The sequence below is a fragment of the Galleria mellonella genome, unplaced genomic scaffold (assembly GCF_026898425.1).
Source record: "Galleria mellonella isolate WM207_F2 unplaced genomic scaffold, CSIRO_AGI_GalMel_v1 utg184, whole genome shotgun sequence".
Lineage (NCBI taxonomy): Eukaryota > Metazoa > Arthropoda > Insecta > Lepidoptera > Pyralidae > Galleria > Galleria mellonella.
The window spans coordinates 6,035,139-6,323,496 of record NW_026442025.1 but is presented as its reverse complement, the minus strand read 5'-3'; the positions used below and the strand labels follow the sequence as shown (position 1 = coordinate 6,323,496).

At 31.8% G+C, this 288,358-nt stretch overlaps 4 protein-coding genes, 1 long non-coding RNA gene and 1 other non-coding gene across 6 annotated transcripts; 3 read left to right on the top strand and 3 right to left on the bottom strand.

Annotated features, from left to right (window-relative positions):
• Positions 1 to 66,365: 66,365 nt before the first annotated feature.
• Positions 66,366 to 77,530, top strand: LOC113512169 (zinc finger and SCAN domain-containing protein 12-like). Its single transcript, XM_026895971.3, has 16 exons — positions 66,366 to 66,501; positions 66,656 to 66,746; positions 66,930 to 67,103; positions 67,899 to 68,022; positions 69,649 to 69,771; positions 70,200 to 70,363; positions 70,549 to 70,660; positions 71,144 to 71,253; positions 71,636 to 71,733; positions 72,775 to 73,081; positions 73,756 to 73,836; positions 74,194 to 74,350; positions 74,900 to 75,031; positions 75,699 to 75,803; positions 76,477 to 76,553; positions 77,472 to 77,530. The coding sequence occupies exons 1-16, from the start codon at positions 66,428 to 66,430 to the stop codon at positions 77,499 to 77,501; spliced, it is 1,959 nt and encodes a 652-aa protein (XP_026751772.2). The 5' UTR covers positions 66,366 to 66,427; the 3' UTR covers positions 77,502 to 77,530.
• Positions 77,531 to 145,180: 67,650 nt separating this feature from the next.
• Positions 145,181 to 283,759, bottom strand: LOC113512021 (uncharacterized). The gene is made up of 18 exons (XM_052893789.1): positions 283,399 to 283,759; positions 277,982 to 278,062; positions 276,031 to 276,187; positions 274,536 to 274,681; positions 269,648 to 269,773; positions 263,969 to 264,195; positions 263,691 to 263,795; positions 257,729 to 260,343; positions 243,731 to 243,862; positions 242,412 to 242,906; positions 235,149 to 235,308; positions 161,555 to 161,826; positions 157,763 to 157,999; positions 156,703 to 157,086; positions 150,986 to 151,270; positions 150,434 to 150,592; positions 148,521 to 148,658; positions 145,181 to 147,303 (listed from the first exon to the last, which is right to left on the bottom strand). The coding sequence occupies exons 1-18, from the start codon at positions 283,545 to 283,547 to the stop codon at positions 146,959 to 146,961; spliced, it is 6,213 nt and encodes a 2,070-aa protein (XP_052749749.1). The 5' UTR covers positions 283,548 to 283,759; the 3' UTR covers positions 145,181 to 146,958.
• Positions 181,313 to 192,455, bottom strand: LOC128200408 (uncharacterized). Its single transcript, XR_008252721.1, has 2 exons — positions 190,715 to 192,455; positions 181,313 to 181,910 (listed from the first exon to the last, which is right to left on the bottom strand). It is a non-coding gene; the product is annotated as an uncharacterized LOC128200408 (long non-coding RNA).
• Positions 182,585 to 184,503, top strand: LOC128200406 (uncharacterized). Its single transcript, XM_052893786.1, has one exon. It carries the CDS (start codon positions 182,626 to 182,628, stop codon positions 183,616 to 183,618), a length of 993 nt encoding a protein of 330 aa, XP_052749746.1. The 5' UTR covers positions 182,585 to 182,625; the 3' UTR covers positions 183,619 to 184,503.
• On the top strand, positions 188,584 to 190,660 carry LOC128200407 (uncharacterized). The gene has a single exon (XM_052893787.1). The coding sequence runs from the start codon at positions 189,422 to 189,424 to the stop codon at positions 190,340 to 190,342; it is 921 nt and encodes a 306-aa protein (XP_052749747.1). The 5' UTR covers positions 188,584 to 189,421; the 3' UTR covers positions 190,343 to 190,660.
• On the bottom strand, positions 278,094 to 278,175 carry Trnas-aga (transfer RNA serine (anticodon AGA)). The gene has a single exon. It is a non-coding gene; the product is annotated as a tRNA-Ser (tRNA).
• Positions 283,760 to 288,358: the final 4,599 nt, after the last annotated feature.

Below are 288,358 nucleotides of genomic sequence, written 5' to 3'. Positions count from 1 at the left end.
ACAATATTCTTAAAAACTAATGTTAGTAAATTTACATACACAATACACATACACACACATACACACATACAATATATTATATATATAATCACCGCTGCACAATTCCATTGGAAATTGCGCAGCAGTGATTAACGTACACACAGTCCAGCCTGCTTGCTATCATACTCAGGATGCTGTTGGTGCTGGCACGTACTCTGCGCACCAGAGACGCACACCTTTTTCGCATCGTGGCATAAAAACAATCTACACGATGCTCAGCGAACATCCCTGACGCGCTGCAGAATCGTGGCAGCCCCATCAACACCCTGAACGCGTTATTATATTGGATACGGAGGTCGCTGTAGGATTTTTGAGTATATACAGCCCACAGGTTGCATGCATAGAAAGATGTGCAATGTGATCTAAATAACGTAATTTTAACTTGTCTAGAGCACCGCGCAAACCTGCGTGCTATCATATTCGCCCTCACCGCCAGCGCCCTCCGCTCCCGTTCAATGTCATCATCATCTTTGAGATCCGAGGCCAATTGATGTCCTAAATATTTAAATTTATATACCCTCTTCAGCGCTATACCCTTAAGTTTAATATCTGGAAAGCCCATTGAGTTTTTGCCTCTGCTCTCAAAGACCATGACCACACTTTTCACAGCATTGTATATCAGTCCGTGGCATGCAGCATATGACTCGCAAATAGCCACGAGTTTTTTAAGCCCACATATCGACGCGCTGAGCAGCACCATGTCATCAGCATAACTTATATTATTAACATTAATGCCGTCTATGTGACAGCCGACACGGGTACCACTCAAAGCAACAATCAGATCATTAATATACAGATTAAATAGTACCGGCGAAGACAACCCTCCTTGCCTCACACCACACTCCAATCTGTATGACTGCGACATAGTCCCCGCCCATCGCACGCTGTTGAGCTGATTTCCATACCAATATTTGCAGATATTTATGAGCTCTGATGGTAATTGAAAATTTTCGAGCTTTTTCCACAAGATGTCATAAGAAACCAGATCAAAAGCTCTCGACAGGTCGAGGAAGCATGCATGGACTGGCGTTTTTCGATTTGTATAGTATCTAATAGCATGCTTAACACAAAGAACAGCGCTTTCAGTTGACAGTCCAGTTTGAAAGCCAAACTGGTTGTCATGAAGTTTTATATGCTGAGTCAGTCGAGAGTTAAGCATGCTATCAAACACCTTTGAGACAACAGTAGCTAAGGAGATTGGCCTATAATTATTTTTGTCTGTTATATCAGAAATTTTATTCTTAACTACAGGTATCACCACTGTTCTAATCATCTCCTCCGGCATGTACGAGTGACTTATACAAAAGTTAAAGAGCATTGCCAACAGTCTCGCCAAGTGTGGCCCAGCATGTTTTAGATGTTCAATACTGAGACTGTCGTGTCCTGGAGATTTACCTCCACTCATAGATTTTATAATTCGATCTACTTCACTAGCAGTACATCTAATTTCCACCACACGTCCAGTCTCAACATTCAACTCCGCACGCGATGGCCCCAAAGGGGATTTAACAGTAAAATGATCCTTAAAAAGATCAGCTATGTTCTCGGCATTACTTACGCCTTCAATAGACACAGGAAGGGCAGACTTTGTACTAAGCTTCCTCGTAGCCTTCCAAAAAGACCGAAAGTCATTATTAGAATGATGTGAAGCTAGAATATCCATCTTTATTTGTTCTTCGTGGTCTTGACACCACTTTAGACGTTTCTTAAAGTATCTTCTAGCCTCACACATATCATTATAGATGGAGCCAACTCTAGGTTTACCATAATCACACCAAACATGAAATTTCTGCCTGGCATTCCTGTGTGCCTCATTAACATGTTTATTCCAACCTATTACAATTTTCTTTTTCTTACGCTTACAATGTGTGTTATTTCTACTAGCTACAGCCGCTCTCTTTAGTACATTTATTATATCATTATACAACTTATCAATGACCTGTCTATGTTGTATAACATTACAAGTCTGATCGGCACAGTTATGGAACTCGGATGGAAACTTAAGAAGTTTGAAATGAGAATGACACTCATTATAATATGAGTCGATTTGTTCTATGCCTCTGTCACCCCACAAAACATTGTTACGTTCACATTTTACTTCTTCTATCTTAGGTGGAACTACGTCTAAATTACACTCAAGAATCAGCGGAAAATGGTCTGACCAGAGTATGTCATATTGTATGTGCACTCTACGTACAGAGGACACAGCCGCTTTCGATACTATACAATGATCTAGCCACCGCTGCGACCCATGAGCTTCACTCACAAACGTAAAACAGTTCGATGAACCCTTCAACATTTCTATATCTATACAAGTCCATTCCTGTTCCTCACAAAATATAGATAATTCCTTAAAGAATGATTCTGTGGGATGAGCATTGAAATCGCCCATAATATAAACACAATCCACATTATTACTGTCTATGATTGCACTTACCGAGCCGAGAATGTCCGTAAATTCCACTAAGTTTGTAGACATATCGGTAGGCATGTAGACACTCATCACTAGGATTGACCGCCCTTTTAACATTATTCTTATCGCACATATGCGGGGATTATCACATGGCACTACTACAACATTGGAAAATACACTGTGCCGCCAGAGGATCGCGACACCACCGTGCGGTCGCCCGCGCAGTATTCCCTCCGTTGTATCGATCGCCGACGTTCCCGTAGATGTAAACTCGCAATCTATGCTGCACAAATATGATAGGTCACTCGGCAATAACCACGTTTCTTGCAGGGCTATGATATCCGATCTTTTACATAATTCCCGTATCCCTTCTACAGAGCGCTTCACATTCTTACAATTGAAGGTAACAAAGTTAAAATTATGACTACACAATTTAAAAACAATTTTATATATATAAATTGTTGTAATTACTACATGCACTAGAATTCAGACCCTTATTAAATTTTATTTTAATGGATTTTGGAATAGGGAACGTAATATTTTCTTCTAAGGCAAAATAAATAGAAGTTTTATTAGTTTGTAAACTTCAGCATAGTGATAATATACCCCATGTAAACCCATCCATAGAGCTGCGCGTACGCAATATACTATTAAAAGGAGTCAATGCACCCGCGTATGTAGGTATGTAGTAATAACAACAGCTACTGTTTACCAGCGCAACCGGCTAACCGCGCGACAACTTACAGTAGCTCGGAAAATTATAAGAGATGATAATACCACGCCGAGATACCCCTAGAGCGGTTAATGCCCCCTAATTATATGGAGATTGAGAAAAACAACTATACGCTAGTTGTTTTTCATTAATAAAATTATATTCCTGTGATAACTTATCTATGTACAGGGCCGGATTTAGCGACTTCCCCGTTTCAGGCATGTATAATATTTGCTGTCCTTAATAATGACACTTTGCAGTTTTTTTTTTTATTTATTTGTATATTTAAACTATAATATACAGTGAAACTATGTACATATATGGCTAAATTAATACTGGACGGTAATCTCTACTAGTCAACCATTAGGCAAACCAAGAAAAAAATGGGTGGCACATTATTGAATTGAGAAAGTATTTAAAGTATAATATTGTGTTTTAAAGAACTTTATTAAACGAAATTTGTACTCAAATTTCAGTTTTAGTATCCCCTGATTTTTGCCGCTCCCAGCAATTGCTTGTATCGCTCCTCTCTAAATCGGACCCTGTCCATAAAACTACTAATGAAGGAAACCTAGTATGTAAAGGAAAAATTATGTTATAGACTTTTATCTAAGCAAGGCGTCATCTTCGTAATATATTTGGCCGGTTATCATACTTATTCCTATATGTATGTAGGTATGTATTATATTTACATAGTTTTATATATATTTTTAAATACACAATCGGGACTTAAAGCAATGAAAAGGCTTTTACAGGTAAATAATACCTACACACCTGTCAACGTAAGCGAGTATTTATTGTTAAAACGTCAGCAATAAAGAAGCAGGTATGTAGTAATTTTTACCTGTAAAAGCCTTTTCATCGCCTTAAGTTCCGATTGTGTATTTAAAAATATGTGCAAACAATACGATAGTTTAAAATTAACTAGTTTTATATAAATATTTATGTAGGTGTTTATATACATAAAATTAAGTAAGGTTGTGTATGTGTACATGTATTATATCTCCATATGTATTTAAAAATGACAGATGATGATCATGATGTCTCCGATCAAACTGTTTATAAGTACACTTTTCTATCCAAAGTTTTCCAGAAAGATATCGCTTTTAGCGATAAGGCCGTATATTATTTTTTCAGTGTGAATATTTCTTATAATAAGTTTTTTGCGAAGAATCAATAAAGAGTATCCACGACTCGAAATTTAATTGACACTTTATAATTTACTTCTTATACTTTTATTGGCTGTGTGGTCCCGGAATAGAATAGTCCACCTCTTTGCTTTCCCATGGGTATCATAATAGTCAAATAGGGGAAGGCGAGGGATGGACAGCAGCGTCCCTATTAAAACATCACCAAAATCTTACTGCTTTTTCCAATCCGCCCGCCAAGCGTGGCATCTATTGGCAAAACCCCCCCAAAGGGAAGTTATGTTCAACAGTGGACTGTTAAAAGCTGATATGATGATGGTGATTTTTATTTACTTAACACTTCTTTTTCATTGGAAGATGTCATGAAAGAATGCTTTATATAGGAACAAAATTTAGTCCATTACCTTAACGTTGTCTTGAAAAGATTGCTCTCAGCAATAAGACCGCCTTACTGTACTTATACAATTGTATCGTTGTTTTTGTAAATTGCTTTGCTTATTTTCTATATTGTATAATGCAAATAAAGTATACTCATTCATTCATTCAAAAATTGACTTTGGTAAATAGACCTTGTTTAAGAATACATGTCTATAGGCGACGGTTACCACTTTCCATCAGGTGGGTCGTCAGCTTGTTTGCCATTTTAAGTCGAATAAAAAAAAACAAATACAAATTTTTGGAAGGAATATGTAATAAATTATCACATTAAAATATATCTAATAGTAATTAATATAAGTTCGATTAGAGAAGATGTTAAAAGCGCGATGCCGATGCTTTATCACACAGGCCCACTCTAAAATCCAGTGAGTGAAAAATGGCCGTAGATAATACCGGTTTTAAACTTTTATTGAGACATTCTGTCTAATATGTTGTGAAATTGAAATAAAAATGAATAGAAAAGACAATGGGCTCGATACTGTGGCGCCATTTCTCTAAACTTATCGTAACCTAATATTTAAATTTGATAGTTTCCCGGAATTACTGTTTTATGGACCATTATGAACTAAATTTATAATAACTTTAGGTTAAATCTATTAGAAATGTAGTCCATGTTGGTCTTAAACATAATGCTGGTAGGGACCGATAGAAAAAATCCACTCTTACCCCCCAGGGCGGGAAGTTGATAGGAACAAATGGAACTGGCCAACATTGTTTGTGTTATCAAATTGAAATTTTAATTTCAAAGATCGATTTAAAGAAATAGTTCTCCAAAGTAGATCCAATTTTTACAAAAAACTTAACAGTCCATTTTCAATTAACTTAGAAAAGAAGAAAGAAACCGAAATTGTCAATTCGTTGTATTTTTTTATGTTTGTTACCTCATAACTCCGTCAGTTATAAATCAATTTGAAAAATTCTTGTTTTATCTGAAAAATATATTTACAGATTACATAAAAAATTTATCAAAAACGATTCAGTAGTTTAGTTTTGTAATCAAAATAACTGGTTTTGCTATAAAAAGAAGTCTATTTTTTTTTTTGTAGAACACAATCTCAAATTATATAAAGACAAGTCTGTGTTACTATTAGTGAGAGTTACTACTTTCATTTAATCCGTCTGCTTTTTTAAGCCACTTTCAAAAGTAGAAGGTTATCAATTTCTCATACATCACATCGCCAATTCTGTACCGATTTTCACAATTCCTTTTGCAGTTTTCTGGGGTCGTTGTTCTTTTTAAGAGAATGTCCTGGTTTGACTGCCTGTGCGAAGTCATTAGGTGAAAAGCTCTATTCCCTATTGATAATCAATCGTATTTATTTATATCTGAATACGCCTTTATCGTTTTATATTTCTAATAATGTATTTATGTAGTCTCTTTATCAAGTTTTTAATTGACGGTTATGTTTTAAATATCAGAGGAGACTTTGTATAAAAATCGTCTATATAATACGTCTATGATATGAACATTTCTTGAAATTGTTTGTTTTTTTTAATGCAACTTAGAATGGCAAACAAGCTGACGGTCCATCTGATGAAAAGAGGCAACCATCGCCTATAAATATGAGTTATACCATGGACATAACAGATTATACTGTTCCGTCCATGATACCCCCCATGCGTTGCCATTCCTGAAGACTCAGGTGTTATTCCTCTGTACCCACTAAATTCACACTATATCCCACCCTTCAAACCGAAACACAGCCATGCAAACACAACAGCTTCACGGTAGAAACACGAATGAGATAGAGGTACCCAAGCAAACGACTTTTGCACAAAGTCTCCCACTGGTTTGTATCTATTTATAATAAATTTACTACTGTAATCTTATGGAGGAAACAATAAAGAGTCAACGTACAATAAAGAACTATCTAAATATTTATGCCATTCGTGTTCTGTCGTTAAGCAACTGTGTTTCGAAAGATGACAATGAAAAATGACGAATTCACCAAGAATAAACACGATGGTTTCCAGGGGGAACCACGTAGAGGTCTACCTGACAGACTGGCAATATTGCTGGCACTGAGACATTTCTATTACTAACAACCCCTTCTCCTTCCAGGAACTAGAGGTTATAGTACATAGATATAGGTAAAGTGATCTTAAACCAAACGTTAGAAACAGTAGCAAAGTTAATTAGAGGTATGACAAAGCAACAGCCATGGCGCCGGTCCTTCCTGTTGTTAGATAAAATTATTACATGCGACATGCTCTCCGGACACTGAGGTAAATATATAGAGCAGACGATACCCACATTTCATATAAAATATAATAAAATCATAAGATCCTCTTAACGATGTCAGTATTTGAATTGATTCATTACAATTTCGCAAAACGTGGATTTTATAAGTAGAAAAATCAATAGAATAAACTACTTCTAGTTGGCGTATTAATATAAAAAATATACCAGACTTTAAATTATACCTTTAGGAAGATAACTCTGAAAATTGCATCCAATTTAGTGTAATAGTTTTTGCGTGTTGCTAGAGTAAACAGACATACAGACATTATATTGCTCTTATTAAAAGTCCTAATATCAATTATTCTTAAATATCTCCCATATACAGACATTTTTACTATATAGACAATTTTATTATATTTATAAGATTTTATTATTTAATCACAAACCAAATTCTACACTTCATTATGTATAATAAAAAAAGTATCCTTACGTTATTACAACACTAAAAATTAATCATCATCATCATCATATTAGCTGTTAATTCTTCACTACTGGACATAGTCCTCATCTATAAGGAGGAGATAAAATAATAATAAGTATTAAGTCCCTTAAATACTAGTAAGTCCCTCAAATCACTAATAACAGAAAAGTTAAATAAATAAATAAGTCAATTTTCTAAATAAAATATGCGATAGAGATCCAAACCCAATATCTTATCTTATTTATTCAAAAAATATCCACCACTGAATCTAAAAGGATATTGTAAAAGGATAGTGTATTATAGAAATGTGAATAAGATTTTGGTTTACAGTTAATATAAAGGATAAACCAGTAATTTCATTTATGGACGGTGGTTAAGTGCAAATCGATGGACAGATTAATGTCCAGTCTTGGACGGACATGTCATTATAAACGCTAAATCTGAAGTAACTGTGACATCCATAAGAACAAATGGAAATGCTTTACGAGTAGTATTTATTGCATCTGCATATATTGTTTATCATTTGTCTCAATCTAGATATTGTGTAAAAGGAAACTAAGTGATCAACATCAACATCCTGCTACTTGGTACAAGTTTCTGCATCTAAAAATAAGATACTACAGTGTTCTATAACAAATTTGGATTTTTTTTATAAGTTTTGGTTTTTTTTTTCGAACTTTTTATGCACTATGTCTGTTTCAATAGAGTTTAAAAAATGTAAACAAACGAAATCAACCCGACCATAAGAAAGATTGCAGATGTCCAAGAATTAAATGAAATGCTTATTTGCTTTGAATAGGTGATAACTGTAATTTAGATGATAACAAAGTCAAATTTTACGCAATTTATATATTATTGATATATTGAATCAAACAAGCACTTACTATAAATTGTATTCTTAGAATTAATAAATTAAGAAATTTCTTTAAGTAATGTTTCCACCGAATTTGCTTACTTACTTAGGTATTGATTATTTTCAAATGATTTTTGTTTTGGATCTTTTTTATTTAATAGTCATTTATTGGTATCTAGATTCTGTATAATTTAGTATAGGTAATTATCCATAAGACATCACAGTAATAGTAGGCTTTGTCCTCCTTTCACGGGAGAGACACCCATGCTCAGCAATGGCTACTGGTAACTTTATAATCCAATACATATTTTAGTGGTAATCGCAACTCTTTATGTATAATCGATCGCAATTAGATTGTCAATGGACAAGTGTCGTCGACTCGTTTCATTCCGATGCTGTGGTTAAGAAACTCAGTTACTGCAATAGTTGGCTGACTATACCCGCCTGTGAGTTCAATAATTATCGACTTGTTCTCTTATAAGTATACTTTCCCACCAACGATAGGGTCTTATCGTCCTTACGCGGGAAAATTAACTTATAACGTAAGTACGTTACGCAACTCGACGGAAATTCATCATCAGTTATGTTAGTTCTCACTCTATTACAAATAATAATCTTAGTTGTTTTGCACTGTCTCGTCTTTCAAGATACTTGTCCAGATTCTAGTTCTAGGCTGTCCAGTTACTTAATTTCAAATTTGGATTTAAAAATTAAAATCTTCTTTAATTTCTGGTTTTGCAGGCGTTCATAGGCTACGGTAATCGCTTACCATTAGGTGGGCCGCATACTTGTTTGCCACCTCAGTGGTATAAAAAAAATTAGATAAATAAAAACTGTGTCGTACAAAAATAATTAACTTCAATTATGGCAAGACCTATAATCGAATTAAGAATCTCCTTCTTTTTGAAGTTAGTTGAAAATAAAAATAATATTACAATGAAATAAACAACATGCAATATTACTATTTGTGTTTTTTTAATCAATTTTGAAAATACTCGTATTAAAAATTTTCTTCCGTGTATAAAATAAATTGTTTTACCTCCCATTTACTAGTAGTTATATAGTAGAATATATTACCGCCTAATTTCGGTATAGAATAGGCTACATTTCCTTTCAGGTCATAAGAGGCGATATAGGGAACCTAAAGGTTGAGGAATGGGCAGCAGTGTTCTTCTTAAAAATCGCCAAAAGCCTAACTGCGGTTGCCAGAAGTGGCAACTACTGGCAAAACAAAATCAACGATAGTGGACAGTTAACGGCTGATATGATAATGAAGATTATTATATATTTTAAATTATTGATGTGCTCTTCACCAGATAAATAAATATTCTAAAAAAAATTATCGCTTACACCAAAGTCTATGTTAAATTTTATTCAAATTTCTCCAGCATTATTCTCGGCGAATATAAATAAACAGAGATACAAAATACGACTGCTACGTGAAGTTTAATGTTAAGCCTATAGAATAGAACGACCCCACATCGTGTACAATTACAATAAGTTGGTAACTTCAATAATATCGAAGATTACAGGATGCATCGTGCACGTGACCGTTCGTATCCAAACATCCATTGTCATCGGCTGCCGCTGAGATGGATTGTATTTGTACGCACAAAGTCAGTTGTACGCGACTGAATTACGCAGGAATCGATCAGGCCACGAAAGAATATTGTGGCTCAACTATTGTTTTGTGACCCATCAAAGCCATTTGATTGCTTATACTCTTTGACACAAATATAAAGAAGAACAATCGAAATTTTGGAAATAAAGCATTTAAGATAATGAACTCTTATCTAAATAATGTAATGCAATTTATTGAAATAAATGGTATAAAGTCTGATAGAGCTCGAATCAATATGGATGTTCTCCAGGAATCTATATTTTTTTAGGTTACATAAATAACAAAATTGTCCTTTTTTTTCATTCTAAAAATTTTGTATAACCTTTATTGTACATTGATATTAAATATAAAGAAAATGATAAGATACACAGTCGGAAGGGAATCCTTGAAGGGATGAAGGGTTCCTTGAAGGGATTTCTGTATTTCTTTTTCAAACTTGAGAACCTTAATAAAGAAAGTCAGACTTTTTGTGTAAAGCGTAGTATATATAAACTATAATTAATAACTACTTAATTACTAACTAAGAAATATATACAAAAAATAAATACAATTATAAATAATTAAATACAAACACAGAATAACTGTTGTGCATATAAATAACTCAACTGTGAAGCGTATTTTAAAATCTTTTTATTTGAACTTTTGTATGAATGGTCTACGCTATTCTGCTATCATTTAAGAGATAGAAGTTATGTCCTCTCTAACATAACGTATCACCGTATATAATGATTAGCAATCATTGGTTCGCCGCCGGCTCCTGGGATACGGAACCCGGTCGAAAACCGATCGTTTGTGCAACAAATTGTTCCATTTCATTCACAAACCTATCATTTTACATATATGTGATCTTTTAATGGCGGCTTTAGTGCCTTTTCTGTTATTCTGCTGTATAATAATGGAGTAGTGGTATGTATACGTGATATTTAGATCACAATAAAAGACAATAAAGAGAAAGTCGCATGGTGCAATCGTTTGTTACGAAAGTATTGAAAATAATACTTATTTGTCTAAGCAAAAGAATGTAGTCGATTGTAAAAAATACAGTTTGGGATTAGGTAAAACATATGTACGGAAACCCCCATTTTTGGATATAAAGTAAATAATAGTTTTCCTTTTTTCAGTAAATAAAATTCAAAGTCCTTAAAAAGTCCAAAATTACTTTCATTGAAGCAAATTATTAAAAACTTACTACCTAAGTAAATCTTGTAAAAACATGCTTCAATGAAAATCATCATGCGCTTTTAAAAAAAAAACCGTATAGAAGTCGCATTATTTACTTTTTTTTTCAACTTAGAATGGCAAACAAGCTGACGGTCCACCTGATGGAAAGTAGTAACCGTCGCCTATAGACATGAGCAGCACCATGGACATAACAGAGTATACTGTTTCGTCCATGATACCCCCCATACGTTGCCATTTCTGAGTACTTTATGCTCAACCATAGATTATTTTGTACCATCTTGCAAACTTTTTTTCATGGTAAACATATTTAAAAAAATATTAAACAATGGCAATTATTTATCGAAAATGGCGAGGGAACAATTAGGAAGAAATGTATGAAGAATAAGCTGTAGTGGCAATGGACTGGTCACATAGAATGAAAAATCGACAACCGATGGGGAAGAAAGGTTCTTGAGTGGCGATTCCGTATGGGCAAACGCGGTATAGGACGAACCCCACTAGATAGAGTGACGACCTCAAACGCGCTGCAAAAAGTTAGTGAATGCATGTGGCTCAGGACCGTTCCTTATAACAATCTATGGCGAAGGCTTATGTTCAGCAATGGACAGATAATAGCATGGTATAATGATAATGATATGAAACATATACCACATTTTAATAAAATGTATGTAGAAAAACTTTTTAAATGGACGGAGTCCTTGCCTTATTACGACTTATGTAATACCCTCCTGCAAATATACTAAGTGATTACTAATTTCGAAAAAATGCCTTCTGATAGTCGTGGATTCATGACAACCATCAGAAAGCGAGAATGTGTGTTAAACCGCAACACTGCCAACATCATCAGTAGGTACGTCATTACTTTAACTATTTTTAAAGCAACTCATAAAAAACCCCAAACGAAGAGTCCAAATAACGTCATATAAATTGCGTTATTAATAGCCGTTCTGTTTGTATGGGACACAAGAAGCGTTTTGATCACGTTCCAATACATAAAAAGTCTCATTCCGTCCCTATAGATATGCAAATCGTGGATATTGCTCACTAAATCGATTCCATTCGGTCATCTATTCGGTCTTTAGGTCATCAATCACTCGGCAAGATTGAGCGGGTATCTTCTTAAGTTAGTAGTCGATTTCGAAGCATTTATTTAAAGATAGTGTTGTGCGATTTAGATGTTTTGCATTGACATTTTAGATTGAACCAAAAAGTATAAACTGTAGGTATAAAGTTCTTCCTTATTGATATTAATATTGGAAAATCAAAAGTAAGAATATTTGTTACTTGATTGCCGGAAAGGAAGGTAATACTTTAAAGAAAAATTATATTATAATAAGTAACTATTATATGTATGTATACATAAGTCTAGATTTTCTACGCAATACAGAATACTTTTTTTTTTATCAAAGAAGTATAGAGCGTAAAACTACTAAAAGTTTTTATATTCAGACGTCCGTGGAGTCCTGGTATAGAATAGGCCACCCCTTTCTTTACCTTTTACTGTGGATGTCATAAGAGGCGATGGCCACAGCGTCCCTTTTAAAATATCTCTAATAAAAAAACGCCTAACTGCAGTTGCCAATCCGCCTGCCAAGCGTGGCAACTACTGGCGAAACTAAGGGGAGTTTAATGGGGAAGGCTTATGTTCAACAGTGGACAGTTAACAGCTGAATTGATGAAGATATTTGAAAATCAAAATTTTCACTCCATGTTTTTGTAAAAAAATAAAGATGCGTCTGTTATGGGCTCAAAGCAATATCATTAGTACCATTTTGTATTTCGATCTATTACCATGTATATACACAATATTAAATTTAATGAACCCAGAAAATAGTGTAGGGAACGTAATGTCTCTCAAGAGTTGACCAATTTAACACTAAAATTTTAGAGAATATATACAGATTTTATGATAATTACTCGTTCTAAACTCTTTCTCGGTCCATTTGTAAGTAATAATGGTAGTATTTTCAACGCTTGTCCACTTTATATATGTTTATTTATAGGTTATTAAGATCGTCGTATGCTTAAAATAATATGATAATATACTTGGAGATGTACAATAAAGTGTTATTGATACGTATTTGATCAGATTTTAAATGCCGGTCGGTGGAAGAATTTTAAGATAAGATATTAATTGGTAGCCGAAGTGCTTGGGATAAAAAAAAATATGCTTACAACTGTAATCAGAGGCAATAGTCGACTGTTGCCGTTGTAATAAACATAACGTTGGAAATGTCCACTTTTTGTAATAAAAATTTAAATCCAACGTACAAATGGTGAGCCCACCGCCATCTTTCGGACTAATAAGATTTGTTAATGTTTTTCATTTTCATTGAAAACCGTTTAATTTTTGTGTGAAAGAGTAACAAATATCCATCTATCAATCTTTGTAAACTTTTGCGTTTATAATATTAAAAAGAATTTTTAATGGATAATAATGGAATGGTAACCTCGCCTGCGATAGCGTATACGCTGGCGAGGCACCAGTGAGGGATGATAGATGAGAATGAAAGGGCAGGTCAGTTAGTCCATCGTGATGAATATACCTGTAATTCAGCACGATAGTTTCCAGAAGGAACACAGGAAGGTCCACCTGGTTGTCCGCATTACTAACAATCCCTTCCCTCCATATTAATAAGATTATAAACAACATATAGTTTCTGATCTAATTTCATTTTATCTCTGAAAAGCACTTGTTAAACTACAGTTTGCGGTCATTTTATTATATATTACAACAGAATTTTCACATTTTGATTCGTTTTATTTTATTTCACATAATTTTTCCCTTTACTGCTTTCTATTATAAATTGAAAGTCATCTGTTAACAACCTTTTCACACATGAATACGCCAATTTTCTCTCACAATACAGATATTTGCAATTAAATATTAAGTATTATGATCCTTTTAAGCTATTCACACTATCTAATACACAGATTCCTTTGACACTTGTAAATACGACTATAAAACTTGACCAACTTGTTTGAACCCCTGACTTTTTCGAAAACAGTACTTACTGTAAAACAAATAGAGCTCATAATGTATTTTATTTGATTAGAAAATGCTATAGTCAGTTTACAGTGCCAGGAACATTTTCCATTGTCCACACTTTGATTGAATATCGCATGCACAATCATAAAGTTGATCGATTCTCGCGAATACGAAGAATCGATATTGAAATCGGCGGCCACTGACGATTTGTGAATGGGGCACACAAAATTACATTTATCGTTATTTAGTATACCGATTCTATATGAATGTTTATATTTCCTTATAGATGATTTAGGTCATCTCTGATTTCCTAAAAGCGGTATTTCCTTACAACCCCATCATCTCTGTAACAGCAATATAGGTAATACCCATATTTTTTTATCTATGGCTTTAATCTTTCTAATATCATAAAATTGTAACTAGATGTCTGTGCATAAAAGATATTGAAAAAATAATAATGAAAGAGGTTCTAATAAGAACCCTAGAAGCAAAACAATGTTTTTTAGAAATTTACTCTGTCTATCTGTATGTTTGTTCCGGCATCATACAAAAATTACTACATTAAATTGAATTCAATTTCCACTGTTGTATTTCTGAAGATCTAACTTAAAACTGGTTTATGTTTTATACGTCATTTAGAATTGGTTTATTTTACTGATTTTCATACTTCTGAAATCCATGTGCACAAAGTAGCTGGCAAAATGCTAGTATTCAATAATAATAATGTACTTTAATGTAATAACTTCCCAATTCAACTTACGTATAATTAGATCGAGAAAACTCGACTAGTTTCGTAGACAATTCGGGACCCTTCCTCATGAGTGACTGTTACGCGAGCGCCGCTCATATAGATATTACATTAAAATATAATATGTTCTTACGAAACTTTTAACAATAAAGTAACAGTCACCAGAGGGAAACTTTGTACAAAAGTCGTTTGCTTGGGTACTTCTGTCCCATTCTTGTTTAAACTGTAAAACAGTTGTGTTTTCTAGCTGTGTTTTGGTTTGAAGGGTGGGATATGGCGAGAATTTACAGGGTACAGAGGAATAACATCTGAGTCCTCAGGAATGGCAACGCATGGGGGGTATCATGGGCGAAACAGTATACTCTGTTATGTCCATGGTACTGCTCATGTCTATGGGCGACAGTTAACACTTTCCATCAGGTGGACCATCAGCTTGTTTGCCATTCTAAGTTGTATAAAAAAAAGTATATTCAGGGGCTAAATTTAGATAAATAAATGTCATAATTTAGAGTTCCTAGATAAAAATTGTGTCGAAAAAAAGAGCTTTGAAAATTAACAAACATGACATTTAGGCTTAATTTCATTTGGGTTTAATATCAATTGGTCACCTTTAAGTACTTATAGATGTGGAAGTACCTAAAAACTTTGTTTTTATAAAAAAAAAATTGCGTTGTCTATATCATACTGTACCTTGAGTTATACAAATAAAGTTGTCTACAAACAATACTTAGTAATCAATATAACAGTAAAAAAGATTTGTTAGTCATGAACTTTCACCGTACAATAAAAAAATTACTTAGATAAAATTCAAACGGTGAATGTGCAAAACACGAGATATCTTTATCGTATGAGTTAAACAAATTGAAATTCTAATCTACAGGAAGTAACAAAACTACAATTTGTTATAGGATATTGTATATTATAGTTTGGGTATTATGGTTCGTTTTTATTCTACATAGATGAAAAAACAATAAGGATGCGGTCACGCCACCCATAATAATAAATTTAAAAAAAAATTAACACCTATGATTTAGAAGTGGAACCGCGTGGAAGTCAATTTGGTAAAATATATAGCTTTTTGTACATTATATGAATATTTAATAATAATAATATTGTTTTATTTATTTATTTCTTATTGCATTCCATAATGTGATTGGTAGATAACATTTAAATTTTAATTATGGACCCTGTTGGGCACAGTAAGTAGAAGAGAAGAGGACAACCATTTTTTCACTTTGGAAATAGTTTAAGAGTTTGTTACAATATTATCCAGTCATTGAAATTGTTTCACAATAGGTATTAATAAATAAGAGCAATTATTTAATAATATTGTAATAAATTCATTAACTATTTCTAAAATAAAAAGGTTGTCCATCTCTTTCCTGCTTGCTGTGCCCAACAGGGTCCATTATTAGAGTTCTTTTAATATCTGCCAACCACATTCTGGAATGCAATAAGTAAATTTTTGTCGTTTTTCATTTCATACATCTTTTCAAACATTTATAATATTTACATAAATACCTTAGTGCAGTTACAAAATTTGATGATTATTTTTGTGGAAAATGATTAATTTTACTAATAGAATACACTTTTAAAGGCAAAAGGAGAAAAGAAAGACGTTAATGATATCGATACTACTTTTGTAAAACTCTATTGATTTTTATATGCATTAAAATAATATTAGAAACAGACAGTGGATGAGTTATAAGACGAATATTTTCATTATCCATTCACCTTATATAAAAGACAAATAGTGTTAACAGATAATTCCAAAACGTTTATTTCAAGTACAAGTTTGAATTATTCAGTTTTTTGTTTGCATCAGCACTGCCGGCATATCGCACCGTATTCGAAGGAATATTGTTACGAATTATGCAACACACATTCTTTCGCCTGAGATAATGTATTCGATTCCCGGGCGAGGCGATGGCATCGTTCACGAGAGCTACCGACGCTGCCGAATGTATTTTGTCTCCACTATCATCGTTTAATGCATTCTTGATATTTTCAAACATAGAAGAACATTATATATATATATATATATATATATATATATATATATATATATATATATATATATATATAACGCGAATTTTGTAAACAATCGTAACTGAATAGTAATCGATTAATTTGCCAATCCGAAATTCCGTAATATCGACGATCGTATCAGTGCCGGATGACAAAAATACTTCGCGTTTCGTACCAATCAAATGAACACCTTTTGACGATAAAGGACCGATAAAAGAATTTACTTTTGCAAATTATTGCCATACTACCTTAATTGGTGATTTCGAATTCGTGATTAATCGAGATTCAATGGGGTATTTAATATGTATATATATATATATATATATATATATATATATATATATATATATATATATATATATATATATATATATATATATATATATATATTAAACCAGTACCAAGTAGATTCTCAATTCGATTGATTGTATTTTTTTATGTTTGTTACCTCATAACTCTGTCAGTTCTCAACATATTTAGAAAATTATTTATATATTTAAAAGAATTCACTTAAAGAATAGTCTTAATTTTATCAAAAACAATTCAGTAATTTTATTCATAGATAAAAAAAAATTGTCATCATTGAAGTCGGTTTTTTGTAGGACACAATCTTTTTATTATTCTACAATTTTGACGATTCCTTCTCTTTAAAATCGTTTACTCATAAAATCTAAAACTACCCTACCTACTTGTTTTAACTATTAGAGCATTTTGTCACTATCTATTCACTTGACAATATAGCGCAAAAGAAAAAAATAAAAAGACTTCAATAGCCAAAATAGGTTTATGGGTCATTTGACGTTTTTATGAATAACCCCTTGTCATAAAAACGTACTAATAACATAAGTGTATCGTTACGAAACTGTTTGGGTGATTATTCAATAGCTTTATTTAGAGGAAACTATTCCTGAATTTAATCATTTCCAAAATATCTTCTGTAATCCTCTAAACTACATAAAATACATACTTAATGTAGAAACTAGCTTTTAGCCTGCTACTTATTAAGCGTGGATTTCTAAAATAAGGAAATCAATTAAATGAACTACTTCTAGATAACGTATCAAGATAAAACATACACCAAATTTTGAGTTAGACTTTTAGAGATACAGCGGCAAAAACTGGAAAATTCACATTATATATATATCTAATTTGAGGCAGTAATTTTTGCATGACACCGGAGAAATATTGACAGCAAACAGATATAATTTTTAAAAAAATTTATCTATCGGTTTTATCATGGCCCCTTATATTAATATCTTCCTTTATCGTAGGTGTCGTAAAAAATTACTAAGGGAACTTAATAGTTGAGGGATGGGCAGCAGTGTTCTTCTTTAAACATCACCAAAGCCTAACTGCGGTTGCCAACCCGCCTGTCAATCGTGACAACTACTGGCAAACCCCCCAATAGGGAGAGGCCTATGTTCAGCAGTGAACAGATAACAGCTGATATAATTTATTATCATCAGATATATATATTAATACCTTCGATGTACAGGCGTCGTCCAGTTACAATTTTAATTTATTAGTAAAATTTCTAAAAATTAATACGCAAAATTGTGATATCTATTCAAATTCATCACAGTTTTTCTATCAAAATCACATAATAATTATTTATTTACTTAGTATATAATATCACTGGAAAATGCTTTTGTTCAAATTTACTCGTAATATTCTTAATGTATTATTTCTTTTCAAATATAGTGAAAAGAAAACCCGAAGGGTTTCCATTTCAATAAAATACAAAATGACATTCAGGAAAATCACGTGTCCAGGTCAAATTAAACAATTAACCTCGTACGGCAGGTACAGTCGCCGCAAATAAAAGCCGACGTTGATCGTAGACCGACTAATGAGTTGTTAGAACCGCGCAGTGCACGCTGAAAAACCGCACGCGGCTACCGTAGTGATGTTCACGTCATTATAAGGTTATATCGATGTTATACTTGTACAAATATAACAAAATTAAATAACAATATACTTAGTACATATTTATATTTCACTGTAGAGAAATTAAACATGACTTACCTTAAGTGACTGGGCATATAATGGATAAGGGATAGTGGATTAAATTTAAAAACCTCTACTTTCATAAATAAGTGGAATTATAAAATTTACTAATATTGAAACGTTTTTTTTTTGCAATAATATATTTGGTTCTATTGTACAATAAAATGTATTTATTATTGTGCAATTAGGACACGCAATATTTCATTAACCATATTAACCATTAACCATATTAACCATTAACCATATTAAGGTATAACAGAAAATTTAATTGACGACATAACGTAATGGATAAACTAGCAATGATATATTTAAGTTTTTTTTTAAGTAATTTTTAATTTATAGGATATATGTGAAAGAAATAGAGGAAGATTACTAGGCAATACCAAAAGCTACGTCCAGCAGATGAAATTAAATAATTGCTTTATTTTCAATCAACTATTCAAAAAGAATAAGGTTCTCAGTTCAGTTGTCTGACTAACTACGTGAATTGGAAACAGATTTGGAAAATTCTTTTTTATCTGAAGAGATACACTTACAGTTTGGTTCTATAAGGAATTTTATTAAAACCGGTTTAATAGTTTAATTGTTTAAATTAAAGTAATTGATTTCACAAAACAATCGACTTCAATTATACCACATTGAAGTCGGTTGTTTTGTGGAACACAATCACAATTATAGTTTATCGATGCCTATACGATACGCACATCACTATCTAGGCAAAAGCAGCGAGCGCGGTCGGATGCGTACCGCCACACCACTAGTGCAGTAATTGGTTTGCTCTACCGCTACCATCTGATTTTTATCTCCAATTATTGAGTTTTCACGCCAATTAAATATTATCTGGCTTCCGGTGGAAGCGGCCCGTTGATTTATTGTTAGATAGTCAATAGAAATTGCTGTGGTACGCAGTGGAACAATGTTGTGAATTTAAATTGATAATACTAATTACTGATATGGGACATGACCGTGTAGATAAGAGAATTTGTTAAATTTCTTACATCTTTTTATTTAATATAGAAAGCTATTACTTAATATGTAGTTCGTTGTTTTTTTTTTTTTTTATCGTTGACTTTTCCGTTACGAGCACGGGAAATTATTATTACTATAATATGCTAAAAGGTCTATTAGTTGGGGTATAGTCAGATAATAACATACCTAGGCATCTTAGCAGAATCCGGCCTCATAACTGTGAAAGGTCAGCTTTCTATTTAATGGCTGGATTAACATTGTTGTAGCTTCTTAGATTTTAATACCGTACCGTACAATATGGTACCTTCGCCCCCCTCTTCAACCGGCCTTACCCCTTCTCTGTTACTCAAATATGATTATTCGAAAACATTCACCGCGCTCATTGTATTAGTTTGCCCAGATGGAAGATATTTTGTCTGAATCTAAAATTTCACTTTACCACATCTATTTAGCCTTCAAGTCCGATGATTATTGCCGTGCATTTGTGTTTATATTCGTAATAACCAGTATAAAGTAAAAAGTAAGTAGAGGGAGACTGTACAAAAGTTGTATGCTTGGGTGCCTCTGTCCCATTCGTGTTTCTGCCGTGTGTTTGCATGGTTGTGTTTCGGTTAGAAGGAAGGCAAAAAAATTACAGAACACGAAGGAATAACTCTATAGTCATCAGGAATGGCAACGCGTGAGGAGTATTATGAACGACACCATAGAGTTTGCTATGTCCTAAGTTGCATAAAAAAATATATACTTAAAATTCATTAATCTGTATGTCTACACGCGACAGTTACCACTTTCCATTAGTTGAACTGTCAACTTGGTTGTTTGTTGCCATTCTAAATAAAATAAAAAATTCAATACGCAACTTAAACTTTCATTAGCATCGAACAATGTTCTCACGTCGCTGAAACGGAGCAGGACTGTTCATAATAAATAAAGCATTATCTGCAATAATAACTCCGGTCGATTGAACGGAACAATACGTTGGGAAGCGCGTGGGAGGCGGATAGGATCGGCCGTACACGAGATTTATATAGAGCTGACATCTTCCCTTAAATTCAAATGAGACCACCTTCGCTCTATCGGATCTATCTGGTAAGATTTACAATTTAACGATTATTGCTGTTTATACCAGCATCAGTGAACGTAACTTTGTCTGTGGTGGAACCAGTTACATTTCCCAAGTTACAAAGTATCTTAATTGTTGACTCAAGATGAGCTACTACTATGTATGATTTCTTTGAAATTATGAACAGAAATAAGGACATATTAACACAGAAAAGAAACTAGCTGACTGGAAAAGCATTATTTTAACGCCATCTGTCGGTATTTTTGAAAGACTTCAAAAACGGAGAGGGTTCTCAATTCGGTTATTTTTTTGTTTATTACGCTAAATATCTACTATTTATAAACGGATTCAGAAAATTGTTTTTTTTTTAATCATAAGTATATGCTTTCAGATTGATTCTATAGAGATTTCAACAAAATCGGTTCAGTAGTTTAGATTTTTAAATCGAAATAACTGATTTTGCCACGACTGAAGATGAAACACGATTGAAAATATACATTTATACAATTTTATTAAAATAGATTGAGCGATAGATCAAAGATTACCGTAAAAGGACCACGTAACAAGGATTATCTGAACTAAATTACCAATAGATTTAAATCAAAATTATTAAACATTTAGTTTATGATCGTCATAATTTAATAGACGTCAGAAAATAATAATTTCCCTAAACTATTAAATTAAAGTCAGTTATTATTTTTAAATTTTCTATGATTAAATAAATTTTTTTTAGATAATTCTAAAATGAAGAAAAGTATGCCGTGTCCACCCGGCATAAAAAAATCGCCTCTTCTTTTCCCGTGGGTGTCGTAACAAGCGGCCAAGATAACTTAATAGTCGAGGGATGGACAGCAGCGTCACTCTTAAAAAATCTCCAAGTCCTAACTGCGGTTTCCAACTCGCCTGCCAAACGTAGTAACTACTATCAAAACCCCTCATTAGAGGGATGTTCGATAGAGGACAATTAACAGCTGATTTTTTTTATACCACTGGTAGCAAACAAGGTGGCAAACAAGCATACGGCCCACCTGATGGTAAGTAGTTACCGTAGCCTATGAACATCTGCAATACCAGAGGTATTACGTGTGCGTTGCCGACCCTGAAGAAACCTCTTTACCCCCCCTTTTGAAGAACCCCATGCTGTAGTCTCTTGGGAAAACCTCGGCAGGGAGCTCATTCCACAACCTGAGTGTTCGTGGGAGGAAACATCTCTGAAACCGTGCAGTACGCGACCATTTATATGGTATATGACATGCAATAATATCAGAAGTGGTAATATCAACTCTATAATGGTCTTCTCAAGGAGCCTTTGTAATAGCAACTCGTCTGATTTAATTGTGGCCAGCGTTAATTGGCCATTGTCCGGCAATATTGGTCTGCCCTGTGCTGCCCTCTACTTAACTATACACTATTGTTCCGTTCAATCCTTTATCAAACCAGATAGCTTTGCAGTCTGTTTACTTTTAATCTAATTTTTTAAATATATTATCTATAAAAACTTAAAGCTAGGATAGGGCTGCCTATAAACATTAAAGAGTTCTGTAATTACCAAGGTTACCACTTTCTATTAAATATTCTAATTAAATTGCATAAAAAAGGATAAAAAAATATTTTTACTCATATTTAAAACACAAGCTTTTGTATATTACATTTCAGGCTCAAATATCTAACTACTTTATTTTTTTAATCATAAAAATGACATGGTAACACTACCTGAATTATTAATATTGATAGAGTATCAGTGAGTAATGATAGATACATATGAATCAGATCATTTAGTCTATCGTGATGACTATCAAGTAAGTATGCAGATAAATTATTTGAAATTTAACTCTATGTGATTCAGAAACTTTGATAAAATTTTTAACTATCCTCGGCAGATGCAAGAGAGAAAGAAAACTTTCTTTTACTACACTGCCTTTATCCTCACCTGTCACACTTCACTGGTGCCCCACCAGCGCAAGCGCACCACCGATAGCGCAGGCGGAGTTACCATTCTATATTCTCGGTGTCTCTCAAAGTAGGTAATTGTATTTACCAACGATGTTTACCATCCCTGGGGAGTAAGCCAGAATTTAATGCAAGTCACGGTCAAAGAGATCTCTACACTTTTATTAGATGAATTATTGTGCATTTTCTCCGAGTTCACAAAAGCAATACAATGCCCCCATGCCCTTATATGTTCATAAAAATTCTGCTATGGACGTTTCACAGCAACAAAGAAACTTAAGAGAGCATATTCTGTGAAACATATTCATAATAATAATTATTAGATGTCTCAGTAAGAACCTCTTATCAGCCGGACGGACACTGACCACTGCATGTCAAAATGCGTCGTCTTTAATAAACATTTATTAGGAAATATTTCTATATTCTCCGTCCACTGCTCGTTCTACACGGAACATCTAATCAGTACATAAAAAACTTTCATATTAAAGCAGACATGCAACTAATGCTGAGTTTTGTGGTTGTAATGCAGATGATATGTTAGTACCGGGATGTGTCAGAGTAAGAACCAGTTAGGCAAATTATCTGCGAAGAATCAGTGACTCCACCTGCCGTTCCTGTCTTCATTTATTTGTACACTAGCATTACATATCGGGATTTCTTGTGTTTACATATTGTTTTAAAGTGTATCTTTACATTTAAATTACTTTTAAATCGTCATAAAAACCCATTAATGTGTCACTGATCGGCACGGTACTTTATAAAAGACGGAAATTTTATCCTACTATTATTATTATAAATAAAAATGTTTTTGAGGATGTATGTTTGTTACTCTTTCACGCAAATGTAAACAGATTTAAATAAACTTAGTATATAGATAGATTATATTCTAACTTAACATACAGGACACTTTATACGTACCTATATATTCACGGACGAAGCCGCGGGATTCATTTAGTCTACTATAATTTTAGTCATTGATATTTTTTATTGTTTTTTAAGCGAATGGTTAAATGGGGTGTAAAAATAAGAAAAGGCTTATATTAGTTTCGACAATAGCATTAAATATGTAAAATATCGAATGTCTGCCTACCCCACAAGGAACTTGGCGTGAAGATAGATAGATATTAGATCTATTACATCGACCTATATGCGGTCTCTCCTTGAAATCATCGTGCTTGATTATTGAACTATAACTATGGTTAATTCGTGTAAAATTCGCCACGATGCCAACTGACCTGCTTTCACTCTCACCTATTATTTCTCACTGGTGACCCGCCAGCATACACCGATAGCGAAGGCGGGGCCATTCCATACTCATCCCCAAAAAAAAGTTGATGGATATATCTACATCCTTCCATCTGGTATCTATCAGAGAAGACCGAGACTATTATAATCATAATTACGACCGTGGTTTTTTTTATAAAACTTAGAATAGCAAACAATCTGATGCCCTGCCTGATGGGAACCAACATAACTATCGCCTGTAAACATAAACTGTACAATGGACATAACAGAGTATATTGTGATATACCTCCAGCGTTGTCATTCCTGAAGACTAAGTTCCATCTGGATATGAATGTGGATACAATAAGAGATGTATTTGAGGTTTTACAACTTTATTACTCGTATTATTACAAGTCAATGCCTTTAGCAAGGAAATTGGCGTGAAGATAGATAGAAATATCTATAGAAATCCTTTAGTTTCTTTGAAACAAGAAAGTGAATCCTTAATATTATAAAAGTGAAAGTGAATTTCTCTGTTCGATCGTTAGTTACCTTTTAGCGCTTTAATTGCTTACCTAATCGTCACAAAATTTAGCATACAAATAAATCCTTGTATGAAAAAGAACATAGGCTATTTCTTACAGATCACGCAGATAAAGTCGCAGCTAAAGACTTACAAATAATAAAATACTCATATAAAACTTAATTTATACGAAACCGATATATTAATTGTCATAACATAAATTTATACAACAATAACAAATACCCCGTAACAATATTTAAATAAATATATATTTTTTTATTATTATAAGGCTAGTAACACACGGTTGTGAACGAGATTTTTCAATCAGCATCCCAGCATGCGTCCTAATTAAAAGTATAATGACCAGAATGCTGTTGTAATGTTATACGAATAAAAACAAAATAATATTTTGTTCTCAGAAAGTATCAAGTAATGAGTTCGTTTAATAACTCCACATTGCTAGTCCAATCATGTATGATAAATCAATTTGTGTTGCTCTTTAAAAATCTTGACTGACTGACTGACAGCGTGCACGATCTACTTAAAGTAATTGTATGTAGATAATTATTTTATTACGAGAGTTAAGTCGTTTAAGTATACTGTTAAATGACTGAAGTGACTTTATAATACAAATTCGGCCGCCATTTTGATTTTTCTATATTCTAAAATTGTATATACAGTAATAAAATCTTAGGCCTTAAAATGCCCTATATTTGAAATGAAAAGTTGTATGTTTTATAACAAAAAACGCAAAAAAATATATATTATTTTTTATGTACATATTGTCAATCTTTATAATCTGTACCATTTTTTGAAGAGAACAATAAACAGTTTTAATTCATTTTCATTCATTTAAAAGTATTTGATGTCTGATAAATTAATTTTCATATCATATATTACCTATAAAAAGAAGTTTTAATATTTTTTTATATGTGTTAGTATAATTTTTAATTTAATTTGTATTCTATATTTTACTTTTTAAATACAGTAAATGACTGAAACTATATATAAACTTACAGTGCATCTGGTAATTTATAAACCTCAGCGATCTTGATTCATTACCCTCGAGGAGCTTATAGTACCATACAATATTTATCATAAAAAAAAAACAATATTTATCCTAAAGAATACAACTGCGTTAAAACTTACCAACTTATAGAAGTAAAAAAAAAAAACGATTACCTTAGTATTACAGTTTTATATTTCTGTGACAATTCAGGTAAAAACAAATTAAACAATTGTTATAAAAAATATAAGTGTGACCACATTCAATTATATAAAAAAAAACCTCGTATTGTATTTTATAATATTATTGTAGTATGCGAGATTGCTCACAGATTATAATCTCTTTCAAATTCCACTTAAGAATCAACCTTATTAATATTTGTCACGCAGTGGGAGTCAAAAACCTACCTAAAGATATCCTAAAACAGAAGGCAAACACGCAAACTCACAAGTGGTCTTTTTTTACTCACTAAACCCACCACAGTGTATCATAAGCTTAATTACAAAACATCAAAGTACAGTCAACATAAAAAAAAAACAATTACATTCAGTCACGATTTTTCTATAGTGATTATTTATAAATTATAATTCCTAATTAAAATCTATTTTCACTTACCCCAATAGCTACTTCCTCCACTCAAATCTACTCGTAAATCAAAATCAATTAAATCGAGCCTAGCCGCTGGTGAACTGATTAACTGGCGAGATTAATGTCCATATATTATTCAGTACTGTATTATAATTAAGACATTCATTTGATATGGATGTGTGCGCACTAATATTTATAGGTCTATTATAGAGGATGTTTTGTAGCGTCAAGAAAAATATTTAAAATAGTCAATATACTTCACAGGCAGATTTTTATAAAGAAAATTTTTATTTATGTATTAATTTATTTACTCTCTTTTTTTTAACAGAGAATAAATAAATGAATACTTACTATATGCTTAAATATACTATATACTTAAATATAATATACTTAAATATTATTTATTTATTTAAGCACTCCGATATTTTAAAATTGTAGTATAGTGTAAGCATAGAATGGGCCATTCCCTCTTTTCCTGTGGGTAAGGAAATTTAATCGAGATATGGGCGGTAGCGCCCCTTTCAAACCATCCAAAAACATCACCCAAAACATTATGATAAGTATGAAAAAATCCTACACAGGGAGGAGGGATTGTTAATAATGGTGACTAAAGGCCCCATTGCTAGCAATATACCCAACTCGGTCGACATCTACGTGCACCCCTCCCCCTGGAAACCATCGTGCACTTGAAACTTTAGATTTTTTGCATTTTTTGTATTTTTGGTTTTATTATCTTTTTATTATGTAAGTCTTTTTTTTTTTTTTTTTTTATACTAGAATTCTGTTTAACTCGCCTATAGACATACACCATGGACATAATAGAGTATACTGTTTCGCCCATGATACCCCCCATTTTTCCTGAGGACTCAGGTGTTAAATCAAATCTCTATTCTGTTTAACTTAAATATTATATTTAAATCAAATAGATTAACTATTATAAAAGTTTTTTTATTAAGCGTTTATGAAAATTATCGGGGAATTGAACGTCACGAAGATAGATAAAAACTAATATCTTATACCAACTACTCCACTTTTTTGCTATCGGTACTTAGATATCGGTAGCCATCGCCTGTAGCTGCGGATTGCTTCCGATTAACTCGTCACGCCTGCTATTTTGCAGACTGTACCACTACAGAATAAGAACAGATCCTGATAATATATTTTTAAATTGTGTTTTATTATATATCATACAATAAATAAATAAATAAAACTATATTAAAAAAAAACCAAAACATTACTTTTAACCGACTTCAAAAAGAAGGAGGTTCTCAATTTGGCTGTATTTCTTTTATGTTTGTTGCGTCATAATTTCGCCAATAATTAACCGTTTTGAAAAATTATTTTTATCTGAAAGTATATATAGATTTATCCCATAGGAATTTTATCAAAATTGGATAAATAGTATATTAATAACAAAAAAAAACTGACTGTTTCATACTTTGATTTACAACTTTAAACAGTCAGTTTTTTTTTTCATTATACCTGCACAATTTTAAATTATATAAATGGGCGAAACAGTATACTCTGTTATGTTCATGGTACTGCTCATGTCCATAGACGACGGTTACCACTTTCCATCAGACGGGCCGTCAGCTTGTTTGCCATTCTAAGTTGTATAAAAAAAAACCTTATTTCCATTATCTGTGGTCAAAAATACCGCACTGTTATATTATATATACACAAAATAGGTATCTTTACAATTTACAGATACATATCAAGTTAATTAATAGACACAGAAAATAGCATTGCCAAGATAAGAAAACGAGAAGCATTAAAGGGTACAGTGGACCAAACAAATAGACAACAACAGGTAATGTCCCACAAGAAATGGTAATGATGGTCACAATGAAATCGCACACTTAACCGTATCTTGTGACGCATACGATAGTGCAGAGACAAAATAACCGGATTAAAGCGGTACACTCATGATATGAAAGAAATTAAAATAAATAAATAAATAAATCCCAATAGGTTTTTTTTATCTATACATATTAATGCTAATATTATAAAAAGGAAAATTTGATTACTTGTTTGTATGTTTGTTATGAAGAAACCAAAAAAACTACTCAACCGATTTTAAAAATTCTTAAGTTACATTATCAGCGATTAACATAGGCTATATAATATTTTTTATCTATTCGTGCGAAACGGGAGTTTGCTAGTTAAATAGCTAGTGGATAATAAATAAAAATTAAAACAAGCTAATTGATATCGTGATGATTTCAATTAATCAGGAATTAATCACAATGGAAATGCATGGATATCAACTCGATAGAGTTTATTGCTAGCAACGAGTCTACTAGTCCTCATTACTACATTGACAAACCTTCTCTTATGGGGAAGACCTAAGTTCAACAATAGACAGTTAACGGTTGATATAACAAAAAAAAAATAATAATGCTGAGCAAGTTGAAATGACAAATTGGTGGTCCACCTGAAAGAAAATCACCACGGACGTCATAGTATACACTGTGACACCCATGTTATCTTCCGTGCATTACTATTCTTTTAAGACATATAAAAGTCGAAATAAAATCCAATAGGTACTCGATAATACAGGATCGCCACAATAGTGTGTCCTATGGACGCACAAGTGTGCATGCCAGCATCGTAATATTTGTGAATAATCCGCAAACAGGTAACACTATACGGACTGAGAACACTGAGAACTTACAGATAAAGAAAATATCAAGACTATTATAGCCTGTCGCATGCACGTCGCTCTGACGTGAGATACATGTGGATATGACCAATACAGATTACTAAATATTTAAAGATTGTGTCCCACAAAAAAATCTACTTCAGTTGTGACGAAACCAATAATTTTTATTTAAAAACTAAATACTACTACTGCTACTGAACTGATTTTGATAAAAATTTTTTTATGGAACTAATTTGTAAGTATATTCTTACAGACAAAAAAGGATTTTCCAAATTTGTTTACAACTGACGAACTTATGAGGTAACAACCTCTTTCTTTTTGAAATCGATTAAAACTTATAACACGCGAAACTAAAGATACAACTGTTACTCTATTTTATATTTGAATAACTTCAAAGTATGTATAAGTTCTTGTAGCGACTGCGATTTTTTTTAATTCTGTTAGCGAAAACTACAAGGAGATGAACACATCATCTGATTCTAGATTTTGATAAAATACTGAATAACAGAGTAATTACCAAGTAACAAACATGTTTCTTCTGTCCATATTCTTAATATAAAAATTTTCATAAGTGCACATTATATTTAAGTAAACTGAACACCGAATTCTATTTTTTTTTTTTACAATAACTAATAGCATAAAACTTATAATCGTAAGCAATTATCCAGAATAACTCAAAATACAGCCGAGAACAATTTCTTTTTTTTATACAACTTAGAATGGCAAACAATTTGACGTCCCATCTGATGGAAAGTGGTAACCGTTGCCTGTAGACATAAGGTGTACCATGGACATAACAGAGTATACTGTTTCGCCCATGATACTCCCTGCGTTGCCATTCCTGAGGACTCAGATGTTATTATTTAAAACAAAATCGTATTTTTTAATTTATTTTAAGCATAATATCTATATTATGCTATCGTCCCGGTCTGCTGTACCTTTTGTATTTTCGTATAGAGCGAGCTGTCATACAGCCAGCTCGGCGAATTAACACCGGAGTAAAGTTGCATTATGTTAGGCGGCGCCTTTGCCACGCTGCGTCTAGGGAGCAACACGCATTTTATTGTGTGTAATTTTCTTAAAGTGTATACTACATATACGTTTAATTTATCATGTTACGAGCTATTACAGGACATAGACTTTCCGCATTGCAGAAATAGACTGTAAATGTGTGTGTGTATTTTTTTTAATGTATCAAAACAAAGTATAGAACATAGAATGTAAAACATTTCGCAATTTGCCACCTCTTAATTATATTGCCCTATCAAATACAGTGTGTTAGTTAATTAATTTATTGAACATCGTGTACAGAAAAATGTACAATGTATTTTCGTTAATCGCACGATAATTACATACTTATACATGAATCACACTTTTTTATTAGTTTGAATATATCACAGGAAGTTTCTTTTTATACAACTTAGAATGGCAAACAAGCTGACGACCCACCTGATGGAAAGTGGTAACCGTCGCCTATAGACATGAGCAGTACCATGGACTTAACAGAGTATACTGTTTCGCCCATGATATCCCCCATGCATTGCCATTCCTGAGAACTCAGATGTTATTCCTCTGTACCCAGTAAATTCACGTAATATCCCAACCCTACAAACCGAAACACAGCCATGCAAACACGACTGCTTTACGGTAGAAACACGAATGGGACAAAGGTGCCCAAGCAATCGACTTTTGTTCAAAGTCAATAAAAAGTCAATATATAAATCAAATTTATGTACGTATGTATATAACCATAAATATATTTTAATATTTAAGAACGTAATAATCGTTACTTAAACAGTATTATCATACAAGTTAAAAATCATAAGATTTCAAAAGACAATATATATTTCTCCTGTACCGTTACAGGCTAATTATAGCCCGCGGTTATCATTAATAACATTGTGTTAAAAAAGTCTGAATAACTCGGAGAATTGATGAGGTCCACAATATTATCTCGAATATTCTTTGAAATATGACTGTAGCAATAATTTTATAACATTTTTACCGATATTGCAAACTAAAATTGGATTTCAATTTCATTCAAATATCATAGAAAAGGAGTTACATTTTTCATATTATGTCTAGGTCTTTGACACAATGTGTCTATGATATACCAATTTGGTTGGCTTGGGTACTTCTGTCCCACTCGTGTTTCAACCGTGAAGCAGTTGTGTTTGCATGGCTGTGTTACATTGGGTACAGAGGAATAACACCTTAATCCTCGGGAATGGCAACGCATGGGGGGTATCATGGGCGAAACAGTATACTCTGTTATGTCCATGGTACTGCTCTTGTCTATAGGTGACGGTTACCACTCTCCATCAGGTGGGCCGTCAGCTTATTTGCCATTCTAAGTTGTATAAAAAACAAACATATATACATATTTTCTCGCATGTATATGATTATTACATTACGTTGATACTAATAGTATCAACGTAATCATCGTCGTCATATTAGCTGTTAATTGTCCACTGCTGAATATAGCCTTTGGTGATGTTTAAGAGGTATGCTGCTGCCCACCCCTCGACTATTAAGTCCCCTTAATCGATCCTCTATGCCGAGACTATACGGCAATAAATAAATATGATTTAACAATTTCATGAATCGTTTAAATCCATCTATGTATTTATCTAATTAAGATAAATAATAGCAAGATACAATCAATTTCAATTAAAATACATAGGAGAATAGAAATTTATATATATCGACGGTCTAAGTTCAAAGCTTACATATTAACCTATTCTTCTTAATTCAATGGCTGCTTCAATTAAAATAAAGGAGTCGTTAAACAGCGTATCAGTTCTTCAATTCACTCATTAATTAGTCAGTTTGTCTCCTTATTTACCTATTTTCGTTTCCGTTGCAAATGAGGATCATAAATAACAAACAGAGATTCCAGAAACAGAAGAGTATAACTCTCGAGCGGCTTATTTAAGTGCTGGATAGTTGCGATTGAGAGATATAGGAACAAAGTTGTGAAGTTTTGCGGAATTAAACTATCACAAGTTTAAATAGGTTTATTTATAATTTCATATCTTGTAGTTAAGAGTTTCAAGTAAATTACGTTTGGCAACAAAAAGAACTTGAGTTATGGATACACATACCGATAAATGATAATTTAATTACATAGACATTACATTGTAAATATTTTAATTTAATACACAATTTCATCGTCGTCTATATGTTTAAAACATAGTCACAAATAAATTTAAAATGGTGGGTCGGAATCGATCTAAATAGTTTTAAGTATCTTATACATAGTCAAGAATTAACATCACGCCTTTCCAATAGTTACAAGTCGATAAAAAACATATTAAATATGCTAATTACATCGAATGCTGCCTACGATGGGCATATACTTTTTAGAAACATTACTCTTTGTCACGCGACGTTTAAAATATTTATCTACAGGTTTTCTATTAGTCGAATATAGATGTCACTGTTTGAATAGATATATGGCAGTATTAAGTGTATCTGATTAGTGTTTAGTTCACCAAATTTCATTCAAATTCATTCATATTTATATATATATAATCCCATGTGGCCCCGGCATAGAATAGGTCTCCCGTTTTTTTCTCGCAGGTGTGCCAAGAGGCGACTAAGGGAGGGCGAGGATGGGTAGCAGCGTCCCTCAACAACTAGCAAAACACTTCTAGGAAAAGGCTTATGTTCAACAATAGACAGTTAAAAGTTGATATGATGATGATGATACTTAATATTTTCATAAAAGAACAACAAACTTCACCCAAAAATTTCGTATTTATAATAGCAATAGGATTTGTATGTTTCATATAAGTATATATATATATATATATATATATATATATATATATATATATATATATATATATATATTCTATATAAGTATTATGTTTCTATATAAATTGTAACTCTATCTTCTTGTCCTGCTGTGTGATCCCGGCATACAATAGGTCACCACTTCCTTTCACGTAGGTATCGTAAAAGGTGACTAAAGTAGCATAATAATCGAGGGATGGGCAGCAGGAGCATTTTAAGAGGTGCCCCTCTTAAAATATCACCAAAAGCCTACGGTTAGCAATCCACCTCCCAAACATGGCAACTGTTGGCAAAACTCCCCAACGAGGGAAACCTATGTTCAGCAATGGACAATTAACGTCTAATATAATAATAATAATACTTGTATCTTTTCAACTCTTGAAATCCGAGTGGTAATAATCCACAGAATTTGTAGAGAAGTTAAGAGGACCTGTCAAGGCACATACGCATAGTAACTTGATTCTAAAGTGACGAAAATTAAATTTACTCAATATATAATTATCTCATAGATTTCAATCGCATCTCTGTCGAGTAGCCACTGGTACAAATAACAGTTAGCTAGTACTCGTTCCAGTGCCTACAATGGCATCTAGTATCGTATAAAAATATCAAGTCGCTTCACTGAGCCTTATATGCGGTACAATGGTATACGTACTTTGCAGGACAGTGGACGTAGAACGTAACATTTACCACTTACAAATAATTCAATTATACTTTAATGTAAAAATGTCTTTGTTTTTCTAAAACAGCAGTCAGTCTGATGGTTCACTAATGGAAAGTGGTAATAGTCAGCTATAAACATGAACATTACCATGTGTTCAAGACTAACATTAATTTTTTAGGAGGAAAGGGATTGTTAGTAATGGAGACTGATGATCCCATTGCTAGCAATATACCCAACCAGGTCGACCTCCTCGCGGTTCTCCCTAGAAACTATCATGGTTAATTCCTGATGAATTCATCACGATGGGCTAACTGACCTGTTTTCATTCTCTATCCACCAATCACTTGTGCTCCGCCAGCGTATCCCGTTAGCGCAGGCGGGGTTATCATACCATTTTCACCCATCAAAAAAATATTAGTTTATTTGCATCTGGCAACATTAAACACTCAATCCGTTACCGTATCTATGATTGTTTCATCAGCAGCAGTATTTCCGAATAGATATAATATTGAAATTATCAAGAAAAGAACATACTTCTTCTTAAAAGACCGGTAACCCACTTGCAATTTCCCTGCTGGTTCGTGTGCTTATGAGCGGCGGTAATCACTTACCATTAAATGAGCCGTAAGTTAATATGAAAGTTGTCAATGCCATGAAGAATAACTTTTATTTATTATTATTTTAGTCGTTAACAGTCCACTGCTGAACATAAGCCTTTCACGTAAGAGAAGTTTTACCAGTAGTTGCCACGCTTGGCAGGCGGGTTGGCAACCACAGTTAGGCTTTTAAAGATATTTCAAGAGGGACGCTGCTGCCCATCCCTTGCCCTCACTTAGTCGCCTCTTACAACACCTACGGGAAAAGAAAGGATGGCTCATTCTATGCCGGGGCACACACTGCGAGGTTATATAATATAATAGCCTATTATTTATATAGTTATATATAAGTTATATAATAGGTTATATCAGTTATATAATAGGTTATATATAAGTTAGCCTATAATTATTTTTATTTTATCTTGATTAGGCATATGAAGTCATAAATACAGCTACTACCAATCTTTAATATTCATGGAGTTATTTATATAATTACCAGAGGGAGACTACAAAAGTCGATTGCTTGGGTACCTCTGTCCCATTCGTGTTTTTACCGTGAAGCAGTTGTGTTTGCATGGCTGTGTTTCGGTTTGAAGGGTAGGATATGGCGTGAATTTACAGGGTACAGAAGAATAACATCTGAGTCCTCAGGAATGGCAACACATGGAGGGGTATAATGGGCGAAACAGTATACTTTGTTATGTCCATGGTACTGCTCATGTCTATAGGCGACGGTTACCACTCTCCATCAGGTGGGCCGTCAGCTTGTTTGCCATTCTAAGTTGTATAAAAAAAAAACTTTTTTTAAGATAATTATCAGACCTTTGTTTGTTTTTATATGTATATTTGCATTGTACTATGTACCTAGACTAGCTGATCTCCTAACATTCTTTTATCTCCTACCGCCACTTATCTAATTTGTTTTTCTTATCAGAACAAAAACTATCCTATTTCCAAATAAAAAATCAAACATTCACTCACTGACATATACAGTTACTAACAAATCGAAACATTAAATAAGTTGCTTAATCGATTTTAGATTTGACAAGACACTATCAGACTGTCTTATAGCCGTATGATTATCCTTCTGTTTATATTTTCATCAAATTCTATTGAACAGGCTATACGTAACCGGTTACGTCCTACAACAGTGCGTGTAGCGGAGACAAACGCGAAAATCACTATTTATTGTCTAAGTGACGAGCCATAAATCGAAGAGTCTACTTGACGGGCCGCCATTGTAATCCGTTGAGGTTTTATTGCTTCTACTAGCTTATTGAAACCCTGTCCTCTTGAATTATTAAGGGAAACACACTAGATTTACAGCTAGTGACAGTGAAATGTTTAAATAACCGTTATAATGCGAATTTATCACAGTTCCACGTGATATCGTTATCTAATAACGGTTTTTATACAACTTTCAAAAGGCCTTTTGTAAGTTGTTTAAAATCCGTTATTAATTCGTTTTAATTTTTTGAGGCTATACCTATATTATCGCCATTAATAATATTTTTGGCAATTAAAAGGATTTATTCCTATGGTGATTTTATATTTGCGAAAGTAGCTGCTTTTTTGCAAAACAAAATTTACTAAAAGTTTATAGCACCGAATTTAGCGTTCTAAATTCAAATATTTTAAATTTATTTATTCGCTACAAAATGTTTCAATATTAATAATTTTTTCTTATTCATGTTTATAGGCAACGGTTACCACTTTCCATCAGGTTGGTCGTTAGCTTATTTGCCATTCTCTGTTACAAAAAAAAAATTTAAAATAATAAAGCTTGTTTGTCACCTCCGTGGTATAAAAAAAATATTTTTAATACGATTCTTATAAACGGTGTGATATTTTGTGTAAAGAAACCCAGTACTATTTAAATAATTAATATTAAATTAAGTCATAATTGAAGTGTCTGTAAATTTTTCAATGGAGCAATATTTTATATTAAACAACATGAAAATATTATTTCATATGAAACCTAACCAAGTAAACACATTAAAACTAATCCTCGGTAAATAACAAATATATATGTATATATATATATATTAATTAAATATATATTTTCTCATTAGTATTACGATTCTAGGATACATTATTTAATTTACAAGAAATTCTATTAGAGTCGTTAACTTTATACGCATCGGGACATACGAATATACACGTAAAAAGCTCCGAGTGTCTGGTATCTACAAGAAAATTTTATAGATAATTAATAAGTACTGTAATACTATCTATATCTTTTAACAATACATTCCTAATAGTTCAGGAGTCTGCTGATATATCTATATACAAATATTAATAGCGACGGTTACCAATTTTTATCAAGTGAGCAATCAGCTCATTGCTACTTGCTCACTTGAAAAAAATTGCTACTTGTTATGCTACTTAAAGTTGCATAAAATAATATATATACATATGATAAATATGAGAAAATATTGATCTTAATTTTGTTAATTTTACGCATTTATTAAGCTTATAGCTTTTTTATAGCTTTATTACTTTTAAGCATAAATCGCTGTATTGTCATGTTTGACAAACGGATTGACAATCACTACATGGAGTTGGTCACACACTTTAATAAATATTGTATTCAGCTTTGTCAAGATTGCTTGGGTACAGTCAAGTTTGCATGGCTGTGTTTCGGTTTAAAGGAGTGGGATATGCGTGAATTTACAGCAACACCTGAGTCATGACAACGAGGGTGGGTATCATGGGCGAAACAGTATACTCTGTTATATCCATGGTAGTGCTCATGTCTATAGGCGACGGTTACCACTTTCCATCAGGTGGGCCGTCAGCTTGTTTGCCATTCTAGGTTGTATAAAAAAAATCATTCATTTTTTTAAGAAATAGCAACAAGCGCTGGAAATATTAAAAAAATAATTCTGTATCAAGTTATTAATTCAAATAATAAATAGACTCCTGGCTCTCAGTCTATGTAGCTACCATAAAACTAAAAATAGATCTCGCGGCTATACCTTGAAGTGCGTCTCGCCTTAATCGTCCTCTATGGAGACGGTATAACTGTCCAGGGGACAAATAAAATGAGTTTTTTATACCGCCCTCTGTCGGCGACATGCAATACTTTTAATTTTATTCTGGTTATAATTTTATCATGTTTTATACTTACTCCTATTCGCTTCGCATGGCTAATGTATATTTATTTGTTTTAGATAGATTTTCATTACCTACACGTCAAATATTTTTCGGGATAGATATAGAAAAACAAGTGTTTAAGACCTCCTTTATATGTATACATCTCTTGTTTCATCTACTTTCATAATTCATCTTATGTATGCAAGCTAGTTCCGAAAACTTTTGACTCCTGCTCTCATTTATGTTCACGTTACTGAAATTAAGTTTCAAACATTAGCATACCACGAGAAATAAAATTAAACATATTGACATTGCAATACATTTGAGATTGCCACTCCATCTAGTGGGGTATAAACAGAGTAGAATAATCCATTTTCGGTTGATCTTATTCGTAGACCATATTGTCTCAATGTTCTATCAGAATGGTAAGGTTGAATGCCATACTATTATAAAAAATAATAACAATAATTAGGGGAAATTATGTTGTCATCCAAGAACCTTTTTTAAGTTCACATTAATTTTTCCATGCTAACTCGTCGCATTTAGTTGTCAAAATAAACAACCATTATTCCTTCTTAAAAAAAAAAAGATTTATATCACAATATTAATGGTACAATACTTTTTTTAAAAGATAACATTAGCATATTTATTTCATCCTCACTGGCATTAAAAAAAAGTTAATCTGATATTACAGTATAGTTACTGGTACAATGTTTTTTTTAAAGATAACATTAACATATTTATTTCATCCTCACTGCTATTATAAATATGAAAATGAGTATGTTTGTTTGTTACCTGTTGAAGCCTTAAAGGCTCACCCAATGTCTATGAAATTTGTACATAGGTATTGTATAAGATAGAGAACGATGATATAATAAGTTACTTTTTATCCTAATCATAGAACATATCACACAAACAAAGTCGCGTTTAAAAGCTACTCATTAATCTATATAAACAAAACGAGTAATGTATTCTTTTTTTACAATATAAAAATTTAATCAAACATTTATTGAATATAATTATAATTATTGTAGTAATAATCTGAATAACAATTAGTGTCTATCAAACATAAGCCTGAGGCTCCTTTGGCCCTCTCGAGTCCACATAATGGCCAGCCCCCGGCGACTCTAGCCGCTACTGTGGTGGCGTGGAAACAATTTATCGTGGCTGTTGCACACTCCCGACGAGATAGCACGGAATTTAATGTTAATGTAATGTTTTAAATTAAAAAATAAATGAACATGAGGAGAACTAATCAGTTAAAATTAAATACAACTAATATAGAGTATATATAACTAATATACAACTAATATAGTTAATTATCAGCGAATTAGCGTTTTTTTTTTTTCAATTTTTTTTTTATTCAACTTAGAATGGCAAACAAGCTGAGGGTCCACCTGATGGAAAGTGATGACCGTCGCCTATAGACATAAGCAGTATCATGGACATAACAGAGTATACTATTTCGCCTATGATACCCCCCATGCGATGCCATTCCTGAGGACTCAGGTGTTATTCCTCTGTACCTTGTAAACTCACTGCCATATCCCACCCTTCAAACCGAAACACAACCATGCAAACACAACTGCTTTACGGTTGAAACACGAATAGGACAGAAGTACCCAAGCAAACTTTTGTACAAAAACTCCCTCTGGTAAATTAAATACTATTTTTCGAAAGTATTTGTCATCCTTACTAATATTATAAATGTGAAAGTGAGTTTATTTGTTTATTTGATTGTTTGTTTGTTACCTCTTAGTGTATTTACAGCTTAACCAATTACGAAATTTGACATACACGTATCTATTACATGGGATGGATAAGGTAATGGGTTACTTTTTTCAGAGTCACGTAGTTGAAATAGCAGATAAAAGCGAGTTTTTTTAGCTAGTTTGAAATAATCACTAAAAATTATCTAATCATTTATTTAACATATAATAATATGTACATAAATGACAATTAACGTCTATTAAGCTAAGTCAGAGATGCCCTTGGCCCTCTAGCGTTTACATAATAGCCAGCTCGCGGCAACTCTAGCCGCTACTGTTATGACGTAGAAATAATTTTACGTGCCTGTAGCACACTCTCGATGAGATAGCACTCGATTTAATGTTAATGTAATACGGAATTTATTGTTAATGTAATAATACAATCGTGTAGATATTGTTTAATCAAATTAAAATGGTATCAACGTAGTAAATTCAATAGACAGCAAAAATAATTGTGAATTCGGTTCAAAATTGGCAACTTACATGCATAATATGTCGTAAAAATTTAGATGTATATACTTTTAAAGTAAATTTTATACATCTAGCACAAAAATTGCTGGAAAATTCATTTGTGTTATGGGTTTCCAACCACATTCCGTGAGTGTGTCACTGTCTTTATAAATATCAAGTAGAAAAATTATTTATAATGCTATCTCATTACTAAATATTAACTACTATGTCATCATCATCATCATATCAGCCTTTAACTATCCAGTGTTGAACATAACCCTTCTCCTTGAGAGGGTTTTGCCAGTAGTTGCCACACTTGGCAGGCGGATTGGCAACCGCAGTTAAGCTTTAGAGATATTTTAAAAGGGACGCTGCTGCCCATTCCTCGCCTCCCTTAGTCGGCTCTTACGACACGGATAGGAAGGGGTGGCCTATTCTATGCCGGGACCACACGGCCATACAGCACAACGGGCACGGTTTTATTATTTAGAGAGTCTTAATTATTAAATAATATTTTGCTAATATTTTAATAACTACATAATAAAAAAAAAAAAAAAAAAAATATTGTTTAACAATAATAAATGAGTTTATGACAAAAGTATTTATGAATGTTAGAATAAAAAAGAAACGAACCACGTCGACTCTTTTGTTAAATATTAAATATATAGTAAAAATAATATATATATATAAATATTATATATATATATATATGTATATATATATATATATATATATATATATATATATATATATATATATATTTAATATTTTCAATATTTTTCAAAGTATTTCAGCTCATTGTATGTACATTTCAAAGTTTTATTTAGTATATGTTTATTTTACAAACTTAAAAATTTTGTACATTTTAAAAATATATCTATTTTATCATTAAATATATCAATATCTGGCTGGTGAGCAATCAGAGAATTGAGCAGAGAAATAGCCTGATAAGTGGGAGCAAACTGAGCAGTACAAGTGCGAACCGGCGCTGCCGATAGTAATCGATATATGTACACATATATTTATACTATACGTTAAAATGTAATTAAATAAAATAAACAACAATTACTATAACATAATTTACATATTGTAATAATATTTCCGTTCTAACATGGTCGCCAACAACGTCGCAACGTTCCTCTGTACTAAAGCCCAACAAATTACACTCGCAACATGCTACAATATACAATTTCCACATAGTGGAAGACCACTAATCTATTCATAGAGTTTGTTACACAACTAACGTGGTCCGTACACTCCCCCGAGCAAGTCGCGCCTTCATTACATCACACCCTATGATTTGTTGAGAATTTTAATAAAGAAACTTGCATTGAAATCGCCTGTTTCCTTGTTCATCGGACTGGGATAATGGATGCCGCAACTATTATAGATATTAAAAGGCCATCGATGCATAGTACAGTGGAGTTCGATATTTATTTTATTTACCAACTTCAAAATAAAGCATATTATTATATTGTATCCTTACTAATATTGTAAATGTGAAAGTATATTTGTTTGCTGCCTCATAACGACTTAATTACTATAAAATTACTGGTATACTGTATGGAATACAGTATACGTAGAAGGGTATAGGTTATTTTCCATAAATAAAATATATAAACAAAAAATAAAAAGAAAATAACATTATTGGATACAAACTAAAGATTTCTGAAAAAGAAAAAAGAACGTAATATAAAAAAAGCCTCATTTGAATCAGTCTTTTTTACTTTGTACTTAATCTATGTCGTCGTTATTCCGGCAGCAATTTTGATAATTATCAATTAAATCAATAATTATGATTATTAATTATTTTCCATTATCTACAGTATTAGTTTTATACTAATTTTGACACGAATTAACTAACGCTCCACAAAACAATAATTCGCTTCAGTGGATAATCCTTTTTAATGTCAACAGAACATTTTCTCGTACTCGTATTGGTTTCTTATTGATTTTATTATGAATGATGTTGATGGTTTGTGGAATAAAACTTTAAGTACTTTTACTTTATTACAAGAACCTATTGATCAGCTGATTAATAAGTAATTTTTACCTCCCAAGGTTACTCTCGGGGCAGACAAAAAAAGCGGCTCACATTTAAATCACCAGTCGAATTCTCACGAAGGAAAATTTTAATTAAACACGCCCGTACTCCACATTATCTTTTTAAGAACAATGCATGCAACAATTACATTGGTCGGGCTCCGCTTACGGGACTTGAAAGCCGAAAAAGAACAGAAAACGTGACCCAAATTGCTCTTTTTGCGAATCGATAATGGGCGAAATTTGCCGAAAGCGAACCGATATTTCGGGGTCAATTTGATTTATTTATATTTTGATACAGTTCCGGATCGCCTTTTTTCACTCGACAATGTGACTTGAATTGATGAGGTGTGCACTGAGGGAACATTATTATTAAGAATCTTATTAAAAGTCGGCCCTTTTTAATGTATGGTCAATGTTGAAAATGACGGCAAATGTTGCCGTGAATTGATCGAGACAATGACTCAAGAGCTGGATCATTCATTCATGATTTCAATCATTTATTCATTAAATTATATTTAAAATGTACGGCGAAATATGATTAATTCAAGTAATGACTTGAATTTAATCATATTTCGCCATACATTTTAAATTGTGTGAAATTGCGAATAGATTAATTAAGGAGTTTAATTAAAAATTAAATGATTTTTAGAATACTCCGTTTACTGTAATACTGTTTACCATCAGACTGGCTGTATGCTAGTCCGCTATCTTTATAATATAAAAAAAATCTATCAATATTCACTATATAATTATTTACTTCATTCCTAATTCATCTGTACAGTTTTTCTTGTCTTTTTTTCTTAATTTTTATTAAACGTCATATAATTCATTATTTGCTACTTTCTTTTACTATATTGTTTGTTTACTTTAATGAGAACCAAAACATTGTGTTTCTCAAATACAGTCGTATATTTATTACATTGTTTATAGAAAAACATAGCATAGAAATATTGTTCTTTTAATAGAATGTAATAACATGCCAATATCTTTTAATAGAATGTAATAACATGCCAATATGGTAATCTCACGTGTTTATACAATTGCATTTATTCTGATGGCACCATACATTCTTCAAGGCAAAATTATAATGACTACATAATAGAGAAGCGAGTACAAAGGCACATGGTTTTAATTAACTGTACATACTAGTAAGTATTTAATATATTTATGTTACAATGTTTCACATCTGTTCATTACATTGTTTATTATCAACTAATAATACTATATGGTAGTATTTATTTACTGTATTTTTTTTAATTAATTGAACTCCTACACCTTGTAAAGTGCTAGTTGAAACTACTAGCTACTATTTGTGATAGTATAAACAATACTGTACTAGCTACTACCTACTTTGAAAAATTTCAGTTTTTTTTTTTATAACAAAGGTGCAAACGGACATGCGACTTATCTGACTACCACTGCCCATAAGCGCGTGCAACATCGGAGAAATTGCAGAGATGCTGCCGGCCTATTAAAAAGGAATGTGTTCTTTTCTTGACAGTTACGATGTTGTATTTTTTTCTTAACTAATCTATGTAAATAGATAGATAGATAAACACTTTATTTGAGCCATTTATGATAAATAAATAAATAAACTTGAGCGTCTTCAAAATTTATGTATACGGTTCATATTTGGACTTCGCAAATATGACCATGTATCCCAATATCGTACACGGCTACACCTTTATTTAAAAGAACGTTTTATGTTTCTTGTTCTAATTCTTATTCTTTACGTAGTTGACAATCCAACTCATAATTCCTACCCATTCTTCCTCTTTCTACTCCAAATCCTTTTCCGTGCAAGCAGTTTGTGGAACTCACTCCCTTATACGGTGCGCTCAATCGTTGCCCATTTTTAAAAACTTAGTTAAAGCCCACTACCTATCCTTATAATCTATTTCCAGTTTTATGTGTGTTATATATATGTGTATTAATAGATATGTATGTATATATATTTATATGTGTATGTGTATGTATATATATGTATATGTTTGGTTGTAACACTTTATTTGAGCCATTTATGATATAATAAAGTGTTAAATAAATAAATAAATAAATATGATACACGTAAATTAATAAATAAGTTTATACAATCTGATTATTTACATTTTTTCAAATATAAAACAAAAGATGAAGTATGGAGATATATTTTCACCAAGTGTGTCGCAGTGACCCAAATATAATCTTGTAATGTATTAATATAATCTTTGATAAGACATATAACGTATTAAGGAAAATAACTTAATGAAGAAAAATACCTACTAATTTATTATTGAAACTTATTGCGTGCGATCAAAATTGTCTTTACCAAATAACAAAAAAAAAGTATTTTCAATCGACTTCAAAAAGCAACAGGTTCTCAATTCGGTCATATTTTTTTCTTATGTTTGTTACCCCATAACTCCATCAGTCTTACACCGATTTGGAATATTATTTTTTTTATTTAAAAGGATATATTTACAGATTTTTTATGGGTGATAATGGAATAGTAACCCGCGCTATCGATATACACCGGCGGGGCACCAGTGAAAGATGATAGGTGAGGATGAAGCAGGTTAGTGTGACAGCCCATCGTGACGAATTCAACGAGAATTATTCACGACGGTTTCCAGGGGGAACCACGTGGAGGCCAACATAATAGGGCATATTGCTAGCAATGGGGCTGTCAAAATCCATTGCTAACAATTCCTTTCCCCCTATACTTACAAATTAATTCCATAGAAATTTTATTAAAATCAGTTCAGTAGTTTAGTTTTTAAATGAAAATAACTGATTGGCACAAGTCAAGTCGATTTTTTTTTTTTATGAAACAATCTTAATTATTTAAAAAAAATAGATTCTAGATAGACTACAGATAGGTCAGTAATTTATAAGAATCTATAAGAGTTAAACTGTCTAGAAAAATCAATATTAAAAATTCAATTCAAAATGTAATGCAATAATTAATATCATGCGTGTAATGGATTTTATAAGTAGCAAGGACCATGTCTAAATAGAACATAGTTGTGGTTACAGTATTCTTATTTATTGCAATTTGTCAGTGAAGCGAGATTTTAAACTTGTTTGGATTACACGCTTTGTAGAACGTAGGGTTGTACAAAGGTCTGATAATTATCTTAAAAAAAGTTTTTTTTTTATACAACTTAGAATGGCAAATAAGCTGACGGTCCACCTGATGGAAAGTGGTAACCGTCGCCTATAGACATGAGCAGTACCTTGGACATAACAGAGTATACTGTTTCGCCCAAGATACCCCCCAAGCGTTGCCATTCCTGACGACTCAGGTGTTATTCCTCTGTACCAAGTAATTTCACGCCATATCCCACCCTTCAATCTGAAACACAGCCATGCAAACACAACTGCTTCACGGTTGAAACACGAATAGGACAGAGGTACCCAAGCAATCGACTTTTGTACAAAGTCTCCCTCTGGTCCAATTTTAAAACTATAAATAAACTATCTAACCGTCTAGGCTTCACATAGGTGTACTTATTAAGAAAATGAGATTGAATCTTTGATATTTTTAAGCAATTTTTTTTACTTTTCCGACATTTATTTTACACAAGTTTTGTACTGATAAATACAAAAACAAATTTGGGTGTAACCGTTCTGAAATGAATTCGGCAATTGATTTTTATTTATATAGAAGAATTATTGAATGAACCAAATCTTGGTATTGTAGTTAAGGACTACTTTAATTTCAATCTTATTAAGTATTATTACGTAGAAAAAAAAAAACATATAGTTAAATATAAAATTAAAATAAACAAATATGTTCAAAACTGTAAAATTTCACGAGGTAGATAAAGACATTTGTTGACTACTTTTTAATATATTCTAATATTAAACCATGATTTATAGATAATAAAATATAAAGTGCCAAGTCTAGACATTAGTGTACTGATTCAATATTTTGAAACCAGAGATTAAATCTTAACTAAAATAACTAGCCTTAATTAAGGTTTGTCACTATTAATAAAATTTTATTATTATATTCAATTCGCCAGATCATAATTGTACACTAAGTTCTAATTAAACCTCTATAAAATTTTAATCATTTAATATTATTAAAATACTTTTTAATTTTTATCTTAAAATATATATCTGAGACAACCCTATCAAGCTAGTTGTCGCCGTGAAGTCGCTCCAAGCGCCATTTTGTTTTTGTTTCTCGCTCGAAGTATTAATGGAAGCAACCGTGCAACCATCAATACTAGCCATTGATAAATAGTAACCGGCAACCAGTACCGACCAACAGGTACAGTGTGCAACAAAAATAGCTGAACATAAGTTTTTACACTTGAACTGTGTGCAAATTTTATGAATGTATGTACGTAACTAAATTAGAAGGGCCAAGGTTTGAATGAGCTGTGAATAAGAAAAAAAAAGAAGACATACATAAAAAAATGCAAATGTATTATCAACCACATAAAATAATATATCATCGTAATATGTTTTAGACACTGCTTTGCCTGATGCTGGTATTTCCCTTGTATCTGAGTAATTTCTTGTCCTATATTATTTATTATTATTATTATTTATATACATATATAATATGAGTGTGTAGGGGGAAAGGGATTGTTAGTAATGGAGACTGAGAATCCCATTGCTAGCAATATACCCAACCAGGTCGACCTCCTCGCGGTTCTCCCTGAAAACTACCATGGTTAATTCCTGATGAATTCGTCATGATAGGCTAACTGGCCTGTTTTCGTTCTCATCTATCACCCTTCACTGGTGCTCTGCCAGCATATCTCGTTAATGCAGGCGGGGTTACCATACCATTTTCACGCATCAAAAAAAATTAATATGTAGGTAATATGAGTATTATATTATTTGTATATTATTTATGAATTACTATTTTCATTTAATTTTGTTTATTACATTGCACCGTCTAATATTTTTTGTTATTCCTGTCTACGGTCGACTGGCAAATAACGCCATACGGTATTAAATCCGCCATTTACACTTTTAAGATGTATTAAAGTTTAATAAATAATATAGTATAACTATAATAGTACCTATTATGGGTAATTTAAACCATTTCATAAGTTATAACCAAAACCATGAAATTTTTCGAATCATTTTCATAATATACATTTATTATTATTTTTATAACAACAATTTGCCTCAAACATTGGCTGTCAATCAATTTAAATATCAATCAAAAAAATCAATTCATTTCCCATTTCTTGTCCCTGTTTTTGGCAATTTTACAACGGATATGAAGTAAATTGTCTGTCACATGTTTCATGGGAGAATTGGCTTTTGTATTGGAATTTTATTATTGCATACTGAAGGAGTGAATATATTTTTTTAATGTTGATAAATTAAAATAATATTTATAGCGAAATATTTATTTATTTATTTTTTTATAGTCACAAATTATATAAAACTTTCTTTAAATGTATATTCTTAATTAGATGTAGTTTATAAATAATTATGTTTGTTACTCAATCACGCATAAATGACCGATTGAATTTAAATAAAATACAATACACAATTAGATTACTATATTGAATTTATTTCTTATATAGGTGCACTTTTTATTATAAGAATGTAGAAGTATATTCTACAAATATTATAAATATAAAACTTTATGAAGATACTTTTATTGTCTGTATGTTTGTTATACAATTACTCTTAAACGGCTTAACGGATTTAAATTTAGTACACCAGGAGATTATATCGTAATTTAACACATAGGATAATTTATATACTAATATACACGAGCGGAGCTGCGAGAAACAACTAGTATACCTTTATATTATAACTTCACGTCACATCTTTTATAATGTAATCAGAATGAACCAAATGTCAATAACCTCTAAAGAAATCTCCATTCTTATAAATAATAAAGAAAATAAATGACAATATAAATACACTACTCAATTACCGTCACCCCCCACGTTATTAGGTAACAAGTGCACCGGAGAATGGCAATCCACCGCATTTCCTCTCACCCGCCACAATCAATCTTCTATCAAAGAATTTCCGTGGAGTGGTGCACTCGCGTTGATTCGTGATTGACAGGAACGATGGTAATTTACCAGGGGGGTTATACTGTTTTGTGTTTCGTTTGAAAATTATATTAATAATTAACTTTTTGCCTGCTATTTTGTACGCGTAGATTTCAGAAGTGGGAAAATCCATTGAAATGGTATACTTCTATGATGACGTATCAAAATAAAACATGCATCAATTTTTAAATTACATTCTCAAGAAACAAAATTTTTAAAAATGATTACATTGGCGTCTATTGCTCTTATTAAAACCTTTTATATTTTTTTTTTTATTTAATGTCTCCCATGTATTGACATCGTCTATTTATATTTTTATTATATTAGGAAAATTTTAGACAATTGTGAAAACATAATGTTTATCGATTGGTGTTTGTTAATACGTATAATATACGATTAGTTTTTAAATATAAAAAGTACTTGTAATCAGGTGGGCCGTATGCTTGTTTGCCACCTCAGTTGTATAAAAAAAAAACTTCATTAAAATTCTATGGTACTAATCTGAAAGTATATCGTTTCAGATAAAAAATAATTCTGCAAATGGGTTTATAAGTGACGGAGTTATTAGATAACAAACATAAAAAAAAACATAAATTAAGAACCTCTTCTTTTTTTTAAATCGGTTGAAATACAAACTTTCACATTTATAACACAGGTAAGGGTTGTGTATTTCATACCGAAAATTGGCAATACTTGCAATAAATATTTGATAATTTTAAAAACAAATTTATACACTCTGTTAGTAAGTCATTTAAAAATGATGGTGTCTTAAGGGTGAACATAATATATATTATGGGACGGTTGTAACATGTTTACTACCCACAATGTTTATGACTACAATAACACCATACTTGGTACCATGGTTGGGTATTACAATGTAAATGGTAATTACGAAGCTATGGAAATTAGGAGCGCGATCTTAATAGCGGAAATTCGAGCTCATTGTGGGAACTCACTTATAAGAAAACTAAATAGATGTAAATTAAGATAAAAAGTATCTTAAGGATGTGTTAATCCATTAATATGCCAAGTAACATTAAAATCTATTCAATAAACAAACATACAAAAGTTTTGTGTCATGATGTCTACTCACGCTAATGTCTTAAATTTGTAAATCTGTATTGTTTGCTTCAACTTAAGAGAAAATACAGTTTGTTTGTTTGTTCGTAACACTTTATTGTACAGTAAATTAATTTAAATCTTAAATTAAAGTATACAGAGTTCTTACAAAAAGAATGAATACAATGACGTACTTACCCAATTCCCTTAGTCGCCTCATATGACACCTATGAGAAAGGAAGAATTGAGGTATTGCAGTGCAATAATTAAAATCATAATTTCAAATTTATGTATTTTTTTATTATTAATATCTTAATACAACAATTACAATTAATTATGATACATTAATAAATTATTTAACAACATATATTTTCGTGTAAAAACATACTCCAATAATTTCTTAAAAAATTTTGAAGTACTTTTCAGTGTTATAAACTGGACGCGATGTGCATTTCACTCCTTCATTGACCTGTAAACAAATTAATATTTTTATATGATTCTTAGAAGCTTCTAGCAAAGAACTGATGAAAAATGGTCACGGCCGATAGATAGGAACTTTAACATGAAAATTAAAACAAACACAACAAAGTTCATCTTAATGCAATAATTTAAATAGTATATATACTAGCTGTGCCACTCCGATGGGCAGAGTACGATTGGTGACTATAATCCAATCAGAAATAGAGGGTACGACTAAAAGAGATTCTAATATTATAAGATTGAAAAATTTCATTGATCGTTAGTTTATTTATAATGGGTAAATTCGAAAACAACCTGACCAATTTTAAAAATCCTTTACATACGTAAGAATAGGGATTTTTTTTGCATCAAGATAAATAGATAAATAAAAAAATAACTTACTTCAGTAAGACGACTGCTGCACTGGATAAAACTGGCAAAAGATTACTATCGTGAACTCCAAAGATCAATGACCAAAGACATGGCGGTATTTATAACATGAGCTACTGCTCGTTCTATCCAATTAGATCCAGCCAGAGTTTCTATTACTCCTTGCACAATTTCTGATAACGATTTACTGTCTTTATTATCTTCTTGTACACTAGCTAGTAGAAGATTGTAAGACAACATCTCTTTGTATCTTTCCGTTTTCTCTTCCACTTTTATACATTTAGTATCTTCACTTTCAACTTCTAAAGTAGTGATTTTCGATGAATTATTGGTATTACTAAAATCCCAGTGATACGCAGGAGAAGAACTAATTTCTGGAAAAAAAATATTAATTATGTAGAAAATATAGTTAATTTATACTCTGTGTTTCAAAAAAAATTAAAAGAAAATAATGTATTTTATTGTTTTGTAAAATTCAAAGTATAAACAAATAATATTGATTGATTTTAATAAACGTTATATTTTAAAATAATGTTAGAATTATTATATATTTATAACATATTTAATCAATAAAAAATTATTTAAATAAAAAAAATATATTTTTCTTGCCTTAACAACTAATAGACTTTTTGAAATATAGATTATAATATATAGGTTAGGTGAACCGTCGCTTTTGAGGTCACTTACTGAATAAATAATTGAGTTACCAGAATAAGTTTTATATATGTATATGCAGACAACTAATTAGTTAAATACCAGTCATTAGAATATAGGTGATATAAAAATATTTAATATAAAGACACAATTTGAACAATTATTCATTCTAACTACTCGTTTCAATTCATACATTATTTACTTAACGATACATAATTGGACCTATTTATATTTTTACTTAAGTATCTAATTACTTTTTACCGATTAGTCATAAGAATGTTATTATTTTGAATACTTATACTATTATTATGCAAGTTAAGTATAATAAATAATACTGTGTGTCCCATAAAAAAGTCACAGTATATTAATGTATTTTTCTTTTAACATCTAAATTCTAATGTTTTACCAGAAAAGGCAAGACTAATCTCGACAAAAGAATTACAATTTATAAACCATTAATGTCGGTTCAAAATTATCAACTCAAAAAGTTTTATAATTTTTATGTGTAAAACAATGCACAATATGCAAAAGATTTTGAACCTTAAAGTGTTAAGCTAATTTCTTGGCCCGTCATACATAATTCATTCATTAACAATCCATGTGCAATAAGGTACAAGTTACAAAGCAATAAGGTACAATCCAAGTCGTCGCTGATGGAGCAGCCAGCGCCTCCCGGTGGTGTTTGTTTAAGACCTATAAATCGATATAACAAGGACGGTAACAAGTAAAAATTATGACAGCATTCGAACTCATGCCATTACTAAATCAATATTTTGTTGGGCTCACAAAGATACAGATAGGAACAAATATATTGGCGATCGGGGGAACAACAAACAGTTGCATACTTATGCATGCATGCCGAATCCGAAAATTGTTGTTTTGTGGGTATTAAGTATGTTGGTGCTTGTCCCGGTAGACTTCAAAGCGGGAACCCGCGGCACCGTCGCTATTATGAGATGGGAGGTATATCGTCAGGTTATTTAGCCGGTAGGAGTCCGGCAGTACCCACACGATCTCTAAGCTGCGTGGGTCTGCATGATACATTTTTCCTGACGAAAAAAAAAGTCTTTTGGTGCTGTCTCAACAGCTCGATTTAAAGGTTGAATATCTGACAGAAATATGTTTGTCGTTTCGGACAATTGTTTCGACTTTATCCGGAAGTCTTCAGGGAGCGTACGACGCCTTGCATCACAGTGTCTCGCCTCGCACTGCCAGCTTCATTTCGTGTTTCAACCGTGAAGCAGTTGTGTTTGCATGGCTGTGTTTCGGTTTGAAGGGTGGGATATGGCATGAATTTACTGGGTACAGAGGAATAACACTTGAGTCCTCAGGAATGGCAACGCATGGGGGTATCATGGGCGAAACAGTATACTCTATTATGTCCATGATACTGCTCATGTCTATAGGCGACGGTTACCACTTTCCATCAGGTGGGCCGTTAGCTTGTTCGCCATTCTAAGTAGTATAAAAAAAAGAGCTGCGGGCAAGTTTTGCAATAATTATCCATGAATATCTAAGTCTTCAAACGTCTACGCAGGCAAGTGTTGTATGTAAATTCAGCGATGAAAGTAAGTTACATCACTGCAGCAGATCGCAAATCGTTTGTACTGTCTGTTCATTGTTACTTATTGTGAGTTGGTTTGTTTTAAATATTAATAACCAGCACTCACGTACACAAGTTCCAATGAAGCTTATCATACATCAAAGTTAACAGCACGTAAGCTATATATATATATATTATTAATATAAGAAATTTCATATATAATATGAAATTTGTTCATCAATTTTTCATTTATCGAAATAAAAGCATGAATGTTATTATAAAAATATAATATAGATAATATACTTTTTCTAACTGGCCAGTGCATTTGTTAGGAATAATTTAAAAAATTTTAATTTCAAATTATAAACATCTCATAAATTGTGTCAAACAACCAACGTTAGTATACCATAATAGTCCGTCGTTAAATTTCATAATTCCAGATTAGTATATGTTGGAATTCGCCGTGTGGTCCTAACATAGAATAAGCCACCCTTTCCTTTCCTGTGAGTGTCGTAAGAGTCAACTAAAGGAGGGCGAGGGATGGGCAGCAGCGTCCCTCTTAAAATACCTCTAAAAGCCTAATTGCGGTACCGGCCTGTCAAGCATGGCAACTATTGGGAAAACTCCCTTTATGGGAAAGGCTTATGTTCAACAGTGGACAGTTAACGGCTGAAATAATAATAATATGTTAGTATAACAGAAAATCGTATTTCAGCAGGACTATTTAGTGAAATATTAAATTAAACTAAAATAACAGACAATGCACCGCCAGCGTTATTGTTTCAATAAAATAAAGTCACTATCGCTATTTTATCTATATAACAAAACTGAAAAGTTCGTTTGTTTGAACGTTCTACTCTCCGGAACTACCAAACGGATTTAAAAAATTCTTTTTACATTTTATAACTTATTTTTGTGAAAAGAGTTAAAGATTATTCAACGTTACGATACGACCACAAACGAAACCGTTGGATATACTAGATCTTATATAAATCTAAACGTTAAACTAACATTATTCTTGTGTAAATGTTTTCTATAAATTTATAATATTTTGTCGTAAATGTTCCAGAGTATAAACTTAAAATATATCTTATTATAATGTTAATAACTATTATAGGTTATTAATCTCGGAAACGCGTGGAATCACAACACCGTTAACAAATGAGTTAAATTAATGCAGCTACACATAACAGCCGTGCGTATTATATGAAGTGATTATTTATATGTCGATGGTGTAGGCTTTAAATTAACGCCACCTGCCGATAGGAATTTGACCACTGTGCGAAGAGTAGCTATGTATGGCTATGCAAAAGCATAGCTTGATTAAATTTTAACAATTATTGTCTTATTTTGAACAATTTCAATAGCTTATTTTTTAACAATTTCAAAGTAGCGAGGAGTCTCAATGTGCCAGTTTTTTTGTAGATATGATGATAATGATATCATCATCATCATATCATCCTTTAACTGTCCACTGCTGAACATAAGCTTCCCCCTTAGGGGAATGGCGGGTTGCTAGTAGTTGCCATGCCTTTTAAATGAATTGACAACCGTAGTTAGGCTTTAGAGATATTTTAAGAGGAACAATGTTGCCCATCTCTCGCCCTCCCTTATTTGCCTCTTACGACAACCATAGAAAACGAAAAGGTGGCCTATTCTATGCCAGGACTACACGGCTATATGATATATTCATTGATTTTAAACTGATTTTGATTTCTTTTTATTGAATACTTTTTAAATTAACGATCAGAAATTTACTACACGTATCTACATTTCTAATTTTTAGACAGACTTCTGGACTGGCAATCCAGAGCTAGGTAACCAATAATGAAAATTCACCATGTACACCATCTATACAACCACAAGCACCGAGAGGGATCGACTAAAAAGACCTCATTTTTATTGGCGACAGTTTGACATAGATTACACCGCGTCATGGTCGTGACAGGCCTGAATTGAGCATTATCTTCTATCAATTTTTATTACGGTTTGTTTTGTATTAGTCCCATATATGCTATTTTATCTTAATTGAAAACTTGATTTATTTTATAAAGTGAGACAAGTATTTTATATGTAATAATATAAATATAATACATTTTATGTGAGTGGAAAACGATTGTTAGTTTAAGAGCTCAATTTCTAACAATATTTATCATCAGATCGAACTCCCACTATTACTTCTTACTTACTTTACTGAAAAATTCATTTAGTTTAATACAATAGTTTCTACGTGATGCTGGAACAAGTTTATAGAAAAATAGACAAACAAAATTTCTAAAAATTCTTGTTTTCTATTTTCTTACTGTTTTTTTTTTTTATATCTCTCATGTACAGACATCACCTAATTACAATTTATAATATTATTGAGATGCGAAGAAATAATATCATATGTAGTAAAATAATAGCTTCGAATGCGCGCTGGTGTCGATACCTAACTGACCACCCGATTGTGTCGGTTCATAAATATATTCTGAAATGATTTATACGTCAGGCCGGCCTAATTATTTGGGCCAGCGTTTTGGAGATCGACTTTTTCTCGGCTCGTGTTGCGAAGCGGCCCTCGTACTGTATTGTTATAATTCCGCTAAATATGGCAACACCGGTCGAGGTGTGGCATTTTTTTGTGAGAATTTCTTTAAAAAAATATCGTGCTGTTAATATCGTTAATGGGCATGGTTTTTTCCTGTTATAATATCAAAGATTTCTCGTATGAAAAATGAGTCTTTACATGAAATTTACTTGTATATCGTTGTCATGATTAAGTTATTCTACGTGAACTTAATCTTTTAAAATTATCTAAAAAACAAACTTTTATAGTATAATTGTCGTAATATACTCTTTACTATATATATATATATATATATATAGGCTTATGTCATATTATATATTGTTAATTAATTAATTAATTTATTTATTTACAAGAAACATGGTAAGTGTATAGATGTTACAATAAGTATAAGTATATATATGGTGATGATAATAATGACAAAAATATAAAATTATTACTACATGCATGTAAGCACATCATTTTAGAACGGCTGCGCCTGATTGGCTAATTCTTTTTATTGTATGTATTTATAATTGTCAGGACAAAAATTATATTATTTTTATTCCGGTTGTGTCGATTACATATCCTGATTACATGAACAAAGCTGCGTTTAAACTATTTCTTAACTAGATCTCACGTGTCCAAAGTTTGGCCAACCCTGATGTATATGTACTGAGAATATGTTAGTAAAGAAGCTGTCACGATCATCTCAAAAGAGTGTGGTCATTGTTTTGACCTAACGCGGGGAATATTTCTATAACACATATCACATATCACTATGCACACAACCCGAAGCTATTATACAGCGGTTCACATCTCAATCTAAAGGTTAACCGTGTGTCTGTTACTGTCAGAGATCGCGCCCCGCTGAGTTGCGCCCGCGCATCCTAAACTAATGCAGCGTAAGTAAAAGACGGTAGCGGAGCCGTGATCTGCGTGCCTGTGAAATTACAGGGTATGGATTTATACTATCATAATTCTCAAGAATAATAACGCATGAAACGTACCATGGATGTTATAGAGTATTTTGTGACGTCCATGGTGCTGGTCATGTTTATAGACGACAATTACCGCTTTTTATCAGGCGGTTCGTTAGCTTGTTTACCATTCCGTTTCATAAAAAACCTATTGATTTCTCACAGTACTTTTTTTCAGTCACAGTTTCATTTAAAGAAAATCCTAAATGTAAATATAAATTTAAATAATCTTTGGTGTAGATGTAAATATTTACATTATTATACTTAAATTAGTCTCCGAATTCATTTGTCAGTCAAGTCAATTCTAAAACTAACTTTGATAAATTGACTCTAATCTGTACTTGAAGAAACAACAAATGATTAAAAAAGACATGTGTAAATATAAACGAAGAGATAACCTAATCAATAGGAGGGCGGACTACAATCGACTGGGATGTTTCTTATAATTATTATGATAATATATGTAACACATAATAACATGTTATGATAAATTGAAGGACGTAGACTGACATATTATTATAAATAAATAACATAATACTTATATTTTTTATATTTATCTTAATATAAAAAATAGAATTTCTATAGAAGTGCATCACAATGCAAAGCGTACCATGTTTAATAATGAAACCCAGTGCATAACTTAAATAATTATTAATATTTAATATTTTAGTTCAATTTCAATTAACACGCTACCTCTCATAGTTTAGGCCACGTCGTTATAATTTGTTCTACTAAATTGTCTGTAAAACCCGCGCTTAGAATGTAATGTTTAATAACTTGTGCCATGGGAGGCTGATTTGTAATTGTACGCGTGTTTCGTGAGATTGGATGGCTTAGAACAAATAAACTCGGTGGGCATTGGCCATCTACAGGGTGATATCAAAATCGTTAGCATTACCTAAAACTAAGAATCTACACATGTTATAAAAAACTAGCTTTTACTTGCAGCTTCACGTGACCAGGACAAAATGAAAGCTTATATCCTTCTCTATCCCATATACGTGCTATACGTATATACCAAATTTCATAATGATTGGTTAAGTCATTAAGACGCTATAAGGTAACAAACAAACAAACACATTCAAATTTATAACATTAGTAGTGTAGGTAGGTATTATAAAAGAATTTTTATGAATCAAATTTTTAAAAAGACAAAAATTCTGAGAGTCACATGCAAATATATCACGTATGGCACACGTTTTTCAATCCATATTTCTTTGGTGAATATATTCAATTTTACTTGTAGAATACGACATTAAGACATTCGATTCATTTTGAAGTTATTCAGCGAGTTATGAAGAGGCCTATGCCTGGAGTTTCTTTGCGTGACAGAATCCGAAATGAGGATGTCAGCCAAAGAACCAAAGTCATCGATATAACCCGAAGGATAAGCAAATAGAAATGCCAATAAGCTGATCATATAACTCTAAGAATCGATAATCGATAGGAAGGAAAGGTTTTTGAGTGGTGATCCGTTATGAATAAATAGAGAGGACAAGAAGGAGACTTTATACAAAAGTCGTTTGCTTGGGTACCTCTGCCCTATTCGTGTTTCTACCATGAAGCAGTTGTGTTTGCATGGCTGTGTTTCGGTTTGAAAGGTGGGACATGGCGTAAATTTACAGGGTACAGAAGAATAACACCTGAGTCCTCAGGAATGGCAACGCATGGGAGGTATCATGGGCGAAACAGTATACTCTGTTATGTCCATGATACTGCTCATATCTATAGGCGACGATTACCACTTTCCATCAGGTGAGCCGTCAGCTTGTTTGCCATTCTAAGTTGTATAAAAAAATATGTGGAGTTCCTTATGGCAGTCTACCTCATGGTAAGACAGATAATGGCTGATATGATGACGATTCATTTCGCTATCACTCTGTATATACGAGTATATATAAAACTATACAGATCCTACAAGTATGTACTTACCTACCTACTAATTTAGTATGAACGGTCATACAAAATGATTTCGCAAACTGATCGCCTCACGTCCGACGTGTGATTGTCGCCATATACCTAATAACGCGACATATCTTCACGGAGTATTGTGAGAGGGGCCGACAATAAGTGAAACGGAACGACACCGATAATCGTATCACAATCATTCCCGTAACTAGATCCGATTGGTATTGACGGACGGACGGGTTTATGCAACGGTGTGCCTAAATAAATCTCAATAAATCTTACTAACATTATAAAATTGTAAATAGACAATGTCTGTACATGGAAGATATTTAAGACAAATTTATTTATTTATTTAAATAATTTTATTGACCAAAATATAGAGCTGCATAAAAAGGCCACCCCTTCCTTTCCCGTGGGTGTCGTAAGAACCGATAAAGGGAGGGCGAGGGATAGGCAGCAGCGTCCCTCTTAAGCATTTCTTAAGCCTAATCTCTTAACCTTCTTCCTAAGGTTGCCAATCTGCCTGCCAAGTGTGGCAACTACCGGCAGAACCCCCCAAGGGGGAAGCTTATGTTCAGCAGTGGACGATTAAAGGCTGATATGACGATAATGATGAAGATTGGCCAAAATTTGGTACAAAAGGCGGACTTAATGGTAGTAGCATTTTCTACCAGTTAAATTTTGAGATAAACAGAAAATCACGAACGCGATATTTCATTATTATATAGGAATAGGTAAAGAAAAAAAATATGATAGATCTTAAGAGCAAGAGACCCCAAAATATTTTTTAAAAATTTTGTCTGTCTTGTCTGTAAATTTGTTTGTTTCGGTATCACGCAAAAAATTGCTACACATAATTGTACGCGGTTATTACTGTTGTATTCCTAAAGGTCTAACTTGAAACTGGTGTATGTCTGATCCTGATATGCCATCTAGAAATTCATTCATTCATTTTCTTATTTCTAAAATCTTTGCGAACGAAGCCGCAAGCAAAAAGCTTCATAATACATTATATATATATAACCATAATATTCATAAAAATTAAAATATCCTACAAACCAAAATAAGTTGTAAAACGAAGATATTGGTAAAGCGCTGCAGTAGTACAAATTATTGCAGTATTTTGTCGATGCCTTTCAAAATGAGAATATTAAGAAAAGACAAAAGACTTCAATAGCTGAAATAAGTTTATGTTTTTAAAGATACAGATAAGATATTTAAATTTAAATATATTAAGACGTGCGTGCAGAAAATGTCGGTTTGAAGGGTGGGATATGGTGTGAATTTACAGGGTACAGAGGAATAACATCTGAGTCCTCAGGAATAGCAACGCATTGGGGTTATCATGGGCGAAACAGTATACTTTTGTATGTCCATGGTACTGCTTATGTCTATAGGCGACGGTTACCACTTTCCATCAGGTGGGCCCGTCAGCTCGTTTGCCATTCTAAGTTGCATAAAAAAAATCTCGGTTCGTTTGTAATTTCGTTTGTCACATGTACATTACACGTTACTAGCAAAATTTTTCCGATATCGATCATTCATTTTGCAATTCATTTGGTTTTTATTTTATTGAACTAGGTGTTGTTTAACGGTGGTGCATATTAGTTGGTTAATGGATTATAATTACTTTGTTTAATTTTACTAGCACTATTATAATAATGGTAGGAATTGTAAAATTAATGTTGCAATTACTACTGTAACATACATAACATACCATTGGTCAAAGATTCATGACTAACTAACTAACTAATTTTGTTATAATTAAGGACGCCATTTTTTTCTTGCGGAGAATAATCTTAAATATATCATCATATCAGCCTTTAACTGTCCACTGTTGAACATAAGCCTCCACCTTGTGGAGTTTTTTCAGTAGTTGGCATTTTGGCTTGACAGACTGATTGACAAACACAATTACGCTTAGGAGATGTTTTAAGAGGGGCGTTGTCTCCTACGAAAGCCTCTACCCACGGAATTGAAAAGGGTGGCTTATTCTATGCCGCGACCACACAAAAATCTTAAATATATCTCTGGGTGTTTTTTTACAGATTAAAAAGATTCTAAATACAATAATAGGAAAAAACCAGGTATATTAAAAGGTTTTCGCAATAAAACATACAATATTGAAAAAGGATATACTAGAAGTGGGAGCAAAATAAAATTTAATATACAAATAAAGCATTTACAAACATATAAACATAAATAAATGCATAAATGTCTTAAACTTTCACTAGGATTACTCGAGATAAAAGCAACGGTGCCTATATTGTTTGAATAAACAGTTTCTGCTTGCTTCATCCTTGCATGAAGCATCCTCTTTGAAATAGAGACAAATTCAGAAAATTGTGCAGTATACGTACCTGCGGGATTATTGTCAGCCATGCATAATGGCATATGTGACGCTTTCTCATACAACAACATACACTTCCTTGCAAATAAACTATACACTGTTAGTTGTTCTATTTTATTAATATTTTTTATATATTAATATTTGATTTTGAAATTATAAAATACTCACCATATATATATATTATATTCAGTTATGTCATCGTCATATCAATGTTCGCACAGTTAACTGTCCACTGTTATTGTTAAAAATATGGTTTTATTTGCTCAACAGATGCTTATATTTTGCGCTGTGGGTAACTATAATTGGCTTGCATGTAGTAAATGTAATGTAGTAGTATGTATTCAAATTTGTAAAAAGCTGTTGTTATCCCAAATAAAATAAATAAATTAGTTGCTATGCTTGGTCAGCGGGTTGGCAACCGCTGTAAGGTTTTTGATGATGTGTTAAAAGGGACACTGCTGCTCACCCCTTGACCAATGAGTTTTCTTAGTTGCCTCTTACAACACAAACGGAAACAAGTAATAGTCCATTTTATGCCTATATACCAATAACTATCAACGCGAGAACTCAAATGGTACATATAGGAAAAGGATTGTTATTAATAAGATCTAACAGGGCCAATTCCTATTAAGATCAGAGGGAACCGCATGGATGTCGACCTCCATGCGGTTCCCCCTGGAAACCATCATCATCAACCATAGTTGAATTTTGATGAATTCATCACGATGGGCTAATTGATCTGCTTCGTCCTCACCTATCATTCCTCATTGGTGTCGCGCTAGTGGATACCAATAGCGCAAATGGGGTTGCAAATATTAAAATTAATGCAAATTTTTTTTTTTTATTATTTTTACTGTTCATAACAACTTAGAATGGCAAACAAGCTAAAACCTGATGGAAAATCGTATATTACCTACATAACGTAATCGTTTCACCCCTGATACCCCCCATGTGTTGCCATTCCTGAGGACTCAGGTATTTATCTGTAATATACAATTTTAGATATAAATACACAGTAACTAATATAAATTATATTATATTAGACGTAATATAATACATTTTATATAATAAAAAATTATCGATTATTTTATTTTTTATAGTTACATATAATTTGTTTTTTCTCTTCTGAAAAGTTTTGTATGTTTTCAATCCTGCGATATATTCTTATACACGCATATCAATTTTCATATACAACATTCTCTTGTATGCCATTTTTTTATTTTTAATACACTATCTAGTAGCGTAGATCTAGACAATAATAGTGATAATGTGAGGCTGGCTGGAGAAACTGCGCGAACTGCCAAAAGAAGACACCGTTCACTTCAGTACTGTCGAAACGGCGGCATTATGAATTAGAGGTCTACCATGAAATAAAATTCCGAATTTTCAGACTTAATTTAGTGATTTCGTTTATATTAAAATCGGTCCAGTAAATGGAGCTTAACATTCCGATCATCATAAATCCTACCATAAATATCTAAAGGAACGATATTTTAACATTTTTAAACGATATATTATGTATTTTAAACAAACTTTCGTTCTTCATGATAAGCCCTCTATGTATAGGTACTATTTATATATAATCGCGTCACGTTAAGTCCCGATATTGTATTTTTATTATATTTTATATTTTAATATATTTTCCTAAAGTGTATTCACTTTTTCTGCCATTCACTGTAATCAACGTCACGTGCGGCCATCGAAGGCATTATCGGTCCGTGACGTCATCAACGATCCTCCTTGATGATCCTAAACACTGGTGATTTGTCAGACGAGCTTGCATGCACGTAAATTGGATTGTTTCTATATTCTATAGTAATATTTTCCCACAACTGAAGTTATTAAAGTTAACCCCATGTAAAATGAGAAATTTCTATAAAATCATCAACAAAATATGGAGATCAAACTTGTTTCTTTAGATATTTGAGGAATTAAAAAAAACTAATAAATGCCACATAATCATACCAATTTCTGATATTCCTATTGAGGTATCGTGGGTTATAAAAAATTAGGCGATCAACATCTAGCCCGATACTCTGGTTACTATGAGGGGAAAGGATTGTTAGTAACGCAGACTACTAGTCTTATGGCTAGCATTATATACCCTGTCAAGTCAACCTCCACGTGAACACAATTGAAACCGTGGTGAGAAAAAAAGAAATAATTTAATCGAAGAAGCATGCGACCCTAACAGTCACAAAACAAGAAGAAAAGAAACAAAACAAACATATAGTAGAACAAAAATATAGTATACAAATAGAAAAAAATTAAATTAAAATTAATTGATGCTGAATTCCAGTTGTACTCATCACAATGGAATAACTGATCTGCCTTTTCATCCTCGCCTATCGTCTTCCACAGGTGCCCCGCCAGCGTATACCGTTAGCACAGACATGGTTATCATTCCATTATTTTTATTAAATCTCTGGTTATCCTGCTCTATGTCCATAAATTTTACTAGTTTTGTTGAATAATAACTATTGTGAGTCATACTTTCATCCCCAAATTTTAAAATATGAGTAAAACTGACATCAATTGTTACTGCTATTGATGATACATAATTAAGAGAATTTAATTTGCTAAATTGACATGATTGAGAATTGAACCTTTTCTTTAAAAACTTTTCAATAATCATAACAGCTTATTTATTATAATTAGCTTAAATATTATTATAATGTTTAACAAAACCCTATCACACTTAGCCTATAAAAAAATACTCACGTCTTAATTTATTTATGCATTTACAGTATTCATATTAAGTTTTATTACAAAGATGTTATTAAAACTTATAAACCCTTATAAATACAATGCATGAGAAAGCCAGTACGAATCTGCAATGTCATTATCTAGCAAGATCTCACACTGGCATATTATCTAGCTACGTGGCATCCTGTCAAATAGACTAAGATGGAGTGGCTTGAGACTTAACAAGAATGCAATATTGGATGTAGGGATGACTCATGTGTACCTAAGTTACTACCTACACAATAATATTAAAAAATACAAATAATAAGGTACAGAGTATGACTGTATCTTAGTAAAATATACACCGAGGAATGCCTCGCGTTTTTATTGACAAATGTTTTGTAATACCATTTATTTCTGGCATAAATAGAATGGACGCAATCAAAGAAATTAGCTAAGCACCTTTGTAAGTCATTACTCAATTTATATATATATATATATATATATATATATATATATATATTTTTTTTTTTTTTTTTTTTTTTGATGGATGAATATGAAATGGCAACCCCGCCTGCGCTACCGGTATACGCTGGTGGAGCACCAGTGAAGGGTGATCGAATGAAAATGAAAACAGGCTAGTTAGCCCATCATGATGAATTTAGCATGAATGAATAATGATAGTTTCCAGGGGAACCGCGAGGAGGTCGACCTGGTTGAGTATATTGCTAGCAATGGGATTCTCAGTCTCTATTACTAAGAATCCCATTCCCCCCTCAATTTATAATTGCTTACCCAAAGGTGCTTAACTTCACTGATTGATTATAATTAGTATAAGTATTATTTTAAAAGTGTAATTACAATAGTTGCCTTTCTTAGTACAAATGTAGAAAGAGTGGAAGTATTTAAAAATGCTAATTGCAAATGTGGAACTACTGATACCCGTATTAAGTAGCAAAGATACCTTATATGCCTCAGAATTCTGCATGTATAAAACTTTTTAATGAGATTTAGATTAATTTAAAGATGATTAAAGATAAAATGAAATACATTCGTGTTACCGGTAGCCATGCATTGCGCCCATTTTTTTATAGGCATCCCTGTGTTGTTGTATAGAAAAGAGAATAAACCTCAGTTTAGTGTATGTTTTATTAAAAAAAACTAATTCTCTATAACCTTTAGGTCCACCATCTAGAACAAAATTTTAATTGATGGCAACCCTTACTTGCAGCCATTTTTTATGGGTAACCATGATATCGTGCACAGAAAAGAATAAACTAAATAAACATCCGTTTGGAGTAAATCTTATCAAAAAGCACAATGAGTTAGCCAAATTTGCCTAAATTTTTACCTATTTTCAACTGGCAAACCTAGCTCTCAGTCAACCGCAAGCTGACTGTGAGCAGGCAACCCGAGTACATTGTATTATATTTTCGCTCATTTTTCATTTAAACCAAGGTTTATTCAAAATTTAATAATATCTACAGAATTTAGCGACGGGACTTTTTTACAACTATGCGCCAGAAAAAAAAGCTATTGTATGTTTGAACACTAATTTTTATTTAAAAAAATCAGATTTATTGCATTTATCAATTACATTATTTTTGAACACTTAAAAAAAAAATTTTACGCCCTCTAATCATTTTCATTGAAACTAGAACACTTGTAATTTAAAATACTTATAAGTGCCTTCTAGGGATTATCATTAATGATTTGTTTCCTGCTTTTATCGCAGATATTCAAATTTGTATTATTAATGTATTATAAGATTAACAGATGGCGCTTTACCGCCTAGCTCCATCTGTTCATATTATAATCTATATGTTAGTTTTAGAAAAATGTAAAAGAGGGCAGTATTAACTACTTTATAACAAAACATTATTATTTTAAATATCAAATAGGTGACGCTAGATATAGTTCTTATTTTTTCTATATTTTTAATGGAAAAGCTTAAACATAAATCTTATAAATTTATTGTTGCTTGTTCTGTAATACCATAGATAATATACAAGATACGTAATAAAAAAAATATTGATATTTTTTTAAGTCTAAAAAATAAATAGATGGCGCTGTAGTACTATAATAATAATAAATAGGTATGTAACGCAAAGTGCATCTAATCGGCAATCTAAATTATTTTACAATTATTTTATTTTTTAATAAATTTAATTTGAAAATCGTTATTTCAGCTAGTATCAATCCACTGGTATACATAAACCTTCCCCAGTGCTTTCCACCATAATGTTTGCACATGGTAGAAATTTCAAAAATGCATATTTAACCCTTCTTTGCATGATTGTTTTTATTGGTGAAGTCATATAATCAAAGTGATATAATTCATGTTTAAAATTAAAGAAAAAATGGTCAAAACAATAAATTTGACAGCTATGTTTTTTTTTCTGCAATGGACATTAAAAAATTATCCAGACACAATCAACTTAAAGTGAACCTGGTCTTTTATATAAGTTTTAGGCATTCAATGTTATGATGGAAATTTCCATCAGTATGTTTAAATTAGATTAAATTCGCCTATATTTTTTGTATGCGACATCTTCACTGATTCTAAACCGATTTTGATTATTCTTTTTACAATCGATAGGCATGGATCTCCGTGCTGGTTCCATACTAATTTTATCACAACCAAAGCCGGTGCTTTTTATAAAATTTACACAAATTCCAAACACATTTGTCCACCATAACTAACTAACGTAAATCGATAAATTCTTGCCAGTATTTAGTGGAAATTACTCACACAGCCCTGAGAGAGATGTGCTAGAGGTATTTCAATCAAATTACACGCGCCTATGTCAAAGACATACCTTGTACGCAAGTGCGTGTAATTAAACGCCACTTGGCAACGATTGACGAGTTGAAACGACATTTCTTTCGTTAAGGACTTGCTTCGACATTGAAATTAGGAAATAAAATTAAATACAAGTTAACGAACGCACCTACGTCATTACAGATTCCAATAAATAAGAGAAAATAAACATCTATGACAAAAAAAAACAAAATAATGTTTTTAATTAATTTTAATCTAAAATTTTAATTTTAGAAATATCCATAGAGTAGGTATGATTCAGAATCGACACTAATGTCGTGAAAATAAGTTAAAAATATTTAGATTTACTCTCAGAGTAGGCGCTATAGCTTCCGATTTTTTTTTCTAATTGAAAGAGAAAATATCTCAGTGAACGTTAGAAGTGGTTTGTTACAACGTCTAAGTGGTTCTGAAGTTTGCTCATTTCGTTACAGGCCCACTCGAATGGCTCAAGAATCCTTCAAGCCAGTATTGGTGGAGAGTAAAATAATGTAGGCTTCAGAGACTGTATGGTGTGCTAGCCACTTATAAAAAATATATACATATATAACGGAGGGAGATTTTGTACAAAAGTCTGCTGATTGGGTACCCCTGTCCCATTTCTGTCTCATGTGTCTGTACATGGTTGTGCTTCAGTTTGAAGGGTGCGATACATAGCAATGAAATAATAGGGTACAGAGGCATAACACCTCATTTTTCAGGAATGGCAACGCATGAAGTGTATCATAAATGACACAGTATACTCTATTATGTCCGTAGTACTGTTCATGTCTATAGACGGCTGTTACCACTTTCTATCAGGTGGGTCGTTAGCTTGTTAGCCATTTTAGGTTACATAAAAAAAAATTTCTTTACTAACCCCCCGCGAGCTTTTACTTAAAAGTGGGATATACAGGACAAGAGTATACTCTTTCGAATAGGGGAAAGGAATTATTAATAATGGAGTTTAATAGGCTTGCTAGCAGTATGCCCTATCAGGTGGACCATCACGCGGTTTTTCCTGGAAACCATCGTGGTTAATCATTATTAAATTCGTCACGATAGATAGGCCAACTAACCTGCTTCATCCTCACCTATCAACCCTCATTGGTGCGCCGCCAGTGTATATCGATAGGACAGACGGGATTACTACATATTTTATTTTCACCCATTGAAAACAAATTAAACCTTTCGATTGAAATAAGTATCATCAAAATCAGTTCAGATTAAGTAAGCATTGCATTACACACAAATGGCAAACCGAATAAAAAAAAGTTTACAAGACTGCTTAAATTATTTTTTACATTATTATTTTATATTATTTAAAATTATTATTATGCAAGAAACAATTACTTCGCTATTATGTTTTTTTTTAATTACACGGATAATAAAATTATTTTCACAGTTCAATAAATTTAAATATTTATTTTATAAAAATGGAATACTGTATATAATGAAGAATCTCCTACTTTTGTGCCTACTGACACTATTCGTAATTTTGGATTATTTTTAACTTTTAAAAAAATTGTTCATTGAAGCTAAGGTTCACTGACTTGCATAAAGTTCAAAAGAGGTCAGATAGCCTAGTGGCACACGCACACATGCGTATATGTAGGTACTTACCTATATAAACTGGCCATTTATAATAAAAAAAGAATTTTATTTCGAATTTAGAACTCGTATTGTCATAGAAACAAAAATAACAATAGAAATTCGCAGTGAAATAAACGAATTTGACGGAATCATCGAGGTTTTTTGTTATAAAAAAAATTGAATATTGCAAAAATAAATGATGTTTTCTGACGAAGAAATAAAAGAAATACCAGAGAGCACTTTTATGAGGCCGGGCGACGAGATAATAAGGTTCACGATCTTCCATTATTTTGTGAAAAAAGTTGAAATCGCCGCCATATTGATTTTTGATTTTCATAATTTTCGTTGTCTAAACGTTTGTGTTTTATTTTATATTTGTGTGAAGTTTGTCGATCATATTAAGTCATATTGTATAATATTTTAGCATCCACGAAGTGTGTCTTAGTGACAAGTTTGACAAAAAGGATTCGGGATATCGCAACGAGCCGCTCTTGTCTGCAACTGCTAGAAATGATGTAGGTACACTAAAATATTTTATTTAATTATGGTATTTATTAAATAATAAATATATTTCATTCATATTTAGAGCTATTCGTATAAATCAATGCATATGTCTTTGTGTTCCTAAAAAGTGATGTTTGCATTACTTAACTGCAATATATCTTAAATTGAAATTCATTAATTAATCTTAACATCAGTTGGATGGACCCCGTTCTCTCTTCCGCGACGGCTTCTTCCCGGAGAACACAGCGAAGTTTGCGTGGACCGAAGAAGAAGGGATTATTGCTTCGTTCGTGTCTGAGCCACCATTCAGTTTCGGACAAGGCAGCTTCTCAAAGGATATAGATTCGGCACTGAAGAGTGATATTAAAGTAAGTAGATAAATAATAAAATATTATTAAAATATGTATATACTTGCAATATTAGAGGCCCCTGCCTCTTGAATTGTTATTGTTGAAGGGAATTGTTAGGTTTGAAGTTTAACAGTTTAACCATTGCCAGCGATATGTCCTATCCGTTCGGCTTACATACGATTCGCCCTAGAAACCACCGTGGCTAACTCTTGTGGTATTTGTCACAATGTACTGACTGACCCGGTTCCATACTCACCTATCATCACTTATTGATATCTCGCCGTATATGCTGTTAGCACAAGGGAAGTTACCATTCCGATTTTTCATTAAAGAAAATACTGCAGGCATTGCTTGTGCGTCGCCGATCTCTTTTACATGAGGATCTTAAACTACTACACCCTGAAAAGGAGAGAAGGCTTCAATGCTTATAAATTTACTCTGACAACTCGACTTCCATGCCAGTTATGAAAACCATCGTAGTCGTGATGAATTCGTTATGATGAACCATGTCATAACTTCATCCTCACCTATCACCCTTAGTTGCTACTTGATATATATATATATATATTGCTTTCTCACTGTGATCATTTCTTGTAATTGTTTATATTTATAATAAGTTTACTATTGTAATCTTTTGGAGGAATCAATGAAGAGTATCTATCTAATAATTTGATGTTAGAAGTACATAATATCCGCTTTCTTTATAATTTAAGACTTTATTTCAAAGACGTCAGGAATTAAAATTGATTAAATAAAGTAATCCATAAAATAACATAATGAAGTAGATTAAAAATAGTTATATTCCTTTTTCAGATGGAAGCTGACACTTCTAGTTCTATATTTCAAACTAGCAACCGTAACGGTATGACCTTCACCAAGAAACCTTGTACGGATCCCCAAATTGTGTCTTCCACATCCAATATTAGTTCAGGAACTGGTAAGTTATTTAATATTATGTTCTTTTGATAATCGTCTAGCTAACACAGTTTTACCTTTTTCCAGGGAGGTTTAGTTTTAGTTTTGTTGTGAGTTTTAAATAAAGGCAATCTGTACAAAGAATGTCTGCTTGAATGGAGACCTCAGTACCACTTGGGGAGCTGTGTTTGAAGGGTGGTAGTTAAATAGTGCCTTAATTATCAGAAATTTCGTCGTATATTTTGTAGTATTGATGGTACTGTTCATGTTTTTTTTATACAACTTAGAATGGCAAACAAGCTGACGGCCCACCTGATGGAAAGTGGTAACCGTCGCCTATAGACATGAGCAGTAACATGGGCATAACAGAGTATACTGTTTCGCCCATGATACCCCTCATGCGTTGCCATTCCTGAGGACTCAGGTGTTATTCCTCTGTACCCTGTAAATTCACGCCATATCCCACCCTTCAAACCGAAACACAGCTATGCAAACACAACTGTTTTACTGTTGAAACACGAATGGGATAGAGGTACCCAAGCAATCGACTTTTGTAAAAAGTCTCCCTCTGGTTGGTTTGGTTGGTTATAAATAGTCGTTACCACTTGCCGTCACCAGTTACCAAACTGTAAATAATAAGATACTTATAAACATTAATGAATACTTGACCATCAAAAATATTTTGGATTGTCTAACTATCCTAACCCAACTCCCTCATGTGTTGTCGTCTTGAAGGTTATTTCTATGTAAATTTCTATGTAAGACATACCATTGACCTTTCAGATTAAAATATAACAATTTCTTTATTACCATTTCACGTTGTAGTCAAGAATCTATTAGTAATCAAAGTGCAAAAGCTTTTTTTATACTACTATGGTGGCAAACAAGCATACGACTCATCTTATGGTATATCTCACCAGAGGGAGACTTTGTACAAAAGTCGATTGCTTGGATACCTATGTCCCATTCGTGATTTAACCGTGTAGCAGTTGTGTTTGCATGGCTATGTTTCAGTTTGAAAGGTGGGATATGGCGTGAATTTACTGGGTACAGAGGAATAACACCTGAGTCCTCAGGAATGGCAACGCATGAGGGGTTGCATGGGCGAAACAGTATACTCTGTTATGCCCATGGTACTGCTCATGTCTATAGGCGACGGTTACCACTTTCCATCAGGTGGGCCGTCAGCTTGTTTGCCATTCTAATATATATATATATATATATATATATATATATATATATATATATATATATATATATATATATATATATATATATATATATATATATATATATATATATATATATATATATAAAAATAATAATAAAAAAAGCCTATGGACGCCTGTAACACAGGGGATGTCACACGCCCGTTGCCGACCCTTAAGAAACCTTAATACGCCCTTTTTGAAGAGTCTCATGCTGTAGTCTTTAGGGAAAGCCTCAGAAGGAAGATCATTCCACAACCATTAGTGTGTGATTAATGAGTGATTACAAGTTATTACAAGAGTGCAACATAATTGAAACTTGCTACGCACATTGTCTATGCCCCAGATTAGTATATAAGATAAATTTTATATTAATTATCATGGACAAAGCTGCGGAATGTAACTATTTATTAACATTATAACTTATTTTGTCATTTTAGACCGTGGTAAAAATGGCCAGGGTCCTTGTAAAGTGGACAAAGCGGATCCACGTTCTAGGTTCCATTTCGTCAAATACGTGAAGAGACATGGACGGACTGTCAAGTTGTGGGAATGTGGAATTTGTAAGTCAGACCAAAATTGCACATATTATTATCGTCATCACCGTCATTCCACTGTAGCCCACTGATGGGCATAGTTATTTTCAAGGTACAAAATTGAACGCCATCCTCAGCCCTTTGATCAGGTATGACCAGCCACGCTTAATTAGCACCAGTGGTACCAGTGACACCGGCCCTCTCTGGAAACTTTGTGGTTAATTCTTAATAAATCGTGATAGGCCAGTTGACCTGTTTTCATCTTTACTTATCATCCCTGACTCTTTGTTTTTTTTATTAATGTGTTTTACGGCTTTGGATATCCTCAAGTTCTTTTGAACTTGACATAATAAAGAGTAAATTTTGGATTCAAGTCACGATTACACCACTTTTCATTAATTAAACAGTCTGCTCGTTTAATATTTTAAAGCTGCATAAAAAAAATCTTCTGGCAGGTAGTCGTGAGTTCCAACACCAATATACCCTGATGCGTCACCTTCCAACGCATACCGACGAGAGGAACTTCCACTGCAACGCTTGCGGCAAGAGTTTCCGCCAACTGTCCACCCTCAGCCAACACCGTGCTATACATTCTGCTGCAAGACCTTATGCATGTGAGGTAAGTGTAGCAGAACAGTTTTTTAGACCTAAAACGAAGATTGTGTATTTTAAATTTATAAACCAATTGAAAAATATACATTCCGACAGCTCGATCTGATGGAAATTGAACTTATATCTTCCAAATGGTTAGAACACAATGTTTACAAACTTGATGTAGATTTTATACTTATTTTTAACATTCAGGTTTGCAATAAGACGTTCAATCGAGTCTCTACCCTCATCTCCCATCGCAAGACCCACTCTGATGAAAAACCATACAAGTGCCATATTTGTCCTAAGGGCTTTCACCAGAAAGGTTACTCTGTCATATTTGTACATATGTATTATAATAATATGTAAGTATATACAATACTGATAAGTAGTCATAGAATCTAAATATTATTGTAGTTCTTATTAGATGTAATGCAATATATAATTCTAGTAAAGGAAGCAGTTAGAGAAAAGACAGAGATTTTATTGGTAATCAAGTGTACTAAGATAGATTATTATATCAGTTAATTATATAAACTTGCTAATGCTGTAATTTTATTTAATTTAAAACTGACAGAATTATAAGGTAACAAACTAAAAAAAATCGAAGAATCCCTTTTTTGATTAACAAATTTTTGCCGATTTGATCGAATAATTTCAGCAACTTATCTCTGATTATTAGGACCTTTTTCATGGGCGGTTACATTTTTGTGAGTTGCTGTTGATTAAATAGTTAGTAGATATAATAAATTATAGACTTTAAAGCACCAGTAATAGTCAGAATGAAGTATGGCATTATTCTTTCCAGGAAACTTGCGTAACCACCTATTTACGCATACCAACGCGCGTCCGTACAGATGTAACATTTGCCTCAAAGGATTCAACCAGCAGTCGAACCTTGTTTGCCACAAAAATAAGGTAAATATAGAAGTTATATTATCAACTTATTTATGGCTACAGAAAACCAATACCACTTTCTATCACGTGGTACATAAACATGTTTGTTATTCTAAGTACAACTATATATATAAGTTACAAAGAAACTTACTTAGAAAAACAAATAATTAAAATTGTGGTCCACAAAAAAATACCACCTTCAATTATGGCATAACCAGTTATTTTTATTTAAAAACTTAACTACTGAACTGACTTTGACAAAGTTTCCATGGTCTCAATTTGTATAAAGCTTTAAAAAAAAAGAATTTTCAAACAAACAAACATTAAAAAGAAAAAAAAAACAACCGAATTTTTTGAAGCCAGTTGAAAAAATAATGTCTCATAATCTTAATGTTTTATTTAGGCTCATCCTGATGACGACTGTGCCACTGTTCCTTCACGAGGTAAAAGCGCTACACGGCCCCCGTCTTTGAGTGGTGAAAAACAACCGGATTCTACTGGGTAATTTTCATTCTTATACTAGCCCTACGGGGGGAAAGGGATTGTTGGCAATGAAGTTTGACAGCCTCATTGCCGGCAATGTGCCCTGTTAGGGCGACCTACACGTGGTTTCCCCTGGAAACTATCGTGAACAATTCTTGTTGAATTCGTCACGATGGGGTAACTGACCTGCTTCATCTTCACCTATCATCCTTCACTGGTGCCCCGCCGGTGTATACCGGTGGCGCAGGTGAGGTTGTCATTCCATTATCATCCATTAAAAAAAATACTAGCTCTGCAGGTCCCAATTAAAATGGGCTACCTCTTTTTTTCCTGTGAGTGTCATAAGAGACGACTAAGGAAGCTTATGGTGAAGGGATGCAGCAATGCCCGTCTTAAAATACCCTCAAAAGCTAAACTATGGTTACCCACACGCCTGCCAAGCGGGGCAACCACTGGCTAAACCCGCCTTATGGGGAGGAGATATTCAGCAGTGAACAGTCAATGGTAAAAACAACAATACATAATACCTTATCATATGTAATCACCTATATTAATGTTAATTAAATGATAGTGCTCCCTGCATTCCTAATTACAAGTAAAACTAGCTTTGTGTCCGCTACTTCGTACACGTGGTTTCAAAAGTAAGAAGCTTAATAAATTAAGTCACTATTAGATAATGTATCATCATAAAACATATTACTAGATATTACCTTCAGGACATGTGAAAACTGCATCTAATTAGGTGAGGTAGTTTTTGCACGATTCCGGAATAAATATATAGACAGATTGACAAAATTTCTAAAAATTAATATTTTGGCCTCTATTATTCTTATGAAAACTCTTATCATATTTTTTTTTTCAAAATATCTCCCATATACAAATATTGTTTACTTACAATTTTACTATATTAGTAAGAATAGTAAGATATATTAGTACCAATACTTTCACGACGATGATTTTTTCTTTTATTGCAGTAATACCGATAAATTCGATTGTCAAATAGAACGTAACGGACGTAAATCCTAACAATATTAATAACATAATTGCCCAAATTTCCAGACCACCAGCTGACCAATGTGAAGTCAGTTCTTCTGTTGGGCCATACTTGCCATCAATGGAAGGCCCTTCCACATCTACATGGAATAAAAATTGGGATTTTTCCAAGCTCTTGCCTGAAACTAATGACATTTGGAATGATTCTGCATGGGGATCCATGGGAAATGGAGTGATTGTTGACCCCATAAAGACTTACCACATGGGGGTTGCTCTAGCAACCAGACAAACTCCATTTGCATTGCTGAAACCTGATGATAGTACTCCAGTTTTGGTCAAAGTAATTGATACAAAGCTTCCTGGTGGAAAACAGGTAGGGTCTTTTCAATCTTATATTATTTTTTACGTTTATAACCTCATAACTCCATCAGTTGTAAACCGATTTGGACAATTCTTTTTCTATCTGAACGGTATACTTTCAGATTAGTTTCAGATTAGATTTTTTTCTAAATTAGTTCAATAGTTCTGATTTTAAAACAAAATATCTGGGGGTGTTTTAACCCACAATTGAAGTCGGTTTTTTTATAGAACACAATTTTATACTTGCCAATTAATTTTAAGTTAAATATCTAGTTTTTTTTTTATAATTTATATTATTTATTTATTATTTTGTAAATTTTGTGGAACATAATCTTAAATTATTTAATGTATAGTAATTAAATATACCGGTTTCTTGATGAATAATTGTGCATCGTGCACATTACATTAAACGTAAGCATTCAAATTGTAGAAGGCAAATTTATGAATGAATGAACGAATTAGTATACTTTATTTGCATTATACAATATAAGTAAAAATATAAAGAAAAGGAAATAAGCAAGGCAATTTACAAATACAGTGATGCAATTGTATAAGTACAGTAAGGTAATATTTATGCTATATATTGAAAATATTTTTCATTTTAAATCTAATTCGAAATATATCTCGTTATTGGTAAATTTAATTAACTTTATTATAAATTTTAATGTAGTTTAATTACCTTCCTAGATGCTGGTGCCTGCTACAGCTAAAGATTTGAAAGTGGGTGGAAAAATTGTGTTGAATAATGAAGAAAATTCTACAGTAAAAGTACTTTTATTTTATAGTAACTATATTTCGCGGCTTTGTCCGCGTGACCTAGTATATAAAGTATTCTTTGTAGTAAGTTAGAATACAACCTACCGGTGAGACAAATTTCATTAAAATCTGTTCAATAGTTTTAGCGTGAAAGAGTAATCTATTTTTTTACAAACTTTCACTTTTATAGTATTAATAGGGTTTTAATCAAGAATTCATTGGCATTAATTATTTTACAACTAGTAACTAATAAGTACACCTGCTTATAGCAGATTTAAGATTATATATTTAGCCATAGTTACTGTTTCATTTTCATGAATTAAAAAAGAAACCTCAATATTTTACATCCTGACAATTATTTGCAATCAGGAGGGAACTTCTGTCTCCGACCCAGAAGTGGCCGGCGCGGTCCAAATAAGAGTGCCGGTGGTGGCGACGGTGGTGCCCCGGTTCCAGCCTGGTGGTAGACTGCACCTCGCCGTCGAGGAGCCGCATCACGCATACCACACCGCTCTCTCTGCTGATAGTATAATACATTGATTTAATATTAGTGTTTACTTGCTACTTTGTGCATAGCAAATTTGACAACGTTTACTTGAGTCGTTACAGCGCCAAAAACTCGTTGTCATATTTATATTTTTTAGCTCTTAAATTTCGCGGCTTTGCTCACCTTTATTAAATTAAAACATAATCTACCCGGGTACAAAAATTTCAGTTAAATCCGTTCAGAACTTTTCGCGTGAAATAGTAAAAAAAATTCTCTAATCCTCACAAACTTTCGCGTTTGTAATACTAGCTGCATCTCGCCTCTTTGTCTGCGTGAATTAATAAATAAAGTACTCTATATCGTCATCATCGTCATCATCTCAGGCATTATATGTCCATTGCTACATATAGGATTCCCTTATAGACTGCCATAAGGAACTATCCTGAGCCACCTGCATCCATTGACTCCCTGTACATATACATAGTACATATACTAAGTTAAAATGTAACCTTTCTGTATATTTAACTTCATTCAAAACTCTTCATTAGTTTTTGTACTATCAAACACGCAAAATTTCTTTTTTCACAGTTGGTCCAGTGAAAATAGAACCGTGCTCCAGCGGGTCTGATGTATCACCGGTATTTTCAACTAAGATGACAAGCATGGATCCCCTCCATACAGAAGATCCTAGTGCCTTTGACGATCACACATTGAGACCAGGTAAACTTATATTTGTTTTCTATCTATAATAAAGTAGCACATTTACACCCTTATTTTATATAAACGTCAAACTTATAAACATATTTTTGCAATTGAAGTATTTTGTCTTTCTATTTTAAAATAATTTCTTAATTTGAAAAACCAATGGCAAAGTGCTCTAATATTTAAAATGGGTGTGTAGAACGTCTTAGATTTTATGAATAGTTGATACATTTTCGAATATTTTTTTTTTTTTGTAACTGGGAATGGAAGATAAACTGATGGCTTTCTTGATGCAAATTGATAACTATCAGTTATAAATAAACCATAGACAGAAGAATACAGTGTAACGCCCATAGTATCTCTCATGCGTGACTACTTACATGTCCTGTAATTTCATTGCCATATATTATCACATATCTAGTGGAAACTCAGCAATATACCTAGAAGCATAGCTGCTTGGGACAGAGTTTTAATAGGAATACAGAATAGAATTACTCAAGTAGACTTTTGTATAAAGTCATCTTCTTAAACTAACTAGTCCTTGGCACTATCCAGGAATTACCTCTAAATCTCGAGCGTAGAAACTTCATAGAATCAACGCAAGTAGTTCTTGATGCAAAATCTTTCAACTCCAAAAATCTTAGATAATGAGATAAATAAATAAAATGTATAATGTTTTTTAAAGGTACAAGGATATCGTCGACTTGCGCCCTGCCGCCGCCAGCTCCGTCGCCGCCTCTTGATTTCAGCTCCATGGATCTGTTTGAACCCATGGAATGCATCCCAATGGGTACCTATACTTAAATTTTTACATGTTGCCTAATAAGAGATGTTCGTTTGTACGTGTATTATGAAAAAGAAATAATAAAAAGAAGATAGAAAATCAAAACTCAGAGGCTGATTTTTAACCCCGAAGAATTTCTTACAGTCAATCTTGAGAACCAGGAAATAGCAATTTTCTAATCATTTGAGTTTAATTGGAATGATCCTATATATCCCAATATTATAAACTGTTTCCCGCGGCTAATATAATAATAAAACTTAATATAATAATAATATATAATAAAAAATAATAATAAAATAATAAAACTTTATATAAAAATGCAGCTGAAATGATGTAGCAAGAGATAAGTCATATATAGAGGCCTTTAATATTCGGTTCTCTCTGCCTACCCTGTAAGGAACTTAGCATGAACATACATCATCATCAAATCGGCTGTTAACTGTCCACTGCTGAACATATTATAAAGGAAACATTCAATTCACAGTCGGGCTAACAACCGCAGTTAAGCTTTGGTAATGTTTTAAAAGGAACGCTGCTACCCGTCCTCTACGATTAAATTCCCTTAGTCACCTCTTACGACATCCACGGGAAGGACTAAGGAATGAATATACATAGATATGTTTAAATATAATAAATGTATTATTAAGTCATTTAATTAATTATAAATTCTATTATCCAGGACCGCAAATAACTGCTGTCGATATAGAGCAACCACCCCCATCCGATGACTCCGACATCTTCATTGGAGAGTTTAAAGTGAGTCAATAATCTGAAAATAATATAAAATAGTAATTAAAATTTAGTTAAACGGCCCATTTGAAAAGTAATAACTGTCGCATTTGGGCATATTGTAATACGTTTTTGTAGACATTTCTCCCCGCACAAGCAAACTATGCAACCAACTACTAACAGCACTATTTCCGAACATATACGACATTCAAACCTTCAAAAAAAGAGCACGTTCATTCCTATAAAGCTGGCAATATATCTACAATTCCTCAGCTGTTGCGGGTGCTTATATGCGGAGGTAATCACTTACCATCCGGTAAACGAAATTTTAAAAGAAATGGGAACATATATCGGAACAGCACCACGGATATTATAAAATAATAAGTGTTACCATTTCGGGGGGAAAGGGATTGTTAGCAATGGAGTTTGACAGCCCCATTGTTAGCAATATGCCCTATTAGGTCGACCTCCACGTGGTTCCCCCTGGAAACCATTGTGAACAATTCTTATTGAATTTGTCACGATGGGCTAACTGACCTGCTTCATCCTCACCTATCATCTTTCACTGGTGCCCCGCCGGTGTATACCAATAGCGCGGGTGGGGTTACCATTCCATTATCGCCTATTAAAAAAAAAGTGTTACCATTTCGGAGGATTAAGATGTTATTCATATACATTTGATTTCACTGAGGTTACTGATTGACAGGTATACTTTTTTTTAATAGATTATAATGTAATGGTAACTCCTGCGCTAACAGTATATGCTGGCGAGGCACCAGTGAAGCATGATAGGTGAGAATGAAAAAGCAAGTCAGTTAGTCCACCGTGGTGGAACACATGAAATTCAGCACGATGGTTTCCAGGGACCACGTGGAAGTTGACTGACACGGTATATTGGCTGGCAATGGCTAGCAATTTTAATTAACTGAGTACATTTCTTTCCAGGAAAGCATCGCCCTGTCTGATTCAGACTGAATTGTTTATTTAATTTAAAATTTTTTTGTCTTTTTTTTTTGGTTTCCAAGCAAAAAGAATGTTCGGTCCGATTAATTTTAGTTATAAGTAAAAATGAGTTTTGTTTGATAATATTAATAAATGTTATACTATTGTATAAATGTTTGTTTTCTTACTACAAATATACAAATATTATTATATTGATATATGTTGATAATTAATTCATAAAAGAATATTTATATTGTTCAGTGTTATATATAATTCAAACCTGCGCTGTGTGTCAATAAATCAGTCCATAGACTTCTTACATGCATAGATATTATGGAAACTATAATAATGAGCTGCTCAGGCAATAGGTACTTCAATAATTTAATAAAATATAGCTAATATAGTCCATCTACGTGCTGTAAAGACCCATTATTCATTTATCAAATTTATTATTATAATATATTTCCAATAGGACATCATTACGAATTCAAGTACAAAAGTGCTCCCTATTCTAGGAGGAGGTAATTTCCTGTGTGCCGTGTCAATAATCCGATATTATGATGTCGCGATGACATCGCTATTATATCGGTATAATGTCGTCGTCGTATCGTATTGTTATCAACACGTGGACGGAAATAGGCCCTTTGGGGTGGCGGCACAATTGTAGGCTTAGTTGACGTTGTTAACGATAGATGTCGCTAGTGGTAATAGTCGTAAAGTATTAAAATTTTAAATGTTATTCAAATAAAATTTTCATATATAGAATTAATTTATGAAATGGAATAATAGCTTTAAATATTTTAATGCACTTATAGGATACCTATTTGTTTTAGAAGGTTAGGCATGCAGAATAATTATGATTTAAAATATTTTTCAATTTTATCGTATACAACAGAAACTATTTTTTAATTACCTATTTAGGTAAGTAAATATATATCCAGTTAGTAGAATCTTAATCCAAAAGCATAATGATATAACGAACAGGCAAAGTAAAAATCAAAAATATTCTGGGCTTATTATTTTCTAAGAGTATAGATTTCCCACTAACTAAATTGCTAAAGTACTTACATATATTAAAAACTAGCGATCTGACCTGGCTTTGCATGGGTAAATAGATTTTTTTATAATGTAGCTTTAAATAGGTGAAATAATTTTTAAAATCAGTTGAGTAGGTTGAGTTTATCCATTACAAACAAACAAACAAATTATTCCTCTTTATAATATTAGTGAAAATATAATTTATTTACTATATTAAATTCAATATAGACACAAAGCTATTTTCCCAAAATATTATTCTTAAAATGATTTAACAAAAATAAATACGCAGTGGAATCTTCTATTTTAATATGGAACAATAAAGTACATATGTATAAACATGAGCGGAATTATAACTCATTATAATTCCGCTACCCTATAACAGATGGCGCAACAAGTTTTATTAAGTAAATGTTCTAGTGCATTTATTGTGGTTTTTCACCTAATAATAAATATCTATCTAATAATTAAAGTATTTAAATATTCTAATAAGTCGGAAACGTTAATCATATTCAGCGTTTATATTCATATATATATATTTTTGTAATTAGATTTTTGTAAGTACTAGTCGTATTTGAGAAATGTTTTTGCGATATGTTTGATAACTCATTTCTTAAGGAAGGTTATATACTATTCAATATCACGATACGACCACAGGCAAGACCCCGGAAATACAGCTAGTAGTATAAATGTAAATGATATTACCTAATATTTCAAATATCGGAACTTTGTTACTTGATCATGTCTAAACAAATTGATTGTAATTTGGCACAAAGATAGACTACACCTTAAATAACTATTTCGTGATATTTGGTGTATAATTACTATATGTTTCGTTTTCTTTTTTCAACTTTTAAAATAAAAAAAAAGTATTTTCATCCAGACTTCTTATTGCAGAATTTGATTTTGTAAAGATCTTTACAGAATTTGTCGATTTATAACTAATGACCAACCATACGTATAACCACAGAAAATATAAAAAAAAAATCGCAATAACATTTAATGAGAAGAATGCAACAATAAAACGCGAATTACGCTCGTACAGTTTTTTACCAAAGAGCCACGCGTGGCCGGCACGCGACTGAAAATATTAAAACTGGTGTTAGATCTGACACGCGGCCTTTCCCACCAATAAATAGAGAAATCTTCTGACAACCCTATTCCAGAAACCTTTATATTCTATCCGAGTAATTTTCAACACTAACCCGATCGCTGTAAATCCTACTTTACCTTATCATATATGTAGTTGATCCACTTGAGTAACGTTTAAGGAATTTGATCTCTGTTGATTGGAGACTAAGGTTGAATTGAGAATAGGATTTCGAATAGTAAAATTAGGGTTGTCGTCAATGGACTTATACCGCCCCCGACGGTTATCGAATAATGCATTGGCACGTGTGGACTGCGTTTTTTATCGAATTTTTATTTCGTGCGAACGGAGAAGTGGCGCATGGCGTCTGGTAGAGACTGGCCGCACAATGGCCATGTGTGACTATGATGTGGGATAGAATTGGCGATATGCTGGTGCTTTGGCGATAATATATATTTATTTAAATATATTTTTGAATGTATGCCATATAACACAGTTGTTATAATTTAAAAATAGGTGAGTACGTTGTTAAGATTAGATTATCGTTAACTAAATTTGGCAACTATAAATGATTACAGGATTAATTCATATATTGACATCCTCTTAAAGGTTTAATTATCAGAGATTTTTTTTTTCAAATTTATAAACAAGAATTTGAAATACTAATATCCCATATTTATGAAAGGCTCTAATTTTTATCGTTTATCATTGATTCGTATAAAAAAGAGTTATTCACCATAAATATTACATACATATCCACAAAACATTAACAAGGAATAATTTACTTAAAATTCTTTTTATTTTACTTTACTTTATATAGAGTTTGATATAAGAAACTTTTATACAAAAAATATATTTTGAGTTGGTGAGGGATATCAGAAAAGAAAAAGGTTGCTTGTAATTGTTTGTATAAGATATAGAATATATCTTTGCCAATTCTAAATAACAGCAAATTTCATAGTGATTGGATAAGCTATTAAGATGCTATAAGGTAACAAACAAACAAACTCACTTTCACATTTATATATCCTAATACGGAATTCAAAATCACCGACATCAACTTACAATATTAGAAAATTAGTCATATTTACATTCTGAAGTTATTGCCAATTATTTCAATATTATAATCGGCATTCTAAATTTAAAACACAAATAATCCACATATCAAATTATCAATTGTATAAAATGATTAAAAACAAACAAACACAGGGCGTCAACAAATCCCACTCAAGGGTCCAATGCACCCCAAATATCATTTCATATTTTGATTATGATATCGATGTCACCCACTCGCATTGCAGGGTTTTTTTATGCCTTTTGTCCGTTAATACACATATTAACCCATTAAGTGCCGCGTGCCAACATAATATAATATTTCATACGTATAATAAAACTATTGTATTTGATATAAATGTTACTTTTTTAATGTGAGAATAGAATCATAGTCGGAAGGGGCGAATGGAAATTGTGAATAAATTTATTTATCCGTTTATTTTAATTTATCGTTAAAAATAATTGTCAATTAGTAGATAATTATAACGTTACAAAAGATTAAATTTAATTAATAAAGGATGAGAATAATTTAATAAAATTATTATGGAAATATCATTTATTTTTAAAACACAGGGGGCAAACGAGCATGCGGCTCACCTGGTGGTAAGTGACTACCGCCGCCCATGATCATCCACAACACCAGCGGCATTGCAGGTGTGCTGCCGGCCTTTTAAGGAATTATTAATATATAAATTAAAAGGAATATACTCTTTTCTTGAAGGTTATGTTGTCGTATCGGTTCGGAAATACTGCTGCTGGAAGTTGATTCCAAAGAATGGTTGTGCGTGGCAGAAAGTGCTTTGAAAAACGCACGGTGGAAGACCGCCACTCGTCCAGATGATTGGGATGAAACTTTAGTTTGTGGCAGGTTGTACAGTATTTGCTCATGCTGGTATTTCAATAGTAGATAGCTGTATCTACATATTCTATCACTTCAAAATTATGAATTCTGTTTCCAAATGTGATATCTTCACACTATACCGAGCGGTCCTGGCATCGAATTTTTTAGTATAAATCTATTGTCATAGTGTTTACTTTGCTTGATACATAGTGTTAACTTGGACATGGTTCCATTATTTGTATTTTTCTACAATTAATTAATACATTTAAACAATTTATTTGTAAAAATAAACAATAGGTCTTTATAGGTTTCGCTTTGCTTTGAAATAATAAAAAAATAACTTTGCTTTTTATCCTACTATTATGGCAAACTTACAAATTTATGTATATGTATGGTTGGACGTTTGTAACTCTTTCTTTATTAAACAGTTGGACGGATTTGAATCAAATTTTGTATACATTTAGCTTTTAGCTAATATCCTAACTTCACACATGGCTACTTTGTATGCTAATTTACAGGAGTAAAACCGTGAGAAATAGCTAGTTGTTGATAATCTTCTTCATATCTGCTCATTACGTTCAGATAATGTTTATGTTCCTCTCAGAATATTATCTGATGATCGTAATTATTAGTATTTAAAATTTAGACTGATCACTATTAACAAATACAGACTTGCGACTTTTTGTAATTAACGATGTTCACCCGTCAACTGCAGAAGAGCGACTGACGCGACACGCGGCAGCCACACGCAGCGGATTAACGCGATTGGTCGCGCGACATCTCAATCGCAACGGATTTGTTGCAAACTTGCGACAGTAATGAGGTATGACATTGCATTTATTTTTATTATCACAATTTTGTTGTTGGTAATTACTAATGTTTGTATTGGATGTTTTCTTTTAAACTAAAGAAAAAAAGAAAAAGGTTTTTTTATTTTTTATACGTTTGTTTATAATGGACACACTCAAAAACTACACAATTAATTTTAAAAATTGTTTCACCTGTAGAAAACTACATTATAAGTCCATAACACAGAATGAATGTTATTTAAAACAAAAGGAAATCTACGCGGAAATTACAATAATAACCCAAGATACCAAAATTTGCCTTTTAAAGGTAATTTTAAATTACTAAATTATCTTTTCATTTGCTTGTGCGAAGCCGGAGCAGATCGCTAGTAATAATATAAATTGATAGCCTTGAATTAAACTGCCAACTCTTTTATTTTTTAGTGAATTACCCTCCATGAAATGTTAAATAGTGTAAGGGAAGGTAAGGTTCAGTAAGGGATGATAGATGAGGATGAAACAGGTCAGATGGTTTAACATCGTGCCAAATTTATCAATAATTAAGCACCATGGTTTCCAGGGGAAACCACGTAGAAATATAAATTAAATAGAGTAATTCCATAATATCAACTAGTGATATACATACATACTTAATTTTTTTATTACATGTACATACGTCGAATCTGCATACATTAATACATAGAATATTCACAGATTACAGATTACAAACAGAATTAAACTCACACAGAAATAATTTACCTTACAAACTAAGTTCCAATGACAAAATAGCCAATGGATTAGTTTAAGAATTATGATACCACAGACGGATAGATAAATACTACAAAGCACTTTTTACAGTCATTCGTACAAAAACATTTTATATTCTTCTAGAGAGAGACGTACACAAATCGATACAATTCCAAGTAAAAAAAAAATAATAGTGCTGCAAAACCGAGCCCCGCAGATTACGCTGCCATATATCACGCATGGTCAGAGACGCAAATTGTTCCCTAACCTGATTACAACTGCTAGTTCCACATTGTCTTTACCCCCACCGCCCCCCACTGGAACCCCGGGGTGCATTCCACCCAACTGATATATGTATAAATGGAAGTGACATAGATAGATACTCTTTATTGTTTCCTCCAAAAGATTACAATAGTAAACTTACTATAGATATAAACAATTACAAGAAATGATCATAGTGAAAAAACGATGGGTGACCTTGGGTGGAGAGAAGTAATTATAAACAGTTTGATCGGAGGCACGTTGAAAACTCTGTTATTTTTAAATGCTAATGAAGAGGTAGTACATGCAATAATGTAAATATATCCTACTCATAGATACAGTTTTTTTTTTTTTAATAGACATATGGAATATTGATATAGGTACATACAGTGACGAGGGATGATAGATTAGGTTGAAGTCTTCGGATGAAAGTGAAATGGTAAACTAACGGTGTGAATTTACAGGGTACAGAGAGGAATAACACCTGAGTCCTCAGGAATGGCAACGCATGCGGGGTATCATGGGCGAAACAGTATGTATGTGTACTGTTATGTCAATAGTACTGCTCATGTCTATAGGCGACGGTTACCACTTCCCATCAGGTGGGCCGTCAGCACTCTTTCCACTTTATATAACTGAACTCTACATTCAGTTCAGAATTAACATTTAAAAACATATAATTTCAAAATAAGCAATGTGTGAAATTAACACTTTGGGATTGATGGAAAAAAACACTCTTAAAGTTAAGCTCGCCTTTGTACATTTGATGACCTCTGTCATATTCTTATAACTGGTGGGTACAATAAATAATTAATTAAAATTAAATAAATAACATTAATTAAGGTGTATTTTTTAATCTTTCTTCTTCGCTTCGAAATCTGTTAATGACACAATAATTATTGAAATATGATATTCATAGTCTAATATTCATCAAACATATGATTATTAATTATTATAAAATTTTAAATTTAACATCCAATTCTGGACCAAATATCGTTTCTAGAAGACTTACCTATATCTGTGTATATCAAGTAAACCACTAAAATTCTATATAAATTCATTATATTTCAATGGATCCCCAATGCGTTTGCTAAATCAATTTTGCTGCGGTTGTATCCGAATTGAAATCAATTTTTTACATCATCTTTATGTTGTTTATTATCTTTATGATTTCGATAAAGAATATAATAAAATTTTAACTTCTTAATTATTCAAAGAACTAGTTAACTTAATTATTGTTTAAATGACGTAATATTATATACTGAATGTGATACTGAATTTATATCAATATACAAGAATAGAAGAGTTTGTTTCTTTGAATGCTCTAGTCTCTGGAAAGACCAATTGGATTAAAAATTATTTATTATTTAAATTTATATTAAAATTATCTATTACTTAATATTATTACTCAATATACTCAAGTTTTTAAAATATAGGAAAACAATGATTACTTATTTTTTTTTTCACAAAATATAAATACATAACTTCAATTGGCAAGTGTCTAGGTAGGTAAATGGCAGTCGGAGATTGATGACTAATATGGAAGGTTCTGGAACTTCTGGTAGTGGTTGTCTATCTTCCGTTGCTGGTAGTTACACACATAGTAGCGGAATTAGACAAAATAATTCTAATCAAATAATCATTTATGCTTTATTTTTGTTTCGTGATATATATTTATATATCATAGTGTTAGAATTTTTATTACGCAATCTACGAGTAGGCGTATAGTTAAGAAATCTGGAGTACTTAAATCAGAAATAGGTATGGAATAATTATGTTTTATGTTTACACCACATGTTTATTGGAATTGTGCAAATTTGCCCAGCAAATATTTCAATACAAGCGATTATAATTACACCGTCCACCCTCACGACAATGTAATAAGGGGTGAGCTGGGGCCTTTTGTGCTAACCGCGTCTCCTTAATTCGATTTTTATTTTGATCTCGTTTGTCCGTCCGTCTGAATGTACAGCTCGAGGCATATCTAGTTAACTGTTAATTTTATTGCCATAAAAATGATATGTTTCGTAGATTTTTAGTTATTTTAGAAAAATAATAAAATTTCTCAGAAGTTAAATTTAAGTAAATAATATAGTTATTTCGGTTTAAAGGCATATGACAGTGATATTACAGGATGTGTGAAACCTAAAACCATGGTCCTCAAGAATGATTACGCTTCAGGATTACCATGAGCCATTTGTGAATTTTGTGATATCTATTCGTACGGTGCAATTTATGTGTCATCAGGCCATCAGATGGGCCGTCAGCTTGTTTGCCATTCTAAATCCCATTAAAAATATTGAAATACAATAATTTACAGGGGTACCACTGCATTTTGGTTGTTTTGTTAAGAGAGGGACTGGCTGAAAACCAGTGCTGTGCAGCTGTTCACATTGCGCTGGGACACTCACAGCATTAGCTGAGCCGGTTTCTTTTGCCGGGTGACGAATTGCACTAGAATTAACCAAAGTTTCCAGGGGGAACCGCGTGGAGGTCGACCTGAGAGGATATTTGCTAGCAATGGGTTAATTAGACCCTATTACTAACAATCCCTTTCCCCCATGTACTAGGTGTTAGGTGTGTGCATCCTTCGTTTTAATTTACAAAACAGTCTCTGTTATAATGATTTTATGCTTTAAACAAACTAGATATAATAAGTGTCAACAAAACGTAGGTACGAAGTAAATTAAAATCTGAAAAAGGAAGGTTCATACTGACGAATTTTCTTTGCTATTAAAACAACGTTCCGCATGACACAAACAGAGACAAAATAATAATACTTTTTTATGGTATAAACGTGGAGACTTGTTTTGTGTGTTTTAATTAAGATAAAAAAAATAACAGTCTTCATATCTGTTTATTTTTTTAAATGTTACAATTTGTAATAGTGTTTGAATATATATTATTAAGTCACGCTTAAACGGCTAAACAGATTTGAATATATCCTAATACATAGATAGATCATATCCTTGATTAACAAATAGGATATTTTTATACCATTTTACGTGGGCAAAGTCATAGGAATAAATTTGTTATCTATAAAAATACTCAACGAGTCTACATCAACTGTCTCTATGTGGAGTGATGAAGTACTTCGTCAAATATAAATCGAATTCGCGAATCAATGTATGTACGTACGTACAAACCAACAGAACAAATATTCAGGTAAAACGCTAAAGGCTTACAAAGAATAATACCGTGCAGATATTTAGAGCTCTTTCTTTTATAGTTTCATTATTTTATTTTTTTGTATGTGAATATTCGATTAACAGAAGCAATTATTGTCGTAATATATTCTGATAATAAAAAATCCGGATTCAATAAATGTATGAAAAATATATTTTTTATTTATATATTTATTAACTCAAGGATTTTTTAGATATGTTGCGATTATTGTAGTTACCTTTCTAGAATTAAGGCTAGATGGATATTAAAAACCGCATAACAAATATATCTTATTCATTGATTTGTTTTAAAATTATTCGCTGTTGGCGATCCAGATAATTTTGTATCCGTATAACTGAAATCTGGATAATCAAGTCTTCATTGTATAATTTTTCGTAACTACTGTATTCTTGTTCTTCATTCGCTTTACAACCTTTGTGAAGTATCATTTTAACAACCTTTCCTTCCGATGATTGCTAATTCAACATACACACAAATCCAAACAAAAAAAAGAATAATAATGAGTTATCTAGTGGCCATAGTATACAGTCTGGTTAATGTTTCACTAGATGGCGCTATATGTTACGTGATTAGGATTTGTTATTCTGTTTATCTCCGGCTTAGCAACAGTTCAGTTTAATATAAAACACTATAGGATAAATATCAAAATATTATAGTTTGTTGTGTCGTTTAGAAAAATTGGTGTGAAAACTAACAGATGCCAACAGGAACTTTGTTTTGTAGTAATTTTAGATATGTCTTATGTTTAAATCGTGTATCTATATACATTTAATGGAAATGTCTTGATACGACAAAACAGGTTAAATTAGAAAATATATTATAGTTAAATAAAAACTTGTAAAAATAATGCAAGTGTTTTTTTACTTATAAAGAAAAGAAGGAAGAAAGAAAGAAAAAAATATTAGCCATACCTATCTAGAATATCTAGAAATATCGATTAACCGGGATAAGTAGTAATCTATTTCCTTCTTCATCCTATATAGTAGATTGATTGAGTCATTAAAGGCCCAGGTAATAAACAAAAAAAAAACTCTTTCACATTTATAATATTAAGTACAAATACCTACATTTTGTTTCCGTATTTCTGCAATATTTCATCTATGACACAAAGAGACGTCTGGGACCAACATTGAATCAGTTCCAGCCTAGATTTAGTGAATTTACTAGATTTAAAGTTTCCGTCGGTTTCTTGGGGCGCGCTATGCAAATCCGACTTATTTCCGTACTAGGTTTCAGAACTGCCGCGTTTTTGAATATTTCATCGTTGATATTCTAACTTCTCATAATTTGGCCTTTTTAAAAATCTCTATTTTAGTTTTTTTTTTTTGTATTGTTTCATCGCCACGACTGGAATTCAATTTTTTCAAAGTTCAATTACCGGGATAGAAAGTATTCTACGTCCTTCTCTATCCCATATAGTAGCAGTATACAAAATTTTACCATAATTGTACGGACTGTTAAGCCTCCAAGAGATAATGGGCATATTTTCACATTTATAATATTAATAAAGATTACAAAAAATAGTAAAAATGCTACAGGAGGGAGATTTTGTACAAAAGTCGTTAACTTGGGCACCTCTGTCCCATTTGTGTTTCTACCGCGAAACAATTGTGTTTGCATGGCTGTCTTTCGGTTTGAAGGGTGGGATATGGCAGTAAATTTACAGGGTACAGAGGAATAACAACTGAGTTATTATGTTCCAGAATACTGATCATGTCTATAGGCGATAGTTACCACTTCATCATCAGGTGAACAGTCAGCTTGTTTATCATTCTAAGTTGCATAAAAAATTATTAGAGATATCTTATTATTAAAGGATATCTTAAAGTTAATCCTTAAGAAGCTAAAAGAAAGCTATTGAATGTTTGAGGATGAAATTGTACAGCTAAAGATAAAACTTTTACATAACTAGCTAACTAAAATATATTTTATATACATTAATAATATATATAATTGTATGTGTGCTACTGTATTTATATTAAGTATTGTTATTTATATATGAAGCAATTATATTTTTAAATAAAATGGGAGTTTCAGAATAATGTTTTATGATAAAGTCCTGCTTTAAAGGACTTTTGCAGTCTTCCTATTGTAATAATCCTTACTAATATATAAATGTGAATATGAGTTACCTTATAGTGCTTTAACAGCTTAATTTCGTAAATTGATTACGAAATTTGGTATACACGTACTACTCGTATATGTGATATAGAAGGATTTTTATTCCGGTCAATAACATATCCCTAACCTAACAACAATCAAAACTACAATAAAAAAAAAACGCCATAAAAACGCAGCGTTTTCGCCGCTTATGTCGTAAACTCAGCAGAGCACCGCCGTGAATTCCCAATGAGGATGTCACGGAAGGGTTCACACTGACGTTTGCTCCTGCCACCGCCACCGCGACGTTTGAACAAAAAGGTTTTTCAGATTACCAGACAAATTCCCCAAACCCGCTCCACGGATCTCGTCGAGTTTTTGATTGGACTTCTTGGTTTGATTTCTATAAGCGCTCGTTTAATAATCATCATGTTAATCGGACGCGTCCTCGAAATATGATTGGCGAAAGGGTGATATCGGTATTGCATATTTTTTTCCTTAGTTGATTCTGATTTATATTTGTTTAAATAAAAAAAAAGCGTTAAAATAAATCAATTAATAATAAGATCAACACAACTTCGAGGTCGATCAATTTTGTATGTTTACTGAAAGAAATTTAAATAAATAAATATTACATTATTATACATACTATATATAAACATTTCTTTATTCATACACTGAGTCATATAGTAGTTTTTAAGACCATTGAGCAACTCACAACAATGGTATTATAATAATGTAGTCATTAGGTATATACAAGTAATATTATTTGCAATTAGTCTAAATTCACAACTATTGGGGTATTCGAAATGTATAATTTTGAACACTTACGTCAAATAATTATTCAAATTTCGAATTACACACAGCCATTGTCAAAAACCGCCCCAAGTTCTATTTTCGAAATTAAAAATGGAATTGGCCCGCCAGATCCGCGGATTCCGCACGACTGGCCATCCAAAATGGAAACTTAACAACCGCGGTAAATAACCACAAATCAACGGTTCCTAACACCCTCGGGCGAGATTTAAATTCACGCGTGGATGTGGCCTCTGAATTTTGTCGTGTTCCCACTGTTGTATACAAAACGACATCGCTCTATTACATAGAGTAAATTTTCACAATTTAGTGAATGGCAAGGGTAAAATTGCTAATGCTGAAATTACAATAACGTTATAGTAACGCAGTATTAAAACCTAATGACCAATCAGCCATATTGTAAATGTTATCATTTGAAAAAACGCCATAAGACTGGCAGCTAAATTATAAATAAAAATGGACCGTTCTAAAACCTAATACACATTAAATATAATTGTTAATACAAAATTCTTCATTAAATATATTTATTTTTATAACTAGAGATATTTTGACATATAAAACTGTTTTCGTGACGTCCCTGATATTGAACACAATGGTAACCACAAAGCGCCCATCAAAATCAACATACGACCGAAACATGCATTACGCTACACTGAATCAAAAAGACAGGGCATTCCCAATGACGTATTATTATTTTTAAATTCATACACAGCATAAATTCCATTTAACTCCACTATATATCTGTGCAATTATGTTGTGCCAAAGGATTATGTCCTGTGCTGCTATATTTTTAGGATATACGAGATGGAATTAAACTTGTTATACTATAAAAGTGACTAATGACGTCATTGTTGCACTTGCATCGTGGGGCCAAGTGCGATCGGTGCGTGTCAAATTCGCGGTTTTTACAATTCGAATTTAGAACTGTAATGTTGTAATGACGTCGAGTTGTGTTCATTGTTGTTTTTAATGCTGGCTATTATTCGATGATGAATGATTTTTTGAGTTCAAATAATACGAGTTTGTTTAAGGTGACACTACTAAACAAATATAATAGTATTTACTTATATTATCCAATCTCCGCGTTAAGATAAATATTTCTATAATTTCTTATTAACATAACCGCCACAGAGATATGATGCTAAATGTTTGCGAATATCTTGGACTCTGCGTAGAGCTAACTTCTCCATGTTGGGAAAACTCAAAATCAGAAAGAGATTGTCGAATTAATTTTCAAATAATTTGGCCTATTATTCAAAATTAAAACGGAATGGAGCGTCTACGTAAAAGAAATTACGTATGTTTTTCGCTTCTCGCAGCAGACTGTTATGAGATGTTCGCTCATCGAGAAAGACAAAGATACATGGAGACATTTCGACGGCCTCCATCGTCAGAGAACTTCATTGATAATCTGCCACTATATTCATTAAATGCACAGCCATTCTATTAAATAAAAAAAGTAAAAGGGACCAAAAACGAATATGGATTGGTCAAGGAATGGGCAGCCATGTCACTCTTAAAACATCACCAAATCCTAACTGCGGTTGCTAAACCGTCTGCTAAGCATGGCAACTATGCCAAAACTTCTCTTATGGAAGAGGCTTATGTTCAGCAGTGGACAGTTAACGATTGATATTATAATGATAATGTTCAAATCAGGAGGTATACCTACCGCTATATCACAGATTAATGCATCTTATTTTTGATGTTCTTCATCGTCGGAGAGTTAGTCAAAATCAGCCTGGTAATAATAGATAAATATCCTATTCTCATTGAATAGACAGGTGTCCATTATATCAGCACTTTAATGGGCATTAATGGCAGGAGTGTAATATCAATATTATTGACCCCAAAGCATGGCCTGTCTTAATGGTTTGCAGAACTCACTATAAATACGATGTCTCCCGCTGTGACGTCACAACTTATGTGCCACACATCCGCGTCCGGGCAGTCTAATGTCGCGGATATATCCGAATGCAATTTAGCGAATCCGGATAACCGCGGCTGATGACTGCGGTTATTGGACTATTTATATTGTTATACTGTAATGTTAAATAGTTATACTAGTGAACTTTTTGTTGGAAATACTCAGTACATCCCTTCTCTAGTTTTTTATTGTACTAGCAACACTTCGCTCCGCTGCTAATTTTCTTTTTAATGTCATGTCACGTACGTGTGTTCAGTTCAACTCCGGTTTTAAACAAGTTATAATTGCGTTTCAGTGTATCTGTATGTATATAAAATTAAACACAGTTTACAATCAAATAGTTTATTTATTGCGCTCTGCTATAATAAGATCGAACACTTTTATTATCAGAATATGAGTAGATAAATATGTAAATATACACTGATATATAATAATTTAAGATTATGTCCCACAAAAAAATCTACTTTATTTGTGACTAAACCGGTTATTTTTTTTATGCAACTTGGAATGGCAAACAAACCGACGGCTCACCTGATGGAAAATGGTAACCCTCGCCTATAGACATGAGCAGTACCGTGGACATAATAAAGTATACTGTTTCGCCCATGATGCCCCCCATGCGTTGCCATTCCTGAGGACTCAGGTGTTATTCCTCTGTACCCTGTAAATTCACAACAATTCCCACCCTTCATCCCATATAGTACGTATATACTAAATTTCATGTTTTGATTTGTGACTGGTTAAACCCTTAAGTCGCAAAGAAACTCACTTTCACATTTATAATATTAGTAAAGATTACAGCTTTGAAATATTTTTACTGTAGTTTTTGCTTATCATAATAATATGTCAATTAATACATTCATATCGATCATCTCTTGCAATTCATAATATTGTTTCCCATGTAAATAAATCCCACATCAACGCAGAGATTGTTCTAGCGATAAGACCGCCTTTTGTGCCTTTATATATATATATTTAATCTGTACTTCATGCTACTTTATTTCAGTTGAATTGTTTATATGTCATTGTTTATTTTTTGGTCCAACAAAGAGTTAAATAAATAAATTCAGAAAATGGCCACAAAATTTTCATTGAATTTAATAATTTGATTCAAATGAAATACTAACAAATTAAAGGATTAAAAATCTATACAATTTTTTTTTATTTTAATACAAAACGAATTACATGAAGGATAAATTTATTTATTCGACATTGCACAATATTGGGACAAATACAAGAGAATTCATGTAACAAGATAAACAGATAGATATACCAACAAGCTTAACGTCCGCCCCACGGCAGTTCATTAAGCAACAGTTTAAGATGTTAAATAAACATACGAAATATTATTCAATAACTGGACGGGTTCATGCAACAGGTGATCATTTAGTATAATTAATAAAAATCTAATATTTATATTTTTTATTATATCTTTATTGATATTATAAAAGTGAATGTGACATTGTTTGTTTGTTACCTCTTTAACGACTTAACCAATTACTATGAAATTTGCTAAACTATATATACTTTAGATGGAGAAGGATATATAGAACTTTTTTACTCGATCGTGCAGACGAGGTCGCGGATAAAAGCTAGTAATATAACAATTTATAATATGGAGTTTAAAAATAATATTATTACAAAAAATAATTTAGCCTATATTGAAAATGTCGGAATTATTAATATAAAACTTTATTATATAATTTTAAATCACAACTTTTTATAAATTCTAACAAATAGTGTAATTATGAATCTTTGTAACAGTGTTTGGATGTTTGGGCTGAACAGACTTAAATGAAATCCAACTAGACAAAGACCGTGTTAAATATAGCAGCATTTATAATAGACACTTCAGAATACAACCGTCCATACATCCCTCATAGATTAAGAACGCTAATCAGCGAGGGTGCAAACTGCCCCCGTGCACCCCACACACGCTGGGGTGAAGTGTTAAAAACACAATAAGACATAATACACGTACATCATACAATTTTATCATGAACAAATAAATGTCAATGTAATTTCAACCATTCGCCCTTACACATAGGAGGGACATTAGGTTTTTTTCATGGCAATATAATACTTGCTAGAACTTACTATTAATTCGCAACGCCTTCAAACTGTCATATCATTCATAGTGATATAAAATACATATTTTGTATTGCGCTATTATACTTGACATGTTCAGAGGGGATATTTTGTTTATTTGATTTTTTGATAGCGTTTTTAAAGAATGATAAATATTTTAAATTGTAATGTGCATTTAGTTTTTAAGTTTACAGTGCCCTATACAAGGGATAACATATGTACATGTATATATATGTATATGCATGTATATTATAGCAATAATAATATGGTCTGTGGCGAGTTTTGTTATTATTTTATTTTATTTCTAAGCGACTACAAAAAGCAGGCAGTTTTTAATTTGACGGTTTTGTGTATATGCTACGCGATATCTTTGCCTATTCTGAAATCACATTTGGGTAATTGTTACTCCTATTCTTCATATCAATTTTATGATGATTATTGTATATTTTGTTAAACAGTGGTCGATTAATGGCTGAGATGATGATGATGATGATGATTGTCTATTTTCAAGGAGCAAAAAATTTGTAATTTATTATTCTTCAATAATTTTGCAATCATTAGAGTCTTTATTGTTTTACAAAAGCAAATAACATAGAATCAGGTACTCTGGTTCTTTTTATATTTGCATTTTTTGTTTGATTTAGAACCAGAACCTAATATTCAAAACAGCAACAACACGCCTAACCATACGGGCTTCGCAAAATATACAAGGCGATTATTATTTAAATTTCCGTGGCAATGTGCCGGGACAGGCATTTGAATGACAATACGAGGCCCGGGGGAGGAACCCTCGGTTCACGTTTTATGCTTTTACTTTAAAATTTTATTGAAATACATAGGGCAAGAGGCAAGATGGGTTTGCGGGTAAGAGCGTAGCTCGTAGGCGTATTTATATATATTTGTCTAATGTAAGTTGAATGAATACATATAGGTAGGTGTTTGTATACTGAAGAAGAATTTATGATAAATTAAAAGTTTTATTTATTTATTTATTTACACTTTATTGCACCAAGTAAAAAGAGAAATAACAAATACAGTAAATATTAATGAGAAGTGATACAAAAGGCGGCCTTATCGCTAAGCAATCTCTTATTAGTTCTATTAATAACTTAAGATATTGTTTAAAAAAAATAAACCGACTTCAATCTTTGCAAAACCAGTTATTTTGATTTAAAAGGTAATTGATTTTGATCAAGTTTCTTCCATAGAACCAGCCTAAAATATATCATTTCAGCTAAAATAGAATTTTCCAAATCAGCTAATGACCATACGACGACAATAATTAAATAAATGACGAAGTTTTGAGATAACAAACAAAAAAATAAAACCGAATCAGGAACCTCTTCCTTTTTTCGAAATCGGTTGAAAAATGAAAATTCAATCGTAACAGAATTATTATGAGATAAAAATGTTTTAAAAAGAAGTCAATTGACGAAGATACAGTATTTTGTATGTATTTTCAAATAACAAATTTATTCGACATTCAACGAACAAATTTTGTATACAGTGTGTATAATGTATATGTATATATCATAATGATATACATACAAAATTTATTCGAAATTAGGACTTCCTCTTTTTTGAAACCACTAAAACAATATTAATTAAATGTTATTGAATAAAAAATGTATGTAAACGTAGAAGACTTCGTAAGTTAATTGTCTCTGTCTAGTCTATACGGAAAGAGTAAAGATAAAAACAGTAAATTATCTATCTGTTCAAGCTATTTCTGATCTAGTAAGTAGAATATATATAGTTGTACACAATGTAAGTACATAGCAGTTTAATTCTTATACACAGAAAATTATATATATAATTTTATTTAGGGTATTATTTCCAAACCCTAATAAAATGTATCATCTTTATTAAGTAAACTATTTAAATATATTTAATAACACCTTTATCAGTACATTACAGTTTATTTGTTGTACCAAAAAAAATACTACAAAAATAACTATATAAAATATTTTTACTAACTGTATTCTTTTTTTTATACAACTTAGAATGGCAAACAAGCTGACGGCACACCTGATGGAAAGTGGTAACCGTCGCCTATAGACATGAGCAGTACCATGGACATAACAGAGTATACTGTTTCGCCCATGATACCCCCCATGCGCTGCCATTTTGAGGACTCAGTTGTTATTCCTCTGTACCCTGTAAATTCACGCCATATCCCCCCTTTAAACCGAAACACAGCCATGCAAACACAACTGCTTCCTGGTAGAAACACGAATGGGACAGATGTACCCAAGCAATCGACTTTTGTACAAAGTCTCCCTCTGGTACGACCACCTTCAACCCCATTAAAGTTTATAATCGTTACTTAGCAGACCCTTAGAGTTTCGTTATCGCCGTGTAATAGATGGCGTCCGTCCGCTCGCGTTAGTGCGGGTTCGGTTCCGGTGCGACACGTGTCGACATTAAATATTGCCCCGAGTAGTCTGCGTCATTATTAAGCGGAATTCGAAAATTATTTAAAATGGAAAATATAAAGAGAAAATAATAAAAATTTTAAAATATATATGTGTGTTTTATAGTATTAACTATACTCTGTTTCAACAGAACTTAGTTAAAATGTAAACAAACAAATAATTGTAGGGTTCAAAGGAAAAGAAGGGTAACAGTTGATATGAATGAATGAATGAAACAAATAATTATAAGACAATGTGCTGATGTCCAATAGTACTATACTAATCAAAATAATTTAATCTTTTGATTTCTTACTAATTTCATTAAAATAGTGTTACTGTGATAATATCAACAAAACTTGTTTACCTTTCTGTTAATCTTTATTAAAACAAAGTATTGCTGTGATTTACTCGAGACCAAGTGTAGCCGACTTGACCAAGTTCAAGATCTACTGTTTACTGACGAAACCCTGTGCGTCTACCAATTACATACTTCTTGAAATCTCAAATGAAACAACATAGTTCTCTACACAATTATGTATTAGTATTATAGTATTTTTTACTTTATTAAGAAGGAAAACATAAAATTGAAAATTATTCTTAATATAAGATATATCCTATTTATATAAGAGCATTGCGTCTGAGCACCTTTCGCTAGATTAGCAAAATATTATATTTTTGCCTTGCCACGATCGATTAGACTAATAGTCGTGATCGACCGGTTGGGTACCTTTGCTCTGCGACAATATAGATACGATAGTAGTGATAGTGTTAAGATCTACTTAACTCAATATTACTCAGTTTAATTTACAAACGAACTCAAATACATATATTAAACAAACAAAACGCTTGATAACTAGTCATAACATTTGCAATAAATGACATAATTATGTTTATAAATAATTGATAATTCTTTATTTAATAACAATTCACACCTAGTTACATCTACTAGCCACCGAACTAGGCTGAGCCTGTATCTCAGTGGTTAGTTAAAAACTGGGAGGAAACGGATTGTTAGTAATGGGGACTAATAGCCCCATTGCTAGCAAGCCCTGTCAAGTCGACCTCAATGTGGTCCCTACTAGAAACCATTGTGATTAATACTTATTGCATTCGTCACAATGGGCTAACTAACTTACTTTCGAAATCGTTTGTCTTGACTAACTATCAACTCATAGCCAAAACTACTGAGTCTAGAAAGCTGAAATTTGGAATATAGGTATACTTTATTACATAAGAACGGATTTTTGAAAATTTTAACTTGTAGAGGAAACACGGCACCTCGCATACAATAATATCACTATAATATGTACAAAATTTTATTTTCCAAAATATTTATTTACTTCCTATAATGTTTTCTATCATTAAGCATCACGTAATTCAAAAATGTTTGGTTGTAATTAAAAAAAAAGTAAAAAAGAATAACAGACTGGAAAATTAATAATTCCAGAACGAACATCTGAAATACCAATCTGTCCAAGATATAATATAACAGATCTTTTCATTCCCTACAATCCGCGACGGGCACCGGGCACTGGATGGGAGTAAAAACGCGCAATGCGATGCGATTGAAACCCACCGGAGCGGACGGCGCCGGGCGATGAGCGTTGTATAGCTAGGACTGTATCTACCTATTGTTATTAAAATGGTGGGATGGATTTAGAGAAAAGTGAGAATTGATACCAGTGTTGTATTGTGTCTTTGTCCATTGTCTAAATTACGGTATTTGTTGTAATATTTTTGCCCTCTTTTTCATAAAAACTAAGATATCCTACAAATCTGTTTTAGCTAATGAAGTGTTTTATTACTTTCTTTCAAATTAAGGATTTATTGCAAAAGAAAAAGACAAAACATTCTAATAGGTAAAACAGGTTTATGAGAGGTTTGATGTTTTTATGAATAAGGGGTAAAACTATAAAAAAGTTGTCCTGCTTAGGTTTCTTTGCAGCAAATTCTGCAATTTGTTTCTCTAAGTCTATATCTAAAATTATTATTTTAGTTTAACATCGTAACGAAAATTTTATTCTAAGGATCAATAGGAACTAAATTTTTAATAGATTTAAGTCAAAATTGTTATAAATTTAGTTTATGATTGTTAATAAAACAATAAATTCATGAAACGAATTAAAATATTAGATAAAGAAAGAAGGTTCAGAGAAATGTCGCCTCAAAATCGACCCTACTCTCTCACTTGTATTTATACCTTCAAACAGTTATGCTAGTGTAGCAAAGTTTTAGTTTGAAAAGTGGGCTATCACAGTGGCACCTTTAAACTTCCTAGTATACTAGAAAAATTAAGAGAAAACCGCCTGCACTGGTACGGGACGGCTGAGACGGGATGATGACCATGTGACTAAAAGGATGATAGCAATTAATGAGGAAAGGAGGTGCCGTGTTCGACAATCAATGACCTGGTTACAAACAGTAAAGAACGACATGAAATGTGCAAACTCGAGTGAACAGACAACTCATAAGCGTAGGGTGTGGCACAGGACTAATAGGAAAGCAGGTACCAAATAAACTGGGACAATAGTTAGACGAAAGAAGAAGGAGGAGTAACATATCACAATAAAAATATAGAGTAAGATACATAACGCCTTAGTCCGGTGGGAAAGGATTATTAGTAATGCGGACTACCAGTCCCATTGTTAATAATACACCCTATCAGGTCGACCTCCCCGTGGTCCCCCTGTAAACCATCGTGCTGAATTCCAGATGTATTCATCACGATGTGCTAATTGATCTGCCCTTTCAATCTCGCTTATTATCCCTCGCTGATGCTCCGCCAGCGTATAGCGTTAGCGCAGGCGGGGTTGCCATTTCACTATCATTCATTAAAAAAAAATCTTAGTCCTCAATAATAAAGTGTATTATGGGTGTCACTCTATATTCAGTTATGTATGGTATCAAAAAACATGTAGCCTTTCAAGGCCAGAATGAATGGGCATTATTTGAGTTTACATATATTAATTTAGACTTTATGTGAGAAAGAACGTATATATATATATATATATATATATATATATATATATATATATATATATTTATCACAATCAATTAACATATACTGGCCAAGCGTAAAAACTATAACTAGTACACCACATAACAAATATAGTTGAATTTAGAACCGTTTTAGTTAAAAATTCATAGTAAATACTTATTATGGTGATTCACTTGGTGATTCAAAATATATAAATTGCTCGACAAATACCTATTCCACCATATGCAGTCAGTTCATAAGCGGAACAGCTGCGGTGCATCGCGGCGCACTGATGCGATTTGCGTACACACTTCGTTACCCACGCCAGTAAGCCCCTTACAGCTATAGCGTGATGAAATATGTAGTCCGATGACCTTATTATAATGAACAATTTTGATAGGATATAGTAAATATTTTGATAACCCACTATAAATATGGGTTCCAATTGAAGTCATTGAGATTTATTGAGGGAATGATTCGCCATTGAAATTGAACATTTTGCCCAAATCAACACAGGACGAAAAGTAATAAAAAAATGTAAAGCTTGCTGCTGTAGAGTGGAAAGAAACAAAAACTAAATATTATAACATAACTCTGGGCTTGCTGTAAGAGAACTTTTTTCCACACTAAGTCACTTAAGTCTGTTTTACTCGTCTTTGGACATTTAATTACCTTTGTCATATTTTTATGTATAATTAATGTGTTTTTTTTTTTATACAACTTAGAATGGCAAACAAGCTGACGGCCCACCTGATGGAAAGTGCTAACAATCGCCTATAGATATGAGCAGTACCATGGACATAACAGAGTATACTGTTTCGCCCATGATACCCCCCATGCGTTGCCATTCCTGAGGATGCAGGTGTTATTCCTCTGTACCCAGTAAATTCACGCCATATCCCACTCTTCAAACCGAAACACAGCCATGCAAACACAACTGCTTCACGGTAGAAACACGAATGGGACAGAGGTACCCAAGCAATCGACTTTTGTACAAAGTCTCTCTCTGGTATCTGTACAATAAAGTATTAAATAAATAAATAAAATGAAATTAATTATACACAGAGCAGCTTTTGAAGTGATTGTCTCCTTGATGATTAATTATTGTATAGATATAAATTTAAATTATATAACATGTGTGCCAATGTATTGCCTAAACTAGGTACGCTCAAATAATCTAGCTTGGACTTGAGCTATTATTCGATTAATAATTCACAATTGAAATTTATATAGAAAATAAAGTCGTATGTCTTAGAAGGTACGGATTCCAACCCCTCCCCTTTCGATTTTTTTCAACCACTCAATTATTTTTGAAATATTTTATATGTTGATATATTTCTATAGCAATTTTTTTATACTAATATCATAAAAGGGAAAAATTAGATTTTCTGTATATCTGTAATGGACAAACTTAAAAACTACTCAGCTAACTGATGCTACTCAGCTAAAAATGCTTATGTTAAGCTATACTATAAGCAAATAATATAGACTATACCTTATTTAAAAATAAATACTAATCCCTACGAAAATCATAATAACGTAACGTAACTAATTTATGTGGATTTAATATATGTAGATTACTAGTAATTAATATATTGCAAAATATCTAATAATAAATATATATTTAAAAAGTTTAGATAATCTTCAAAGACAACTTTCCAGTTGGTATTTCATGGCTGACATTTAATAAAATAAAATAAAATATCAATAAATTTGAATTGGAAATATCGTTGTAAAGTTTTATATGTGTTCACGTGCAAATATTAAAAATGTATTTTAGATACTTATATGGTCAATTTTTATATACTGTGTGATCCCGGCATAGTATCGGTAACCCCTTTCTTTCTCGTAGGTGTCGTAAAAAACGACTAAGGGGATTTTATGGTGGAAGATAGCAGCGTCCCTCTTAAAACATTATCAAAGCCTAACTGCGATTGGCAAACCGCTTGTCAATCGTGGCAACTATTGGCAACACCCTCCTTATGTGGGAAAGCCTATGTCCAGCAATGGGCAGTCAATGGCTGATATAATAATAAATGGCCAAACGAATGTTATTACATTCAACAAAGCAGTGAGATATTTATTTTTTACAGAATGCCTTATATTTCTTTACATCCCGGTACATAATTATAAATGTTTTATTTGTTATAATAAGTGAAATTATTATATGTATTTAAAGTTTATCACATTTATAAGTCTAAAAGTATATTAATTCTATGTATTTTCATTTTTTTTATATTTATTTTTTTCTATTTTTATGCATGTCTCTTTGTGCCTATTGTTATCTGTGTGCTGTAAGTGATCCAAATACATTATATCTATATATCCATCTAAAAACGTTCTTCCTATTTAATATCTTATTTATCTTCAATATTTCTTATTTCTTGCAATTGTAATAATTGTTTTTTTTTTATTTACTACGCTAATTGAAAATCTTATATCATAAGGTATATAACATATATAAAACTATAAAATTTCTTCCCAAATTCACAATCTTTACCCAATATACTAATGAATATAATATAAAGCAGATATTTTTTTAATAATCTTCATTAATAACATAATATTTAATAAATTCGGCGCATACAATAGCTATACCTAATGAATAAGCAATTTAAGATTAAATTACTTCAATCATGATAAAATGAATACAGAAGTAACAAGGGGGCTTTTATCAAGACTTGTCGAGCTATAAAATAATCATCAAAATCGGTCATAAGTAGGTATATGACATATAAACACCGTCAAGCTGTAAACAGCTGAAAAGTAAGTATTTGTAACTGGTGCTAATATTCGGGAAGCCATCTTGATTATGATAGGGAGATAGGCGTAACAGATATGTATGTATGTATCTTGATTATTTCCTAATGAATTCGTCATGATGCGTGATGGATTAACTGACGTGACTTCATATTCAACTATCGTCACTCATTGGAGCTCAGCTAGCATATAATGATAGCATAAACGGAGTTGCCATTCCATTTTTATCCCATTAAAAAAAATTCTATTTATTATACAGATTACGAGTAGAACAAACTTCGTTTTTTTTTTATACAACTTAGGATGGCAAACAAGCTGACGGCCCACCTGATGGAAAGTGGTAACCGTCGCCTATAGACATGAGCAATACCATGGACATAACAGAGTATACTGTTTCGCCCATGATACCGCCCATGCGTTGCCATTCCTGAGGACTCAGCTGTTATTCCTCTGTACCCAGTAAATTCACGCCATTTACCCTAATGTTCTTTACACTCGTATATTTTATTTTATTTACTTTTACTATATATTTATAATAAAAATAAAGAATATATTTATATAATCTTATCTTATAGACCACCTTTGAATAGTGGAGAAAAGAAAGCTGTAATATGTTCCGTATCTAAATTATTACGCGTTCAAGTCAAATACAAGTGTGTTAAAAATAAATACACAAGAAGTTCCCATACAACTCATCTCTTAAAAGACCTCGAAGACTCAGATGTCACTCTAAAACATGACATTTTAAAAAGCCAACTATGCTCTGAATCCGTAAGAAAACTTTGCATCTTCTTGGAAAGACATCTGCATAGCAATCTTGAAAATGCATTTTCTGAATGGGCGTGGCCCAAATCGGCCAATGTGCATTCAGGCGATATATAGACCATCCAATTAAGCCTGAACTACCTCCCCTCGCCCTCTCTCCGTCATATAGAACTGAGAAGAGTAAATGTATAAATTTTTCATGGCTCTATATAAACTGGTCCTTATTCAGACTCCGCCCAACGGCGCGCTTGGATGCTTTTCCTCTGAGTTAGACAAGACCAGAGATACAAATTAGAAGAGGACAGACGCGGCTTTTCTTAAAGATAGTTGCACATTATATAAGATGACAATGTAAAGGTATGTAGTCTGACAAAGCGTTCGTATGTAAATGAAATGGTTATTTATTACACGGAGTCACAAATTGATGTCACATTGTACAATATATGGGGAAAGTTCAGCTTGTTACCGTCGCTCAACCGCTCGAGCAATAAAAGTACAATTTTTACGATAATATAATACGCATCAGTTGTATTAAAAAGTAGATTTTGCATCGTAAAAAGACAGGTTTTAATTGATTTATATACATATTTTTTAATAATAAATATACCTATGCTTACTTATTTCTCTGCCTCATAGTTCACTGATAGATAACATCATTAGATGTTAAGTCTGCCACACGTATACACACCAGAGGAAGATTTTGTACAATAGTCGATTGCTTGGGTACCTCTGTCCCAATCGTGTTTCTACCGTGAAGTAGTTGTGTGGGCATGGCTGTGTTTCGGTTTGAAGAATGGGATATGGCGTGAATTGACAGGGTACAGAGGAATAACACCTGAGTCCTCAGGAATGGCAACGCATGGGGGGTATCATGAGCGAAACAGTATACTCTGTTATGTCCATGGTACTGCTCATGTCTATAGGCGACGGTTACCACTTTCCATCAGGTGGGTCGTCAGCTTGTTTGCAATTCTAAGTTGTATAAAAAAACGTATACTAATACAAGTAATATTATTTTGCATTAATATTTCAATAAATAAATTATTCCTGTATTCTTATTTTAAATCGATTAGAATACAACAATAGACGACAGATTTTATATAGATTATTTGTATTTAGAACACAAAATCATGTAGTAGGTACATACTTACATATATACCTACTATTTGATAGACTACACTAACAGTGTGTGTACTGAAATTCATTTAGAATTTGTATAAAACTAGCTTATTGATCGCTACTTCGTACGCCTAAATTTTAGAAGTACGAAAATCGTGTACCTATGCCACTTCTAGATGGTGTATTAAGATAAAACATATACCAAATTTTAAATCAGAAGTATAACTGTGAAAACTTCCAATTTAGTGTAGTAGAACAAACATATAGACAGATAAACAGATAAAATTTCTAAAACGATTATTATAAGGATCCCTCATATATTTTTTTTCTTTATTATCTTCCATGTACAGACAGTGTTTAGTTACAATTTTATTATACTTGTAAGAATAAACTAAGATTTAAAAAATAACTGGACAATGAAAAAACTAATAAAGAAATTCGTCTCGAGCCTCTGATAGTCATAAAATGGGAAACGACTTACAGAGGCGAGGGATGCAAAGTGATTTGCATGTATGTGGGGGCCGAAGTATTGGGGATTAGTTGAAAATTCCAAACTATTTCGGGGCTGGCGAAATGGACTTATACGAAGTAAGTGAAGCTGTCGATTTATTGAAAGTTATAAAATAAGCATGTTCACGATTATAAAACCTTAAGGGGGTATTCAGAGGCAATTGTCGTTTACCGTTGTAATGAACACTCAACTTACTTATATACCGCTGAACATATTAGAATAGAACGTGACAAAGGACGAGCCTACCAGCGTTAATCGAATGGGTTTAATTTATTATCCATATTTTTTGGAAATTGAAAAGTTAATCGAAAATTTAAGTCGAGTTTTATTTTATTTATTTATTTATATATACCTATATATGGTTTTGTACATTCACTTAAATATTAGGTTACAACAAAAATATACACAGGCGAACTTATCCCTTAAAGGTATTTCTTCTAGTGTATCTTAAGAACCTGAAAGAGGAAGGTATCTATAGGGTTTGTATATAAGGCATAACATATACATTGGTTATTTTTTTTATACAACTTAGAATGGCAAACATGCTGACGGCCCACCTGATGGAAAGTGGTAACCGTCGCTTATAGACATAAGCAGTACCATGGACATAACAGAGTATACTGTTTCGCCCATGATACCCCCCATGCGTTGCCATTCCTGAGGACTCAGATGTTATTCTTTTGTACCCTGTAAATTCACGCCATATCCCACCCTTCAAACCGAAATACAGCCATGCAAACACAACTGCTTTACGGTAGAAATACGAATGGGATAGAGGTACCCAAGCAATCGACTTTTGTACAAAGCCTCCCTCTGGTCTTGTGTGGTCCTGTCCTTCCTATCTCATAAATATCGTAGGAAGCGACTAAAGGAACTTAATCGTCGAAAGATAGGCAATAGTGTCCTTCTTAAAACATCTGCAAAACCTAACTGCAATTGCTGACTCACCTGCCAATCATGATAACTATTGAGAAAACCTTCCAAGGGGAGGCCTATGTTCAGCAGTGGACAGTTAACGACTGATATCATCATTACCATCATCATATATGATACAAAAAATATATAATAATGAATTATTAGTAACTATATAATTTGTAACGAAATATAAATAAACACAGAATATAGGTTTTGTTTGTGTAGTTCAGATTCAAAGTCATGGCTTTTTCGTCAGTATACTAGAGGAAGACTTTGTACGAAATTCATCTACTTGGGTACCGTGTTTCTGCCGTGAAGCAGCTATACTTGCATGGCTGTGTTTTGATTTGGAAGGTGAGATATGGCAGTGATTTTACAGGATACGGAAGCATAACAGCATAGTCCTCGGGAATGGCAACGCATGAGGGATACCATGGACATAAGAGTGTATTCTGTAATATCCATGATACTGCTCAAGACTATAGGCGACGGTAAGCACTTTCCATCAGGTGGACAGTCAACTTGTATGCCATTCTAAGTTGCATAAAAAAATACATTCATTTGTGTGTCTGTTTATATTTATATATTTTTATTGCGTTTATTTATAAAGACTATACATATTTTAATTTACATAGTAATAGGACTTTTTAATTCTTAATTCTGAACAACTATCCGAAATAATTCATTAATTTTATTTTTATCCTTTACATCCCTTTTTAATCTATAAATAAATTTATGAAAATCTAACCTCAAAACTACCGTTGCCTATAACTTTTTGCGGCGCTGCATCTCCTTTTTTATGACGTGGGTGAGTTACGATTATGGCAAGATGGTACCCCACTCGCCCCTCCGTTATCGCGAGGGTTCAACCCGTATAGGGAATCAAGCCCTCTTAAAATTGTAATGTTTTTGTTGCGAGTGAAGATTTTGTAAGCAAATTTCTTAGTATTGTACCAACATAGAAAGAAACTCTTGTCGAATGCTTACAATAAATAATGTCATAATGCATATATTACCTAATGGTTAACTGATAAATAAAGTTTTATTTTACAATAAAGAATAAATTATCATTTATCCTATTAATCATAATGAGTACCCAAACTCAGTTTTATATCTTAAATTATTTAATTTGGTCTATAATAAAGCGACGTACTGAGTTATTACTGAACTGAATTGAAACCATTTTTTTTTTTGTATTGTTAAATAAAAAAATCCTTTAAAAATACATACTTTTACGTGCTTTAAAATAATACATTTTTTATTCAAATTGGTACATTAGAGATACAATATTCTTTTGTAATAATGTGTTACACAAAATAATATTACCTCCAATATTCCAATGTTAATAAAATTTACAGTAAGTGCAGCGCGGCTTCAGATATGTTTCCTCCCACGAATGCTCAGATTATAGAATGAGCAAGAAATGAATATCGAGGTTTTCCAAGAGACTCCAGCATGGGTTTCTTCAGAAAAGAGCTAAAGAGGTTTCTTTAGGGTCGGCAATGCGCTCATAATACCCTAGATATTACAAACGCTCATACACTACGGTAACCGCTTACCATCAGGTGGGTTTCATCATTTGTTTGTTTGTCACTTCACACATTGAAATTCACACCAAGAATAAAAAAAAATACATTACCCACCACTTTCCATCAGATGGTAACAAATTGTTTATATAAACAATATTTTGCAAAATACACTATATACTATAAGCTTCTGGTTAGTTATATCAAACATAGACAAGATTAAATATATTGCAAACGACGGACTCGTCAACTCATTATTCTTTAATATAATAAAATATCAGGATGTAGATATAATTGAAATAACGTATTTCAATAACAAAAAACAAAATTTATTTTTATAAGAGCAGAACAACATTATACACAGTACACATTAGAAAAAGACAGAAAAAGGAAGGAACAGTATAGACAACATTCATACATAGTGTTGCCAACATATTAATTATCTATACCACAGACAATGTTAATTATTGTATTACATAGCATAGATAATTAATAATATTTAATACTAAATATACATAATTTTAAATCAACAGAGATGTAATAACTTCACGAATCCATATCGAAAGCTATCTCAGTAGGCTGTGTACACATCTACAATATGCTCGTATGTATGAAAGGTTCTGTATGTAAAGCCGCGTGCACATAGGATAACCACACTAAATCTGCCGGCGCGAGAGGATCAACCATTACTGCTAATGACTTCGCCACGGTACCTGCCTCGTAATATGATAGGGTTGCCAATGCGTTTTCCTATTATATGTATATATTTGGAATAATGTTATCAAGTTGATAAGTATAAGACATGATAATATTAGTCAGAACTGCCTTATTAATGCAAATAATAAAATGGACTTGAATAATTTACACAGAGAAGCTTATATTTGAAAATATTTTATATAATAATTCTTGAACGTTTTTTACGTTTATAGGTTTAAAAAAATTGTTTCCTTTCCAATTACTTTAATTTCTTTTACTATTTATAATTTATAAATACGAGTACGCCCTACTTTTATCATTAATATTCAGAATTAAAAAAGAAAGAAAGAACATGACAAATAGTTTAATTTTTATTTAAGTTTTGCGTAATTTTTAAACGTCTGTATTATATATACCTCAATTGGAGGAGGATTACATTGGATTTCTTTTACAAAATTTACACAAATAATATATGTATATTACGTAATATTATTTTTAAACGCCTTATGGAATATGTTAGCGTCATCTTTTTTACCAAAGACGACTTTTCACGAAATTTCTTTCTAGAACTAGCAATGCAAATAATAATGTTTTATCTATTTAATGTTGTAAGAAATTTTAAATTGAAACAACACCCAATTGCCAACCCTAGCGGTATCGTTGCATCAATGCATCCGGCACATGCGAGCAACAACGCACATACCGACGGTGCTCTGCTGATATAAACATCGCTACGGATCTTCGGCCGCTGATTGGATTTATGCACGTTGACGGCTTGATACCGCCGTCTGCAGTGAATATTCAATAGTTCACGATTCTGCATGCTACATGTGTTTGAGGGTGCCGAGGTAAACAATGGCATGGGCCTTGATGAAGTACATCTCCATACTGTGATCTCGTTAATCCGTATAATATTAGTTATAATACTTGTATGGTACAATCTCTATGGTTGACTATTATTTTTTATTTATTAACCAAATTACAAAAATGTTAAGTATAAAAGGCAAACTTAATGTTGTATAACATTCTTACTCAAACAATTTTTTAATGAACAGAAATGTAATTATGTGACAAAAAATATTGAAAATTGCTGTAAGCTTATATTTATTATTTTTATGGAAGTATAGACATGTAGGACCGTTCTTATAGGCAGTCTATGGGAAAGCATTATGTCCAGTAGTGGACGGATAATGGCTGAAATGGTAATAATGATAGATATGCATTTACATGATATGTAAATACCCTGTTTATTTATAATGTTTATTGTTTTTTTCTATTTATTTGCTCATTATATTGTACTTTAATTTATATTTTATATTATAAAGGACTTTTAAACCAAAATAACTACTTAATGGTTTTAAATATTGGTTTTTAAAAAAGAGTAGTTAAGTCAACTTTAATACAGTATTGCCACAATTGAAGTCAGATCAAAATGAATTATATTTGTAATAGTTTAAATCATAATTATTATAACTATGTTTGCCGTGTGGTCCCGATATAGAATAGGCCACCCTTCCCTTTTCTCTAGGTGTCGTAAGAGGCGATTAAAGAAACTTAATTGTAGAGATATCGGAAGCAGTGTTTCTCTTAAAACATCTCTAAAAGTCTAAATGCGGTTGTCAACCTGCCTGCCAAGCGTGGCAACTCCTTGCAAAAGTCCCCTTATGGGCAAGGCTTATGTTTAACAGTGGACAATAAACGGTTAAAATAATAATAATGATGATTAGAACTTTAGTTTGTGATAATTTATAAACCAGTAATTTCACTAAATTGTTAAATTTAAATATTAGTTTAAGAGATAGGTTTATTGACATGGCGGCTCAGAATCGATCCCATTGTCTTTACCACATGCTATTCTCCATATACGACCGTTATAGCGGTGCAGCGGGAAATATTAAAAACATAAAAGGCGTCTGTGGACATTAACTCATTTCCTGTCAATAATTTCCTAACCGGTGATCACGTTACACGGCTACTAAGCACTTACAGGTCCAGGCAGGGCGCGCCAATTTTACACTTTACGCCTGTTAGGCCTATCAGCCTTTGTACGTTACCTTTTTCAACCCACCTGTAGGCTTCTAAGGGATACGATAACAGGAAAATATTGAACGAAACCTCTGGCCTATATTATTAAATATATTTTTGAGTAAAATAAGCAATAAATAAATATATATATTTAGTTTTTTTATTTTTATTTCTAACTAGCTGTTCCTGCGGATTTCTTTGGATGTACAATGAGCTTCCAACACAATTGATTGTCTAGAACATTTTTCATAATTTTTTCTCATATATTACTTGAGAACATATGAGGTTTCTCCTTCTCAAGTAGAGTAAATAATCTGCTTGACTATAATAATAATACGCCTTGACTTTCAATATTATTAAAAATTGTGTCCCACAAAAAAAAACCAACTGCGACTGTAAAAAAACTAAACTATTGAACAAATGTTGAAAAAATTTAATTTTAAAATTTGTTTTAATTTTTAAAGTATTAAAGTTATGATTCTATTATTATGTAAATAAGGATGCTTAGAATTAACTTTTTTACGACAATTATATTTATACGTAGTTGTTTATTTTAGTTCATCATTCTTTTATTATATTTTCAATATTACACTTCATCATAAGGTATATGTTAAATTAATTCTTTATATAATAGAGAAAATACGTACGTGGAAAAAAATATACATATTACAGTTGATCAGTTCGCGTAATAACTCATTATTTTCAAGTAACAGACCTTATCAAATTGGAAGCAAATATAATCATATTCAGAATGTTGAATTTTATTTGTTATGTACATTTAATAAAATGTGTCTCTAAGAAAAAATTATTCCTATAAAAATATTATCGACTATTAATTTTTTTAAATTTATTTATTTATTCTTTATTGACCATATTACAAAAAAAATTTTTAATACAAAAGGCGGACTTAATGCTATGTAGCATTCTCTCCAAGTCAACCTTTGGAAGAATAGAAATGTAATTATGTGATGAAAATTTTCGAAAATTATTGTAAGATATTTTATATTTTATATATTGTTTTTCTTTCTATTCATTTACCAATCACGTTGCACCGGCAATATTTTCTGTTATACGGTTGACTGGTAGATAACATCATAAATGACATTAAATCTGTCATTTGCAATATCTAAGTATGTTAAAATTTAATAAATAAATAAAATATTTATATTTTAAATTTTATGGTCGAGGGATAGACAGCAGCGTCTCTCTTAAAACATCTTTAAAGCCTAACTATAGGTGCCTACCCGCCTACTAAGCATGGCAACTGGCAAAACTTCTCAGTAGCCTATGTTTAGCATGACAACAATGATTTTAAATTTTACCACTTTTACTTGTTTAGTGAAATTTATTATGAATACTATAATTTCACCTACAAATGACAGATGATATATAATATAAGTGCCATGGCAACAAAGTGTTCATATGAAGAATCAATTAAAAACGTCATACAACTAATTAACATTACATTCCCGTTAATGGCCATCACATTTGCGAGTTCATAGAAGCATTAACGCTGTTATTAATAATGCGAGCTGCGGTTGGGTCCAATCTTTGTCACAGCCTCGCCTGGCCACCAGCGCGTATGCGACTTGCCAACTCGGTGCATGTATGAAATACTAATTCTAAAACAAAACACGTAACCCCCACTTGTCAAACAAATTCGAGTTTTATCCCTTAAAATTGTAATTCTAATTTTAATTGTCATGTAATCGGACATCAGTCGTTTTGACATAATAATTTAGGTTCCTGTGCTTGACAATAATGCATGGCTGGGTTAATATTTGCTTTGTATCAAGCTACACTAGTTATGACGACCGTGGTCCGCTCGGGGCGTGAATGTATAATTTGTCGGACTAGAATAGCCAATTAAAGAGGCTCATGCATTTTGTATTGGCTGGTGCGGTTAATTTATTAATAATTTATAGTGACAGTATGATAAATATATCTGGACACCTATAACAATTCGATTATTACCTAATAGTTTAAATTCGATATGGATTACACTACAACAATAAATTAAGTGAATTTTAATTTTAATTTATACAAAAGTCGAATGCTTGGGTACCTCTGTTCTTGTCTTGGGTACATAAAACAACATTCAATTAAGTTAGAATCGGAGCCTCAAATTTTTTTGTCGTTTTCAATCCTATCTTCTTTATTAATAGTATTCGATATCACTAATAAAAAAATATCTTAAAAGAAAACCAATGATTTGGTTTTCACCATGTTTAACAATTCATCCAATAATATTTTTTACAAATGGAAAAACAAATCAATAATATGTAGGTATACAATACGTATAATATACATACTCGTAAGTACACTTACCGAGTCGTCAGAAGATTAGCTACAGATCTTCAAATATCATAGAACAGGCACAATATTTTAATACAATATCTCTAATATATATACTAACATTATACAGAAGAAAGATTTGATTTATATATATATATATGTTTGTTTATAATAGATAATCTCAAAAATCACTTAACCAATTTTAAAAATATACTTAAAAACAGCTATATTATCAGCATAAAACATAGTGTATGTGTTTTTTTCAAAAAATTTGAAAGCTTTCATCCTATCTACCGGTTCAAAGCCCGTACTCATTCCTAGTGTTAAAAAATAACTGTATAGAAGATATTCACTATCTATATAATACTATATACATAGAACATAAACATTTAGATTTTTAAATATTACAAAAATTTTAGGAAGAAGATATTTAGAAACATTATACGTATTTTTTTTTAATTTATACCGAAGCTTTTGACAGGAAAATTCGACACAGTGTTCTTATATCTTAACAAAATTATCTTAATACTATAGTAATTTTGTATTCTTTTCTTTTTGATATCTGTTCGTGTCATAAAAAAAATCAAAAATTAAGATTATTTTCCATAAAAAAAGTAACTTAAATTGTGGCAAAACCAGTTATTTTGATTTAAAAACTAGACTACTGAACCGATTTTAATAAAAATTCTGTAGGACTAATCTGTCCTAATCTGTAAGTATGTCCTTTTAAATAAAAAAGTAAAATTCTCCAAATGGGTTTGCAATTGTTGGAGTTATGGTGAATGAAAAAAGAAATACAACCGATTTTAGAAATCCCCGTCTTTTTGAGTCGATTGAAAAGAGGACACTTTTTTAATATGAACTACATTTTTCTGAAAAAGTTTATTTTGTTTTCAATATGTACTATAATAATAATCATTCTAGAATTTTCTATGTAATCTATGGATAGCGTTCACTTGACCACGTAGCCAGACTACAGAAGCGCGTACGAGCACCTACCTATAGATACGAAATTGAATTGGATTCTAATGCATATTGCATGGAAATTGAAAAGTTAATCTAAATTTTCAAAACTCGAAAGTGCATCGTATTGTAGTATATATTAAATCAAGAGTAAAATACATAATACTGCTTGATAATGTTATAATAACTTGAAAATATTTTACTGAACTAGGTGTTATATGGCGGTTGTCGATATCACTGGTTAGTTAATAAGAATTATTTTGTTAACCCTTAAATACCTGAAGTTTCAAATTTAATACCGGGGTTATAAATCGCATTGGACACCTACAATCGATTTTATTTTAATATTTGGCTGTTTACATGTAACCAATTTTTTTTTTTCAAATTAAATATATAAAAATATCGTTTTGATTTTTTTTTTTTACTATTTTTCCCTATTAGTAAACACAGTAAAGGGTACACTTATATATTTTTTAATTTGATTTAAAAATCGGGCTTTTAAGGGTTCAACATTATGTTTTAGTGATCTATTAATTTGCTGAAGATGCCTCGTTTAGAGGTGAAATACGTGTCGCAAAACGTACGTGGACGGAATAGCAGTCGGAGATTGATGATTAATAATAGAAGGTTGTAGAACTTCTGGTAATAATAATAGCAGTCAATCTTCGAGTGTTAGCAGTCACACGCATACTAATGGTAGTGAAATTAAACAAAATAATTTTAATCAACTAACATTACATTACATAATGTAAATGTTAAATCTGCATAAAGTTATTGTTACTTTTATAAATCGCCAATCGATTTATTGATTAGATTAGAAAATCGTAAATATCAAACGACATTCATTTTACATATTTCATGTTCATATATATAAAATAACATCATAATGTTATAAAATGATTTTACAATTTATTTATTATTTTATTTATCCTTGACAACGTTCTAAAAACTTCTACGGTACAAAAGGCAGGCTTAATGAATATATTATATATAGCATTATCTTTCAGTTAACCTTTAGAAAAACAAAAATGTAATTATGCGGTAAAAAATATTGAAAATTGATGTGAATAAATAGTCACAGACATAACAATATTCACTCACAAATTATAAAATATTAAATATATTGAAGAACATTAAGATCATACAAATGTCCTTACGAGAATACATAATACAAATATTACTTACACATATAAATAATATAAAATAATAACATAATGGCAACGCATGGCGGGTTCATGGGCGAAACAGTATGTATGTGTACTGTTATGTCCATGGTACTGCTCATGTCTATAGGCGACGGTTACCACTTTCCATCAGGTGGGCCGTCAGCTTGTTTGCCATTTTAAGTCATATAAAAAAAAAAAGAATTTATACATATATAAACATATATACATACCGATAATACATTGTAATACCAATAAAGTAAGAGTAGTGATCACAAATGATTATGATGATGATGAACTACTGTCACGTCTTCTTCATAACTAATTAATAGAATTTTTTAAAAGTAAATTTGTTTGAAACTTATGTTATCGTTTATTCTAATGATTTATGTACTTTTTAAAGTAAATTTATTGCATACTTATATGCACATTTAGTCTTATAATTTCTATACCTAAACGTAATTGAGTGAGAAACATACAAACACGTTTCCTAACTCACATTTAATATTAGTAAGGTTGGTCGATTGGGTTGTTGCACTAACATATAAAATGCTATAACTAACTAGCTAGCCGGCAAGCACGTATCCCACATGGGTCCGTGAGTCCGATTTTCACGCTGGATGCCTCAAAGCTAGCTTGAATTTTATTCCCTCGGTTTTTTGTACGAATACATTTTTATCCAACACTTGAAAATGTTTATAAAAACATGTACGTAATGTAACATTGAAATTGAATATGTAAGAGCGTCCTATATTCTTGTATATCATTTTAAAATCATGAGTTGTAATGTATTTACAGAAACTACTCTATGTAATATCTCCAAGGAAAACTTTATTTGTAAATTTATTACTTATTATTCTAACATTTTGTTGTTGATAAAATTTAGTATATGTGTAAACAAAGTGGTTACCAAATTGGACCGTATTGTAACATAATATTTTTTATTGTGTTCATAATGTGCCGAGGGAGACTTTGTACAAAAGTCGATTGCTTGGGTAGCTCTGTCCCATTCGTGTTTCTACCGTGAAGCAGTTGTGTTTGCATGGCTTTATTTCAGGTTGAAGGGTCGGATATGGCGTGAATTTACAGGGTACAGAGGAATAACCATTGAGTCCTCAGGAATGGCAACGCATGGGGGGTATCATGGGCAAAACAGTGTACTCTGTTGTGTCCATGGTACTGCTGTATTGTATAAAAAAAGAATTATGTATTTCTTCCATGCGCTAACATGCAGTAGAAGAGGAAAGGGATTGTTAGTAGCAGGCTCTAACCACTCCATTGCTAGCAGCATACCCTATCAAATCGACCTTTACGTGGTTTTACCCTGGAAAACATTGTGATTATTTTTTGTTGAATTAGTCACGATAGGCTAACCCACCTGGCGTTCTACCATGAAATGAAATTCTAAGTTTGTAGACTCAATTGTGTTTTTGTTAGTACCAAAATCGGTCCAGTAAATAAAGCTTAACATTTCGTTGCTCATAAATCCTACAATTAAAGTCCAAACGAATTATTTTTAACATTTTTAATATTTTTAAACGGTATCTATTTTGTAATTTTAACATGAAATCTGTGTTTCGTTCGGCCCTGAAATTTCGGAACACACTTCATGGTAGGCTGAATAGAATAATAGACTTCTGCTTTCATCCTCACCTATCATCTCTCACGTGCCCCGTCAACGTATACCGATAGCGCATGTGGGGTTACCATTCCATTGTTACCTCATTAAAAAAACATACAGTAGTGGGTACCAGAAATAAGTAAAATGGAATCCTCTGCTAGTTAAATCAGACGACGACATAACAAAATCTGTTCACGATCGTAATACTACAAAGTGTCCTGAACCGTGAGAAATGAAATAGTTTGGACTTGTGCCAGACTCATTCTGATAATTTTCGTATATTTATAATAATGATATAATTTAATAATGTATTGAAAACCGAAAAAAAATTACTATTAGGTATGATTGTATTCCACAAAATAACTTTAATTTTAAATTAATTTAATCTAGTTATTTTGATTGAAAACTAAACTATTAAATCGATTTTGTACCTGGCCGAGTTATAAAGAAATAAACATATAATGAAAAATACAATGAAAAAGAGAACCTCTTTCTTTTTGAGGTCGGTTGGAAAGTGAAGAAAATCTTATCTATCTTATTGACATTTGGGTAAAAATTAAAAACCTCCTGCGGCAACCCTGATAATCACTGGTGTAAAAAGTTTGTAGTCTTCGTTATAACTACGAACAAGGAATTACAAAATCTTTGCGTAATACACGAAGACCTCTGATACGTTTATGTGTTTTAAATTCAAATATGTTTAAGGTAAAATCTCTTTAAAACATTTCGTTAATATTTTTTTTTATTTGTTGCAGTACCTATTGTAGAATCAGGACTAAGGCCAAACTCCATGTAACGATATTTTCCATCAATATTCTCTGTCGTGGCGTGTCATGCTGTCTTAGATTCGACCTAGCTACGAACTTGTTACACACTATATTCTGTAATTTCCAATGTATAATAATATGTAATTTCAACGTTCACCTTTGATCACACCTACTTATCTGTTAAATTGGCGGTTTGCGGTGTAACTGTCGACATACTCAAAACGCTTATTGTTACGGTGACATAGTTTGATATTAGGCATAATATATATGTATCCATAGACATAATAATTATAACTGACTTTGGAAAAGGAAGACTTTAATTGTTATACACTACAGGAATACTGAACCTAAAACTAAGAAATTTTGAACCTATTTTAATAACTTTATTCGAAGTCACATTTGCATCAATATTATAAAAATTATATTACTTTTCTTAATTATTAATAATTTTAATTAATTTAAATTACAAGTTTGAAATAACTTTAAAAAGAAGAAAATTTTCAATTCGGTTGTATTTTTTTGTTTAGTATGTTATCTCACAACTCTGTCATTTATAAACTGATTTGGAAATGTATTTTTTTTTAATCTAAATTTAATATACATTCGGATTGATTCAACTGAAATTTTACCAAAATCATGTAACATAGAAGTCTATGTTTGTTCCATTTTAGTTTTTTGACAATTGAAGCTGCTCTTATTTTTAGTGGAACTAAAAACTGCTTGTTAAAAATTAAAATCTATATGTAAATACGCGATTCCATATTTTAAACTCAAATATAGATACTCTATATTATATATACGAAATATCTCGTCATTTACCGATATGTGTGTGTTGAATATATTATGTATTAAATACTTTATCTTTCTTCACGTATTTAGAGACACGGATTTGGCCGGTTATAAATCTATTCTATTTTTAAATATTTTAACACTGCACTAAATCAACTGTAACGGGGCTCAATTGAGAATGACAGGCAAAATGTTACATTTCATTCGCAACTAAACGGTCCCCTAATTAGTATGACACGGGTCGTCGACGGCGCGTCGCCGCGTCGCGCTCGTATCGTGCGCCTGACGTCGACGCAACACTCGGAACATGTGATGCGCGTCACTGAACACGATTTGAACTTTGCAATTTGATTTATTTTAGTAATATACTATATACCATACTTTGTTGCTGTTGTATTTATTTCTTAGTACCTATATGATAACAGAGGGCGCCACATTCGAACGAAAAATAGTGGCAATTTGTACTTATTGGATATTTCAAAAAGAAAATTATTCACTATCGCTGATATTTCACAAGATAATTTAAATTCTGAATTTTTTATAAAATAAAACCACGTATTATCCAATACATTCCAAATGGAAATAGCCTGTTTTTTTTTTTTTTTTTTTTTTAATATATTTTTTTATAATATTATTATATAAACAAATTAATTACATTTGTGTTCGATTTAAACACCTATAGTAATGGGCCTATAGCAATTTTGTGAATAGGAAAATAAAAACAAAAACAAAAACTAGCATTGACTCCTCATACTAACATAACAGTTGAACGCGCCGTTTTTTTATGGTGAAAATGAAATGACAACCCCGCCTGCGCTAAAGGTTTATGCTGGCAGGACACCAGTGAAACGTGATAGATGAAAATGAAGACGGGTCAGTTAGCCCATCGTGACAAATTGATTAGGAATTATCCACAATTGTTTCCAGGAGAACCGCGTGGTGGTCGACCTCGTTGGGTATATTGCTAGCAATGGGGTCTCTATTACTAACAATCCCTTCCCTGTATGTATAAGAGGCTCAAAATATTTTTTATCGTTTTTCGACCCATATTTCTTTGGTGAATATGTTTATTTTCACTAGTAGAATACTCCTTTAAAATAACAGTAGTGTTATCAAAATATTTTTTTGAAATAAAAATGAATAAATGAAGGTAATAAAAAAAAACTATCTTTATGTAGTCTTTTAATCGGTCCGAAAAATGTTCAGTATAATTTTGGGTACATGCCCCCCACCGTATCTGTCGGTTCCAATCAATAGTCGATTAATCAGCGGCAACGCGAGCGGCGCCCGCGCAGCCGCGCGGAAAATCTTGCAAAAAATCGCGGGTGCGGAGCGGGACGCGGGATCACGCACTACTGGACATTGGATTTGGGCGTAGAATGGAGACATGAATAGAGTCGATTACCTAGCCATTTTTAATAAGCAATAAGTTATCTTACTAATAAAATTGTAACTTGGCAATATCTGTAGATGAAAAATATGTAAGAAAAATTTATATGTTTATAACTGCAATAAAAGTCAAAACAATATATTTTAGAAATTTTATCCGTCTACCTGCATGTTTATTTCGGTATTACGCAAAAACTACGGCACGAAATTGGATTCGATTTTCACAATTTTATTCCTGTAGGTCTCAGTTTAAAACTAATGTATGTTTTATCTTGACACGCCATCTAGAAGTTTATTAGTTTCCTACTTCTAAATCCCACGCCAGCGTATACTTATTTATAGTGTCAAGTCTATTCTAAAGTACCAATAAAATAATAAGAAAATAAATTTATTAAATAAACAATTATATATATTCTTTCTTTTGAAGCATTTGAATTTAAAAAAAAAACTTCAAACATGATGATGTTAATCTATAACGTGTGACTAAATCTGTCATATTCTTTGTTAATAATAAAAAAAAAAGTTGCTGTAATGAGGATTCTATGTAGATAATTAACGATAGTTGAAATAATATTCAATTTTTCGCAACCTAAGTCCACTCCACGAGTTTTGTTCCAATGTCGACAGGAGAAGGGTAGGCTGCGGCGTGTCGATAACATAGCTCCATAAATCATTGCCTAGCAAATGTCTTGTCGTTCGCTGCAGACGATTTGCCTGCCCCGCCCGCTATAAACTGCGTGCCGTAACCATCGGAGACTAACCTTTATTGACGGCTTATTTTGGATTATTAACATTATTAACTGTTTCATTAGTGAAACCGTTAGCATCCTTCTATCAATAAAAGGGACGGAAAGAGCGAATGGGATTGTTAGTTGGGGACTAGCAGCCCCATTGGTAGCAATATACCCTGTTAGACTCATACGCGGTATTCATGGAAACCATCCTTTCACTGTTATACTTCACCGGTGCCCCATCAGCGTAAACTGATAGCGCAGCCAGAGTTACCACTCCATTATCATCCCATAAAAAAAGGAGTGAGAGGGAATTATTAATAATGTAGACTAGTGACCCATTGCTAGCAATAATATATAAATTGTCCGGTCGACTTCCACATGGCCTACTTAGAAATGACTGTAGTTAATTCCATCGATCGTGGCAAATTCGTCCCGATAAGCCAACAGGCTTATCGGGACGAATACCGTCAATGTATACCGATAGCGCAATCAAGGTACCTATTACGTCATTACTCATTAAAAAAGTTATTGACAGGTTATTGACTACTCTCCTTCCAAAGGACGCTTAAGAGATCATTTTTAGCAATAAGGCTGTCCACTGTTTTCTTATTGTGATCTTTTCTTGTAATTGTTTGTATATATAATGAGTTTACTACCGTAATCTTTTGGACGAAACAATAACGAGTATGTATCTATCTAAATATTATGGATTATTAATAATATTACTATTACAATACTATAGTATATAATTTAAAAATATCAAAATTAATTGTGGTAAACACCATCCATTTCCACCAAAATACAATTACCGGAAAATACTTGTTTGTGATATGTATTTACAAAATAATTATTATAATTGATATAAAAAACAAATGTTCGTTTAACATCCATATCAACAGTGTCAACAAAATATACTTAATACGCCATCTTGTGGCGGTAGTCAATATGGAAATATTATAATAATTATTACAAAAATATCGGAAAATCAGTTAAGAAGAACCTGTTCCAATTCAGCTTGTAAAATTTAACCTAAATACACCAAGTCACTAATATACATACAAGTCAAATAAAAGCTAGTAATAATAAAAAAATCACAGCGCATCAAATACGAAAGAATTTCATTCCACGATATACCGTGGACGTTTATGGTAAAATAGAAAGCCTTCATTGTTCACCATAAGTAGACATTATTTGATTAGACCCTTCATATCAGTAACTATAATTTAAATATTATTATTAAATATTATGAATTGTTTTCTCGATATATGACGATATATCGTGGACATTCACGGTACAATATAAAAGCGTTCATTGTTTACCATAAATAAACATCATTTGATTAGACTTTTCATATTAATAACTCCAATTTATATATTAAAAGACGTATCGTTTTCTCGATACAAAATACGAAAGAATTCCATTCCACGATATACCGTGGACCTTCACAGTGAAAATATAAAAGCGTTTACCATAAGTAGATATCATTTGATTAGACCCTTCATGTCTTTGTACCTCCAATTTATATTAAAAGACGAATCGATTTCTCATAAGAATTCCAAGATTCTAGATTCGGTTTTAATCTATCCTGGTATTCGGTTTGCGTCGCTAAATAATTTAATATGTTACTAGATGTGACGTCACGCGTGTAGGCATGTCTGAATGTACGCCCGTAAATCATCACGCCCTGTTGGCCCGTTTAATTAATTCTCAAATATAACTACAAACGTATTTCGTTATGTTGCTATGTAAAATGTACAAATATATACACATGTAATAAATATATACAATGTATTATTATATACGTAATACACCTATGACAGTACCTACTCGTTAAATTGTCGAGCACGATATTTTATACAATTATATTATATTGAAATGACAAAGTGTAAGCACTTTTTGTATTTCATTGGAAGATTTTGTAAGTACCTATAAATAACTCAAGAGTCTAATATTTAATAATATATTATTGTTATAATTAATTTTCTCGGTAATATAGTCATTATAACTGACTTCATTCCCCTGGTACTTTTCCGTAGTCTTCCATTTGTATGAGTTATGTAATAATTAAAATCGTGTTTCACAAAAAACCGACTCCAGTTGTGACGAAACAAGTTTCAAACTAAACCGAAATTCATGAAATTTATACATCTATTATAAATTTGTATATCCTTTTAAACAAAAAGAGAATTTTTCAAATCAGTTTACAACTGACGGAGTTATGAGGGAACAAAGTAAAAAAAAAAAATACAACCGAATTGAGAAACGTCTTCGTTTTAAAGTCAGTTAAAAAGATAAAATCTCACCACTTCCATAGTTACATTGAACGAATTCGAATAACATGTACACGGAATATTGTATAATACTTAATTCAATATATAGGATACTTTGTACATTGAAATACACGGAAAAAGTATGGAAATATCATTATTATATCATCTTTTAACTGTCCACTGCTGGACATAAGTTTCTCCCTTGGTATATTTTGCCAGCGGAGTTGTCACGCTTGACAGGAGATTGGCAATTGGAATTAGGGTTTAGAGATGGTTTAAAAAGGACATTGCTACCCATACGACACCCACGGGAAGGGGTGGCCTATTCTATGCCGGGACCACACGGCCACATGGAAATAACTTGTTAAAAATACAGACGAAACTTTAAAATTTTTATGTTTAATTTTTATCTTTGAAGATTCATCATTAGAAGTGACATATTCTAAACTTATTTAAAAAAATAAGGCATAAATAAAAAAAAAAACAATTTATTTATAAGTAAATAATAAATTAATTGTATCATTACAATGCTATCGGATTAGAAGACAAGAGGACAAGAGGTTTGTTGCCTCCGAGGGATCCTTTATTCTCCAATTTACGAGCCCTACCTTAGATTGGAGCACCAATTTAAGTGAAGCCCGGACAAATTGAGTATTCCGTGGTACTATTCAATTATAATTATTGGAATCCTGTTATTTTATCTTTCAAATTATTCGTACTTATAACAGGATATTTTTGTCTTTACTTTGAAATCAGATATTTCAGGTTATGAAATAAGTAAGTAATCTTAATTCAGAAAAATATTGTAACGGTAAGTTGTAATTTCGAGAAAATTAATTTGAAATATTATCATAGAATGTAAAGTTAACCATGTGGTCCCGGTATAGATTAGGCTACCCTTTTCTTTCCCGGGGGTGTCGTAAGAGACAACTAAAAGTGTGCAAGAAATGGGTAGCAGCGTCCCTCTTAAAATATCTCCAAAGCCTAACTGCAGTTGCCAATCCGCCGGCCAACAAAACCCCCTAGGGGAAGGCTTATGGTCAGCAGTGAACAGTTAAAAGCTGATATAATGATGGAGTAAATTAATAAGAAAAAATATCAATTTTAGTATGATATTTAAATTCGATGTCTATATGTAACGGAAATTTAATAAACTTACTGTATTTTTCACTATACTTACTGCAGTGCGAGGCGAGACGCTGTGACACAAAGCGCCATATGCTCCCTGAAAAAGACTTCCGGATGAAGTCGAAACAATTGTCGGAAATGATAAAAACGTTCATTAATTTATATATACTTAGTTATTATTAAAATCATCATTAATAAAATATAATATAAATAACCTTTATTAAAGAAAACACCAGAGTAAGCTCAACAGTTATGTTATTCTTTTAAAATATAGAATTTAGAAAATTGATTTCATACAGTTATAATATTTGTTGTATCAGCCGTTATTTGTCCAATATTGAACATAGACTTTCCCATAAGGGAAGTTTTTCCAGTAGTTGCAGGCGGTTTAGCAACCGCGGTTTAACTTTTGGTGATGTTTTAAGAGGGACACTGCTGCCCATCTCTCCCCCACAAGCTCCCTTAGTCGCCGCTTACGACACCCAAGGAAAAGGAAGGTGCGGCACATTCTATGCCGGGACCTACACGGTGAAATAATCACTAACACCATATCAATAAACTATCCTAATTACACTCCGATTATTAAGAACCAAAATTAGTTATCAATACCTAAATACAATCACCGCAGTACCGAAGTCTTAAATTTACACAAAACCAGGGGCAATAAGAAGTACAAAATAAAAAAAAAGGGATCTATTGCGCCATTTTTAGAGCAACTCTGAGAATATTACGGTTACATTCCAAACGGGGGAATATCCCCGTTTAGGTTTTTTACACTCATTACTAGAGCGGTTTCCTGCTTTTTTTTTGCCTTTTCCGGCAAAAGAGATAAAAAATGAAGATGAACAGGCGAGGTACAGAGTAAATACGGGGTCAGATAGTGATGTGCAAATAGTTTCTATCGATGTCGACACTTACTAATAGTTTGCACATTGTTGCCTAAAAATACTTATAATTCACACACACACACACACATACAAATATATAGTTATATATAGTCGTCATATCTCTATATAGAAATAATAGTGTAAAAATTAAATTAAAAATATTTTCTTTCCACGGCAACATATTCTTCTAATAAAATACTTTATTCTTAAGTACACTATTTTGATTTATTAAGTAATCGAAATAGTAGATTTTGTATTATAGTTTTATAATTATGTTGCCTTGGAATTTCCAAAACATTAATTATTATAGAAATAAAGATGTCATACATGGATACAGTCATTATAAGTATGGACAGGTTATTGATTAAATAACAATTTTTAACAATGTTGTTAAATAGGTACTTCAATAGACGTTAACTAAAATAACTTTCTTGGTTTTACGTGAGATTTCATAACTTTTTGTAGTGAAATAATTATGTTATGAGCTTAGCATTTTTATACATTTTGTGTTTTTGATATTCCTTTACGGCAACCCACAAGTAACATATATGTATTTGGTGTTGCAGGCGTCTATAAGCTATAGTGATGGGGGGAAGGGATTGTTAGTAATGGAGACTAATGGCCCTATTGCTAACAATATGCCCAATCAGATCGACTTCCCCGTGATCCCCCTGGAAACCATCGTGCTGAATTCCAAGTGTATTTATCACGATGGGCTAAGCTGCCTTTTTCATACTCATTTATAATCTCTCACTGGTACCCCGCCAGCGAATACCGTTAGCGCAGGCGGCGTTACCATTCCATTATCATTCATTAACAAAAAGCTATAGTGATTGTTTACCATCAGATGGGCTATATGCTTGTTTGCCACCTTAATGGTGTATAAAAAGTCATAAATTTGATTATAAAACAGGCCTTAAATATAACAATGCCAATTGGTCCCTCCCATTCACAGCTGGGTAGAAATCATCGCCCACCGCAATTCACTTACATAAAATTTTATATTTGAAAAAGAGATTGAAATATTTCATAGGTACCTAATATTTATTCACGTAACTGAAAGCTCGCTTGGTTTGGACAGCTGAAGAATACGAATTCGAATCCTGTCTGATCAAATTATCGTACTGTTAATCATAACTGAACTGTCAATGTAATATTTATGACTATCTATGTTCTAATATTTTATGTGAAAAATGTTTAAAAGAATAAGCTACTGTGTTCGTGTAACAACCATTCAGATATTTTTGCAAACTTGCGTATTTATAATATTAGTAAGAAGTAGGATTTGAAAATGAGATTTCTGTACCGGATTGTAGGTATCGCACGAATCCTAATTCTTATTTCCTCAGTAAACGCAAAAATTATACGTGGAAAATAAAATAATTCTTTCCAATATTTACTAATGTTTACAAATATTATAAATGTTAAAGGGAGTTTGTTTGTTTGTTTGTTAATCATCTCTTAGCGCGTTAAATGTCTTAATAAATCACTATGCAATTTGGTATACACATATTATACGGAGTAGAGAAGCTATATATAGGCTATTTTTTTATCTCTGTCAATCAACATAACATTCCAGTCACGTGAACAAAGTCGCGGATAAAAGCTAGTACACAATATTTACACTACGTATATATACAATACATCTTATGAAGAAAACAATAAAGTGTATCTATCTATCTGCGTGACTTATGCAAAATAATTCACGTAGAGAAGAATGTCTTTCAAAATTCGAATTAAGCACAATAAATTTAAAAAAATAAAAATTATTTATAAATTCAATTTACACAATACCGTTTTGTAAATACAGAAAAAATTGATATAGCATGTCATACAATAACTAAAATATGGAAATCGACAATACCACCGCCGAGTGTGGGTCCGCACGGGCCGCAGTCTGCATGGGCCGGTAAGCACGAAAAGTCGCTCCCAGCAAATATATTAGAATATACATTACCCTACGTGACTTGTACGGAATGAATAGCCACCCACCTCTGTCGTACGCAATCCGCATGTAATATCTGCTTTTATATTTATTCACGTTTTTGCAATTCGACGAAATTAAACATAATTAAATTAAATATACCTACAAATATATTTTTATCTAACGTACGCAATCCGAGTGTATCTACTTATTATTTATATTTATTCGTTTTTACAAGTCTACGAAAAAAAAAACCTTATATAATTGAAAATAAAATATATATATTTTTTTAATTCAGTTTACACAATGTGTGTGTAATTTAAATTTTCTTTACAATATTTTAAAATTGCTGTTGATTTTTTTCAATTATATATATAGCAATTGATTATAATATATATCTAAGTATTAAGTATAACATTATTAGTGTTCTAATTGCCTGCATAATATATACAATAATTCATATCTTTAATATTATTTTATAATACATTTAACCATGCATTAGTTAATACAGCAGTGATCCAAAATGTTATTGCCACGTCACAAAGAACTAAATGAGAATAAAGTTGTGTCGATGGAACGCTATTCACAAATGTCATTATTTGGAAGAATATTCTTGGTTTAACTTGGAGTCCAATATACTGAATGAAATACATATGAGCTAGTTTATCTAAATATTTCTTGTAAAACTTAAAACATCAAATAAATTGACAGCTCACCTGATGTACGTATAACGGTCACCTATAGATATGAATAGCAATTTGGTATCGTTGATAGAAATACGGTGTCATTTACCATCACATCATTTGATGATAAAATGGCTCTCACCACCCTTTACATATACAAGCGAATATATTAAATAAAAGTCATTATTAAAACAGTGTAAATTTTGACACATATTTTTTTTATCTTAATATAATTGCGTCATCTGCTTTTAAGAAGTCTCTTTACGTATAGATGCATTCGCGATGCCCTTAATTTGACTTTTTAGAACTTTATTTATTTCTAAAGAACGCACACATGAACATTAACAACAACTACACATAGAACATTGCCGACAATATTTTTTTGAAAAAGGAACGAAACTTTTTTTTGTAAATCCGTGCCATCTTTACATTTTTCAAACATGGAACATCATAAGGTTCCAATCCCGGACTGTTTTCAATTCACTCCAACGTCCCTTTATATGTACCCGTAGGTTAGAGCGTTCTTGTTTTCACTGAAGCCGAAACTTGCACTGGAGCTGAAAACCGTTCTGTGCGCCAGAGTCGAGAGTTATGCGGTTGTATGCGCTTCAGTACCTTCAAATGATGACTTTTCACTGTTTCAAATCATTATATCATATACGATAGGGAGACTTTGTACAAAAGTCGATTGCTTGGGTACCTCTGTCCCATTCGTGTTTCAACCGTGAAGCAGTTGTGTTTGCATGGCTGTGTTTCGGTTTGAAGAGGCGTGAATTTACTGGGTACAGAGGAATAACACCCGAGTCCTCAGGAATGGCAACGCATGGGGGGTATCATGGACGAAACAGTATACTCTGTTATATCCATGGAACTGCTCATGTATATAGGCGACGGTTACCACTTTCCATCAGGTGGGCCATCAGCTTGTTTGCCATTCTAAGTTGTATAAAAAAAAAAACGATAAATCACAATATAAATATAATTTTACTAATATAATAAAATTGTAGACGATGTCTGTACGTGAGAAATATTAAGAAAAACAGATATGAGGGGTCCTAATATGAGCAATCAAGCAAGAGCAGCAAAGTGAAAATCATATTTTTAGCTGTTTTATCTGTTTGTTTGTTCCGATATCACGCAAAAACTACTACACGAAATTGGATGCCGTTATTCCTGAAGGTCTGATTTAAAAACACATATATCATTTGTCTTAACGCCATCTAGAAGGAGCCTATTTTTTTCATTGTTTTTTTCTACGTCTGAAATCCACGCATACGAAGTGATGGTTAAAATGTTTATATAGCAGCATAAGGTAAGTAAAATAGACGACATAAGATTGCTACTGAAACAAGAGAGTGTTTGGCCATCAATTGAACAAAACCGATCATCTATTCCTAGATTGGCAATTGATCCGTGACTCGAAAAGCACGAATAGCCATCATCTACATTATATACAGGAAGTTACTTCAGAGACCGTGAATAACTAAAGCAACCTAGTAACACTTGACACCAGAGGGCGATATCCTCTCACTAGTAATATAATAGATAGATATATGCTTTATTGTTTAAAAGATTACTATGAGAAAACAATGAGCGGCCTTATCGTTAAGAGCGATCTCTTCCAGGCTACCATTGGACAGAAAAGAGTAATTATAAACAGTTTGACCGAAGGCATGAAAATTTGTTAGTTTTTTTTCTATCATAGTGTATTATGAAAATGGATCATGCAAAAAATATTATATGGCCTTTGGCATTCGGATCTTTACCGATGCTTGACTGAGTATTGATAAAAATTAAAAGTAGCAAAGTTATGTCTTTCATCCATATCAAACGCTATGTGTTTCATGTCAATTGTTGGAATCGTTAATCCACCAAGATGGCTACAATTAATTATTTAACTTATATACTTTTTTATGCAACTTAAAAGGGCAAACAAGCTATTGTAATACTTATAAAATCTTATCAAAATATATTTTAAATAAATTTAGCATAGTTTCAACAATTACAAAAAAAATAGAATAATACACTTAGATGTAAATTCACAAAATTATTCTAGAGTTATTTTTTTACTATAAGAAAGTTTTATATATAGTATACTAACTGTTGATGACTTTGCAAGTGTAGCATGATGTTTCCTGTTTACATTGATTTTTTTATAAAATAGACATATGCTTCAAATTGCAATTTTCCAAACTTAAAAGTTTTGGCTGTGTGTTAACCAACAGTCAGGATTTAGAATTGAGATATTAGGTATATTTCAAATTTTATGAGTGAATTTATATATATATTATATCGTGTACTATATATATATTGTTCAGGAATGGCTCCCGGCTTATATCGTAAGTCTAGTAGACAACAAGAAGTCATCAAACAGCAGTTTGCAAATACTTGAGCAGTTAGGCGTATTATAAAGTGCCGCTCGGGTTGGTTGGGCGCCGAAGTTGGCAGTTGTATTCTCGTATCGCACGATAATATTTTAAGGGATTAATATATATTGTAACAAATAATTAATTAAATAAAAAATATAATCTATTTACATTATACAAGGTAATAAGAAGTAGATAAAAGAACACAATTTTTTTTACAACAAAATTATTTTACACTTCTTAAATATAAATTTTATATAATAGCTACATTAAGGCGATTCTATAGCTAAAACCATCTTAAGACAACATATTAGATAACGGATTTCACTGTCCGTTATATAAGTAGTTCTGCAAATAAAGTAATATAAAACAATAAATAATATTTTTTACAATAAATTAAGGAAAATAATTATGAGTATATATTAATTATTTATACTAATATTATAAAGAAGAAATATTTGAATTCTTGTATGTTTGTTTATAATAGATAAACTCAAAAAATATTTAATTGATTTTAAAAATTCTTTCATGTGTAGTAAAATTCTACCTACTCATGCTATGGCAAAAATAGATCGCTAGTAAAAATATATTTTTATTAAACATCAATATTGTATGGTATACGACTTTTACGCATTGCGACTAGTCTGAGAATTGGTCTTAAACTTCCGTCTAGCCTCTTGGAAGTTCGCAAGAGACTACATAACAAAGATATATGTTGGATAGTACCCAAACAAGATTGCAACGAGCTAACTTTGTACCATATTTTTTTTCTGTTAATATCCTTGCTTTTTAATCGATTTTCAGTAAAATATTTTTAATTTTTACTCCATACTCTACATAATGTGTTTTTCTTATCAAACGGTTATTTCCATAATAGTTGACCAACACGGGTCAAACTTAACACCAGTTAATCAGCTTATCAAATACAACTTTACAATAAATTAATCTAATTAATAAATAATTATTATGTAGCTAGGAAAAAACCTTTAAATTAACAATAATTATTAATCAGTAATTTAATATTTTTAAAACGATTTAAAATAAATAAATAAATGTGATTAAATAAAGTGTAAATCAGTCATCAATATTCAATAAATAATTAACAATCACGGAGAGACAATAGAATTGAATCGACAAGTATCATCTAACATCGGGAGGAGACCTATATCCTATTTTTCTGCGTCGATGTCTGTCCGTGATCGACGTTGATTAATGTCTGTTTCGGATTAAAAAAAAAAACTTTGTGTTTCGGTGACGCGACCTGGCACAGAAAAATAGATGGAGTTGAATATTTTACAGTCGATCGCTGTGACGTGCTTGTGAGCGATACACTTGCGCGATGCAGCTATGTTTCGGTTCGAAGAGTAGGATGTGATAGTAAAATTTCATGGTATGAAAGCCAACATTTTAGTCCCCAGGTAAAGTATCATAACATATACTTACGTTTCTTTAACATTACATATTATTTTATGTGTATTGCTAATATAAAGATGAACATTTCCAAGTAAATCAATAAACCCAATTAGTAGATAGAAGTAACCATTAGATTACCTTATTCCCTCAACTAGATTGTCGCTTTGTTTGTTGCATGAAAATAAAATTAGATTCAACACTTTATTGTTAAAATATAGTATAAATATTTTTTTTTAAATTAATTCTCGCATAAATATGCGAATATGAATAAATTTTAAGGAAAGAGTTTAAAAATTCAAACTCTTTCTTTAAAATTTATTCACTCTTACATCGCGTTCTTAAAAAAATATATTAAAAGCGACCCTACTTTTTTCTTATTCCAACGACATTTGATTTTGGTGACATCTGGCGGAAATAATGGATTTTTTTCAGTTAGCTGAAGGTGAAAATTTAATCTATGACGATAAGTGACGACTGGTGAGCTTTCACGGGTATTCTTTATGAATTTTGTGAGGTTTTATGAAAAATATCAAGAGAATATTATACGCAAACCTTATGTTGGTAAATATTATAATGTACCTGTAGAAAATATCGAATTGAAGCTATTTCTTACTGGTCTCTTAATCCAATATTTTAATCAAAAGATGAAATTGTTATTTTTGATATATATTAATTAAATGTATAAATATGTATAAGCATGTATAAGTAAATAATTTACTATCAATATTTTTACACACAAGTATTTTCTTCATCATCAATATTTCAGCCATTATCCGTCTGGACATAGGCATCCCCCCATAGACTGCCATAAGAAACGGTCTTGACCCACCTGCATCCACTGACTCCCTGCATTGCATTTGAGGTTGTCACTCCATCTAGTGGGGGGTCGTCCTACACTGAATTTGCACGATATTTTACTTTATACAAAATTATATATTGGTCATTCATACATTGAAACACAATATCGTACAAATATCGAATAAATTCGATATTTGTCATATAACATCTCATCCCGTATTGGTTGTTTTTTTAATTAAAAAAGCAACAAAATGTAATTAAAAAAATTATAAAAGTAATTAAATGTAGCGCTGTACAAGATCGTCGATATGGTATCATAAAGTACTACAATAAGTTATAGGAAAGGAAATATAATAAAGATGAAGTCGAATAAAGCAATCCAATTGTAATATTATTCTGCGTTATATTAAAACTCTTAAAATAAAAATGTTAGACACACAAATCTATTTTTAAGATCGCATAAGAAATATTCAAGAGAGTTTATTTCATTATTAAAAATAATTGCTACCATATGTAATATAGTTATAATATACGTTACAATATAACCGTTCTAGTTCATAAACTAATTAATGTGGGATTAATATTCTAATTAACATGTGATTAATACTCTAATTAATTAAATTTTAATTACAAGTTGACACACGACGTTAATATAATATCCCCAATACCTCACGTAAACAAAACTTCATCTAAAACCACAAAATTCACCCGAATACACGAACTGCGATCCTATAAAATCGCCTTTCACAATTCAATTAAAGAAGCCACGGCTCTTCAATCATAATTGTCAACCCTATTATATTTAACATAATTAACATGGCGTTCAGAAATTCAACATTAAAGTGGAATATGAAAATTTATAATCTGAAATTCTAATTTCCACAGCACCATGCCAGAGATTCACGAGTTAAATCAACAAAATAGGAGACAACAAACTTTGCATATTTCATTATTAATAATTAGCGAATCCATAGCGGAGAAAATGCGATTTATTCCGATTTTCATACTCGGAAAGTTTCGGCGTCGGTGCTGTGGATACTAGTGGCGGGATGAAGTTGAGATTCGATTATCGATTAATACATTATTTGCGACGGTTTGTTGTAAATAAAAAAAAAATTAATTGTACAATACAAAAAAGAATAAACATACAATATACCAGTACCATCGTATAACTGGGACATGATTCTTACTAATAAGAAATATTATTGAGTTTTAAATTTTCTCTCTTATATTAGAACTAGAAATCCCAAAGAGGGTTGACGTCAGGCACGCAGCCGGTCGTAAAACTAAAAGCTAAATCTTTTTGTAATATGGATAAAAACATATTACGCCGACCACAAATAATATGTGGGATAAAGATAAGGGTAGGAAGATGATGATTACCAGAAATACCAATAGTATTTTGGCGTAATAATGAATGTCATTAAATTACTGCTTTATATTTAAAACCCATAGAATTTATCAATTTAGAATGCAACTGTTATAAAAAAATTTAATTTATGGCGATACTTTGCGATTCATTTCAATTAAAAGAAACGGATATTAAAAATATTGCTGTTTTACCAATGGCATTGAATGTCTTATTATTATATAATTTCAAAAGGGAATAAACATTTTTAGTTTTATTTAATTTATTTGTAGATATAAATAGAAGGTCATTAGCCCATACGACTACACTGTTAGCTTGCATCTGACATCAACCTAAATTCAAGATGGCTGTAAACTATATAGTAATATCAACAAAATAAGTAACTATTTAATATATAAACGTATTTTAGTGATATTACAATAATATATAATAATTAATATTTTCCTTTAAATTAATATTAAACTACTACATGAAACAATTCAAGTGAAGCTACGCGGCTACGCGCCTACGATGCTACGCTCAGTGACTACGTCTCGACCGAGTCGGCTTGTCGGCACAACACGGTTCAGTGCGTACGCGCCGCACCCCACCCCATCTCCCCCCTTACCGACCTTTCGGCATTACAAAGATCTTGAATGATTTGAGATCTTAATAATAAACGCTTAATAGAAGTACTACAATCACAGTTTAAAGAAATTATGGTTTAAAACGAGATTATTGTAGGGACAATTATTTGTTTCATAATTTCTAACAAATTTATAATAATTTAACTGTCACACAATAGACTAGAAGTTTTTCAATTTTGTATAATATTAAGTTGGGGTAAAATTTTTTCTGAACTAATAAATGATTCTAGGTTATTAATCTCTATTCACTTGGGGGAAGCGAATATTAGTAATCGTACTACGAATTCCATTACTAGCTATATACCCTGTCAAGTCGACCTCCACATGGTCCTCTCTGGAAACCATCGTACTGAATGCCAATTGTGTTCATCACGATGGACTACTGACCTGCCTTTTCTTTCTCACCTGTCACTCCTCATTGGTGCCCCGTCAACGTTTACAGTTAGCGCAAGCGGAAATACCATTCCATTATCATCTATTAAAAAAAATCTTGTTTACTGATATACAAAAAATCATTTATCATTGCTTTAATTAAAATTAATCTTAGATTCTTTTTGCGTGACTACAACAAAGACAAATAGAAGAGTAAGCTTATATTACCAGAGGGAGTCTTTGTACAAAAGTCGATTGCTTGGGTATCTCTATCCCATTCGTGATTCAACCGTGAAGCAGTTGTGTTTGCATGGCTGTGTTTCGGTTTGAAGGGTGGGATATGGCGTGAATTTACTGGGTACAGAGGAATAACACCTGAGACCTCAGGAATGGCAACGCATGGGGGGTATCATGGGCGAATCAGTATACTCTGTCCATGGTACTGCTCATGTCTATTTTGTTCATGTATATGTTGCGACGGTTACCACTTACTATCAGGTGGGCCGTCAGCATGTTTGTCATTTTAAGTTGTATAAAAAAAAACTTTTTTATATAACCAAGCATGTGGTTCATTTGATAGTGACTACCGTCGCCCCTAAGTACTCGCAACATCTGAGGAATAGGAAGTGTGCCGTCGGTCATTTAAAATGGAATATGCTCCTTATATCTTTTACATTATGTACACATTCAATTTTATTAATTAATTATACTAAGGAAGAGTACAATGCGTGCTCATATCTGATAATAATATTAAAAATTACTTAATTTAATTAAAAAAAGTTCCAAATTTTGTATAAGGTTGTAATGAAATTAAAAGACGTCATTTGTAACCTCTTATAATGTACAGATTAATAATACATATTGCCTAAAACAGAAATAGATTTTACATTTTTTTAGTCAATAATACTTATGACATCCACGGGAAAGGAAAGGGTGGCCTATTATATGCTGGAACACACACGGCGAATCTGCCAAATTGCATAATAATTACTTAAGCCGTTAAGGGACCAAAAGGTAAAAATAAAACAAACTCCCTTTTACATATACAATAGATACATACATATTTGTCACACCTGTCTCCCATCAGGGTAGACAGAAACAATGGAATGCCAAATGCTATTAATTTATGCTATTAATTTATGCTATAAATTATGCTTATAATAATAGTAAGGATAATAATAGTTAAATAACGACCGAATAGAATATATATCAAACCCTTATAAAATATGTCATTTTTGACAATATAAAACTTTTACAACTGCACAAGAAAGTTAATTTCACACACACGCATCTATGTTGCCGGAAAGAAATGACAAAATTTCCGCCTGAACAGTACATTACCGAGTAATGTGTGGTAAAAAAATAATAACCACCGTTCCGTGAAGAGAATCGGAACAAATCAACCGTCCGCGACGAATCAGGACCTCATTTCTTCTTAAACAGCCCTCCAATAGATACTACGAAAACTGTAAACTTCAGAAAATATATTAAAATACATTTTCTGACATTATTTGATTATAAAATATATTGTTGTATCAGCCGTTAATTGTCGACTGCTGAATACAGGCCACTCCCATAAGATGCCTTTTGCTAGTAGTTGCCACGCTTGGCAGGCAAGTTAGCAACCGCAGTTAGATTTTCGTGTTGTTTTAAGAGAGACGTTGCTAGCCATCCATTATATTATTTATTTAATAAAAACATAATAGCAACCAATATGCAAATAGAGTTCAACTATTGTGAAGTCGCTAATGTCTAACATTGATGAAGTCCGTTAGAGAAAGATTGTAAAATAACATTTGGTCTTAAACAACTTTATAATGTACTAGTAATTCGCCGCGGTTTCGCACAGGTAGATAATTTATTTAAAATAACATATAGCCTATGTTACTCGCTGATATTTTTACAGATTTTTATAAGTAAAAGGATTTTTAAAATCAGCTGAATAGGTTTTTAACCATTACAAAAGTACAAACGCACAAAAAAATACATTTTTTCTCTTTTTATATATATATATTTATTTTTTTCCTTTTTTTATAATATTATTATTAGTATACATAAAATTTCTCTCGACAGTGATTTAAAAATAAGTATAACATAAAAATAGTTGAAATAGAGACTTTGTATAAAATTTCTCTTAGATATTGTTTCAAAAATATTAAATAAATATGGTTGAAATGGGACAAGTCTCGAGTTTACTGTGACACAGAAACAATTTCCTTCGCGACAGGATCTCGGCATATTCGCTTAGAAATATAATTTAATCCGGCCACAATAGTCGCATTGGGAGTCAGTCCGCGTGAACGAGTGGGGATACGATTTTTCGTTAAATAAAAGGGAAATATATATGGGAAAAGTCGGTAGGCAGCCGACACATTGCGGTGTTCTATATAAAGATGCTATGAAAATATGTGTACCTATCTATTGTTAATATATTCTTGTATGTTATTGTTATAGGAAACTGTGGGTTTTTCTCATGTCTTATTATATGTGATTATGGGTTGATAATCTCATTGTAATTATGTAGAGCAGCGACGAAATAAGTATATAGTGAACCGACTTCAAAAAGAAAGAGTTTATCAATTCGATTATATAAAAATTTTTTTTCAAATTTTATTACTTCATAACTTCGTTAGTTGTAAACATATTTAAGAAATTATTTTGTTATATGAAAGAATATACTTATAGATTAGTCCGACAGAAATTTTATCAAAATCAAACTCTAAAAATGTCACCAAAGCCTAAATGAAGTTGCCAACCTGCCTGCCAAGTATGGCAACTACTGGTAAAAATTCCAAAGGTTCCTATATTCAACAGTTGTCAGTTAACGGCTGATATCGTATCAACGGTCGACCCAAAAAATCATATTAATTCTCATCATTTATAAACCATAAATCATGCAATGCAAGAACTTCAAAATTAATAACGTATCTGCGACATAAAACATGATGATAATACATTTGTGAAATATATTATTAATTAAAATTTTGTATAAATACACAATTCAGTGATATAATTTGTCACGTACCGCTAAGTAGGTAATACAATTTCCAAGGTATAAAGTCAAAGAGCTCCAACCCCCTCCCGCGTTGCTCGTCCACCCCGCGGTAGGGTTGCGCAATAAACTTAATTACAGTAATACCAACCCTAATACGTGACGTTTTGATATACACTGCTTCTGTTATATATTTTAGCGAAAACAGCAAATTTTCATATGAAGAGAATTTTGAATATTGTCAATTCGTAAGGAGTATTTTGACTTTTTTTTATTTTTTATAAAATCTTATTCTGTATGTATATTTTTATAAATAAAATATTATATTTTGATACTAAAATATTAAATTGACATCTGAAAAAATATGAAGCAAAATTTTAATTAAAAATTCTGGGAATTGCAATATGGTGAATGTTGCAACAGTTTTTGTTTTATTCGTATTAATATGCAATTTTATGAAAAAGCACCTCTATATTATATTTATATGTTATTTCAGTTGCTGTACCTACAATTCTTAATCAAGTATATAAATAAATAAATATTGTAAATATATAATTTAAGGTGCATTTCCATACGTTATTTTTAAGACTCTCATAATAGGTATAAACTTTAAAATTCGTTAATACTATAAATATAAAACTACTAGCTCGTGATTTCATCCGAGTTAACAAGATATATTTACTGACCAGGATAAAAGTAGCCTATATCTTTCTCCATCTACTAATAATATATACCAATTTTCATAGTGATTGATTAAACTATTAAGGTGCTATATAGTAACAAACAAAACTGACTTATTTATAATACAATATTAAATAAGGGTTTTTTTTTTTGTAAAGATGTTTTGTTACTCAATTTCTCTTTAAATTTCAAACACATTTGAATAAAGTTTGATAATAGGTAGTCTATAATCTTGGATAGAATCCATTATTCCTTCCTAATTCAGACAAACCTACATTATATAGCTAGTGAATAATAAATGAGTGGATTAAACTTTATCTCAATCGACATCAGTACTGTTAATAGTAGTGATCGTTCCTGCTTTAAGAGAGCACGCAGTCCCAGTAATTACTTGCTAATTACGCACTCCAGGCGAGCGTGCGTAATCTGCGCTCACGACATACCTGTAGTGCCTTTAACTGCGTAAAAGGTGAAGTAATATTTGCTTCACTATGTTGTAAACTTGACTTACAGTACTAACTACGATGAATTTGATCTGTAATTTCTGAAACGAACGTTCCAAGAAGCTGTTGTTAAATCTTATTAATATAATAAAGTTGTAACTAGACTTTGTTTGTACATGGGAGATATTTAAGAAGAAAAAATATCTTAATGAGAATATATATATATATATAAGACTTTGTACAAAAGCTGTTTGCTTGGACATCTCTGTCCCATTCGTGTTTTTATCGTGAAGCAGTTGTGTTTGCATTACTGTGTTTCGATTTGAAGGGTTGGATATGCCAGTGAATTTACAGGGTATAGAGGAATAACACCTGAGTCCTCAGGAATGGCAACGCATGGGAAGTATCATGGGCGAAACAGTATATTCTATTATGTTCATGGTACAGTTCGTGTCTATAGGTGACGGTTACCACTTTTTATCAAGTAGGCTGTCAGCTTGTTTGCCATTCTAAGTTGCATAAAAAAACAATAATATTATAATTATATATTTAGCATTAAATGATTAAAGTCGCTTTTTTTTAAGAAATATAATACATTTTATTCGTAAAAAATCTATTAAACTTCACGTGATATTGTAACCTATTACGCTATATTTCAAAAATCGATATTCTAATGACAGAAATAATGTTGAAAATATATAGCAAAATTTCCCCATGCCGTATCTCAGGAACCCATTAAGCGCATGCAATTACGATGCACCGATCGCCTACTTTGCTAAGCTTTCTGCACATCATACGACACGTTAACGATACGACATTTGACATTTTTTTTATTGACTTTTTTTTTAAACTAAATCGTTTGATAAAATTAATATTGATAAGGTAATAATTGTTTTTATTCTTATTAAAATCAATAAAATTCGGACAAATGGCGAAATGTTTCATAGATAAACCTTATCTATTGTAAAACGAATCACATTCGCGTCAGAATTGGTGAAGATGCAAACAAAAACAGAAGACGAATTGAGAAACAACATTAAAAATCATGAAATTTAAAAAAAAATTATGCATATCCTTGATAATAGAGAGGTATGAATCTAAATCCCGTTGGATTGAGAAAATTGTATGTGAAGGTATTTTTAAACTATCTATAGTCTTGGAAATGGTATAAAAATCACTTCAGCACCTAAAAATAAATAATTATTATTATTATTATAACGAGTAAATATATAATAAAAATATGTATGACCGTTCATGTCTTCAGAGCTCAAAAAATAAAGATTTTACAATAAAAATGTATAATAGTTATTCTGTTTATATTTTTTTTACTAACAGGGGGGGGCAAACGAGCATTCGACTCACCTGATGGTAAGTGACTACCGCCGCTCATAATCACCCACAACACCAACGGCATTACAGGTGTGCTGCCAGCCTTTTAAAAAGCAATATATATTATTAGTTTTGCATCATATATGTTTTGTTTTATACCTTCTTCTTCTTTAGGTTCTCAAGGTTGACTGGAAAAATCCTTTTAAGGGATAAGTCCACCTGTGTACATTTTTCTCATAACCGAAGTGAGTATGCAAAAGCTAATAAATAAAGAATAATATTATAATAATTATATTAAAATATAATATTTTTTGTTGTAGTAAAAGGCGCCCTAATCGTATCGTCTAAAAAGTTTCGGGTTGTACGTTGCAGCCGATCGCGGTGCTTGATGAGAAATTTGCCACGCGACCACACGGAAGTATTGGCACGACATCCATCCGTGTACTTAACGAGAAGGGATTTTATCCACTTTACAGACGGCTGACGACGTAATATATATTTTGTGGTCGACTAATATTGTTTAAAATTAATATAGAAATATATTTTTTTAAATACATTGTTTGAATTACAGCCTTTGCTCGTGTTAAAAGCAACCATTTATATTAGAAGAAAGTTTAAAAACAATAAAATTAAAAACAGATAACAATATCTATAGCGATAGCTTTTTGCACAGTAGTATATATATAAGGATAGGAAAGCTGAAGTAGTAGTTAAAAGGTTGGGGTAGAAAATTCTTGAATGGCGATACCATAGGGACAAACGCAGTGTAAGGTGACCCCCTGCTAGATGGAGTGACGACCTCAAATGAATTGCAGGGAGTCAGTGGATCCGAGCGGCTCAAGACCCTTTACTTGAGGAAAACCTATGTTTAACAGTGAATGGATAATGGCTAATATGATATATATATATATATATATATATATATATATATATATATATATATATATATATATATATATATATATATATATATATATATATATATATATATATATATAACTTTATTGCATAACCATGATTTTAAAAACTCAGTACTGGAAATTACAGTAAAAGTAGATACGAATTCATTTGTACATTTGGATCAGTTTAAACATCTGTGTCTGAACGAGGTTATAAAACCTGTATCTCAGACAACAGCGCTCAACTCTCATTACATAGTATAATATTAGTTCAGCAAAATTTTTAGTGCTACATATAGAATGTTGATTTTATATACAGTTAGTTTATCTAATTATAACAATTGGCAATAATGAAAATTGTGAAATATATATAAATATATACATATATATATATATATATATATATATATATATATATATATATATATATATATATGTGTATTTTTTGCGAAACTATATCTTGTATATTAGTATATTTACTGTTTAAAAATATGACTTCGTTATCTTAAGCGTATATTCATGATGTCTAATCTAAATCTAGCGAAGTAATGATGATGAATGTGTTTGTCCCATCAATTTTAATTTGTGCAATAAATATTGTAAACAAAAAAAAACAGTAAAAGTAGTTGTGGAACCTGTCGACGAAGCCAGCCTTCGACGATGAAGTGAATATATGAAGCTGAAAGTACTGATAAAGAAGAACCGAGCTCCTCGCTCACTCACAGTAGCAGCTGATAATCCGGCTTTGTGTAATGGTGACTGCATCTTTTCTTTCCACAATTTATGCATATAACTGTTTCTACATAAGCCGAAACACCCAAATATGATCAATTTTACCGAGATGACACATTTTTATTACCATGAATAATAGGTTAATTACTGTTATTCTTGTGTTGTTATTATATATTATTATAATAATATAACATTATTTTTTGTAAGAATTTTGTGCGATCCCCAAATTAAGCTCTTAATATACATGATTCAGCAGAATCGATCTTGCGCGTCATTAGTTAATCTACAGCTATTTATAAGGACCCTAAAGAGGGACAGTCCTCTGCCTTATTTGTCCGTCAAAATAGAACACATGCCTTTATATAAAGCATAAAAGCACGTAGTAGGTATCTAAGCAAGTACGTTATCAACAAAATGTGTATATCGTTGTTTTTGACGCGGACTAAATGTCCGTCATGTACGTACTTACTTTTAAATGATCCATTTTACCAGAGGAAAACTTTGTACAAAATTGTTTGATTGGGCACCTCTATCCTATTCGTGATTCTACCGTGAAGCAGTTGTGTTTGCATGGTTGTGTTTCGGTTTGAAGGGTGAATATATATAAATATGACAGTGAATTTACAGGGTACAGAGAAATAACATCTGAGTCCTTTAGGAATGGCAACACATGGGGGATACCATGGGCGAAATAGTATACTTTGTTGTGTACATGGTACTGCTCAGGTCTATAGGCGATGGCTACCATTTTCCATCAGGTGGACCGTCAGCTTGATCGCCGTTCTAAGTTGCATAAAAAAGTGTAATTTTGAGATGTCCATGAAGCTGAAATAATTACCAATGAATTTGAAATAAAGTATTGAAATATCTACGAGACATAGAAAGCAATCATTTTTAGATATTCCATTCCAATAAATTAAATTATAATTACGCAAGAAATATATGTTTTCTTTTTCAATTCCGTTAAAGATTTGGTGTGAAAATAAATAAAAGTAGGTAAATAAATATTTATACTTACGTTACTTACGAGCATAAATACAAATATATATTATATTCGTTCTTTTAATAGAGTTGCCATTTATCTACCGCCGATATCTATTCTATTTCTTATTGAAATAAAAACACACATATATATATATATATATATATATATACGTCGTGAAGCTGTATCTCGCAGGTTCGCCTACGTAAAAGAGTGAATAAAGTATTTATGTACTAAGTATAAACTGTAAACTATCGCATTTATTATATTAATAGAATGTACATCAAATTCAAACTATATATGTTATTTTTAATAGTAGATGTATTTATGTATAAAATCAATCTATTTAATACTAGTGGCAAGGATCAGGTTGATCGTCCATCTTTTACATCTAATCGACCGTCCAAAGGCACGATTAACAAATGACGCTTAAAACTCAACCTTTTTTCGGCTGAGTTAATGGCGCTTGAATAATTAGCCGTTTTTATAGCAGCACAGAATTTATCGCCAGTTAAATCCAGCCCGCTTCTGAATTGTTTATCGTTTGAATAATTCAATTTTGACTTAGCCACGTTTTTATTTCAGGCTTCAATAACAAGTCGTAATTATTAATTTATTCCTCTTTATTTTTAACACTCTGTTATTTTTATAATAAATTAAATATCGTTGATTAACTATTCATTTAGGTAGTTAAGGTACATGGGAGTTTACTCTGTCCCTATTAACTGCAAGAAAAATTAACAGAATACATTAAGAATAAATTTACATTAATCTGTTAGGATATATCCTTTTTAAAAAGCCGGTATCATGCCTGCATTTTCTCCAGTGTTACGGGTGTTTATAGTTCGCATAAAGTGATTGAAATCGAGTGGATGAAATTTGTATGACCTGTATAACTACCTAAATAGCTTTATACCACTAAATTACTTATTTCTGTCATTTAATGAAATTATCATAGAAACTCTCATTAAAGGAAATTACGAGAAAATCGAAGCATTAATACAATTAATCGACTTTATTATTTAATACTATTATTATTGGACATCAGCAGACTGTATTAGAGTCAATTATTCTTTTGTATGCATTTTCATTCATTTTTTTATTTTGAATTGAAATATATTATATTATATTTCAATATAAGTTAATTAAAACATTAAATAATTAAAGTGCATATACAATAATATAAGTACAGTTTCATAAAGTAATGGATGACAATGAAACGGTAGACCCTGCCCGTGCTAACGGTAGGTATACACCGGCGGGGCGGCGGTAAGAGATGATAAGTGAAGATAAAAAGACAGGTCAGTTAGCCTAACGTGAAGAATACACTTAAAATTCAGCATGATGGTTTCCAGGAGGGACCACGTGGAGGTCGACCTGGTTGGATATATTGCTAGCAATTGAGTCCTTAGTCTCCATTACTAACAATCCCTTTCCCCCGGGGGCGGGGAGTTGTACAAAATAGGATAGAAGCAACAACTTGTTTCCCATTACCGGTACTATAAAAACCATAGAGAGGGCTGAAAACCATAGAGCTGAATAGCTTTCATGGTAACATGTTAATATTTTCGCCTTTACATACTTTCAATTCAATGTTTATTTTACTGAACTAGATAATATCTTGCGAAAGTCCATGATCATCATCACATCAGCCATCAACTGTCCACTGCTAAACATAGGCCTCCCCCATATAGGGGGCCTTGCCAGTACTTGCCACGCTTGGCAGGCGGATTGGCAACCGCAGTTTGCCAATTTGGCTTTGGTAATGTTTTAAGAGGAGGCTGCTACCCAACTCGCGACCATTAAATTGTCTTAGTCACCTCTTACGACCCCCACGGGAAAGGAAGGAGTGATCCATTCTATGCCGGGAGTACACACTCGCGGAAGTCCATATCACTGATTATTTAATTAGAATTATTTTCTTTAATTCCACTACCATTACCATTAGTTATGTGTGTAACTTCCAACACTCGAAGATTGACCGCCACCAATACTAGCAGAAGTTCCACGACCTTTCATATTAGAGATTCATAATTCGGTTGTATGTATGTTTTTTGTGTTTATTACCTCATACATTCATCAGTTGTAAACCAATTTGGATTTTTGTTTATCTAAAAAATATACTTTACAGATTAGTTCCATAGAAATGTTATCAAAATCGGTTCAGTTGTTTAGTTTTTAACTCAAAATTGAACTATTGATTTTGTCACAATCTTAATTATAATGAGATCAAAATAGAAGAGTAATTCCGCCAAGTCTATCAGTATTCATGGCTGGGTACCTGTGAGAGATGGTAGATGAAGATAAAGTTCGGTCAGCTGGCCTATCGTGTCAGATTCACTAGGAATTAATCACGATGGTTTCCTGAAGGGGCCATGAGGAGAGCGAACTAATTGAGTAAATATATAGTATATTTACTCAATCTCTATATTTAATCAATATATGGGCTCTAAGAGCTGGGGCCTAGTAATTTTGCTAGTAATAGTTTTGCTAGTAAGTAATGGGTTACTTACTAGCAAACCCCCATTACAAAATATCCCATTCCCTCCATAGATTAAGATCTATGACTCTCAGGTACTTCATCAGCACGCAGATAAGTAATTTAATCTCGTTCATAAAAAATATAGTGATCCATTATAATTCCGATTTTAAGTGGTAATTTTTAATATTAGATTATTTATACAAATAATAAGACAAGTTGATATATCTCACAATTTATTGAATTTCGATTATAATGTCATTATAATTATGTAATTATTTACATAATATTTGGGTATTCAACTACAATGTTATTATATATAATTTCATATAATATAAATAAACATTAGGTACACAACCAAGAAAATGTCTTTGAGTTCAATACCAAATACACAGATTAAAGGGTAAAATATTATAGAAAACGATCAAATTTTAATAAATATAGGATATAAAGAAAAGAGAAATAAATAATAAAAAAAAAATTGTAGTTGGTAAAAAATTAAAATGGCAAATTATTCAGTTTATATTATAAAAACTTCGTTTCATCGGCAGTGATTATTATGTATATACCTATAAACTATTACAGTAATAAATATCTGTATAATAACAATTAAATATATATGTATATATTAAATATTTATTTCACCAATTGCTTTTGATTTTGCTTGAGTTTATATTTATTTTCTTAGCTTTAAATATTACTTAATAGAATATAATTTTATTCTAATTCTTTGGTATACATAGAATTTATAGAATTTCATTAGGGTAAGCCATTTTATTAGATTTTTATTATCATTAATTAAGAATATAGCAATAAAAGAAATTATAGGAGCTATTGTTTATATAGTTTAGCGTTGTATGTCACTCAAATTTGATATATCTGTAGACTTATATATACTCGCATATACCTGTCGCTATAAACGAATAATTTCTAGGTACATAACGTGTCCACGATGTAGTCTACCTTACTGCCAATTTTCTTCAAACATTGTTCAGCTGTTTTAGCAAGAAAATTGATAAAAACAATAATAATATTAAAGCCGCCCAATTTATTATTAAAAATTACTCACTTTATATTATAGATAATTTAGTATAAAGAAATAATATAATGTAGAAAATAGACATAATATATTAATTTATAAATTGTGTAAAATGTTTTACAAAATCGACATTAATTTAATGAATTGTACCAAATCTACGTCGAAACTAAATTGTTTGTTTAAAAAAAAATTTCCGCCCCTAGGTCGACAGGACGGCTTTATGGAATAGCACTAAATTCTTTAAATATATACAGGGTGATATAGAAAGCATTATCATTCTATTAAGAATGTTCTACCAGTTATCACTTTTCCCAAAGAAAAAAGGACAGGAAACATTTTACATTTATTTTTAAAAATGAAAAAAATTTTTGTGCTTATCATAACTGCTAACTTAACAGCTAGATGTGCGAGTATCATGATACTATGAGAGATTAAAAAATTTTCACTTGTATACATATTAATTTTTTGAGAATTTTTTTAGTAACAGTATCTTAAAAGAATACCAATGATTTTAGTATCACCCTATATAGTTATTAAAAATTAGGCCTGATCGGATCAACGGACAACTCTGGTCATACTTCTGTATTATGAGCATTTTTAGAATTTTTACCAAAGCCTATAACCTAAGTCTGGGGTTCGATTATATTGGCGTTCATTACCTGTAATATAGTAATTTGGCACAAAGTATATAACCTAATATTATACTTATATAATCCGATAATTAATTATACCTACAATCTAATATAATAACCGATCGTCTATATATATATATAAATATAACTTATTTTAAGACATTTGTTCACGTAATTACCTAATATAATTTGATGTTCAACTTTAACAATTATAAAAAGCTTTAAATATAAATATAATATATAAATATACAGATTGGAAAATAAAGACAGAAAGGTGAGAAAGATTAATAAATAAAAGAAACAAAAATCATTTGAATACTTTTACTTTTCATATCACATATAAATACAAGAAATCTCAAATAATAATCAGACTTTAGCAACGACGTACAGTCAGCAAGAAAAATAGGTTAAGAAATTTCATCACATCTATACTTCAGCTCAACGCCACAAGGTACACATTTGATCACCTATTTCTCCAGTTAACTGTACATGAAAACAATAAGGCCTAAAACAGTTCCAAAATATTTCATAAACAGATTTTTTTTTTTTGTGAAATAAACGACAATTGCAAAATTTTCACATGCTTGAGCAAACAGTTGCAATAATTGAACAGAACAGATAGACAATACCGAAAACATCATTTTTTTGTCATTTTGAGACATTTATTGTACGTAGAACAACGAATTTCAACTCCATAAATTGTAAACTACTCGCAAAATTAACATCGGAAGCTCATTTTGTTATAATTAAGACTGTCAGGTATGGACCACTATAACGAGACCCCTTTGACGCAACACAACAACGCTACATTTAATGGAACCGGCGCGCGAAAAGTGTCCAGTTATGGTGGTCAATTTATTACTGAATATCAATAACATATTAACATCAGTTTGATATGTTTTATGTACTATATGTTATGTTAGGCGATTTCGCTTTCAATGTCATAAGATGTGTAACTTTAACAACCCATATACACTTCTATGCACTCCTTAACACTCTATTCTATATACACTTAAATACATTATATACGACACCGAATAATGGTAACGTATAAATTATTAACTTTAGACTTTCGCGTTGCATGTTTTATGTTTTATAAGAAACGGGAATTAAAGTGATCATTTACTTTAATTAATAAATTGAAATAATTTACATGTTCCGAGCGTGTTACTCCGGCCGTGTTCACGAATAGACTGATGTAGCGCTGTCATGTCTCCGCTTCCAAAGCAGAAGGTTTTACTTCTACCCACTCATTGAAGACAATTTACTCATGACCACCTCCGGTGTATTTGGTCAAATCGTCGAGATAATTCAGGTAAATTATCGTAGTTTACCTAAATAAACGCGTTAATTCCCATTTTTTATAAAGTATTAAACGTATAAATTTATATATATATAATATCTAACCGAGATTATATTTTAGGCCTAACAGAATATCAATATGACGTCAAAATGCGTAAAACAAATTAAAGCTACCTATTTTTTATTTTTACTTTAAAACATCTAAATTTTCACTCGATTACGTGTTTATATTTACGTTTACCGCAATAAAAGAATTCGGCGAATCGTTTGGACCAACAATATAGCTGCAAAATTTATTTCTCTGAATAATCCACGGCATTAATGCTAAGGAAAACAAAAATATACAATTATTAGAAATCACTATAAATATAACAGCCCCTAAAATTTTACTATTCAATAGTAAAATCGGTTTCATTTATCTAATATAGTACATTAGTCAAATAAATTATGTTATGGTTTGTAAAAGCGGAGTAAAAATCAAAATTTATTTATAATCTTATAGAAGGAAACTGGGAAGGACCAATTATATACTGGTACCTGCCAATAGTCCTTAACAACATCCAGTTTCTAATTTTTAAACATACATTACATGTCTACATTATATAACAATAGAAGAAATTTCATTGAAAAACGATATCAAAATCTTGTTATGTGAATTATTATGGTTTTTAATGAGACACAGACCATATAAATACGATGGTGTTTATATAAATTATAATTTACTCTCTTTCTAATCTATAGTTCGTTTGATTTGATCTTTTTAAACGAACATTACCTTAGCTTTCACAATTCTTCAGTGGACGCTATAGGTGCTTTTAACAGTGGTGTTCTGGGACTTCGGGAGCCGTCTGAGTTTCTAGAGGATGCTTGGAAATCTTCGTTGGACAACGAAGCCGGAATTGGTGCGATTTTCAACTGATGACCGTTCAGTTTAATCTCAGTAATGGAATGTGATCTGCCGTGGTTTGTTCTTTCTTGCTTCTCTTTGCTAATGGTCGTAGGGTCGTGTGTAGGAGTTTTGGCTTGTGACTGCGTCACTCTTGTCCTGTTCGATTGTTCTCGCAGCGCCATCTGGTAAGCCACCTCGAATGCTTCTCCAAGAGTAAGAATTACCTCTGTAGCTTGATCCTGCAATTCATTAAAATTGGGGGATTTTTTAAAATGATATGCCTACTTATAATATTTATTTGCTCAATAGATTTTTTTTATTATAAACTAATGATAATTAATGTTTTTAGTATCTCCTGAGGAAGGGCTCAATTTGTTATTTTTCAGATCGAAAAAACGACAGTATGATCCATGATATATGGGTATATTTCTTTATAAAAAAATATTAGTTTCAATGATAGAAATCAAATTAAAACTATTTAAAAAATAAATACTAATAAATAAAAATGAATAGTAGTAGCTAGCAGACCAAAAATGAGTAGAGCTTGTACTAAAGATAGATAGGTACTAGAAAACTGACAGACATATTTTTTTTTAATATATAAATATGGTTTTAAACACAAAATACTTGTACTGTGCGGGATTCGAATCCGCAAACATCAGAAGACAATTTGTCGTGTTTAATGCACTGCGCTTTTAACTTCTACACCACAAGGTCATCATTATATTCAACATGTTCGTTTAATGTGAATTTTATTATTATATTTTATTATAATTAAATTTAACTGCTAGTTACGAATATTTTTATGGTCCATTTAAAAATATACGATCATTATCATAACTTTATTATCAGATTTCATCCAAAATTATTTATAATTTATAAATGTGTGATAATTTACTTCACTCGAAAGTAGCTATATTTTAGCTTAGAAATGAAAGAAAGTCAACAAATAAAATACAAAATTTATTAATATTGACTCCTTTAATTAACCAATACCTACAAGGCTTTAGATTTTTTTAGTAAAAAATAATTTTATAATACCAAAAACTAAAGAAATAAATTCAAATTTGGGAAAAAAGAACAACCTGTATCTTTTCCAACGGCATTGCACAGTACAAGCTGTATCTATACCTATTATTATGTAGTGTCGTCGATAGAGATACAGGTTGTTCTTTTTTTTAAATCCCATTTTTTATTTTCTCTTACTATAAATTATATTGTAAAAAAAATACTGAGACCCTATCGATGAATTCTAACATTAGTTTTAAGGAATAGATTTCATTATAATTTTATAGTTTTCTATAATAATTAAAAAGTATAAATGCTGGCGAGGTGTGACAGATGCATACGCCATATTACAATTTGTTTTTATTTCTTCAGAATTTTTGTAACATTTCTATGCACATTTACAATTATACAGGTCTCTAGTCATAAATATTATAGAGTTATTACTTACCATAGTGGCTACTCTGAACACGTGACAGTAATGGCTCTTGGTGGCGTGGTCTTTAGTGATGTACGCAAAATGAGTGAGGTCATCGGCGTCCTGACACGCGCAATGAATGTTGCGAATCTCGTGTTCGCATATCAGCTCCTAATGAAACACAATTCAGATATACTTACTAATTACAAATATGAATATGGTTTTGTTACTTTTTGGCATCTTAACTACTCAATTTGGGGGGATAGGGGGAATTGTTAGTAATGGGGAATACCAGTCCTATTGTTAACCATACACTTTGTCAGGTCGACCTCCACGTGGTCCCCCCTGGAAACCATCGTGTTGAATTTCAAGTGTATTCATCACGATGAGCTAACCGACCTGCCTTTTCATACTCACCTATCACCCCTCACTGGTGCTTTACCAGCGTATGTCGATAGCGCGGGCGGGATTACCATTCCATTATCATTCATTAAAAAAAACCTACTTAATTTGTCACTATGAAATACGAAATACAGGTACTCTATGAGACAGAGGAGGACATAGGTTACATTTTATCTAAGTCAGTAACCGTATCCCGGTCACGTAGACGACCCAGTCGTGAGTAAATATTAGTAATATAATGAGAGCAAAACAATCAAACCAACTGCTTTGTTCTCAAGCTAGGACACCCTGTATTATGAGATGCTAGATAACAAACTATTTAAAATATATATTAAAACATCTCCAAAGTAACTGCGATTGCCAATCTGCCTGCCGAGTATGGCAACTACTGGCGAAATCCCCGGAAGGGGAGGTTTATGATCAGCAGTGGAAATTTAAAGGCTGATATGTATTTATAATATATGATGTATTTTTTTTTTCTTTTTTTTACAGAACTTAGAATGGCAAACAAGCTGACGGCCCATCTGATGGAAAGTGGTAACCGTCGCCTATAGACATGAGCAGTACCATGGACATAACAGAGTATACTGTTTCGCCCATGATACCCCCATGCGTTGCCATTCCTGAGGACTCAGGTGTTACTCTTCTGTACCCAGTAAATTCACGCCATATCCCACCCTTCAAACCGAAACACATCCATGCAAACACAACTGCTTCACGGTAAAAACACGAATGGGACAGAGGTACCCAAGCAATCGACTTTTGTACAAAGTTTCCCTCTGGTAAATATATGTATGTATGTATGTATGTTTATTTTATGAATAATATAATATATGGTTATTTAATAAGAATTATTTTATTAAATTCAGCTACCATTACTGTGACGGCCAAACATCTTCTACGAGCAAACAATTGTAAACTTATGTTTTTTTCTTTAATTTTTTTTTTCTTAATATTAAACTCTATAAAAAGATACACCATTTATCAGAACATTTACAATTTCGTAACATAATAACAAATTTAGTAAAAAAAAAAAACAACGTTGTTTATCAAGCATCAGAGAAAAAAACACTAATTATCCCACTTAACTAACCGTAAAGAGTTCTAACATAAAATTTATTATACAAAAAGGGGAGAAAAAGCAATCTGTTTTTTTTTTCTACAAGAAACAAAAGGCAAGATTGGTCACTGGTTCGATGAAGTGTGAAAAAGATCCATAATTAAAAGTCAAGCGGGCAAAGTCAGTTCTTTTGTTAACAGCCCTTTTTGCTTAGGCGTCCCACCCAAGGATGTTTTGGGAATGTACACTTGGTTGGTTTACAAAGAATAAACATCTTTTCACAAGTTTTTTTTTTTTTTTTTTTTTAATAAGGACACCAGTCGGCAGTCTATGTAATGTTGTTGACACTTTATAAATGTTAGAAAGATAAATTGAAAAAAGTATCCATGGTGAACATTTAAAGAACTTTGTTAATTAGAGTAGTAGTACCTATAATTAAAACAAAATAAAAACAAAGTACTTATAAATAAATCTTTAAACTTACCCTCGTAATCGTGTTTAGAAACTTGACACCTCTATAACTAATTGATAGGATAATATCTGGAGAATCTCTCGGTTCTTTGGTTGATTTCTTCAGTTTCTGTATTGATTTCTTCGTTGATTCTGTCCCTCGTAACTCTTTCACGACTGTTGATCCTAAATACTGTTAAATAAGTATAGCATTAGGATAGGATTTTAAATTTGCTCCTAAAATTAGTCTAGTTGCACAAATATATAAAAAAGTATACTGGAATCACAGTGTAATGACATCTTTCTAGCTAATACGATAAATTATACATATATTAATGTACGATACGAAAAATTAGTAGATATAATTATGTATCTACTAATTTTTCGTAAACATAAATTTCGTACATGTAAATTTTTAAATCATTTCAAAAAATCCAATGTTTTGAAAATAATAACTTAGTTTTAAGAATAAAAATATCGATTTAACCAATTGTAATTTCAAGTCAAATTTGATTAAATTTGAATACTTTTACTGTTAAAGACTTATTTCGTCCATGAGCTACAATATAATTAATGAAACGCTTACATTAGCTACATATGTGACAGCTCCCGTAACGAGAACGAACGGCTGATGCTTCCACTGAGTCTTCAGCGCTCCAGGTACACCGACCAACAGTTCCGAAGGTGCCCTGATTTCAAGATCTGATGGCCTGGGCGGCTGTGGTGCTGGCCTATTTTTCTTGCTCCGTTTCAAAGTTTCGCCACCAGGAGGCGCCAACGTAGGAACCACTGGAGGTGGCACTGGCTTCAAATTCTCCGATGGCGGTAGCTTCTCTTTTATTTCCTCTTTTAATTGTTGAATATTATTTTTCTGGAGAGAAAACGTAAATTAACTTTCGAGAAAAATGAAGAACATATGAATAATAATATCCATAAATTAAAATAAGTAATATATAATATGAAAAATAAGTTAACGGCGCTCCTAATTGAAAATGGTAACCGTCACTTGCAGACATGAACAACACTACGCCATCACAAAATGCACTCAAAAATATTGCTAAACTGTGATTAAACATTTTAACAACAGATAGTTGAGACTCAGTCAAAGTAATAAAGAAAAAGTTTGAAACATTTACTTTTCAATGCAAATACATACATATCATTCACAATGTAAACCCTTTAGATGAAGGTGCAAAACCATAAACAAACCCTAATTAAATAAAAAAAGGCTGGCAAGTGAGAATAGACAAAAAGTGTCACTCAATAGATTCACACTTTGCAAGTGCTAACAAGTGGTGATGTAACGACAAATTAAAAAGATGGCGTAAAATTTTAATTAACACACTAAATAAAAGGCACAAAGGGGGATATAATTGACAGTATGAACCAACTAATTTGATTTGTCATTTAATAATAAAAATGAAATCGCAAGTAGTGTATTCAGCTTTTAGTGAATGGAATGATATTCCGTCAGAATGAACTCGAATGGACGGAGTAGGTATGGTAACCACCCTTGTGGGGTCGCTACTATTTACTCTCGATGAATTCACGAACGTGATACAGTCTGATAGGATACGGGGGCCAATTCTGGGATACCATTTCTAAACCTATCTCTTAATCTATTATTTTGCGAAATAATAGATTAAGAGAGATGTTTTATGGACTGTCATAAACTAAATTTATAATAATTTTAACTTAAATCTAATCTAAAAAACAGCGACATCTTTATTTCCTAATCTGAAATTTCAGAATAGTAAATAAAGATGTCGCTGTTATATCAAATTTTAATGATAGGTTTAGAAAAGGTGTTTAGAAAAATGACGACTCAGAATCGTCTCTAATATTTCTACTTTAATATAATTTATGAAACGAAGGCGATTATAAAATCAATAAGAGATATAATTTTCATAATTGATAGAGACAGGTAAAACCAAAAGATGTACCATTGGTACAATAGTGTAATGTCTATGGTTCTGTTGGTGTCTGTAAGCTACTATTACGATTTTCCAGATGAGTCATGAACTTGTTTATCATTTAAATGATTATAAAAAAGTACAGGTAAATATAGTAATAAAATAGGAATAAAAATTTTATGTCCACTATTTGAGCTTATAAAGCAAAATTTGCTTAAAATTAAAAATCAATTAATTTTACTTCAAAATAGCACCATTTCAATTCCAATTGTATAATAAATGTTTTTCAGAATTCTTGAATACTAAGTAACAATTTTAGACTTTTTCAGTAATAAAATTTTTAATGAGTTTGAAATAGTTTTCGGCTTAGAAAGTGCCACGATGCTGTATACGAAGACCATAATTTTATATTAAAACCATTAAATTAAACATATAAAAACTTAAAAAATAAAAAGTAAAAAATGAATAAAACCCTAGACGGTTTCGTTTCTCGGTCGAACCAATTGAGGAAACGATCTTTTCTCAATTGGTACAGGGTGTTCCGGGTTGTGTCTGCCGATTGATTCCTCATACCACAGGGTAACAGTTCTAACTTGAGGATGAGATAATTGGTGTAATTATGTGGTACTTATATATATTTATTTGAGAATCAGTCATTTCAGTTACATTGTTTTCCAATTGCAATACAATTGACTAGTTGCTGAAATATCGATTAACGCGGCAATACTTAGACAAAAAATCCTTCTAACTACCAATTTCCTAATGCTCAGTAACTATTCATTATCTTTATTGTATTTTTGAATAAAATATAAATAAGTTTTTAAATTTTATATACCTATCTTTGCCTACGTAATTTTCTCATGGTAGGGGCTCAGCATTCTGGCGGTATTTCGCATCGGAACCCAAACTGCGGTTGCAGTATGGCAGTGCCTCACTCGGCATGAATAGAACATGTTGAATAGACGTCGAATTGAGCACTAATTACCTATACGCGTTCGCCGACGTGTGAAATTAAAAAAAATATATGCATGTGTTGAATTGGCTGTAGATGGTTTTAAAATATAAAATATGTGTCCGCATACAGAGGTACACATATTCATAACCTAAAGTATCTATTAATATTACATAACAAGCTAAACTATGCTGTAAATTATAATTTTTAACATCAGATATACATGGTTCATCGCAACTAATATTATAGAGATATAATTTTTAATTTATCACGAATAAACTAAAAATTATTAAATCAATTTTAAACATACTTAGAACTAAAGAGAGCAACAGCTTTTATTAAGCTTTCTTTATATATCTATATTCTTTCTTTCTATCTCTATATTTTATAAGAATATTTCAATTTAATTAATTTATTATAAATATATAATACATGATTTTTTTTAATAAAAACCGAGGAAGCCGGGTAAATCCTTATTTTGATATACGACAAACTGAATGAAAAGTAGTAAAACAATAATCCTATTAATATAATAAATGCGAAAGTATGTAAGGAAGTTTGTTACTCTTCCACGCAAAAACTACTAATCAGATTTCAAATAAATTTGGTACACAGGTAAGTTGCAACCTAAATTAGCACATATGATTTACATATTGATTCACACGGGTGAAACTGCAGGATACAACTAGTTGGCTATAAATATAAACTATACCATTAATATGGTCATGATAGTTACTTAGTGTACATGTTCCAGGTGCTGTACCATAGATATCAAATAGTGTATTATGGCCCCATAACAGTTAGATAGATACTCGTCGCAGGAATCAACTATTGACATTCTTCACTGTCTAAATTCTCAAATATTGTGACAAATGTTTGTACAAAAGCCTATTGCTTGGGTATCTCTGTCCCATTCGTGTTTCTACCGTAAAGCAGTTGTGTTTGCATGGCTGTGTTTCGGTTTGAAGGGTGGGATATGGCGTGAATTTACAGGGTACAGAGGAATAACATCTGAGTCCTCAGGAATAGTAACGCATGGGGGGTACCATGGGCGAAACAGTATACTTTGTTATGTCCATGGTACTGCTCATGTCTATAGGCGACTGTTACCAGTTTCCATCAGGTGGGCCGTCAGCTTGTTAGCCATTCTAAGTTGTATAAAAAAAAATATTTTTGACAAGTTAAATGGGTCGAGTCGAAATCACTGACATAAAATTTTGATCCTACCGATTTCCGTAAGTACATGTTTACTGTTTTTAACGTGGTACCGTCTATGGACTTGTTATTGTCACATGTGTTGTACTTGACAGCTACTTGCTCATTATCTTCCTGACGTTTGAATCTGTGAGTTTAACATTTCGGGATCTTATAACAGAAAAAGGACAAACGTCGAATTACATTTTAATGTAAGAATAACCAGATTACGTGTTTTTTAGACTAAAATAAAATACGTCGAATTTGTTTAAAATTAATATGGTTTTGTTTTTATCAAAAACAATGATTAATAAATTTAAATTAGATTTTCTGAAACAGGCCAAAAAATTGATTTTGTCCTACTTCAACCATAAGTGTGAGAGTAATTAAACATCTCGTGCATTCGTCTAAAGCACTTCATCATACTGAATTTTAGTGACTTGACGTAGCATACGATGCTCATCTCCTTAATATTATTTACTCTTTTATCAGCCCCCCGACATCACCTGCGAGGGTGTTGCCTGGCTACACCCCGTCTACACGTGCGTGAAGATAATTAACTACAAGATGAGCAATTTAACAGGGATTAGCCATTTTAATACCATCAAGAATTTGAGGTAGGTTTTAGGCGTCTTTTAAAGTATAAAATATCTCTAATACGATTACATACTAATTATATCAGAGAGAATATTTTTTAGTTAGTTTATCTTAATCCTTACTAATATTATAAATGTAAAAGTAAGTTTGTTTGTTTGTTTGTTACCTTATAGCGCCACAATAGCTTAAGCAATCACTGTAAAAGATTGCTTAAGCCCTTAGGTATGCACGTACTATTTGGTATTGAGAAGGTACAACTAACGTTACTTTTTATCTCGTTAATGGACATATCCCGGTCACGCGGACGAAGTCGCAGGTAAAAGCTAGTAATATAATAAAATTTTAACTAGACAATGAAGATATTAAAGAGAAATTGATATGAAGGGTTTTAATAAACAATATAAATAAAATAGCAATAGAAGCGAAAACAATAATTTTTAGTACTTTTGTCTATGTTTGTATAAACATATATGTTTATTTCAACATTACGCAAAAACTATTTGACTAAATTGAATACAGATTTCAGGGTTGTAGTTCTGAAGGTTACGTTTAAATTCTAGTATACATAGCATAAATATTAAAACAGAAATACTATGTGTTGTTATATCAGCTGTGTATATCTATGTTAACTACCTACTGCTGAACATAGTCTCCCTGATAAGGAGGTTCTGACAGTAGTTGCCACGATTGGCAGTCGGGTTGGCAACTACAGTTTAGCTTTTGGCGATGATTGTAAAGGAACTTTGCTGCCCATCCCTACAAGATAAGTTCCCTTAGTCTCTCCTTACGACACCCACGAGAAAGGAAGGAGTGGCTTATTTTATGCCTTCTTGGCGAGAAAAACTGTAGAGCAGTTCAGTGGATTTTTTTAAATATTGCTACAACCTGTTCAATTTATGTGTGTTGTAATGAAAATAAATCTATATTTATATAACATTTACTAACTAATATCATCTACTTGAGAAAAGGTTAAACGCATATGATTTACGTATTAATGAATTTAAAAATAAACTATCAATCAATGCAATGCATAATAACTATGCAAAATTATTAATATGCACCGCCACAAGTGTCAATGCTACATACATTATGAATGGTAATTATATAGTTTTTCATTGAGAGTGATGACTTAGTAATCCTCGAATGTTAATAGGCATTATACTAATAATTACTAATATAATAAATTTGTAAATAGACGATGTCTGTACATGGGAGATATTTAAAAAAAAATTGATGGCATCACGCAAAAACTACTGCATTAAATTGGATATGATTTTCACAGTTGCATTTCTAAAGGAAATTTAAAAACTGGTAAAAAGAAGTGTCAAAAAACATATATCAATTTAATTTTATCAAAACAATTTTAATAAAATGCCACACAACAACAATATTGGCCTAATCCTCAAGCTAAAATACCCTGTCTTATGAGAAACCTAATAATGAATAGCTGAGAGTACAACCCACTACACCCAGACCTGAAGAAATTTACAAAAAAAATTTTCTAAATTGGCTCGACCAAAAATCCTTCATGGAACGTCATTAACGCAAAACGACACCTTCGGCATTGCGCTGCGAAGGTCGTCAAATATATAGGCCGATAAACCAAGTTGCCAGTGAGAGGAAATAAAAAAAAAATCATAAACTCACCAAAGTATTGAGATCAGCATTAATATCTTCCATATTACTAGCAGGACCATTCTGTTCCCCGGACACAGACGCCAAAATCCTCTTTCTATGCCCCACCTTCTGTATTTCCAATACAGCAGTCAATTCCACCTCCCAAATCCTTTTCACTCTATCCATATCAACATACAAATGTTTCCTAAACGTATCACTATATTGTTCTAAATTAATATTCCTTAACCATTCCTCTACAGATTCATTTTGGTTTTTACTAATATTATTATTATTGTGATTATTGCTTATTTCAGCTATTTTAAGAGGTAACTGTTTTGATGATTCTATTATTTTTTGTCTATCATTCTCCTCAATTCCCATTTCGCGTAGATCATTCTCGTCTAAGATTCCATTCTGAAATAAAAATAAAAGTTAAGTACCACGTATATTTTTTTTGTCACTTTACACTTGAATACTTTCATATAAAAATAATTAGATTAAAATTTATTCAGTTGTTGGTACAATAGCGTTAGTATGTTTGAACAAGTGTCTAAGTGAAACGTAAATTCGTATTATGCCCTTTTTTAAAAGTTAAGTTGGCCTTTTTCATTACAAGATGAATTTGCACTTGATCTTACCTGACTTGGTGGTAATAGATGATAAGATCAAAGATGGAGCGCGCTTACCCAAGAGATAGTTATACATCATCGAATTGAAAAGTCTCAGATTGTATTTCTCCAGAAACACAGAATTCCATTCTTTAGCAGTTCGCATTAGAAATGAAGAGACGCATAAGTAAGTAAGGATGCCTTTTGGAGACTTTAGCACTTTGACTCTTATACATATCCATAAACGATGGTTACTACTTTCTACTAGATAGGACGTCAACTTGTTTGTCATTCCCAATAGCATAAAAAAAAAGATATTAATAGAATTAGGTATTAACTATTTCAGAAATTAACTGTTTACAGAATTAGTCATTTAGAGAATTTATCTTAAAAGACTCGTCTATTGTTTTGTGAAGTATTCTGTGCATCAAATTGAGAAATTATAATTGTTTATAAAAGCAAGATGAATGTAAAGGACTTACAATAAAATCAATGTCGTCATATCCACTCTCCAAAAATAAAGGTTCGTAGTCATGCAATCCGAGGCCAGAGAGCCAAAGGCCGAGATTGGAAGCCACAGATGGACTCAAGCTTGACTCAGAACAGCTAAGGCCGAGTCTCGACGTGAACTCTTGCTCGAGTTCGCTAACGAACACCGACTCTCGTACGAGTTTCGTGCCGAAAGAGGCCATTATCTCAGAGATTTTCGCCCACTCCTCCTGTTAACAAAGAATTTTTTTTTATTATTTTTGGGGATTTGATCTAATAGGATTAGAACTTCTCTCAGTTACATCATGGAAAAAAATATTTTATTTATTCAAGTTTGCCAACAATTATCAAATACATAAAGCCGCTATTTCTATAATAGTTCGGATCATGCTGCCTACATATCCCTCCTATAAACTGCCATAAAGGAACGGTCCTGAACCACCTGCATCCATTAACTCCCTGCAATGCATTTGAGGTTGTCACCTAATGGAGGTTCGCTCTACACTATTTTTGCCCATACGGGGTCACCACTCAAGAATTTTTATGCAAATAAAATACTTTATTACTCAAAACATTACGTTATATATTTAGCAGACATATGTATAATTAATTATAATTAACATATAAATGTCCTGGAAATAAAACCGCAAGTAACGACTTTATGCATTGCATCTGAACACAAGGTGTCCAACAATAGAGCATATGTTTCATAACTTGCTCCACCTGCTCCCATCTCGAGGTTTTATCTTATCGAAGAGACAGCTAACAGCTTGTCGCCATATGAGGGCATAACGCCCGCATGTGACTCATTTTTAGGGTTCCGTATAGCAAATATAATAACATTGTTGTTATATATAGTTGTTATAGTATACTAATTATTATATCATTAATACTATGTATATATTTAAAAAAAAAGGTTAAAAACGGAATAGGCTTTAATTTTTTATTTAAGTTTTTTTATGTTTATATATTATGTAATATGTTCGACAATTCTAATGCGATTTTATAATTAATAATTATTTTTGTAAGGAGTAGTTTATTGCCATATTATTCTCATATTAATTGCCAGTATTGACAAAATCAAATTAATAATTAAGAGTGGTTTAGATTACAAAAAAATAAAGTTATTATGTTTTTTTGTAATTTAAACCACTCTTAAACCACTATTACATATTATTTTCTGTGCTCAGGGGTCACTGAAAGTATCGGAATTAACTTTGACATCAAATGCACTCCTAAGTTTATTAAGGAATTTTATTTTATTTATTAGGAAAAATTTGCGATTAATGCATGATAATATTAATTGAAGGCATAGATAAAACAAGAATAGTTTTTTTTTTCTATGGCGTAGCAGGTACTAGTAGCTATCGTATTATGTTATCTGTGAAGGTAACAATAAAGCAACACGTAACGTTATTGTCACGTAACTACCAGTCTTTTGTGTGTCATGGTGTCCTATTAATGTGTCGTGAACTACTGACTACCCTAGATACATAGATATACCTCATAAAAATCAACATTTGTTCATATTCAAATTATACCAAAACTAAACCGACAGTGCGGTATTTATTTAAAGTTTTAACCGATTTCAAAAAAGGAGAATGCTTTAGATTAGTCGTATTTTTATATGTTATTATGTCATGTGTCGTCAGATTTGTCTTGCTAATAAAAGTACGATTAACCTATACCTATAATTATCAAAAACTAACAACAACCGGGTTTTTTTAACTTTCTTACGTTAATTTGTATAATAATGGGTTTTTAGGCCAGTTTAAAAAGCAGCCGGTTCTCAATTCCCCTATATTTTTTACCGACTTAAACAAAAAGAATGTTCTCAATTCGGTAGTATTTTTTGTACCTTATAACTCCGTCATTTATAAACCGATTTGGAAAAAACTTTTTCCAATCTGAAGGAATATATTTTTAGATTAATGCTATAGAAATTTTATCAAAATCGGTTTAGTAGTTTACTTTATAAATTAAAATAACTAGTTTTTTTTTTCATGATTAAAGTCGATACTTTTTGTGAAACAAAATCTTAAACTATATGTTATATTATATCTTCAAAAATCTGAACTGATTATCAAATATTGTAATATTGATAGAGTTTAATACAAAATAAATATTGGATCATTCCAATATTCATTTTGTCATGATTTAAGTTTTTGCTCTTTCTAAAATATAATTGTGATTATGCACTGTGTTAATTTTATGGCTTTTTTATGTGGCTATATTTATGTGGAAAATAACGTGAAATTATGTCACTCCTAATGTGCAATCGACTTAATAAGCCACAAGTGGTCACAGGGTAGAATGGGGACCGTTAATTTTCATTACTTCCTGCCTTTGTTGGCTAGCCGTTAGTCATTGCGTAATTGATGTTTTGCACACAAAATAATACCATATGCCATCATTCAAATTACCGCCTACAGTTTTAGTTTGGGAGCTTGTGTGCTTTTTTATTTAGAATTTTTAAAATTGTATATTTTACGGTATTTAAAAAAGTTTTTTTACAAATTTATTCTTCGTGAATTATTTACAAAGTATTTTTTAGATTTGACAAGTAAGTTTTGAAACGTTATTATAATACTTCCAAAAAGCAATGTCAACCGAGTAGGACTGGATTTTTGTTAATGTTTTAATAAAAATAATAATCACTTTTATTATACCGTTTTATAAATATACCAAAAATTCCAGCAATATATATGATAATTAAATAATTACGTATTATATCATTAAAACTTTTATAAAATTCCTAGACTGCCTTAGAACTGGACTGGCCTTAATGTTTAGGTTAGTTTTTATCACATAACATACAATAATAGACATGTCAATAAATAATAAAGGAAAATACGTCGCCGTTCTTTTTAAATTGTTAGCTTTGTCAGAAGTATTTATCATCAACGTAAATTTAATGAGAATACAATAGTGACACAAAGTTTTGGTATTAGGTAAGAATTCTGACGATATTTTATTATGAATATTACTGTGAACAGCATTAATGAAGTATCTAATATATCCTCTATTAGTGTCGGATGGATATATCAGATATCTGGTCTTTTACAGATTAAGTAAACCTAAACCTAAAAACCTAAACCATTAACTCTTTATTCAAAACTCATCTAGAAATTCTTAGATTCTGCCTCAGACAGCACATGGTGTACCTAATCGTGGTAAATCAATCTAGGTCTCTGCCTCCTGGCAAATGATGCAGGTACTCCTGCATCATTTCACTTCCCTGTTGTACATCCATCTCAAATACTCAGTATACACAATAAATATCCTTATTTCCTAATTTTATTATAATTCTAAAGATGAGTTTATTTCTTTTTTACATCTTGGCACTTTAATGGCTCAACTAATCGTTTTTAAATTTGATATATAATACATATGCTATTTGCAATGAAGAAGGATACTTATTTCTCCGTCTTAGTCAATCCCAGTCACATAAAAGAAATTTGCTGTTAAAACTAAACTTAAAATTGTGTTGTGTATTATATTGCTGGGAGTCAGTGGATTCAGATGGCTCAGGACCATTCCTTATGGCCTTATGGGGAAGCCTATGTCCAGCAGTGGATGGATAATAGCTGAAATGATGATGATGATGATTGTATTGTTGAATATTACAGCATATGCTAAGTGGAAGTCCTATTTGGTATTCACTAAAGTACGTAAATGTGAAATGGTTAATAAATGTTATTTGCTATTTCGTATTCATATGTAAAATTCCGTATGAATGATTTTCTATTTCTAAAAATATTATAAAAAATATACATTAAATTTACCTGCTCATCGAATGGACTGAGGATCGACAGCGATTTGTCCGCGCTCTGATTTGAACTAGTCGTGTTGCTGCGCCTCCTAACCTCTTCTTCGACACCGTTAAAATTCCTATCGGTCTGTCCATTGCTGCTCAAGTTACCGCTATTGACGGCTGGTGGCTCTGTCGGCGATGCGTCGTACACCGATTTTAGTTTCCTCAACGTCTTCGGCCGTTCGGCTGGCATCGGTCGCAGACCGATCCCGTCGAGCGTTGTGGTCGAGCCTTTGAAGAGGCCTGAGAACAAAGAAATAGATTCATTAAAATTTTTCTGTCGAAATAAATGTACTATAAATGTGTCAATAAAATGGTAATTTGGCAAAATTGTGTTCAATTAAGAATGTTTAATGAAGTGATTCTGTGATTAATGTCACATACAGACACTTAATTAAAAAAACAATAATAAGAGCTCAAGATTTATCTCATCTGCGTTAATTTAATTAATATTTAATCGTGGAACGAAAGCTATGAATTTATATGATAGTCAATTTAAAAGTTTGATACCTACGGAACCCAGCGTGAATTTGGCTCGCATTACTGAACATTCCTTAGTGCTTAACTATGTGATATAAATATATGACGATCAACTAGTTTATAGTGACGTCATGCATATTGAAATATTATTTACATTTCTTTGAAATTGATAAAAAAAAGTAACTAAATATGATATCAATAAATATATCTTATATGTTGTATTTATGTACATCATTATAAAAGTGGTTATTACAGGGAAATAAATTGGTAATCAGAAAGCGTCACTATGCATATTAATTTTTTATTTATTAAAATGATTGTTAAAAATAATATTAACAAATATTATCGCTTAAAATACGAAAACGATAAAAATACTAAATAACATAATTTAAGTACAATTAAATGTAATAAATTAGTTACCAGAATGAATTTATTTAATTATTATTATTAATATCAATAAAAAAGTGTAAAATTATAATTAATAAACATTATTCACATAAATAAGATCATAATAAAAGTATTAAATAAAATAAACTAATTTACGTCCATTTAAATTAACAAATTACTCGTGAGAACGTATCACCTTTTATAGTAATATTAATGACAAAAAAAAAAAGTGAAAACTGCCAACGTGCATCGGTGCCAAGGTGATGTCGTTAGAATTATCAAAACAAACCGGTACGCGCATGCGCAAGGCTGAACCGTACACGGCACACAAATCGACAGCTTTCAACATAAATGTAACTTGGCAGCCAGATAAATGTAACATTGATATCAAATTGTTCGATAACCTATTAAACATCTCAATTTATCCGAGTTCGGCTTTTGGATTATGTATAAATGAATCTGTATAGCTAATTATGCTATACTCGTATATGAGTGGTATTTACTCTGTATGTATGAAGTGTAATATTCTAATTATAAACTTATACATTTAGTGCTATTTACTTTTTTTATATACTTTTTGGTAATTATTAAGGTTGTCCATGATTTTTTTCTCACTATGTTTAGTTCGACCATTCTAGACATAAGTATGTTTTTTTCACAAAATAAACTGAAATCTTACAAAATTAGCATGAGCTCATTTTCATAGTGAAACTTTGTAACTTCTTAGTTACAAAGTGAATAATGCGAATCGGTCCAAACCTCTATGACAGATTGATGTATATACTTCTATAAAAAAAATGACGATGTGCATGGACGCAAAAATGTTATCTCTACATTTAAAAAAATTGGCACATGTACCACCGTGAAAATTAAATTTTTACATTAGGAAATTTGTAATTTTATTGCCGAATGTATCACATATAAAAATACGTGAACAAATAATATACTTTATTATTTTAAATGGAAATAGAATAGTTTACGCTGAAAATTAGACGTGAATCTTTCACTTCCAGTTTTCGGTGAATTTCTGCGAGCACGTCAAGAATGTTGAAGTGATTATATGTTTTTATGCATATACATATAGCTGCATTATATAGATTAATTGGTTGAATGACAATAAATATATGTCTTCACTAGTGCATATGTGCTGCAATCTAAAATTGCAATCTAAATTTTCTAAAATTGTGTAATGCACTTGAAATAGGTATACGAGTATATTGAAACAACCTTTCTCTCCACTCATCAGCAGCAGAAGACATAGCCATTTGTTAACGAGATGGTTACCTTCACATTTAACATAAGGTTAAATTAATAAAAAAAATTATAATATTATTTTAATATATTTACAATTACATTACATTGGCTGTACTTATGTATTCATCTTCGGAATTGGGGACTAGATATTATAACTGTAAAAGCACACTTCTCATCGACTGTGAAAGTATTTCAGCAATTCCAAAAATATAAACATACATACATACATACATATCTGTCACGCCTGTCTCCCATTAGGGTATGCAGAAACAATGGATCGCCAAATGCTTCGATTCAAAGAAACCTCTTTCGTTTCTTCCACATTAATCAATCTTTTCATACACGCTCGCCGGTTACGGGTACTTTAAAAAATAAAAAATATAAATAATGACCAATATAAATAATTGTTCAGAATGGCGTTTATATGATATTAATATAATATATACTTTACAAGTAACCTAGCTTCAAGACATCAAGACACCACTATAGTAATAAAGAAATACCATATTTTACGTCGTGTCCCATTACTGTTTATTATATTGAGTTAACACAGTTATATAATTTTAAACCTATTTATTATTCATAATAAAATATTACTAATATGTTTAAAAAATATTTACGTGTTAAATTTTTTTTAATTGATTTCGTTACTAGATTAATAATTATTTATAGTTGATAATTAAGATTGTTTCACAAAAAAGAAACCGATATTAATTCAGGAAAAAAATATTTAAAAACTAATTTAGTTTTAAAGTAAACCAATTTTTATTTTAATGGTTTGGATTTAGTACAATTTAACATTGTGTGAAAATTGTGTACGTCCTAGTTACCTTTAATAAAGAATGTATTTATTTATTATCTTAATTAAAATATTAAAAAAATATAAATTCTTACTTTATAATATATTAGTTTTTAGTACTTTATTTACAAGAAGAAATAATAACAGAATATTACTTAATCCAATATAACATTAAAAAAATTAAAAATATATATAATTAAAGATAAAAAATTTCTTTGAGATCACTGCCAGCTGGTAGGGTGCCTAGGATACTTGCTGCATTTCCACGCTGAATAGCAATGGAAATGCGTTGACCAAAGTATAGGCCAGCCTTCTGATCACCAGAGGTTTCCACCAGCCGGCGTGAGATCTCTTTGAAAAGATTCATGGCCTCGGGGCCCCACGGACCCAGAGTTTCAACTCCAAACGCCGCAAATATATATCCATTACCAAGGGATGAATATTTACGGCGCTTGATAGGCTCCTGGTTATCTTAATTTATTTATTTATTATATTAATTTTCAAACTGATAGAACTATAAGGTAACAAACATTAAAATAAAAAATATAATAGAATTAAGAACCAACTTCTTTTTAAAGTCTGTTGAAAAGAGATTTTATACTTGGAAAAGTAGGTTACGTCAACACACTACTTGCTTTTTATTTATTTATTTAACAATGTTTTATAAAACATTCCGTTCAAATGTATTCCGGAAATTCGGCAATACTTGCTGAATGTGTTATATATATATTAGCAAACATTGAGTATTTTTAGAGCTAACGATAAATACAATGTCAGATTGATGCAAAACAATCCAGATCGCAGACAGACTTCCGCTAAGCGGATGCCTAACAATTTATACCAATTTACAGACATTCACATAAACATTCATTTATATAGCTTTCATCACTTGAATATAATTTCTTAAAATAAAAACCTAATAAGAAACTAAATTGTTTAGATAAAAAACAAATTAATTAAAAATTATTACAACACACAAAAATATACTTAAATTGAGAACCTCTTCCTTTTGATTGAGTATACAGAAAAAAAAAAAACAAAATAAATAAATAATAAATATATAACTGGTAAAGAATGCTACTAGCATTAACTCCGCATTTTGTACCATATTTCTTTTCGGTCGATAAAGTTATTTAAATAAATAAACAATAGCAATAGATTACTACAATACAAATAAGGCACGAAGAAGACTATTTACATCTTTCAGATAAAGTAGAGCACAGATAATACATATATTATTTACATTATTAGAGTTTAATGGAAGTATTTGTATAAACATGCATATTTTTAGTGCTTGCCTAAAATTAAACTATCCATGTAGTCTTGTAAATCTAGATCACAGATACATATTTATTTTGTTTCTGGATTAAACACTTAAGAGTATTAATAAGTATCAGAAAGAAATGGTAAAAAATCAAATTATCCACGTGATAGTATAAAGTTACTAACCGTCATATGTCGTACACATGAATTAGAATAACATTTATTAAATTAAGATATTCTGCTTATTAATCAAAATAGATTTTTTTATATTAAGTATTTACTACGAGTATCATCAAACATCGTTTTTATATTCACCTTTTTACAAACATTTTTTAACACCCAAATTTTTATAGTGGTATGACACTTAGATAAGATTCCAGAATAACAGTATACCTAGATACCTATATTGCGAAATTTCATATATAGATATTAAAGTATGTTTGTTTGTTGATATCGATATAATAAGGAATTCCGATAACAACGCAATCTCTTCACGGTTCGCAGTTATTACACACGCTTGTCATGTATCGTTCAGATACGGACGTGCAATTAAATTTATGTTAAACTTTGACATAAAACAGCCATAAATAGTATTATTAAATACTACTAATATTATATATGTGAAACTTTCTAAATGACACGACGACTGATTGCGATATTAAGGCGTCATGTCAAAAATAAAAACTTATTTTATATTTACAATTTGAATGATGGTTGTGAATTAAGGAAAAGGTATTTGTAAGTAAGGATTAATACTCGTAACTATAAACGCTTTAAATAGTAGGAAGTAACAACGCTTGAAATGAAATGGATGACACAATATAATTGGAACCAGTTATGCAGAAAAAAATCATCTCTGATGGGATACGAATCATCATCATCATCACATCAGCCGTTAACTGTCCACTGCTGAACATAGGCCTCCTTTTAGGGGGGGTTTTGCCAGTATTTGCGACGCTTGGCAGGCGGTTTGGCAACCGCAGTTAGACTTTGATGATGTTTCAAGAGGGATGCAGCTGACTATCGCTCGATCATTAAGTTCCCTTCGTCGCCTCTTACGACACCCACTGGAAAGGAAGAGGTAGCTCATTCTATGCAGAGACCACATGGCGTATCAACAATACATAACATTTCATAACTCACTCCAAATTTATTAACAGATTTTAAGTAAAAGACCACCACCTACTATATTATAATTTTGATAACAGATAATTATGATAACAGATGTTAAAATTTTAAATGACAATGTTTAATTTAAACATGTCAAATGTTTGAATAAAGCTCGTTTATGTTTACAAATACTCAGGAATATGTTTAACTTTCATGGCACAATGACTACTGTCTGTTTCATGCTATGTCAACTTGATTGGTTAAAAAAAAGAGTTAGTCTCATGATGACTTGGAGATTAAATGCCAGATTAATATATTTTTTTAAAATTATTAAATAATATTTTAACTTAATTTTATCAGATCGTCAAATGACTCCATTGCAAAAGCTTTAATTTTTTTAAATTAAAGCTTAATACTTCTATGATTATTTTTCTCTATTCACAGTCACTTCCGCATTTACTCTGGACATATCTTTTACAGAGGCCATCCAAGTCTTTTATGTCTTCCTTTTACCCTAATAGCTATTATAAATGAAATTAATTGCATATAAGAAAAATTGCATGACTGTAACGAAGACAGGTGCATCCATATACAAACCATCACCTGTCTTTATGTGTATATATTTAGATGTGCAGGTGTTTTTGCAATGATAAGGTTCAGGTATGCGGAATATCTGTAAGAATCGTCGCGAATTATCCAAATAAATGATAAGAAGTATGTTGAGATATAAATAAAACTTTAATATGTGTGTTATTGAATCGAATATTATATATCGAATATTCAATTACTATATAGTTTTCTCGTTTGTATTTTTTAAGGCATGCTTGTTATTAAAGGGAAACTGTTTCTTTTTTTGTAATATTAACATAAATTTTTACTTAATTGATAATAAAGTTGATCTATATTGACCTCAAAAATCGATTATAAAGAATCAAAGTTAAGTAAAAAAATCTATATGAGGTAACCAAAACCCGAAAAATATGGTGAGAGTAGAGCAACCAATTAAAAAAAAAACGGGATACTAGTAGTAGAATATATATTAGGTACGTATTTGCTATAAAGTAAGTTATAGCATACTTTTTATTTTAAAATAAAAAAATGAACAATACGCGAATTGACTAATATAAAGTCTTTAAAAACTTGTATCTTTAATTAAACATCACTGTGATTAACAAGGTAGTGTCGTAAAAATGACTTTCGTTAGTGTTGGAACTGTGCCAAAGTGTCAACCATTGTATACCAGTGTACAATTTTCATCGTTTGTGTTATTGTCTATTAACAATAGTATTTACGATGCAAAGAATTAGTAAGTTATACACATGGCGTATTTGGTATTTTAATATACATACATATATATATTATCTACAATGGTGTTACGTCTAAGGCGTGGAGCAGTAGTCCTGTTCTTAAAGAAAATAACAGAAAGGTGACAATACCCTATTAAAGAACTATAGACCGATATCCCTTCTTAATCGGATCTACGTATTATTTTCGAGAGTCTTGACCAATCGTCTTACGCGCAATCTCTTTGATAAATAATGGCTGATATGGTGATGATAATGATGATATATGATACTGTAAAAGCCCGTACAGTGGTAAATCCTAGGTTTAACCAGTAAATATTAAAATTTACCAATATAATTTACAAAATGTAAGGATTTTATAAAAAAAAAAAACATTATTAGGACTTTCACAAAACCAAACCTAATCTAACATTACTAAGACGAGGGAAGGGGTTATTAGTAATGTGGACTATTAGTATCATTGCTGGCAATACATCCTCAAGTCGACCTCCACGTGATCCCCTCTGTAAACCAGCGTGCTAAATCCCAGGTATATTCGTCACGATGGGCTAACTGACGTGCCCCTTCTCATTCCTCACTGCTAGGGTATACCGTTAGCGCAGAGAGAGTTCTATTCCTTTATCACCTATTAACAAAAAACATAACTAAGAGGTAACAAACAAACAACCAAATTCGCTTTTTCATTAATTCATAATGTTAGTGAGGATATAGTTAAATTTATTAGTTACAAAAAAAGGGGAAATCCTTTAGAAAATTAAAGAGTAAACATGAACAAGAGTGTCATTATCGAAATAAAACAAACAGAGGTGAATGCGATGACAGTAACGAAAGTTACTTCAACAACCACCGTCGAACAATGGTGGTGTAAACAATAGCCTATTGTGGCCCTTTGTAGCATCATAGTTTGTTACCGATGTTACCACTGGATGCAATTATGATAACACACTTAATGAAGTAGGTAATAATGACCTTAAACAGAGATTAGTAGGACTAATAGCCCAATAATTACTTTCTAACGAACGGACTTTCAAATCTTTTCCGAGAAACAAACAATGTAGGTACTTGTTCTTTTTAATTGTTTTAATGAAATTTCATAACAACATGATCTCAAAGTAATTGGATGAATTTATCGAGCATTGTTACTACACAAATAGTAAAGAACCGTTTTGATGAAAGAAAAATACACTATTTTATGTTTACCATAACAGCAATAGCCGACAAATAACTCTGACTATTTTATCAGAGATGGTATATATACGACGGTGTGATCCCGGCATAGAATAGGTCACCCCTTTGCCGTGGGTGTCGTAAGAGGCGACTAAAGAAGGGCTAGGGATGGGCAGAAGCGTCCCTCTTAAAACATCTCGAAAGCCTAACTGCGGTTGCCAAGCGTGGCAACTACTGGCAATTCCTTACCTATGGGGGAGCATTGGACAGTTAACGACTAGCACAGTATGGTATAGAATACTTTCTATCCCGGTCAATCAACATATCCTACGGACGTAGTCAGATGTAAATACTATTAATTATAATAAACACTAGGTCCTTACAATTTCATAATTCATAATATTAGTAAGATAACTATTTACACAGAAGCTGTTGATAAGAATATACCTAAAGATAATAAAGTACGTTCCCACAGAAATCGAACAATATCTTTGACAGTATACATATTTATGTAAGTAAAGTTTGTTTTACTATAAACATTGGATGTTGCATTAACTGTTTCTTAACTTTACGACGAAACTTAGGGACTATAAACCATAATGTTATGCTTGTATTAATCCCGTGGTATTGCTCGTGCAGTTTAATGCCCGAACCAAAATTATGGCTTAGGAAATATAAAGATGGCAGGCAGAATTAATGCCGATAAACCAATTTATATATACAAATAATTTGTAATACTAATAAACACTTATTCAACATATCATATCAACCGTTTACTGTCAATTACTGAACATAAATCTCCCCCACAAGAGGGATTCTGGCACTAATCGCCACGCTTGCCAGGCTGGTTAGCAACCGCAATTAGGCTTTGGTGATATTTCAAAAGAGATGCTGCTGCCCATCCCTCGACCATTAAGTTCTGTTAGTCGCCTTTTACGATATCCACGGAAAGAAAGGGGTGGCCCATTCTATGCCGAGATCACACAGTAACACTAATTCAATCTGTTTTAATAGGAGTCAATAAAAATATTAAAAAATGACTGATTATTAGTTTTATTGTTAAAACTTTCGTAAGCACACATTATATTTTAATGTAATAACTACCAATTCAACTTAAGTGTAATAAGATCTAAAAAGCTCGACTAGTTTCGGAATCAATTCGTACATTTTCAGGCTCGTGATCGCGTCACAGTCATTCATGACTAAGGATCTGAACATTGATACTGATGATGAACACGATGAATGGGTCGTTTTAATGATGACCATAAAAAGAAGTTTAATTTTATTTATAGAGATAACAAATCAACTAGTCCATTTAAATTAATACTACATAAACAGTTAAATATAATAGTTGTGGCCAAATTGAAAAATAACCCCTTCTATAGAGGCATAATTAATTTTTTCCACAAACATTTAAAATACTGTACCTTATTTTTCATCAGAATACATACAAAGGCCACGCATTCATTAAGACTCATGAGATCATTTCTAGTGAAAATATGACCATACAAGTCAGTGTAGTATAAGGAAATAATGCAACAAAATATATCACTATCATAATGCCTGAAGTATTTTAAGTTTAAAACTAATGACGTAATGTATATACAGGTGATTCAATGCAATTTCTGTAACATTCCTATTTCTATGTATCTCCATTGATACGATACAGTTAGATGTAGATGCTACTCACAGTTTCCCATCAGTGTGACAATCATTAAACACACCAACAGATTCGGCCGTCATCTCTCGTCGATTAGTCACATTTATTTTGAGATACCACAATTATTACATGTTACAAAATTAAGAAATTCTATTCACACGGCACATTTCCATAACTCACTGCATCCACGACCGGTTGATTCGGCAATTACGATATGTCACTGTGTACGCTTGATGTATTGGGCTCTAGCACGAGTGTGTGAGCTTTGAAAAATTTGAATAAAGTAATTGATGACACGATTAACGTCGCTGATGTGATGCGCTCGTCCGATCGGCCAGTCGCGAGTTAACTGTCGAAGTACACGAACGAAACATTATTGATAAGAGTGCCGTGTGAGTGGCAACGTCACTTATCGCCGACCACTTTATTAATCTGCATCAATTTATTCATGGAGACAATTTGTAAGATTGTAAGTTCGCGAGTCTCCGACATGGAATTGTGTGACGCGTTTAAAACATCCAGTGAACGGCTATGTACTGATTTTATGGAGCAGCCTTATATTTTTTATGAAAGGACTCTGTTGTGAATGCTGTAACAGAGTCCGTTTTGTTTGAAAGCAGCATGTCAACAAAAATGTTAGAGATAGCGTCATTAATTGTAGCGGAAAGATATAGGTTGTCTAATTCTGTGGTAAAATGCGTATATATATCATATTGTAATAATATCAGTTAAATATTATGTCCAACATCAAATTCATTTAATTTTGCTTAAAATAAAGATTAAAGATGTTATACAAGAAACTAATTTATAGTAAGCAATGGTATGGGACATATTTATGATAATGACGACAAAGTTCATCAATATTTATCAATCGTTCGATACTTTCAGAATCTCTTTCTGTAATCAAAAATATCAAATGTCAGGTTATGACACACCTGTTTTGGTGGAACAACTATAACTTCTTACATGTCTAAACAATTACTCATATATAAATTACGTGTAATAGTTTGGCAATATAATATTAAAATTGTATTAATTTGTCAAGTTTGAATTTACTACCTCAACAATACGAAGACTCGATAGACTATATTCCGTCCCAAAGATTGTTGATTATAAATGTTGACAAATTGAAAGTCACGTTCATCTTAATAATCACAATTGATAACTACTCTTGACTACTCCATCAGGGATTACAGTACAATGAAAATACATCTTTATCTCAAATTCCTGACTGTCATTTTCCTAAACGAAAATTCCTTATTCATTGAAAGTCTCAACATTCGTTCGTTATTTTCTGCAGAGCAAAAACCACACACGTTAAAGTTTACTTAGAGATATAATACTGTTTATAAATTCTGTATTCTACATTCAAATATTTTAAATCTAATTTGTCCATGAAACATCTCGTTGTTCATAACATCGGCACTGGTTTTTATGATGCAAAATATAGCTTCTTGTACCCCTTTACCCCCTATTATTTTAACCCCTATACATATATTAGTATAGTAAGCTCCTATTATTACAAGTAGTCAGTAATTGTCTATCTTCAAGCTATTACATTTCACTTGTATTCGTTTTCATGTCTTGCACCTGATCTAAAGCATTTATTACAACTTCATTTCCCTCGTATATCTCGTAAAGCTTAAAGTTCAAAATGACTAAACCATCTACCTTGTCAAGATGTTATACTTTAAAGACCCGTCTTGTTGAACCAGTTCGGATCATTTGCATATCAAAATACGGAGTTATGATAGTCATTAATCAGAAGAACTGTTCGACATTGATAAGTTTCAACTTGTTTTCACCATATCTGAGTTTTATAGCCCTCTAATAGTTCTAGATTTCTTCAACATCATTATTCAACGCCTCTTTAATTAAATATAATTTGAATATCATGTTCAGGAATGTGATACTTGTTTAGAATGTAGAAAGAACAAGCGACTATTAAAAATGAAACAAAAAATCTATCTGCATAAAAAGAAACTAAATATCTAATATTTATTTATATATATCGTTGTAAAGACTCAGAAAAATACACTGAAGTAAATTGTAAATATAATAATGTGAAAATTAATAAATATGATTGAATATTTGTTACTTAGTCAAACTTAATACTTTAACGAATTCAAAATATCTATAATTTGCTTTTCTGTTTCAATAAATAAAATTTTATGAATAATATAAGCTACTTTCAATATATTCCTATCAGTCAATATTCCCAGTGTAATTAAAAAAAAATGTCAAAATTAATTCGGGCCTCGCAAGCTATTCTGAAAGTTAACTCAAATTTACAACATTTATCAATTAGGCATGAAGCTCTCCTTTTTGAGACAACGCAGACAAACAGTTGTTGTACGATACTCAAATAAAATTCTATACATCTACTATATTATAAATAAATTACTCCCGTCTGTGTGTCAAACAAAGTCAGCAAACAAGCATCGAATTATGTCTGGGTGTTTGTTAGTACGTTACCACATGTGAACAATTAAATTCTTGTTACAAACTCATGTGGCATTGCCAAGGACTGACGTATTTGAGTAACAGATGTCGTTACACGCATACTAAACAGGTATATGGTTCGACAGATATTATAAAATTCCATATGGTAGGTAACATAGAAGAAGTATTATGTTTGAGTTAAATTGAAAAATAACGAGCACAGAACAATATTTACAACATACCAATTCTCTCTCCTCTCTTCTCTCTCTCTCTCTCTCTCTCTCTCTCTCTCTCTCTCTCTCTCTCTCTCTCTCTCTTCTCTCTCTCTCTCTCTCTCTCTCTCTCTCTCTTACTTTCTCTCTCTCTCTCTCTCTCTCCAGTCATACACTCTTGAGAGAGTGGTCGTGGTTTTCACGCTTATGTAATATCTGTGACATATGTAATATCTGTATATTAAGTTCTTCTGGACATTGATTGATTGAAGCAAGAGCATTCCAAAATGGATCGCTGTGTGGCCACTTTGATGAGGTCAGGATTAGACTTTCTTTGGGTAAGGATTACTCTCCATACAGTTTTCATTTTGGATGATATAGTCGAAGTAATCAATTATGTTTAGATCAAAAGAAAATACTAAACTGTTCGCAAATGTTGTTATACGATTAAAAATTCCGTTGTCATAAAGTTACCTTGAAAATTTTGTTTCTAGAATGACGTCATCTTATTATTTTTAATCAGGCGTTTGTATGAGAAAGTGAGAAAAATGACAAATGAATAGTTTGTGAAAGAGATACACAATACAAAATTGGAAAGAGGTGTAAGTACTGGGAAAAAATGAAGTAAGAAGAAGAAATATTCTAAACCACCTTAAAAATATGTGCTACCTGATAGTGTTAAAGGTATCAAGAACTGACGTGTAATTTTTTTTATGCAACTTAGAATGGAAAACAAGCTGACGACCCACCTGATGGAAAGTGGTAACCGTCGCCTATAGCATGGGAAATACCATGGGCATAAAAGATTATGCTGTTTCGCCGATGATACTCCCCATGCGTTGCCATTCCTGAAGACTCAGGTGTTATTCCTCTGTATTCTGTAAATTCACTGCCATATCCCACATTTTAAACCGAAACACAGCCATGCAAACAACTGTTTCACGGTAGAAACACGAAAGGGACAGAGGTACCCAAGCAAACGACTTTTATACAAAATCTCTCTCTGGTAATAAGTAAAGTTTTAAATGTCGAATTTACAAATTGTATCATTAATTGATAATTTTTTCATTAATCATTTTAAAGATCTGTTAAAATATTCCAACGGAAACATTAATACTTTTTTAAAATAAAAACATTTAAAAAGTCATTTGAAACCCATAGAAATCCTATACTATGAAATTATTACAAAATGTCAGTTTTCATTACGAGTTAAAATTAAGATTGACACAGTAATTTCGATTTTCATCCTCAGTTTTAAAGTTTAAATTAGTATGGATAATAAAGATACGAATTAAGCTATCTCACTGAAATAGTGAAACCCGATAGTTCCTGTGGTTTTATCTTTTTTTGTATAAAAAGTCAACGCAGATGTTATTCCTTTTTATTCTATTTTCGGTCATTATATTACATATTTTGGTTTTGTGGTGTTAAAAGAACGTATACCGTAAAACTGGTGAAAACTAAATTAAGTAAACTTGTAACAAATATATCACTGAATACATTTGATATTTAGTTCTTTTTACCCAACTGCCGAAGAAAATGTATGTGTGTTTATTGTACGTATGAATAAGGACAATAAAACTGGATATGTGTATTCACAATATAACCTAAGTACCTACACGGGAGGGTAGAATGAATTATTAGTAAGGGGGCTAAACATCCTCATTACTAGCAATATACTCTGTCAGGCCGACCTCCACGCGGCTCCTCCTGGAAACTAACGTAGTTAATTCTTATGGATTTCATCACAAGAGGTAACTGACCTACTGTCATCCTCACTGGTGTCCAGCCAACGTAACCATTCTTTTTCACCCATATAATAATATAAAAAGTACCCAGCCTAAACGGCCTGGATTTTAATAAATTTTAATGTCGGTTCGTTAGATCCGTTGATCATTTTTATAAAAATTTTTGCACACAATAATAATTTATTTATAAACGTACACTTTTTTTTTATAACCAAATATTAATTATAATATTTTCTACATGGAATTTACTGTTGTTTAATTTAATTCGTGTTAATGACCTAGTTGTGTCCTATTTAGGCTAAGAATACGTGATTCTAAAATAGTCAATTTTATCACCCCACATCATTATATGAAATAGGTAATCTAATAGAAATAAAATATTTATTCAACTTCACCAAATTCTGAGCCCACTATCGCTATTAATTTGGAAGTATCAAATATTTATCGTACAAACATCTCAGGCATACAAAGTTGCCAGATTGGGCATTTTTTTTCTCAATTATGGGTAAAAATTTTTCTTTCGCGTTGTTTACTCATGTTTTAAATACACTATCGGGATTTATCGCAACTTTACGCGTCCTGTTGTGACCACAACGTGGTGCAATCCACGTCGAAACGTCGCCAATAAAGAAGCAGATACGTTAAGTCTAGAAAGTGTATTTAAAAACATTAATCTGCGAAATTTTAGAAAAATGCAATTTTGGGAGAAAAGTGAAAAGATGGGCTTGGAAAATTTTGGGTATTTTTTTGACAGTTTTGATATTTGTAAATCGTATAACAGTGTATAAATATAATATATCAATAAAAGTAGCAAAACAGAAAATAGGAAGACAAATAGGAGAAAGAGAAAATGAGAGAAATTAAGAGAAACATTTGATATTATATCCTTCAGATATTTGTGGGTTCAATTCCCACAGCGTAGAAATATTTGATACATGAATATAATAATAAATGTAATGTAATGTATACATTACAGTTTACATTTTATATACGAGTATATATATATATATATATTGTACATTTTGTAAAACTTATAGCTAGTATTTTACTTAATTTTTAGTTACCTCAATAAAATACTGATTACTCATTAATGTACTCTTTGTATTTATTATTTTGTTTAGGTACCAATGAAATCATTGTACCAAATTAAAAAAATATATAATTCTTAAAATAATAATGAGTATGAATTAATTGTAAGAGCATGAGTGAATAACGGAGTTAGTGACAAACATGTTAAAGATAACAATCTTTAACAAAATGCAATTTGTATCCTCAGGAAAAACAATGTATGACAGGAACATTAGATATTACAGTATATACTGTAAAATAAGTATCCATAGGGCTGTTCATGTCTAAGCTAGCGATCATAATAGTAATAGAATAAATATACTAAATTTTATTTCTAACAAAGATTGCAATTAAAAGTTTTATAAAAAAATTATAAACATTCTACTTAAACGGAATTAGATGTAATAGATATACAAAGCTGAAATTCATGAAACTGAACAACCCGTCATGACCCGCCCGCAATGACCCGATGGCCAGTCTGAAAATATTTTAAATCGTTTTTTACTTTCAATCATCTAACCGAACGATATGCATAAAAATAAAATTAAAAACAAAAATGAAATTTTGACTACACTCTTTAAGGAATGTTGTTCAATTTTGAATAAATGGTACTATGAGGTTTGCCTTTATATACCCATTACAAATAACCGTGTAGAAGATATAAATAGACATTACGTTAAACTACGTAATAAAACTATAAAAAAAAACCCTAAGAAATTCAAATAAAGTAACTTAACGTTTAACAATACAATATGTCGTCTTCGTTATTATTCCACGTGTATAATTATTCTATTTAATCTACGTAATAACTACCGGTGATTCCGTGACTCACAACGTGAGTATTTCACTGGTTGAGTCACCTTTTAACTCGTATGTGGTAAAAAACGGCCATACTCAATGGTCTAGATTTTTTATAGGCATCCGACCTTGATGTGCAGTGCTTGTGAAATTAGCTATTGTTATAATTTCTAAGTAATTAATAAGGCCAATTTCAATTTAGTCACATTGTTTTTAGCATTAATACGTTTAGATCAAACGTCACGGTATAGTTAGATCATTTGATGACCTACATAACAGTAAGTAGGCACAATTCGTTATCTACCATGTACCTACTCATTTATGCGAATAAATTAATTTATATATTTATCAACCTACTTGTGTAAATTAAAACGCAAATTCTATTCGTTATCTCTAATAGAATAACTTTAAAAAAAAATTTGTGACAAAAAGAAAACCTTTTTCAATATTAACAAAATTGGCATTCAATTAAAAAGAAGAATAATCAAAATCGACACAAAATCGCGTTCGTTTCACAAAAAAACGATCTATCGACAATCGGTTCGTTCTTGAATTCGATTAAATTAAAATTAACTTAGTAATAATATTTCTTGTTATAACAAAATAAAATGCATATTCGTTAACATTGTTGAGATTAATACTTTGTTTTAAACATCTCTTTTACCTAAATAATACATAAATTATTATGAATTATAGTTAGACTATAAAGAGTGGACAATGGGAGTTCGATGACTGGTCAACATCGTATTTCCATAACAAACGATACGTCATAAAAGCAGTATAAAGAAGATAATGTAGTCATTTTGTTGTTTTTTATTACATTCAAAATTTTGTTGATTTAATACTAAAGTCAAAGAGGTGAATTCATTCAAATACTATTTTTTAAATAAAAATGTTGATATAAAAATTACTTAAGACAACAATAGAGTAACGAAAATTTAGTTATAAAACGCTAATTAGGTATAAATTATATTGAAAATTGACAAATTATATACAAATATATATATATATATATATATATATATATATATATATATATAATTTGTCAAAATAATTGCCAATGTCAATGTAATTGATTAGGTCCACTTTTTTCTTTATACATATTAGTCCTGCCAATACCGAACTTCGCTAGTAGTAGATAGTTCACTTGATCGAAACTACCTAATAATTTTATCAAATGGAATCCATCTTCCATTATTGTCAAAATATTAAAATTTAATTGATAATAATGATATAGACATACTAGAACAACAAACCCGATTAACTATAAAATTACGCATCATATTTTTTACACTTTTCGAAATAAAATAAACTAGATTTGAATTAACAAAACCTATGAATTTATAGTATGTACTATTTATAATATTATAATATTTATTTATTTATTGTCAAGTATTTAAGTAATTGCATATTTTGTGAATAAAATATCGTGCCGTATCGTGAACAACAGTGGAGATGTATCACGGTGTCGATGCACTGACTCCACCGCGGCACCTGCTGACCTTGCATTAGCTGTATTCGCAGTGGGCTCTACGTTCCACACTTTTGTATTATACAGGGTGCAATCAAAATTATTATCAGTCTTATAATAGAGTGTTCTACTAGTGAAACTCAAAATTTATTCTTAAAATTTAAAAGATAGATTAGTTTAAAAACAATAAAAAATTTTGGACATACGTATAGTAACATAACAGCTGAATATATAATATGATAAGTAAAGAAGCAGAGAATGTGGTATGAAAGAAATTACGTACATATGTAGATGGCTATAAGTGCCAGGAAGATCCAGAAAGAGATGGATGAACTGTGTGAAAGATAAAATGGGTAGAAAGGGAGTAAAAAGGAGATGAATGCTATAAAAGATTATTAGAAAAATTATATGCTAAAAGGACAGAAGGAACAAAAACTTGACAGATGGAAGTGTATAACAGGAGGCTATGCTATTAAAAAATACTGTTCAGCAATCCACCTAACGATAATAACTCCTAAATCTCTGAAAGTCAATTAAATTACTATATTTTAACCTTATTATGTGTCTATCTTGATCGGAAATTTCTATATCGTTTTTGAAGCCAGATGGGTCACAGTGCGTATATAAGCCTAATGGGGTATGTGAGTGAAAATCAATATGCCTGTAGAATTACACCGCAGACGACGTCTCACCTTCTTCGACCTTCACACAAACTTAATTTAATGTTCCTACTAAGGATCAAATATTTAGCTAAAAGATATAATAACAAATTTTATGTGTAGCACCATACAAATTAACTTCTTAAGTAATTAATAAATTGCGTGCTGTAACATTCTATAAATGAGCATGCGAATTGAGTTTCGTTAATAACTTATGGATAAATTAGATGTAAATTATGGTGTAATTGTTGTTCTAAATTCAAATAAATTAATAATAATGTGAAGAATATATATTTAAATATTGTAATTTTATACTTATAAAATCGTTTATCCTGATTAATTACGATTAACGAACAAGCAATAAATAGGTACTACCAAGTCAAGAAAGTTGAGATTTTAAACATAAGTTTAGTTCATAGAATAGGAATGCTCGTAATAATGTAGGAACAGGATTTAAAAAAAAAATTGAACTTCCATGCATGCGAAACCGTGGGCAACAGCTAGTATTTGATAAAAAAAACAGGTACAAAATGTGCTTTTTATAGAGATCCATTAACACCAATAACTATTTCAATCGTGAATCAACCGATACGGGACCAACACGGAAGCAAACCACAAGTACATAATATAAAAAATAATTATCAAAATTGTATCAATTATTACAAATCAAAAAATATATAGAGGGATTGAAAAGCACACCCTTTTTGAAGACTTGAAAACCATTTGAGGTCAGCAAACAAATTAAGATAGTATTATTATTAACAGGTCATCCACCAAATACGAGAGATTTAACCTTCGATATTGGGAACTGTAGTTGTAGATTTGTAAGGTCATGCAGCCTATATTCTTAATAACAATGCTTTGTTTTCGTGATCTGCCAACGACCGCCTCGGGTCTTCGTGATGCTCCTTTCCTGGCACAAATACAGTTATGGCTAATTTTGGTAATGCCAAAGATGGTCTGATATAATATAATGTTCAAAATGTATATTTAATGTATAATTCTAAATAGTAAGTTTCAAAATAATAATAAGATGTATCATAGCTTAGTGTGTGTGTGTGGTTAGACGAAAGTAAAATAGCCTCTAAAGTATCGAAATAAAGAAAAGTAAAAAAATATGTAATTCCATGACGATTGTAATACAAACTTTAAAATAATTAGATTTGAGTTTTATCATGTAAGTAAGAAGTATTTATAAATTAAAATAATTCTAATATGTACTTAGATGTAAAAGATTGATACAATTTTAAAAATTTATCAATACACATGAATGAATTTGAAATATCTTATTATACAAGTAATTATCGCTAAACAATCTCTTATCATACAAGAGATTGCTTAGCGATAAAGCCGCCTTTTATATCACTTCTCATTAATATTTACTGTATTTGTTATTTCTCTTTTTACTTGGTGCAATAAAGTGTAAGTAAATAAATAATTAAAAAGTCAAAATGCTACAAACAGAATAAATGTTACATTACATAAATTGAAAAATATTAACAATTCTATAGAGAGCCCACCACGGCAAATAATATAAATATTGTAAACACCAAAATTCGTAGAAATACACAAAAAATGTTACAACAAAGAAGTAAACAGAAAAAAATAATCAAAAGACATACAAGTAGTTTCTTATCTCAATAATGAAGTAAACCTTTAACGTTCCGTAAAACTCAATCTAACCGTTGCTGTTTTTATATCACTTTTTACATTCAAGGGGTTTCCCTTATCTTAGATGTTACAAAGTGTCTTCTATTGTTGGTTTCAGTTATTATTATTGTGGATTGTAAAACCTTAGAAGTTTCCAACTTTGAAGAGGTTTACTGCATTGTTTGTTAAGAATGGTGCAAGAGTGCAAGAAACTATTATGTGCCCATTTCAAAACGGCATCTTTGTAATGTTTGCTATTGTTTTTTTTTTTTGTTTACTTATTTGCTGCATCCATAGTATTGAAATAAGTCTACGGTACATAATTGTCCTATTCCCAACTTTAAAAGACGACTTATCATCAAGATAAAATCCGCACCCAAATTCTGATAAGATGCAATTAGTTTGAATTCTAATTTAGACCTTAAAGTCTATGATATAAAGTTTATTTTATTATAAATATCATATTTATAATATTTATAATGATTTCACAATCATCTCTCCGTATTTTTACGCTCTTGGTCTGAAAATTGTATCACGCATTTCTATCATGTGAACCGTGTAATCTAGAATCTTTAACTACTAGATATTGGCATCCTCTGATGTCTAGAATTTGAACCACTTCCACGTATAATATCTATACCGATATGTCATAATAAGGAAGAAAATATTCACAGTAACATCGTTTGTCCACAAACATTTAGAAACCTAAATCATGACCGGCTTTATACAAGTGCCTAGAAATGCTATCTGCGTGGGTGATTCTTCTGTGTCTTATTTGCATTTGTTACCAAGCAGTTATATATAGTGCTTGCATAGCTGTATTCCAGTTTGAAGAGCAGGATATTGCAGAAATTACTTGGTGTTACATATATTAAGAGTACGTGACCTAAGACCATGTGTCAGCCTACGACCTAATCATTATAATATTTGACATTCCTATTTGTATATTTGTATTTGTCCATTTGATATCGAAATCATTATATTGTTTAATATTCATATTTGTATATTTGTTTATCTCATACAAATTTCCATTAGTAAGTTATTATCTGTATTTGTTGTCACTCTTTCGATGGAAGTATTTGACTATTGTAATTGTAAATAGTAATTAAGATATCTCTACTATATATATGGACGATTTGTAATAATAAATACAGTTCAATTCAGATACTCTACGAGTCTAGTCATTTCAAAAACACCAACTGTGTTAAAACCCTGCCCCATAACAATTTTGGCGCAGTCGGTAGGATCCGTCGCGTAATAGTGCAAGTCGAACTTAACGTCTGGGACTCGGACAAACATCGCCAACAATCCTAGGACGGTGCCTGAAGGGCTTTGAATAGTTCGCCGAATCTATACTCTGCAATGCGTATCCTGTTGCTGTTACTGGGGTAAGTGGTCAACACATGTTGCTCTGTTTCCTTTCTCTGTTTCCTTTTCATAAATCTTTTTCGCCTAAATCATAAAATAATTTTATTATTCAAACTCAAAATCTATTTTTCTATCTATTTTTAATATTCTATTATACTATATCAATTTTACGAATTCAATTATTCTAATTTCAACATTCATTATGTCACAACAAAATATTGACGTAAAACCTAAATTTTGCGAACAAAATGTTCCGCTAAATACTTTATTACAATTAATACCGGATTTCGATACAACTCAATCGGGTCAAGTATATAAGTTCATAAGATCGTGCGATTCAGCTTTTAAATTAGCAAGTCTAGAGCAGGAAGAAATTTTATTAATTTACGCTTTAAACAAAATAAGTGGGAATACTTCTTCTGATATCCACGCGAAACTATACTCAAACTGGGACGACTTAAAAACGTTCCTTATACAAAAATTTTCGCAGACAAAAACTCTTTCACATCTAAATCTCGAACTACAATCACTCTTTCAGAAACCAAATGAATCGGTAACGGAATTTTTCCACCGCGTAGATTTATGTAGAAATAAAATCTTAGAAAAATTAACAACTGAAGTGGTAGATGCGACATTAATAGGACGGAAAACTACTACGGAAGAAACAGCTCTGAACGTTTTTATTAATGGATTAAGTTCTGACATAGGTGTAATGTTAAGAACAAAAGGTTTTGATTCATTAACTCATGCTGGAAACTTTGCAATTCAAGAAGAAAAAATTCGAAAAATGAATACGGCTAGGCAAAGTTTGTTTAAAAATAGTCGAATAACAACACCGCTATATAGCAATGTCGTTCGTCAACCACCTCAGATCAATCAACCTCAAATACATAAACCACCAGATAAACATACTATTAATACCAATCCGCGAAAATTTATTATATGTAATTATTGTAAAAAACCCGGACATCATATAACTAATTGTAGAAAGAGAATATTTAATAATAGTCGTAATAACCAATTTCCGCGAAATAATCCGACTCCAGCTCGAGTAAATCATTTAAACTTGCAACCGGCCGAGCTGACGGGCACAGTTTCGGAAACGGTTCCCACGTATTGCCCAAATATTTCAATGATCACCGAGGGTCAGGATATTGCCCTAGAACCTCAAATAAACGATCTTCAAATTCAGTAAAATTCAATAGTAATCAGTGTCATACTACATTATCTAATACAAACATCACTACACAAGCGCAAACAATTCCAGTCCATCGGGGACAATTAAGCGATGTGTGTACTTGTGATAATAAAACCACGATAGCTACTAAGTCAAACTTAGAGCTCTCTGAATCATTAATCATTAATCTCACAAAGATCACTGAATCTCTTATAAAGGTCACAGAAACCTTACTAAATCAATCAAAGAAACCTATTAACTCTGTAGATTGTATCACTAATTCCACTAATTCTGAAAAAGATCAATGTCTAAAACCTATATTAAAAGAATCTAATTCAAATCCCATGCGCAATCAACAAACTACAAAGACTAAAAAATCAAAAAAATCTCGTAAATCGAAACAAAAATCAAAAATAAAACTAAAATCGAATCAAATAAAGAAAAGAGCTTATCCTAATGAATCTTACAATATCTCTACATTAAATATACCTCCTGAAAATCTTTTGCACTGTAAATTTCATATTGATGGCCAACCAGTTACGTTATTAGTAGACACGGGAGCAGCCATTTCAGTTATAAATAAAAATAAAATCGGTAAAAATACCATCGATACATCAAACGTCGTTTCTATTATTGGTATCTCTAATGAAAATTCGCCTTTTCAAACATGTGGCACATCCCACATTTCATTAGATCAATTTCCAAAATTTAAATTCCATGTCGCAAATTTAAACATACACGCTGATGGTATACTCGGTAATGATTTCATGTCAAAATTCAATGTCAACATTTATATTCAATCAAAAACGATGCGAATACATGACAGGACTTATCAGTTGTTCCTTCTGGGAGATGAACCAAAGTACTTTGATAATGGTAAACAAATTATCAAACGTCGTTCGGAGACAGTTACCATGTTTAACTAATGATATATCAGACGGAACTGCAATGATAAATAAGCAAAACATTAGTAACGATATCTGTATTCCTAATGCTCTTGTTAATGTCAAAAATAATAGCTTTCTCATTACTTGTGTAAACTCGAGTGATAATGACGTATATATTTCAACGCCTATTATAGATGTAAATTCTGTTAACGAATCGGAACTAATTCAACAGTCTGTTTCCTTACCCAATTCACAAATTAACAACATCTCTATAAAACAAAGAATAGATATCGAGAGCCTTATAAGGTGTGATCATTTAAATAAAGAAGAACGTGAATCTCTCGATAAAATAACTTCAAAATATTCAGACATTTTCTACGTGGAAGGCGATCCACTAACGTTCACGAATCACACTAAACATTCTATTCCTACTACGTCAGATATACCAATTAATACTAAAACTTATAGATTCCCTCAAGTACACCAACAAGAAGTAAGAAATCAGATAGACAAAATGTTACAACAGAATATAATAAAAGATAGTACTTCTCCATGGAGCAGTCCAATCTGGGTAATTCCAAAAAAATTAGACGCGTCTGGAAAGCAAAAATGGCGTGTTGTAATTGATTATAGAAAATTAAATGACGTCACTATTGGAGACAGTTACCCGTTGCCTAACATAACTGACATACTAGATAAGTTAGGACATTCAATATATTTCACAACTTTAGATTTGGCATCCGGTTTCCATCAAATTGAATTAGAGCCCAAGGATATTCCCAAAACTGCCTTCAGCACTCCTTTTGGTCATTACGAATTTTTAAGAATGCCTTTCGGACTCAAAAATGCACCAGCTACATTCCAACGTGCCATGGATAGTGTACTTTACGGATTACAAGGAGAACGATGCTTTGTTTATCTTGATGATATCGTAGTGTTTGCATCCAGCCTTCAAGAACATAAACAGAAATTAACTGAAGTATTCGATCGGTTACGAAAATACGGTCTGAAAATACAACCAGATAAATGCGAATTCTTGAGAAAAGAAGTTGCTTACCTGGGTCATATTATATCGAGTGAAGGTGTAAAGCCAAATCCCGAAAAAGTAAAATCAGTTCGTGAGTTTCCAGTCCCTAAATCATGTAAAGATATTAAATCATTTCTTGGTCTCGCAGGCTACTATCGTAGGTTCATACCTAACTTTAGTAAGCTCACTAAGCCTTTAACAAGCTTATTAAGAAAGGATGTTCCGTTTACATGGAGTTGTGTACAACAGCAGGCTTTTGACTCCTGTAGGGAAATTCTCACAACGACTCCTCTGTTACAATATCCCGATTTTACTAAAGAGTTTATATTAACTACGGATGCTTCAATCCACGCTATCGGAGCGATTCTCTCGCAAGGTGAAATTGGCAAAGATTTACCTATTGCTTACGCATCACGTACGTTAAATAAAGCTGAAAGTAATTACTCTACCATAGAGCGCGAACTTCTCGCAATAGTATGGGCCGTGAAACACTTTCGACCATATTTATTCGGTAGAAAATTTAAAATATTTACTGATCACAAACCACTCACATGGTTATTTTCCATTAAAGATCCGGGATCACGTCTCGTTCGCTGGAGACTGAAACTAGAAGAATATGAATATGAAATTAATTACAAAGCCGGAAAAAATAATACAAACGCCGATGCCTTATCACGACCACCTATATTAAATATGGGTACAGACAATCCTGACAAACAATTTGAAACATTATTAAGAACAAACTATGAACAATTCTTATCTCAAGGTTGTAGCGCTAATTCACATAAGCTTAAAACTTCACCTGAAAATCTTTTAGAGTCTAATCATAAAAATATCTTCATCCCTGTGTCGTGTCAAAAATCAGATCTTAATAACTTATACAACGAAGCTTTAGATCTATGTGCTTCCCAAAGCAATCAACCTGAAACAGAAAAGCAAGTCTACGACATAGATAAAATAACTTCTGAATATCAGCAAAACATTTTCCTTTGTTATACTAGAACATCATACTATGATCCATGGGACGCGGAGAGTTATTTTAAATCATTGTTATCGTGCTTACATAAGCATAATATTGAAACTTTGTATATACCGAACCTGAAATATGATCAAACTTGCAAGCTTCAGGGCAACCAACAGCTACATATCTCAGCTTATTTGGCAGAAATATATAATTGCAATATAATCATTTGCGAGAATAAAATTACTCATCCTTCGCCTCAGGAAATTCCCAGCATTCTAAAAACATACCATGATGAACCGCTCTCAGGACATCGAGGTATAATTGAAACCACTAGGAAAATTCGAGAACATTACTTCTGGAAAAATATGGCCGAAGATATCAAAAATTACATAAACTCTTGTGAAATATGTCAGCGCAATAAGATTCAAAGAAAAACTTTTAAAGCTCCAATGGTATTAACATCCCAATCTAATGAACCTTTTGAACGTGTTTCTATAGACTTAGTATCATATTCTGACATTAGTGACAATAATAACAAATACATATTGACACTACAAGATGAACTAACTAGGTACGTCCAAGCTTATCCAATTCCTGATAAAGAAGCTCTAACAGTTGCTAAACAACTCTTTCACTTCTGTCAACATTTCGGTGTACCTAGACGTTTCCATTCTGACCAAGGTACTGAATTCATGAATGGACTAATGAAGCAATTAATAAGACTTCTCGGTACAAGTCAAACTTTTAATACAGCTTACCACCCTCAAACTAATGGTGCATCAGAAAGGTTTCATGCCACACTTCGAGATCACATACGAATGTACCAGGCACGTAAATTGAAAAATTGGGATCAAATTATTCCACTGGCTATTATATGTCATAACACCTCAGTTAATAGCTCTACAGGTTTCACACCCTACGAACTTCTATTTGGTTTTAAACCAAGACCTTTTTATTCATTAAAAACAATACCCGATTATACTGCATTCGATTATATTAAAGATTTAAACGAACGACTTAGAATAGCCCGCGATGTCGCAACACAGAACGTTCAGAAAATGAAAGAAAAAGCCAAGGAACGTTACGACGGGAAAATTAAAAATATTGCTAAATTTAATGTAGGTGACAAGGTGATGATCAAGGTCCCTAACCCAAATAATTTAGATAATAAGTGGGAAGGGCCATTCGATGTGATACGTGTAGGCTTTAATGAAAATTATGTTATTCGTAAATCCGGGAGACATCAGTTAGTTCACGCAAATAGATTAAGACCTTATGAAATAAATAAACTCGTTAATTAAATAAATAATTAGCCGTGTGGAAGCCGGCTTTACCAAAGAATAGCACCAACGTTCAGATTTGACGTGTCGTAGAAGGCGACTAACAAACAAGTAGCCGTGTAGTAGTCGGCTTTACCAAAGAATAACACTGACGTTCAGATTTGACGTGTCGTATAAGGCGACTAACAAACAATTAGCCGTGTAGTAGTCGGCTTTACCAAAGAATAGCACTGACGTTCAGATTTGACGTGTCGTATAAGGCGACTAACAAACAAGTAGCCGTGTAGTAGTCGGCTTTACCAAAGAATAACACTGACGTTCAGATTTGACGTGTCGTATAAGGCGACTAACAAACAATCAGCCGTGTAGTAGTCGGCTTTACCAAAGAATAGCACTGACGTTCAGATTTGACGTGTCGTATAAGGCGACTAACAAACAATGAGCCGTATAGACGCCGGCTTGTACAAAGAATAGCTCTAACATGTTAAGTTGTTTCCACATCAAACAACTTATAGTATTAATTCATTATAAGCAATATTCAAAATCAATTAAATCAATAATTCCTCAATAATCAATTAAATCAATAATTATTCTATAAGCAATGAAATCAATAATTCTTCTATAATCAATTAAATCAATAATTCTTCAATAATCAATTAAATCAACAATTCTTCTATAATCAATTAAATCAATAATTCTTCTATAATCAATTTAATAAATAATTCTTCAATAATCAATTAAATCAATAATTCTTCTATAATCAATTTAATCAATAATTCTTCAATAATCAATTAAATCAATAATTCTTCAATAATCAATTAAATCAATAATTCTTCAATAATCAATTAAATCAATAATTCTTCTATAATCAATTAAATCAATAATTCTTCAATAATCAATTAAATCAATAATTCTTCAATAATCAATTAAATCAATAATTCTTCAATAATCAATTAAAGCAATAATTCTTCAATAATCAATTAAATCAATAATTCTTCAATAATCAATTAAATCAATAATTCTTCAATAATCAATCAATTTTAATCATTATACAAAATATCATTTTTGTTATATTCGTTAGCTTACGAATCGTCCTAAAATCGTCTTTATTTCTAATAAAAAATAAAACATAATTAAAACATAAATTTATAAATAATAGTTCTTATGTTTGTTCAATTCGATATTACCTTAATAAATTAGAAAAAAAACTTGTAATAGAATCTTCTTTCTTGATGCTCGAACAAATCTTAATTATTTCTTCAACAACTAAAAACTTCAATGAAAGTATATTTAAGATAACTTATGATGATCGAATAATTAATGAAAATATTCAGTCTCAACGATGACTTACATTCAAGTTAAAAGGTTCTTTATTTTAAATCTTTAGATTAGGCTAGTGTAGACATTTCCGTAATTTCTTTGCAGATAGTAGAATCCGTAATAAATCTAGAAAATGAAATTAATGATTGTTTAGCAAGCATATTGTTCGTAAAATCAAATATTAAACTTATCTTCTCTTTCTGCTTATGTATATTCTGATAGGCTTGTATACATATTAGATTTTCCATTAATTCAAGGCGAACCTCTCAATCTCTATCACATATATTCCATTCCAATCCAACATTTTAATTCCTCTCTGCATACAACCATCCTACCTGAGCACATGCATTTGGCTACAAATCCTAGCGGTAATATATACGTATCTACGAGCGACCTCACTTCATGCAAGTCCTACGCTATAAAGAAGAAGATCTGCACCTCTTTTGTCGCATATGAAGCAGCATCACGTCCATTATGTGAGCTCCAGATCCTGTTAAGCATTTCAAAGACTTTACCTGAAATTTGTACCACATCCACATTTGAAGCAAGAATTAACACTTTTCAAAACATTGACAACAACCAATGGCTTTACATACTTACAGAAGACACTAATTGTATACTTCAATGTAAAACGGAAGTTACACATCATAAATTACAAGGAGCAGGCATTTTATCCTTACCGGAAAACTGCAAACTTTATACTGGGTATAGTACGCTAACAGCCTTTCAATCTATTGAAGAAAATGTAACATATCCTGTAATAGTTCCAGACATTAGAACAGACGATTGCTTTGAAGAATACAAGAACTTTGAAGCTCCAAACTTAATTCCTATTAAAATTAATGAAATGCCTTTGGATTCACTGAAACAAATAAAACATCATGTCGATAAATTTAAGGAAAGCTTAGAAAATATGAGATCTCGACCAATCTTACAAAGATATTCGTCAACGTTTACATGGATATACTTCGTGTTATTCATAACAATGCTAGGATACTTCATTTATAAAATTAGCAAACGTTGTCCTAATGGATTACTCCTGCGTAACCGAAGACCAAGCCGTGATAATAGTTGTATACAAATATTTAACAACTGTTTTTCAAACACATCACGACGTCAGAGAATCCAAGTTGCCGTCCCGATGACTACTATAGCAACAAGTACCTGCGTAACGGAAGACGAAGAGGAAAATGAAGAAAATTATCCAAGAACTTCAACACCGAGAGTTCAAAGATCAAGCTCTCAAGCCCAATCTTTATTCTAAGGGGGAGGTGTTACATATATTAAGAGTACGTGACCTAAGACCATGTGTCAGCCTACGACCTAATCATTATAATATTTGACATTCCTATTTGTATATTTGTATTTGTCCATTTGATATCGAAATCATTATATTGTTTAATATTCATATTTGTATATTTGTTTATCTCATACAAATTTCCATTAGTAAGTTATTATCTGTATTTGTTGTCACTCTTTCGATGGAAGTATTTGACTATTGTAATTGTAAATAGTAATTAAGATATCTCTACTATATATATGGACGATTTGTAATAATAAATACAGTTCAATTCAGATACTCTACGAGTCTAGTCATTTCAAAAACACCAACTGTGTTAAAACCCTGCCCCATAACATTGGTACGGTGACTCATGATCTTCATATCATAAGGTTTAGCAACACGCAAGTGATGCCTGTGATGTTGCAAGCTTTCATGGACTGCGATAACATATTCCGGAAGGTAGTTACAAGTTATGTTTCTTGTCAACTTGTTTAAAGCATGATTCACTTTATTATGTGTTGTAAGAAACGTTTAACTTATACAAAATTTTAGACGTATCTGTAAAAATCTAGACCTACACAGGGTTCAACGCAAGAGGTGTAGTTAGTAAATTGTACTAAAACTGAACAAATCCAAGAAGTGTTAACTAAGTAAATCTTAAAACACCGACTTTTGTCGTGGCAAAACTAGTTACTCTGATTTCAAAACCAAACTAGTGAATCGAATTTGATAAAATTTCTATAAGACCAATCTGAAAATATATTCTTTCAGATAAAAAAGAATTTTCCAAATCAGTTCGTAAATGAGAGTTCTGAGGTAACAAATATAAAAAAATACAACGAAATTGAGAACTTCTTCCTTGTTTGAAGTCGGTTGATAATTATATTAAATCGATCGTGTGACTAAGTTACCGTAGCCTATGGACGCCTGTAATACCAAGGAGGTCACGCACGCGTTGCCGAATCTTAAGAAACCTTAATACGCCCTTTTTGACGAACCCTATGCTGTTTTTTCCTGATAAATTCGTCACAATGGGCCAATTGACCTGCTATCATCTCATCTATCATCCTTCATCGTTGCTCCATCAGCATATATCGATAGCACAGATAGTATTCTTACTACATTATCTTCCATTCAAAAAACATAATGTGTACTTTCTTTAAAATTCTCCTCACGTTTACACATCACTCGTTGATATCGAGACAAACGATCATTTAATTACACTTGCTGTACTTATTAAAGTCAGTCGATGGTTACTTATTATTTGTAAGGATTTAGTAACCTTGTCAATGTCCTAGATAAAGGTGCTAAACACGAGGCAACGAGTACACTTAACGCACGTGCATCACTAAACACTTTCCAAACAAGTACACACAGTTATGAAACCATTGTTTAGATTTAGGGTTTATTATACCCATAGAGTAATTTAGGGCAGAGGTTTATCAGCTGCGTTTTTTTTTTTTTTTACAACACAGGGGGCAAACGAGCATGCGGCTCACCTGATGGTAAGTGACTACCGCCGCCCATGGTCACCCACAACACCTACGGCATTGCAGGTGTGCTGCCGGCCTTTTAAAAAGGAATATGCTCTTTTCTTGAAGGTTATGTTGTCGTATCGGTTCGGAAATACTGTTGCTGGAAGTTGATTCCAAAGAGTGGTTGTGCGTGGAAGAAAGTGCCTTGAAAAACGCACGGTGGAGGACCGCCACTCGTCCAGATGGTTGGGATGAAATTTTAGTTTATGGCGGGTTGTACGATGGTGAAAATCTGCAGCAGGTATCAATCCGAACAATTCTTCAGAGCACTCCCCATGATAAATTCGGTAGAAGATGCACAGAGATGCAACATCTCTACGCAGTTTCAGTGGGTCGAGCCGGACAGTAAGACGCCGATCGTCAACAATTCGAGCTGCCCGACTTTGAATGCGGTCTAACGGAAGGAGTTGGTACTGTGGCGCTCCTGCCCACAGGTGAGAACAGTATTCCATGTGTGGCCTCACTTGAGCTTTATACAGTTTCAGGCGGTTTTCTGGCGTGAAATACCGTCTCACCCTATTGAGCACCCCCAACTTTTTGGAAGCTATCTTAGCTTTTTCCTCCAGATAGCGTAACGCTATTAGACAAATCGAATAAGACGCATGCGCGCAGCCGTATTAAATTATTATAAATCTTGTTAATATAATAAAATTATAACTAGATAATGAGAAGAGATATAAATAAATAACATTTGAATTATTGAAAATATGGGAAAGGTTAATGAGGGTAATAATTTAATTTAGTTGATTTTAAGTATTAGCGATGTCATGTGCATTAGGTAGTTATTTATATCTTGTTTTTATTTGTGAACACCTGTAATTGGGTTTTTGTATTTACTGTTTTTTTTTTATTATGCAATTTTCCAGCTTTTGGTTTTTCTTTAATAAAAAAAAATAAATAAAAATAAACACCAAAAATTTTTTTTTTTAATTTTTGTCTGTTGGTTTTTAGCTCCGACTAATTATCAAAATAGATGCGGTTTTCACAGTTGTGTTCCTGAAGGTTTAACTTAAGGTTAGTTGTATGTTTTGTCTTGATATTGCATTTAGAAGTGATAGTTTTTCTACTTCTGAAATTCACGAATACAAACAAAAGGCTTTGCCGTTACCGTTGCCTTCCTTTTTCTTAGGTGTCGTAAATGGTGACTAACGGAACTTATTAGTCGATAGATGGGTAGTAACGTCCCTCTTAAAACATCACCAAAGCCTAAATGCGGTTGCCAACTCGCCTACCAAGCGTGGCAATTACTGGAAAACCTCTCTTATGGGAGAGGCCTATGTTCAGCAATGGAGAAATAATGCCTTATATTATCATTATATGTATATGATTAAACAAAAGGCTTAAAAAAGCTTAAAATTATGATACATCAATTTTTTAAGTGACTTTCTCAAATGATCTAAATTTCTTATTTTTCATCTGAATTCTAAATAGATTTATACATTTCTTTTTTTAATAAAAAAGTAAACGCCAATGTAAATGTATGTATCATAGCAATTATGTAACTTTGACACTTTACAAAACAAAAAACTATTTATTCCGGAGAGAAATATGTATATATATAATTTTATTGTACGATTCTTTATGTATATAAAAAAAAATAAAAGTGGTTAAAAGAGCCAGTACCAAAATATTCTATAAATAAATAAAACTACAGAATTTCGGTTTGTCAGTATATACACACAATATCATTGTAATAGTACATCACTTTAATAAAAATCGTAAATCAATATAAACAGAATGTCACACCCTACATACAGTACTAGGTTCGAGTCCGTCGGAACCGGAAGTAGTGTAGTACCTGCTACTTCCTGGTTATTATAACGTTTTATAACCCTTTATGGTCTTTTGTTGGGAGATTTTATGAAAGGGAATGTTTGTATGTACAATTACATTATATTATCGTTGACTATGGGCAAAGCAAATGTTTATTGTCAAAGTAGATGACTCAAGTGACTTCTTTTGCGTAAAATTATCATCAGTTCATGGGAATTGGATATTAAGGATAAATTTTTTGCAAAAACAAGTGGTTCTAATTAGACATGAGTAATATTGATACCGATTCGATATCTATAATTTGGAATCCTCTGGACATGGATGGTAAAAAAAGGTGGAAAAATCATTTCGATATTTCGATTGGACCAGTAAGTATATAAATATGGTAACTGAAATATTACCCAGTCTTAGTTCTAATATTTCTGTTAATTTTTATAAAATAAATATGGTTAGGACTGTAACTGTGACACGAATTTAATTTAGATATTCTCCACCAAAAATTTAAATAAACAATTTGCATTCATGCGAAGCTGGGGCAGATCACTAGTTTTTAATAAATAATTATAATCACAAATACTTGAGACCTAAGTGAAAACTCGTTCGTTTAAACACGTTCGTGTAAAAAGACAGAAGTAATAACATAAATTGTTGTACGTAATTGCTTTAACTGGGACAGTGATTGATGTGATCGCATCAGGTGTGGGTTCGATGCTCGATTCTAGTAGACCTTGAACTGATATTTAATGATATAATGATTATTTAAAAAAAAAAATCTATTCAAGTATTATGTTATCTCACATAACTTGATTGATTCATTAACAAATCATATGGCATCGATATACGAAAACACCAAGATGCACAATCAGAACCTAAAAAAATTGCGCTCCACAAAACAATCAACTTCGATTGCGACATAACCAGTTATTTTGATCTAAAAACCAAATTACTGAACCGATTTTGATATTTTTTTATGGGACCAATCTTTAAATAAGTGTATCCTTTCAGATATAAGAGGAATTTTCCAAATCGATTTAGAACTGACGAAAATACGAGGTAACAAACCTTCTTTTTAAAGTCGGTTGGAAATAGAACAAATTTTAATTATACACTAATTTCTAACCAGCTAATTACGTTCTGTAGTCAAAGATTTTTTTATCGTATAATAAATAAGTAAGCCCATAATCACACCAATTGCCTATTTCTCAAACCAGGATACCCTGATGATATGAGAGATCAGACTACAAACATTTTTATTTATTTATTTATTCATTAGTACAAATATGTGTATATGGCGGACTTAATGCTAAAAGCATTCTCTCCCAGTCAACCATAGGGAAGTGTCAGAATACTCGAATGCGAAACATCAGGACATCCAGACCCGAGCAAATTTCGATTCTTAAATTTGCCCAATCAAGAACGAAACCCATACCCCCATTTACATTTATTTCAAAGCTTTAATGACGTGTTTGCCATTGCGCTCTGGAGATCATCGTGTCAGTGACTTTATTTATATTTACTTTAACTCAGGTAAAATTCTTCAATACATACAATAAGAAAAACCAATTTACAAACCAGATTTTGTATATTTGTCTTTTAATAAAAATTATGACCCCTAATTTCATCTCGTTGCCCCAAAGTGTCACTTATAAAACACCTTGCTGCATAACGAAAATATATAAATTCAACTCACGTATGGTCAGATCGCTTGATACAATGAACTACTGTAATGGCTTTCTGAATTAGATAAGTACAGATAAACCTTAAGTTAATATACATAATGTTCAAAATGCTATATTTTGTGTGACCAGTATATTATACAAGACAGTATTCAAAAATAAATCGTAGCTATTTGAAATTAAGAACTCGATTCGGTTGTAAATGCCCATGGAGAAGAAAGAACAAACACAAAGAAAATTAAGTCCTATTGTCGCGGATTAAAAGATATTTTTAACAATGGCCCATATTTTTAATACAGTTCTTTATCATGTGAACAATACCCATACAATTTTTTTTTTTATTCTTTAATGCAACTGCATCTTGACACAGATGGTTTTTTATTAGTTTTTAAAGATTTCGATGATAAAATGAACAGAACGAAATTTATTTTCAACCGACTTAAAAAATAAGGTAGTTCTCAATTCGATTGTATTTTTTTTTGAGTTTATTACTTCATTAATTCGTTAGATCTAAACTGATTTGAAAAATTCTTTATTTATCTGAAAGGATATACTTACAGATTGGTCTAATAGAAATTTTATTCATATCGATTCAATAAGTTAGTTTTTAGATCAACACCTGATTTTGTCACAATTGATGTCAGTTCTTTTTTTATGGGACTCGATCTTTAATTATATTTATATTATACAATTAACTACTTGTTCATAATCAATGTGATTTTAATTTTACTACTATTAAGTTACGTAATAGAAATGGAAATACCATATAATATCAAAAAAATATTAAAAATATATAGATAGCAATAAAGTTATTATTATTATTATATACAAAAAATTAAATCAAAAGAAGAAACACATACTAAATTACTATTATCGCTTTATAATTTGCTAAAAAATCAATATTTATTATTTATTCATTATCGATTAAAATTATTGTCATGACGTCACTTGCTACTGGCAAATTGCGCAATCATTTTGAACACAATAATTGGAAAATTGGAAAAAATAATTGAATAAAAACTATATTCTGAAATTTTCTTTTTCGATTTACTAAAAAATTATATTTTTTTAATCGTCGATTTGATTTTGATTATCAAAAAAAAAAACAAAAATAAAAGAAAAACATACCCATTTGCCCCTCAGTCGCCGCGTAGTCCGGAATTTTAAAGCCGGGTACACTATGTTCACAGAAAATCACTTGACATTCTCGTGTCAACTGTCACTTTTCATACACTTTCACTCATTTTCCGAAACAATAGATCGTTAACCTTTAAAGAAAAAAAATAAACTAATTAGTAATGTATATACACATATACAATATGTGAACACGTTACTCGTTTGTAACACAAAAATAAACTAAGTGAAAGTGGTTTGTTTAACCTTTGAAGTAACCGTGTAAAGATTTTATTATGTGTGTTTGTTTGTGCAACGGTTAGCCAAACGCACTTAGCGACCCTTCAACTGTAACTGGAAATACTCGTGTTGAGAAATTGATTATGAATAAGCAAAACAATTGGTTTTTGTTTCACAAGTACACTATTCCAGTGAGTTATCACATATTATTCGTGATATGTTATCAAATAGATAACAATTATTTTATGCGTTTTTTTTTTTATTATTTATATACAGGCTGTAATCGAAACTCATAGCATTGAAGGGAATGTTCAATAAATATAAATGACTATTTTCCTAAAGAAACAAATGTTTAAAAACGACTTTATTTGAATTATGAGCCTCCCATATTAGCATAGTATGTTTAGCTTTGAGTTAGTATCAGTTTGCAATAGTTAACTTTAAACTTTCGCGTTGTTAATACATGTTTTAAACACCAGAGGGAGACTTTGTACAAAAGTCGTATGCTTGGGCACCTCTGTCCCATCCGTGTTTCAATCGTAAAGCAGTTGTGTTTGCATGGTTGTATTTCGGTTTGAAAGGTGGAATATGGCAGTGAATTTACAGGGTACAGAAGAATAACATCTGAGTCCTCAGGAATGGGTGTGTCATAAGCGAAACAATATACTCTGTTATATCCATGGTACTGCTATATCTATAGGCGACAGTTACCACTTTCCATCAGATGGGCCGTCAGATTGTTTGCCATTCTAAGTTGCATAAAAAAATACACTATCGGGATGAACAATTTTTGTAAGTAAATTAACTAACATTTTTTATCGCGTTACGTCCCGATAGTGTATTTAAAATATGAGTTAACATCATGATCCTGTTAACTGTCCATAGCTGAACATAGACCTTCCCCTGTAAGGAGGATTTTGCCAGTAATTGCCTCACTTGGTAGGCGGGTTAGCAACCGCAGTTAGGCTTTGGTGATGTTTTAAGAAAGACACTGCTGCCTATCTCTCGACCATTTAGTTTCCTTAGTCACTTCTTACGACACCCACAGGAAAAGAATGGATGAATCATTCTATGAGTATTCCAGGACCGCACAAACTTGTATTAAATTAGTATGAGAAACTCAAAATTTTTAGCATGTATGGATATTTGTCTCTAAATTTTTTTATCCCAATATGTTTTGTAACACATAGAGTTAGATTAGATCATGTATTATAGGGTAGATTCTTAGTGTTATATGTACCAGTGACGATATCGGTTTCAACTTAAACTTTGACGACCTCGGTAGTAAAGCGGTTTAACACATTGCCACACGTTCCGGTGTTCGCGGGCTCATTTCCCGAATAATACAAATATTTGTATTATACGGAATTTATATCAGTATTCCTGTTTGTATTGGTTTCTTGTTTTCATCAATCTTCTAAAACAAAAACAAGCTTAATACCCTATCATTTACCAACCATTCGGCATATGTCATGGGCCGTCAAAAACACCATAAGATGCAGTATTATTAAATTTGAATGTTTTTACAAAGTATCGCTTACACTCACCCGGGCCTTGTTATATTCCACACTGCAACGTTGTTATGAAAAGTAATATTAACTAATAATAAACGAACTAAACGTATTGGATCAGAGCCAACTGAAATGATTAAAAGTTAATTAAATTTTTATCAATCTCCGTAATGCAGTATAAAGATAGGTATATACTTTTGAAAATGTTATTAAAATATAAAAATATAATAAAAATTTTTAAGGCGTTCAAAATTAGAAAAAAAAAATCTCAATAATTCAATCACTCAATAATTACTTAAATTTGAAAATTATAGCTTAATTAGTTATAATTTTCAAATTTAAGTAATACATATTTATCTAACAAATTGTTTTAAAACGATTAGGTAGAGAATTTCCAAGTACTTAATCGTAAATAAATTATTTTCATAAACGAGTATCATTTAGTATCTACTGGAGATTTTGTAAGCCCAAATAATAAAAATTAAGAAAAAAAAATTATGAAGCGAATTGTCCATTCAAATTTCTTTTATCAAAAAACAATAGGGCTTTTTATGCCAATAATAGAATCAGTCGGTGAGACTGAATCTATTGTATTTAGAAAAGTAAATAAAACAATCATAAATAACACATAAGAGAAAGAGTTTACTTTCCCTAGAGGCTACAGTATAAGATTCTTTAAAATGGGTGTATTAACGTTTTATTAGGGTCAGCAATGCGCACATGATATCTCTAGTGTTGCAGGTGTCCATAGACTACGGCGACCGATTACACGGTCATGTATACGGGCTGAATGCTTGATTGCCAATTTCGTGGTACAAAAAAAATTAATCGTAATAAGCAAGTAATTACTTGCTCTGTGGTAGTAAGCATCAAGCAATTTTAATAAGTACGAAACTGCCTATTAAAGAGAGGAAGTTATGTCTATGTATCCGTACAATGTCCAAAGGAAACACAAATTTTACAAATTAAGGATACACGTCTTGATATAAAAGTATAACGAATAAATACTAGATTTGAATGTAAAATTTGTAAATTGATTTACATTTTACAGATTTATAATAAGAAGATAAGTTTTGAGATAGATACGAACTTAATAAATAGTATAGTGTACAAAACGTGAAAATACTTACTTATATTATCTATAACATCACGTATTGCATTTATAACAAGTATTCTAACAAGTATATATATCTGTTTATCATTGTTTTAAAATATTATTAATATTACTAATGTTGCTTACGTTCACTAAAAAAATAGAATGCAAGTTAGAAATAACAGAAATATGTTATACTGAAATATAAATATTAGCGATATGTCTGGCAAAAACAATAAAAGCCATCGCCCGGGAGTTCACTGTTCAAGAATAGAACAGGTTCTATATTTAAACTGGCCGTTAGTGAAGCACCGCGGGAACTCGTGTTCTAAATTTACAATAATTTTAAATTTCGAATCCTGTCATTTTGTCACGTTCAAGGTCGTCGTTCGAAGACGCTTCCGTCAAGGATTGAATTTAAAATAATTGTTTATTTTTTTTTATCGACGGGCTAACAGCAACATCTGGCAGTGACTGCCAGTATTTACTGAGCCACAAATTCTTTTTGTAACGACAATGTGTTTACTATAAAACCCGAAACAGTTCGTTAGAGACGATTTAAGATTTCGTAATCGGTCTTTAGTTTAATTAAGATTATCTGTACAAATCTAACCTTGTAGAACAATTAGGTGGGTGTTCTGTAGAGTCAATAAACAAAGTCAATAAGTAGATTAAATAAAGAAACCATTTGTGGCAGATACTATGTATGTATATGATCATAGACAAATTAATGATATTATTACGCAGTAGTACTTTTCCGCTTACATCATTATTGTACAATATATTTAAATGAAGCGCCAATTGTCAAAAGAGAACAAAAACACTGTACACTGTTAACTGATTTGTATTTTTTATAGAACACAAAATTCTGAAATTATAATTATTTAAACATACTACAGTAAAATTAAATGAATAGACCGATAGTGGGATATTATGTTTTATGTAAATATCAAGTTTATATCTTTCGTAAAGCGGGCATTTTTATTCATTTATATCTCGCATTAACATACTTTTGGTTAACGTTATAGTTTCTCATTGCACGCATTAAAAGTCAATTAAAACTACTTTTATTACTAAACACATTAAAATATTCAATTGTCACCTTACGAAACTTTGGACTAGTATAATATTATACAATGTAAGTAAATTAAACTTAAATTTTAAAAATAATTTAATCAATTCTCTACTAACAAAATATTAACTTACTTAGTAGACGGTCCACATTTTTTATGCAAATGAAAATGGCAATTAAGTTGCGGTCATTCAATGTATTTTAAACATGCACCATAGGCATCATAGAACACACTGTGACACCCATGATACCTACGAGCGTTGCTACGCATGAGGGGACACATTATCCTAACCTTTAGGAATGGTAACTCCATAATTTCACTGCTAAGTATATCAAATTCTTCAAACTGATAAACAGACATGCAAACTGCTCTTTCGTGGCAGAAACACGAATGGAGAAGAGTACCCATACAGATGATAGACGACTTTAGTATTATCTCCCTATACTTAGTAGAAAATATAAATGATCATAGTTTATAGTAAAAATAATAAATAAAGTCAAGTGACTGTGTGGTTCTGGCATAGAATAGGCCATCCCTTCTTTTCCCGTGAGTGTCGTAAAAGCCGACTAATGGAAGGCGAGAGATGGGCAGCAACGTCCTTCTTAAACATCTCTAAAGCCTGACTGCGGTTGCTAATACGCCTACCAAGCATGGCAACTACTGGCAAAACCCCCCAAAGCTGATATGATGATTATGATGATAAAAGTCAAGTGAATTTAAATATATATTAGTTATCGAAATGAAATAAAAATATAGTCTTTCCCTGTCGTCACGAGTACTAAATTTATCCATATCCTGTTGACAGACAGACAAATTGGTGTTCTCAATCCTCTAACACTGTCAACCAGTATTAGTGGACCCTTTTGCTCTTATTCTTAATTCAGAATTAGGTTCATAAGTCTAGTTGGTCTTGTAATCTTGTTTGTCTAAAATAAATAGAGAAATGGCCCCTTATGGTTTGTGAAATTGCCAGGAAAGTATCGTTAGCAGTTATATTTAGCTGTAAAGTCGATAATGGTGTATGTTAAATTTAGATAACTGCGTCTGTTAATTAATGTTAACATTTGGTTATAACTCAGTTATATAAAACGAGACAATGTGTCATCTAAAATTTTTATACAGAAGCCAAAGCGACAAAGTAAACTGGTGTTTATATTTTAGTAAATAATGTTTCTTATTTGATTGTATAAAGAAAAAAAATGTATGTATGAGTATACTTCATTTGCATTATACATTCTATGGAATAAACTAGACAATAAATGTAACAATACAGTTGTAAAAGTACAATGAGGCGGTCTCATTGCCGAAAACAATCTTTTCAAGACAACTTTAGGATAATGGGCGAATTGTTGTACAAGTAAGTATGATAATATTGTATAATTAAGCAAGTATGGGAAACATTATAGGAATTATAAGTACCTAATATCAAATTTAAAAAACAAAACTATTAACTATATAACATATAAACGCATACATAATATAAAATATATTCCTAATACTTAAACAAATATATATAATTAAAGGCACAAGAAAAACAAATTAACATAATATAAAACCGAAATCAGTGGCTTATACATTTATGGAGTATTTATGCTAGTAAAACTGAATATTTCTCCTAAAAAATATGTGTCGAAAAATATCATAAATACAGAACTTAAATAAATTGTTATTCACAAAAAAAAAAGATTTTAATTCAGGCAAAACCAGTTAATTTAATTTGATAACTAAGCTACTAAACCGATCTTGAAAAAATTGCTCAAAACATGTATCAGCGTAGTTATATATATACTAAATAAAAAAAAGTCATAAAATCTTTCGAGTTTCGTAAACAAACAAAAACATAGCCGATAGGCAGAAAAGGCGATTGCGATTCGACGTTTTATTTTTTTCCGCAGAAGGTCGTTATTTACTGACGTATAAATCAGTCAAGTTAACAATTTTATGGTAGTAATTTTTTTGTTCATTTCAGAGATTATTTTACTTGTACCTTATTGTAGTTTTTTATAAAACACGATTTTGTTGTGTCCATAACTTCACATGTTCGGAACATGTAGCATGAACCACTATAAATGTTGTCCGTACTGTAAATGTAGACTACCAGTCTCATCGCTAGCGGGTATATTGCTGGATATAGATCGACCTCTACACGGTCCCTCATGGAAACCATCGTGTTGAATTGCAGTTGTATTCATCATGCTGAGCTAACTGACCTGCCTTTTCATCCTCACTTATCATCCGTCATAATGGTGCCCCGCTAGCGTATACCATTAGCGCAGGCGGGGCTAACATTCCATTACATCCATAAAAAAAAACGTTCTTATCAAAAACAAAACGATACTTTTGCAATTCCAGACAGACCTTTAATCTATAAGCTCACACTATACTGAAAATAATGGGCTGCGTGTGAAAAATATGGACGAATTTACATTAAAACGCTTATTTTTAAAAATCAACACATTGGCCTTAATATATTGATACTTTATTTTTTTATTTTTTATACAACTTAGAATGGCAAACAAGCTAACGGCTCACCTGATGGAAAGTGGTAACCGTCGCCTATACCATAGACATGAGCAGTACCATGGACATAACAGAGTATACTGTTTCGCCCATGATACACCCCATGCGTTGCCATTCCTGAGGACTCAGGTGTTATTCCTCTGTACCCAGTAAATTCACGCCATATCCCACTCTTCAAACCGAAATACAGCCATGCAAACACAACTGCTTCACGGTTGAAATACGAATGGGACAGAGGTACCCAAGCAATCGACTTTTGTACAAAGTCTCCCTCTGGTGAGTACTATAATGGCATTCGTTCTCGATTGAAGTAGTCAGTTCGATAACACACTGTAAATGCTCTAGATTGTAAATACATATTTATTGTTTTAAAAAAGAATACTGAATATCATTTCAAAATTTGCTACATAGACACGTAACATAAACACTTAACATAGTCACAAAGTAATTCAAAATTTTATTATTTCAACTTAGAATGCCAAACAAGACACCTACCCATGTCACCTACAGACATGAATAGTACCATAGACATAACAGAGTATACTGTTTTGCCCGTGATACCCCCCATGCGTTGCCATTTCTGAGGACTAAGGTGTTATGCCTCTGTGGCCTGTAAAATTCAGTGAAAGCTGTTTAGTAAGAATAAAATTAATATCTCTAATATTAACTACAAGTAGAATCAATGGCTATTTATATTAACCGAATACTCAATAAACGAATGCATTTTCAACCAACTTTAAAAAGAATATTCTCAATTTAGTTGTATTTTTTTATGTTTGTTACCTCATATTTGTCAGTTAACCAATTCTGTGAAAGCTGTTTAGTAAGAATAAAATTAATATCTCTAATATTAACTACAAGTAGAATCAATGGCTATTTATATTAACCGAATACTCAATAAACGAATGCATTTTCAACCAACTTTAAAAAGAATATTCTCAATTTAGTTGTATTTTTTTATGTTTGTTACCTCATATTTGTCAGTTAACCATAAACAATATGGATTTTTTTTTTCTAAAAAGATATACTACCAGAATACAAATTAGTTCTATAGAAATTTTATGAAAATTAGTTTAGTTCAGTTTTATATCAAAATAATTAATTTTATCACAATTGAAGTCGATTTTTTTTGGAGAACACAATCTTAAATTAATATAAAACTGTCCATTTCAAGCTTTCTACAATGTAGGCGGTATTGTTGCGTGTGTCACAGCATTTTATCGTATAACTGAGCCATTAACTCTTTCTAATACATACGACATACTTACATTGTACATTAACTTAGGTGGTCCAATATTGGCCTACCTACGAGTACTTATAAACAAGATTCAAACGAATTCTTTGTATAAGATTTGTCAACATATGGAGCATGGCTCCAATTTTAATATGAATAGTAACTGGTAATCTAAGATTATATAGATAGGTGTTTCTGTACAAATGCTTCGAGGTCAACTTTTTCATACTATTTTTCATGCTAGATAGTCAGGAATGTTTCCTTTATAACTTCTATATTTATTTATTTTTATAATTTTTGCACCTTTTACACATTACACATTTTATTTATTAAATAACTAAATATAGATACGTCATACATTATGTGCATAAGTATATAGAATACTGATAAAAAAACGAGTCAGCTAATTTGACAATTAACTGACAAAAAGTTTAACCGTTTTTGAGACTCAATGCTCCATCTATACAATCTAAGCTGGTAATATACAATGAGTACATATAGATAAATTGATCTATATATGACTATTATTGTGTTAATCTCTGTTGGTCTTATTAAGACACTTCTCTTAAATATCTCCTACGTACAGGTAACGTCCAGTTACAGCTTTATTATTTTAATAAGATATTATCTTTTGTCCGTGGCTTTGCTGTTGTTTAGGCTTAAATATTATGCAATATTAATATTTCTAATAAATTTGTAAATGTAGGTGACTAGATGTATTAGGCAGAAAGACGAAATAATTTGAAATTAAAAATAAATCATAAAATATTTAAGAGGAACTATCCATTTGCTTATCAAAGAAATAGAGACTTTTTCTCCCAATTTTATATGCCATTTCGAAAGAAAGAAGTAATTACTCGTATTTTCGAAAAAAACTTTATCGAAATTACGATTCGAGACTAATTATCATACTTGAGCTTTTATTCTTTGCAACGTAACAAAAAACAAACAAGTTTATGATAAAATAAAAGAAACATATCACCATAAAGGCAACGGTAGGTGCACGTGCACCGTTATCCTTTTAATTGGGCAGGATCGTAATGGGGCGACTCACGCGCATTCGATATTAGCATATTACGTGGTTCCCTTTATTTCTTATATGTATATTGAAGGTTGTGATTTCAATACTGTAGTCAATTATCACTCCATTACGAATATTATGCAATTAATGAAATATGCTTCTCTCGTTTTATGACAAAAAGTAAATGCATTTAGTAGTTATAAAATAACATACCTACGCGCACTTAATATTACAGTTTATTTTTATGTCAAAGTTTGTAATTTTATAATAATATTTAGTCAATTATCACTACATTATATTTGAAAATTTTATGCATTTTATACATTATATTTATCTCGTTTAATGACAAAAAGTAACTACGTTCAGTAATTATAAAATAAAATAAATGTACACATGCTGTATAATTTGTTTTTATGCCAAAGTTTGCGTTTTAATACTTTAGTACATTGAATTCGAAAATTGTATGCAATTAATTAGTTATATTTCTTTTATTTTATGACAAAAAGTAACTGATTTCAGTAACTATAAAATAAATATGCTCATATGGAATCCACGATCTCGACAGTAGCGCCACTTATTGAGATAAACAATCAGTTGAACGGTTTCGTAAATTGGTATCAACAAATGTCGTGACACGGGATTTTTATATACATATACATAACAAAAAACTGTAATAACGTGAACACTCTGACAGCAGCCAAATACCGAACAAGGGAAAGCTTATCAATCTCAAGGAAGAGATAGTAATATTCTGATAAACAATCATTATTATCCAAGCGAGACGAACGGCACGGCTGCGCGTGCGCACATCCACTGTTGCGTCACCGCACCGCGCACAGATACTGGGCTATTTGCATAATAACCGACTGTACATTCCTTATTTACTCCTTATTCTGCTTATGTTGCATAAACTTAGGCATTACCGATTCTAATCTGAATAACTTCACCTTGTTAAAAGTCTGTTTCCATAGAAGTCCCTATTAATATTATTATGCGAAAGTTTGTACAGATTGATGGATGGATAAATGTATCTTTCACATAAAAACTATTGCACTGATTCTTATAAAATCTAGTACACGGGGAGGTAATATACTAATTTACTAACTACCACATAGGCTACTTTAAGTACTGATTCACGCGGGTGCAACCGCAAAATAGAGCTAGTAATAAATATAATAATAAATGTAATAATTAAATGTAACCAAGTTGTATTGAAATTATTACTCTCCTTATGAAATTAGTAACAAATGGTAACATTCAATCAATTAATCGATTTTATAATTTGTGTTACTACTGGTCATCACCAGACTGTCTATGCTCATTACATTTACATTAATTTCTATTCAAAAATGGTATAAATACTTAACTAATCTATTATGTCCGTTTTAAAACATAATATATGTAATAAATAATATGAAAATCATAATTTGTACAGAGTTATACACAATTCTTATATGACTAAGAGTCAAAATAGAATTTCTTTATTGAGGTTTATATTTTTAATATGTACATATTACGTTGTTATGTTTATGCCAATTTTGGATCGATATTAATCATAAATTGAAATTGTGAGTCCTAAAGCCTACTCTAGAAAGAAAAAGAAACGTTAATTTCTAACGTTACGTCGAAGAAAGAGGAAAAAAAAACAATTTTGAGATTCATGAAGCAAGCAGTGTCAATATATAAAAATTTCAACGAATACACATATGGTTTAATAATTTAAAATAATAACATAGCAGTAAATATATGTTCCAAAATGGTTTGCGTGTAACCAATCATATAAGGCACCTTAAGGGCATCAAAGGTCGAAATTGTAATGCTCAGAGTATCGCAGGATATTATTTAGCACCAGGCCCACCTAACATTCAATATCCGACGTGCTCCACATTACAGTTTTAGGCTTCTTTCACACGATGAAATTTTAAATTATAATAATAATAATTTATTTGCTCGAAAACACAGTATACAGACAGTAGTAATCATATGGTATGAACACGCGTGATTTGCCAAAACAATGGCATGCAAAATTTAGATACAATAATATCAGTAAACAATTAACATTAGTTAGTTAATGATAATAATTTAATTATAAAATAAAATATAAATATAACTTTGTTTTATGTCCTTACAATACTATAGTCAAAGTCTAGAAAACAATCTTTACAGAGTTAAATTAAATACAATGAGTCAAATCAAACACAAAAAATTTTGTATTATTATCTCATTATATCTTACAATACTATTTTACATTTATAATGATAAAACATATGATATTATAATTTGCTGAGGTCTGACTTGTTAATACAAGACTTTTTGCTGTTTTATATATAAATGTTTTATTTATTTAATTCTTTAATTAAGTTGGATTGTATTTGATTAATATTTTTACAAACAAAACATTAAAAATATATAGAGAAATCAATAAAGATATCAAAAAAATCAAAATAGTTTCTAATAGATAAAGTTAAATCTAAAAAATACTACTCGAAATAAAGGTACGATTTTTAGAAAATATTTTGACACCTCAGCAATTGTCTTGAATCGTCAGAGTATAAGCTAAAGTATCATGTACCACATAAGAGTTTTTCTCTCCATACGATTTGGTTAAGTTAACAAATTGTCTCTTTTTGTCAACTTGAGAATATTTTCCGCAAATAAATATTTTATTTACTTGGCTAAATTTCTATCATCATGTGCAACTGACTTAACTGCCGATGTCCGTTATAGTTCACGCTTCCTGTTGCTTCTGAGAAACAAGCATACACACTGAATTTAAATTGCGTATCCTAAATACGCATATGAGGATAATCCAACTAGTATTTGTAACAGTAATGCTCCCAAATAAAACTATCACGTCCTATGATTAGAAGTTATAACGACTTAATTATAGATAACTTAATCGTGTTACCCATTTTAGATATAGACGCCTATTGTTTTTTAATTGTCTTATTATAGTTTTGTTTATATATTTTATTTATACTTATCAGTTTCATTATTTTCAGTGTTTCTAGCTTCTTTTCTCATTCAATTTGATAAAAACCTCATTATCATTCTACACTTCAATTACTTTGGAAGTACTTTATAATCATTGTGTGTTGGTAGATTTCCTGCTTTATAGCTGTATAGAATTTTGGCTATTCGATTTGCCTGATAATGTAGATAAAGATAGCATAGGACCGCTAAAAGTAGGATGCTCGACAGTGGGATCATGTGAGCTGATTAAATAGTTAGATCTCATTGATCGATATCCACATTTTTATACTCGTATATTTTGTAAACTAGTAAGTCTGTGTCTAAAAGAATAAAGCAACAAATTTAACTTCCTGCTCTACTGTTTATTATGACCAACGATAACATACTTGTTCATCGAATAAACTAAAATTACATCAAAGTACCAAGCTGTTAATTGTAAATACATTGAAGTAGGAAGCCGAACGAATTCCAACCAATTGCGATTAATTGTAGTAATCAACGGCCTGTTAGAGGATTATATTGCTGAAATTAACAATTATAATAGACCATATAACGCCCAACGTGATAATAAACCTAAACACGATAAAAATAAAGATGAAAATTGCATTAATGCTGATGTAAAAACTCTAGTTGGATGAAGTAAAAAGGTACTCAGCTAAGCAGTTAACGTAAGAGAGACAAATGACATCCTTTTAAGGTTAAATGGTGCTTATAGTCGCTGTTAGTAGACAGCAGTTATATATAACCATAACTGAATAAACAATAGAATTGACAAAAACAGTAACATACTGCACAACATTTTCCACAATGTAAAATTGTTTGCCTTTTGAAGTAAGAAACCGTTAATTTTTTTATTACTGTTGTTATTTTTAATTAAATACTGAGTTTTAAAAATGGTATACTATATTATCAATTACTCATTTTAATTTTTAACTCAAAATACTGTATATAATTTGAATAGGACATTTGAAGCAGATAACAAAAAAATATTTCCTTATTAGACTATGAGAAAAACACTTATTTCGATTAATAATAATTTATAAATTTAGTCGCTGGCGCGGTAAATAAATTAATAGTCTGTTCTCACTAAATATACTAAATTTATTTGAATTAAAATAATGACAATATCTGTCAGGAAAAGCTAGATAGTAGTAACCATATCAGATTCAATTCGAAACGTCTCCAACACCATAAAACTCTCCCATGACAGATCAGGATTAACTGAAGGTCGCGACCTGCATGTACTAGATGATATCACGTAATACGAGCAACGGGGTCCATTTGGAGGCCATAAGCGACCAGCGTAAATTAGTCTGTGATAAATTATGCTACGCAGCAGTTAGGATGCAGTAGCTAACAGAATGAAGAGGCGAAGGAGGTCAAACATAAATGGTAGTGGGTATGCAGTTGAATCATTGTAGATAACAATGGAGATACGTTGTGGAAGTAAATTTTATTGTTCCATTCGTAGAATTGTAGTTGATCTGGGAAGTTACACTATACGAGTGTGAGATCCTGATTTATTTTTCCTCGATTAAGGTAAGGAGGGTTTTTTTTTTACATTGAGAGCATAAAGGTGGTAAATAACACTGGCAATAAAGTCAGACAGTTGCCATGAATATAAAAAGATTCTCGAGCATTTGAGATTTGACTATAAATTGCAAATGAAATACATATGTGGAGTTAAGAAGACGTTATAGTTGGAGTATCTTAGATTTAAAAATAAGGAAGAGTAACTGTTGGTACCAATGGATTACATACGAATATATCTAACAATAGTGATCGTATTAATACCAAAACTAATATTACTAAAACGGTTTTGTATTGAAAAGATAAAATTGATAACGTCTGTGTACTCGGTATACAGATAAAGAATTATTTTAGTAAACAAAATTTTAAATGCTATCAATAGCGCATATAGTAAAGCGGATTTGTGATGTAAAATGTCAAAAGATTTGTAAGGTCTGTTTATTTTAACCCATATTATCATAGATTTTAAATGTCTTTGATGCTGCTTCTATCAATTTTAGATATCTGAAAAGTATTTCTCCATGTGGTAACATAATCATATCTATGATGCTCTCATATGAATATTATGACTTCAAAATGCCGTAAGAATGTACCGAGGAAGTAAATCATAATTAAATAGTGCAGAACATCTTAATCTTCTGGAATGGCAAAGCGTTAGGATAACCATGAGCATTGCAATGTATTTTGATGTTTGTAGTGTTGTTCATATGTATGAGAAATCATTATCGCTTTCCATCAGGTAGGCCCTCAGCTCGTTTGCCATTTTTATGTGATTTTTAGGGATGATAATGGAATGGTGACCCCTCCCCCCCTGCGCTAACAGTATACGCTGGCGGGATACCAGCGAGATGAGAAGTGAGAATGAAAAGGCAAGTCAGTTAGCCCATCGTGATGAATACACCTGGAATTCAGCACGATGATTTCCAAGGGGACCACGTGGAGGTCGATCTGACAGTTATTATTAGCAACTGGTAGTCCTCATTAATAATAAACCCTTTCCTCCAACCATTCTAAGTATTATAATAGAAAGAAGGAGAAAAACTTAATATAAATTTCAATAAATAGCTACACACCATAATAATAATAGATTCTCCTATACGACAGATAGGATAATAATACCCTCTCCTTAAGAAAATAACCCAGTAGATGATAGGTTGTAGTAATGAATGATTCACGGACACTGGCAATTTATAATTAGCACCCACAAATAAGCTTCAACATCCATTTATAGTAAACTAATCAGCCACGGAATGAAATCTCGATACCGGCCACATGCTTGTGGTGTACCACAGCCTTCCTCAGCAATGTCCTTATCAATTAGACACTGGAATGCGCTGAGATTATCTAGCGACTTAAACGACACCTGATAGTGTATTTATAGGAATACTTTAAGCAATTTATTAAATAGGAAACGAAAATAGTTAAAAAATATTGTACAGCAAAAATACCAAAATGTTATGTCGATTTAATTTCTGAGTTTTAGATAACAATAATATTAAATTCTGAAGCTATTTGTCTTGAGGTCTTTTTGAGACGGATTATGAACTAAAATTCTCTAAATTGTAAACAAGTCCTTAATTAATCAAAATCATATGAGAGTCGAATCAAGAAATAAAAAATCTCCGAGACTTGCTGCTTTTTATCGTAACCAATTGCACTATTGTAATCAACACATGAATAACACACGTAAAAAACTCCTGTGTGTGTATTTATTTTGAAAAGAAATGGATCCTTTTTATTTCCGACAAGTGAAGCGCACATCCTCTTCGTTTGTTTGTAGTGGTACCTGCCAACAGGCCAACATCCGCCGGAGAAAAGAGAATGTAAATATAATTTTTACGTTATCAAAAGATCCACTAACCTATATTTGGTTACTTTATCATTTGTAATTTACGAATATTTAGCATAACTCGACTGATTACGTTTCCGGTAACTTATAAAAAATTAGCCTTAATAATAAATCGTCATTAAAGAAAAAATAGGCATTAAAATTGTTAATGTAATTATTATTAATCGAATCATATATGTATCATATACATAGATAAACTAATAACCTAGGAGATGATACATAGAAAAGAGGCTAAGAAAAGAATACCTTTAATTACGGTAAATTCAGTATAAAACTAAGTACATTTCATACATAATATGTAACCGGAAATTAATGAACTTACTGTGTTTTTGTATAAAGACCTCGGATAAAAATAAACGTGAGTTTTAAAAACAATAAAATTAAATAGATTGATAAAAGTGAGTAACAAAAGAGGTACGTTTAATTCGAAATACTAACATGGGCAAAATTTTACAAGAGACACAGGAAACATCAAAATTATTGCAAACACGACGAAACTAAAAAGAAAAGTAATTTAATTTTACTACTTTGCTTTTCGGTTTGACCGTATATAAATTTCCAACATAATTATGTAAAAAATATTCTTGTTTATAATATAGAGAAGAAGAAAGGTAAATAAGAAAAACTTTTCGTGTCTACAGCTGTTTTATAAATGTCAGTTAGAAGATATTGGCAGTTGACTGTCAATTTGGCATTCAATTGTTTCTAGCTACCCCAATTTTATACAGACAAGACTTCAATGAATTTACAATAGATAGGTGCATGCACAAAAAATCTCTCATTTTAAACATAGCGTTCGTAGAACACGGATAACTGAAACACCTGCCATTTATTCGTCTGTCTCGCAATAGACTATTATCTACCTTTACCAGGTATACTGCAATTGTAATGTATATAGCAACTTAGTAAGTGAAGCGTGCATCCTCCTGTCTGGTCGCCGATACAAACCTACCACATCCGCTGGCGAAACCCTGATAAAGCCTCGCTTCATTCACCTCATGTACTAATTTTATGACGTAAATATGGTGCAACATGTAGAAAGTTGGTTAACAATGAATTATGGCTCGTTATAGATACTTTATGTAGTTAATAAACAAGTGCTTTAACTCTAAAGATAAACGCAATAGAAACTATTCTATAAATCATACTACACACTACATAGTTTGTTATCCTCAATCCTGTACTGTTCGCTGTTGAACATACATATACGTACATAGGCCTTTCCTATAAGGAGAATTTTGCCAGTAGTTGCCATGCTTGGCTGGCGGGTTGGTAACCGCAGTGAGGCTTTGGTGATGTTTTAAGACGCTGCTACCCATCCCTCGACTATTCAATTCCCTTAGTCACCTCTTAAGGAATGAGGTGACCAATTCTGTGCCGGGACCACACATGTCCTTATGACATGAAGAGTAAAAGGAAGTAATACTCAAAACTCGCAACTTATGTATAATACAATAGATAAATAATTTTTTTATAATCCTATATTTTACAGATATTTTGGTAAAATTGTAATTTACATTTGTTTATAAACCATATTTGTATAGAATCATTAAATATAATACAACCTTATATTCATAAATATTTGGATATACGTATCATACAAAGTACCACACAGTCCAATATAAAACATAAATTAAAAAGTACTTTTTGAACAATAACAGATATTTGGTATTAAAAACTATTGTGTGTACTGTTTTTATGATGAAAATAAATAAATTAAAAAAAAAAGAAATTTGAAAGTGACTTTTACTAATTGTAATTATTATACAAACTTAAAGAAATCCTCATCAAAAAGTCATCAGCATACGTAAGTGAAGATAAAAACTTACACACGAAGTAATTTATCCAGTTTTATCGGTCGACAAAGGTCATTAGCTATCTGCAAGAATACTTCACTGTCATTGTTTACAAGTGTTTGTTTTCATTCATATGACTATGTATATATAAGATAAGCGTACTTAAAGAATTTTTATTATTATTTGTATGTACATTCACTTTTATTAATTGTTAAGGTATACAAGCAAACGGCCCGCCCGATGGAAAGATGAATCATGACCTTAAAAATGAAAAGACCCATGAACAGTTGCAACACGAGGGGAGTTGCTTGTGCATTGTCAACCTTTTAAATGTTTGTAGAAAAGTTTTTTGAAAACTCCCATATAAGGGAAAACCTGCAGTCTTCCAAAAGAAGGGAGTTCTTGAATCATTTTTTTATAACCTTCTTTTGTATTTACATCGCCGAGTGTACGTCAATTTTAACAATTCCTTTTGCTATCATTTGTTATCGTTTATTTATGGGTTGGTCCTAAATTTATGTAGTAATGTATGGTAGTGCTGTTTTTCCTTAAACAGCAAAAAACGGCTTGCTGGAAAGTTTCTTAACAGAGAATTTCTCATTGTAAATTTATTTATTTATTAAACTATAATACACCTAGATAGTGTAAATGGTAGATTTTTTTAATACTATATGGCGTTACCTAAGACGGCTGTAGATAAAAATCATAGAAAATATAATTTCTAGTGCAAATTGATAAGCAAATAAATAGAAAAACAAAATTAATATATAATAAAATAATAAATTCAAACGTCTTCAATTTAATATGCCTACGGATGATTTTCAGCAAGCGTAATCCCGGTCCAACTTCAATGAACCTTTCAACTTCAAATTCCCAGTAAATCCAATGTAGAAGGAATTATTTTATAAAATACTTTCTGGGGACATTAACTTTTCTGAAGACTCGAAACTAAAAAGTATACCCGAATTAGACAGAAATACACTTACTAAAATCGCCTCTACAAATTGACTCGTCATTTGCCAGTGAATTTTACTTTACGATTGAAGTTGCTGCATTTTTTTTTTGAGCAAATTGCAAATGTTTAAATTTGAAATACCGCACAAATCTTTATTTTTATTTATCATCTACATCTGAAAATATTGCAAAGGAACTATTACATAAAACTAAAAGCATTCTCTTTATTTGTACAAAAAGGCCGTACACATTCGTCGAATATAGATGCCAAATCTGTCAATAAATTAGAAATTTGATGGTATATTTTTTGTCATGTCGGAACTGAACATCTCTATATTAATCGTTACCATCCGCTGATACTCGAGTGCCGGATATTCTGGGGATTCGATAAAAACATCCAACAAAAAGTCATTCATCATGATATGAATGTTTCTCAAGGGTTTCATAAAGTAGAGACGTGGGACAAGAAAGTTGAACTAACTATATGAAGCATATCAAATAAATTAATTCCTTGTAAACAAAAAATATAAAATAAATTTTTATTTTTAGCCCTTAACTATTCACTGCTAAACGTAAGTACACCACAAAGGGGATTTTGCTAGTGGTTGCCACGTTTGGCAGGCGAGTTGGCAACCACAGTTAGGCTTTTGATAATATTTTAAGAGGGACACTGCTGCCGGGAGAGGAAGAGATGGCTCACTCTATACCGGAATCACACGGCACTTTATAGTCCAGTAGCTTTACAAAAAACCAATCATATTTCTACCTCTTTTGAACACAATGAAATAATACCAATTAACACTGCAATTAGTGATTTGTGTTTCCACATCGAACCTTCAACGAATTCTTATGTCATAGTTAACTCAATTAGCATTTGTATAGTACTGTATAACCATAGCATCGTTTCTCTCGTGCCTATTACGAAATGTGTTTTGCATTTCTATCTGAAGATAGAATAATATTGAAGCAACCGATCATGGATATGACCTTATGTGACGCGTATTTATCTTGGGTTAAGCAAATGTTTATTAAGAAAACATTCTGGTCGACTGCTTGGTATTAGATCAGAATCAACAGTGACTCAGATGTTCGTACTTACGTACGTTATATTCAGAAAAATGATTGGTTTATACGATGATAGTAATATTATAGAAAAAGGGCATGTAAAGTTAGGTCTTAATTATACGTGCAAGAGATACGGTTTTACAAGATAGTTTTTTTTAAATAATTTACTTAATTATGCATTACATTTTATAAGTTTTGTAAGATAGCCGAACAATCTGGAATGTCTGAGACTTATAAAAAATGTATCTTCAACTAATAATGTAAGTAGAGAATGTTTTAAAAATGTAAAATACAGGATTTCATAGAGCTGATTATCTGATAATCAAATTTTATGATTCTTGCTCAAATTCTTCCAAATTTACGACTGACAATAAAATGTTAAGTTAATGGTATAAATTCTGTAATACATAATTAATTCATTAATATAATCATAATTGTAGGTAATTCTAAATAGAGGTGCCGATATCTTGAAAACCCCATGGGTGCTCATGTTCTTTTGATAACTAGATCATCAGCATATCAGCTATGAACTGACCACTGCTGAACATAGGCCTTTCCTATAAGAGATATTTTGCCTGTAATTGCCACGCTTGGCAGGCAGGTTGCCAACTGCAGTTAGGCCCCGGTAATATTTTAAGAGAGGCGCTTCTGTCCATCTCTCTAAGTACTAACTAGGTACATCAATATTATTTCAGCTAAAAGATGTACACTGATTGCTGGACAAGCAAGTGCGACCTAAACAACAGATAACGAGATGTGGTTTTTAGTTAATTTATGATGTCTAATGTCATGGGTGCTCCGCACCCACTATTTACCTCTCGTGGATACCCGAGTGCCACGAAGTCGGTGCCCCAGAATCTAAAGTTTAAAATACTGTTCTTTTTTCTTATTATGAAGTGTTTCTTAGTAGTAAAATCTACACTATTTGCATTTTGAACCGTATTAGAACATATTTAGATAATAAATTGCTTTCGATTGCATTAGAGAATGGCAATAAATATGCCTAATAGATATTACCAGAACCTCACCTTTATTACCAATAACACGTACTTACAGTAATTTCTCGTGTACTTAGTGTAAAAGATATCCAATATAAGAAGTAACTGTATAATCATAAAATTTTATGGTAATATAGAACCGTGTAATTTATGTTAAGATTTATCATACTAGCTTACTAAAATTGTAACTAGACAATGTCTGCACACAGAAAATATTTAATAATATAATATTTAAAAAGATAAAAGAATAAGAATGAGAGGTCTTAACAAGAGTAACAAATTTCAAAACAACAATAGTTTTTAGAAATTTTTAATTTCTTACTGTTCTGTAAGTTTGTTTTAAAATCACACAAAAACTACTACACCACATTGGACGCGATTTCCACAATTATTTTCTAAAGGTCTAACATAAAATTTAGTATATGTTTTATGTTGATTTTATGCTATCGTTACCTATTTCATTAGTTTTCCCGACTTTTGCAATCTATGCGTACGAAATAATGAGTATAAAGCTAGAACGAAATATTACTGTAGAGAGAGAAGGAGAGAATATATTGACTACTTTACCTAGTTATGGAGATATTTAAATTGACAAAAGAGTAAATAATGGTTATTTATTACAAAACTTAAATTATAAAAAATATCCATACTGTTTGTAAAACGTATAAAATCCAACTACTTCTATCATGATCATCATATCAGTTGTTAAATATCCACTGCTGAACATAAGCCTCTACTAATAGTTGCCATGCTTGACAGGCAGGTTAGCAACTACAGTTAGTTTGATGATATTTTAAGAGAGACGCTGCTGCCCATCCCTCGACCATTAAGTTCCCTTAGTCGCCTCTTAGAACACTCACAGGAAAGAAAGGAGTGGCCCATTCTATGCTGGGTTCACACGGAAAAACTACTATGTACTTCTATATTTAAAGTTTAATAGCTATTTTGGTGCCGAGTTAATGATAAGAAAAAATTACATATATATACTGATGTTTACACTAGTCAAGAACTTAAGAGCCATTAACAAAGATTTGTTAAACATTATTCATTGTCATTTTGAATAGTAAGATCGACAGCATATAGTTAAATAATTAATAATAGGAATAGAAACTATTATTATTTGTAATAAATATACACAAATTGATAATGTCAATACAGAAATACGAATAGATCATAATTGTCACGTAAATAAATCTTGTTAATGTTAACAATGATAATGTAGTTAATGAAATACAAAAACAAATCGTCATCGTCACGTACTATGATACTATTTTGATCATAATACACCTACTGATTGGGATGCTTTCGAGAGCATGAGTCAAATTCTATACATTTTATGAGGCATCCACAATTTCGTCATCAATTAAGAAATTGTTTCTTGCAACTCTTTTACAACAATTAAACAAACCACTGTCACTGATAACAAATTTATACTTAAATCGTTATAAGAAAATAAATAGAAAAGGTACCTTTAGAGACGGCAATTGAAGAAAATCGTAAAAAGAACCTGAAACTAACTACTAAATCACTGTATAACTCCCTCGTTCGAAAACTGGCTTCACTAAATCACAAAAAGGATCTATTTAAAACGATCGATAAATATCGAGACGAACGTACGGCAACATCGACCGGTGTGCGAGAACAACTGACAGGAGGAATCATCGGAGCATGCGCCGGCGCAAGTATTATCCGACGAGTTTGAGAAGTCAATGGTTACATCGATGTTCCATTAGACATAAACGATTCTGTATTTGTGCAGGTTATGTCATGTTTATACACCGTGAAACTAATTTATTTTTAGTAATACGCAGGGGCAGGTAACAACTGTAGGGCCAAGGGCTTTCATTGTATAAGCTTAGAATTATTGTAGAGCATTGTTAATGTTGACAATACTCTCTTGAAAAAGAAGTAACGAATTACGTGTATTTACATTATTTGAATAAAATAATATCACTTACAAACAATATGACCAATATTTATGCCTTTTCTAGTATTGTTGGTTAATATTTGTTAAACACTATCATTGCAAAGCATCGTATTTAGTTGAAACTCTGTTATTTAACATCAACAATCCATATCAACTTCAAATTTTCATTGAAGATCTCGTGATATTATAACCATTATCAAACCTAATTAATCCAATAGTGATATGCGACCTTGAATTTTATTCCAATACGCATAAGGAAATGTAGGCATGTCACGTTCTCTCTAACCGTAATACAATAATAAAAAAACTTATTAATCAATAATAGTCAAACACAAAATATAAAGAGCTAGTTCCTAAACCGTAATAAATAAAATAAAAATATAAAAATGATAAATTAGGTGCATCTAACACAAATTTAAACAGAATAGAAACTAAAATAAAGAACTAGGTAATTTCATTAAAATAATAAATAATATAAAAGGACAACGGAAGAAATGTACTGGCCATGGGGCTAAAACGATAGTAGTTAACAAACGTGTAACCTTCGCTAACTGTAATATTCCGTAACTTACAAGTAGTATCATGTAAAGTAAAAAGCAAATGTAGGAAATAAAGAAGTATGGTAAAACATGAGTACAATGCGCCTCTGTCTATACCAAAAGGAAAAATCGTAATTTCAGCTAATAACAAATAAGTTCCTAATATTCATATTTAATAGGTGTCCCTTCAAAATTCTCAAATTTACAATTAACAGAAATATCGCAATAAGATAAAAATCATAAATCTCCTTCACTTGGAAGTCGCTTAAAAAAGTATAGCTGAAATAAAAAGTTTCTATTGATCTACAAAATGAGATAAAAATAAGAAATAGAACAGAGACCAATTTACTGCTAGTGTAAGCATGGCCGCGTCTCCAATCGATCGATCCCAATTTACTGACCATCGATTTAGATCAACATACTAAACCGGTGGTGTCAACGCACTACGCCCACCGCACTCCTGCGCATGCGCACCGCGGGAGGACTGCTATGGGTAAACGATAGTTTTTGCCATATTTCTTGTGATATTAAATTAACTCGATAATGCCAAGAACAAATAATAATTAATAATAATAGTAATAATTCTGATGAATTATATTTTATGTTAATCGAAACGGTTATTTTTACACCTAATCCAAATAATGTAGTATACAACAAGTGAAATAAACAAGCAAAAACCAATCAACGAGAATATTTTATATTTTTCAGTACTATAAGTAAATCATATTTATTTATTTTATATCATATACCATGATTTATAAATTTGAACCTTTATTCAACTTTATTTGAACATTCAAATTCTCTTAAATTTCATTTAAAGTGATTTAGTAATTTATACATCACAAATATATCAAATAAGTTATGCACATTTTATATTAATATTTTATTTTGTGCGCAATAAAGAATGACTTAAGTTATACTATAAAGGACTATTTGTATATTATCATGCCTGTAATAAGTCTTTTACATGCAATCTCTTGGTAAGTTCCTTAAAATCTTATCTTTATAAAATATACTTAAGTATTGTTATCACAATCAATACAAAATTTCAACATGATCGGGAAATGGTTTAAAATTTGGTCGCCAGATCTGTCCCCCACAGTCAGGAAAGCAATTAAAATAATAGCTCGTAAAAATAAATATTTATAACGATTGTACACTAATAAAATATTAACACATATTCATTTCTTTACCTTGACAATAAAAATAATGTAAATATTCAATAAATACAAAGGACACCTTATTTATTTCACAGTCTGTGCGCACGTCTGGAGACCCGCATTGTCCAGACAGAAAGGACAAACAAACTGATCACTCCTTGTTGATAGTAAATATACCTTATCACTAATATTATAGGAGTTATATTTAATTGAAATAATATTTTCTTAAATACCGTCAACGTTTGAACCTTACAGCAATAACAATACGAATTATTTTCAAATGAAAGTGTAAATTCGGTAAAATCTTATAGAGACGGCAAACGACGATAACGTTGATGCTGTGGTGCTAGGTCACATCTGTCGTTTTGTTTGTTCGAAGTTTTCTTTGAATAATAAACATAATTATGAATAGATTATTTCTTTTCTATACGCAAAAGTTGGTAATAGATGTTTACGGACACAGATGGTTTACATTCATTCAGTATCTATTGTTTTATTAGAATATTGACTGTATCCCGTTATATTACAATCATCTTTCGATGTTATAGCAGCTTTTTAGTAACAATCATCATATCATTAAATTTACTTTTAACTGTCCACTGTTGAACTCCCTTGAGGAGTTTTGCCAGAAGTTGTCATGCTTAGCAGACGGAGTGGCAACCGCAATTAGACATTGGAGACGTTTTAAGAGGGGCGCTGCTGCCCATCTCTCGCCCTCCCATAGTCGCCTCTTACGACACCCACGGGAAAGGAAGGGGTGGCCTATTCTATGCAGGGACCACACGGCAATAGCAACAAAAAACCTCACATAATAATTCTGCTTTTGTTTAATATGTTTTGGTATCGAGGGTGAATAATGACATTAGAATAACTGAATACTGTTTTATATTTCTTCCCGTCACACGGTTCAAAAACGCGGGACCGTTGCATGGGTCAAATGTTGCAACTGCAGTTGCGTTCATAGACTTTTGAATCCGAGGATCAGATGCTTGATACGTTTTGTCTACTCTTTTAAAAGACGACTTAAATAAAGATTATCTAAAAATGTTTGAAACTATTATTGTTTACAGACTTTTTTAAGTTTTTAAGAGTGTTTTGTTTTTAAGTACCCACCTCATGTTAAGCAGATACCGTATAGAAACCTGCAAAATCAGAGGTATTACGCACACATTGTCGTTCCTGAAGAAACCTCTTTACCCCATTTTTATAGAAAATAATTCATAACTTTATGAAATATCAAAATAAAGGTAGAAATCTTAAGACAAATTTATCTCATTACGGAAGGTTTTAACTAGATCTTGCCAAATGAGTCGTACCAGTTTTACAATTATGTTAGTAACCACTTGTTAATTTGTTACCACACATGACAGTCCATCCCATTTATTGAATAGATCGTAATGATATCTTCAATCTATACCAATATAGAATACTAAGTACGCTTCGAAAACTCGTATGCTTGTATGTATCTCAAAACTGGTTTTCCCTGGATTAACCTGTGACCCAAGGTGTTTCCATCAAGCTTGTTCTTTTTGGTAGTTAAAATAGAATTTCTATATGTATTGTCTACATTTTAGATTTATGAACAAAGATGACAATTTTATACTTTTCATTTATTTATTTTTTTTCTAAAAAGCAGAATTTCTCGTCTCGTCTATATTCATATTCACATTCGTTGCTGGTTCTCAATGTCTATAACCCTATGTTATGGTCGATCAAACAACAAATTTCCAAGACCCAATCGAAGATTAAATCTGAAATTTTACTACATAAACCCTAGTACTGCTCTACGGAAACTATTATATGAACTGAAATCTTACTAAAAACTATTTCATGGAAAATGTACTCACTCGTTCCAAGGTATTTTAAATATCTCGTCTATCGAAACCTCGCAAAGCGAAAATATTGTCAGTGATAGAATCTAGGTTCTCCACTGTAAATAATATACGCAATCAATTGTAAAACCTTTGTAGTTAATTCCTGATGAATTTGTCACGATGAACCAACTAACCCTAACTTTCCTTAACCGATCATTCCTCAATGATGTCCCACTAGTGTAAACCAATAGTACGAAGTCGTTACTGTTCCATTTTCATCTATCAAAAAAAACTTCACCATGTTATGGTATTTCACCGTGATAACGAGATCAAAGGTTCACTTTTAATATCATATATTATTTTTTTAAACCGCTGCCCGTACAGATATAAGCGGAGGAATTGCAGGCGTATTACCGGCGTTTTAGGAAGGAGTGTGTCCTTTTCTTGAAGATTTCAACGTTGTATATGTTCGGAAATACTGCTGATGGAAGTATATATTATTTATAGTGACATAAATCGTTTCCTTCCATTTCCATATTAATGCTTTTGAACAGAGAGCCCTAATACACAAATATGACAATAGGTCTTTTAGACAAACCACAGAAGAAATTACGTTCACAAACCACAATTCGTTTCTAGAAGACTCTAAAGAGCAACCAATCTTTTATTCAAATACACAATGCATCAACAGCAACGGCCAGAATGCACAATCGCAACTTATCATTGCAATAACGTCTATTGACCTGTTACGACACATTATGTTGGAAATAATACTAATTGTTGCTATTAAGTAATAGGAATATACGGAAATGCAATACGTTATGTATTATATTGGTCTCAAAATTGGTATGCTAAGGAGAACGTGACTGAACGTACTGAGAATGAAATATGCAAGTCAAATTAAAGATCCGTAAGCTGGAGAAAAGTGACTGGAATGGAAATAATGGTGTTTTTGACTCTATCTATATTCACGTCGGGTCTTTTAAGGGTTGGCAGAGAAAACAAAGTTACAAAAGACCCTTATATTTATTTATTGAAATTTAAGATAATGTAAAAAGTAGATAGTGTAAAAAGCGGGCATAACACCATAAATGGTATTGTCTAACAGACAGCTGTAGACAAACTATATAGCTTGCTACATCTATTTTCGTAATTTGCACGTCGGTTTTAGAAACTTTACGGCCCATATACACGTACGTAATGATATCATTTAATCAGGAGCACGCTCTTTACTTTTTCATGAATGTGGTAATATTTATACGTAAAATAAACACACATGTATTTTTATAGAAATGATTAGATCATATATTTAATAAATTTCCATAAATGTTCTTAGTAGAAACTCTTTTGTGTATCAATCAAATCGGTTCTTAGAGCAAAAAATCTTACTTGGGCTCCAGTTAATTTCTATTCCGAGTTTATGCGTCAAATGCACCTATATCAAAAAAGTTTAGAGGATTAACATTTTTTTTTATTTAATAGAATATTGTAAATTATGAATAAATTATCTGTATCTATTCCAGTCTAGAATGATGTAGAAAAACGTTACCAAGCCTAGTCAACATAGACTTATATGTTCTTCTGAAACATAATGTCACTAGAAAACAACTTAGTTAATTCTTGATAATTTCATCACCATGGGCCAACAAACCTGATTTTATCCATCACTAGTGCGCTACTAGAATTTATTGATAGCGAAGGCAAGATTACCATTCCATTAACAACCATTAAAAAAAACTTCTAATGGAGAAAAATCCGTTTCCAGCAATAACAGTGTCTAACTCTCTGCTCGATTTGAAACAACAACCCAATTTCTGTGTGTTTTCAGTCTGATAAAATGAAAGTACAATTGAAACCCAATTACACAGTGCAATTGGTACAAGAGTCAGCCAATGTTAGCGCAAAAGGACGAGTGCGCAGGCGCCGGCCTGCCGACACCGCCGCCGCCATTCGTCAACGGCTTTTATTTTTGTTTCGTTGCGTTTGTCTTTTGTTGCGTGTTGCTTTTATGTGTAAAACGATATATTGATATGTTCCAGGTAACACTGAAGGTTGACGATTTATACTTGAATTAAATTAAAGATTACACTTGCTAAGTACGTTTGTACGTAAAATGAACGGGTTCCGTCCAGTACCCTATAAGGAAATAAGTATGCATTTTGCATATAGTTAAAAAGTATAAAGTAGCAGTTAAGGTATTTCGGTCCTAACTATTGACGAATATGGTAAATTTATTTATTTATTGCAAAATTAATTAGTAACTTTAAAAATATATATATTCATATAATTTGCATACTTAATATTAGCTGAATATGGAACTGTCTATTTATTAAATAAACATTCTGTATCACCTATTCAAAACAAATAAAGTATTCTATTTTAGTAAATAGTTTTTTAATTTTCAATTATGAAAAAAAAAAGATAATTCAGTATTATTATTTCTATACTTTTCAAATATTTCATACTGGCTCTACCCACAACTTAAGTTAATGATGAAATATGATAAAACATAGCCTATATCCTTCTCTAGATATCATGTGATTATATGACTACTGATTAAATATTATTATGATATTAAAACACTAAGACTAAGTATGGCTATTAAAGTTTACAACCACCTACCAAATAACATTAGAGAAGTAACAGCTCATACAGTGTTTAAACGTAAACTTAAAAATTGGCTGTACATATAACGGGTTTTATACCATTAATGAATATTTCGCTAAAAAAACAAATGCACTTCACAACCTACACTAGAGATACAGTTGTTAAAATATTTTATTAATTTGGACAACTATTGTACAGGCTTTTATTTTTTCTGTTTACTGTAATAAATAATAATAATATATTGTATGACTAAGGAAAGGAAATATAATGTAGAATATATATATAAATTTATTATATTGTTAAAAATTTGCACGCCGACATAGAGGCAGAATGTACACGGGAAATATAAACCTCTATCATCTAAAATTACCTGCATTCTAGCAAAATAAATTCATTTCATTTCATTTCAAGTAACAAACAAATAAACAAACAAACTTTCTTTCACATTAATAATATTCTATAACACTTAAAAAGGTTACTTGTCAATAATAACTTTCAAGTATGTACCTAAACATAATAAATCTACATCAAATGCTGCTACGGTGTTTTTATGGTTCTGTATCAGAAAAGTAAGTGAGTAACTCTTATAATGCGACTTCGTCCGTTTGTCCGTCTGTTTGTTTGTTTAAATATTCATAATATTATAAATATTTATAATAATTGAAAAATTTATCAAGTTAATACGCATTACACCTTATTCAGAAAAATTTCAAACCTCTCGTAAACCTATTTTAGTTATTGAAGTGTTTTGTCCTTTTCTCACACTAATTTCTTAATTTGAAAAAACACAACACTCTAATAGTTAAAATAGGTTTATAGACAGTTTTAGTATTTATGAATAAGGGATCTATATTATGAATGTGGAAGATGCGAAAGAAGTTCGTTTGAATCGAAGCATTTAGCGTTCCATTGTTTCTGCCTACCCTAATGGGAGACAAACGTGACAGATATATATGTATGGGTTTATATTATACGGGTCCCTAAATACAATAATGTAGGTAAGTAGGTAAATTGTATATATTTATCAGGTCATTTAAGGTTAGGTGTCTACATTACATTTATTTTGTTTTCTCATATTAAAGCAATAAGTATTACAACTTAATGTACAATTATACATGCGGGCTTGTTTAAATTAATTAAGGTTATGAGGTCATTTGCACTTTGCAATGCTTTTTTAAATCCGGATATGTCTCTGAGATTCTTCTTTACTCTGTGAAATCTCAATACATATTTTTTAAGCGACTTCTCTGCTCTATATTCTATTAAGTCTGTGTTTTTTGTAGCTATGTCGCGTCAACAAATCTGAACCGATTTTGATAATTCTTTTTATTCCCCTTCTGATTCCACATTGATTTTACCACGATCGACTTTGCTATTTTTTTGCATAGCCTTGGACAACATAAAAAATTAGATCAATAAGTAAATAGAATAATAATAATAATTTTACAGCGTTAAATCAAATATGGACATATAATATGTGCGCTCTGGAGTGGAGGCCTCGTGAGGCCAAAAGGGTACACCCCTTTATCTATAGCACACTATTATCTAGATAATCCGTTGACATTATGTCAACCATAGGCAACCTATAGCATGTGAAAAATAATAGAAAGAGCACATGCCCAACGGTGGACAAATCCATGCTGATAAGAAGAATAATAATAATAATTAAAATAAGTTTCTGCCTGAAAGGGACAAATTATTGCATACTTTTTTTCTTATACGGAAATATAATTTATATTTCCGTTGTTAAATGTACTTCTTTTTTAACTAATATAATTTATGTATTGTTTATCTGCCCACCTTTATAATAAACAATTCTCATAAACGCAAGCAACTAATTTGAATAACCACTTAAATACTTAATTTATTTTTGTGTTGGCAACCCTGATTACGGGCGTTTCATTACATCATATGTATATCAGATAATAAAATGTCATCTACAGTTAATAAAAACAAATTTATACTTCAATTATTATTATAAAATTATAACGAGGAAATTGCTTTACTTCCACGGTATTTGAGACTCAGTTTTATTATCGCTTTTTATGTAAAATTAGCTATTTATCGTGAATTTATTTCCACAAACAAGTCTCTGTTGTAACTGCAAAATTTTGTAAAAAAATTTTAGTGAACGTCTACGTCATAAAGGGAATCTATTATGTTCAATATTTCAAATTTCTATAATTTTCTAGCAAAACGTTTTAAATGTCTTAAATGTTTACCAATATAAGGTAATTCTAAAAATACTTGTATTTTTTATTTTACGTACGTACGTACGTACAAAAAAATACAAATAAATAGAGAACTTCGTATTTTTTAAAATCGCTTAGAAATCAACGCCAAAATAAAGATATCGCCTTACTTACATACAAAAAAAATACTATTGAATCTTTTATTATTACACTATTTCCCGCGGCTTTGCCCGCGTGAATCAGTATACAAAATATCCTGTGTTAACTTAGGAATCCTAACTTAACGCAAATTATATCGTAAATTAGAATATAACCTATCCGTATATCAAATTTCATTCAAATTCGTTTAGCAGTTTAGTATAGCTGAGTAACAAACATACAAAAATCCAAACACTTTTACAAACCTAATATTAATAGAATTTTATAAAGCATATACATGGTAACGGTCACTTGTGGACATAAACAGCATCGTAGACGTCACAGAATACACCGTGACACCTATGATAACTAAACTCCACACACTGTCACTCCTGATAACTCCAATGTTATACCTCCATACTCTGTAACTCCACTGCCATATCCCATATTGTTCACAATACGTAATTTCTTACTATTATCTAAATTTTCTTGTCCGTGCAAGGTTAGGTTGTTGACCTTTAATGGTAATAAACGTGAATGTATGGTAGGTACGTATATTCGTTGCACCATTGCGCCATTCCCATGATTGCGGTCACGTTTAGAAGTGTAAAAACGGCAATCAACCATGAAATAAATAACTAAAGCAAAGTCTCGTTCACACGAAGAGGGCAAAATGCGATTAGTATATTAAAAAAATGTTCCCATAAGATATATTATAATAAAAACTTAAAAACAAATTATTAAAGCTTTTTTATAAATTTTGTTTATATATATTTTTTTTAGATAAATAAAGAAAAAAATAACGAACAAACCTAAGTTTGTGCCTATGTTACAAGCTCTTAACGGTCGAGTTAATTTCTTAAAACTTCTCTAAAATCTGTCTGCGTTTGCCAATCCGCCTCCGAAGCGTGGCAACTACTGGCAAAACCCCCCAAAGGGAAGGCTTATTTTCAGCAGTGGATACTTAAAGGCTGATATGATATGATGATGATGATGATGATATATATGTTAATTATTTAAATTTGTAAAATTTGTTCTATATATTTAGTTAGTGTAACAAACTCTCTTATCTAAAAATCTTTTAATCGTCAGCATTGGTACCTATTATATATTATGAATTAAATTTATGACAAAATAGCAAGTTGTATAACATTTTTACATATACTCTCGTGTGAACTAACCCTTATGTATATACATTCACACAGTAAGAGAACGTAAAAAGTAGACATTACACACAGCTCTATTCAGCACTCGTGGTACTAATCTGACGCTTAATAAAAATAATATTTTTATTTCTTTATAATTTTTTCATTGTAATATTTTATTTTGTAATTGTATTTATAATAAGTTAACTGTTGCAATCTTATGGAGGAAACAATAAAGAGTAACTATTTATTTCTATCTATCTAATATTTCCTTTACTCCACTCCACGAACAAAAGTAAAATACATATTATTATATAATAATACACATCAGAATTATTTGTGTTCCACATAAAAACTGACTTCTATTATCGCAAAATCAGTTACTTTCATTTAGAACTAAACTACTGAACCGGTTTCAATATTTTTTTTTTTATTGAAACAACCTGTAACTGTATTGTTTTAGATAAAAAAAGAATTTTCCAAAATGGTTTATAACTCACAATTTTCCAAAATGGGTTATGAGGTAAATACTAAAACTATAACCGAATTAAGAACTTCATTTTTACTTCGTTGGAAACTCTGACTATGCCATTGGACATTAAGAGTCATGAGGATGTATATTTTTTCTTACCATATTTCAAATAGAATTGATTAATGTAAATAGACATACATATATTATGAATACAATTTGTTGTATTGTTCAGGGATCAACCCCAAGCTAATTTCATTTCAATTCTATTAAAATACTTCGAATATATTTTCAAATATTATTCTCACTGTCACGAAATAAACGAAAGCGGCATTTTACGTGCCACGTTTCAACGCGCTAATCATGTCTATCTCATTATTTCGAGGCGTAAGTAATTTCATTCTAATTGTATGTAGCGGTGTACGGGTATAGTAATTGGGTACAGTTGAGAATATTAATATTAATTTGACAGAGTTACTAATGTTTCTCAATTTTTTTTTATTTTTTTATTTTTTTATTAGTAGACAAACGTACTGACGGCTCACCTTATGGGAAATGACTGCGGTAGTTCATGAAAAATTGCAACACGAATAAGGTTATTGTTATAATATCGGCCCTTCAAAATTCTGTAAACTTGTTTTTTAAAGAACCCCATATTGTATTGCAAGGAGAAAGCCTCGTACCTATATAAATGTGAGTTCTGTCTACATCCTCACTCTTGCTATATCAATCTACTAAATATCTACGATTTGTTAGACGGACTAACTGTTAATACAACCTAAGCATAACCAGTGGGGAAAACAGAAGAGACACAATTTAAGGCTGAAATTCTGCACAAGCATTCTTTATGCAATGTAGATGAGCATCTAGAATGTTTCCACGGGAAAAAAAATCATAAGTAACTGCTTATATGTTATTTTTTGTGCAACTTACAATGACAAAAAAGCTGCCGGCCCATCTGATGGAAAGTGGTAATCATCGCCTATAAACATGAATAGTACCATGGACATAATAGAGTATACTGTTTCGTACATAATTTCGCCTTCCTGAAGACTAAGATGTTATGCCTCTGTATAATGTAATTTCACTGTCATATCCCATCGTTCAAACCGAAACACAGCCATGCAAACGCAACTACCTCACAGTATGTATTTAAAACGTGAAACTAAAGTCTATCTATATCTAATACATTTTTAAATGACTTCAAAAAAAAAGTAAATTTACCGTTTAGTTGAAATTATTTTGTTTTTTTCCGCTACTATTAGTTTGTGTACGACTGCCAACATTACATTAAATACACAATTAGATCAATACCTACATACATTGCCGACATTTCGACGCGAATTGCACCACGTCGTGGTCACGACAGGACAGTATGTAAGTACCATTTACCTGCAAATGTTTATTCATCACGTTCAGATCCGATGGTGTATTTAAAATATGTGTAAACAATGCGAAATATAATAACGACAGTACATTTAAAACTCTACAACCTTTCCTATTAGTCATCAATCTCTAACTAACGGTCCCCAAAATAAGAGCTAATTTAATAAAAGAGCAAATTTTCCTACACTACCTAAATTTATTTTGTACCTATCAGGCCATTCTCCATGTAGTTCCTCCTTGAAACACCCCATCTGCTTTCATCATCATCTATCATCTTCCACTGGTGCCTCGCTAATATCGTCATAGTCGTAGAATACTGACGGATCTATATATGTAATCTTTGTCAGATCCGTCAGTATTCTACGACTATGACGATATATACCGACAGTGCAGGCGGGGTACCATTCCATTTTGACCCATTAAAAAAAATATAAATCTCGTGTCCAATGTGTAATTTTAAACTCTTTTACATAATCTTAATATCTCAAACAATATTTTCTGTTTATCTTTAACAATGGCTAACAGCGAATGCTATTTGACATTAAGTCCACCTTCTGGCTATGTATGTAGGTACCTACTTATGTTAAGTGGTCAATAAAGTTATTTACCCACTAAACTCACTAAAAGAGTTTCGTCTCTAATAACCGAAATAAGTTAAATACCAAACAATCAAGCAGTTAACGTGTTTACATTACGCAACTTATGGTAGGTGCCTTACGTTTATAACCATTAGCGGTGTTCCCATATAGAGATTGATTGGTTCATAAAAAGCATAATTGCTAACATACTCCAGAAGCAAGGCTTGCTACACACTAAAGTGGTAATTCTATATAGTTTTTGGTCGATTTTTAAATGAAGGAGATTCTTAATTTCAATGTGTTTTCTTGTAGGTATATTTTGCATTATCTTCATTAGTATTGTAATGATTATTTTTTATGTAGCTTTTTATTTTCTATTTTTATCAATATAAAGTTGGTAATAGTCAATGTAATTCTATCAATTTATATTTTTTGTTTCAAACTTAATTTTTATTTGAAAAAAAAAAAGCAACAGCTGTGTTTCTAGCCCGTTCTTCTCAACTGAAATTGCATTCTGAACTGGGCGGTAATTAAAAAAAGTTACCATTAAAAAATGCTTATTAATAAATTAAGTAAGTACTCGAATAATAATTATTTATTAGTATTATTGTCCTTATGGAAAACATTTCTCCATATTATTTTATCTATAGTTTCCAATGGTGAATTTACACATTTACCACCAGTAGACTATTCAAATTTTGCAGCTCCTACTAATCTCTAAATTTCGGTACCCTAAAACGCAATTGTATTAATTAAAATTTTTTGAAAATGAAATGTAGTTAAATTTTTTTACCTGTAATTAACTTATACAATAATATGTAATATTGAACCGTCTGTAAACCTAAATTTAATCACTCGCATTTTTTACACATATTTAAATACCTGAAGAGACTGCGCAAACTGCCAGATGAAGACGCTGCTCACTTCAGTCCTGTCGTGACCACGACGTGGTGCAATCCACGTCGAAACATCAGCAATAAAGAAGCAGGTATGTAAGCACTATTTATCTACAAAAATTTTTCATCGCATTAAATACCGATAGTGTATTTAAATATGTCTATATAACCAGAGGGAGACTGTACAAAAGTCGATTGCTTGGGTACCTCTGTCCCATTCGTGTTTCTACCGTGAAGCAATTGTGTTTACATGACTGTGTTTCGGTTTGAAGGGTGGGATATGGCGTGAATTTACAGGGTACAGAGGAATAACACCTGAGTCCTCAGGAATGGCAACGCATGGGAGGTATCATGGGCGAAACAGTATACTCTGTTATGTCCATGGTACTGCTCATGTCTATAGGCGACGGTTACCACTTTCCATCAGGTGGGCCGTCAGTTTGTTTGCCATTCTAAGTTGTATAAAAAAAAAATGCAACCTACTCAGCCTGCTAGTAAATTCACCACTGACGATTTCCTCCATGCCAGTTGATAATGATTGTAATCTATTTTTTTACAATACATTAATTATTAATAGTTTGTATCTTCACTGTATACTATTGTGGCGCACCCACGGTTGTTGTCATTCGATATAAGAATATTTCGATTTTTTTTTATACAACTTGTAATGGCGAACAAACAATGTTAAGAGTGGACGGTACACTGTGCCGTACAGAACAGACCGCTATTCTGCATTATCTATAATATTTTTCATGTCTATAAATGTCGATTATCACTTTCCGTTAATAAGCTAACAGTTTAATAAAAACGTAAAATATATTTTACGAAAAAATAAAAAAAAATATGTATATTTGGCAAAGTAATTATGTCACTAAATCGGATGTTAAACGCTTGCAAGTAAAAAAAAGAAACGTGAAAATCACACGTGTTCACACGTAAGGAAGACTCGTAGCATACACACGAGAAATAAAGTCCAATTGAGTATGTCCTCCTTTTGAAGTAGGGTACAACACAATGGAATTGAAAATTTCCATTTTGAAGTACTTTAAAAATAACATACGAAAAGGGATCGCTGTTGTGTTGAAAGCTCGAAGCGGACACTAATTGGCAATATCCTTTTTAGGTTTCCTTGGTCAAAGAGAAGCATCTATAGTTTACTGGTTTGCTGACAGATGTCTGTTTGTCTGTCTGTCAATGTTTAAGTCAGTATGGTTAGTAATACAACTCAACTTTATCTGTGACACTTCATAGATAAACTATAGGTGGTGTATTAAACTTCAAACATTACTAGATAACTTAACGACGTTTCCATATACATTAGTTTACTGGTTTACTGACAGATGTTTGTTTGTCTGTCATTGTATAAGTCAATATGGCTGGTGCTAGTTATACTCAACTACACAACTTTATCTTTGATACTTCACAGATAAAGTATATATAGCGAAGACGGATTCAAACTTTGCTAATTTAGCAACGATTCTATACATCATATATATCCGTAAGTTACAATTGTTTCGTAACATTGTACTTATTATACTGTAAAACGTTGACATGTGTACGTGTGTTTATGTGTATATCTATAACACTCTAACTCCTAAATAGAAAGAAGAAAGAAAGAAAACAATTATTGCCAACAACAAAAAGAGTTTCATTTTAAGAGACATTAAGTATCAATAGAAAACAAACTTCAAATATAGATGAACCGATTTTAATGCGGTTTATTTATTTTAGTTTCACATAGGTGACATTGACAATACATCATGTCATTAAACCTAACGAGATCAACTAAAACACTTTCAGCTGCAAAAACAATTTTAATAATTAAACGACAAAACTATTATGAGATTCATATAAGAGCAAACCAAGATTGCAAAAAAAGTCATAATTTATTCAGAATTAGAAGACATCTCGTAACATATACCTACACATAAAAATAGAATCGAACTAATAAACTAACTAACAACCCGCCATAAACTAAAATTTCATCCCACCATCTGGACGAGTGGCGGTCCTCTACCGTGCGTTTTTCAAGGCACTTTCTTCCACGCACAACCACTCTTTGGAATCAACTTCCAGCAGCAGTAATTCCGAACCGATACGAGAGCATAACCTTCAAGAAAAGAGCATATTCCTTTTTAAAAGGCCGGCAGCACACCTGCAGTGCCGTTAGTGTTGTGGGTGATCATGGGCGGCGGTAGTCCCTTACCACCACGTGAACCACATGCTCGTTTGCCGCCTGTGTTGTAAAAAAAAAACTAACTGTCGTCTAGGTACAAGTACCTTTGTGATCTTTTATAAAATAAAAAAAAAAAAACAATAAACTAGCTCTTACCCATTACTTCGTACATTCTACGCGTAGATTTCAGAAGTAGGAAAGCCAATAAAATAAATAACTTCTGGGTGGCATATCAAAATAAAACTTACAACAGATTTAAATTTAAAACTTCAGAAACACGTCTGTGTTCTCACATAATCCAATCATACATCCAATTTGATGTCTACTATACCAAAACCTATATGGATTTTTACATAATGCCAGAATAAACAAACATACAGACAAAATTTCTGTAAATTATTGTTTTGCATGGACTTCATTTACCATGTACAAACATCGTCTAGTTACAATTTTATTATCTTAGTAAGATACACAGATGTCTACAAAGCGATCACTCCAATGCGTAAGTGGCTTTAAACGATATTTATTGGCGCATTCCGTTGGAAATGAGACGAGACGGTGATCTGTGACGTTAGATGTTTCGTAATAGATAAGAGTATCGATCTCTAACCAATCAATATATGAGAAATACCTACCGGTATTTAGTAATCATGTACCAAAACACAAAAATATGATTATTTTTAATTCAACGCCCAAAAATCTAGAGTTCTCAATTTTAACTGTGATTGCAAAGGCTATCGCTAAATAGAATCGTTTAAAACTGAATATTGTAATTTATAAACAAAGAGAAGGAAAAATTAAATTTATTATTAAACAATTATTATTAGAAATGACAATTATAGTTTATGAATTGAAATAATAATAATTACTCTAATTAAGAAAATTATATTTCCAATGTAAGTAAAAATAACATTGTTATTAACTTATTGTTGTTACTGTATGTTTTAGTGCAATAAAGAATATATATAAAATAAGATTATGTTAATATGTATAGACGAAGGTTACCACATTCTATTAGGTGGGCCATTAGCTTGTTTGCCATCCTATGCTGAACAAATAATACAAAAAAAAAGTATTCCAATAAACAGAGACGAACCAATAATAACTCATTCATTTTATTGCTCAATCAAAACCTCACTATTAAAATCATCCATCAAACAATACAACAAATATGTAAAATAAAAAAAATAGGTCCTGTAACTAAATATCGGGAAGCATTTTGGGGCGGAACTCGGCCACAGTAGCCCGGTTTGTTTGTCGTCTGGCAACCCGTTGGCGCGTAAAGCGTAGCCATGTTTGCATTGCAAACAGAAAAAAATCCGGGCATTCAGAATTCACGCGCCAAACAAACAATTCTCATTTCAAAAATCATATTTTTAAAATTGCGATTCGTTTTCTGCATCGAGAGCGTAGATTAATAACAGTGCAATATTATTTTTAAAAATATTTCATGTTGTTAATTTTTTATTTTGATTAAAAATTTTAATAATAATAAATAATTTTAATTAAAAAATTTTCAGACAATCCTATTGAAAAGAGATTATCGGGACTTGAAAACTATAATTTTCTAATCAGTAATCGTATCCAGATTTGAAATTAATTTTTTCTATAGGCACTAATAAAAACGAACAACAGTATACCTATTAAGAAGTATAAAAAAATCTCCGTAAATTCAACTTCAACAACTGAGTTCGCTTTATGATGTGGAACAAACTTTAGTTCTACTCGCACCTTAAAACCTCTTCCACAGATAAAGTAATTATAATTTTCTATCTATACCTTTGCGTGAAAATAAAATAGAACTTACCGGCAAAAGGCACATCGCACACGTACTCTTCTACGCAGTTGTCCGTGTTGCCACTTCGGTCCGTCGCCCCACTTGCAACTGAGGCGGCGGACGCTGCCCGCAATAAACTCACCTCAGTCTCCGTCTGACTGTCGCGGAGTACTGATCTCCTCTTGTACTCCTATAATAGAAATTATAAATTAATACTTCTACTTGTTTAAGCTTAAAAATTTGCAACTCTTTTTTTTATACTACTTAGAATGGCAAACAAGCTGACGGCCCACCTGATGGAAAGTGGTAACCGTCGCCTATAGACATGAGCAGTACCATGGACATAACAGAGTATATTGTTTCGCCCATGATACCCCCCATGCGTTGCCATTCCTGAGGACTCAGGTGTTATTCCTCTGTACCCAGTAAATTCAGGCCATATCTCACCCTTCAAACCGAAACACAGCCATGCAAACACAACTGCTTCACGGTTAAAACACGAATGGGACAGAGGTACCCAAGCAATCGACTTTTGTACAGTCTCCCTCTGGTAAAACTCAGTTATAACGTGCTGGCAACACCTCTAATATTGCAAGTACTCTTTTGTGATGTTAGCCATTTTCTCTCAAGTGGAGCATCAGCTCGTTTGCTTTCTTAACAATAAAAAAAAATTAAAGCAATGCGGTTGAAAATCCTATCTATTTCAAAAAGAATTATAAATATCGGTTCAGAATTAATTCTGAACTGTAACGTAATGTAACTGCAAATCTAATAATTTCTCCTCTTTATCAGTCCTCAATTTGGTTGTACTTTTTTATTGGTTGTTACTTCATAACTTTGTTTTAGACAAACCGACCTGGAAATTCTTTTTGAACTAAAAGAGTATACTTATAGGATGGTCACATAGAAATTTTATAAAAATCTGTTTAGTAATTTAGTTTTTACACAATTGAAATCTTTTTTTTATATGGACAATCATTAATTATGTTATAAATGTTCATCATAATCTAAAGATGCATGCAAAAAAAAAATACCATAATATGTATTTCTTATCACTGTTCAATCTTCCTTAGGTACTCTAACAATCTTACTTACCGTACCCACTTCTACTAGCAAGAAAAGTTTTTTTTTGTTGAAATTTAATATAATAATATTTTGATAATAGTGAAACTTTGTACACATTTTTGTATTAATAGAGAAATATCTGTACTTTATACCAGCCATAATAGCTGCAATGATGATGATGATACCATCATAGTATTTTTCTTTCTCGAAATCCATCTCAGGAAGGATTTTGACATAAAGTACAGATGGTAGATGTTACAATGGCTTATTAGCAGGAACATGCTGTGAGAACCGATAAGGGAAGGTAAAACCTTTTTAGTACATGCACCCAAATGTATTGTGCATACAAAGTAAACAGAACGATGACTTTAAATGCTGCAGCGCGTCGATACACAGGAAGTTCAAGGATCAGGCCATTTTTATGACTGTCTGTGACGAGATATAATTGTCAAATTTGAATTTCGAACTTGTAAATAAATTGAATTGACATAAACGTATCAAACAAAAGGTTAATTCAGAACGCCAGATAAAAAATTTCCAAATTCGAAATCAAAATTTGAAGGTTACGTTCTAAATTTTTGGTTACGTCAAGACGTAAGTGCAAATTGCTCTGTTAAATAGATTTAAATGAATTTCCCAGAAATAAACTACAGTCCACGCATGTAGTTGTGAAGAAGTTACATAGACAAAAGAGAAAGCCAACCTATTCTAAAATTTTCGCTGCGTAGGTTATCTAAAAATGGCTACTTTTCATAAAGTGAGCTGTTCGCTATTTCCGGTCGTAATGTTAAAGATCAGAGAGCAAAATAGCTAACTTAATTCATACAGGATGCCATTACAATATTACTATCATAGCTTAAATTAACACCATTGAACCGCTAATGGCATGAATCTGTAAAGGATACATTAGAATTATAACACATGGCTAAGCTTACAAAGTTTCACATTTATTGAATGTATTATTTAATTTCTACCTATTGTACTAGATAATAAATATTAAAATTGAAGGATTTTGGGCATTTATTATACGGATTTGATTAATATTTGATATGCAAGGAGTTCACCCTCATACCCCAGAGCCTAAATGGTTGCATACATCGCGGTTTCAGAGATGTTTTCGCCTATGAACGCTCAGGTTATGAAATAAGCGAGGTTTGTCCAAGAGACCACAGCATGGGGTTCTTCAAAAGGGGGGAAAAGAGGTTTCTTCAGGGTCGGCAACGCACGCGTAATACCCCTAGTATAGCAAGCGTTCATAGGCTACGGTAACCGCTTACCATCAGATGGACCATATACTTGTTTGCCACCTCAGTGGTATTCATACAGGCGCAGCTGCGAGATATGCTGGAGTCAGTTTTCAGGAACTGATGACGTTGATGATGATGGTATCGGCCGCTAACCCTCTGACAGGGCATCCCGCGATTTCCGCATGCAGGATCTACTAGTTTAATTTTAAGCATCCCGCGATTTCGACGTGCTCGCATTTTTTGTGTTTATTGACGTTGTTGTTGATCTCGCAATTTTTTGTTGTCTCTCAGAATCTCGCTAGATGGCTAAATACTCGTACTGCTATTTGTTGTCAAAGCGATGTGTTTTATTTTTGTGAAAAAAAAATACGGGGATTAATAGTCCCTGAACACAGGCCTCTACCTTGAAGGGTTTTGCCAGCAATTACCACGCTTCGCAGTCAGGCTGGTAACCGCAGTTAGACTTTAGAGATGTTTTAAGAGGGACGCTACTATCCATCATTCATGCTTAGTTGCCTCTTAAGACACCCACGGGAAAAAAGGGGACTACTCACTTTTAAGGAACTGAAAAAATTTATAGTAATTAAAAGAATAACAAGTATGTATTCACATACTCAGTAATTTGTCTAAAAATTTTGAATCTTTCCTTTTAATATAATAAAATTGTAACTAAACGATGTCTGTACATGGGGGATATTTAAGAAAATTTTTATGAGCGGTCTTAATAAAAGCAATAAAAAACAAAACGATAATTTTATAGTTTTATCTATTTGTATGTTTGTTCTATCATTACACAAAAACTACTGCACCGAACTAAATGCGGTTTCCACGATCATGTTTCTAAAGATATATCTTAACTAGAAGTGATCTTTTTCACTAGTTTACTTAGATTTGAAAGCCACGTGTACGAAGTAGAAAGCAAATTGCTTGTTATTAATATAATTTGACTTACGTAACGTACGTACGTGAACTAGTAAAGTTCAGCACAACAATATAAATCAATAAGCCTCTGGCTGTGCTAATAAAAATTATAGGTCATAAACATATATATATATATATATATATATATATATATATATACTATATATATATATATATACTAGTATCTATGGGTACACGACAGGAGTACACCTTTTCAATTAAAAAAAGAGAAAAATCGTCCCACAATTGTAGTTTGTACGAGTACAAGATAGAAGAAAAGAAACAAAAATACAGCCGAATTAAGAATCCCCCCCTTTTGAAGTTCGAAAAAATAATTTCATTTTGCTAAAGCGTCTAAAGTTGTGCCAAAAATATTATAACCTATTTGTATTATTTAAATAACAAAACAAAAACGCGGATCTGTAACCTATATACATGATACTTTATTACAGTAAACAATTTATTAAAATAAATAGGTTACTACTTAGAAACCTATAAAATCGTGGCCTCAATGGATTTATTTATCTGACCGTATTGTCCGAGTTATTTATTGAACACATATTTAAATATAAAGTAGGTACTACATAGTTTTCATAGCTAAAAAGCTGGACCATTTTTATGGCATTTACGGTATCACCTTGACCTTTGAAGAATGACGCAAGTTACTTTTTTTTAAATGCGCTACTATGGTGATGAAGCAGGTTGAAAAAGGTTGTCAGATATGAAACTTATTTAGTATAAACTATCAGCAAATTTCTAAACGTAATAAACGTTGCTGTATATATTTTGTAAGGCGTTCGTAATAAAACGACACTGATGTACATGTTAGAAAAACTGAATTCTTTATTAAATAATTGATTGGATGGGAGATTGTTAATAATATGAACTAACAGTCCCATTGCTAACACTACACCTTGTCAGGTCAACCTCCACGTGGCCCCCTTTAATACCATCGTGATGAATTTCAGGTGTATTCATCAAGATGGACTAACTGACCTGCCTTTTCATTCTCACCTATTATCCCTCAGATGCTCCGCCAGCGTATACCGTTAGCTCAGGCGGAGTTACCATTCCATTATCATCCATAAAAAAAACTCTTATGATAATATCTTGAGGCACATTACCCATTAATATCACTGTCATATAATGTCACGTTTTAAGCTGGAACACAGCATGCTCGGCGCCAGAAATGCCTGATAAAAAAGTAGATAAATACTTACGGAAACTACTACGCACAAATTGTCTAGTATGAGTTTAACACAAACATGATTAGTTATAATTGCGTACACGTTTACGTCGGTAAGTTTGTATGGAAATCTCAATCTCCACTACTATCTATTAATTAAATATTAAATACATATTTAAAAATAAAAAATTATATAAACTTGAACGCATGACGTGTATCACTGTACAAAACAAACTAGACACCCTAAAAAAAATAAAAAAAAACATGAACGAAAAAAAAAATGAAATTTCAATAAGGTTCTAAATTGGTAGATCGACTGGCATACGACTGGACAAAGCAAACTTTTCACATTAAATAGTATTATGTTTTTTCCAAACATAACTCTATCTTAAAACCTTTTAAATAATAAATCGTGGTTTTTGTTATATTTTTTAGCGACTTTTGTCCATCAAAAGTACCTACACATCTAACTTTTGACAAGTTTTTGTTTTTTTTTATATATGTATACATTTTAGAAAGTTAGCGACAACAAATAAATTATAACATCCTACTAGGTATTAAATATAATCTTATCAAATATATTTTTTCTTCTGAAAATAAAAAACTATATTATCAGACTAGTAAATTCCTTATACATACTCGAACAGCATGTATTATATATGTAAAATACATATCTATACGTACCTACTGAATTAACAAAATGTACAGAGTAATTATCCCACTTTGGAACTATAAAGAAATAAAACAAAATATAAAAATAACAAAATCAAACAAATAAAAATCACATAAGTAATTTATTACTTAACAAAATAAAATAATACATGAAGTTTCTTAAATATAAAATTAACATAAAAACATCCATGGTTAGAAATATATATTTTAAAACATGTTTCACTAATTCTCAGTCTGATTGTTGTCTTTTTTTAAACTAATTGATTTTCTTATTGTGGAAATTATAATTTATTATTTAAATGAAAAATTAATGTGATTATGCAGAGTAAATATAATGTTTAAATAGCCTAATCACTGTTATAATTGATTTATCAACATCCACTATACTAGTCCCTACGACAGTCGTCGTAACTCGCTTGCTACAAATTCTCGTTTGAAACGGATAGAAACCATACCGAGATATGCGCATTGTAATGGAAAATGTAAAATTGTAATTTTAAGAGTAATTAATATATAAATAAATATTAATTACTCTTTACATTTGATTGAAAAATAATTTTTAGATTTTTTTTTCCAATATTTGATCAATCAATATTTATCTTCTTTTGTTATCCATAATCGCAATAACTGACAGTTTCTATCGGTTTCAGAGGAAAATTATTAGGAAACAAAATTTAGAATTACTTCTTGATTATAAGATATTTTTTTTTAACTGTATATGCAACATCCATGTTTACAGTCCAAACTTTTGCGTTATAAAACATCAACCATTACTTATTATTAATGAAAAAGATACTGTCATGTTGATAAATTAATTGATGAATAAAAAAAAATTATAAAGTAATCAAATTTAAAAAAAAATGCAAAATAAAAAAATACTTTGCAAAACAACAAATGTAAAATTAAAGAACCATCAAGTTGCAGCTGAATATAAATTGAATAACGTAATTAATTCATTAACAAACGCTACAAAACTGTCCAAAAGGCTATGATTATGCTTTCTATACAGGAATAAAACTGAATATACTTAAAAATATTTTCCTATACGAATATGCTCTAAAAAGATGCTAATACTTTGGGACATGTTTTACTAGTGATACTAATTTCCCCCACAGAAACATAGGAATGTTTTGTTGTTTTTTGACCCATTACCCACTTGGTAAAACACTATATTAAAAGATTTTAATAATGTCATTTTTGAAGTCACTGATATAACTTTTGGTAACATCTGTACCTATGTACATTGCAAAACATTAGAATAATATTTCGAATACACTGTAACACAGAATATTCTAATTTAAGACAAGTTTTGTTCGCATACAATGGCGATACGTCTTATTAATTTAGTAAATGTTGAGTACCATCGCAACAGAAGTATAAGTAAGTAAGTAAGAAAAAATACACTGAAATAAACAGTAAAGCACCTACTCACTCGCATTTATTTCTATGGAGCGAGTTTCTTTTGGTAGCATTTTATTTTTGTGTTAATATAACTTAACATAAATGATTATCATACAGCGATGCGATATTTAAAACTATAGGTATTTTATATAGCACCTTACAAATACTTATACTGATAAACTATATCATGTGACAACGTAGATATATCCTTAAAATAACTACATCCAGAGCACCGTTAGCGAACATAAAAAAGACTAGCTAATTATATACGACTTAAATATAAACATGTATAAAATAAAGGCAACATTTGTACAGAAATGTATGTATCAACTATTCTTATTACTTTCAGTTATATCACCCTGCGATTTCTTTCTAACTCTTATCTCTTCTACAACTTCCATTATAAGCTGAAATATTTAAAGAAATTATAATTAAATTGTAAATAAAATGCAAATCATATGTGAAACCATGCACATGCAATACTAAAATATATAGTTAGTGATGAATTTATGTCTTTTTTTTTTTTAGTTATCACAGGTGATATCTTTATTTATTAACTTAAAATTGATTATAAATAAAATTTGTTAAATTTTTTTCTCCGTGTGCGAAAATAAAAATATACAGAAACTATAAACAAGTGCTCTCTAAACCTAAGCTCACACATATGTACATATTTTTCAAAATGTACAGAAATTGGAAGGTTGATAATTATCCTGTTTGCATGTGTGCTTAGTTTAATTCGCATAATAGCTAAGAAATTGTGCCAATACTACGTACAATACAACTTCAATCAGGACTAACCTGACTCAAAGGCCTGATCCGTTCATGTATGCTGTTCTCTGCTTGTTTCGCTGACGGGGGAGGATGATCGGGCGTAGGCGGCTGCTCATAGTGCGTCGGCGACAGAGGTAACTCTACCCTCTGACCATCGTAATACCGTTCACAATCGCTCGGACTGTTCATCGATTGGTCGTCTAACAAGCTCTCTAGTGACGACCGCTCCTGATTTGAATACTTCCTCACTCTGTTATCGTTCATTCTCGGTTCATAGTTTTCGTACGGCGGCGCGAAATTGTTTCTTCTTAATTTCCTACGAGGATTCTGTTCCTTTATAACGACATTTTCATACATAGCCGTGATGGCTACGGGCTGTGAACGGTTTTTGAGGCTCGGCCGAGGGTTGGGGACTGGCACTATTCGCGGGGAGTTGTGGTTATCCTCGTACTCTGAGTACGAGAGTTTACCATCGACATATTGGTCTACCGACCGGCCGTGTTTGAGGTAGTGTTTGCTGCCCTGCAACAATAAGATGGGAATATTCCAAAAACGATGATACAAAATATATGGTAAATCTTACACTTTTGAATAAATAAAATTAATTAAATGGGAGTTTCAATATCATCATATCAGCTATTATCCTTCCACTGTTTAACATAGGCCTCCCCTATAACCTGCCGTAACTGTCTTGAGCCACCTCCATCCATTGTCTTCCTGCAATGCATATGAGGTCGTCACTCCATCTAGTGGGAGAATGTTCTACACTGCATTTGCCCATCCCATTTACACGCCACTCCCCATCCCTTTCTTCCCCATCGGATATCAATTCCTCGAACCAAGTGTCGAGCCCCTTGCTACTTCAGCTTGCTTATCCTTCAGACTATATCGGTCATTTTGATTACTTTGTGGATATCCTCATTTCAGATTATGCCACAGAATGAAAATTTGCTCAAAATATTTTAGGTGTCTATGGTATGTCCAGGGAGAAGAGGTACAACTATATTTACCATATGCCACTCTTTAAAGCGAAGTTCATAGTGTGCCGAAGTCGAAGTCATACAAACACAAGTGCTTGGCAGCAAAAACATATGTGAGACAACTGGTGACATATAGATTGTAGATTACTTTCATACAATATCTCTATCTATGTCTATATATATCTATATTTAATTTTATGAAAAAAACGAACTAAAGTTTTAAATAACATCTGGTCTTTATCTGGTAATTGCCTATTGTTACCACACTGTCTTGACACCTTGCTTCCGAGAAATTAATACAACAATAACTCGTCTCACGCATGCTCGATGGCTGCGAAGACCGATTTCTTAATATCCGATAATTACCTGTATATCATCCAAGTCGTCCTGACTTCTCGCGTGTGGTCTCAGCTCGTAACTGTACCCCGACGACGGCGAGTTCGCGTGTGTCGGTGAAACGGACAAATTCCGGCGCGGAGGTTTCTTTGGAGGTGTGGGCTGTGAAAGAACATTACGAATTAAAAATTTTAATCAACCTTTTTACTATTCCTAATAGGATTAATCTGTATCAGATGCAATTTAAACAGATTTAAAAATGAAGGCCCTTTTTTTTAATATATTTTTTGTAAATAAACATGAACTTGTGATGTGATGAACATGAAGAGGAAACTATGTTTATTGGTCCTATACCAATTTTGTTAAGATTGAAGTCAGTTTTGTGCAAGCAAAATAATTAGGCAAAATTTATAAATTTTCCAATTTATATACAAGACTAGTTAATGACAATCAAAGTGAAAGATTTTTTCAGTTGAGGTAGTACATTACTATTAAATACAAAAAGGTTTCAAAACTCAAAAAGAAAAAAAAAAACAAATAATTAGTTATTCTTTATTATTCCCTTCATTTAATGTTTTTGTACTTTCTTTAGATACCTATATTTATACTTTTCTATACGTGATTACGCTAATATTTGCAGGCGAATTCAGAATAGGTTTCTATTTTTGGCTCATCTGATTGTCGTCGTAGAAGCGAGATAAGTGGCCGCAATTGAGTAATAGGGAATTGAATGAATGCGAAGATAAAATTAAGACATGAGGCCTGTAGGAGGTTAAGGCGGGCTATTTTGCAAGTCCTTATACGGTATTATATGGTAATGATAGAAAAGCTTGTATAAGAAACAAGCGATATTATATAATATTTCTATATCAAAATCCACTCGAATATTAGTTATGACAACCGACGACGGGCTAAATAGTTGCCATCATAAAAAACTCTCACTATATTAAAACACCAAAATGATTCTAAATAGATCGAAATGGAATCATGTTAACCCAGCTGCTTGGTATTATATGCTTGGTATAATAGTTTTTTTTTCTATAATACTATTTTTAGATTTAAAAAAAAGTCAAATGTATATATTATCAAAGACACAGTTATATTACAGGGTGCAAAGGTAGAACACCTTAGTCCCCGAAATGGCATCGTATGAAGGGTACAATGAGTATTAATGTATTCTGTGACATCCATGGTGCTATTCTGTAATGGCGACTCACTTCCATCATATGGGTAGTCAACTTGCTATACAAAGTTATATAAAAAAAAAATGAATATGTTAATGTTTTAATGATATTAGTAATTAGTAACATGTGCTTGTCTCTGGTTTATACGATCCCTAATGTTCTTATATTCATGTACTTTAATTTTATCCATCTCTTTATATGTAACTACCATAAATATCCCACTACTAAGCACGTGTCCCTCTGTCCGTGTCCGTGTTTTTTTTTCTACAATACATTGTTTTAGAGTAAGTACAAGGAAGATATTAACCTACTAAATACAAGTATTACATGATCATGCCGCTTAGTACCGTTTATTAATTGTTGTTCCCTTAGTCACCTTTCACGACATCTTGTAGATACAAAAAAGTAATGACAAATACTAGAGAATATTACCACAAATAACTACAAATTTTGTTAATGCTATCTTCTAACTTGTACCACACAGTATGGTCCAAGTGGAGCAAGTGATTTAATAGTGAGACTCAGATGAGGAGTAAATTGGTTGCAGCCGGTCACTGAATGGACAATTTTCTACGTTTAATGGGCTTTTATGTACAAATTTGTTCTATTATGGTCAATGATAGTATTTACGGCACTCGTTTGAATGGATCATCTTGAATCAGATAATAAAATCGGTTTTGAGTCTTAACTTTTCGATAAATATTAGAATAAAAATTAAATAAATAAATACTACACATTTGGTAATGTATAGTATACTGATGTAAATTAAAAAAAAACTGCTAAAATACTTTAAAAAAAATGAGGTAGGTACGATAAAGTTTAAATAACATAAAATTAAAAAATTACTCCAACTACGACAAAATTATAAGAATACAAATTTTAATTGTTTAGCTACAAAACTCGATGGGATTTAGGGATCTATTTTAACATTTTCATTAATATATTGTATCTAACCCCATAAAAAAAAAAACATTATGATAACACTCTAACAATTGATAGAAGTCGAAAATTTGTATTGCAAATTTGCAATGAGCAAAAATTCTCACAAAACTCTTTGGTAGGTACAATATTATTTATTTAAACAATTTTATAAACGTAGATATTGCATTGGCTCAGAACCGTTATCTATGGAAGTCTATGGAGAAGACAAAACATAAGCTTCCCCCAATAAATGCTTGAAATGACAGGCAATGATAAAAATTGACTTAATTATGGTTTAACTAATAATTATGTCCTTTTCTATTTAAAAAATCCAGAATGCGATGCTTACATGTTTTCATAGCGGCTAGCTGGTAGATACTATGGAAGTATCAAGTTCAACCGTTATTACGGGATATGCAAATAAACATAACCTCAAACTGCCAGTAGGCGTATCTGACCGTTTAAACTAGAATCCAGGAAATCCTGTGCGAACAGCATTTCCTAAACAAAAATGTTCTAAGTCAGTAGTCAATACAACGCGCATTCACGGCAGAATTCTATTTTATGTTGACCTATTTACAAAACATTCAAATGTATCGGCGGTCCAAGCGAAAAGCTAAAAGTTGTAAATTAAATAAATAATGATGCATACTGCTATGTTACTGGAAATGAGAAAGAAGAAAGCGATCTATTTGCATTGTTTTTATACAGTTTTTTGTTGAAACCCAAAATCTTGCTCATCGTGTTTTGTAAAAAAAATTTATACCAAACGGGAAATTATTTTTCTATACAGGATAGTCTATAAAAAAAAATTACAACAGGTTGCCATTAAAATTACAACATTTTTAAATTTATTACTTTAAATTAATTAACGTTACTACTTTTATTCTAGATAAGTAGGACTGTAGTTACAGGGAATTGATTCTTTTTAATGATACCCAATTATATATAACAGAAAAAGCATCTGCTAAAATTTATGATTTACTTTGTAGGTATTACTATAAAGTACCTGTTGTTATTATTAGACCAATGTAATTACGCTTTCGGGTTTCCGCGACAATTAATTAATATTTATAATTAAAATACCTACAGGATGGAATCAAAATCGTAAGCATCATTTTTAACAAAATATTCAAGCACGGAAATTAAAAATATTCAGTAAAGAAACATTGTTTGTAAAACGCATAACACGACCAATGAGGTCTTACGGACTTCAATAATATAAACACGGCGCGTCCAGCTGTTATATTAGTATGAATGCTCAAAATGGTGATGACCTGCGCAGACAAATCACATACGTATATGTGTATTTATAAAATTGCATGCTAGAATGCACAAGTACATAGCATATACGAGTATAAAGAGGAATTTTGTCCATAGACAATATCAATTGCACTGACCTTAAATTTTAAAAGATTCACTTATTAATTGTTGAAATGGTAGGTATGGAATCATACAATGTAGATATTTACGGCCGCACTCAAATTCCGAGCGGATTATAATTTTGACGGCGCCGTTCAAACTTAATCGGCTATAACATCCACATTTGGATAAACAGACATCCATTGTTGGGAGAAAACAAACAATTGAAAAGACCACACGTAATATACATACAGACAGGAGGAAAAAAAAAAGAAAACAGAATTACAATGCTTTTTGTTAATATTGTTAATACTTTTTTTATACACGTGGCTCAGGATTATACCTTATGGTAATCTATAGGAAAAACCTATGGATCAGTGAGGGGAAAGATTATTAGTAATGGGGAGGTTAATCTCTATTGCTGTTAATATACCCTATCAGGTCGACCTCCACGCGGTTCTCCCTGGAAACCATCATGACTAATTTATCGTTGAATTCGTCACGATGGACTAACTGACCTGCCTTTTCATCTTCACCAATCATCCCTCACTGGTGGCCCGCCAGTGTATACCAACAGCACAGGCGAGGTCATCATTCCATTATCATGCATTAAAAAACCTATGATCAGCAGTGGACAGATAATGGATGATGATTATTACTTAGACAATAAAATTAGTAATAAGAATTTTTTAATATATGATAAAATCAAAGATAATGTAGAACATTAACGTAATTTTCATCACAATATTTTGTAAACCCGTAGTTTAATAATTGGTTAAATTTTTTTTATAAAATATTTATAAAATATATTCATAAATTATAATGATTTAATCGACTAGATCAATAATGGTAGCGCAAAATGCATTAATAGTGTTATCGCTACGTTAGAACGAGATAGCAACGTCCAGCATTTTGTACTTCTCATACGCTAATAACAACATATAGATAGATTCGTTTGCCATAAGGAAAATAACTCCAAGATTTAATATTAACTAATGAAAGCTCCTTGTATACTTTTCTTAAAATTTAATACGCAATCCTCAACAATTAACTGATAGTATATTTCTAACCTGTATTAACAATTGCAAAGTAAACAAATATACACTCTCCTTTCGCACTTATACATATATACACATACATAACTTTATTACAAAGAGCGCTTTTTACTCGTTTCGATGAAAACAAGATGAAGAACAAAGTACATCAAAGGGCTACTAGACATAAATTAGATGCGCCCGCGCACGTCACGCCATGACAGACGCATTAATATGGCGCCAACCGGCGAGCGCCATTGATTTGTGGCGGGAACGGAATATATTGACCGTGGCCGATTAGGTTTATTTAATTCAATAATGTCACGTATTTATAAAGTAACAGATAATACAACAAAGACAAACAACAGACAGTTTTATTGGAACGTCCATTATAATTAATGAATGGTAATGGTAAGTTTCAAGTAAGGCATGACGAGACAGAATCTATGGAGAGAGGCAGAATATATCCAGAAAATGGATAATCCAAAAAGGATGGATGAGAAGAAGAAAAAAGGAGCAGCTATAGAAGGAATCTAGGAAAGTTCAAGCTTATATCGAACACTGTGTTAAAATAATTATAACATATATAGAGGACAAACCATCATGTCTTTTGAAATGCATATAAAATGATAAATAAATGGAGGGATGATCTTAAATACATTGCAGAAAATCAGTCTATGGAGGAGGCCTATGTTTAGCAGTGGACCATTAACGGCTGAAATAACGAAATGAAAAAAATTATAATTCCAAATTTGTCAAGCGACTGCTTATCTTGCTGATATAAATGAATAGACGTTTAAATTTGAAACCTCGTATGTATTAAACTCGGAATAGATAAAGTCTTTAAATCTTATGCTGACTACGAAACATTTTTATTAACAGTTCCAAATTCATATTTATCGAAACCTTTCAAATGAACATCTTGTTCTATTTTATACATCAAAATATTATTGTTTAAACTTTCGCAATCCCCTTTATCTAGTACCTAATCATCAGTCGCATGACGATGAGCAATCTAACCCGACCTCATCTTCACAGACTAATCCTACACCATGGAGTCTTCCCTTTGTATGCTAAAAGAATACGCAGGTACACCACACCATTCCATGTTCATTAAAATACTCGTAAAATTGTCGATAGACTAGTATATAAAGTATAGAATGAAACCACAAAACTCTATTATTAAGCAACAAACTGAAATTTCAGACCCACTAACCCGTATGTTCTGGATTGATCAACCGTTTCGTTATACACTGAATACTTATAAACATTTACATTATGCACGCCGGGCTTGTCTTGCACGCCACATGTAGGTGTGTGTTGCAATATTTGGCTGAATTGTTGGGCGTGTGTGTAAACAGTTTTATGAAAAAAATTAGGACGGTCGGATATCATTAGATTTTGTAATTAGTCGATGTCGAGGTAGCGTATGTTCTTGATTAATTTTAAGTTAACTTATTTTAACATGTGGCTTTGTTCGTATGGATTATTATAAAGAGTGATTATACTAATCTAAAATAATTATCTATCGGAGGCCTATTTATACGCAAAATTACATTTATTTATTTATTTCTTATTGCATTCCATAATATATTAAGTAGATAAGATTTCAATTGTAGACCCTGTTAGGCACAGCAAGTAGGAGAGAGGAGGACAACACTTTTTTTTTTATTTTAGAAATAGTCTAAGGATCTGTTACAATATTATCCAGTCATTAAAATTGTGTCATGATAGGTACGTATTTTATTATTATTATTATTCATTATTTAAGTATTGGTGTGTATCTATTCATATCGTAATTGTTATTAGTATTATATAGTTATTTAATATATTCTGTAGTTTATAATTGATGTCTTAAATCATTATCAATTCATAATTATTTATTTGTAAATTACAAGATAAATTCTGCTTGTCATTCAAGTATTCGTCAATAGTATAGTAGCATTTAGTAATTAATAACTTTTAAGACTTCTTGCAAAAGTGTTGTCATTTTCTTAATTTTTTAGTATTTCTGGCAATCTGTTATATATTTTTATTGATGACACAAAGGGACCAGCGGAATACATAGCCAGCAAAGTTGATGGGAGGAGCAGTCTATCTCTATGTCTTAAATTATATTTTGCGCATTTTTCTTCGCATTCGTTGAAACCCTTTCGACTTATTTACAATGACATTCCAGTATCATTTCTAAAATAGCCGCATCATACCTTAGTTTATAATGAAACTCATGTGAAAAATTTGAATTAAATCTGGATCAAATTTATAAAAGTCCTAAAATCCAAAATGATTTTGGTATACATCAGTATATAAAAAAATATATTTTTATTTTAAATAACAATTTACGTCATTTGAAAATGTTTGCTGGAAGAAATCTCTTATTAGAGATAAGCTTGCCTTTGTACATTACATTTAAAAATAATTGTTCTTATCATTATATTTGTATACAATAAAGAACAAAGAAAGAATAAAGAACAAAAAGCATTCTATTTCCTTCTCTTTGCCAAATACATGGGATTTTCGTGTCATGATTAAGGGTTGAGTCAAATTATGAGAAAACAAACAAACCCACTTGTCATATCCTATTAATAAATGATTAATAAATGTGAAAATTAATAATGATAAATTGATAGATGAATGGATAGGTGTTTGTTACTGTCTCGCAAAAACTACTGAACTTATTGAAATTAAATTTGGTACACAAGTAAGTCATATCCTAACATAGCACATAGGATAATTTATGTACTGATTCATACATAAATTATAGGTTGGAGCCACGTGATATGTAATACAAGATACAGCAAGTTTATAATATTAGTAAAATTAATAATGAAATGTGCAAAAATGTATAAACACATTAATGTTTTGATTGATTCTATACGAAAATAATAAAAACGTAAAAGCGTCCCTCTTAAATTATTAACTTTATATGTGAAAAATTACTAACTTTTTGATAGCTCTAGCTTATACTCGTAATATAAGCTTCCGAGGTGTCAAATTAACGCGAATGATAAGTACAAAACTCAGTTGAAGAAACAACTAAAACACTGAGTAATGAGCTGACAAAACAGTGAACTATTTTCAGGTAAACCGCACTGGCGAGTTGCCAAATTACATTTCACTCGCTATTTCCGTGGACCGATGATATCAATGAGCGTACACACTACACGTAGTGTGACCGATTTGAAAATTCCTTTCTTTTCTATTTAAAAATCCTGTTTTTAGATCTAATATTTTATGTTTTTTTATACAACTTGGAATGACAATTAAGCTGACAGTGTACCAAATGGAAGATACTGAACAGTGCCATAAACATTACAGAACACACTGTGATTTGAAATCTGAAGACGACCATTACTATTAATGATAGAACAGTGTAGCAAATTGAAAAATATAATGTAATAATTATAAAAAATAAATGAAAAACAAAGAAAATAATTAAATATGAAACATTTTTAAACAACCAAAAAAAACACAAAAATAATTGTGATATAGAATTGTCACTATGAATAATGCTGCACAAAAGTACGTATAGTAAAGTAAAAAAGTAAGAACAAAGTTAGACACAGATAATAGTCAAATTATACTAATAGAAATAGAATATGATTTCGCTAATAATCCAGTATCAAATATTTTTTCATCTAATCATCCACCGTTGATCGTAGCGTTGACGTAACAGCCACGTGGGAAATTGTGAAACCGAACGAATTGGGTTATAGGGCCCTTGACACGGGATTCCATTATAATGGTAGCTTATAACTATTTTCGTTTATCGACTCACTTCTGTAAACATTGGTCTGTTGTTCTTTGTTATATATACTATTAGAGTAAGTATTATTTTTATTATCTCTTATACCAATATGTAAGTGCAGGTGTTGTATATATATTTCTACAGAATGAAATAGAAATTATTGGCTAGGAATACTATATTCCTTACTCCTTACTCATAAATAGGAATATGTATGGAAAAATAACAATTTCAAAATTTTCACAGTGACGTTAGTTAAACAGACTGTATCAGTTTAGTATGAAGAAAAAAAAATTTACACACTACATTCTAAAGTTCACGGTATACTTATAATCTTCGATGATTATTATTATTATATTACACGCAAGTATTAAATATTAAAAAGTTACATAATACATCATCATCATCACATCAGCCGTTATCTGTTCACTACTTGCACATAAACCTCCTCCATAGACTGCCATACAGAACGGAATCATTCTTTATCCCAGTTTAGCATTTGCGAGATTTTGGCAGTAGTTGTCGCGCTTAGCAAAGCAAATTGGTAACTGCAGTTTGGTTTTTGCTGATGTTTCAAGAGGAGCGATGTACTATACTCAAGATTTACTGTAATAGTATTTACAATCATCAAAAATAAATATTAAACGAAAGTATTAAATAAGACATAACCGACAGCCAAAAACACAAAATAGAAATAGATTGTAAAATTTGGCGTTTCATTGTTTCTGCTCACGAGGTGACCGAAATGTGGGGGGTGACGTCCACCGAAATAATTTCAATCGTTATGTCGATAAACGGTCTTATCCCAACCAATCTGGAACAACATCTCAGACGGCTCACTCCCGGGAAAGATGCAGAAAGCAGTGCTCTTAGATTCTGCCCGCATTGTACGCCGGTTTCTCTCCCTGGGGCCCTGAACCCCGGCCGACTGTGCTTCTGCCGGGGGTTAGTTTGCCATCTCGTCTCCTAAGAGGGGAGATGTAAATTTTCTAGAAATTTAAAAAATAATAATAATAGGAGACAGGCGTGGCAGATAGTATGTATTGGAAATTTAGTACAATCAGGTGCATATATTTTCTATCAATACATGTAGTACCAAATTAACATTCTTTTATTTTGTGGCAATAAACTGTCTATCTTTTAACATATATTCTATCCAAATTTCCGAACCAATGTGCCTTTTCATTTTTACAGATGCGTGGTAATAATTTAAATCTAACAAAAGAACACATAAAATATTCCGGGAATTGCGAATCTGAAATTGTGAATCACCATTACTGAAAACTGACGTTTTACGTAATAAATTACTACGAAATATGAATATACATACTAATAATTCGAATACGAACGTTGTTTCAAGGGACTAAACAGAGTCCGTTTTCAACCGACTTAAAACAGAAGAGCGTTCAAAAGAGAATGTGGTAAGAAAGGTATTGCGTACGAACGTGAATGTGTTACAAGCGCAGAGGAAGATCCAAAAAGAGATGAATGGGCTGTGTGAAAGATGACATGGGCAGAAAGGGTGTAAATAATGAGATGACTGCAAACAGAGACGAATGCAAGAAGAAAACATTACGCTGACCCCAAACAGATATGGGAAAAAGGGTAGTAAGAAAAGTTACCTCATAACTCCGTCAGTTATAAACTGATTTGGAAGATTTTTTTTCTGAAAGGATATACTCACAGGTTGGTCACATAGCCATATATTTACCAAAATAAGTTGTTTCGTTTTCCAATCAAAAGCACTGGTTTCGCCACAATTGAAATTGAGGCGAAACAATTCGGTTTCGGGCTTTTTACTGTGTGAGCCGTAATAGAGAAAAAAGCACGAAATGTCATCGTGGCAAATCTAGTTACTTTAATTTAAAAATTACTGAATTGTTTTTGATAAAATCTCTATAGAATCAATCGAAAAGTACATACTTTCAGATAAAAAAATTTAAATGACGGAGTTTTGAGGCAATAAACATAAAAAATAGACTCGATTTAAATACTTCGTCCTTTTTTAAATTCGGTAGAAAACACATGAATGGACTAATTCACAAATAAATATATCCTGTTATAAGAAGCCAGACAATAAATATCTGAAGGGACAATCCAGAACACCCAGATCCGAAACAATTACGAAAAACTTCGACGGAGAAACCAACCCTATTTCTTAACTGCGTGACTACAACTACCCTAAGAAGGTCACCAATCATATAATCGTTATCTCAGAAATAATTGTGATAAAACCATTTAATATGCTATTTTCAAGCGACTTCCAAAAGGAAGTGCTCAATTTGTTTGATTTTTTTTTTGTATGCGATCACGTCGGCAATTCTAATACATTTTGACAATTCTTTTTTGAATGAATAGGGTTGAGAACTCACGTGTTGGTCCCATATTAAATTTATGAAGGTTTTATTTGCCGTGTTTGGAGCAAAAACCTGCTTGTTGCGAAGGAAAAGTCTACCGTACATAAATATTTTCAATGTAAGGCATGTATTTATGACACATTTAATCATTAACAGGTTATTTGCGATTAAAATACCTTTTTGTAAAGCAAATTGTACTTATTTGAAAAAAATATTCTGTTTATCATTGTTAGGATAATATAATTAATAATAAAATAATTAATAACAAACAATAATAATAAAAACAAACTTACACAAATCACAAGCACATTACCCCTAACTCACATCACACTTTCACTTACACCTCACGCACTTTTCACTTCACTCGACACTCGTATGATTAGGAATCGATCATCGAAATAATTCGTAATAACTCGATCACGAGACGCCGGCGTCGATCGCAACGCGACGGAGCGACTGACCGCCTAATTTTCTTCGCGCCTCGCACCACGCATTCCGCCCATATGGCACGCTGATAGATATCATAAATTAAAAATTATTATTTAATAACATAACATTAATTATCTTCATTATATTTGCTACGATAATCTTGGTTAATAGTAAGAGATGTTTTATAAGGGTGGTGGTTGTTGAATAAATCTCCAATCCGTTTTTTAAATTAATAAATAACAAAAAGAACTAATCTTATTATTGTACTTATATAATCATTGAAAGAATATGTACTATTCCACAATTTTATTTTAATACTAGCGACCCGGCCCTGCTTTACACGAGTAAAAGATAGAGTATTCGAAAATAATATATAGCCTGTATTACTCGCCGAAATTACAGACTAGTTTAACTCGCGTATATTGATTGACTGAAATAAAATAATATGCCCTTTTTCTTCCTAAATACTATATGTATGCCAAATGGTTAAGGTGCCTAGAAGTAGCAAGCAACCTCAATTTCACATTTATAATATTTAATTATAAACCTTACTGGTTTATATTTAAATGTAAAATTATGAACTAATAAAACTAGTAGTATAAAGTCAATACTAAAGTTATTAATAATAATTCAAAATAAAAAAAAAAAAACATTACAAAAAAGTCGTAATTTTCTACTATTGTTATGAATTTTCAAGTGTTGCCACAAACAGCCATGTGAGATGCGACACGACTGTCGAGTTCTCACGGTCTGCTTTTTTACTTTTTCTTTATTGTAGTGTTTCCTTTGCCACTTTGATCGTCATATAAACAGCTTGATTAAGGTCGTAGATACGAGTACACTTTATACTTCATCAAATAATCCCACTATTAACATGTAATATGATATTCTACTATAATGTGTTTCAATTAAACTTAATATAACTTACTATGTTGTTGTAACAAGCCGGAAATAGCAGTTGTCAAGGATTTGTGGCAGAAGACATTCTGCACCGACCCCAAATAAATGAGAAAAGGCTAAGCAATGATACACCAGACTTCAATCAAATATTTCAGGTTCAGTAGAACCTATTTTGATAAAATTTCTATGGGACCAATTTGAAGGTACATTCTTTCAGATAAAAAAGAATTTTCCAAATCGGTCTATAAATGACGGACTTCTGAGGTAATAAACCTAATTTAAAATTATCTTTGTTACCTCAATTTATTTACAATGTTATTAAATTTTATTAGAACAGACTATTATAAAGGGGAAAATTTATAAGAATCTATGTTACATTTTTACGCAACAAATATAAATGTATTTTAGTAAACTAAAAGGCTATATCCTAGATTAGAACAAAGCCTAAATACTGATACATGCGGACGAAAACGCGGAATACAGCTAGTTAAATAATACTGTTATAATGTGGCACGGTCCAAGTGACATTCGTGACAAAATTAATAAGCGATCACACGTGATATAGCGTGACACGTCGTAGGTTCGCAGACGTGATGAAATCCGTGTCCTTTAATTTACAACTGAAGGTGTGTAATGATTATATGAATGCAAACCTTTAGTAATTAGAGTGATAATTAACGCGTTTTATTTAATTAAATATAATGGTAGTAAATTTGTAAATAGATAAATAAAATATGAGAGGCGTGTAGCAAAATTGCGCCAAATTTGTTTGAGATTTGAAGAGAGGCGCTCTTCTTTATAGATTATCTATTATTGATACGAATACTTAGAATTTTCGAATATAATAAATAGCTTATGTTAACTACTAGTAATATAACATTCTGTAGATGAAAGATTTTTTTTAAATTGGTTAAGTATTTTTGATTTGTTTGTAACGGATAACTATTACAATTTTTGCATTTATTATAACATATTAAAAGGACGTTCTTATATTTCGCATCTTAATGTTAAGTGAAATGTAAAAAAAATCATTTATTATGTTTTATACTTGCTTATATACTTTCTTATGGGTGGGTGATTCGTCTAAAAATAAATACATCTTATTCAATACACGAATGAGTCCAAACGAAAATAAAAAGAAAAATGTAATTTATGTTGACACCGAACTGTTGGTGACGCAACACAACGGAGCGTTAATCCTTAGAGTCAACTAATTGACTGTAATTACAAATATTTTCTCACATCCAATTGAAATTCATTAATTCAGTAACAAAGGAACAACAGTTATAAATAGTAGAGACACATCAGAGAAGAGCAACGAAGTTATAATATATATTGGGGAAGCATAAAGTTTTGGGGATTAGCAGCAATACCTGTCCTCCCAGGTTGCTTCAAGAGACGCCCTCTTGAAACCAATTCAACTTACTTCAGCTCTACTTATCATCCGTCACTAGTGCTATCCCGTCAACGGAAACCAATTACGCAGGCAAGGTTATTTTCATTTTACAGTAAATGTGCCTTGTGGCTTCGCCCGCGTGATTCAGTATATAAAGTATCTTACGTATTAAGATAAGAATATAAAACAGTGTACCAAATATTCGATTCAATTCAGTCGTTTAAGAATGACTGAACAAGCAAAATATCATACTATACTATGCCATCTCAGACATTAACTGTCCACTGCTGAACATAGGCCTCTCCTTATTTGGATTGCCAATAGTTGTCAAGCTTTGGTGACGATTCAAGAGGGTCCATCCCTCGACCATTAAAGTTCCCTTAGTCGTTTCTTACGACACCCGCGGGAAAGGAAAGGGGAGCCGATTGTATGGCGGGACCACACGGCAAAAAGAAACATACAAACATCTAAACGTTTTTTTGGTTTTAAAGGCCATGGATGGCCTTTACAACTTCTAGGAGCGCGTGCAGGTGCAGAATTCAAATATTTTTCAAAACTATTACATCTATAATAATAACAGGATTTGTAATTGGAATGGTATTAGACTACTGAAATGAGGTAAATGAGGTAAAATGTTATCGAAAAGGTTATACATATTTTAACGCAAATATAGGCATATAAGTACAAGTAGTAAACTTACCGAAACTTTACTGTATTCATGATGATGCGTCATGTGCAGAGGTGCGCAGCTGGATGCAGCGCTGGAAACGCTCAATGCATCTCCCTCGCTCGTGCCCTCAGTCTCGTCCCACCGCCGCCGCCCCGACCCGCTGCGAACAGCCCCGACCACCCCGGAATCCCGCTCAAGCGAAGCAGTACCAAGCGACACATCTGAGGCCCTCGGAATATCGTCCTCCTCACACTCCGATGAAGAAGTCTCAGAACTCCTTACACTTATTCCACTCTCGAATTTAGAAGAGCCTGAATCATTGGTTTCTTCAGTTATCGTATCTATACCACAACTAGATTGTTTCTTACTATCAAATCGAAAGGAATCGCTATGTATCCAAGGTTTTCTAGTAATAGTTCCATTAACTTCAGATGTAACTGTTTCTGCGTCCGAGACTTCTTCGTCAGTGTGCAAGGTATCATCTGAATCTTCAGACGAATCCTCAAAACATGTAACAAAACTTGCATCAGATTGAATGGTAACATTGGATTCACATGACTGCAATGACCACTGCTCAGAGTATTCCGAGGAACCTGATTTACGTATAGTACAATCAGAAGCACAAGGATTAGCGGGGGTCGATGTTGAAGTATCACTTAGTGAGATTACTTCTGCTATATCTTTTACTGAGTAAAGACCGTTAGAAGAAGATGATGACAAAGTTGTGTGTTGTGACATAGAAACATAAGCAGAATTGTTATCATTTTTATCCTCCACCGTATTATTTCTTGAAACAATGTTAGTTATATCGACAACAGCATAAGGTTCTTCGAGATTTGATGAAACAGATTTATTTTTTAGTAAACCACTAGTACTTGATGTTGAAAATTTTGTATCGAGTGTTATGTTTGGAGTAGAAATACTTTTTTTTATGACTGAAAACTTGACTATTAGGTTACCGGATTCACGTTTCTCTGAATGAAATGTGCACGTTTTAGAGTCACAAAAGCATCGAAAGGACGTTAATTTCATTTCCTCTTTATTATTTAAAGCATTCATATCAATGCTCACTTTATCTTTTTCATCACGAGTACATACATCTAACAAATCTTCAGCGCTACTATGATATTTGGGTAGCTTAGGTTTACAGAAACAAATAGCTGTTTCAAAGTAGCTGTCTCTATTATTATTTGTTACTTTAGTGAAAGGAGGTACAGGTTTATAAAGAGTTTCTCTATTAAAAATATAGATAAACTCTGTAACTGTGGGTGCTGTGTATATACAGTGTCCTGTACCACGGATATGATAATGAGCGAGGGTTTCTTTTAAAAATTCGTTATTCCATTTGGGTAAATCTGCTTTATGTGAACTTTTATCTAAATCAATATTAGTGAATGTTTTATGCCTAAAAAGGACATGCTTTTTATCGGAATGATCTGTTTTTTTATTGGGCAGAGTACCTGTCATAGACGTATATATATTTTGCTCTAATTCTTGACTGCAGTCAACATTTTCTATCGCACTTGCTTCTGTCACATCAGAAGAATCAGATGCGTTAGATTTAGTTCTGACCACAGATTTATTAGTATATGAATAAATTTCAGAATTTTTACTATGCCTAAATGACTTTGATTTTTGTGACAGTAAAATATCTTCTAAATTTGATTCATCTATCATAGAATCAGAGGAAATAGTAGACGCTCTGCTTGTGCTTCTTGATCTATTCTCATCTAATTTAGACGACGTAGATATAAAATTGAAAGGACTAGGTTTTTTATCACGCATTAAAGAAACATTTTCATACAGCACATTTTGTTTCAATTCATTTGTGGTTTTTGTGGGTATGTGAATTCTAGCTGCAGGAATAGGTGGTGTTTTCGTATGAAAAACTACAACATTTTCATAAACATTGTTTTGATTAATTTGTTTATTAGTTTCAATATTTGGCCTAGGTAAAGGTTTTGGAATTGAGTTGCTATTTGAATTACTTTTTGAGGCTAATTTAGAAAACTCATAAGACTCATAACACTCATTTACCAAGTTTTCAGATTCCCCAGAAATATTAGATGTCACTGACATTCTAATACTAGTAGTTCTGGGTTCAAATATATGATGAGGATTTGGATTAAAAGCTTCATTTATTTTTGATATTTTTATATTATTATTAACAACGTTGTCAACGACAACAAAGTCGCCATCAGAGTTTTCAGAATCACTGAGTTCATTGTTTTCGCTTATATTTGGTAATGACGTTTTGAAACCTGGACAACTTCGATTACTTTTATTTACAACTGAATCTCGATTTAAGGTGCTTATTCTATCTAATGAAATAGTATCAAATTCATCAGTGCAAACAATTTCACCTGATTCCTCTTTTTTCGATAGTATTTTAAAGAATTTACTGTTCCCTATTAATAATGTATGTGTATTAGTTTTATGTTCTGAAACTTTATTCTTCGCATCGACTTCCGCTTCTAAAGCTTGACTGTTAGAAATGTTAGGAGCTGAATTGAATTTTGCTTTCAGGCCCATGCATTTCGAAGCTAGCTTTTTTACAAAGCTTTGAGAATGATTTTTTGTTAAAGAAGACGAAGATGGAGGTAATAAGCTTTTATTTTTGTTAGTATTTTTCTGGGTCTCTGGGGCTTTCCTGCAAAACACATAAAAAGCAACAAAAATGGAATAAATTATATACGACAATACTTATTTAAATAAGTTTTTGTTAGTAAAAATAATAAGTTAATACCACCACCAAATATTACTATGTAGTTACTACTAAAATCAAAGAATTTTAAATTAAAATAAAAGAAATTAACATTTTTTAACCGGACCAATCAAACATAAGTTGTTTAAATTGATCAAACTTTTTCTTCAAAAACATTGATGGCATTTTTTTTGGTATCTCTTCGACTCCTGGGTTTTTATTTTGTAAAGAAGTTGAAGTACTAGTTTCAAATGGTTTAAAAGTAACATGTGACTCTAATAGAGAATCTTTATACTTAATATTTATCGGATAAGATTTTTCTGTAATATGTAGTTCTGAACCAGACAATGAACTATACAAATTATCTTTATGCACGTCTACATAAATATCCTCACAACTGAAAAATTGAGCAGAATTCTTTTTTATTACATTTTTGGACCCACTTTCACTATATATTTCATGACAGAAACAAGTAGTTGGTTCTGCTTTCTCTTTTTTCTTTGTAAATGGGTGAACGCCATATTTTACGGCCTTTGGATCGAGAGTGTAAATGTACCAATAATCTAAATTTTCATGAACACAGCCCACATCACCTTTAAAGTGTACACTGTTTATTGTTGGCCTTAAAAGATTTGGAATAGATCGTCTTTCTGGACAATGTTTCCGATTATCCATACATACATATACATCAGATAAACGGTCATTTTGTTTAATAATATAACTAACGCGTGATGCAGAAGTATAACCGTAAATATCGGATATTAGTTTTCTTCGACAAAATTTGTTATTACTGTCCATGGGTGTATAGACTGATTTATCGGTGTTATCAACTAATTTAGACAATTTCGCTTTTTCATCGTCAGGCAAATTTTTATTCTGCTCTTTTAATAATTTATTTTCTGTAGCATCTGCATCGACTTCATCAATACCTCTTTTTATATCGTTAATAGTAGTCTCTTTTACGTCGTCCCTGTGTTTTAAACTATCGCTCTTTTGTTTAACCATCCTACTTAATAATTCTTCATTAAGATGTAACATAATATTTGGAACACTCATTTTCGGTTTCGGAGGAAGTACCGGTTTTGGTGCGACGTTCATAGAGACATTCTGATACAATTCATAGTCATCATGCCACGAATTGGTATAGATATTTTCGTTATTATTATAATTATTGTTTTGTACGTCATGATTTTCATAAATACAATTGAATTCTTCACTTAAGAATTCTTCAGTTTCTGATCTATCTACCTCCACTATATTTAATGGTTTGAGTACCGACGATGCACTATCAGTTTCATCAGATACTTTACGTTTTTGCAATTCTTCGAGTGTTAATGATGGTGGTAATACGCGTGTAAAAATGCTCGATTTAATTATATTGTTACTAATGTTAGAGTTAGTCAAGATGTTTTCTTGTTTAGCGGAAAGCAAGGACACGTTAGGATCTGGTTTATCACACCTGGAAAATTTTAATGTTCATTTATATTAAATAAAATCAATCAAATTTTTAAAATAATCAGAAATTTTAAAAACTGTTATTAGATAAACTATGGTAAGACTATTTAAATTGAAAACATTAAAAGCAAAGTATTTTGCTCGGCATCAAAAGATGTCGACAGGGGCATCTTTTTCTCGTGTCACGTAAACACCTCGTTTGGTCGTTCGTACAGAATCAAAGCTACGGAAGATTTTAATGAGGGCTGCCATTGAATGTTTTGTTTTGCATCTGTTATTTTTTACAGAATTCTTTATAAAATTTAACACTGGAATTTGTTTGTAAATGTATTATTACCAATCTTTTGTATTCGAAATATTTTTTGGAGAATCCATGACAGTAATATTGAGTATGATTTTTAATATACAATATTCTTAAAACGTGTATACAACTTTTTGTTTCTGAATTATGAAAAAACAATCGTTCATAAATATTTATGACCGTAATGAACCGTGCCATAAAAACTGTAACCCCAAAACAGGAAAAGAGCGTTTCCAAGATAGCAATCAGAGTTCAAAGGTTGAGACACGTACTATGTCGTAATTGAGACGTCGCTCTCCAATTAAAAGCGAATGTTTAGAGCTCCCCTGAAGAGGATCTTTACAGTAATTACAGGGGATTCCTTTATGCGCCCACTTGCCGACGCGGTCGTTTAGATACCACAACTCATGCTGAACTGTGTTTCTATAATTTGGCGAAAAATATTTGTTTTGCATATTTAAAATAACGTTATTAGGTATTAGTGTGTTAAAAAGCCAAAATTAGTAAAAAATAAATAAATAAAGCTCATTATTATGTTATTAATTACAGATTGTGGGATGCGTCTCGTAAGAGTATTGCAATAAAGTGAGAATTTCCATCATGAATAGAAACAATGTTATAAGATAATTGTTCAAAAGGAACTGGCTTACATGAACCTACATTATTGTTATTATACACTTTCACACTAACACTAGATAAATAGGTAAATGTCTTGAGAATCAGTTCCTGTTCATATTTACATTTATTAAATAGCATATTTAAAAATTATGACTGTTAACGTACACATACAATTAAATATATGACAAGAAACCAGTTTCCTTCTATAGTTTTTATACTTATATTTATAAAAAAAAAAAACACTACTTATAAGTATATATATTTTAATATAAATATAATGCTCATAGAGTGTGCGAGGGGGATAAATTGTAATTGTCATATTATGAAATTATTTACAAGAACATAAAATCGGCTTCACTCAATTTTCTTAATCGACTTTAAAAAGAAATTTCACATTTCATATATATATATATATATATATGTATATATATATATATATATATATATATACATATATATACATATATATATACATATATATATACATATATATACATATATATATACATATATATATACATATATACATATATATATACATTGTCAGAAGAAATCATCACCAATAGGTAAGCTTTACATAAAGTTTATTAACGCCATCATGTTAGAACGTAAACAACACCAAATATTTATTAAAAGTACTAACAAAGTGACTTTAAAAATCTATAAATTCCCTCCTTTTACTACAAACCAAAGCAGAGACGCAGTTTCTTTACGTTATATCACAATAGCGTCTCCAACGGAATAAACTGGTAACAAGCTTCCCTGTTTAATCATCAACATTTTTTTAAGGTTTTCAACAAATTTCCATATACTAGAAGTATGACTTCATTTATATTAAGAACTACTAATGCTATCGATTTCTTATTTAGTATCACGTCATTGACAACTTAGAGTCAGTACTTACGCTATATTGCTGGGCTGGTAGCCGGTGGGACTGTAGTCGGGCACAGGAAACGGTGGGAGATCTTCTTCACTTTCGTATGTGTTCCTCTGCATGTTTTCAAACTCTGCAGAAAATTCTTTAATAAATGTAAATTATTAAATTATAAAAATAAACGATTAAAAAAGCACAACATAAAATGTTTATTAAAGAAAGAATCATCAGTATTATTACTTTTCAGTCACCGTTTCCATTCTGAATAATTTTAATTGCAAATAATTCTAATTGTAAACAGTATGAATAGTTATTTACCTCTGATCACCCTACGCACTCGTCTGGTCGCCTCTTCGGAGTAGTCAGCTAAGAGGTCGAGCACGGTTCTTCCTTCGGAGTCCACAGCGTCCAGATCCGCCCCCGTAGACAGGAGCATGCGGACCACTGAGGATTTGCCGAAGCAAGCCGCTTCGTGTAGGGGAGTCCCGTTGTGGGTCCGGATGTTAGGGTCCACACCAGCCGCTATTAACGCCGCCACTACCTCCCTGTTGATTAAGGGAATATTCTATAATAATAATGTTCCAATTGTTTATATCTAGAATAAGTTTACTATTGTAATCTTTTGGAGTAAACAATAAAGAGTATCTATCTATCTACCTATTCCACAATAGTTTGGACTTTCCCCTAAACCGTCATTAAAAAAAGGTTTTATGTTCACTTATGTATACTTATTACTAGTCATTCGTGTACAATATACTAAATTTTATATATAAACTAGCTGACCCCGTAAACGTTGTTTTACCACTTATTGCGAAATATAAAAATCGCGATTAAAATACAGGGGTTGATCGTAAAAGGATGAAAATTTAAAGTTGTATGTATTTTTCAATGCTAAATTATAATAAAATAAAAATTAAAAAAAATTGTCAAAAAAATAAAAAAAAGTATTTTGGGGTGGGTCACCCTTATCATTGAGGGGTATGAAAAATAGATATTGGCCGATTCTCAGACCTACCCAATATGCACACAAAATTTCATAAAAATCGATAAAGCCGTTTAGGAGGAGTTTGGTAACAAACACCGCGACACGAGAATTTTATATATTAGATATATGTATGTACCAAGATCCGTACAGTAAATGATTTGAATTTGAATTAAAAAATAAATAAACCTTGTTCCATATAATGAAAAAAAAAATTAAAATTCTCTTTGTTATTACCATCAAACAGCTATGCTTGCATGGCTACATTTCGGTTGAAGGATGGAACATGGTAATGAAACTACAGTATACGGAGGCACAACAGATACGAGTAGAGAGGAGTCCATTAGGTGGGCCATCAGCTTGTTTGCCATTGTAAATTACACGAAAAAAACGACCCTAATACGAAAACGTATCGTTAGATGAAATATAAAATAGAAGAATTTATGAATTACTAGCTTTTAACCGCGACTTTGTTCGCATGATCAGCACATGTGTACTGACCGGAATAAAAAGTATTCTATATCCTTCTTCACCCTAATTATTCCACTACGAAATCTGTTTTTTTTTTATACAACTTAGAATGGCAAACAAGCTGACGGCCTACCTAATGGAAAGTGGTAACCGTCGCCTATAGACATGAGCAGTACCATGGATATAACAGAGTATACTATTTCACCCATGATACCCCCCATGCGTTGCCATTCCTGAGGACTCAGGTGTTATTCATTTACTACATAGATACCAAAATGTTGTAGTGATCTGTTAAATCGGTAAGGCGTTATAAAGTAACAAATAAACAAACTCACTTTCACATTCATAATATTAGTAGGGATTACAAAAGACGGACTAAAAATAATATCAGAGCAATCCAAATATCAAAGCAATCCTCATTATAAAGCGAAGTTTGTTACTAATTTATTATCACTTACAATACGCGCTTAAAATTCCTATCACTAACAGGAATTAGCAGCGAACTTTAAAAAAAAGGGATGAGCACAAAAGATCATAGAAAAGTCGCAATGTCACAGGTTTTTCTGTTTAAAAAAGCTCGACTCTCAATAATAATAAATACTAAATTATAGATCAGTTTTAGTCTAAATTCTTCTGATGATGGTTTAGCTGTGGTCTAAGATCATAGTACTAAGAAACGTCAAGTCTTCCTTTTTAATAATTAAACGATATATAACAATAATAAATTAACACAATAAATACAAAAGTTTGTAAGGATGGACGGATGTTTGTTACACTTTCACACAAAAATTACTGAACGAATTTGGATAAAATTTGAAACACGTGTTATATCTTAATTTAGCACGTATTATAGTTAACACACTGATTCATGTAGTAAATGCCGCAAAATACAGCTAATATAATAATGTAATAATAATAATTTAGAATCAACCATGCTTGGCTAAGACCTACATGGTTGAACATTTTAACCCATTAAAAAGAGAGGGGATTACATACAATATATATAAAAATAATAATACAATAATGTTGCTTCAAAATACTCATTAATACCATCAGAAAATAAATCGCCACAATCTCGTTATGCGTTTAGGAAAATGTATAAAATCTGGTATTCTAAAATACCTCAATTTGCTAAATATTATAACGACAACGTAACAAGGCATCTGTGCGCGTTATGGGACAAGTCATTGGCGAATAGCGTGGTTATCTCAATTTTTCTTTTTTTTTATAATCATACTAATATAATAACATTGTAAGTGGTTAATGTAAAATATGGGAAATATTGAATACAGAAGATGTTTTTTAAAAAAATATATAAGGTATTTAATTAGAAGCTATAGAAGTCAAAACAATATTTTTTACAAGTTTTGTGTGTCTGTACGGTTTTCATAATTGTATTTGTATAGGTCTAACTTTAAAAATGGTGTAAGTATGTTTTATTCTGATACAACAATTAGAAGTCTATTTCATTACTTCTTTTGTAATCTGCGCATACGAAGTAACGGCAAAAAAGCTAATTAATATATATAAAACTAATATTTTTATACTTACTGTACTTATACAATTGTATCGTTGTGTTTGTTAATTGTCTTGCTTATTTCCTATATTGTATAATGCAAATAAAGTATACTCATTCATTTTTGAAAATTTTATGATTATTTCCTAATAAATGCAATTATTTATTTTTAGGCAATCTTGTAGAAACTAAACACTACTTGTTTCGCAGTTATAGTTAAATCAATTTAATAAAATGACAGATTTCTCAATAACGAATAGAATTTTTTTAAAGGGATAAAGTATAAATTTCGAAATTTGTACAGATTTTTTAAAAGAACTCTATCTACCATACTTTTTGTGTGTGTATGATTTGGATTTTTTGTTTTAGTTTTTATTACAATTAATAGGGTTTACCTCACAGTGTAAGTTTGATATTAATTTCGTTACGAACTAAAAACTTGTAAACTCAGTTTTTTGTGGAACAAATTCTTAAATCAATACAACTAGTTAATTTTAAACTTTCGCGTTGTTGGCACATATTTTAAATATACTATCAGAACCTGACGCGACGCAATTACATGTACTACATACATACGTACGTACATTTCCTACGTTTTGACGCGGATTCCACCACGTCGTGTTTACGGCAGGACAACAAACAACCACGTAGCTTTGTAAAGTAGATTTAAAATTTAAAGTATTAAAAATACCTTTTACTGTGAAGGACAGTTTATACCTATATTATCGCTACATCTCATGAATTACAACAGCAAGTCAACAAGCACAAGGCACCTCACGCCACGCGTTGCCAATTTAACCCTTCAACAATGCACGCGGAAAATTTGTCACATCGCAGTATAAAATATTAGTTCAGATGTGGTAACTGAGAAACATTGTACTTTCGATCAGCACCAAATATCTATGCCGTTAATTGATTTTCCGAATTTCTGTCTTTTAAAAATTTGGTTCGTGACATAAAATTGTTCCAATGCATATATTTATCTAATGATTATATTTTGCTATTCATTCAGTATTGACGTTCTTATTAAGCGCCAAGATTTGTAAGGGGTTTGAGCCTGTATATATATATATATATATATATATATATATATATATATATATATATATATTATTGATCAACTTTTAATGCTATTGCTGACCTATACAATTAATTTTATCAATAATATAATTAATATTATCACTTGCATTAGAAGTGTTATAAATGTGGCAAAATTAACGTTGTCTATTATGAATGAGAAAAAAACAACATACAAATTAAAATGCAAATATACTTATTGGTTTTATAATAGGATTCTAAATATTTTAGGAAACGAACTTTGCTAAATTGTCTTGAGTCTAGATATTCTGAGATGTGCCTCTAGATGTTCCTTAGCTGATTCCTAGTAACACAGGATATTCTAGCTAGAGGTGCAGTCGATCAGTACGATTATATTGTAAGCGCCCCACACATTTTAAAATGTCTAGAAACGTCTACCGAAAGGTTCTGAATCGATTTAATAATACCGCATCCACATTAATTTCCCGTTCGCACATCCCAATCCATGGCAACGTAAATTCGTACGCGCGAAACCTATCGATGCGTTATAACGAACGAATGAATATGAATACGAGGCGATTGCTGCGCGTGTGTACACGCCTTTATATTAGCATAAAATAATAACGACGAGTAAATATCTACACAGGTGTGGGCTGCTCTTATCGCTTGATAATTTAGCATCAAAATACTTGTGAATATGTACGTACATTACAACAACTTATTAATGCCCTACTGCTGGACAAAGATCTCTCCTCAGAAGAACTATCATATCATGTCAGCCGTTAACTGTCCATTGCTGAACATAAGCCTCACCCAGATTTTGCTAATGGTTGCCACGCTTGACAGATGGGTTTGCAAGAAGAAGTATTTTTATTCCTTAATCAAAAAATAATAACAAAAAAAGTATTATATACTAATATGTATATATCTCTAAAGACGTTTATCAGTCGACAGAATAATTAGGTATGACAATGGTTCAGACAAGTATGCCAAAAAAAAGTTTAAATAATAAATACTCGTATTTTACAAAAAAAAAAAGCACTTCATACCACACCAAATATCTGTATATATAAAAATCTAGTGTTTATAGTCACACTCCTCTGAAACGACTTGACCGAATTTTATTAAACTTTTTATATATATTTGATATTGTATAAGAATAGGTCGTACAGTTATAGGTGATTACTGTGTCCATAATTAGAAAAAAATCATTTTTGTGGCAGAACAATGTATGGCAGGTCAGCTAGTATTACAATAATTATAAGCAGGCGATACAATTTGATTTTTAAACAAATCACTTCAATATTAACAAACATGTTGCGTAACATGCACAAGACAATCAGCATCATCATCATCTTCCTACCCTTATCCCAATCATTTGGGGTCGGCGTAATATAATTTTATCCATATTAGAAAAAGATTTGGTTTTTTAGTTTTAAGACCGGCCACCTGCCTGACGTCAACCCTCTTTGGGAATGCATTTGTTGGTGGTTTTCGCATCAGCATCATCATCATCATCACATCAGTCATTAACTGTTAACTCCTCCTCGGGCCTCTCCTTAGGACCTCCCCCTATTACGAGGTAAAACAAAGGTACACGAAACAATAAATGAAAATAATTACATTATTTTTTACACCAGAAGAACATTTTGTACAAAAGTCGTTTACCATGTTTCTGCCGTGACGCAGCTATATATCTGTGTTTCGGTTTGAAAAGTGGGATATGGCAATGAAATTACAGGGTATGGAGGTGTTATACCTCCATACCCTGTAATTTCATTGCCCATTCATTCATCTAAGCCCTCAGGAATGGCGACGCATCAAAGATACCATGGACATAAGAGTGTATTCTATAGCGCCCATGATGGTGCTCATGTCTATAGGTGACGGCGACCACTTTCCATCAGGTGGGCCGTCAACTCGTTTGCCATTCTAAGTATCACAAAAAAAAATACAGTCGTTATAAGCTGATAATAAATAAAGAACTTACTTGCGCCCGTTCTTACTGGCTCTGTGTAATGGGGTCGATGGGAAGACCCAAGACCTGCTCTGGGGCAATTTGTAGGGCTCCACCAGCTGGGGTCTGACTCGAAGTAAGTGTTGGACAGTCTCCAACCTGGTAATAAACAAGATGATGTTTATACTATTATTATATTATTTTATTGTATTTTATACTACTAATATTGCACTATATTGCATTGTTTTTAATTGTGGACATAAGCCAGTGTGCCATCATATTTTTTTCTACAATTTTTTTAAGTTATTGTTGTTGTATCAGCCGTTAATTCTCCACTATTGAACATAGCCTCACCCATAAGGGAAGGGTTTTGCGAGTAGTTGCTACGCTTGGCAGACAAGTTAGCAACCGCAGTTTAGCTTTTGGTGATGTTTTAAAGGGGACGCTGTTCTCCAGCCCTCCACCATAAGCTCCCCTTAGTCGCTTATTACGATACCCATTTTTTTCTTTTTTATATGAAAGACGGTAAATGAGCATGCGGTTTACGTGATAATAAAAAGATTGATATAGCTGCTTTTTTTAAACGACTGACACAAGTGAAAAAGAAGGTTCGCCTTTTTCAGGCGTAAAATGTACTTGGTGCGTATACTAAATAAATATTGTCCAATCAAACAAGGACCTTACCCTTAGCAAATTATTAACTGAAGAATATTAAGAAAACCACACTCGAAACATTTCCATGACAACGTTATAAGATGTAACACTTACGAACGGCATTGAAAATAAACTGACATAGCAGACACAGTATACAAAAATACATTAATTTCACCACTAAAACCAGCACATGAATGTATAAATAATTGTTTTATTTCTTATCTATGCCGTGTCAAGATTAGATAGCAATAACATGACGCAGCGACAGACATAACTTACTATAATTTCAGTACATGTAGATATAAGTGACTAGCTCTATCCCGCGACTTCATATGTGGTCGTATCGTGATGTTGAATTTGAATTGAAGGAATTGCAGGTGTGCTGCTGACTTTTAAAAAAAGGAATATGCTTCTTTAAGGTTACGATGTCGTATCGATTCTAAATACCTACTGTTAAATTGTTAACAAAATTTTTATATGTGTTTAAATTATATAGAAGTAAAGTAAATATACTGTTGCCGTGTGGTCCCGGCATAGAATGAGCCACAACTTCCTTTCCTATGGCTATCGTAAGAGACGGTTAAAGGAGCCCCGGGAGGATGGACAACAGCGCCCCTTTAGGAGCAGTACCAAAAGGTATTTGCAATTTTCAACTTGCCTGCTCTCGCAAGCGTATCGACTATTGGCAAAACCCCTTATGAGGGAGGATTATATTCACCAACGAACAAATTAACGGCTGATATGATTATGATGGAAAATATAAGTCATAGTGCCGTTTTCCTATAATCGTGCCGCGTAAAGTCCGAAAATAAAATATGTGTAAAAAAAAACGAAAGTATGAAGAGCCTTTATAAAATAGTGGGGAGAGTTACTTCTCTTGATCTGATTTATTATAGTAATTCAAATGAATATTTTTTTTTTAATATGACGTCACCGCAAGAGGAGCGTTATCTTTTCCAGCCAGCTCTGTTGATTCATAAAGTATAACAAGCTCATTAATTTTATAGATATTTTATAACAACGGTTTCACACGACTGGAAAGCTGGTTAGCGTTAATGTTGATTAGTATGTACTAGTACATTATCATACAAAAGATGTAAAAACATCAATAATTATTATGTATATGTTTATAAATATATCGATTATAAACTGAATGCAAATCTAAGACATAATTATTTTTAATTTAAACATTAATGCATAATTATATAAGTAAATTTGGCGGACTTAGCACTTAACTTCGATCTCCCTTTATGGTTGACTGGTAGTCAACCATAGACAAATAATTAAGTAGACGATTCATTTACTATTTTTCTATTATAATTTATTGAAGGTATCATTCCATTTTTTTAATGTAGACAGAAAAAGAAGGTTGTATGAAAGATATCGTCAAAAAGTAAGTGAATTCGAGAAAACGATAATATGTAATGATGAGGGGTCTCCTTAAAATATTTCATCATCATCATCATCATATCGGTCATTAACTATCCACTGCTGAATAACTGGCCTCCCCATAAAGGAATATTTTAGTAGTCGCCACGCTTGGCAGGCGGATTGGCAGTCGCAATTAGGTATTGATGATGTCTTCAGAGGGACGTTGCTGCCCATCCCTCAAACAGTAATTTCCCTTAGAAGCCCCCGAGAATGGAAAGGGTGGCCCTTTTTATACCGGGACCATTTTACGTGAATACGTAAAATAATTTCCGAGAGACGATCTATCAACATGTGAAATCGAAACTATTTAGCTCTTTACATGTGACTCTGAGCAACAAACTTTCACAAAACGAGCACATTCATTAACTTTGCAAGATTTAGTGTAGTTATAGATTATAATTAGTTTATAAGCCAAAATATAAAGACAAAATTTCATATTAACAGTATGTCAAACTTTGTGGTGTAACCGGAATTTCTTGGATTCTAAAGGGGCATTCCACATTCGCCACAACCGGATCTTTTTGGAAGACAAATATGTCAAACTTTATGAACAGAACTTTGAAATCGCTCACCGACACCATGAAAGAGGTATAAAATATACTCGTAGTCTGAAATCACTGAATTGAATCAAACTTTTATATTTTAACAAATTTTATTATTATATTTATTTGAACAAAAAGAGGACCGAAAATAAATATACCGAAACTATTACATACTGGCTTTTTGCTTGCTACTTTGTACGTGTGGATTTCAGAAGTAGGTAAACCAATGAAACAAGTCACTTCTAGATGGCGTATCAAGATAATAGGTAGACATACACCACATTTTAAATTAGACCATCAAGAGCACATTTGTAAAAACCAATTTGGTGCAGCAGTTTTTACATAATGGCGGGAGAAACATACAAGACTTATAAAGATACAAAATTTCTCAATATATATATATATATATATATATATATATATATATATATATATATATATATATATATATATATATATACCATATATATCCATCGCTATCAATCGCAGTACACGAATTATGAATAAACTATCTTTTATTCATATGTTAACTATCAATAGGTAATGTTGTGACACGAAAATCAATTACTTGTTCAATCAATCAAACCAGATTGCGAATAATTAATATTGTTTATAAACAATTATATTCATAAATCAATATTGATTGTTATCATAATTAATTTGACAGAAAAAAAAATTATTGAAAGAAAAAACTATTTTTTTAATAACGACTATCATGAGTCATACTGCATTTTAATAATTTATCTGCTTCATTAGCCTTCGGGGTTGCCCGTCTTGTTGCGGACTGGATAAGAGCATATAAATTAATTTTGATTAATTTATTAAAAAGTAAATATAGACAGAATGTCCAAACGGCATAATTATCTGTACAATAATATGTAAGACTCACTTTGTCCGCGTGTAAACGCTAGTCTCATATAGAATTATATAGGTAAAATAAGATTATGTACGAATGAATATTATATTACGAAACTTTACATAAACCATTTAATTTTGTGGGTAAAACTAGAAACCTATGTGTGCATGTACCTGACCCACGGAAGTTGCAAACTTTGAGAACACTTGACGAATAAAGTCGTAGAGTTGAACGGCTTATAGCGTAACTTATGATTTAGAAAGGCGGGATGAACAACTTTGGCAAATTAAAGTTTCCACTTCAGTACGAGGATGAGCTTAGTTTTCTGGCAGTTCAGAAATTGTTGCCACATTACCTACGTAAAATTATAGCTCCTTATATTTTTATTACTTGTATGGCGACAAAATATTAAAAGTGGGATGATATAAACAGTGGCTGTAACAAGCTTTCTTAAAATTATATAATAATGATTTAAAATCTTCCAAAAACACTATCTCATTGAATATCATCAATTCTATTGAAAATCGTTCAATTGTTTTTATTTATTTTGAAAATAAACAGACTCCGACGTTGCCCACTTCAGAAACCAGAATGAAGGCACTTAACTATTCTCTAGTTTCTCTACTATCTCTAGTACTCATAGTACAAAGTTTGATTAATTTGAAACTAGGTGGCGCTGTGTAATATATTCAATATTACATTTTACTATTTATAGGGTAATCTTAACAAACGACGAGCAGGTCGACACTTGATTCTAATATCAATCCAATCTATTGCCAATGACAATCTTATACTGCACTTATGAAACAACAGTTAGAAATTAGGTTATAATTAGGATCGGTTTACAATAGATTGCATTGGCAAGTTACACTTTTATGCGTCTATCAGAACAATATGGAACCATTACGTCGCTAGTAGTGCAATTCGAGAGTGCGAAACGTCTCAATTTAAATATCGATTTATTGGAATTTATTTCAGGAGTAACCCCACAGATGATTGGTTTGATCGGATTATCTATGTTTCAATAAAACTTAATCAAAATATAAACAAACGAATAATGACCCGACAATAACCCGACCACCGTCTGTTGATTTCCAATAGTGGTATAAATAATAAAAAAAAGAGTAATTGTTTGAATGTTTCGATTTGTTACAAATTTGAATTTAGAGAGTCGTTATTGGCCGTTAATTTTCCTTTACTGAATAAAGGCCTTCCTAATAATGTTTTACCAGTAGTTGCCACGCTTTGCAGGCGGATTGACAACAGCAGTTACGCCTTGATGATTTTTTTAAGTTCCTATAGTCGCCTCACGACGCCCTTGGGAAAGGAAGGGTTGGCCCATTCTATGCCCGAACCACAGAGTATTGTTTCTATAATATTGTCAAGAAAACTTGATAACCTTTTCATTAAGTTACATTGAAACAGACTAGCGCCTCACCTTCCATACTGCGCGGCGAGGTCCAGCGCGCTCTCGTCGTTGTTGTTCTTGATTGAGACATCAGCTCCCTTGGCTATGAGCTGTGCGACCACGTCCACGTACCCGAAATGTGCGGCTATTAATAACGCAGTCTCGTGGTCTGTAGTCTGGACAAATTTACAAATTTATTTATTTAAAAAACCTCCAATGAAGGATGCGTGTTTTATCTTATACATAATTGAAGCTAAGTAGGTTGCATATTAGTGTGCTCCTCCAATAACAGGAGACCACAGCAAGCAACGTATGTATAAACTACATAAAAACAAGATAAAAAATATTAAAAAAAAACTTAAAAACTATTGTATGATAATGAATAAAGTAAAAAAAAAAAAAAACAAGGAGCACGAAAATCAAGTTTAGGACTAATATTTATTAATAATATTTGATTATTGCACTTAGATGAACAATCTCTATAATATATTGTGGGGCGTTATGTATGCTATTTTAAGTTGCATAAAAAATATTTTTTTTGATAGGTGAAAATGGTATGGTAACCCTGCGCCGCGCTAACGGGATACGCTGGCGGAGCACCAGTGAAGGGTGATAGATGAGAATGAAAACAGGCCAGTTAGCCCATCATGATGAACTCATCAGGAATTAACCATGATAGTTTCCAGGGGAAACCGCGAAGAGGTCGACTTGGTTGGGTATATTGCTAGCAATGGGATTCTCAGTCTTCATTACTAACAATCCCTTCCCCCCGTCACAATGTATTGTGTGGCGTCATGTATGCTATTTTAAATTGCATAAAAAATATGAGGTTGTTCTTAGGCTGAAGTGAATAGGCAGAATACAGTTTAACAGTTGCAATGCGTGAAGAGTGTCACGATTAGCTGATAATAGAATTAAACAAATTAATTAAAATACTAAATAATAATAATACTTATATGGATTTCGCATTATAACACCTAATACAGCAGGGGGAAGGGATTGTTAGTAATGCGGACTACCACTCCCATTGCTAGCAATATACCCTATCAAGTCAATCTCCACGTGGTTCCCCCTGGAAACCATCGTGCTCAATTCCAGGTGTATTTATCACGATGGGCTAACTGACCTGCCTTTTCATCTCATCTATCATATCTGTCAGCGAAGGCGGGGTTACCATTCCATTATCAATTAAAAAAAAAAAACACCTAATTCAGCAAAATTTGTATCGTGGAGACTAAAGTGTATTCTTTATTTATAATTTCAAAGAGATTGAGTGCAGATAGACCTGACAAGGTTGGTTAATAATAGACTCTAGATCAGGTCGACCTCCACGCGGTTCTCCCTGGAAACTACCATAATAAATTCTTGTAGAATTCGTCACGATGAGCTAACAAACCTGCTTTCATCCTCACCTAATCATTTATAACTGGTACCCTATCAGCGTATACCGACAACGCGTATGGGTTTACTAATACATTTTAAAAATCCCCTACTTCCAAAAAAGGGTCTTAAGAAAAAAAATTACCAGTTGATCTACGTTGACTGGGGGATTGTTGTGGGCCAGCAACATAGCAACTACATCTGAGTCGCCTTTGAATGCCGCTAGATGGAGAGGAGTGGCTCCTTTCTTGTCCACCACGCATGGCGACGCGTCCGCTGATAGAAGCAAACGGACGATGACTCTGAAAACAACTTCAAGAATTAGAACGAGACATATTTACTATGCTAATAACATCAAAAGTCGATAAACTCATAGGTTTTTTTATACCACTTAGGTGGCAAACAAGCATACACCCAACTGAAGGTAAGCGTTTACTGTAGCCTTTGAACGCCTGCAATACCAGGGTCCATTCTGTGGGAGCAATCTGTAAATATACTTTTTCAGATATAAAAAGAATTTTCCAAATCTGAGGGGCTACCATGAAATGTTTTCCGAAATTTCGGAGCCGAACCAAACACAAATTTAATGTTAAAATTACATAATACTTACCGTTTAGAAACATTAAAAATATTAAAATATTATTCCTTTGAACTTTTATGGCAGGATTTATAACGAACCAAATGTTAAGCTCCATTTACTGGGTCGATTTAGGTATGAACGAAAACACGAAATTGAATCCAAAACTTCGGAATTTCATTTCATGGTAGGCCCCCAGTTTAGAACTGACGGAGTTATGAGGTAACAAACAAAAAAATACAACTGAATTGAGAACCTCTTACTTCTTGAAGTAGGTTGAAATAAAACTTTTTTTTTTTTATTAAATAATGGGCAAGAAACTGTTGCTTGTTTTCAACAAAAAATAATTTTACAATTATAAATGTGTGTCAATAGAGACTAGCAAACAACACAAGAGTTACTTAAAATAGAAGACAGTTCGTGTCCAAATTTCAAAGAGAATTATTTAAACACACATACAAATACTGATACGACAAATGATATATTATTTTAAATATTTGCAAAATATCCATCCATAACAGAACATTAATATTACATTAAAAGGCATGGGTATTTCCCCATTAGACAAGGATAATTAACTGCAACTAGCTAACATATGCCTGCGACTTTGTTCGCTTATAACTCTTCACCAAATTTAACGAAACAGTCGCTATCCGCGTATGTTTGTTTCTTCGTTTAATTCTTCTAAACCACGCAACGGATGTTAATACTGGTTTCACTATCATTTAAATATTTTTTTTCAATAGGTTTATACATATATATACAATGTATGCACCCGTGAAATGTCGAGACGGGTTGCTAGTTGATTTATAAGAAAACTAGCTTTTACCCATGACTTACTTTACTAACCGATATAAAAAGTAATCTATATTCATGCTATAAACACCAATAAATACCAAATTTTATAGTAACCCATAAAAATGGTATAAGGTAACAAACAAACTCACATTTATAATATTAGATTGGACGATTGACATTACACAATGACGCCTAGAGTTTTTCAATGAGCAATGATTTGCCTTTCGCCGATTTATTTGAAAATTATAATACATAGTAGTACAATGACAAGCAATAATATAGTCATAAAGGAGCAAGTGTCTTTCTGTATTTCTCTTTGTCTATGTTGTATTTAAAGAATTACGCGTAATTAAAATTATAATAATACGCGTAATATATATATATATATTAAATTACTTTACTGTCATATTACTTTGATACGTACAATTTCATCTTAAACTCACTTCGAAAGGTTTTTTTTTTTTTTTAAAATACGTTGTGATAATTTCAAATGTTAACCGATATTGTATTTGTAAATAAAAGTGTTTACGTCGAAGCATAGAGCTTTTATCAAAATTGGTTCATTAGTGGAGTTTTTAAATCAAGATAACTGATTTTGTCCCAATTTAAGTAGATTTTTTTGTGGAACACAATCTTAAATTATTAAGACAAATTTTCAGCCATAAATGTTCTATAAGCAAGCTACCATAATCATTACAAAATAAAATAAAAACATACTTACTTGTGACCATGTAAACATGCGTGGTGAAGTGGTGTGTAACCATTATCGTCCTTTACGTTTACACCAGGTCCTTTTCGTAAGCTGAAACAAAAAAAAATACAATAAAGAAATCCGCAGTCGGTAGGATTCGGACCTACGCTCCCAGAGGGAAACTGATTTCTAATCAGTCGCCTTAACCACTCGGCCACGACTGCCACGAGAGAGAGGCTTAAAATAACAATTTCTATCAAAGTGAACGTTTTCAAGATAATATTAAAAAATTGATGCGTTTTACAAAAAAGAATATATTATTCAGTTTTTATTCACAATTTAAATATAACAAAATATGAATTAATACTAGTAGAACTGTGGACTAGGACTGTGGGCAGTTCAAGGTTTGTCCATACAAATAAAGGTTAAGATGATTTCACATTATGACAATAAATCTATTGGATTTAAACATGCATTTCAATCGATTTCAATAATATGATGTTCAGTTAGCATAAATGAATATAAAAGACATTGAAGATATATGCATGTAAGATGATTTCACCCATATTATAAACATATAATTTGTTTTATTGTATAAATATGGTGCATTATTCATTAAAATATTTAACACATGCCACTGTGTTTATTTGTATTGTACAGGGCTTTTATGTATTTACAAAAAAAAATTGTTACGAATTACTTAGTTGTATTAGAACTAACGGGGTTGTATGTCTATTGCTATTTATTTTTTAATTATCTACAAAAGAAGCTAATTAGTTCAGTAAACCGCCATTTCTTATGGGCATCCCAAATAAATTGGCTATTTTAAGTCATAATTATACTGATATTACAAAGAGAAAAAATTGATTATTTGTTTGTAATGGATAAAATCAAAAAGTTCTCCACCGATTTTAAAAAATCCATATAGAAAACTATCAACGGCTAAGAGCGCCTATATATTTTAAAAATGCTATCTAACCGTGCAAAGCCGGGCTAGATCGGTAGTACCTAATAAAAAGACATCAGAAAAGTTCATGGAGTGATTTCTTTAGTGAAATTTTATAGCGGACGAAAACAATACCTATGGTGCTAGATATTTTCACCAATTGTGAACCAATTTATTAGTTTATTTTGTATTGAAAGCGTTTACCACCTTATTGGTCCCATAATTAAATTACTAGGGTTCCTAACCACATTACCAAAGCGATCATTTTAAATACCCAACGATAATTATATGTTAGTAGTAATATAAGATTAATAGCAAGGGTACATAGGGGCTATTACACTATCAAATATACAGTATCAATTCAAAAAAATTATACAGTTTAGCAAGAGAATAACAATATAGTTACTTTTCGTTTGAACTCTAATATTGACGCTTAAGTATACATAAGATTTGACTTATCATCAGTGAAACAGAAAAACAAAAAACTCGATTTTTGTATTTTCAAAATAACAGCGGTTTACTATAAGTTTTTTTTTTCTTATTAATTTATTATTTTAATTATAATTATTCTATCGTTGATCTTTATCAGAAATATTTTCCATAAATTGATTACAACAAACGAATGGGAACAAAATAGTAAAGGTGACTATTATAAAACTAAAAAAGTGAGCTATTTAATTTTTCACCTACGCAGACGATATAAAAATTACATTCAGATGTACTCGTATTAGCAATTTATTATTTTTTTAAATAAAATCCACATCTACCCTCTTAAGGAAAGGAGCAAACTAACCTCCGACAGTATCATAGTCGGGTATTATTTTATTTAAGTATTAATTCATTATTTAAACTCTTCAATCGGTAGAAAAATAAATAAAACATATCTTGTAACGAGGCGTGTTTCAACTCTATCTTCATTATTTTAGGATATACTCGTACACAATGATTTTACATATTTGATATTGCAATAAGTAATTTGAACGCAAGCATTGATGAAGGGCATGATAGGTAAGCAGGCAAAAGGTTCCGTTGCCTCATACCTCACATCAAAGGAGCTCGTCACAGAATTGGAGTTACTGAAATTACATTAAAAATATTAGTAGAAAAAGTAGAGATAAAACTACAGAGTACATCATTGCCATAGACGGAGAACTAAATTCAATTTTTATACTTTCCAAAAAACCGTTATTTTCTTTTCGTAATTAATTATTAAGATAATGTAAAAGCTTACGCTATATTTTTGGCAATATTTATAAAAACATAATACAATTATTAATCATGAGAAATTGAGTAAAAAATAATAAATCACGATTGTGTGGAAATTAGAAAAAAATCATTTTTTAGTTCTCCATCTACATAACATACATATTTATATTATTTATTTTTTTCACTACAATTAGTTCGTTACTTTTACACATAACTAAGAATCGCTATTAATAATTAATCAATGTTCGTGTGTTGTACATGCTCTAACTACTAAATTAGTACTTATTAACACCGCTTAAGAAATAAGGTGTCACTCGCATGCAATCCGTACTAAAACTAAGTAATATTATAAGATAGGAAGAAAAACAATATCTACTACCACTAACCTATTCAAATAACTTCCAAAAGAAAGAATTTGCTAAGCTAATATTGGAAGTACTTAAACTGACCATGAAGTACTTTCAATATTAGCTTAGCAAATTCCTTCTTTTGGAAGTTGTTTGAAAACAGAAAGTTAATACGTTAACAAAAATACCTCAACATCATCTACTACAGTCCAGCAATGGACTATATACCAAGTACCTTGGCCACGCCTCTAAATAATAATACATCATGTATTATTACTATTCAATACGTAAATAGCTCAAAGAAAGGGACTGTTAGTAATGAAGACTAGCGACTCAATTATTAGCAATATGCTGTCAGACCAACTTCCACGCAGATACCCCTGGAAACCACCGTGGTTTATTTCTGATCAAATCGTCTCGATGGATTAATTGAGCTGACCTCATCCTGTCCTGTCATCATTCACTGGTACCCCACTAGCGTATACCCATTGATAGTCTGTCTAAGGTCTCATCTATTTCTAATTATTAAAAATAACCTAAATGGCTGAACAAGGACAGTACCTTCATAAATAAACCCCATTATTGCGACCTTGACATGTAACAAACCGGTCGATGAACTTCACACCACAATGACCATGGGGACGCACGCAAAAAATTACAGTAACGTCAAGAGATAAGGTTTTAATTTGATCGCAATGACAAAATTACAAGAATTGTTTAACTCTAGCCCGCTGAGTCAACAATTCTGGAAGGAAATGTAATTTATAATAGAATTTCGCAGATAAAAATCCACCCAGACTAGAGATGGGCGAATGTTAATTATTCACTCGAATATTTGAAACTCGAATACTTCACGTTTTCATTAAGTAACATTACAACACAAAAATGAGGCGCAGATCGCCGTGTATGGCATCCGATTTCTTCGTTTAAGAATAAAAATTCTTTCGAATAAAGAATCCAAAGTTTTAAATTCTACATGCAATTATTCCAATCAAAATACAACTACTTACAGATCCTTCTACCTCCACATTGTATTAGTAGTAGACCTGTAGAATTATCTACTTTTTTTAATTTCCTAGACCAATGGGATAGCGCATCATTATATTTAAAATGCAACATTTAAATAATGCATCGTCGTTCTATCGGAAACCAATTATATTCATTCGATAAGTAGGTACCTAGAGAATCATTCGAAGTAATGCACATCTGTAATCCAGAATGCAGATACTCACTTGCGCACTTCCTAAAATAGATCAACTAAATATTAGTTTTTCGTAACGTTCATTCCGCAAGATAAAAGGTTAACATAAAAAGAACCAACTAAATATTTAATTTGACTACAAACGGCTTTGCAGCCATTTTATCTCAACAATTTTTTCGGAACATATAGCGTAATAAATCGATAGATTATCATTATGTGCGTAAAATCTAATAAACATATTGTTATAAATTAATCACACGAAGTAAATGAATTCACTATTTTTTTAATATTATATTAAAAGACATATCTATATCATTTCACATGGTTAAGAATACACAATGTCATGTTATTTAATCCAATAATACTAAAAAGTTAATTGTTCCTGTTTTAAATAAAATCAAATCTTAAAAAAAATACTGAAGCAAAAAAAACTTGTCATTCTTGTAAAAACCCTCTCAAAAATACTAAACCATTTCTATACATTATATCTTCGTGTATACCTAATACCTACACTTTACACACAAGTTGTAAAATTTCCATTAATTTTATTTCAGTTAAAAACAGGTAGATCAAATTAAAGATTTTGTTTTTGAAAAGAACCTGTTTCATCTCTATCATCGAAAGGTCACTATAAAACCTTATAGTACCGTGAATGTACAAAAATATAAATCTATATTTATCTATATCTATATGGCTATATAGTTGAGTAAATCTAAAATATCTGACAAAATTGTAAACACAAACTAGAATAACTCACGATCCAACGTTGACTAATACTGTTACATCAATCAAATAACAAAGTCTGATACCGCACTTTAAAGTTTAAAATCCTAAAGCAATTTAACAAAATACAAGTACATGGTCAAGGTAGAGGCATTCTAAGAATCGGAAGTTCTTGAATAAGATACGCCTTAGTCGGAGCGTTGTTTCTTGGAATAGAAGCCTTTGTAGACCAAGTTTCCAAATAGAGAAATATAAAGCAAATTTAAGTAGATATCTAATAATGATGAATTTGTAAGCCGTTAACAGTAATACTGGATATATCTGCGACTTCGTCAGCGTGATAAACAGTAGACTGTTTCCTTCTCCATGCCAAATATCTACTACGTGTAAATATGCTAAATTTCATGATGATTTGTTGAGGGCTTTAAGGATTAACCGTTAACCAAAACCAAAAACGAAACTCGTTTATAAATTAGTAAAGAAGTCAATAGTACAAGAGCTAATAGAATAAAGATTATATGAAAAATGTTAAAATTACACTTATATTTAATACTTAAGTATTAAGAAAATACTTTGATATTTAAATAATCTTAAAAGGTTGAAAATTAAGTGGACATTCCGACCTTTTTTAAATATATTTGACCTACAATATCTATTTTAGATGTCGGTCTTGTGCACTGTCTAGTGGTCAAACTAGGATATGTTGCACCAAGCAACGAAATATTGAAAGGTCAAGATCAAACTCAATTTACCAAAAATTTTCAATTGACCTAAATCAAATTCGAGCTATCTTTGTCAGCGATACGTTTATGCTTAATCACTGTCTAACAAAAATTATTATTGCAAACGATTATTTACATAATAATATCATATCTCTACCACTATACCACTTGTGACGTTGACTTTAATCTTTTACGTTCTACAATTCTATTCAATTCAAACACAATATTAACAATTTCAGATTGGAAATTTTGAAATAAACAATAAGGGTATTCCACACAAAGTTTTACAAGAAGTCACTCACCTGTCCTGATGGAACACGATATGTTTATATTTCTTAGTTTTAATCCAACTTCTTCGAAAGTTAAACTTTAAATTGAATGCAAGCAGATCAAAATCAATCGCATCACCACAACACTGCACTCTCCTTTCTTTTACTTTTTTATTATTCATATTTACAGCATAAATATAAAAAATAAAATGAAATTAATTTATCCAATGGAAATCACAACTCTCATACTAGAGTGATGCACCTCATATGAACTAAATTAAAAAAAAGCTTCAGAATGTCGAAAGCGGCATGGTCATGAGATGAGTCATGGGGAAACGAATGTTCACAGCACTGTGGGCAAACACCAATAAAACGACACCTTTAGCCACAACATACGTCAAACTAAAAAACGAGTGTATTAACAGAACAGGCCGACTATGTTAATTGTTAGATAATACAAAATATATGTGATAAGATAGGAGAAATTGATAAGATACGCCAATTAGCCCGAGGAAATGCACAACTTAATGTTTTATCCGTCATTTAAATAGAAGCTTAACTAATCAAACGTATTCAATGTCAAATTATACAAAATGGTAACTTCAATTGTAAATAAAAAAAAATGCTTAGTTCTGTGATCGAATGTCTTCATTAAAACAAAGCAATAAGGGTTTTCTTTCAGACAATAGAACCCTTGAGACCATATATATGACGGTCGGGCCATATTTCTTAATATCGTAACTTTTGCAGAAAAACAAAAGCTAAAATAGTATAGATCAGGGAAAAATACGATTATTCATTGCATAAGATTTTTCAATAAATTAACGACTGATTAGTTTGTAAACCATTCCTGTTTCTTACTTAAATAAGTAACTGTACAGTTACTACCTAACCAGATACAAATGTAGAGATAATTAATATCTGACAAATGCAGCGTCAAGTAGAGCAAATAAGTACGAGTAAGATGCAGTTAAAAGATCGAGGCAATCATTACTAGAAAGTATTACTCATAATACCTGAATACACTAACCCTTTACATCATTTAGGCCTACTTAAGATCAAAAATGTATACGCAAAATAGATGCAGTTTCTACGTGTATTTAAATGAATGTCTTTCATTATTTAAAATTTATCACGCAAATAATCATCACATATCACTAAATCACAATTTCTAGGAAATAAAATTTCGAGAGGAATAAAGACTTGCGTTTAGTCGTAACCATTTTAAAATATGAATATTAAAAAATATAATTAAGTAGTTCTTGAGCAGTCGTAACTGTAGTCAAAAACAAAACCTCATATTTAAAGAATATAGAAAGAGGCTTTCAAGTAAACACGCATTCTTATAAGTCTGTCTTATAAGACAGGAAATCAACAAAATGTAAGCTTAGACACACGTAATTGCGCCCTCATTTTTCTTTCAACAAAGAGATTTTGCGAAGTGGGTCCGTTGTTTTATCAACATCCATTATATTAGAGCCAGGTCAGCGACCACAAGACTGGACTTGCCTCTATTACTCATGATTGAGCGTAGGTTTCAATAGTAATATCATTTTTCCTCGTTGAAATAATATTAACCCAATTATTAATAGACGTGTTTCGAGTTTGCCAATGTAGGAATATTTATAGGAAAATGGTGCACATACAAATACATAATTCCACTTTTAGAAAAAGTTATTTAGAAACGAATATATTAATAATCCATGGTGATTAATAAAACATGATGACAAATTAAGAATAAGGATCTTCAAACATATAATCATCCGTTCATTACTCCTTTCCATCATTGGGATGTTTATTGATTGTAAGAGATGATCAGAAAAAGACCATAATACAGTTCAAGAAAAAAAAACTGAATTTGGTAGTAGGATAATATTATCTTCTGATGTATAAAGCCCGTACACAGCAGTGAGTTACGGATTGTTAATTTATTGTTATGATATACGTGCAGCATCTTCCTGCTTTTATCTTTTGTGAGGAAAACTCAAGTAAAACTATACCAAGCCGTTCATTGTGGAATAAATAGATTACCCGTGAGCTACGGGGCATTAATTAATTGTTTGTAATACTGTATATTCTTCTTCCTGGTCTTAACTCATTCAGAATCGCTATAATGTTTTTCTCTTCTTTTCATCTCCATTTGCAGTCGTTTCAATAATCACATATTTTTCCTGGCCATATTATTTTTCACACAATTCCGCCATCTCTTTTTAGATCTTTCTTTACTTTTTTATAACGAACACCTATACTTTCCTTAAAACATTCTCAATATCACTCCACGTCCATAGCAAGAGAAGCATTATTTTCTATCCCATTAATTACTCTAATGACTATTGTCTTTTCCTATTTATAGTATAGAAATCTTTCTTATCTACATAATAATGTATTGGCTTTCAGTTATTTTAATAATCGCAATACGCTCAATTTAAACGCTTGCTGTACCTGAATCGATAACATTATTTGAACAAAAACATTATATTGGAGTAATAGCGTGCAGGAATAGTCGACGTAATCAGTTGCGGTCATTTGGTCACAGTTTGTAAATACATATATGAAGTTACAGAACCATATCCAACTTCGTTATGCATGTTACAAAATAGTATCATATCGTTATTTCAGTGAATCATCGGGAATACAATATAGCAACTGGACTTTACAATGTACTAATAGAACTCTGCCTATATGTTGACTCTGGGTTTCCTCGTATTTTTCTTCGTTTGGATACTATCATAAATGCGACGTGTAGAATTTTATACAATAATAATAGTCGAAATTAAAAATAATTTAATTTCGATGTACATTCCATATTTTTTTTTATACAACATAGAATGGCAAACAAACTGACGGCCCACCTGATGGAAAGTGGTAACCGTCGCCGATAGACATGAGCAGTACCATGGACATAACAGAGTATACTGTTTCGCCCATGATACCCCAAAAGCGTTGCCATTCCTGAGGACTCAGGTGTTATTTTGCTGTAACCAGTAAATTCACACCATATCCCACCCTTCAAACCGTAACACAGCCATGCAAACAACTGCTTCACGGTTGAAACACGAATGGGACAGAGGTACCCAAGCAATCGACTTTTGATGCATTAATGAGGTGAGGTTCCTAATTTTCTTGACTTTACAGTGTTACTACTTTGGTATTATAATATTTTGGCAATGATAAAAATAAATTTACATACTCCAACTACAACGAGTTATGGTGTCTAAAAATAATGGTTTCATTTTACATAAAACATCATGTTCCAATCAATCGACAATAAATATTAACATATCAACGATATTCAATATTAATTCAATGTGAAAAAAGCACAAATCTTTATCTACAACTAAATATACCAACCTAAACCTCCTTTTCAAATTCCTAAGCATTCTATTGCAGTCTTCGCGCACATGACTTCGAATCTTCATTTTCACATCACTACAATAGTATCAGTTCATTGCGAATACCTAGACGACACGAAACTATGTTAAAAAGCCATTAGAGCTTATCAATACGTTCGTTCACTAGTCAAATATTGATTCAAAAGTGTTTACAAGCGATCCGGGTGTCGGAAACTCTACAACTGACACAGAACGACTGTTGGAACCGCCGGATGAATCATAGCAACAGGTTCACTTAGAACTTTTTTATTGCGGTATTTTTTTGCAGTTAACTGTACACTAGTTCAGCACCACTGACCAAATTAGTTCGCGAACTCATTACTCAACAAGCTCACTGACAAAAATGTAGATTCATTTCACATAAAGTACACCATGATGTTATTGAACGCAATTGTTTTATTTCAATAATCATAACCCACTTTTTAAACGATTGATAAAGGAGCTCTTTTTGGTAAATTCATTACACAAATGTGAAGATAACTATGTAACTTTACGTAACAATATATCTTTGAATTTTAATAAAAAAGTTTTTTTTACAACACAGGGCAAACGAGCTTGCGGTTCACCTGATTGGTAAGTGACTATCGCCGCCCATGATCACCCACAACATCAACGGCATTGCAGGTGTGCTGCCGGCCTTTTAAAAGGGAATAAATATATAAAATAAAATATATAAAAAATAAATATATAAAAATTTAAAAGTATTCTTTTTTTTTATTTAAGAGTTTCCTCTTGTCGGTGCAACTAATTCATGCATCTTCTTCCAGCCAAAGTATTCATACATGAACCAAAACCATTCGAAATATATCACTCTAAAGATTACTTGTATGATTTAATTATGGCATATTTATGTCTTCAATAAACTGGAAGACGTTACAGTGAGTCCCCAAGGAATCAAGGAAGGAATGAGGGAAGGAGTTATGTACGAGTAACTCCATTGGAGTTTGAAAGTACCTATGGAAACGAAGTAAGAATATAAGAAAGATATAGGTACCTGGCATTGTGTTCTCTCCCCATACTACTACTACACTGTCAATAGATAGATAATCACCTATACTAAATACTTGACTAGTCAACAAATTAAAAATAGGAGCATACTGAGAATCGCAAACAATTATATAGTCATTTACTCATTATGCTAACCAGTTCACGAGATCAATTGCATGTGACGAAATTGTCAAACCGGTACAGTACGTAACACGTAGCTTTTAAACGTATTCTTATAGGTTTCTAACTTCTACCAACTACCACCGGTTAGTGATTCACTTAGGTCCATGCTATGCTAAGAAGCAATAGTAACACTTGGGATCTTGTTTCTGTTTGAAAGGCAAAAGTTACTAACGTAATCATTAAATATTAAGAGATCTTTAGTCTTACGAGATAACAAAGAAAGAATTTTTTATGCAACTTAGAATGACAAACACGTTAGCTTGTTTGCCCACCTGATGGAAAGTGGTAACCGTTGCCTATAGACATGAGCAGTAGCATGAGCATAACAGAGTATACAGTTTAGCCCGTGATACCCTACATACATGGCCATTCCTGAGGACTCAGATGTTATTCATCTGTACCCAGTAAAACAATTGTTATAGACGTCTCAA

Coding starts and splice junctions, on each gene's coding strand:
- LOC113512169 (XM_026895971.3), top strand. CDS start 66,428: ATGATGTTTTCTGACGAAGAAATAAAAGAAATACCAGAGAGCACTTTT. Junction 68,023..69,648: donor CAATATTAGTTCAGGAACTG/GTAAGTTATTTA, acceptor TTGTCATTTTAG/ACCGTGGTAAAAATGGCCAG. Junction 76,554..77,471: donor TCTTCATTGGAGAGTTTAAA/GTGAGTCAATAA, acceptor ATTTCTTTCCAG/GAAAGCATCGCCCTGTCTGA.
- LOC128200406 (XM_052893786.1), top strand. CDS start 182,626: ATGTCACAACAAAATATTGACGTAAAACCTAAATTTTGCGAACAAAAT.
- LOC128200407 (XM_052893787.1), top strand. CDS start 189,422: ATGCATTTGGCTACAAATCCTAGCGGTAATATATACGTATCTACGAGC.
- LOC113512021 (XM_052893789.1), bottom strand. CDS start 283,547: ATGAATAATAAAAAAGTAAAAGAAAGGAGAGTGCAGTGTTGTGGTGAT. Junction 278,063..283,398: donor ATCGTGTTCCATCAGGACAG/GTGAGTGACTTC, acceptor TTTTTGTTTCAG/CTTACGAAAAGGACCTGGTG. Junction 276,188..277,981: donor GCATGTTTACATGGTCACAA/GTAAGTATGTTT, acceptor AGTTGTTTTCAG/AGTCATCGTCCGTTTGCTTC.